This window comes from Dromiciops gliroides, chromosome 3, assembly GCF_019393635.1.
Source record: "Dromiciops gliroides isolate mDroGli1 chromosome 3, mDroGli1.pri, whole genome shotgun sequence".
Classification (NCBI taxonomy): Eukaryota; Metazoa; Chordata; class Mammalia; order Microbiotheria; family Microbiotheriidae; genus Dromiciops; species Dromiciops gliroides.
The window spans coordinates 481,110,967-481,381,115 of record NC_057863.1 but is presented as its reverse complement, the minus strand read 5'-3'; the positions used below and the strand labels follow the sequence as shown (position 1 = coordinate 481,381,115).

The 270,149-nt window shown below is 38.3% G+C and overlaps 2 protein-coding genes and 1 pseudogene across 3 annotated transcripts; 1 reads left to right on the top strand and 2 right to left on the bottom strand.

Moving 5' to 3' along the window:
• Window positions 1-33,641: 33,641 nt before the first annotated feature.
• Window positions 33,642-134,125, bottom strand: LNX2 (ligand of numb-protein X 2). Of its 2 annotated transcripts, XM_043998350.1 has the most exons (11): window positions 133,829-134,125; window positions 78,184-78,395; window positions 75,908-76,393; window positions 70,883-71,124; window positions 69,235-69,434; window positions 62,022-62,390; window positions 57,100-57,240; window positions 51,213-51,390; window positions 43,630-43,861; window positions 37,342-37,500; window positions 33,642-35,969 (listed from the first exon to the last, which is right to left on the bottom strand). In XM_043998350.1, exons 3-11 carry the CDS (start codon window positions 76,306-76,308, stop codon window positions 35,834-35,836), a joined length of 2,058 nt encoding a protein of 685 aa, XP_043854285.1. In that variant the 5' UTR covers window positions 76,309-76,393; window positions 78,184-78,395; window positions 133,829-134,125; the 3' UTR covers window positions 33,642-35,833. The 2 variants fall into 2 exon arrangements, with proteins under 2 accessions (XP_043854285.1, XP_043854284.1); XM_043998349.1 differs by lacking the exon at window positions 78,184-78,395.
• On the bottom strand, window positions 64,361-64,476 carry LOC122752024 (annotated as a pseudogene).
• Window positions 134,126-135,311: 1,186 nt separating the features above from the next.
• On the top strand, window positions 135,312-189,909 carry POLR1D (RNA polymerase I and III subunit D). The gene is made up of 3 exons (XM_043998271.1): window positions 135,312-135,614; window positions 169,959-170,033; window positions 187,888-189,909. Exons 1-3 carry the CDS (start codon window positions 135,589-135,591, stop codon window positions 188,153-188,155), a joined length of 369 nt encoding a protein of 122 aa, XP_043854206.1. The 5' UTR covers window positions 135,312-135,588; the 3' UTR covers window positions 188,156-189,909.
• Window positions 189,910-270,149: the final 80,240 nt, after the last annotated feature.

Below are 270,149 nucleotides of genomic sequence, written 5' to 3'. Positions count from 1 at the left end.
GCCTACTTTTCTTTTTTTCTTTTTTTGCAGGGCAATGGGGGTTAAGTGACTTGCCCAGGGTCACGCAGCTAGTAAGTGTCAAGTGTCTGAGGCTGGATTTGAACTCAGGTCCTCCTGAATCCAGGTCCGGTGCTTTATCCACTGCACCACCTAGCTGCCCCTTAACTGCCTACTTTTCAAAGACATCCAGGTCATCACAACCCACTTCCCATCCAGTTCTCTCTAGAGTTTAGACAATAATGTTAAACCACACTCATGACTCATACCATTGAAAAGGCATTTATTAATTTCCTACTATGTGCAGAGCTCTGGGTTAGGCTCCAAGGGATAGAAAGGGATAAGAGAAGACACTATCTCTGCCCTCCTGGAGCTTTCCAGTTGAACGAAGGCATAATAAGAGTTCACATTTCCACAGGGCTATTAAGTTTACGAAGTGATTTCCTCATAACAAAGGTTATTCTCCTCATCTTATGGATGAAGAAATTGGGGTTCCTAGGCTTAAGTGACTTGCCCGCAACAATATCATCATAATGGCTTCCATTTTTAAGGACTGCAAAGCACTCTGTTGTATATGATCTCATTGAAACCTCACAACATCCCTGTGAGGAACTTAGTATAAGTATTATTAGCCCCGTGTTACAGATTAAAAAATTAGGCCCACATTGTACTTGTGGTCACAATTTGCCAGTATCCAAAGCAGAATTAAAAACTTAGGGTCCTCTTGACCCCAAGTATAACACTCTAGTCATTATACCATACCCCCATGTTGTCCCTTGCAGAGCTGGTAAGGGTGTGCCTCAGGATTTGAATCAGTTTCATCGTCCTCTAAATCCAATGGTCTTTCCACAATGCCATGCAATACTTGGTTGGTATCCTTTAAAAGTAGTTCAAAGGGAGCAGCTAGGTGGCGCAGTGAATAAAACACTGGCCCTGGATTCAGGAGGACCTGAGTTCAAATCTGGCCTCAGACACTTGACACTTATTAGCTGTGTGACCCTGGGCAAGTCACTTAACCCCAATTGCCTCACCCCCCCAAAAAAAAATGTAGTTCAAGTAACTATGCCCAAAGGGCTATAAAACTGTGCATGCCCTTTGATCCAGCAATAGCACTGCTAGGTTTATATCTCAAAGACATCCAAAAAAAAAAAAAAAGGGAAAAGGACTTATTTGTACAAAAATATTTCTAGCAGCTCTTTTTGTGGTGACTAAGAATTGGAAATCAATGGAATGCCCATCAATTGGGACATGGCTAAACAAGCTGTGGTATATGATTGTAAGGGAATATTATTGTGCTATAAGAAATGACAAGCAGAATGATTTCAGGAAAAACCTGGAAAGACTTACATGAACTGACGTATAGTGAAGTGAACGGAACCAGGAGAACATTGTACATTGTAACAACAATACTGTACGATGATCAACTGTGAATGACTTACTTGTTCTCAGCGATACAAATGATCCAAGGATTAAGGATGAAGCATACTACCTGCCTCCAGAGAAAGAACTGATTGAATACAGACTGAAGCATGCTATTTTTTCCACTTTCGTTCTCTCATTTTTTTCTTTTATTCAAGTCTTATACAAAATGACTAATATGGCAATGTTTTACATAATTGCACATGTCTCAGGGAGCGGGGAAGGGAGGGATAGAATTTGAAACTCAAAACCTTAAATAAAAATGTGTAAAAAAATTTTTTTAAGTAGTTCAAGTGATCCTGTTAGTTGCATGCATTTTGACAAAGTATTTTAAGCTCCTTGGAGAATTAGGATTTTTGGTTATTGTTGTTACCTCTCTGTTGAGTATCAACAGTCTCCTAGATGCAGTCCAGGCCATAGTCATCATCACTACCTCAGCTAGAAGAGAGCAGTCTTTGGGAGGAGCCCACTCTGGAGCAGCCAGAAAATCGGGGCTGTTTAAACTTAGAGAACATGACACTTAATTCAGTTGTGGAAGGTAATAACAGAGCATACAGGCCTTAGGGGGTTCTGAAATTGTAGCCACCTCCCAGTGCTAGACCCGAAAGAAGGATGTACCATGATGGAGGGACCCTCCTGAATTTGCAGTCTAGATCCCCTTTCTTTTTTTATCAGATTTCCACAGATCCAACTTAAATCAATAGAAATAGTACTCCTTATCTACCTACTCCAAGGAGAAACTTTCCTTAAATGGATTGTCGGGGCTTATTCTCTTCCACGGATGTCTAATTAAGGAATAGCAGTCCTTCCCCAATGGCAGACCATCTCCAGCTCATTTAGCACTGACACAGTGCCACAGAGGGAATCCATTTGGCAATGTGGCTTTCAGTCTCGTGCTGTACCTTTGAGAGGGTGAAGACAAAGCACATGTCTTGGAATCACTCAGTCCCTGGCTCTGCTAGACAGTAAAACCCTATTATACCTTGATGGCATCACACCCTGCCCTAGGACATGCCAGGATGAAATCTTATCACTAGCCTTCTCTCCAAAGGGTTGGTAAGATCTGTCATCAACATTCTCCAGGCAGTGGTCAATTGGATCACTGAACAAACCCTCTCATTTGGTGGTGTTTTATCCTGAGCCTTTCCATGGTGCGTCCTTTATTGTCCTGCTTTGTGTCTCTTAAAGTTAAAACAATGCATGCCAGTGTCATATTGTTGTTGCTGCCTCAAGACTGTTTACTCTCAGCTCTCTTTAGGACCTAAAAGGCTGAAAACTGCATCCTAATGGCCCAATTAGGCCTAATGCTCCAGAGTGTTGACTGTTTAGTTACCACCATATTGTGTACAGAACTAATTGTGGTGAAAGCAAATGAATGGTCAGGAAACAAACAAGCTACTAGAAAATAATTACTTGGAGTGTTTCTTTTTAGTGCCTGGACAGCCGATTTCATTATAGTCAACAGCCCCTAAGCTGCCTGGAATAGTGGTATTTGTCATTTTCATAGAAACTTGATAATGACATTAATTTATCTTAATGGTCTGTTCTATTGTTATAAATAGTAAAATTAGCTTAAATTGTCTTGCTTTTGCTGGTTTGGGATGGCTGCAAAGGGACCCACGACAGCAGATGAGTAGATAATTTGGTGTGCTTGACAGATTTCCAATAATTTGTTATGTGGAACATGAGTAATGCTAGTGCCATTAATGTTCATTTTCCTCTAAATTCATTACTGCCCTTTTCCCTTTTATCTTTTTTAATGTCTGGGCCATTTTTCTATATTTCAAGTGGAGCCACAGAGCCTATTCATATTCAGCTCGCTATTAACATTCTGCACAGAGCGAGCATCCTGTAGAAAAACAACTCTTTATGAAATGATGAGCTTGGTAGCTATTGACGATGGAGAGTGGGCAAAATGGGCTGCTTACTGGTATCAGGGCTGAGATATAATTAAGTCAAATGTAATTTTAAAGAAATTTAAATGTTTTCATTTTCATGGCAAAGGTAAAACATCCTTAAGAGAGACCCTAAGGAGGTGCGAATGCATTAATAAAAATGGGAGCTGCTCCTCTCACATCCCTCCTACCCTTCACAGAGAATCTTACTGAGGTTATTACATAACATTCCCTCTAAAATGGATTCTAATTAGTCCATAAAAAATGTTAAAATCAAATTGAGTCTCATAAGCAGATATACTGGTATTATAATCTCCAGTACAAATGTGACAGCTATTTACAAAGAGAGCAAAAAGATTTTGATTTAGTTTATTCATTCTTAGTTGCAGCCAGCATTTATGATGCCACCCCTTCCTCTGCTATGACATTTCTACATTTCCCTCAGGGGTGTGTGTTTGTGTGGGGGGGCGGGGGGAAAGGGGCAGGGGTTAGAGAGAATTTTTTAAAAATCAATTGTATTTGCTTTCCTGCTTTTTCTAAATACCCTACTCACTTTCTCTCCCACTGTGGTAAGGAGCCCACCAAATGATAAAGAGGCTTATTAGAGCTCTTGGCAGCTTTACTGATGTACACCTTCCTACTAATAAACATGACAAATTGGTATGATCACTATCCCCAACAAGAGAACAAACCCCAGAAACCTTCACACCCCCATTTCCTTTTATTCTTCATGTTGAGTGGTTCAGTGGAGATGGATGGGTCCCTTTCTGCATAGAAACCTCCCCATACCGGTTATCAAAAAACAGCCTATGTAGATTATAAAATTCTATTTACTTGGCATGTAGCACAGTACCTTGGCATATAGTAGGCACTTAATAAATGCCTGTTGGTTGATGGATCTCCAGAAACCCCCTGTAATAGAAATGTCTGCCCAAGGTTTAATGGGAGCTCAGGCTGACCAGAAGAGAGAAATGGACTTTTTGAATAACAAACTATTATTTCATAGAGTGAAATTGTATTTATTTACCTTTTAAGCTTTTTCTTTTTGTAATGGTTTATATTTTCACTTAGGATCATAAGATCATATATTATAGAAGGGATCTTAGAGCTCTAGTCTAATCCCATCATTTTACAGATGAGGAAACCGAGATCTATAGAGATGAAGTGGTTCACCAAAATCTTACACAAGAAGCAAATATCAGAGTTGGGATTTGAACCCAGGTTCTCTGAGTTAAAATCCAATCTTTCCACTAAACCAGACTGCTTCTCTGCTTCTTATCTAGGATGTGCTAAGTGTCTGAACTTTGCAGGCTTCTTATGATCTTTGAAAGCTCAGTCAATTAATCACAGTTGGGTGGTGTTAGGAAGGCAAGATTGGATTTGAATTCTCTAAAGGAAGCCCAGGGCACTTCAATCAAACTACAAGCCCCAAAATGACAGCTCTCTCTCTCTCTCTCTCTCTCTCTCTCTCTCTCTCTCTCTCTCTCTCTCTCTCTCTCTCTCTCCCTCTCCCCAAAATAGCAATAAAGAATTTAAAGACCCTTTTCTTCTCCTGCGACAAGATCATTGCTTTTTTTTTTCCACTGAGAAAAATAATAGATTTTAAAAGCATCTCTGTTCAATAAAATCACTGAGGTATACTACTGAATCCATGACCAGCCTTTTTATTCCTCTGACAGGGATGAAGGATAATGCACTGATGATGTTGTGTATCAGAGATGCAATTCATAAAATATTTATCCTAAAACAGCAAATGTGTCTGTCTGCCTTGTTCATTTATAAAATAATAGTTTGGAAGAATAAGGTGCCAGTAGAATCCCTTAGTCAATTTGGTTGGCTTTGCCCGGAGTCCATTAGACTAGGTTATATATCGGGCTAAGGAAGATGTGGTTTGTCAGTGGTATATAATGGATCATGAAAGATAAATGGAATTAGGCAATTGAATAATTAGAGTGATGCCCACTAGAACTGCTCTAAGTGAAGGTCTGTCAGGATTTCCATTAGAAACCTCTATTTCACTGGTTAGGAATAGATCTGGGAAAGTTTGGTTTGGGTTAAAAGTTAGTGCCAAACAGGAAACCTAAGGGGGAAAATGTATTTTTACCACATTCTAGCCCAGTGTCAGGATCCCACAACCTTTTTGCATATGCATATTGAAAGCGTACTGAAGGCTGAGGAGTATTTTCAAAGGTTCAGGATGTGGCAGAGCCATTGTTAACTGAGACTTTGGTATTCCTTGGTACCCAAGACCTTGGGCAGCTAAAAGCACAACCTGGAGGACAAAATTTTCCTAAGGACATACACTTCACAAAGAAACCCAAACAAAGATACAGAGAGAAAATCACCTAATAATCCCCAGTTCCCATTCTTGCCACAAAGAGTTCATTTGATTTAGGTCACCTCTTTCTCCTAGAGATCATCTTCCAACCTTCTATAACCACAGTATAAAGGCGAGACTAACCATCAGCTCCAAAGTCTGGGTTTTCTCTGCTTTTATATACTACTCATATAAGAGCTTACTATATAAGCATCTTTAGAAAGGGGCTGGTAGTCTTGTGGAAGCCATTAGCAGCAAGTGTTACCTTCCTATCCCTATAGATCAAATGCCCTGCACAGAAGAAACTGACAACCTGTGGCACATAGGCTGATTCCCCGCCCCCCCCCCCAGTGACATGGTAGTTGGAGTGGGAGGGAGGTCTGTGAGGATATATTTGTGTAGAGGGAGAGCCTACCGCACTGCTTTTCCCATTCTCCTAATTATTCATTCTCATTTAAGGATCTCTAAGTAACCAAAGCTCAGTATTTATTGAGGAGTTTGGGGCATGAGTTCTGACGGTGGTTCACCAGTCCAGTGGGGCAGGCTTTCCTTGTGCTGCTACTGGCACAGCTACCTCAATTCAACTTAATTAGATTAATTTCAATTGGATAGAATGTAATAAGTGCCTACTATGTGTCAGGAACTGCATTGAGTGCTGAGAGTTGACACTTGAACTGAGCCTGAAAAGGAGTTGGAATTCCAAAAGGCAGAGGTGAGCAGAGAACAGAGGACAGTCCAACCAAAGACAGGATGTGTACAGAGAGCAGACAGGGAGCCAGTTTGACTGAAGGTCAATGAGAAATAAGTCTTGTGAGATAGATCGGGACCCAAACTGTGAAAAGCGTTAACCAAGCAAGGGAGTTGCTATTTTATCCTAGAGACAAGAGTTGTTGCCACATCACCCCCACCCTCACCTCTAACCCCTTGACTGATTTTGCAAGGGAATGCATGAAGACTTGGCACACCTCTGGAAGGGGTGTGTGCTGCTGTTCGGTGATATTGTCTGTAGTACAGGCACACCCTGAAGTGCCTGAGGCTTTATACACCTCTCCTTAACTTTCTGCCCAATTCTGCCCCTGACATTCATTGGGGACCTGGGGTGTGGGGAGGAAAGGGGAGAGAATTAGGGGACTGCTGTTCACAGAGAGATTCAAGATGTTTATCATTGATGTTAATACAACTGTATGATTTCATCCAACAGTCAATTTGGTCCAGGGGTACCAAAAACCACAGGATAACCAAAGCAAGGCAAAATGGAAAGTGCCTTATTCTCTCTTCTTTGGAATATTAAGTTCCTTGAGTAGAGATTGTTTCATTCTTTGTATTTGTATTCCCTAAACAGTCCCTAGCACATAATAGGTGCTTGTTGATTCATTAATTGGTTAGAAGTCTAATTTTCCCACTTTCTGGCCACATGATCTTGGGCAAATCAATGAACTTCTTTTAACCTCAGTTGCTTTATCTTTCAAATGGGTTGAGATTAGTTTCTTTGTTCTCCCAAGGTTGTGGTTAGGCTGGAATGACTTGGCATATGAGAATGAACTCAAATAAGCTGCTTTCATTTACATCTGTGCCTGTTTGCTTTGGTGTTGAGTAGATATGATGGTAAACTATCCCACTTAGACCTTGGATCATTGGAGACCCCTCTCTTTGATGTGGAAGCTTAAATGACAACTGGGAAAGAGATTTCCAGAGTTGCTTAGGAGCAGTGAGTGAGGCAGCCTCACTCTCTCCAAACCTAGCCCCAAACCCTAAGATACCTTCTCGTCCCCCTCCTTAAGAGCAGTGGTGTGCTGGTAAATATAAACAAATGGCTCTGGGAAGGGGAGGTGGAGTGTCCCCATGAGAGCTTTTAAATTTAATCTATGTTGTTAATATTTTCTCCATCACTTTCTTAAGTCTAGACAATCAACAAAACAATAAATCAAGACTGATTTGTCCAAGGTAAAAATCTCACATTGAAAGTTTAACAATTGGCTCTCATAAGCCAGTAGGATCTAACTCCTTACTTAGGAATGACTAACTTCAGTAAGATGAAGAGACAAACCAATGTGCGACTTTGTGTAAAATATCTCAATTGTGGCTAAGAGGAAGGACAACAACAACAACAAATCTAGAAGCTACAACAGCAGCAGGAAAGAGAAACAGCCTTGAAAAAGTAATAACTTTTTATTATAGAGGCACCAGATCAAATGGGCTTGTGAAAGTTTAATGTTAATTTTTTTTCAGTGTGAAAAAGTCTTGTGAGACTTTATACCTTTGAAATCAAGAAACATTACAAATTAGGGTTTAAGTTTTAGCTGATTTTCTAGTTTGTCTAGCTGATTGTCAAACTCTTGGGTCTCTAGTGCTCTAAAACCAGATAAAAATGAAATTGGGAAATGTTTAATAAAATGTTTATATAAAATAAATAAAAATACAATATAACATAGATAATGTTAATTTGTAGTTTTCTAAGTAAATAGAGATCATTTTTATTTGAGTTTGAAACCATTGGTCTAGGTTTAAGAAGGAGATAGATAAAATGTTAACAATGCAGATTAAGTTTAAAAGCAGTCATGCTTTGCTAAGAGCTGGTTGCTAAATATTTACTATCACATCCATATATATGTACAAATATATTTATAGTAGCTCTCTTTGTTATATCAAAGAACCAGAAACTAAAGGGGTGCCTATCACTTGGGAAATGGCTGAACAAAATATGGTTTGGAAATGTAATAGAATACTATTGTGCTATAAGAAAGGATAAAAGGGGTGGTTTTTGGAAAAATTGGGAAGACTTTTATGAACTGATGCAGAGTAAAGTGAACAGGAGGATAGGAGAAAAATTTATACTAAAACAAAAACACTGTAAAGACAAATAACTTTGAAAGACTTGAATACTCTGACCAGTGTAGTGACCAGCCATGATTCCATAGGAACCATGATGAAATATGCTGCCTACTTCCTGACTGCTGATAGACTGAAAAGGCATGAGACATTTTTGGAAATGGCCACTATGTAAATTTGTATTTCTTGACTATTTATATTTGTTACAAAGTTTTTGTCTATTTCTTTCCTTCCTTCCTTCCTTTCTTTTCCTAGTTGGATGGTGAGAGGATGAGAAAATAAATCCTTATTAATTAGAGGGGAAAAAAGCTATGACCAGTCTTGGGATGTCTTCCTCCCCCCACCCCAAACACACATTCCTTTCTAACATTCAGGGGCCCAGAAAAACATTTTTATGTTATTTTATAGCCTAAGGAAGTTAATTAAGTCAAGTGATTAACTGCTAGTTAAGAACCAGAACTGATACTTAGCATAAAATGGCATGTATTTATTTAGTCCTTTAAAAAAAAAGTCTTATTGATACCTTTTGTTTTTATAACACAATCATATATATATATATATATATATATAATCATACAATCACAGTAAGGCTTCCTTTATAACAAAGAAAAACAGATTAGTAAAACCAACTTATACAGAAACTCATTTTGCTAACACATGTCACATTTTGCACCCGTGGAATGGAAACAAATTCATTTCCTCTTCTCTTCTCTAGGGCCAAGATTGGTAATTACAATTACACAGCAAAATGGCTGTCTTTATTTCAAGAAAATCTAGCTCTTTGCAAAACAAAATACATGGATTAAAGTTCCTCATAGCAATCATAATCGTAAGTATGACCACATAATATACACCCACCCAGTTAATTACCTCCCTGGATTAAGAGGGAAAGACAGACACTCAAGGAAACAATAATCACAACAGATATATGCACCTAGATGGCAGACAGTGTTACCCTCGTAGGACACACCTATAGGCAGAAGGGCATAATGGAAAAACAGACATAGCTAAAAATGGGTTCTCACCAGCTCTTGAGGGCAGAGGACACCACTCCAACCAGAAGACTGTCAGGTGACTGTCCTGGCCCCTGTGGTTATCAGAGTATCTGGATCTTATTTTAGGGAGGAATCCTAAACTTTTTCCTCATAAGAAGCAACTTGTGATTTTTTCAGTCTCACATTTTTTTTGTTTTATTGTTGTTGTTCAGGAAGTGATGATGAAAGAAGAGAAGAGGGAAGATGTCAGAGTAGTACTATTGATATGTCATTGTCAATGGTGGCAGTGTTCTAAATCAAGATTTCTAACATAACAAGGAATTCTCTAAAGCAATGATGGGGGAAGAAGGGATATAAAGCATTGGCTGCTGGGTGATCAGGTCTATGGGGGTTTTTTTAGGCTCTTTGCTATTAGAGTTAGGGCTAGTGCCATTTTAGATTCATTCTAGTAAAGCACCTAGCCAAGCATTGTGTACCTGGAGAAATACAGAAATTCGCAACAAGCTAATCGTCAGGCAAATAGACAAGACTTCCTTGGCACATCAGAGAGGTATCACCTTGTGGTCATTATCAGGAGCTCCATGGGGGCTGTTTGAGAGCATCTTATCCAGAATATTGACATTTCCTTTGTAGTGTTTACCCTGTGTGTTTTCCTCCAAGATAAAATGAAACAGGCAACTGAGAATTCGGTGCCCTTAAAAGCTAAAGGAGTGCGGTTGGGGGCTGCCTGGGAGGAGAGGGTCTCCAGGCATTCTGCAAGAAACTCAGGACCACTGCCGAGCATGTCTTTATCAGACTGGAATTAACCAAAGCCTTCTTAGCAAAATTGATGCCAAGCAGGAAGAAAAAGTTGATTTAATTTAATTCATCCCCAAGGCAAGGTGAGCTAGTTTAAAAAAAAAATACATGTGCCAATCATTCTGGAAAGCAGTTTGAAATTATGCTTAAAAAGTGGCCCAAATGTCCGTATCCTTTGACCCAGAGATGTCACTGATAAACACATAGCTCAAGGATGATAAAGAAACAAAAGTTCCAAGCACATCCAAATATTCAAGCAGCACGTTTTGTGGTAGCAAAGAACTGGAAACAAACTAGGTGTTCATCAACTGGGAAATGGCCTAACAAGTTGAAGTGTATGGATTTAATGGAATATTACTGTGATGAATATGATAAATTCTTAGAAGCCTGGAAATACATATGAAATGATGCAAAGTAAAGTAAACAAAAACAGGAAAACGATATATGCAATGACTCCAACAATGGGAATGTAAAGAATGAAGAAGCAAAATTGAAGGCTTTTCAGTGTAATTATAATAACAGGTTTGGCCTGAGGTTTTGTTGTTATTTTTTTACAAAAACTGGGGGACATTGCCTATGCTGTCAGACATAATGAATGTTGCAGTCTATTTTTTTCTCTTTCTTTTTCTTTGTTGATCTTTGTTACAAATGATGGCTATGTGGGTAGGGGAGGGAAAAGAAGGAAGTCAGAAAGCAGGATGGCAAAAGCAAGAAATATCAATAAAAAGTTTTTAAAAATACACATGTGCTACAGTGTCATATACATTGTGCATTTAAACTTAATTCTCCATTATCTGCACACACACACAACTTATGGATTATCTATGTAGAGGTCAGAAGTTTTACCCTACTATTAGGGCCCTAGGCTATGGGGTCACTGAGAAAAAGGAAAGTCTTCTACCTACCATTGTCTACAGGTTGGCAACTTCTTATTTATTTTCCTTAAAGCATAGAAGGAAGGAGTGAGTGATATAATGTTCTGCCTCATCTGTTTCCCTGTTTCCTCCCTGTGCTTATTAACTGCAATTGCCCAGCCAGAATTTCTTTCATAATCAGGTCAGGTCTATTCACATTTTCCACATTACGTCTACTAATACAGCTGTTTTGGAGCCAATGTAAATATCATCTGAAAATATTTTTATAAAGTAAACTTCCACTAAAGCCCTACTTTTATTCCTCATTGTAATGTGGAGGTGGCTCTCAAAGGTTTTGCTAACAGAAGTGTATGCCAGTGTTTTCTACCAACCTGGAAAGTCTTTAAGAATGGGCCAATTGATGTCTGTCATATGTCAAGCTGACCTTGGTCAATTCAGAAAGGCTAAAAATGAAACAGGATATGGGGTGGTAAATTATTTAGCCATAGTAACTTTCAAAGCCTTTCCTTTAAGTTTTAAAGGAACTATTATTCACATCCATGGACAGAAATCATAGAAAGTTAAGGCACTGAAGTAAACTGGAAAGAAAGAACATTTTAGATTCCATTCAAAATTAATAGAACCAAGTCAGCCAAGACTTGTCAGAACAAATAAACAAACAAATGCAGCCCCAGTTTTGCTTGTAGTTTTGTGAATGTTTCCTCCAAAGAAAAGAAAGATTCAGAATAATGAGTAAAACAAACCTCAGCCAATTGATGCCTTTGGAAAATTCATCCATTTATTCATTCATTCAACAAATTCAGTTCAATTAAAAAAGCATTTAAGCACCAACTGTGTTCAGACACTATGATAAGCTCTGGGAAAACAAAGATGGGGAAAAATGACAAAGTCCCTGTCCTCAAGGAGCTTACATCCTCCAGGGAATAAATGACACATAAATATAATAGAAAGTAGAGTGAGACAAATGTAAGGTGCAGACAAAGTACTCTAAGAAAATCTGAGAATGGGACAATGAAAGAAAGTTTCATAGGGATGATGAAGGAAGAGGAAAGTTGCCAGAGATAGAGATGATTCTCAGAAGAGTGCATCGCAGGAATAAACCCAAAGTAGGTGTATGGAGGTGCAGGAAGATAGAACAAGGATGAGTATCTCCCAGTCCAGTCTGGCTGCAATAGAGAGTGCATCGAGACAGTTAATGTGAAATAAGGCTGCATGTATAGGTTGGAAGCAGAGAGTAGAGACTCAGGTTAAGGGGTTTGTATGATATTGTACAAACAAAAAGGGAAGTTTTTGAGGAGTTGAAGGATGTCATCAGACCTATGCATTGGGATGAGCATGTTTTCACCTATGTGAAGGCAGTGTGGTGTGGTGGAAAGAGCAATAGATACGCTGTCAGAAGTCCCAGACTCAAAACCTTCTAACAACTAATGACCTGTGTGACCTTGGCCTTGCCTCCCTAGATGTCAGGTACTTCCTTTAAGGTCTCTTCCTTTTTGATATTCTGAACTTAACAAGCACCAGATAAAGTGAGCATTTCCACATACAAAGTAGAGCAAACAATGAGGATTGTTCACAAACCGTCCTGTCTACTTTGCATAGCCTGCTTATCTTTTAGAGTATGTAATAAATATAATTATGTTACTTTCAAATCTTTCCTGTTCATCTGTGTTTCCTTCTAGGTTTCCTTCTACTACTTCTAGGACCACCTTTTATTTATTTGTATTTGTATTTTTGTTTTTGTTTTTTGTGGGGCAATGGGGGTTAAGTGACTTGCCCAGGGTCACACAGCTAGTAAGTGTCAAATGTCTGAGGCTGGATTTGAACTCAGGTACTCCTGAATCCAGGGCCGGTGCTCTATCCACTGCGCCACCTAGCCGCATGGGTGCAGCAAGCATTTATTAAGTTCCTACTATGTGCCAGGCACTATGCTGAGTACTTTACAAATATTATTTCATTTGAACCTCATAGCTCTCTGGAAGGTGTAAGTATCAAAACCCCAGCAGACTGTGGCAAGTCATAAGTTGTTCCTGGATCCTAGTTAAGTTGCTCTATTAAACGTGCACTAAGTTTTTTATGCTTAGAATTTGTTTTATTGTTGTTATTATGTAGGAATAAATCACCTCGTCGTATGCCTGATTCATATTGTACCATAATTATCTTTTCACTCTTTGAGAATCCCTCGAGACCAGCCATAACATAAGCTAAAAGTAAATTATCCCTGGGGCTTTGTGTGGGTAGATTCAGTGATCCAAAAAATGTGAGAACAGGGAGACTATCTCCTCTTGAGAGTCTAGGCTTCTGGGAAGACTGTTGAATCCTTATGCTTCAATATAAGACAGCATCCCCATCATCTCTTCCCCTTTCTTTGATCTGATCCTGTTTGACATAATAGGACCACCTGGAGAGAAAGGGAGGAGGTGGTACTACCCAATAGGAAGTTTCACTCCACCCTCCTCCCTCCCAGCCTTCTTTGAGATATTTTGTAAAATGTCTTGCTGGAGACCAAATATGCTTCAGTCTACAACATCTCCCTATTTTCTCAAATAACTTTTCCCAAAAGATAAATGAATTAGTCTGGCCCTTTTGATGGAGCCATACTGGTTCTTCATGATCCATACTTTGCTAAGTGCTCACAAACTACTCCCATAAATAATATGCTCTAGAATTCTTCTAGGAATTGAAATCAAGGTCATTGACCTATAGTTTAAATACTCTACTTTCTTCCTCTTTAACATAATCAGATAAAAAGAAAATAAACAGGGGGTGGAGCCAAGATGGCAGAGGAGAGGCTGTGACTCCCCCTAGCTCCTGACAAATCTGTCCACTCACTCCCAAATAATGCTATAAAAAACCCAAAGCAGCTTAACTCACATAAGAACAGAGTGAGACTATTTTCCAGCCAGAAACAGTAATTGAGATCACCTGTTGATCTGGCTGAAAGAGGAGCTCAGCCCACAGCCCAGACCCACTCAGGAGCAGAGGCCTCAGAGTCTTCAGCACCAGCAGCCTCTTCTGAGGCTGGGCTCGTGGACCAGTGAGGGGATTTGGCAGTTGGTTGGGGTGAAGTGGCTCTGCTGGAGGTGGGGTGAAGCACCCTGGTTCTGAACCAGTGGGCTGAATCAAGTAGTGGCTGCCCAGTGGGGGAGGGGCACAGGCACACCAAGTTTTCAACCATAGAGAATCAGATTTCAATCAGACATCTACTTCTGGCTTGAGATGAGTCGACAAAGAAAACAGTGGATGATAGAGAGCTTCTTTGGGGGAAAGACAGACCAGAATACACCCTCAGAAGAAGATAATAGCAAAGTCAAAGCTCCAACATCCAAGGCTTCCAAGAAAAATATGAATTGGTCTCAGGCCTTGGAAGCACTCAAAAGGGACTTTGAAGAGAAAGTAGGAGAGATAGAATGATGATTTAGAGAGAGGGAGGAAAGAATGGAAAGAGAAATGAGAGCAATGCAGGAGAGTCATGAGAGAAAAGTCAATAGCTTGAAAAGTCAAATGGGAAAGGAGATAGAAAAAACTCACTGAAGAAAATAATTGCCTAAGAATTAGGATTGAACAAATGGAAGCTAGTGACTTTATGAGAAACCTAGACACAGTAAAGCAAATCCAATTGAATGAAAAAATAGTGGGCAATATGAAATATCTCCTTGGAAAAACAGCTGACCTGGAAAATAGATCCAGGAGAGGTAATTTGAAAATCATTGGTCTACCTGAAAACCATGACTAAAATAAGAGCCTAGACATCATCTTTCAAGAAATTGTATGGGAAAATTGCCCTGATATTCTAGATGCAGAGGGTAAAATAGAAATTGAAAGAATATGTCAATCACCTCCAGAAAGAGATCCCAAAAGGAAAACTTCCAGGAATATTATAGCCACATTCCAGAGATCCCAGGTCAAGGAGAAAATATTACAAGCAGCTAGAAAAAAGGAGTTCAAATACTGTGGAGCCACAGTCAGGATAACACAGGATTTAGCAGCTTCTACATTAAAGAACCAGAGGGCATGGAATATGATATTCCAGAGGGCAAAGGAACTGGGACTACAACCTAAAATAACCTACCCAGCAAAACTGACTACAATGTTTCAGGGGAAAAAATGGGACTTCAATGAAAAAAGAGAACTTCCAGGTATTTGTGATGAAAAGACATGAACTGAAAAAGAAAAGAAACAAAGGGGAGGGGGGAGAAAACAAGATCAAAAGAAAGCAAGATCAACACATACCTTTTTGCTGTCCTAAGGCACCCTTCTTTTGCTCCAAAATTTTTTAAAGGTCATGGGCAGGAGTTCAGCAATGGTGTCATTATGCTCTCTCTTTACTCTGAGGTACATATAATTAATAAATGGAAAGTTGTCTAAAGGGTGTATGTGCTGTCCTTCATTGGACTTTTGCTCACTAGACCCTCACAGCTTACATGAAATGGGATCATGTTTCACTTGCTTTTAGTACAATGATAAAATGTTTGAGGATAATGTTATTTTTTGTTTGTTTGTTTTTGGTTTTTTGGTGAGGCAATTGGGGTTAAGTGACTTGCCCAGGGTCACACAGCTAGCAAGTGTCAAGTGTCTGAGGCCGGATTCGAACTCAGGTACTCCTGAATCCAGGGCCGGTGCTTTTTATCCACTGTGTCACCTAGCTGCCCCTGGATAATGTTATTTTTAAAAGTTACAACAGCTACTAAAATATCCTTTAAAATTAAATGAAAAATAATGGCAATATAAGTAAAACCAACAAATTTATAATTTCATATTGGAAAATCTTATGAGTAAGAAGGTCTCAGGAATTTATTATATTTATAGTAATTCATTTATTCATTAAGGCTGGGAAACAGGGTTTTAGAAAACCTGGTTAACTGAGAATATAACATTTCTGGTTATCTGAGAATGTTGATGTGGGTGCAATATATGAATTACCAATTTTTAAAGGACATAATTTAATTTTTTGATGATTCATAAGGCTTTTGATTTTGAAGTGCTACTGGGTCATTGTGTTTCACAATTATTTTATTTATGGTACTATGGTAAAAAGTACGCCAGTTTTTGAAGGACCACCCTTTCGGGGAGGAGACCGATGGCCGTGCATGGGCTACGTACGCCAGCCCGGCTGCTAAGCACTCCACTTCCGGGGTGCGAGCTTAAAAGGCAAGGAGAGAATGGAAGTGAGGTCTTTCCTGCTCTCCTGGTCTGATGACCTCAACACACAGACAGACGCTGACTGGAGTTGGACACAGCCCAGCTTGCGTTAGCAGCACGTGCCTGATGCGGCTCTCCTCCCCAAAGGTGGCCTTGGGCTTTTGGTGAGTTTTTTACGGAATATAGACTAAGTTTAGACTTAAGACTATTTGTTTGTATTTCTACTTTCCTATCCCTCTAATCAACATCACCTGGTAACTACCAAACAATAAAAGCTCTAACTAGAGACCAGAGGCTTCTTCCATTTACTAGTCTGGCAGATAAATTAAGGGAAAGGTTAAAGAGGGGAGATTAATGCTCTAGTATCCAATTTTAAATCTCACAGTACTTAAATATATGTTTTGATTATTTAATTTTTTCTTTGTTAAAATTTTGGATAGACAGGAATTTGCTATCATAATTTTTGTGTGTGAATGTTTCTTAATTCTTCATGGTGATTAGTTAATAGTGTGAAATGGATGATTATATAATATACTTGTTGTGCTAGAATGTAAGCCCACTTCAGGCCAGAACTGTTTCATTTTGGTTTTTGTATCTTTAATCCCTAGCACAGTGTCTGGAACATAGTAGGTGTTTAATAAATTCTTGTGAATTTAGTCAACTTGAAATCATAAAAGGCAGTTATCAATCAATCAATTCATCAACAAATATTTGTAAAGAACTTATGTGTTAAGTCCTAAGAATACAATGGATGAAAAAAGAGTTTCTGTCTTCAAGGATGTGGAACAACAAATAAATAAGTTGGCACATCCAAGATACATAGAGTGTGGAAGGAAAGGACTCTCTTTCCCCTTCCCCATTTATATACCAATGAAAATGCATTCCTTTTTTAATTTGGATTTGCTTTATTGTGTCTTGATTTCTCATAAAGTCACTAGCTTCCATTTGTTCAATCCTAATTATTAGGCAATTATTTTTGTTAGAGAGCTTTTGTACCTCCTTTTCCATTTGGCCAGTTTGGCTTTTCAAGCTGTTGACTTTTTTCTCATGTCTTCCTACATCACCCTTATTTCTCTTTCCATCTTTTCCTCTACTTCTCTAACTTAATCTTCAAATTCCTTTTTGAGCGCCTCTATGGCCTGAGACCAATTCATATTTTTCTTGGAAGCTTTAGATATAGGGACCCTGATGTTGACATCTTCCTCTGAGGGTGCACCTTGATCTTCCTTTTCACTAAAGAAACTTTCTATGGTCCTCACCATTCTCTGTCTGCTCATGTTGCCTTTCATGACCAAAAACCATATGCCTAGACATCGTATTTGAAGAAATCTCAAAATTGCCTAGATCTATTAGAACAGATGGCAAAGTGGAAATAGAAATCAACAGTCACCTCCTGAAAGAAACTCCAAAATGAAAACTCCCAGGAATATCATAGTTAAAATCTAGTTTCCATGTTGAAGAAAAAATTCTTCAAACAGCCAGAAGGAAAGAATTCAAGTACAGAGAGGTCACAGTCAGGATCACACACAATTTATCAGCCACCACTATAAAGAAGAAAAGAACTTGGAAAATGATATTTCAGAAAGCAAAGCATATGGTTTGGCAGTCAAGAATAACTTACTCAGCAATACTGAGTATAATGATACAGGGGCAGGGGGTGGGGGTGGGGGAGAGTGGACCTTTAATGAAATAAAGGACTTCCAAGTATTCCTTATAAATGTGATGGAATATTATTGTGTTTTAAGAAATGATGGAGATGATTTCAGAGAAATCTGGGAAGATAGAGAACTTACTACTCCTAAATCCTGAGACAAATCACTTCACCCCTCAACTGAGAACACTCTTTATGATACTTCCATTAATTAGACTGTGAGTTCCTTGAGAGCAGGGACTTTTTTTTTTTCTTAGTATCCCTAGAACTTAGCACAGTGCATAAAACATAAAAATTCTTTCTTTTCTTTTCTTTTTCTTCCTCCCTCCCTCCCTCCCTCCCTCCCTTCCTTCCCTCCTCCTCCTTCTTCTTCTTCTTCTTCTTCTTCTTCTTCTTCTTCTTCTTCTTCTTCTTCTTCTTCTTCTTCTTCTTCTTCTTCTTCTTCTTCTTCTTCTTCTTCTTCTCTCTCTCTCTCTCTCTCTCTCTCTCTCTTTTTGCGGGGCAGTGAGGATTAAGTGACTTACCCAGGGTCACACAGCTAGTGTCAAGTGTCTGAGGCCAGATTTGGACTCAGGTCTTCCTGAATCCAGGGCCAGTGCTTTATCCACTGCGCCACCTACCTGTCCCCCAAGTATAAAAATTCTTAGTTATGACTGTAACTTAAAGTAGTCTTGGGGAAAAGTAGGGGTTTGTTTGTTTGTTTTTGCAGCTACATTATATTATCAGGTCAGATGGAGTTTGTCATCAACTAAAATTTCCAGATGTTTTTCATATGCCTTGCTCTCAGGTCAAGTTACACCCTACCTGTACTGATGTTATTAAAAAAAAAAAACACCCTAAATTCAAGGGTTTTTTTGGTTGTTGTTGTTAAAATTCATTTTTGTTGGTTTGAATCCATGTTACAACCCTTCAAGGCAATTTTGAATCCTGATTCTATCATCAGAGTGCTATTCCTCCCTGCTGCTGTGTCAGATACAAATGGAATAAGGATATTTTCCTTGTCTTTGACCCAGCAGTGGGTAACCAAAAGCTTTGTAGTCAGCTATACTGAGCATAGTGCCCTAAGACAAAACACTGGAGACTGTCTTCCAGGCTGGCATGAATCAACACTGGATATGGTTGCTCAATAATAGGATTTTATGCAGAGCTACAGAGCAAAGAGTCATAATGTACTGTGTGTTAGCACAACAGTGTTGGTACACAGCTGAACCATCCAAAGGAGAAGGGAACTACTCTGGCCATTTGAGAAGAGTACTAGGTGCTTTGGCATCACTGCCCAGCCTGGGGCTGGGATTAGTGAGCATCTTTAAAAGGTGAGTAACAATGGAATGATTGCTGGTTTTCCCTCTTAAATAGACCATTGTTCTGGGAATTTAAAAAAAATCAACAACAACAAAAAAAAAGAGAGAAAAGAAGAGTCAGGTGGGATCTTCATTGGTTATTGCCTGTTTCCTGCTAGTTTGGCTTTCATTCCTGGAAGGTAACCAGGAAGGCCAGGCCCATGTGTTTCCCTAGGGGTATTTTATGTGTCTGTACTTGTGCCGACAAGCTTCTGGGAGGTTTAGGGAGGGCTAACCCCATTAGGGAGTTAGCTTTGATGATTTCGTGCCTCAGGCCTAGGGAAGGCTATGTACCTGATTCCACCTTCTAAGACTCCTTTTTTTCTAGGCTTGCATCTTGCAAGTCTTAGGAACCCTCTCAGATATTTACACACGTGCGTAAATATGGAGACACCTATATTACATGTGCATGCATGCTTTTGACAGAGTGTAGATGAGTTGGATGAGTTCTAAGATCAAGGCTCCCTTCCCTCCTTCCCTCCACAAACTGACTTTTATTAAATTATAAAATTGGTTTTCCCTCTCATCTTTCTAGATTTTTAAATCCTTTTAATTCTCTCTATTCTTTTTCTTCAATGTCTCCAATGTATTGGAAGGGTTGGGGAATTCATGAGAATAGGCCTAATGAGGTCATTGCACTGGGAAATCCCAGGTTCTCGAGGGTCAAGTGTGATTGAACACAAAGGACTTGCACTCTGAGATCATAAAGCAGTCCCCTTATTGACTTCTGAGCAGGAAGAACCAATGACTCACTCACTGTATCTTTAAAATGGGGCAGGGAGTAGCTTGGTGGCACAGTGGATAAAGTGCTGGGATTGGAGTCAGGAAGACCTAAATTCAAATCTGGTCTCAGACACTTACTAGCTGTGTGACCCTGGCAAGTCACTTAACCCTGCTTACCTCACTTTCCTCATCTGTAAAATGAGCTGGAGAAGGAAATGGTAAATCATTCTGGTATTTTTGCCAAGAAAACTGAAAATGGGGCCATGAAGAGCTGAACAAGACTGAACAACAAAACATTTTTAAATGGAGTGACCCACCTTCAGGAGCTCTTCTTTTATTCTGATTAGATATTATATTGGGATTATCCTAGTTTCTCCCATGAGGGGTGGAAGAAAGGAAAGCATCCTTCCCCCCAGCATACCAGCTAAAGGTCACATGACAGTTTCAGCTAGGGATCAGCTAGGTGAATTTAAGCCTGGCCTCCACCCGGCTTTTATGATTTATGGGTCTTTGCTCGACTGCAGGTGGCCAACCAGTGATCCTGGATGAATGTGTCTGTTCTTGGAATCCAAGAGGTTAGGCAATCCTGTGTTCCTTGATCACAGATGACTAGTAAAAAGCTTTTCAGCATTGGAGAAGATGAACACTATTTTGGGGATAACCCAAGCATTGATCTGGCTCACCTTTGCATATGGAAGGTCTTAGGAACCCTCTCACATATTATATACATACATGCATATATATGATATATATCATATATATGAAAACATGTCTATTCCATGTATGCATGCAAGTCATCTATCTACCTTGGGGGGATTGTTTGGACAGTACAGAGCTAAGATGAAAAAGGCCAATCTTAGCAGTTCCACAAATTGCTTTATGTTTTGATTTTTTAAAATCTCAACCTTCAGGGTGAATAGTACACGTTACTGCTGTTTTACTTGCTTAAATTTCTGTCAACAGCTAAGTATAACAGTTTTGGCTTTTTGTTAATGGGGGCTATAGAGAAGAACCCTTTGGGTTTAAAATGTCTTTTGCGTGTAGGAAATGCTACTTGTCCTAAACCTGCTTTATATTACACATTAAATATCTTTCTTTTTTGAAAATTTTATTTTTAGTTTATGGAATAAAACAAGCATTTCCATAACATAGTACAACAAAAAAGGTGATTGTACATCAAACTGCAAATCTACTATGCACAACTTGCTATTTCTTTCAAATAAAGAACAAAATTATTGTGTAAATTTCTTTCCCCCCTCTAGAAATGGCTGTCATCAGACACAAATAGAGAGATATACATGTGTGTATGTGTATATATGTATATAATATTATTCTATACATCTATTTATCAGTTCTTTCTCTGGATGCAGATATTATCCTTATATGTCCTTTATAGTTAATTCGGGTATTTATAATAGTCAAAATAACAACTCAAAGTTGTTTTTAAAATGATATTGCTATTACTATATGCAATGTCCTCTTGGTTCTGCTTATTTTGCTCTTCATTATTTCTTGCAAGTCTTTCCATGTTTTCCTAAAATCATTGAGCTCATCATTTCTTTTATTTTCCTCTCTTTTCTTTCTCTTTCTTTCTTTGTGGGGCCAGCTTATCATTTCTTATAGCAGAGTAGTATTCCATCAAAATCATATACCACAACTTGTTCAGCCATTCCCCAGTTGATGGGGATCCCTGCAATTTCTAGTTCTTCACCACCACAAAGAGAAATACTATAAATATTTTAGAACATTTGTTTCTTTTCCTAATTATCTTTGGAAATAGACAAAGTAGTGATATTGCTGGTTCAAAGGGTATAGGTAGTTTAATAACTCATTGGGCATAATACCAGATTACTCTCTAAAATGGTTGGATCATTTTACAATTCCACCAACAATGAATTAGTGTCCCAATTTTTCCACATCCCCTCCAACATTGTCACTTTTCCCTCCTATCATTTTGGCCAATCTGGTAAGCATAAAGTGATATCTCCAGGTTGTTTTAATTTGCATTTCTCTAATCAATAATGATGTAGGGCATTATTTCATATGACTATAAATTTTGATTTCTTCTTCAGAAAATTGTCTATTCATGTCCTTTGATGATTTATCAATTGGGTAATGACTTATAAATCTTATAGATTTGACAAACTTCTTTATATATTTTAGATAAGAGACCTTTATCTGATAAACTGTCTGTACATTAAATATCTTTCTAACCACCTTTTTGAAGAGACCCAAGCCATGAACTAAAATATAATCTTTAAGTAAATCAGCCCTGGCTTACTGAAATTGGGGCAGGGAAGTGGTGGAAAGTGTGGAAGAAAATGGAACCTAACTTCTCTCATTAGAGGCCCAGATTGTATGCCTGGGTCTATAGGAGATGGACCCCATGGTAAAGAAAGTATAGCACCTCAATCCCCTTTGTCCCAAGATTGGTTGTAATACCGGATTAGCATATGAGTATTCCTTACTGGTGGCTGGGTTTCCTTATTACTATGAAGCCCTGGAAAATCAAAGCATCTGGATTTAGTAATAAAACGACCCTGAACTGAATTCTGCCAACCAAATCTGTCCCAAGAACATATTGGCCAATCAAGACAAGCACCCTAGGCCCCTGGCTTCTATGAGGATTAGGTTTATAGCCAGGGAAGACCCAGGAAAGAAGCGAGTGGAAGAAAAAGAGGTCCCCTCCAAACCCCTGAGCTATTTGTACAAATAGGATCAGGGTGTTGTGTCCACTCTTCCCCGTACCCACACCACATCCTATGTCCACTAAAGGGAAAAGAAAATACCTTTCTTCTGAAAAGTGGCCTGGTACCCTTTCCTACCTTGTCCCACAACAAGTGGTGACTAGGAGTACTGCAGGTAGCCAAAAACCCAACCGGGCTCACTGGCCTTCTCTGCCCAAGAGAAATCTGTGCTGGCCACCATGGGCCTGATGTCTATTCAAATCCTTTGTTAGACCCTTAAATCTTCATACCAGGTAATTCTCTTGTTACAGAATGAATATGAGAAAGGTTTGCATTGTGTGAAATTACTTTCCTATTTGAAACCCAGAATCTCTCTCAAATGGCTTTCAAACCCATATTGTAGTAGAGTATCCTGTTTGTTCCATTAACTACTTGCAGAGTCAACTGGGGGACTGTTGTTATTAATTTCAATGGAAAGCTAAAATGCAGTTCATTTTCTATAATTGCGGGCCTGCTGTCTAGAGAGCCGGCAAAAGCTTTTAATCTGAGGCATTTTTAGAAGAGTATGATCAGAATTACATTTAACATCTTATGAAGGTGCATAATTATGAAAGCCTCAGTAATGTGGACATTCAAAGAGCCCCAAATTGTATGAGCTGAACTTCAAGAGTGGGAACACAAGACTGAGCTCTACAACCTTTAGATTACTTTTTGTGTGTGTTGTTTTTCCAATTTGGGTGGTGGAACCTCTAACACTAAATTTATTTGCGATCTGAGTATGGGGGAGAAGACCTATAATATAATCCCCAAATGTAAATTTTTACATGCTGGGTAGAGATTGTAAAGCTTCTAGCTCTTCCCTCAGAGGTGTATCTCTTTCCTGTTTACCTTCCACATGCACTGGCCTTCCTCCCCTGGATCTGGAAAAACTGAACAATCTTGCGGCAAAGGTAGGATGACCGCTCCGTCTGACCACAAGAGGGTACTATAACATGACACAAGTTGAAGATGTAATTTTGTTCAGACCAGTGTTCCCCTCAATAGATGCGCAGAGACCCTACTGGCTCCTGATTCCAGTTTGTTTAATAGATTTTCAGGTGGAAGAGACCTTGGATGGAATTGAGTCCAAAGTCCTTGTTTGCAGATGAGGAAACTGGGGCCCAGAGAAGTGAAATGACTTGCTCCAGCTCAGGTAATAAGTGAATAGTAGTAGTAGTAGTAGTAGTAGTAGTAGTAGTAGTAGTAGTAGTAGTAGTAGTAGTAGTAGTAGTAGTAGTAGTAGTAGTAGTAGTAATAGGATGAAATTTGAATCCAAACTCTCTGACTGCAAGCCCAGTGGTTTTTTCACTGCCCCACTCTCTAGTGACTCCACTGGCCATCTTGTTCCTGGATGTGTTCCCACCTGGGTGTATTCCCATGCTTCCTCTTTCTCAAATGGTGGCAATCATTTGAACTCTCTGGTTCTCAATTTCCCTTATCTGTAAAATAAGGGGGTTAGACTAGGTGATCTGTAAGGGTCCCCCCAGCTCTAAATCCTATGATTACTAGGAATCTGATATATAGAGACAAGAATAATAATAATGCAAGGAATAAGAAGTGAGGTAGAGATCAGTCACAGACTATTATTCATGGAGAAAGTAGAAGAGAAGGCACAAAGACTTATTTATTATTACTTTATCAATTATTCATAATACATAATTAAGTTATATTAATAATTACATTTATTAATTATTAACAGGAAGGGGGAAAGATAGTATCATTACCCACTCAGCTTGAGTTTACATGGTAGGAGCCAAAACAATTATGCAAGAGTTGAAGAAAATATGAATGCTTTTATACTCATGTCATATGAGTGTGCTTTTCCCCCCATGGAGAGGGTTGGGAACATATCCTCAGAGAATGAAACATAAAATATATAAAAAGTAAATGTAAAGTATTTTAGGGGCACCAGAAACCGAGGAAGGGTAGAGCTCAGAATAATCTACCTGTAGGAAGTGGCATTTTAGTGAAACCTTAAAGGTAGCTAGAGATTCCCGAAAAAATGGAGGTGAGGAAGCAGGTAGGGGAAATGTAGGATGAGGAATCCTGGTTGGGGAAAGGCTGTTTGATGGACTAGACATGGGAGATGGGAGATGCCATGTCAGGCAAGAACAAGTATTATAATTTGCCTGGAACAGAATGTTCAAAAGGGATTAATGAGCCTGGAAAGGTAGGCTGGGGTTAAATTGGGAAGAGCATTGAAAAAATTAGATTTATGTAGTTTCTTCAATTAACAAGCAGTTATTTTCTCTCCCCTGAAGAAAAAAAGAAAAAAGAAAAACAAAACTCTTGTAACAAATAGGCATAGTCAAGCAAAACAAATTCCCATAATGGCCATGTCCAGAAAAATGCTTGTCTTATTCTCCAAATTTAGTCCATCACTTCTTTTCCAGCATTCTTCATCATAGATCCTCTGGAATCCTGATGTTTATCAGTGTTTCATAGTTGTTTATCTTTACAATAGTGTTGTCATTGTATAATTGTTTTGTTTCTGCTCCCATCACTCTTTATCAACTCATACAAGTATTTCAAAGTTTCTGGACTATTTCTTTTATAATTTTTCATGGCACAATAATATTTAATTACATTCACATACCACAATTTCTTCAGCCATTCATCAATTGATGGGCACCCCTTAGTTTCCAGTTCTTTGCCGCTACAAAAATAGCTGATGTGAATATTTTTGTACATATAGAACCTTTCTTCTTTCTTTGATCTCTTTGGGAGTGTAGGGCTAGTAGTGGTATCTCTGTTAAGGAGTTTGCACAGTTTTGTAATTTGGAGGCATAATTTTATACTGCTTGCCAAAATGGTTATACTGATACACATTACCAACACTAGATTAATGTCCTGTTTTCCCTGCATTCCCTCCAACATTTATCATTTTCTTTCTTTCTTTCTTTCTTTCTTTCTTTCTTTCTTTCTTTCTTTCTTTCTTTCTTTCTTTCTTTCTTTCTCTTTCTTTCTTTCTTTCTTTCTTTCTTTCTTTCTTTCTTTCTTTCTTTCTTTCTTTCTTTCTTTCTTTCTTTCTTTCTTTCTGCTTTTTTGTTTTTTGGTTAACTTTACCAATTTGATGGATGTGAGGTGGAGCCTCAGAATTATCTTAATTCACATTTCTCTATGTGAATTCTCTAATTATTGATGATTTTAAGTGTTTCTTCATATGGCTAAAGATAGCTCAGATTTCTTCCCTGGAGAACTGCCTGTTCATATCCTTTGACTAATTGTTACTTGGGAAATGCAAGAAAACCTTTAAATGTCAAACAGAGGCTTGTTTTTTTATATTAGAAGTAATAGGGAGCCACCAGTTTCTTGAGCAGAGGACTCCAACACTTAGGAGTATCAATTTGGCATATTTGTGGAGGATGGATTGAAGAGGGAAGGAACTATTTTTTTTCCAGTCTTTTTTTTCAGTCATGTCTGACTCTTCCTGACCCCATTTGGGAGTTTTCTTGCTAAAGATACTGGAGTGGTTTGCCATTTCCTTCTCCAGCTCATTTTACAGATGGGAAAACTGAGGCAAGCAGGGTGAAATGACTTGTCCAAGGTCATATAGCTAGTGTCTGAGGCTGGATTTGAACTCAGGAAGAGGAGTCTTCCTGATTCCAGGCCTGGTACTCTGTCCATTGCATCACCTTGCTGCCCTGAGAAACATGTTAGGAATATATAGTGATTTTATAATAATTTTATAGTAATTACTATATAGTAATATGGTAACTTTCTGTGAGAAGTGATGAGGGCTTGAATTAGGAAAGTTTAACAGAGCTTGGCAGCTGATTGGATCTGGGGGAGTCCTGAAGAGTCGAATCTAGATTATAATTTTATTTGGCTAGAAGAATGGTGCTATCCAATTCTGTTCTCACTTCCTTAAGGGAACCTTGCATGCCTTCACACCCAAACATGTGGTCTCATTTCTACTTCTAAGATACATTTATCTCTATTCATATCTTGTCTCCCCTTAGAAAACTGCTCTTGGAGGGCAGAAAGTGAACTATCTTCTTTTTATTTCTCCCCCAGGCCCTAGAAACATGCTTTGTACTAAGTAGGTGCTTACCCTTTGTTCAAAAAAGTGACTCTTGGTCTCTCAATTTCTTTTAGTCAATCTACCATACATACACACATAATTTTGTACCCACATTGTCAATCTTTATTATTTCATAGGGCTTTCTGTCCCCACCCTCCTTGTTGTCCTCTTTTCAGTCTTTCTGTTGTGGATTTGATGTGACGAAAGCAAGGTATTGCACAGCTCTTTGGGGCAAATGAGGAACTTGTTGTTTCCCATAGTTTAGGCCATCAGGAGATAAGACTGGAGAAGTTACAGCAAAATCCCAAATCCCAAATCTCAACAGCAGCAACATTTGGTCTCCTTTTCCTATCCTGGTGAACTGGACTGGAAGACATAGAAACCTTTCTCTCCCTTCAGCCTAGATACACAAATAGTCAGTTTACTGGTCCCTCTTCTGGAGACATAACTGGAGTTTTAGCATCTGGGGCAAATTCAGGTAAGTATTGGTGGCATGAGAGATAAAGGCCTCTGGATACCCTGTGGCCAGCACCATTGAGTCCACTGCTGTCAATCTCAGTGCTGATTTTGGTCCATTCTGGTCACTCTCCTTAGGTATGGTTGTAAGCACTCTGACAGTAGGACTTGGAAGACCCTTCCAGAGTTGTGGCAATGGTGAGGAGGCTTGAAGCCTAGAGCACCACACCACATAATTCAACTATGGAAAGTGTGGTCCCTCCCCACCCCATCTGAGTGCCCTAGGGCAAAGCTATGATCTTGGCTTATCTATCAATGCTTCCCTGCCTTTTTCTCTGTGTTCTCAGCTCTTCAGTCAAAAATATCTCCCAAAGAGCTAGAACTTCTCTCCTTACCAGAGACCAAGTCTCAGAAGCTACAAAACATACTATTACCCCTATCCTTTTTCCTACATGAAATGTTTCACCCTTTGACCCAGAATATGGAGTGGTTCCCTCTCCTCCCAATCTCTTCCTGTTTCTTTACTTCTTTCAGAATTGTTCATTTCTTCTTACATATTGCCTTGGTTGCTATTTTTCCTGACATACCCCATTCCTTCCATTGCGCATTCTCAATGCATTGTAGGACTCTTTCCTAAGGATCAGATAGGACACACACATGAGGGAGCAGGCAAGAGGGAATGAATGAATGTTTTTTTAAAAAATGCATACCATGTTCTGAGCACTGTGCTAAGCACTGAGGATACAAATAGATAAATCAGAAAGGCCCTGCTCTCAGGAAGCTCACAGTCTAATGGAAGAGACAAGCCATGTGAAAGGCTTCAGATTAAAATCAGATGGAAAGGTGTCCTGGTGCTCAGGGTACTGAGTGTAAGCAGATGGGAAAGCCTCTTCTTTGATGCCATTTCCACTGTTAACAACCTATCATTTTCTGATGCTGAATCAGTGGACAGTGCCAAGGACTTTGGGGACAAAAACTATTTTCTGGGTCTTTGGTAGTTGTGGTTGTAGCATCCGTAGGAGCAGTTGCTAGGCTGCATCTACACAGGGGTTGTTTACCACAGTAATGGCTGTGGACTTTGGCTGGAAGCATTGTTATTCTCAAGGCTTTTAGGTTCAAGGTCCTGGGCTATCTTTATCAGGGAAGAAGTAATGGTGGGAGGAGCAGAAAATTATCAGAGTGGTAGAAAGAAACTTCCCTGCTTAAAAAAAAAAACAATTGAGCTATTCAGAAAGCTTATACTGGTCTTGCCCACATTCATCAAAGCTAGTCTTAACCATCAGCATTCATCAAAAACTTACTGAGCAGGGGGGCAGCTAGGTGGCACAGTGGATAAAGCACCAGCCCTGGATTCAGGAGGACCTGAGTTCAAATCTGGCCTCAGACACTTAACACTTCCTAGTTGTGTGACCCTGGGCAGGTCACTTAACCCTCATTGCCCCATAAACAAAACAAAACAAAAAATCCTTACTGAGCACCCTCAGCTTACTATGTGATTATGTATAAATCATATATCTCTAAGCCTCAACTTGCTCAGCTGTGAAATGGAAGAACACTTTTGTATTATTTACTTCAAAGGCCTGTGCCTTTTTTTGGGGGGGGGGGCAGGGGGCGGGGCAATGAGGGTTAAATGACTTGCTCAGGGTCATACAGCTACATAAGTGTCAAGTGTCTGAGTCCAGATTTGAACTCAGGTCCTCCTGAATCTAGGGCTGGTGCTCTACCCACTGCGCCACCCAGCTGTCCCCAGGCCTGTGCTTTTAAAAGTTCAGTGTCATAGAAATGCACAGGGTGCTATGGGAGATAGAAAGTATAATGCCATTCCTTCAAGGACTACTTCCTGTGTATTTGGAGAGATAGCATACACATGAAAAGCTAAAACAAAACAAAAGTTAAGAATGAAGGACGCTCATCCAGAAGACATAACGACTATGTTCCCTGTGGAAGTCTCTTGGAAATGAGAGCTGTGCTAGGCCCTGGAGGATGGATAGGGCTTGCACAAATGGACGAAGAGTACATCACACAAAAAGAATGCTTTTGTAGGCTGGGGTTAAAGGGATGGGAAGGAGGCAGGAAATGTGCTAGGGGTGGGTGGGAACACAGAATAAACCAATCTCTTTAAGGTAAAGGGAGATAAGGTTGCAGAGGGAGGTTGGAACCTATTGCTACTGTCTTCTACACAGTTGGGGATAGAATATCATCCTGCAGCAACATACTTAAAATTCATCACCATACACCAGTTCCCATGAAAATAGCCAAGATGGAAAAGTTGTGAGAAAAAAGAGATTGTGTGTGTGTGTGTGTGTGTGTGTATATATATATATATCACACACATATATATATATGTGTATAAATATACACACGATTCATTTTTAAAAGCTTTTGTTTTTTTAAAGGAAAAGTAAGAAATAGCAAGGGAGGGAGAAGGAAGAAAGTAGAGAAGGTGGGAAGCAGGAATGAGGGGGAAAGAAATAGAATTAGAGAAGAGAAAATCAGAGTAAGAAAAGCACAGGCAGGCAGTGTGACTGAGTGAAGATTTCATTTAGGACCTCTAACTTCCTTTAGACTGCACGATATGTACAGGACATGATGATTTACTTGGTTGTTACAGTTATCATCCTAATTCCTTTGAATCCTATGGAGAAATGCAGACCTCTCTGAATAAGTCCAATAAAGCCATATTGTCATGGGGCTAGTGTTATTGGATTGGGATGAGTATTCTGTGCAGGACCCACTTCTGGGGAACAGTGGATGGATATTTGGGAAATACACATTATTTATCAAATGGCAGCTGGTGCTTCTAATAATTCAACTGATGGAACAACTTTTATTTAGTGTCTACTTTGTGTCAGACACTGTGCCTACTGCTAGGGATACCAAAGAGGCAAAAGACAGTCCCTGCCCTCAGGGAAGTTATATCTTAATAGAGGAGACAACATGCAAATATGTACAAAACAAGTTATATACAGGACAATAAGAATGCACAGAGGGAAGGCTTCCAGCAAAAGATGGGATTTTCCTTGGGACTTAAAAGGAAGTTGGAAAGGTCTGTAGTTGACCTTCCTTTGTGCAGACAATTTATTCTTCTGAATAATTACAGCACAGTGCTTAGCATAGTACCTGGCACATAGTATACACTTAATACATGCTAGTTGGCTGAGTTAATTTTTTTAAAAATATGAAATACAGGGGCAGCTAGGTGGCTCAGTGGATAGAGCACTGGCCCTGGATTCAGGAAGACCTGAGTTCAAATCCAGCCGCAGACACCTGACACTTACTAGCTGTGTGACCCTAGGCAAGTCACTTAACCCCAATTGCCTCACCAAAAAAAGAAAGAAATATAGTACTATAGTCATCCTTATTGCTAAGTAGCAGCAATGAATTAAAATTTTCAGTGCATTAATTCTAAGAGTCTGGAAGAGATGTGTTTTCCTTTTGCTCAGGGTACAGTTGACTCAGCTGGTAGAATCTGGCCCAGTGAATGGATAGTATTTCAACCTATCATGCTGGTGGGTAACATCACTATTAATACACATATTTCCAACAAAGGGTCAGGTGGTAAAACAGAGGCAAAGATGAGCATTGAACAGACTTGACATCTGACAAACATTTATCAAGCACCTACTCTTTGTGAGGATACAATGATAAATGACTGGGTCTGCCCTCAAGAATCTTTGTAATCTAGAAGGGAAAGTGACATTTATATTGGGCTATAAGGTTTGCAAAGTGATTATATACATTATCATAAGCCATTAGGTGGTGAAATGGATTGAGTGTCAGGACTGGAGTCAGTAAGACCCAAGTTCAAATCTGGTCTAGACACTTCTTAGCTGTGTAACCCTGGGCAAGTCACTTAACATGTTTGCCTCAGTTTCCTCATCTGTCAAAACACCTACCTCCTAGGGTTGTTGAGGATCAAAGGAGTTATTTGTAAAGCACTTTACAAACCTTAAAATGCTATATAGATACTAGCTATTATTATTCTAAAACATTAACAATGACTTAGGGGCAACTAGATGGGCAGTGGTTAAAGCACCAGCCCTGGATTCAGGAGGACTTGAGTTCAAATCTGGCCTCAGACACTTGACACTTACTAGCTGTGTGACCTTGGGCAAGACACAACCTCCACTGCCTTGCCCCCCCAAAAAAACAAAGACAAAAAAAACAACAAAACCCCCAAACAAAACAAAAAACGACAGACACAGCATTCTAGAAATGAGGTAATTGTAAAGTGCTTTTAGTCAAACACCTGGTGTTTTGCTATTTAAAATGGGCAGCTAAGTGGGGCAGTGGATAAAGTGCAAGCCTGGAGTTGGGAAGACTTGAGTTTAAATCCAGCTTTAGACACTTACTAGTTGTGTGACCTTGGGCAAGTCACTTCACCCTGTTTGCCTCAGTTTCCTCATCTATAAAATGAGCTGGAGAAGGAAATGGCAAACCACTTCAATATCTTTGCCAAGAAAACCCCAAATGGGGCACATAGAATCAGATATGACTGAAACAACTGAACATCAATTAAATATTATTTTTACTATTATCTTATTTGAAATATCCTGGTATGGTCCTACAGGTATTAGCCCCATTTCATGGATGAGGAAACCAAGTCAGCATGGTAGAAAGATCACTGGATTCAGTGCTAGTGGACCTAGGTTCAAATCCTGGTTCTGCTCTTTACTTACCTGTGTGACCATGGCCAAGTCACTTAACCTCTGGGACTCTCAATTTTCTCATCTGTAAAATGAAGAGGTTGAACTAAGACCGCTGTCACAGGCGCGGCATCTACACCATGTAAGCTGGGATAGTTCTTCTTTCCCTCCCCCCCACCCCCTTTTAAAAGTCATCAAAAGTATCCCTGAAGCTTAATTGTTCTAGAGGACTAAAGCTCAAAGAAGTGACTTAGCTATAACGGAGTGTCACTGGCTCTTTAGGCCTGACAAAATCTGTTGAGTAGCGCACAATGATGGTAAATGCAAAAGCATGGAAGCCATACTCATCTGAATGCTCTATCTATGCTCAACATCCTTTTTAAAATTACTTAAAAAAAAAAGATTTTATTTTCTCTCTCCTATATCCAGTGAAAAAGAAAAACAAGATCCTTGTAATAAACATGCATCTTCAAGCAAAACAAATTTCCACATGGGCCATGTCTAAAAATTTGTTTCATTCTGTGGGTCTATTCCATTGTCAGGAAGCAAGTGGCATGGGGTGGATGCTGTTCCCATGAGTCCTTTGAGAAAGACCAGCAACTTTGGGTTGGTCCAGAAATAGCTTTTCCAAGACTATCCTTTCCATCTGTACTGTTATATTTCAAGCTTTTCCATTGTACTTCCTCTTGTAACTCTGAGGATTTATTCCCAGATTTCACTCGGCACTAAAGTCACTATCAACCGTCTCGGCAGAAAACCTCCAGGATGCCTCAAGATTGAGATTTAGGCACTTGCAAGGAGGAATTTAAGTGAAAGAAAGAGGTGGCTTCTGGTCCCTGCTTTAAAATCAAAGCAAGAATAGTAAAGGCCATGGTAGGGCCACCATTTAATACATCCTGTTCCTTGTTATATCTTACCTAAACTATAGCATGGCTTTCCCTACTCCCTCTCCCTCTCTCCTCTCTCAGGATCCTGCATCCACACTACTTTTATTTACCATGACTATCATACATACTGCTGCCAGATTAATGTTCTTGATGCACAGCTCTAATTTCAGTTTTTAACTTAGGGCTTGTGAAAAAAGTTTATTTACTAAATGTTTTTTTCCAGTGATGTGCCTCTGAGGTTTGACATGCTAGTCAAAGATAGAGTTACTTGAAGGGAATGCCACTGACACAGGAAAAAAGGGCAGAAAACTACTGTAAGCTGAATTGATTTTTTTACTTCAAAGAAATTCAGGAAAGAGGCTCAGATTACATTGTATTAAGAAATTGCAATAATTTTTAGTACTTAATTTTACTATTTGTTATATTTCAATTGTACTTGTATCAAATTCAAATTAAACATTTGCAATCCACATAAAACACTGAATTTATGCATCATGTAACTGTAGATCTCCAAAAAGCCTTGATTTTGCCCATTTTGGTGTTTCCTTGTCACTGAGTCACACACAGACTTTCTGGCCTACAAAGACCTAGCAGGGGCTGTTCAGGTGCCACAGCCTTTGAAAATCCATCATCTTCTCCGTGTCTTGAAGAGGAACCATTAGTAGGGCTTTGGGGAAGGTACAATCCCGTTAGCTTTTACGAAATGTGAAATAAAAACTCTAACAATGAGCAGATCCAGCATCAAAATGGACTATATTCAAAGGAATTCCATCCTTAACATGAAATTTTTCAGATGAAGCACAGTATTTTAGAGGAACCAAGTACCTGCATATCAGCCCCAAACACCATCATATCTTAAAATGAAAATGTTTTCCTGAATGTGTGTTTTGTTAAAGAAAGGAGACAAATGCTGCTATTATGAGCAAGATGACTTTTATTTCCATCCTTAATGAAAATCACACCATTATTTAAGAACATTTGGAAAAAAAAATCTTGAAATAATTTAAACTGAAGGCACAGAAGAACAAACAAAAATAACTATAAGATCTTAAAGGCGAAAAGATATTTTCAATGATGAGAATAAATTATAAAACAAGTTTCCATCACCAAACACCATTCTGATCAAAATCTATTGTCTCTTGCAGTAGTAACTACTGTGAAAGTCAGATTATACTTTTTGTAATAAAAAAAATGCTGAAAAAGATCCCCACCCCTTTAAAGATACTAAAGACTACATCACCTAGTTCACCTGTAGCACTTTATTTCTGGTGAAGCTTAAGTCAAGATACTGCTGGTAGCTACTCCCCCAAGAGATGACCTATTTTTATAAAATGCTTAAAAAATGCAAAGTAGATTACAAAACTCCTTTGTTGGGGGAAGCAGGAGGAAACTTGTTGCATGTCAAATAGAATATCTAAGTATTTCACTATCAGATTGCTTCAAAAGCCAATGATCATGCAACAGTAATATACTGTATGGAGGGGAGGGGGGGGGGGCGAATTCTGCTGTTTCCTAGATGTGTACTGACCAGGGCCACTAAAGGGATGAATGACATAATGGTAATTATTGCAGCCTTCTTTATTGCCTCCTAACAGATTAAAAAAAATATTTTAAAAGTAACTAAAATAATCAGTGACATGCTACAGATAGCTTATACTCCCAGCAATGCAATTGCTAAACTTGAAAATAAGGTTCATGCTTCACAATGTATTGAAGTAATTTTGAAATACATTCTCTGATAATTAATACCATTAATTACAATACAGAGGTCACTTGTAAATTAGCTCAGATTCTGAACTAGGTTTCTAATTGAAACTCTTTTTCAAGTATGTATTACATTAACAATGTACAGGGTTTATTCCAGTTTAGCACACCATTTTATATATTTCTTCAAAGGATAACTATGCTGTATAAATGAAAAAAAGTTAATTGTATTTTTACAGTCAGTTTAAAAAAAGGTTAAATGAAATAAGTCTCTGGTTCGATATTTGACTGAAAGATTTTAACAACAAAAAATTCATAACAATTCAGGTATATGGCAGATCTCTGGTCTTTTACGTTACTTGTCAGGTTAAGGAATAAATAACGGGAAAAAACTCACTCAGGATTCATTAGATTAAAATGAAATGGTCTCTTTCTCTCACTTAACTATGGCATATGCTTTTACAACAATGTAGTTTTCTTTTTAAGAAAGTTCAATTGGGTTTAAGTCACAAAAATGTTTCTTCAGAAGATTACTAATAACTAATATAAAGTCTAAAAATGATTATAGCAAAAATGTTTTCATTAAAATTTTCCTATGTAATAAATCTTTTTTAGGGGGGGAAAGTTACCTATTAAAGGCTTTTTTTTTTTTGCTTAAATGCAATTTCTACAAGCAACTAAACCTATACTTACCTTTTAATTTCTTTTTCACTAGAGAGCATATTATTCCTTAATTATTTCCTACTATTCCAAATATTGCACATTATAAAAAACTCTTTAGTATTATTAGACCTGTGCCTTCTTCATTCTGAACACCAACAGACTGAAGTATAAATAAGCAGGACTAGAAATCCACTTAATGAATAAGACAGGTCTTTGAAATGTTGGCACCAATGAAATCAGGAATTGGTGTTGATGAAAATTAAAATTATGTCCCTTCACAATACTGATCCTGACAAATGACAGAACATCTATATTTTGTTAAGCATGACTGATGTGAGTCTTCACCATAAAGAAGGATAAATAGCTTATATTTTACAATTTAATTTTTATAATAGCAAAGAGAAACCAAAAATCATGACTCAACTGGCTCTGTCCAAGTCTAGGAAGGTTTCATTCACAATTATAGGTCACATCCTAATACTTGAGTGTGTGAATTTTTAGAAAATAAACCCAAAGATCAGTAGAACTAGTGTTTTAAAGCTGAAAGACAAATGCAGCAAGGTGAAGTAAGTCCTTTAAATTAAAATAAAAAAAATAAATGAAAATCATCCAAATTAGCAGTTTTGGGCCTTGCTTATTACCAGCTGTGTCAGTGACTTAGGAAAAAAAAAATCACAAATACAAAGGAAAGTTTTTCTTTAGCAATTCTGAGAACAGAAGATTCCTGAAGTAGAACTAATGTCACAAATCTATACAAGGCTTCCAGGCCAACAAATAACTGTCAAAGTAACCTTGTTCCTTTGCTCCTTCAGCATGGGAACGAGTGCCGAATGGCTCATGCCCAGAGTAGATAGCCCATTCACAGCAATAATCATGTCACCACATCTGGACAAACAAACAAAACATATTCAATGTTAACGAAAGGACTTTAACAATGGACATCTATTACATGATCATCCAGCCTGTTCTGTAAGGAAAAGCTATAAAGGCATGTCTCAGTTGGACTGTTCAAAAAAAAATACAATTCATCTAGCACAACATGAAGGACTTGCTTACTACACGTAAGGTACCATGTAATGTACTGTGGAAGATCCAAAGAGAAATAAGATTATATTTCCTGATTATTTTAAAATTAATCTAGGGAAATTTTCACAAGAACCTACCAGTTCTATTATATTTGCTGTGGCATAATAGAATGAGTACTGACTGCATTTAGAGTCTGAAGACCTGGGTTCAAAGCCCAGCTGTGTCACTGTGTGTGTGTGTCCCGCCCCCACTCACCCCAAATTCATCATCTCCTTTCTCCAATGGGACTTTGATCAAATTAATCATCAATCTTTTGCATCTTCAATTTTTTTCCTTCCCTACTGGATCCTTTCCCTAAGACTACATATGTACTAAGGTTTTCATTATCACCAAAACAAACAAACAGATGTAAAAAAAAAATTCCCATGACATTGACATCCTCCATTCAGGCTACAAAACTCTCTTCTCTGTATTTCTATCAAGTAGTCTGGGCCTGCTGCATTAACTTCCTCACCACCCAATTATTCCTTAATCCTTTGCAATCTGGCTCCTGGAATCACTTTCTTTAGGGGCCTCAGTCACCTCCTTATTGCCAAATCCAGGAGACTTTTATTTCAGCTTTCATCTATTCATGAAAACTTTTACTGAATACTTACACTCTATGTAAGGTAAATGTGGAAACGACAGATTCATCTTCCTTCCTCAAATCAACCCTCAATTATGTCAACAGAAGATCACCAATGTAAATGAACTATGATATTAATCTTGTTTATAATTTCCTGACAATAATTAGCTGCTGGTATCATTTTACAAAGAGAATAATCATTCATCATCCATCTTGTCCACTATTTTAAAAGTCACGTTTTAAAAAGAAGTTGCTACTACCAAAAATAAGGTATTAGGAACTAACTTCCATTCCTCACTATGAGAGTGTGCTAAAAAACAATTTCCTGCCTCCCTTCAGCTGTTGATTCTGAGAACAATGAGGAAGCCCATGGCAGTTGGGCATGCCCAGTTCTTGTTAGCACTCAGGTACTGTTCTTTTCTCCAATGTGACAAGCCCTAGTCCAGTCTTGTTCACAGGACTAAAAAACCCAAAAAACCCAACAAAATACATGATCACAAGTAATTGAATCTGGATCCTTTCAAACAACTTAAACATTAACCAAAAACATTATAACATAACTTTTACTAGAATATTTAAACATCTGCAACCTGTTTCTGGACTTACTTTAATCTTCCATCATAGTAAGCTGGGGTTCCAAGGACGATTGTTTTAATGAAAAAAGGTTGATTTGTGTGGTTTTCTTCATACCCTCCAACAATACTAAAGCCCCAACTTCCTAAGTTGCTTCTTCGTAGAACAACATCATGGAAACTATGAAGAACACTGTTAAATGATACAGGGATGAAAATTAAATTGACAAGGAGGAATTTTTTCTTTTAAAAACAATTTATTGATATCTTTTTTTTTATATTTTCCCCAATATATTCTTCTCCTTTCCTCTATTAGAAAGGTATAATAAAGTTCACTTTTAAATAAGTATACTCCATAATACTTGTTATTAATACCATCACATAATATTGTACTTGAAATTTATGAAAGGAAAAAGGAAATGATCATCTTAGCTCATCCAGTAAATATCACCCTGAGTGTAACATTATCATTTTTAGTATAGATGCAGTATCTGGATTAATAGTAATTCCTCTGCCTATTTTCCCCTCAAAAAAGAAAAAAAGATTATTGAGAGAATACAAATTTTTTTTTTCTGTCACTTTATTTGTTCTTAACAAGACACTTCTAATAATCTTTTTTTTTAATGATTTAAAAAACTACTGTGGAAGAGCTTTAGCAAGTCCATCTCTAAATGAGTTAAGTTAAAATGAGATATTTATATTCCAAGAGCTGGCCCCAGTGTAAAAAACCCAAATGAAGGAAATATAACATAGCTATTAAACTCTAAATAAAAAGGTGTTACTATAGTTTAAAAATAAATTAGAAAAAGTCCCACCATACAGCACCACTTTAATTTTTTCAGCAGTGATTTTTCTACAGAAATACTTTCAATCAACACAGTAAGAGACCTCCCAGTTGCCTATACTTTTTGGAGGGGTAGTATATGGGAGGATGGGGGATAGAATGAAGGAAAGGAAAGGGAAATAAGTCCAGAAGGAAGAAATCTTTGGAAATTTTTCTGCCTTTACATTATTACATGTATGAATTTGAAATTCTGTTGTAATTTTGAGTATGCTGTTCAGGAAAAGGGGAAATCCCACTTATTCTTCCATTAATGTTATTGTTAAAAAATATCATGGAATACTCAATCCCCATTCTCCAAAATACATCCCCGCTCCAACAAACCACAATTGGTCATCCAGCCTTTGCTTGAAGTCCTCCAGTGAGGGGGGAATCCAGTAAGTATCTCCTAGGGTAATGCATTCTACTTCTACAGGGCTCTAATTGTTAGATAGTTTTTGCCTTTTTTGTAACTTCTAACCAGTGATCTTGGTTCTGCCCTTTTCAGCTAAAGAGAACAAGTCTAGCACTTCTCACATGTGACAACCTTTCAGCTACCTGCAAACAGCGATCCTGTATTCTGTCTTCTTCAAGCTAGAAAGACCCTTCCTTCTATTGCTTCCTATGTGACCTGACATGGCCCTTCAACATCTTGGATGCTTTGCCTCCTGATGCTGTTCAGCTCATTGATGTCTCTTCTAAACTGGTATCTAGAACTGAACGTAACACTGTAGGTTGACTAAGGCCAAGTCACGGACACACATCTCCTCATTCCTGGGATCTATGCCTCTCTTAATGAAACTCAAGACCCCGTTAGCTTCTTTGGCTGCTGCCACACACTGCTGGCTCATACTGAGCTTGCAGTCCACTGCCAAAATGCTGTCTACACTTGTGAAGCTGGTTTTTGGAAGCCTTTACATTCTCTCCTGAATTTCATCTTGTTACAGTTAGCTCAGTGCTCTAGACTGTCTAGTTCTTGTTGGATTCTGACTGTGTATTCCTCCCAACCAATCTGATGAGCAGGTTACCTCTGCCTTTACCAAAATCCTTGATAAAAATCTTAAGCAGCACAGATACCTGGGGTTCTCTACTGGAAACCTCTAGCCAACGTGATAAAGAATCACTGATGACTGTTCTTTGATGTTGGTCATCCAGCTGATTCTAAATCCATCTAATTATATCATCTAATCCAAAGCTTCTTAAACTGTGGGTCACGATCTCACTTAGGGTCATGTAACTGAATGTGGGCATTGTGAAAAATTTGACAACAGTAAAAGGTTATGTTTACCTATTTTATATTCCTATATACCCAGGGTTGCATAAAAATTTCTCAGGCAAAAAGGGGTTGCAAGGGGAAAAAGTTTAAGAAGCCCTAATCTAATCCATATCTCTCCATCTTCTCTACAGAATAATATTAGATACTTTTAAAATATTTTGCTAAAGTTGATATAAACTTTATCTATGGTATGCCCTTGATCTACTAGTTTAGTAACTTCCCCCCCCAAAAAAAAGTCTAGCCCAATCTGTTCTCAATATAGCCATTCTTACTCTTGGTAACTGTTATTTCCTTTTCTAGATGTTCAATAACCATCTCCTGCCCTTTTCCATCCAGTATCTACCTAGCAACATGTACTATGTTGCAGGTAATGTACTATGAGCTAGGGATACAAGTGTAAAGAATGAAGCAATCCTACTTGCAAGGAGCTACATTCTAACTGAGGAGACAATATTATATTTATCTATACACACATAAGTCTATGTATACATAAGTACGTGCATATATACATACATATACATCTATAACTATCTCATGTTAACAAATAAAAATATAAACTAAGTAGTCAAATTAAAAATCGTTTTTTGGGGGTAGATTAGAACTTAGGGGGGAATCAGGAAAGATACATTTTCATGCAGAAGATGGTGCCTGCGCTGTAGTTAAAGGGAGAGAGGGGCTTTCTGAGGCAGAGGAATGGAGGGAGTGCATTCCCAGCATGGGGGACAGTCAGAGCAAACTGTGACCTTTCAAATGTCCCTGACAGTAGCTCAGAAATCTCATCTAATTTTTTTAGTTACTCTTCTAGTGCCAGAGAATGAAGTTCACCTGGGATGATGACTTGAATTAATAAAGGACAACTAGGACTATGCTGGGTAGCCTTGTGAGCCACATTTTTTTCCTGTCATTTTCAGTGCAAAGGTTATTTTTCTTGGCAGAGAAAAGAGAAGCAGAAACAGATGAGAAGGGCTCTACTTCTTCTTTGTGGTCAGTCATTCCCAACCCGTCCATGTCCAGTTGCAGTCCTATCTTTTCTTTGATCCTTGCTTCCCCTAAAATAGCTTAAAAAACTCAAACCAAATATGCCCCTCCCCCTCCCCTTTTGTTATCCTCTGCTTCCCTGGAAAACCTGAGCTCATTAGCATTCTAGGCATCATTTCCCCAGGTCTGTGCCAAAATGGTCAGTAAGGGAAGAAAGACAACATAGGTCTGAAGGACACAGAAACATTTCTTTTCAAGATTCCTTAAAAAAAAAAAATGAATTTGACTGTCTTAAAGTAGAGGCCCTTTAAATTGCTGTTTTTAATAGTCAAAACGTGTTCCTTAATACTGCTTACCCTACACGTAAATGTTACATTATGCTACCCTCTGACAGGATCTCCCATCAAATAACTAAGCTCATTCTCCGGCACACTGGATAGAAAGGGACAGGGTCTGGTCTGGGGTTTGGGGTAAGAATGCTAGGTCCTTTTCATTGTGTGACAGAGGAGGACTCTGACCCCTCATTCGCTTGTAGTGGAAGGACTTTCAGGAAGAGCAGAGATGTATGAAACCTCATGGAGACCACTTGCATTTTCACAAAAAAGTCTTTTTTTTTTTTTTTTAAACAGATGTTCTTTGACTTCAAGTTTTTATAGAATGGAGACACAGTTCTGATTTCACACACACAGAAAAAGTTGTCTCCCAATGTACATGGCTTTCTAGATAGAGATAATTATAAAGTGCTTTACAAAACCTGAAGCCTTATATGAATGCTGGCTATTCCCATTCTCATTATTATTATCTTCTAGATAGGAAAGAAATGTACACTGTATAGTAAAGCCAAAAAGCCTTAAACTCAAAATACTTCTGTCAAACCAGAAATGATCTCAAGGGTATAGTAAGGTGCAAAACTGCTGACCAAAATTGCTGTTAACAGATTAATATTTTACTAAGCACATTAAAAAGGCACTAGGGGAGTACTTGAAGAGTTGTCATGCTTCTGAGAGAATCATTAGAGCAAAGCTTCTTAAACTGTGGGTCATGACCTCATATGGGGTCGCATAACTGAATGTGAGAATTGTGAAAAATTTAGCAACAGTAAAAGGTTATGTATACCTATTTTATATGCCTATATACCTGAGGTTGCGTAAAAATTTCTTGGGTGAAAAGGGGTCACGAGTGGAAAAAAGTTTAAGAAGCCCTGCCCTAGAGGACATGGATGGCTCCCATACAACATGGAAGAGAACTGTAAGAAGTGCACAAAATTTAGGGAGGAGAAAGGTACCCCTCAACCACAAACCCCAGTTCTCAAACTTCCCTATTTCTGTCAAAGGCATGACTTTCCTTCCAATTCTCTCAAGTTCCTAATCTCAGCATTATCCTCAGTTCTTCATCCTTCCTTAACCTACAGTAGACCCAATCACAGTTGCCTTTTCTACATTTGTCTATTTCTCCTATCTGACCCCTTTTCCCCACTCACACAGCTGCTGCCTGTCTCAAGGCTACTCATTGGGATCCCTGTTGATCCCTAAGGTAAGGTTTCTGGCTCTTTCTGGAAAAAGGCATGAAAGGACTCTAGGCCAGGATTTCAGTGGAGTTGAAAGATGTTGGAAGAAGCAGTGACTACAGCCAGGTAGCGAAGCAGCATATAGCTGGGATGGAGAGACCAAGGGGAATGGGAGCAAAGCAAGTACATCAATGGTCCCTCTGGCATGTGTTTAGGTCTCATGGGCTCCCTATGTGTGTGCCTCTCTACTTGTGAGCTGTAGTTTTATACAGACCTAGTTTCTGTGAAGACTGTACCTTGAACATTGGGGAATCTCCATGAAGAATCCCCAGGGAACCCAACTTGCAAGTATAACTTTGTCAAGAGTACTTCAGAAGGCCAGAAAGGTCCCATATACACTAAAATATTCCTAACAGCCCTTTCTGTGGCAGTGAAGAAGTGGAAACAAAGTAGATGCCTATCAAATGTGTGAGGAAATAATTATTAATAATGGATTTCTTGGGGGGACCCAGAGATTAGCTTAGCTGTTTTCTTCCCCCTCACCCCAGAAAGTTAAATTCTTAAGGAAGTTTTAATCCTGTTTAGGGCTAGCCCAAGGGAACAAAAGGAATGGAGATAGAAGCTTTAGTCTAGCTCAGTGTACAGATGGGATTATGCCATACCTATCCTATGACCCTCAGGGGGTCTCTTCCATTAGGCTATTATGTAATCCAGTAGAGGTCATTTTAATTTGGACCACCCTCAAGTCACGTCAACCAATGGAACTGAATGATGCTAACCAATTATCTTTGATCAATGTGTAATGATCTGCCTCTATCAAAAGAGGATAAAAAAAGTTAGCCTATCTGGAGCTTGGCACCATCTTGGTTCACACTCTTGGCTTGGAATGCTGTCGGTTGGTGAGTGTTCTCCTCTTAGGACAGTGTAGGTAATGTGGGGCTTCTGAGAGACAACATGGTGCTGGGCCTTTCTTCCAGCTTGTGTTAAATGCCACGCAGTCAATACTTTACTAATGCTTAATATTAATTAATAATAAATGATTGCCGCCCAAAAGGGTGTCATAGCCATTAATATGTTAGCCACAATAATTTTAGAAAGCCCAGTTTAGCCCCCTAATTAAAAAACACAAATGGTTAAACAAATTGTGGTACATGAATATAATAGAATATTACTGCACTGAAAGAAATGATGAATAAGAATTCAGAGAAGCCTAAGAAGACTTATATGACCTGATACAGAATGAAGTTAAGCAGAACCAGGAAAGCAATATAAACAATGATTAAAACAATACAAATGGAAAGAACAACAACAACAACAAAAAAACCTTGAATACTTTGTAATTATAATGCCAAAGACTAGAAATGAAAATGACTTTGCTAAGGCAGAGGATAATGGGTATAGAGCACACCCTGTAATGTCATTTTTAGCTGATTGTGTGGGGCAGTTTTGCTTCAATATACTATTTATTTAATATACTATTCTTTTTCGTTATAAGACAGGGCTTGCTGGGTGGGAGGACAGATATATTTTGAAATAAAGATGATATAAAGAAAAAAGACAATAAATAAAAATTTTAAAACAATCAACTTTTTGAAGTCTATGTAACAGTATGGTTCATATTCCAAGTTTTAAATCTGTCATATGCTATTTAAGTACTTTAAAAAAGGAATGAATTGTGTCTTTTCAATTAAATAAAGAATCCAAGTAAAATAATCCAACAAACAAATAAAATCATCAGTACCTTGGAAGTCCAAGCCACATGATCCATGATGGTGACCAACTGGCATCATACTCATTTTCACTGATTGTACTTGGCTGCTCTTCATTAGCCTGAGTTTGTTCTTCAACAATCTGAACTTCTAGTGCTTTGAGAGTGACAGCTGGAGAAGCAGCACTGGCTTTCAACACAGCAACTGCCTCACTATGACTTAAATCAGTCAAATCAATGCCATTGATGTTCAGCAACACATCACCTATTGAGAAGTACAAGCAAGAAAATGCTTAGGAAACCCAGCCTGGATTTACAGAGCAATAAGGAGTGACATGGAAATTGATCAGTACAAGTTACTTCCCATGACTGATACCTGGAAAGTCCATTTGTAGTTTCTTGATATTTTTAAAGAAATCAAGAGTATTATGTTTATGTAACATAGATGGCAGTAATTGCTTATTCAAAAGAAAGATTACTTGAAGAGTAATATAAAAGATAACACAGTCCTATCATTCCCAAAATAATTTTTGAAAACATGCATTAATAAGAATAACAAACTTCATTAGCATATTTTAGGACATTAAGAAGAAATATAAGCTATGGAAAAGAAAACTTAAGAAAAACTGAATCAGTGTAGTAAAGTAAAAAATGTACTAGACTGAACAATAGAAGTGGGTCTATTGCTGATAAGCTATGTGAACTTGGATAAGTCACTTAACTTTTTTAGGACTCATTTTTCTATTCTGTAAATTGAGATAATTGCATTAGATAATCTCTAAGATCCCTTTCAGCTCCAAAATGCTTTGATTCTTTGAAATGGATTTTTATTACAGTCCATTTCAGGTTTACACTTTCTATTAACAGAGCCCTACAAAGTATATACAGATGCTGAGACAAGGCACAGACTAACTAAAGGTTTTTGGAAATACCTTTTTGTCCAAACACAATTAAGATTTGTTACTTGGATATCTTCTCACCTATAAGAAAAGAGTCTCCTTTGTGTACTTGATTTGCTCAAAAACATTAAGAAGGACAATGAAGGCTGGATAAAGGAGTAGAAAGGCAAAGGACCAGCCCTGAGAGAAACACTAACATCTATTTAACTGTTAATAAGGATTTATATTTTAAAATAAAAATAATCTAAGAAAAACTGATGATGCCACTTTTCATCCCAGTGATAGAGAAAAATTAGTATTCATTTATTTTTCATTTCTGGGAATGTGGTATCCTGGTTAAAGGAGTTTTCCATTTCTTTTCTGTATTAGAATTTAAAGAGTAGTAATTTCTAGATTTATGCCCTTGATTTTATCCCCGCTTATTTTTTCTGAGAGCTTGCCATCTTGATTTGTCATTTTCAGTATCTCCATAGGCACTGGCTTTTCTCTGTTGCCTATAAAACTTTCATTTCATTACACCATCTTTCAAATTGCAGTCATCAGTGTGGTGTGGTGTGTAGTGGAGTAAGCACTAAACCTGGAGTCATTCAGAACACCTGGGTTTGAGTCCCAGTTACAACACTTAGTAGTCAGCAGCTTTGGGAGCTTTCAGCCCAGAGACAGTAAGGGGATCATACAACTGGCAAGAAAAAGATTATGGAGGACCCTGAACTGACACTGGGAGCTGGAGCTGGTGTCGTTTGGCAACTTCACTGCCCATATGCCATTCTGGGTTACAGCTTCAGTGTGGAGAGGAGCGATTATGAGCAGTCACTGGGGAGCAGAAGCCTGGTTGCAGTTTCAGAGCAGAGAGGAGCACTAGCACTTATGGCTGCAGGAGAGCAGAGACCCTGGGCACAATTCCAAGGCACAGAAAAGCACTAGTGTTTGCAGCTGTAGGGGAGCAGGGGCCTTTCCTAGGTTAAGACCAGGAGAGGAGTGACCTTATCCCTCCCAAGATCTTGGAAGTACCAAAAAGTTAAGACACCCAGAACTAGTTCTGAAAACAGTAGAGCAAAAAAGCCTGAAAGCTTGGGATGATGCCTCCCCACTCCCAGGTGATCAGAGCTGAGCTTTAACATAAAGTTCAAAGTTAAGAAATAGGCTGGGGCCAGCTAGGTGGCGCCGTGGATAGGGTGCTGGCCCTGGATTCAGGAGGACCTGAATTCAGGTCTGGCCTCAGACACTTGACACTTACTAGCTATGAGGCCCTGGGCAAATCACTTAACCCTCATTGCCCCGCAAAAATTAAAAAAAAAAAAAAGGCTGGAAAAGTGAGTAACAACAACAAAAAAGAACCTGATCATAAAAAGCTACTATGATGGCAGGTAAGATTAAGCCCCAAACTCAAAAGACAACAATGTGAATTAAAAAAACTGGACACAAGCCCAACAAGGATGCCTGGAAGAATTAAAAAGATAAGAGTGATGGGGGAAAAACTGGGGAAAGAAATGAGAGTGGTGCAAGAAAATTAACAGCTTGGTAAAAGATAAAGTTAAAAAAAGTGCTGAAGAAATACCTTAAAAAACAGAATTGATAAAAACAGAAAAGGTAAAAGAGGCACAAAATTACAATGAGAAAAGAACTTAAAAATCAGAATTGGGCAAGTGAAGTTAATGATACCTTGAGATATCAAGAAACAAAGTCAAAAGAATGAAAAAAATAGAAGAAAACATGAAATATCTCATTAGAAAAACAATTGACCCGGAAAATAGATCAAGGAGAGATACTTTAAGAATTACTGGATCGTCTGAAAGTCATGATAAAAAAAAAGATCCATGACATCTTATTTCAAGAAATGGTCAAGGAAAACTACCTTGATATCCTAGATCTAGAGGGCAAACTAGAAATTTAAAAAATCCACCATTCACCTTCTAAAAGAAACTCCAAAACGAAAACTCTACAGAAGATTATAGAGTGTCCAGGTCAAAGAGAAACTACTGCAGACAGCCAGAAAGAAATCATTCAAATATCATGGAGCCACAGTTAGGAACAAGCAAGATTTACTGGGGCTTGGAATATGATATGCTGGAAGGCAAAGGAGGTAGGATTACAACCAAGAATAACTTACCCAGAAAAACTGAGTATAATCCTTGAGGAGGGAAAAAAGGACATTAAATGAAATGGAGGACTTAGAAGTGTTCTTGACGAAAAAAATCAGAGGTAAATAGAAAATGTGACATTGAAACAGAAGACTGAAGAGAAGCATAAAAAGGTAAACATAAAAGAGAAATTATAAAGGACTTAAACTTTTAAAGGTTAAATGATTTACATTCTTTTTTTGGGGGGGGAGAGGCAATTAGGGTTAAGTGACTTGCCCAGGGTCACACAGCTAGTGTCAAATGTCTGAGGCTGTATTTGAACTCAGGTCCTCCTGAATCCAGGGCCAGTGCTCTACCCACTGAGCCACCTAGCTGCCCTGGTTTACATTCTTATATGGGACAATAATACATGTAACTCCTAATGACTTTATCATTATTAGGGAAGTTAGACCAAAAATATGGATAAAGAGGGTACAATGTGAGTCAATTATGTTGGATGATTTCACAATAAAAGGTGAAGGAATGAAAAAGAGGGATGCATTGGGAGAAGGGGGAAGGGGGAGAAAGAATGGGGAAAATTATCTCACATAAAAGAGGCATGAAAGGGTGGGCTAGTGGGCAACACTTGAACCTCACTTTCATTGGAATTCATTTAAAGAAGGAAGAATATATACTCACACACATGCTCAGCTGGATATAGAAATCTATCTTGCCAAACAGGGAAGTGGGAAAGGAAGGATGTAAGAGAAAAGGGAAAGGGGTGATGAAAGGGAGGACAGATCAAGGGAGGCAGTGGTCAGAAGCAAAACAGTTTTTTGAGGAGGGACTGAGGGGATGTGGAAAAATACGTACACTAATGCACTGTTGCTAGAGCTGTAAATTGGTCCAAAAAGTCTGGCAAACAATTTGGAACAATGTCCAAAAGGCTTTAAAACTACATACTCTTTGACCTACAAATACCAAAGAGATCAAAGAATAAGGACCTATATATTTTTTTGTTTTTGTTTTTCTGAGGCAATAAGGGTTAAGTGACTTGCCCAGGGTCACATAGCTAGTAAGTGCCAAGTGTCTGAGGCCAGATTGGAACTCAGGTCCTCCTGAACCCAGGGCCAGTGCTTTTTCCACTGTACCATCTAGCTGCCCCCCCCACCCCCTTTCTTTTGTGGATAAGGACCTATATATGCAAAAATATCCAGAATAGCTCTTTTTGTTGTGCTCTATCCACTGTGAGACCTAGTTGCCCCTACTTTAAGGTTTACCAAGTGCTTTAAACAACAACAATAAAATATACTTCCATCTGTATTCAGATACCATCAGTTCTTTTTCTGTAGATGGATTGCATTTTTCATAAGTCCTTCAGAGTTGTACTGGATCGCTGTATTGCTGAAAACAACTAAGTCATTTATAGCAGATCATTTCACAATATTGCTGTTATTTTGTATATAGTACATTTCACTTTGCACCAGCTCATGTATGTCTTTCCAGGTTTTTCTGATAGCATCTTGCTCATCATTTCTTATATCACAATAGTGTTCCATCATAATCTCATCCCACAATTTATCAGTCATTCCCCAATTTATGGGCATTTCCTCAATTTCTAATTCAACTTCTTGGTTTTTTAAATTGTTTTTTGGACACCAACCTAGTAGTGGTATTACTAGGCCAAAGAGAATGCATGGTTTTTATAGCCCTTTGGTCATAGTTCCAAATTGCAAATTCCAAATCTACAGAATGTTTTAGATTACAACTTTACCAAGAGTGTAATTAATGTCTTATTTTCCCCATATCCCCTACAACATTTGTCATTTTCCTCTGCTGTCCTATTATCCAATCCAATAGGTATGACGTAGTACCCCAGAATTGTTTTGACCTGCATCTCTCCAATCAATAGTGAGTTAGAGTATTTTTTTCCATATGGCTATAGGTAGCTTATTTCACTTGAAAACTTCATATTTTGCTTTACTGCTTTTTTTTTTTTTGGTGATGGGGGTTAAATGACTTGCCCAGGGTTACACAGCTAGTAAGTGTTAAGTGTCTAAGGCCAGATTTGAACTCAAGTACTCCTGACTCCAGGGCCTGTGCTCTACTGTGCCATCTAGCTGCCCCATTTTGCTTTACTTCTAATACCACCAGAAAAACTTCTAGCATAACCCCATTACAAATAATACTGATTCTTGGTTTTTGACAGACAATACTTATCGTTTTTTTAAAAAGACCTGTTTATTCCTATGCTTTCTAATGTTTTTATTTATTTTGGGGGAAGCATTTGGAGTTAAGTAACTTGCTCTGGGTCACATAGCTAGTGTCTGAGGCTGAATTTGAACTCCAGTAATCCTGACTCCAGGGCTGGTGCTCAACCTATAGCATCACCTTGCTGCCCCTAGCTGAGTTTTTATTGTTATTTTCTGTTTCTTATATTGTTGTCCTACATATCCTTTTCCTTTCCCCTTCCCTTCTCCAAGAGTCATCCAATATATCAGCATTTTTAGAGGAAAAAAATGTCAGCATAATCGATTGATAGATTGAAAAAGTACAAAAACATGCAATGTATAAAACTTGTGGACTTTCCACATCCACAAAGAGGTAGGATGAGGGTGTTTTCTCATTTCTCTTCATTCAAGTACCACTTGATCTTTATAAATTTTTAACATTTACTTTTTTTTTTTGGTGAGGCAATTGGGGTTAAGTGACTTGCCCAGGGTCACACAGCTAGTAAATGTTAAGTGTCTGAGGCTGGATTTGAACTCAGGTCCTCTTGACTCCAGGGCTGGTGCTCTATCCACTGCGCCACCTAGCTGCCCTAACATTTACTTTTGATTTTGAGGGTTGTTTCTTCCATTTACATTGTTGTAGTCACTGTATATATTATTTAGTCCCTAAGGACTGACCTGTCTATATCCCAACAGTTTAGTGTGTTGTCCCATTGCTGTCATTACCTTTAATCAAATTATTTATGGCTTCTTTGATTTGTTCTTCCTCAGTTTCCTTTCATGTACTGCCTTTCCTCACTAAACTGTAAGCTTCTTAACCACCGTGACTTTAAAACTTGTATTTGTATCTTCAGCACATAGCATGGTCCCCGCACATAGTAGGCACATAATAAATGTTTACTGATTAACTGACTAGTTCTTCCAGAAACTCATTTAACTTTTCCTTTAGGAATTTAGATGCTATGCATTTGGGGCATTGATTTTTAGACCTGACTACAGATTGTGTTTCAGTCTGTTATTTTAACTGCGTGTATATTCCCGTTTCAAGTGTTTTTGGTAAATGTTACATTGTTGTATTCTGGTTTCTAATCCATTCTGCTACCTTATTCAGTTAAAAAAAATAAAAGTATTTTATTATTTTCCAGTTTCATGTAAGGATAGTTTTCAACATTTGTTTTCATAGGATTTTTAATTCCAATTCTTTCTCCCACTCTGCCCCCTGCCCAAGTTGGAAAGTAATCTGATATAGGTTATATATGTACAATCACATTAAACATTTTTCTGCACTAGTCACATTGTGAAAGAAGAATCAGAACGCAAGGGAAAACCTCAAAAAAGAAGGGAAAAAAACAGCCAAGCAGAAACTGTATGGTTCAATTTGCATTCAGAATCCACAGTTCCTTTTTTCTGGATGTGGAGAACATTTTCTATCACGAGTTCTTTGAAATTGTTTTGGTTCATTGCACTGCTGAGAAGAGCCAAGCCTATCACAATTGATCACCACACAGTGTTGCTGTTACTGTGTACAATGTTCTCCTAGTTCTGCTCCTCTCACTCAGCTCCGGGTCATGTAAATCCTTCCAGGTTTCTCTGAAATCCATCTATTTATTGTTTCTTACAGCACAATAGTATTCCATTACATTCATATACTACAACTTGTTTAGCCAACTGATGGGCATTCCCTTGATTTCCAATTCTTTGCCACCACAAAGAGAGCTGCTATAAATATTTTTGTACATGTGGTTCCTTTTTCCTCTTCTATGATCTCTTTGGGATACAGATCTAGCAGTGATATTACTGGGTCAAAGGGTATGAACAGTCCCATAGCCCTTTGGGTATTGTTCCAAACTGCTCTCCAGAATGGTTGGATCAGTTCAAAACTCCACCAACAATGCATTGGTTTTCCAATTTTTCCACAGCTTCTCCAACATTTATTATTTTCCTTTTTTGTCATATTAGCCAATCTGATAGGTATGAGGTGGTACCTCAGAGTTGTTTTAATTTGCATTTCTCTAATCAATAGTGATTTAGAGCATTTTTTCATATGGTGATAGCTTTGATTTCTTCATCTGAAAACTGCCTGTTCATGTCCTTTGACCATTTCTCAACTGAGGAATGACCTGCATTCTTATAAATTTGATTGAGTTCCCTATATATACCCTATTCAGTTTTATAGGGAGTTCATCCCCCTTACTCTCACTCTATGATTTTTAAATGTGCATTTCCCCCCAATTCTGATCTTTTATGCTTTTCTTTCTGTCTCCTGTCCCTTATAAATGGATTCTTAAAATATTTTTACTTGTTTAATGAAGAAACATAAGACCCTTTTTAAGACAGGAAAAAAAATCTGTTTCATTAAAGATATATATATACACGCACATATATACATGTCTGTGTGTGTGTGTGTCCTCAAAATCAAACTTTACCTCGCTTAATTCTGCCATCTCTTGCAAGGCAGCCATGAGGTGGTACACTGGTCACAAAAATCGGCAATTCACCACTCTTACTTCCTCTGCCTCCAGCCACTGTCATTCCAAGGGATTCATGTGGTTCTTTCTTCACAGTAATGTGCTTTTCTTGGCATGTAACACACTGGGAGAGATCCTATAACAAGGGAAAATATTCACTAAATAATAAAAAATAAAAAGTGGTAAAGGCTTTTCTTTTACTAAATTGACAAAATATACCTAAATATAACTTTAGCATGGCATTTGCAAAGTCATCTCTTCCCCCTCTCTTCCCCTTGATAGAAGGTATTTATTTAAGGACAGAATTTACTTGCACAATGCTTAAAAGATACAAGTTCTGAAAAATAAGACAGACAATGGGGATGGTACATGAAAACTAGAATTTATTAAAAAGTTTTCTTTTCCCTTAAGTTTATAATAAATTCAGTTTGTTACTTTCAAGGCTATTCTGCTCATATGTATGTATTCCTTCATGAACTTCAGTCAGCCTTGTTCTGTGCATTTTTAAAAAAAAATGCTGAAAAACCCTTTTTCTTTTTTTTTCTTTAATTTTTGGTTCCTTATTTTTCTGTTTTACAGATAGTACATTTAATATTAGAATTAGTTGGTTTTTGGAAGTTTTACAAAATTCATAAAGCACAGGTCCTGGATTCAGGAGGACCTGAGTTTAAATTCGGCCTCAGACACTTGATACTTACTGGTTGTGTGACCCTGGGCAAGTCACTTAACCCTCACAGCCCCCCCCCCCCCAAATTCACTTGTAAAACAACTGGTCCTGACACTTTTTTCTTAGAGTTCCTTTATGACTTGTTCAATTTCCTTTTCTGAAATTAGGTTATTTAAATTCTCTGTTAATTTTGGGTATTTTGGCAAATAGTTGTACATTTCATTTAAGTTATCAATTTTATTGGCATAGAATTAGGCAAAATAATTTATTATTTTTCATTTCATCTTTATTTCTTATAAATTTCTTCAATGTTAATTTTTTTTTTTTTGCAGGGCAATGGGGGTGAAGTGACTTGCCCAGGGTCACACAGCTAGTAAGTGTCAAATGTCTGAGGCCGGATTTGAACTCAGGTACTCCTGAATCCAGGGCCGGTGCTTTATCCACTGCACCACCTAGCCACCCCCTCAATGTTAATTATTAACAATGATTTTCCATTCTGGTAAAAAAAAAATTAGCTAAACAGTTATCAAATTTTTATTAGTTTAAAAAAAAAATCCTATTTTTATCAATTCAATAGTTTTTATACTTTCAAATTGTTGTCTCTTTTAATTTTCAAACTTTATGTTTTGATGTTTAGTTTTGTTTTTTTCTTAGGGTGTTGCTTTTCTGTTTTTACAAAGCTGCAAGTCCAATTCATTGATCCACTCGTTCACTCTTCTTTTACAAGTAGTATCAGCTACTCTGATTACAGTTACATGGCCCTTCATAAATGACCACACCAAACCTTGACTGAAATATGAGAAACTCAATTTAGAGTTTCCAAAAGAAGAAATTGTGTAAATTGAGTCAACCACACTGACTCCATTCCTATTCAATTATGGGTCTAGTCCAATTTCTGTCTTGTGAGAAAACTTTATTGCATTGTTTGAACCTAGCCTTGTGTGACTGAGAAGCTGGACTACCTCTGTCAGCTGGTTAGAGAACCTTACATAAGGACCCAGGTTCTGCTGATCAGAAACTCAGATTCAAAGACTGATGCAAGGAATTTTCTCACAATTATATATCTCAAGCATTATATGTCTTATCCGAAAAGTGGCCCCATACTGGTCAGTTATTGTTTCTACGTTCCTTTTATTGAATACAGACACTTGCAGGGATTGGGACACCTCTTTTTCTGATTTCAGGAAATTGTGCCTGTTCATTCTTTCCCTCCCAACTTGAAAAGTGCCTAATCTTTCTTCCAATTAGAAATGAAATTACCTAATTTTGTATCCTGGTAATTGTTCTCTTTAAATTAGTTGGTCTTATTTGATTAACTGTTTTTAATACATAAAATCTGTCTTCGCTCTGTATTCAGGGACTTTGGACTGACTGGGGAGTCCACTGACCCACTTATTATGCCTGTTCTGCTAGCAAGTCATATAGCTTGGATTGTTTACTCAGTTATTATCCACCACACAATATAAAATCCTATTTTAGAGATCTGAAACTGTATTGTAAACTTGACTAACCATTTGATTCTACTCAGCTCACATTAAAAACTGTTGTCTCATACTTATTAACCAGTTGCTTATTTCAAAAAGAAATAATAGGTAAGGCTTATTTAAATAGATAAGGGATACATTCTTATCCTTTCATACAAGAAAGATATAACTTTAACCTACTCTGTTGGGGTTTTTGGGGGGCGGGCGGGCAGGGAAATGAGGGTTAAGTGACTTGCCCAGGGTCACACAGCCAGTAAGTATCAAGTGTCTGAGGTCAAATTTGAACTCAGGTCCTCCTGAATCCAGGGCCAGTGCTTTATCCACTGCGCCACCTAGCTGCCCCTACTTTAACCTACGCTGAAGCCCCATTGTAAGAGATGGCCCTTTTTTCTATACAAATTCTTCTGTTTGGCCTTGAAAGCTCTTCAAGATTTGGAAATATTCCAACCTAACTTCTAAGCTTATTTCACAATACTCTACCTCATTTACTCATTGTTCCAGCGAAACTGATTTGCTGTTCTCTGTATGGGACGTTTCGTCTCCTACCTACCTACCTCTGCACAAGCTGTTCCTCATGTGTGCAATCTGCTGCCTACTCACCTCCTCAACAGATCACACAATTACAGCCAGAAGTGACCATGTAGGCCACCCAGAATAAACCTCTCACTTTACAAAAGAGAAACTGAGGCCAAAAAGGTTAAATAACTCGCCTGTGGTCATCCAGGGACTAAATGATGAGGCCAGGATTCAAACCAAGGTCCCTTGATACTCCCTCTGCATCAGGTTGCATTTTCACGTCTAAAAGGTCCTAGCTTCCTCCCTGCTCACCTTAGTTGCCCTCTTACACTTAGCCTTTCCTTAGCCACCAGATGGAAGTGTTCTTCCCCTGCCCCTACAACATCTGTCTATCTATCATAGTTATTCATCTGTTGTACTCCCTCAATAGAATGTAAATCCCTAGAGTATAAGGGTCTCTTTTTTTCCCTCTGTATCCCCAATGCCCAATGCAGTAACTTTTATCTACGGTGGGTGCTTAAGAAATGCTTTAAAAAAGACCTAGTGATGGGTTAACAGCACAGTGTAGTGGATAGTGCTGAACACCAGAGAGCAATGTACAAAATCAGGAAGCACTGGGCTGGACACCCTGACACCTCAGACACTTAGCAGCTGAGTGACACTGGCTAAGTCACTTCAGCCTCAGTTTGCTCACATGCAAATCCTCCCTGTCAAAAAATAACAACAGCACCTCCCTTACTCGATTGTCGTGAGGATCAAATGAAGCAATACACAAGAGTAAGAGATCATCTTAAGTCCTTACCAGCTCTCAATCTACAACCCTCTGACTACCACCTCCCTCACCGGTGCCATTTATCATCTGAGGATCAGCCTTGCCAAGTTATGAGGGGCAAAGAAATTGTTTTGCTATGGTAACTCTGGAGGATCCTCTACTAAAGTGTAGGGAGGTATTACAGAGGAATAAATTAAAGATTTCTGAAGTTATAGGGAGGAATGTAATGAGAGTATTTTATCTAAGGCAGTGGGGAGTCATCCAATGAAGTAATGTCTGAAGTAGACAAAGTCTTTCGCAGAATCTGGGTTCTAGAGAAATCTTTCCCAGTGAAGCTTAATGCTGCTTAGGATGTCCTAAGCAGGCTGCTAAGATGGCTGTAAATATTCCAAAGGCATTTGAAAAAGAATAGCAAGAAAGATAAGAGGAGGAAAAAACAAAACAAAACATACTTTTGGTAACTATTCCTTAGTTAAGAGATGTTCTCTCATATTTACAAGCTTCATGATGACATCATGGATAGCATACATTTAATTATGATTTTTAAAATACTGACCAAAGCAATGAAATATAATGACTATTTGCTTCTAGACATTAATTACAATGTTACCTTTAGTGACATTATGACATGACTTGTATTTAAGAGCACTAATAATACCTTCCTGAATTTAGCACCAAGGCAAGGTGGATCTGCTGCCTTATCTTTATAGTACTTGAGGACTGTGTACTTTTGTACTCGAATACTTTTGAAGTTCTGAAAACAGTTTTTCATTTATTTTCTCTCTTAAAAAGAATTTTAAAGATGTCTTCTGTTTTTATATCTGTCATTTCTGGGGACCCTCTGAGAATCTTCCAGTGACTTCATCTAGTCATGTTCTGTCCTGGCAGTCTCCTGCCTCTGGGCCACGAGGGGGGAAGGAGGTAGCTCTTCAGGTTACGTTGAGCCTTACTTAACTGAATTCTCTGAAATTATAATTACCAAGCTTAGTCACAAAGAAGGGATATGAGAAGATACCTCCTCTGTTTCTTTGTAGATGTGCAAGATCATGAGTGTAAAACACTGCACAGCAAAAACTTTTTCATTGTGGGTTATTTTTTCTTTTTGGTGAGGCAATTGGTGTTAAGTGACTTGCCCAGGGTCACACATCTAGTGTCAAGTGTCTGAGGTCGGATTTGAACTCAGGTCCTCTTGAATCCAGGATCGGTGCTCTATCCACTGCACCACTTAGCTGCCCCTATTGTGGGTTATTTTATTAGACTTTAACAGCTCTCCAGTATAGAGTAGAGAGATGGATACAGTGAAATATGTAAGGTGATAAAAAAGGTATCAAAATTTATTTAGAAATTAATCATTGGGGGCAGCTAGGTGCTATGCCACCTAGCTGCCCCCAAATCTCATTTTAAATAATTTATTATTTCCTACAATCATGGTTAATATACTAGAATTTCTAGTTTTCTAATCCATATATTTTTTTTGGCCCGGTTTTGAAATAGAAAGCAGAGCACCTAAGTTCTCATAAGTAATGGAACAGATGACCCATAAGTCAGCTAAGGCTGCACATTAGTGCAGAAGAAGCAAAAGCCCTGCTCAACAAGAAAGCCGGGTGTTGCAGCTGAGTTACATTTTTCTGGGGATACCAAGAATTCATGTGTGAAACACACAGACACACAAAAACCATAACAGCGCTTTTCTCGGAAGTTTCTCAGAGCTTTAAAGTAGACCAATAAATTTTAATTTAAAAAGTAGTTGAAGTTTTATTTAGAGGAGAGATCTTTAAATGACTGATATTTCACTTCTAGTTTGATAAGTGAATAAACATGTCCTTTAATCTAGTAAACTACTTTCATGGTTCACTTGAGGTTACATTTAACTAAAGAAGCCTTTAAGGTAAGAGAAGATAAAGTGTGGGGTGACTCCTGCTTTCTGAATTTTGGAATTAAGGCTGGCCAGACTTAGCACACTATCTGGCACATAGTACACACTTAATAAATGTTTACTGACTGGCTTATTAATTGTTGCATCTGTCACACAAACTGACTGGACCTTTGAGAGTTCTCAAAATAGTGCTGCCAAACAAACAAAAAGAAAAGAATTGAGAATTTCTGATATACTTAAAAAAAGGGAACAAGTTGGATATGCATTCCTTTTCCATTTTTTGCACAAGGATATGTCTGTTGATGTTTGTTGAGTTTAGACTATCACATAAGAACACATGCAAACCAGCGAGCAACTGGTTTAAGTTACTCTCCAAGTTACCAGATGGTACTAAGCACATCTCAAACTTTCCCTTGCATCTGACAGAAAAGACTATTTTCTCAGTGAAGTTTTAATCATGAGATAATTAACAGCATCAATAAAGACCATTATGTTTTTAGGACTTTTAAAACACAAAGAAAAGCTCTCACCTTATGTGAGCTTGGTCTGCTGTGATACAGTTGCTGTGCCTGGTGCTGGCTGCTGTTATGAGTTCCTGCTTCCCTGTTAGTATTATTGGTCTGTGGTTTCCCCGGTCTTGCGATTGTTAAATTCACTCTCTCTCCACTAGCCTGGAGAAAACACACATTTCCAGTCAGTCATAATGATAGCTCCTGATTTAAGAATCACATAAGCAGAAGTAGTCATTGTTTTCCAGTTCTTTGCATCTTACTGCAATTCTCAATCTAATGGACCATATTTCTGCAGCAGGGGCTCATGTGGGCAGTGATTTAGGGACACAAGGAGAAGGGAAAGATGATGAGTGCCAGCTGATATTTTTAGAGCCCCTTCTGACTTTTCATACTTAGACAACCTTTTTGTCCTCTTCCCTACCCCTGTCCCGAAGGCATAAAAAGGGCAAAATTCAAGAAGCAACTTCTCTGAACACTCACAACTAAAATCCTTAATGTGGTCTTCTGTCTTCAAATATTAAGATGCCACGACAGCTATTTTTTTTTAATACAGGTCAGTTTATTGAGATGAAAAAAGTCATCAGATCAAACTTTCCTGGACATCTTTGGTGGGAGGTGGGGGGGGGGCGGGAATCATTAAATAATTTCTAAAATTATGGCAAAGTTGTATATTTCTGTGCTGTGTTTATTTGTTTTGTTTTTTTTTTTTTGCAGGGCAATGAGGGTTAAGTGACTTGCTCAGGATCACACAGCTAGCAAGTGTCAAGTGTCTGAGGCCAGATTTGAACTCAGGTCCCTCCTGAATCCAGGGCCTGTGCTTTATCCACTGCGCCACCCAGCTGCCCCCTGTGTGTATGTTTTATAAGAGGCTGCGTGGTTTCTTGGATATAGTGGCCTCAGAATCAGAAAGTGAGGTCCTGAATGACACCTGCTCTCTGTGTGATTCTGAGCAAGTCATCCAACCTTCCAGTAGCCCAGTAAATTTTCCCAGCTGAGAAGATGCAGAACAGCTGCCACCTGGATTGAGTTTCCTTACTAGGAATTCTCCATCTCAGGGGTCTTTAACCTTGTTTGTGTCCTGGACCCCTGTGGCTGAATAGTGAAGCCTATGGACCTTTATGTTAGTACTATTTTAAAATACCTAAAATAAAATACATAATAGTACAAAGAAAACCAATTCTACTGAATTATTGTTATTAAATTAAAAGAAAAAACAAATAAACCAAGCTTTTGGACCCTAGATTAAAAACTTCTGTTCTATACCAATGAAACCTAGGTAAAGAACCCCCCCACACACACACCAAGCAAACTTTATAGAACAATGGGACCCCCTTGTTCAGTCATGTGTATAATACATGATTTTATAGAGCTTTTATAAAGGGAAGGAGTATGTTATGATGGAAAGCAAGCTTAGGATTCAGTTGATCTAGGTTCTAATTCTAATTTTTCACCAACGACAAGACCTCAGGGAAGTCATTTATCCTTTCCTGACCTTATTTTCTTTATCTATAAAATGATAAAAGTTGAGACGGATGACTCCCAAGGTTCATTCCTATTCAAATTCTATTGCTTCAAATACAATATTATGTCAAGTTATTGCAGAAATTTACTCTTTTCTTTATCCTTCAAAAATACTGGCAGTCATACTTCTAATTTGATACAAGTCCTTTAGAAATGGAACGGTCAGTTATAATAATGTTTTTATTATGGGAAAATGTACTCTGCTTTATAAAAATGTATTATGAAGTGGTTTTAGGAAAATGGATTGAAGAACAGAGATTGACTATATTTAAAATTGCTACCACTAAGAAATATACTTATTTCCAGTTCTTAGTTTGGAAAACTAAAGCATTAAAGTCTCACTAAAGTTTTGTTTATGCAATAATAAACTTTACTGACCAAAATGCATGGGTTAGGGTTAGCATCAACTCTGACATTTTATGATTAGGAATAAAACCTCATATTTATATAACACTTAATGTTATATAACATGCTTAACATTCATTATCTCATTTTATTCTTAAAAGACTAAATACTGTTATGATTTTCATTTTAAAGATGAAACTTCAGAGCAGGTGAGTGATTTAATTAAGTTTCTAAGAAGTATTTCAAAATTTCAGAAGGAATAAAAAAATGAATTTATACTTCCAAATTTGAGAGTTTGAGGGTAGGATGAAAAAGAAAATGCCAATGTTTAATGTTAAAAATTGTAACATATACAGACTCTTGAGCTTTAGGATTATCCAATGGCTAAAGAGTAAAGGGTTAGAATATGGAAATCATTAATCAAGGTTTAAAAATGCAAGGACATTTGACTATTGGTTGCTTTAGCAATTCAGCATCTGATATTTTTGCATCTACAAAGACACTGGATTTGATTACCATTAGGGTGCTCTAGTGAAAAATAGCCTGCCAGTTGCTGCTTGGAACTATGAATGGTTTTTACATTGCCAATCCCTGTTCTAGACAGCTTCAGTTTTATGTGATTTAGGGTATTATCCTGTAAAATAATAAACAACGATTTAAAAATACAAAAGTAATCATATTCCATTGCAAATATAAAATCTCCTCATACATTTGTCAGTATAGTGTCCATATCTTGATTTATAGCTATAAATGTGTAGTATGCAGGAGGCAACCTGTGAGTTTGGAGGAAATACCTTATTCCCCCCCTCCCCCCCACTACCTTAGAGGTCAAAGAAGCAAAGCTACAGGATTGTCTAAATAGATAGGCTCACAGTCTGTATTTTGCTCAACAAGGAGGACACTATGATTCTACCTGGAAGAAGGCCTCCACTATCTCAGAGGTCAACTGTTCCACCAAGATAGTCTGATGAGATTAAATTCAGAGAAAATATCCCCACTGAAACCAACATGATCTCTGCAATTCTGGAGACTCCAAGGCAAACTTAATGCTCTTCCCCAAATGCTTACAATCTGTCCTCATAACTCAACCACCCAAATGAGGAAAATGGCCGAGCAGCCTCACTTGACAGCTCCTTCTGCTGCTGTGTAGAACCCTATATATGTGGCTATCTCCCTCTGTTCCTTAATGCAGATATCCATCTGGCAAATGCCCATCAACCAATGCTAATTAAACTTTTTATCTGATAACCAAGCCTCTTGATTTACTGACCTACAGTCAAACAGACCAAGGTGGAAGGAATTTCTCTCCCACAGGAGAGACTTCTGGGTTAAGGAATTCCCTGACAGTAGTAGTATCTTTCCCAGAGTTGTTATTGTTGTTTGTCCTTTGTTCTTGAAGAGGACCATGACAACAGGAGGTAATGTCATGACTTGCAGTGAATTGGATTTAAGTGAGGCAGGGCTGTGCAAGGTCACCAACCTCACACTCTCCTCCAGAGCCATCTCCATCTGGGTCCAGTGGCAAGATATACATCAGGATGACTGAAGATGGCCCTGGATGTTTAAGGCAATTGGAATTAAGTGACTTGCCCAGGGTCACACAACTACTAAGTGTCTGAGGTCCTCCTGACTCCAGGGCCAGTGCTCTATCCATTGTGCCACTCAGTTGCCCTATCTTCCCCAGAGATAAGCCTTCAAACACTGTAATTGTTCTTTGAACATTCTTTTCTTCTACATGCTGGTCTGCCTCCTTATATGGTATATAGTTTTTCTTAATGCATTTAATGATAAAACATGTAGGTATTTCATTATAAAAATCTTTCCATTTCAGGTATATCCCACATGGCATTACTACAAACAACCTAACATATCTTCCATTTATAGCACTGAGCCTGCAAAAACGACTATTTAGTTATTTTCTTTGGTTATTTTCAGGGAACCAATTAACATTAGGTCGCCATACTTAATAAATGTGTGTCCCTTCTTTAATGAATCCAGAGACCCAAAATAATCTAGTGGCACATACTAACTGTGTAATAAATGTTCTGAACTGAGCTGGAAGCAGCACTGTATTGGTTTATTGAGAAAACCAAGTCTCACTGACTTGGGGGAGTTTAAGTAAACAAATCACATAAAGAGACAGCACAGAATAATGACTAGGGTGGTCTTTGAGTTAGGCACTTTGGGGATCAAGGTAATCCCCCTCCCTTCTCCCCCCCCCCACCCCCTATATATTAGCTCTGTGACCCTGGACAGGTCATTTAACATTTAGGGCCTCTGGCAACTCTGTTAAGTTGCCAAAAAGTTCCATCATTAGTTTCTCATCAGGAGCTTCCTATACTAATGAAGTGACAGGTTTGGTTAAAAAAAACAAACCCAAACCAATAACTTAACCCTATGAAGCAAAGGATAGAGTGAGAATGTTGTATACTCCAGTGAGTATAGTCACCCACAACTTCTCAACTTATCCTCATGCTGAGATTCAATATGGCAATCAAAATTTGGCCAGTATCAGCTAGTGGAGCTAAGACTTGAACTCAGGTCTTCCTGACTGGAAGTTCAGCTGTCTATCCACTATATCACATCTTCTGTTTTTTATATTAACAAATTATATTTAGGTAATATATTTATAAAGAGCGTTTCTTTTCATTTCAATCTATAATCAGACCAGAAGAAGCACCCAGTCTATAAACCCTTTGGGACTAATTTTTAATGAAAAACACCATCAAGAATAGAGTCAGAAAAAAAAACAAAAACAAAAGGGGGCAGCTAGGTGGCGAAGTGGATAAAGCACCGGCTCTGAATTCAGGAGTACCTGAGTTCAAATCCCGCTTCAGACACTTGACACTTACTAGCTGTGTGACCCTGGGCAAGTCACTTAACCCCCATTGCCCCGCCAAAACCCCCCCCCCCAAAACCAAAACCAAAACCAAACAAAAAAAGAATAGAATCAGGTGATGTAAAATAGGTAAAAAAAAAAAGTGTTTAGAAAGGACTTTTCATTAACAAATGCTGGCATTTGGGGTAATAAAATTCCTTCTGCATCACAAGTAAAAGTATCGAATGGAATTTACCTGGATAATCTGAGCAGCAAGTTCAGGTGTGCCATGTTTTAGGTCATGTCCATTGATGGCGAGTACCCGGTCGTTGCTGCTGAGTCTGCCATCCTGGGCTGCTAGTCCTCCTTCCAACAGATCGAGAATAAAAACACCTGGCTCATCTGTCCTTCGTACTAATTTAATTCCAAGCTGTTCATTAGAATCCCGCTTGTGAAGGATCACATGGAAGCTCTCTTCTCGTAAGGAATTATTATCAGAATGGCTATAGGTTCGACTGCCAAAACGTCTCTCTCGGAGCACAGTAAGGTGCAGCACACTGCAAGGCTGGGAAAGAACAGCTCTGGCATAGTTGTGGGACACATTGCTGATGTCCAAGTTGTTGACCTTAAAAAATAAAGATTACAACCCAAATACTCATTAATATTAGAGTCTACTAATCAGTAAGAATATTTCTACAGTGTTTTCAAGATTAAGTTAAAATATACTTTAAGAATTAATTATGGGGCAGCTAGGTGGCGCAGTGGATAGAGAACCAGCCCTAGATTCAGGAGTACCTGAGTTCAAATCCAGCCTCAGACACTTCACACTTACTAGCTGTGTGACCATGGGCATGTCACTTAACCCCAACTGCCCAGCAAACAACAACAACAACAACAAAAAAGAATTATTACAAAAATAATCTCTCATGAGGACACTTTAGAGATTTCTTAAAAATGGTTTACTCGCAACATTGTCAAAAGTAAGATATAAGTATAAGTGAGGATGGACAGGATAGACATAGTGGTGGCAGCTAAAAGATCTTTAACTGAGTTAAGTACTAAAAGACCTCTGTCAATATGTTCCTTAAATTGGATGAACCACTGAGGAGGTTATTTTTCTGAGTATGCCATGTCACATGTGCTGACCAAAAGCTTTCCTAAAGCTCATAATAAGATTATGCATAGAAAAAAAAGCAGCTTTTAGCAAAAAATCCAGGACACCCCCCCCCACACACACATAGCTGTCTAATGCTTAAAACATTAAAATGACATTTTTTATATAATATTTGTATGTTAAAGGATTAGAATAAAACCATGATTATATGGATTTCTAAAATTAGATTATGACTTGTCTTTCTTCTCAGACACATCCTTCTCAGTAAACTTTCATTCCTCTGACTTGTTTCATTTAGATAAGAAAAATTTTATTTCACTAGAATTAACAGTATTTCACTTAATACCTTTTATTTTCACTCTAGTCTTGTCAACAAGACAGGATAATAAAATACAGATAGCACATAGCAAGCTTCTATATTTGTTTATTTATTAAGATACCATACTAATTTCTTTCTTTTTTTTCGGAGCAATGAGGATTAAGTGACTTGCCCAGGGTCACACAGCTAGTGTCAAGTGTCTGAGGCTGGATTTGAACTCAGGTCCTCTTGAATCCAGGGCCAGTGCTTTATCCACTGTGCCATCTAGATGCCCCCAACACCATACTAATTCATATCCAAACATGTCAATATAAAAGAAGACATAATGATGAAGAGAATGGCACAGAGGACCCTTAGTCCAATGGGTTGCATATCCATATCCTAAACAGAAATTGCTTTGCCACTAGTATGTTGAATGAATCTCATATATAAAGGACTCTTCTGTACCTCAATTTTCTTATTCAAAAAATAGGAGTGTTCTGCCTTACAGGGATACTATAAAGAAAAACTTGTATGTAAATTAAAAAGTTAAATATCTAAGTGACAAGAAAAAAGTACTGCAATTAAGACATTCAAGAACAGAAAACAGAACGAAGTATATTATCAGAATCATTTTTATAAATAAATTCTCATTTACAGAATCACTGCCAGATTGGAATGATTTTGCATTTTAGTATATATTTTAAAAAATGGTAGGAAGCAAGTGAACTTTGTTCGAGTCCTACATTAGTTACTAATCATATGCTTAATTGAATATGTAAGCCTAAAATCTCTGAGGTCTTAAGTTTTGTTGTTGTTCAATGGTTCAGCTGTGTACAAGTCTTTGTGACCCAGTGTGGGGTTTTCTTGGCAAAGATATTGGGATGGTTTGCCATTTCCTTTTCCACTGGGTTAAAACAAACATGTTAAATGACTTCACAGGGTCACATAGTGTCTCAGGATGGATTTTGAACTTGAGTCTTCCTGACTACAAATCCAGAGCTCTATCCACTGAACCACCTAACTGCCTCCAAGGCAAACAAAGTTTAAATGACTTGCCCCCCCCCCCCCAAGCTTATTAAGTGTCTGAGTCTGCATGTGAACTCAGGTCTTCCTGACTCCAGGCCCATTGCTCTATCCACTGAGATATCTAGCTGCCTCTAAAAATTTTTTCCTCTGTAGCAAAGATTGATTTAATAAATTTATATTTAATATATCCTAGGGTAGAGGACATATCAGATATTAAACTGATAAGAGCAGATACTATACTTGATCTTACTCAAATGGCTGAGGACCAACAGTGTTTTGGTTTACTTAGCTTACTCATGAAGAAAATTAAGGAATAGGCTAGATGATTTCTAAAGTCCATTCTAGCTCTAAAATAACATGGTTCTACTATCTACCACTTAATGGGGATCCAATCCTGGAAAACTAATTCCAATCCTCATATTCTTTACTAAATCACTTCTGATTCACCAATTTAGTCTGATCACGTTGTTCTTGCTGTTCATTTGTTTTTAGTCGTGTCTGCTTCTTCATGACTCCATTTGGGGTTTTCTTGGTAAAGATACTAGTGTTTTGACATTTCTCCAGATCACTTTACAGATGAGGAAACCGAGGCAAAGAGGGATGAAGTGACTTGCCCAAAATATGAGGCCAGATTTGAACCAAGAAAGATGAGTCTTCCTGACTCCAGACCTGGTGCTTTTATTCATTGTATCAGCTAGCTATCCATTCATAGTTTTAATGCCATTCACTCATGCCCTCATTAAGTAAGTGTCTACCATCTGCAGACCACTATACTAGTAGTTATGGGAAGGAAGGACAAATTTTGATAATGCACAATCAATACCTTCATCGAGTTTTTAGAGCACGAGTAGGATAAGAAAAAAAAAACAGATAAAAATATACAACATTACATACTAAATGTATAAGAAATCAGCAAAACAAAATGTTATTTGAAACTGAAGGAGAAAGTTGAAAGAATAATCACAAGGGGCAGCTAGGTGGCGCAGTGGATAAAGCACCAGCCCTGGATTCAGGAGGACCTGAGTTCAAATCCGGCCTCAGACACTTGACACTTACTAGCTGTGTGACCCTGGGCAAGTCACTTAACCCTCATTTCCCCACCAAAAAAAAAAGAATAATCACAGTAGAAAAAATATCACCCTATATACCCTGCCCAAAGGTCCTATCTTTTTTTATCCTTCTTTCCTCCAATAGTTAAAAAATTCTTTTTTTTGGTTTCCTCAGCTTTTCTTCAGTCTAATATTTAGTACTCCTGACACTATTCTTATGTCTGCTTCATACCTTTATAATCTTTGTAATTTAAGATTCTAAATGTGGATTCTAATCTGTTCCCCCAGTTTGGGGGAAACTGACTAAAAATCACTGATAAAACGAGTTTAGGTTTTTAAGGGTTTATTGGAAAATAGAAAGAAAAAGATTGAGAACAGAATTCTAACAGCCTGGCATTCCTATCTTTCCTCAAATTTCCTGTGAAGTCCTCTGCCGCCACCACCATCAAGTCAGGAAGCCCAAAAAGGCCAGCGCTCTCTGCGCAGGCTCCCTTTCCTCCTTCCTGTCTCCTCCCAGACCATAGGAGGCTCCTCAAGTTGATTGGCTGGTAGCCTTGATAGACAGCACCCATGAGCAAACGTCATTTCCTGACGCCAAGGAAAAGCCACAATGCCTCTGAGGCATTTTCCTCATGGCGGAGCTTTCCCACAGCAAGTCTCCAGTAGGTGGCATCATTCCAATCATTACATCTTCTACTACCTGCCCTAGCTTATAGTTTGTATAGTTTTTAAAAAATCATTGGTTGATAGTCTCTTTTGTATGTAAATCAGGTTGTTTTTGACAGTTTCTTCTTTTCTACCCCATCTGAATTGTTTTCTTTAATGTCCCAGAATTTCACTCTAGAGAGCTTCCCATCCATTCTGGCCTTATTTCTTCTTCAGACTTTTAGTCCATTTCTCTTTAATGAATTCTTTGAAATTTGCTAATATTCACATCAGACTATAGAGGCCCTGATTTTTCTCTCTATCACAAATAGGATAGTGTGTTCACTTTCTCCCAAAGTTTCCATCATTTCCATGGAAGAAACCAATTCCTTCTTGGTGAGAATTAAATGCAAAACAGAATTTCCCCTTAGCCCTCCCTCTATTTAGAGAGAGTTATCAGAAATTTCAAACTCTCATTATAATACAACATTCATATGTATAATTCCACAAGAAGAGTATACAATAAAACTGTCTGGGTAATTTATTTCCCTTTGCTTGTTCATTTGTGTCACCCTTTTGTTAAATTGGCTAATCAAAGTAAGTTACAATTTTTCAAATACAAGTAAATCAACTCTACTAGGTGGATTATTTACACACACACACACACACACACACACACACACACACATTAAAATCACACCTGGACATCACCTTATTAGCTTTGTGGCCTGACTACATTTAGGCGAAGAACTACTTAGGAATTTTTCAAAACCATAAGGACCATCTGTTCTGACTTCACAGAAACAATTAAAAAACCCTCAATCAAGGAAGAACTGATTCTGCTGTTTTTCAAATTCATCAACGCAAGTTTCTTTCAGCCTCAACATTTCACATGTGCCTTCCAGAGGGCTAACCTTTTTGTTAATTCTGCTCAACAAAGTCAAATATAACAGTTTCTTAATAGCAAAAAGTCCTTTTTAAACTTCAGTTAGATCTTAAAGGAAGGTAGCATGGCTCCATTTAAGGGGCCACATCAGCTAAAATTCAAGTTTACTTTTAATATCCATTAAAGAAAAAAAAAACTATTAGTAAATCCTTTGCCCTCTGATTCTAAGAGACCTAAACAGTTTTCATTTGTGATTTCTTGAAATAATAGCATCCATGCAATTTTTTAAAAATTGTGATTTTCTGGGATTCCAAAGAAAATGTAAGGAATTGTTATTTGAGGTTTTTATGCCTTGGCGCTCACTGGCCTGGGGCTCCACAAATCACACAGTGCTCCACCCACTGGTTGTAGCCGTTGCCATGGTGCTGGTACCTCACATCATCGCCACTCACCGATGCCTACATGGGCCTGGCAAAATTATAATGATTGGAAGCCTAGTGAGGGCAGTCATGTGACTGTCAAGAGCAGCCAGACAATTGGTTGGGGGCTGTGTGGGGTTTCTGGGAACAGGGAGAAGTCGCCATTCTAGCTGGAAGCTGGAAGGCGACAGGAGCTCTGTTGTGTATTCTCAGCTAATTCCTGGGCGGTGGTATTTTTCAGGTTGTAGAATTTCCCTTTCCCCATTTTATTTCCTTTCCCTTGATCCTACTGATCGATCCTGTTTGTGTGTTTTTTTTTAAAGTTCGTTCTTGTTAAAATAAATCCTGTTCTGTTTTGAGGGATGCTGCCGGTCTCCTTCCTTGCCCCAATATTGCAGTGAGCTGCTTAGCTAACACTCCCCAATTAAACTCCCCACAAAACTTAAATGATCTCTCCTTGCCCTGTTTTCTGCAGCAGATGTTTCTGGTATCAGACTTATTACATTTCTTTTTTTTTTAATTTAAATTCTGTTTTAACTCATTTTGTTTTCCCTTGGGGTTGCTGATTTCTATTTGATCTATTCTAGTGTTCAAGGAGACTGTTTCTTGGGTAAGGTTTACCGAATTCTCTTTTATGCTACTCACTCTCCTTTCGATTTTTTTCTTACAAAGCTTTTGTATTAATTTTATTTCTTGCCTTATTTTTTTCTAGATATTCATGTAATCCTTGTAGAAAATCATTTTTCCCCTTTGATCTGCTTACAGTTGTAGAATTACTTGCTTCTTTTTTTTTATGGATAGAGATTTGCCATAATTTTCTTTGATGTACTCATTTCTCCAACATTAGTTTCTAAATTTGAGCTCTGTGCCAGGACCAGGTTTTATTCTTTGCTGCATATTTGTAGAAGATGGTTGATTCTGTGGGTTCTCACCAATGGATCTCCTGAGTTCTCGAGCTGACCTAACAGGTTAAAGTCCCTCTGGTTCTTTCAGAACCTCTCTGGCTTCTTAAGACAGAGTGTTAGGGACCTTAGAGGCCCTAGGTCTGGGTGTCCTGTTCTGAGCACATCATGCCAGTCACTGGCTTTTTGTGCAGTTCTGGGATGGAATAAATCACTTACTGGAGTTTTTTGTTGGATTCCTTCATAATTCTTTGGTATGGTTTGTACTTTTGTTGGACTAGGTATATGAGAGCTGGTAGTATGTCTCCTGTTCAGGCAGCCATCCTGGCAGGAAGTATTTTTTCTAAATCTTCTTGTCTAAATACTAAATATTACCCACTGGTAGAGCTGTTTTCATCATGGAAGTCAAATTCATGGGACCCACTTTATAGAACACATGGTCATTCAATGCTGCAGTAATTCATAATAAATATAAGAAAAAGGATCATGATGAATATAATTATGTCATGTACAAATATTTACTACAAAAGATGAAGTAGAAAAATCCTACTAAGAATCTAAGATAAGACCCTATAGTTAAATTTGTACCTGAATAGGAATCACCTCCTACCCCATCCCCTGAGCCATTCAAATACTTGATGACACCTTATTGTTTTTCCTCTCCCCAACCTCCAACTGCCTCTTCTCCCTAATTCCCATTTTCTTCAAGACATCTTTACATGGCATGGCCTCTGGACACACTATAGCTTGTCAATATCCTTTCTGGAATGCCTCAATCAAAACTGTACTTTCACCAAAGTGAGGTACTGTGGGACTACCATCTCCTTTGCTTTGGCACTATAATTCTCTTCATTCAGTCCAAGATCACATCGGCTTTTTTGGCAACCTTGTCACAATGTCATAGTCCACCTCAAAATCAATGTCATGAATCAACTGTCTGGCCATCTTCCCCCATGCTGTGCTTGTGAAATGGATTCATTTGAAAACTCTACACCAGCAAATCTGCTTTCACTCTGAGAATTATAAAGCTGGTATTTATGTAATTCATGTTCCCATAGCCAGAAAAGGAAATGCTTCCAAGTCACTTGACATACTGCAAGGTGACAATATTTAATTATATTCTATACCTGAAGTATCTGGTCTCCAGCAAGGAGTCGTCCATCTCTCGCAATTATACCATCTCGATAAACTTCTTGGATAACAATGTTGATCAAAGGCGTTTCGTTGCCACCCACAATACTAATTCCTAACTCAATATAAGGATTAGACCGATGAATTTCAATGGTAGTAATCTCCCCTTCTGGTAAACTAGGTGGTGCCTGTGAAGCTGACAAATTTAAAAATAAAAAAAAATGAAAATGTGTTTTATAGCTTAGCATTTTTTCAGTCAAGTTAGTTACTAGATAACAACAAAAAGATACTTCCAGAAAGAAAGTCTAACACAAAACTTAATTAGATGTAGTTTACCATTTGCTAAAAGACCTCTCGAAGGGAATCCTGGCAATATGCCAATTTAAGGAAAATGTGAGTTTTTGCTTTAAAATGGAACATCACTGCTATGCAGAGTGGCAAAACCAATTTATACTGATTTTTATATTTTCCTTTTTCCAATCAACCAAATAGTAATTAAAAAAAATTACCTATCATGTGCAAAGTAAGGTGCTAGGCAATGTAGGAGACACAATCATTTATAGGATATGATCCCTATCCTTAAGAAGCTTTCAATCTATTGGGAGAGACCAGATTAGCTGACATGAAAATGACTAAGAGAATACAAAATCAAGCACTAAACTATGGGTACATAAATATTGTAAGAGATCAAAAAAGTGACAAAAAAAATAGGAATAATCACAAAAGGCTTCATGGAAGATGTGGGACACGAACTAAGCCTTGACAGATTAGGTGACATATATAGAGGATAAAGGAATCAAATTTTAAAAAATAAATTATAATTTGTACAAGATTGTTACAATAATATACAATAACCTAGGGCCTATTCCTAGAAATTAACACTGCTTGCCTTCCTAAATGATTCTACAAAAGCAGGCATTATTGATCTCTATCAAGAAACCAGTTGACCTCTGTGTGTGTGTGTACCCCCCCCATATATATATATATATATATATATATATATATATATATATATATAAACACCCAGAACATAGATGAAGATACTAATGAGTACCCAGGCTTTATCCAGAAGAGAAAAGGGAATAAGCTTCCTTTGAGGTGAGGGTCAGTGTTTCCTCTTTAAAATACCAGTTGCTAAAGTCAGTACTTCTTAATGCACATAGATGAGGGGTTAGCTCGCCTATTGCTTATCAATATGGCAATATGCCATGCAGGAAGATATCTGATCCAAAGGGATATGCTTTACATTAGAAATTGGAATGGGATTTATTGCTGAAATACACTGCAGTCTTTGTTAAAGCCATGAGGTTAAAAATCAAAAATAAAAAAGGGGAAAAGTTTAACAGTAACTACCTATAGTTAGTAGCACAAAAAGGGAGGGGCAGGGGAGGGTGGGGAATGGCATCAGAACAAAACCTTAAGTGAAGGCAGAAAATATTTTCCTGTCACAAAAATATTTTTCCTCTCATGCAAATTTTTGATTAATTAATATCTGGTTTACTGGGGAAATCCAGTTTGTCAAAACAATTACTAAAAAAAAGTAAGAGTGTTTGGTTTGTTTTGAAAAACCTATAATAAACCTGAAAATGTCCAATTCTGACAATGAGAAATAAAATATAGGACAAGAAAGCAAACCACACATACTGTCTGCTACTGTGTTTTCCTCAAATGCAGGGTTGTCAAGGCCAGGCTCATCAGTCCACATAGGAAGAGATGTTGATGTCAAGTTGCGCTCTGCTGGCACTGTTCCTGTCCCAGCATTGTCTGGTGATAAAGTGCCTGGGTGATCTATTACACTGGATCCATTTTCATTCTCTGTTTCAGCCTTTAATTTGCTAGTTTTCCTTCTCTCTAGAGCAACTCTCCGACGGGAAGCTCCAGGACATCTAGAGAGAGAACAATATGTTGGTTTCAGAGGAGTCGAGAAGGAAAATAAATCGACAGTATTACAGATCACAAATTGAATAACTTAATATTTGAATCAAATCAAAATGCCCTCCCAAATAATGATAATTTTCATTAGTACCTCAGAGTATCTTCAAGTTGTCCACAAAAGGATTTAATCTATCACTCAAGCAAAGCTCATATCTCACCCACAATTTAGGATAGAAAACATGAGGAAACACATGCTTAAGCAACAATTAAATAATGCTTACTACCAAATGTTACTTCAAACAAATTCAATACACATCTAAGGAGAGGCAGCTTGATGTAGTAGATTAGAAGCCAGTTTTAGAGGCTGAAAAAGCTTGTTTAAATTCTTTCTCAGTTAAAACTGACCAAGTGATCCTGAGCAAGGAAACCTTTCGGTTACCCCACATGACTCCAAGACTCTAAGTCACTGGAGTGGTTGATCCACATTGGTGGGGGAAGTTTCTTCATTGGGAGAGTTCCCTATGGCAAACAAATCACAGGTCTAATCCAAAATTATTAATAATAACTAACTTTTATATAGTGTTTTAAAGTTTTCTTAGTGCTTTACATATCAGTCACTTGATCTTCATAAAGTTTACCAAGTACTTTCCTCACAACTTTGTATAATGTATCTAAATATTATTATCCATTTGCAGATGAGGACGCTGAAGCACACACAAGTTAGTTAACTTCCTTATATCTCATAGTTTAGTAAGCAGCAGAATCAGGAGGCCTTCTAATCTCAAGACCAGGGCTCTGCACTAGTAAAATGTCTTGGAACATACGAAAAACAATGAAAAAGTTATCTGATACTTACACAAAGCAGTACTGGAGGCATTATTTTGAAATGTACGACACTTCCTACATTTTACAATTTAAGAAGCTGATGCCTTCATAGCAATAATAGAAGTCACTAATCCTGGGTCACAATGGAAATACTGACTGCCCCATGACTTGACATCTCAAGTCTGTCACTTTGATATTCCCAGCGCCGTATTCCCATCATGGTCCCATGACTAAGAGTGGAAAACAACGTATCATGTGCCTTACAATTTACAGGCAAGTACAGTTTTGGCACATAGAAGTCAAAATATACAACTCCACCAATAAACCTACACAAATGCATTTATAGGCCTCATTTATCCTAAGAAGAAGTATTTTTTTTAAGTACTAAACATTAAGCAATAAATAATATCTTGTGTTACTTCACCTTTTTTAAACTTGTTTTTCTTAATATTATTTTTCCCAATTATATGCATGTAACATTCATTTTTGTAAGATTCTGAGTTCCAAATTTTTTTCCCTCTGTCCCTCCCCAAGACAGCAAGTAATCTGATATCTGATGTAGGTTATACATTACAATCATGTTAAACATATTTCTACATTAGTCATGTTGTAAAAGAAGAATCAAAACAAAATGGAAAATATTTCACTCTTGAAACCTTTAAATCAGCGTTAGAAACAAGGGTTTCCATGTGGTTGGCAGTAAGAACAGCGACTTTGAAATCAGAGGCCCTGGGCTCATATCTCAGCTGGCTCTGCCAGGCTCTGGGACGTCTCTAGCCAGGTTACCCCAAATAGTATTCTAGGGTCTCTTCTAGCTCTAGCATCCTATGAAACACACAGAGATGTTGTGTCAATCATCTGCTCTTGACTTTCCTGTCTGTGTCTTTTGAGGGCTCTCCAGACTTGTAGTAATTTTTGTTTTCTTTTAACTTTTCACCCCAGAAGATCCCAGGGGGTCCCTCATCTCCTTGATGAGTTAGTTCTTCACAAAACCCCCATTTCTATCCATCCTTTATTTTTCTCCTGTCTCTTCTCCCGACTTTCCAGACTTTTCCATTAGTCCAGGAACCTCCCCTTCTCAGCTTTTATATGTTGCCTCAAGGGTGGGGGCTTAGCACAATGTCTGGCATATAGTCAGTGTTTAATAAATGCTTATTGACTTGACTCTCTTCCTAAACCCTGATAGTGGTGGTTCTAATACTTTTTAGTCTCAGGATCCCTTTAAACTCCCATGAAAGGACCAAGAATTTTTATTTGTGTGGCTTATATTAATCAATATTTAATGTTTTAGAAAATGGATACATTTTTAAAATAATTATTTTAAAGGAAATATAACCCCATCATATGTAAATATAACATTTCAATGAAAAATAACTATTTTCCAAAACAAAAATAATTTAGTGAAAAGAGTATCATGCTTTTACATATTTTTTTGCAAATCTAATGTCTGGCTTAATAGAAGACAGCTGGATTCTCATACATGCTGCTTCTGCATTTAATCTATTATGACAGATTGTTTTGGTTAAAGCATATGAAGAAAATCTGACCTCATATGGTTATATAGAGTTGGAAAAGGGAGGTGTATTTTAAAAGGTAAATAATGTATAAACATTATTATGGTGAAATTGACCTTGTGGATCCCTTGAAAGGGACCCCCAGGGGTTAAGGTAAAGGTTTTGTCCAGGGTCTTCTCTTTCTACCAGCTTCCTTAAGAAGGAAGGTAATTTTTTTTTTTTTAAAGTGAGGCAATTGGGGTTAAGTGACTTGCCCAGGGTCACACAGCTAGTAAGTGTTAAGTGTCTGAGGCCAGATTTGAACTCAGGTACTCCTGACTCCAGGGCAAGTGCTCTACCCACTGCACCATGAAGGTAAATTTTTAAAAATGTGTATAAACAGATGCAGGTTTAATATTTATGTACAAAACTAGTATAAGGTGAATGATGTGGCCTTTTTAAAAGTCAGGATAATCTGTTAGTTCTTTAGATTAGGACTTAATATTTTTGTTTAATTGTTTCAGTCATGTCTGACTCTTCATGACCCCATTGAGGGTTTTCTTGGCAAAGATACAGGAGTGGTTTGTCATTTCCTACTTTAGCTCATTTTTACAGATGAGGAAACTGAGGCAAATAAGGTTAAGTAACTTGCCCAGGGTCACATAGTTAGAAAGTATCCAAGGCCAGATTTGAACTTAGGGAGATGAGTCTTCCTGACATCAGGTCCAGCACTCTATTCACTTGGCTACCTCATTGCCCCATGAGCACTTATACAGATTTGTTAATTGTCTCTCTCTTTTTTTTTTTTTTGGCAGGGCAATGAGGGTTAAGTGACTTGCCCAGGGTCACACAGGTAGTAAGTGTCAAGTGTCTGAGGTCACACCTGAACTCAGGTCCTCCTGAATCCAGGGCCACTGCTTTATCCATTGTTCTACCTAGCTGCCCCCTGTTAACTGTCTCTTAAGTCTACTCTCTCCACCCTATTCCCCTTTGCCCCCAATACAAAAATTCTGTGTAGCTGTTCTTTCCTACTGAAAGAATATAGGTAGTATAGGTAGAATTGTATTTAAATGAGTAAATACTAGTCTCTTTTCTAAATACTTTTAGAAACACAATGTTAGATTACATGTTAATGTACTATTTTTGAATTCCAAAAAGATCGTAAAAGGCTATGGCAATTTTGTTCAAAGCTAGGATACTTAAAACACACTGTTAAACAAGTTGCTTTTAGAGCTAAGGTCTTATCTGTTAAATTTTTATTTTTATTGTTTTTTAAGACCATGCCTGTGACTTCATCATACAGCTCGTGATAAAGAAATTCCACTCAGATGATCAGCTCCTTTTTGGCAACTTAGAGATAGATGCCTGGGGTAGGTCCAGCCTTGCTTAGGATTTCACAGTAGTACTTGCCAGACTCAGCACTTGAATGAGGTCTGATTTTAAGATCATCTTTCTGTCTGTTATGCCATTCAGCCTGTCAAATACTAAATTATTTTGGGGAAGAAATTACTAGTTGCTTGGCAGGATTTTATTAAGTAGCTACTAAAATGTGTTTTGTGGAACACATAGCATCTCTCCTAGTATTTCTATATTCATTAGCTTCAATTTTTTCGTATCTAACTTTCACATGTTATCTTGAGATATATAACTGAACCTGAAGTTCAATTATATTTATTAAAAACTTTACACTGAACTTTGGTGAAGGGTTTGGGTGGAGGGAGCAGAAATCTCTTTCAGCTCTATTATTCCCTATTTGAATCTAGAACAAAATAATCCATGCTTTAATGGGTGATATTATATTTCTAAAGTATGTATTGCTATGGTATAAATAAAAATATTTTCCATATCCAATATAATGCAGCAGGATTTAGTAAATAAGAGATCTGGCTTTGGACTCAAGAATACATGGTGCTAAAAATAAAAAAAAATAAAAAAATAAAAAAAAGAATACATGGTGCTGTCTTTTCCTCTGGCATACAACAGCTGTGTGAGCATGACTGAGGGATGTCTTAGTACCCAAAACTTACAGGTAAGTTGTTGGTGTGTATCAGGGGAATGAGCTTCCATGCTGGGCATTCGAAATACTGAATAAATCAGTAGTCCAGACACTTCCCAACAGCAAATAAATGATAGCTCACATTTTCTATAGCACTTTAGGGTTTTACAAGGTAGTTTTCTCACCACAATTCTATGAAATAAGCAGTATAACTATTATCTGCACCATTTGAAATAGATGAAGAAACTAAGACTCGAATAAATGAAGAAATCACCCAGGGAAACACAGCTAGTAAGAAAAGAAGTTCTGTGAACTCAAGTCTTCTGGTTGCAAAATGAGTGTTCATTTCACCATGCCACAGTGACATAGAAACGGGACATTATGTAATGAAAAATTAGAGGAATTCTAGGCCCCTGTAAACATCTCCTAAAATTACATCTAATAATCAAAACCTCCTTATTTCCTTAATATATTACTTACCTGTTTTTAAGATGTGCTTCTAGGTCACAACGCTGCATTACATCTTGGCATACTGAAGAAAAGGGACACAGAACTAACAGTTTGTCTAAGAGCTTATGAACCAGAATACTGGATTTCTTACACAGCTTAAAATGGAGTCTTTTCCGATCCAACGGACAGAAATCTTTCTCCTGTAAAAAGTTCCTTAGGCACTTGTAGCAGAATGTGTGTCCACAAGGAGTATCTAATGGCTGTAACAGGGGCTGAAGGCAAATGTGGCAGACCAGGTCATCGTCCACTTCATTCTGATAGTTGTACAAATGATTTTCTCTGGTCCAGTGTTGCTGACCACACTCAAAACACAAAGGATTTAAGGAAGAGTTCTGCTCCATAAAAACAATTTCATCATTGGTAGTGCCCATGCTAAACCAAATGGTGCAAGCTTTGTTTTTTCATAAGTCAGGCTTATATTCTTAAGATTTTGTTTTCTTTCAGTGGTCCGTTTTTCTATATAAAAACAAAAGCAAAAAAGTAGTATTACTCAAGATAGAAATGCTAAAAATATTTATTAATTGATTATAATAAGCAATGCAACAAATTAACATCACTCAACTCTTGTTTAAGAAACCAAAACGGTGGTGACAGTTTAATGTTCTTCAAGAAAAAAGGCCGACCAGAGGGTAACATATTTCACTTATTCTAAGCTAGCATCCAAAATGGATGTTACGTTGCCTAATTTTCCTTGACAAGACTATTTGTGGTTTTAAAAGCAAAGATATTATACCATGTTAGAAAGCAATTTGTTTTACTGTTTGAAACCCCTCTCTCCCTCAGACAATCCACTACTTAACAGTAATTACAGAAATCGCTCATCTACCTGATGTAACACTAGATTTACTCCACTTCATCACCACCATGGCCCTTCTGATTGGAGGGTGGGGTCATGACTCTCCATTTAAGGAGCTGAGCTCACAAACATCTGTTCATCTCTCACCAGGCTGCACTACTTTTAGGACATCTCGGACTGCTTCTCTACTTCACCATCCCCCTTCCCTCCTTTGGATGCCTTTGCTCCCCTCCATTCTACACTTTTCAGTTTCTTTTTCAGTTTCGTCTTCCCCCATTAGATTGTAAGCTCTTTGAAGGCAGGCACTCTTTCGTTCATTTTGCATTTATATCCCCAGCACTCAGCATAGTTTCTAGTGCACAATAGGTGTTTCATAAATGCTTACTGGTTATCATAACATGCTGCATATTTTCATTTGTCCTACCAGTCCTGAGCAGTTTGGTTAGCATTCTATTCTCCCCCAAACCCCTTTCCAACTCAGCCTGATGAAAGTGATCTAGACTCTAATTTGTAATAGTACCTCATCAAGGCCTATATCTTATCTATGTATCTCTAGTACTTTTCACATATTTGATCCTGCTGTTCTCTGCACATGGAATGACTTCCCTCTCCCTCTATACTTGCTAAATTACAAACAGTCCTATAAGTCCACTTTTTTAGATTCTAACCTAAAGAAGGCTTGGAAGTCAAGAAATATGGGTTTAAATCCTGTTTGAGATACTTAGTGTAGGGGGCAGCTAGGTGGCGCAGTGGATAGAGCACCAGCCCTGGAGTCAGGAGGACCTGAGTTCAAATCTGGCCTCAGACACTTAACACTTATTAGCTGTGTGACCCTAGGCAAGTCACTTAACCCCAATTACCTCACCAAAAAAAAAAAAAAAAAAAGAGCTGCTAGAGATACTTAGTGTGTTGTGATGGGCTCTTTAAAAAAAAAACCTCTCACTCTTATTATCTGTAAAATGAAAGCAACAATAATTACAATACTTATAAGTTATGGTGAGGAGAGTACTTTGCAAATTTTAAAGGATTATATATAAATGAGGCCTTTTGGGGAATCTTTTGTTAGCAACGACCTTCTCATTCAAACCTCAGAACATTTTATTTGCCCCTTCTCTATTAACACTTATCATGTAATATCACATATCATAATTATGTAACTGAGTCCCTATAAAAGTTCCATAAAGACAAGGATAGGCTCTAATTAAACATTCAATTCAACTCAATGTGTATTAAGAACCTACTATGCACAAGGCACTGGGCAAAGACAAAAAAAAGCCTTCACCCTTAAGGAACTTTGAAATCCCTGGCCCCAACTTAGTGTCTGGAACAAAGTAGGCCCGAGAAAAATGTCTGTTTAAATAGTATGGACAGTCTGTAACACAGAAGATGGATAAGACTTATTTTGCTTGGTCACAATGAGGAAATGAATTTAAGTTGCAGGAAGGCCTACCTTAGCTTAATTTACTGTCCTTATAACATTTAGATCTGTTCAAAGGTGGAATGAGTTCCCTTGGAAGATAATGGCTTTTTCATTTCCTGAAGTCGAGCAGATGCTGGCGTGAGCTCTTGTCAAGGGCATTGGAGAGTTGGCCTAGATGATTTCTGAAGTCTCTTCCAATTCTGACATTGTGTGACTAAATTGTCAGAAGATTCAAATTGCATCTGAGATAGGTTTTAATGATAAATATGTGTCAGGTATTTCTTATATCGCATATGTACAAATTATATATGACAAATAAGGTGTATTTATAAACAGGGTACTGCCCAAACTTTTTTTTGTACCAGACCTGTGATTTCACTAATATAAGAAACTCAAAAAGGAAACTCCCTATACCAAGGAAGATTGGCATCCACTCTGCAATATGCTTGACATGCAGAGAAGGTAAGTGGCGGGGTCCTAGAGTCAGGAGGTGTCAGAAGTGGGACTTGAAACAAAGGCTAGCAGCCTGCTACAGTGATCAGACAGCTGTCCTAAAGGGCCAAAGTTTATGAATCTTTTAAAGGCCATATGATTTTGTCATACAAAATATTTTCCACTTAAGTAGATTATAGTACATATGGTACAAAAATCACTACTCTACTGTATCCACTTCATGCCTCCATATAGTCTTCCTGGTTCTGAACCTAAGGAGGAACTTGTTTTTGCCTCTCACTCTAGTATGATTTACTCTTTATTTCCCAAACTGAATGAGTAGTGAGGATTGTCCTAACCCTTAAAAAAATGGTTTAGGTCAAAATAAATATATGACCTAGATATAAAAGGAGTTATTACAAGAAAATTCGAAGAACATGGAACATATTGCTTATCAGAGTTATGGAAAGGCAAAAAATTTATGAATAAACAAGAGAGACCATCACGAGGTATAAAATGAATAATTTCAACTACATTAAATTAAAAAATTCCCCCTCCCCAAATAAAACCAATGAAGCCAATGTCAGAAGGAAAGCAGAAAATTGGGAGGAAAATTTATAGATATAGCTTCTCTGATAAAAGTTTCATGTCAAATGTTTAAAAAAACTTTATCAAATCTAAGATGAGTCATTCCCCAACTGATAAATCGTCAAAGAAACAGTTTTCTGATAAAGAAATCAAAACAATTTATGAAAAGATTCTCTAAATTATTGGTTAGAGAAATACAAATTAAAACAACCCTGAGATATCATTTTATATCTATCAGATTGGCCAAAATGACAGAATAAGAAAGTGGCAAATGTTGGAGGGGATGTCCAAAAGTTATAAAACTGCTTATAACCTCTGACCCAACATTACCACTGCTATGTTTGTTTCCCAAGATGATTAGGGAAAAGGAAAAAGAACCTATATGTCCTAAAATATTTATGGCAGTTCTCTTTGTCATGGCAAAGAACTGGACACTGAGGGAATGCCCGTCTGTCAATTGAGGAATGGCTAAACAAGTTGTGGTATTTGATTGTGATGGAATACTACTGTGCTATAAGAAATGATGAGCTTGATGATTTTAGGAAAACATGGAAAAACTTACATGAAATAAAGAAGAGCCAAATGAGCAGAACCAAGAGAACACTGTATAAGGCAGTAGTAATATTGTTTTAAGAACAAAATTGAGAGATCAAGTCATTTTGACTATTGTAAATATCCAAATTAACTACAAAGGACCTATAAAGGAAGATGGCTATCTGCATCCAAAAAGGGAAAAATCTCTGAAAAAGTGGTGTGGTGTGGTGTGGTGTGGTGTGGTGTGTGTGTGTGTATGCACACATAAATTTGTGTCTAATGGTAGCCATGGGGGGAGAGGGAAGGACAAAAAGAAATTACATGACAACTTTATTATAGATTTAACAGAATCCTTCTTTATGGAAATGCTTGCTTTAGTTCTTCCTTCCTACTCTGAATGCTGAAGATATAATATAGTATGGAATGGCCAAAGCTGGAAATTCTCTTTGCCTTTGTATTATTAGAAAAGCTAACTATGAGGTTGTAAAAGGTTAATATAGCACAAACCACTAAAACTAGTTTCTACCTAGGCCTGGAAAGAGGCCCTGGCTAGAGAGTAAGAAGCAGCATTAATTATATCGCTGTTACAAAATTAGTATTTCAAACATCTATCTTCTGGTCAGGAGGAAGAAGTATCTTTTCTGGACCATGGATATATTTGCTCAAGTTGTAATCTCCCTCCAGTCCCTCCGTCTTTTCTCCTGCAATGAGACTCCTAAATTAACAAAACCTTGGGGGAAAAATAGTCTAGGCAAAGAAACTGTAGATTTGGGGAGAACTATGATTCCAGAAAAATGATTCCATTTTTATTTTTAGTTTTGGGTTCCAATTTTTATCCTTCTTTCCCTCCCTGAGGCATCAAACAATCAGATATGGGTTATACATGTATGATTACACAAAACATATCAATTTGTCATTTCGTACAAGGAAACTTGATTAAAAGAAGAAAAATGAAAGAAAGTGAAAAATAGCATAGGCTGTTTCATCAATATCAGTTCTTTCTTTGGAGGTGGAGAGTATGCTTTGTCAATAGTCCTTTGGGATTGTCTTGTATCACTGTATTATTGTGAATAGTCAAGTCATTCACAATCCAGATTTTTTTTTAATTCAATGAAAGACAAGTAAAAACAGCACATAGGTATTATAGTGTTGACATCAGAGTTGAGCAAACAGTAATTCCTGTAGTTTATTACTCAATTTTTAGTCTCTTCCCAAGCATACATAACTTTCATAAATGTCAACAGTAGTTATAAGAGATTGGAAAAAGGAATGACTAGGGAAAGAACAATCCTTTGTCTAAGTTATAAAGAAACTCCTAAACCTAGGTGTCTGAATACAAAATTTATACAGTACCTTATTTCTTACTCAACTAACAAAGAAAATTTACATATTCTTTATTAGTCCTGGAACATGGCAGCTTTTATTCGAAAAAATTCGTCCTCAAGAAAATATACAGCAACTCCTGCCTCCCACATAATGACTAAGAAAGCATTTATCTTAAGACTATTATATTTTAGCTATTTTCCAAATCTCTAAATAACTTTTAGTTCCTTAAGTATTTTCATTTTATTACAAAATCTTTTGAGAAGGAAAAATAATATGTTCCCACTTTTAAATTTTTAAAAAGTACCAATTGAAAATGCATCATTCCCACCCCCAAGCTACCTCTATTTCACCATGGGCCAATGTTAAAAGAAAAATTACACAAGCAAATTACAACATATGCATGTAAGGATAATTACTGATCAAGTACAAACTGTTAACCACTTAAAAGATTTTTTTAAATTGCCTTTCATCAGACATATTGACAACTAGCTTAAACAACTGTGTTAGTTCTCTGAAGCATTTAGATTTCTCTTGCATTATATTAAACTGAACCTTATTTTGTGGCAGAGTCCAATTTCCCATGGTCAAACAGATTTTTGGTACATTTTATAAGGATTACACCATACTTGACCCAAAAGGGATTAAATAGAAATTTCTAATCTATTATTCAATACGGATGTAAAAACTGATCTATATCGGTTGGTGTCCTGGCTTTGCTGATAATGCACATCTTTTTGGAAGGCAAGTACAGGGCTAAGATCGCAATTCTTTTGTTATTAGTGATAGAGAATATAGAGTGAGAATTGAGAAGGGATTAGGTACAAATCTGTCTTAAATCCATTTGAATGGCAGAAAAAAGAAGTCCTGGGTCTTATTGTAATAGAATGTAACCTTAGTTCCACATAGAATACTGCCTAGAAAGAGAATATAGATGATAAAGATTATAACCTGCATAAGTCAAATAGCATCATTTATTTAGGCTTCTGGGGATATAGAAAAGAAACAGAATATTCAATCCATGTTTTTATAATCTAAAGACAGAAATAAGTCATAACATCAAATTAAAAACAATAGCCCCACAACACTGACAACCACCACCACTCCCAAATAAGCTGTAACTAACACAATGGAAAAGAAGACCTAACTTCTCAGGAAATGAAAAAAAGTGATCAGAGCAAGGTAGGGTTATTTTCAAGATAATATGTTCTAAGTAACAGGCTGATGGTCAGGGTAGACATGGCTTAGCTCAGAAAAAAGTGTTTCCAGGAAGGAAGAATAGCATTTAGGAAGTTTTAGAGAAAGAAGTGGAAAATTTTATATTGAAAATAAAAAGCTTGGGGCAGCTAGGTGGTGCAGTGGATAAAGCACTGGCCCTGGATTCAGGAGGACCTGAGTTCAAAACCGACCTCAGACACGACACTTACTAGCTGTGTGACCCTGGGCAAGTCACTTAACCTTCATTGCCCTGCAGGAGGAGGAGGAGGAGAAGGAGAAGGAGAAGAAAATAATAAGCTTGCTGAATAATGGGGAACTATCTGCTAAAAATGAATTCTTAACCTACAATCTTGTGATAGCAAGTCTTGATAAGGGTTCTCCTTGGGAAGATTGATTCCAGCCACTTCACAGTTCAACTTGAAAAATAAGTGTTTGTGCTTTTTCTGTAATAGTCTGAAGGTAGTATTGTTGATTTTTATTATTATTATTTTTGCAGAGCAATGAGGGTTAAGTGACTTGCCCAGGGTCACACAGCTGGTAAGTGTCATATGTCTGAAGCTGAATTTGAACTCAGATCCTCCTGAATCCGGGGCCAGTGCTTTATCCACTGCACCACCTAGCTGCCCCAGTATTGCTGAATTGAAGGTTGGGGAACCTCAAAGTTGGTTTAAATCTTTTTTCAGATATCCAAATTCCGCTCTGGTACAGACACAAACATTCATGATTTGGGAACTAATGAAATTTCATGAGGACCTTTACATATGTTGGCTTTCACACTATCCTATGGTATTTTCTTCCTGAAATACACTAGAAGTTGAATTCATCCATATGGGTGTATTGTGTCTGATATATATCAAAGCTAAAGAAACTGTTTTTCACAGCATACTTCCCCCTCCTTACATAGTTTTTTTACCTTCTTCATTTTCATGTTCTGCCTGTATTTCTGCTGCTGTTTCCCATTCCAGCCAAAAATCTGGGAGAGTATCAGCCAGAGCTGTCCTTTCACATGGGTACATCCACTAGCTAAAATTTAAAATGACTGTTTATCAAAGTCTTATAAGATAAAGTTCTCTAGAGGGTAGTAGCCAAAAATGATGGAAATACAGAGTAGGCAATCAGATGAGTGAGATGTACAGAAACCCAGCAGCGCCTCAAAATAAACTAAAAGAAAAACAAAAGAACAAAACTGGAAGAGAAAATGGAAGAAATCCACACAGAGGGAAAAATGAGTGAGATCGAGGAAATGGGAAAATAAATAAAAGCTTCTAACACAATGAATAAATATGATAGCTTTAGAATGCCAGGAGAAACGTCCAAAAGAGAATTCTGCAAAATTTACAAACAGAACAGAATGGATACAAGAAACATTAGAGTTGTTGAAAGGACCAATAAAAAATGGAAGCAAAGGAAAACAAATGAAATCAGAATTCTTAAAGATTCAAACAGTAAGCACAACTAAAAGAAAAGGCTGAATATATATATATATATATATTCAGCCTTTTCTTTATATATATATATATATATATATATAAAGTGGGAAGTAGGGGTAGGATGATTAAGGGAGAAGGGAAGAGAATAAAATCAAATCAGACAAAAGTATAAAATGAGGATAACTATTTCTAACTGCTCTCCCCCTTTTCTTCTCTTCTTCCCCCCTCCTCCCTTTCGCTCTCAATATAAAGATACATACATATAAATATAGGTATATATTTGTAAATATATGAAAATTTGATGGAGGATTAAAACTTTAATAACTGTAACTATGAATGTGAATAGGATGATCTCACCCATACAAAGAGGGAAGGTATTATAGAATACATTAGAGAGCAAAACGCATAGAATTGCTACAAACAAGGTACATGCCAATTTCATAAGGAGTTAAAATGAAGAGGTAAGAGTAGAATTTATTATGTCTTACTGAATTAAAAAACAATACCAACAACAAGGCCACAGCAGAATAGTCAAGAGAGACAAAGAGAAACGACATAATACTTAAAGACTTCTGGTACAGTGTTAGAAACTTTTTGTGGTGGCTAAGAATTGGAAATCAAAGGGATGCTCATCAACTGGGGAATTGGCTAAACATGCCGTGGTATATATTTTTAATGGAATACTATTGTGCCATAAGAAATGACAAGCAGGATGATTTCAGAAAAACCTGGATAGATTTACATGAACTGATATACAGTGGAGTGAGCAGAACCAGAATACTACACAGTGACAAAAATATTGTTCAATGAAGAACTGAGAATGACTTAGCTTTTCTCAGCAATACAATGAAATCCAAAACAATCCTAAAGAACTAATGATGAAACATACTATCCACCTCCAGAAAAAGAACTGATACTGACTGAATACAGACTGAAACATGCTATTTTTTACTTTCTTTAATTTTTTTCTTTTATTAGTCTTCTTATACAAAATGACTAATATGGAAATGTTTTACATGTGTGCAAATGTATAATCTGTACCAGATTGCTTACCACCTCAGGGAGGGGGAAGGGCAGTAACGGAGGAAGGGATAGAATTTGCAACTCAAAACTTTAGCTGCAAAGGCAGTCTCAAAATTATTTCTTTTTGCAAACAATATCATGGTTATACTAGAGAGAACCTGAGAATAAACACAAAAATTAAATGAAACAATTAGTAGCTTCAGTAAAGTGGCAGAATACCAAAAAATTTTTAAAATACCAGTTTTTCTGTTTATTACTAACAAAAGCATAGGGGAAAGAGACAGGAGAGAACATTCCATATAAGGTAACAACAAAATATATTAAATACATCATTAGCCTACTACAAGACTCACAGGAAATATAAATACAAAGCATTTGGGGGGGGGGGGCAGGGCAATGAGGGTTAAGTGACTTGCCCAGGGTCATGTGGCTAGTGTCAAGTATCTGAGGCCACATTTGAACTCAAGTCTTCCTGAACCCAGGGAAGGTGCTGTTAAGGGCTAAAATTCTAGCTAAACTGTCTAAAATATCTAATGAGTGGTCGCCAATAAATTATAAGCTTTAGCAAGAGTTAGACTTTTAAGCATTTATTAAGGAGAATAAGAATTTGGTAAAGAGAGAGAGAAAGGCCTAGATTCCTATCTATTAAAGGGAGAGCGCATTTCTAGCTCCCTTCTCCGCCAGAGTCCAGAGGAAAGAAGAGCGAGCCTGAGCGCCAGTCTCTTCCTTCCTCCTCCCACTAGTCCGCGTCACTTCCTGAAGCCTGGTCTTGCCCTCAAAGACCTTTGCTTCATGGGCAGAACTCTTCTACAGTAAGTATCCAGCAGGTGCCGTCATTCCAATCGTTACAGTCCCCCCTGTTGTTCCTCAAGAAACAAAATGTTTCCTTGACGGAACAGTAAAAACAATATGATAACTATTGCTGAACAACAATATAGAAAAGGAAGAGAGGAAAGTTTTGTTCAGAGGGGCGATTTTTTTTGTCCTCATGAACCGACGCTTTGACATTAGTCTTGCAAAGGGAGGGCCTCTGCAGAGAATACATGTTACAGATGGTGTATATTATAACAGAAAGAGAAAAAAAACCAACAAAAAGAACAAATCAAAACTGTTCATTTAAAGTCTCTGAAAGTCTTTTCTCAGATGTCCTCTAGGTGTAGTCGTGGAATGGAAGTCTTTTCAGGGGTTGATGTGTGGATGCTGGTAATCAGCCAGGAAAATTTCCTGCAAAATTGAGCTTAACACAACTTTAAAATAGCTTTGTCAATAATCAAATCAAACAATGAAAGTTCTCAAAAACATGTCTAAGGGAATTCAGAATCTTAGTTGTTACACATGAAACATATAATAAAACAAAAATTAAAACATTCTTTAAAATTATAATATTACTATAGTCCCCCCCTTATGGAGGGTAATTGAGAAGACAATTGCTGCGATATTAATTATTAAAAATAATTTTTTTATCTTTGTTTCATCACTTTTTGCATCATCTGCCTAATTATCCTCATGCCATTATGAGAAATTAAAAAATCTAATATAATTGGTAACAGGTGTCAAGGCCAAATTCAACACTGTATTTATCATGACACCTGAGATAATTATGGGGGTTACCATAAAAGAACAGAGAAATGATGGGATATGAGCATTCCCACACTTGAGCAATATATACTGCCCATGCAGTATGCCAGGTTTAAAATAGGTGGATGGAATATATGTCCATGCCACCAAACATATTGGAGGAAACTGAGTCAGACTTAATCAGATGCATGGGATTGAGATGTCCATGGCATCAGGCATATAGGAGGGAGCATAGAAGCCAGGTGTAGAAGTGAGATGGGTGGGATGAATACTTCCAGCCATCTGTACAATATTGTGGGGAAAAAGAGAATAAAATATTAAACCAAGAGAATCCAACCTCAACATTTGTCAAAAGCCGTTCCCTTGGCCATACCTTGACTTCATGCATGTCTCCCCTCATGTGACAGTTCAGTGTCTGCTCTTGCATGTATTCCTCTTGTGATTGGATGGCATCTTGGCCAACTGGCATCTGATAACTCAGAATAACGGCAATTAATGTCTTAAATGATAAATTCCCATAATTTAAAATCTCATATGGATTTAAAAATTGAGGATAATAAATGATTGCAAAAAATGTGAATACATCTTGACTCAGAACACAATATATAATTATGCAACAATTTCAAATAATACCCCTTTTTTTTACTTAGTATACAATTACTTTTGTGAAAAATCAGAACATATTTAAATACAAGTTAAAGCACAACAGAATCTCAAAGAAAACTTTTTTTTTTGAAAAAAGAAAACTTTTACAAATGTTCCCCCTTTTTTTTTTTGAATATGCTTATCAAAAATAATACTTCTAGAATCAATTTACACTTGCCATGGCAACCAATTTGCCAGGGAAATGCTTTGAAGAGTTTGATCAAATAATCAGTTGAGAAAAAATAACAAAAACAAACAACTCAGAACATGGGAGCACAATACTCCTAGAATTAACATTGTATTATGAAATCAAAACCATGTTTCAAAATTAGATAGATGAATGAATAGAAGAAAATACACGTGGAATAATAAAAGACAATGAAATTCAAACTAGGGAAATCTAAATGAATATGAACTTAATATTAATAAGAGTATTATAAAATATAAACTTGATCACATGACTATAAAAAGCTTTTACAAATATTCTCCTTGTTTTAAAAACTAAGTATAAAACACAATCTCAAAAGTATGAAAATCTCTATGAAAATAAACCCATACCATTAATTTCAAAATGTATATGTAATGGCATAGAAATCCTATGTAACCTCTGAACTGACATTAATACTCTGAGTGAATTCAGAACACTTTTGATTCCGGTATCTAAAATCCCCAATACTCATATCAATACATTGCTGCTTACTTCTACATTTCTGTACAATATATACCCTTCCATGCCAAAAGAAGCAGAGTCTTGAACTATGTTGATTGTCATTCTTATTCAGCTTAAGTTTTTCTTCTTTAACCCCTCTATATTGTCTATTGGGCTTTTCACCATACAAATGCTTTATAAGATTACTAATTAAAGACAAAAGCAGGTTAGCAAAATTATGAACAAAACGAGCATATCTGGAATTTAAAGAGTTTTCTAAGATTGTCTCAAAAGCACAGCCAGGCTGGGAAAGGGCTGAGCCTGAAGCTGCAAATGCAGGTAGAAAAAGTTGAGCATGCGCATCAGATCTCTGGACTTCCCAGGCAGGGGAAGCTATGGGTTTGGCCATAGGAGGAGTAGAGGGTGGGGTCTGGAGAGGAGGGGAGGGACCAGAGCAATTTGAATCAGACTTGATTTTGAACTCAGGCCTGGATTCCTCTTCCCCCACTTTGCCTCCAGGTGCTAGGGGATTAAAAGCTTCCAGAGGGTGGGTCGTTGCCTCCAGGCATGCAAAATTAGAGCAACAATTAGTGTTAGAATTGGGAAAAGCTGCAGGAAACTCTTCAGGTTTCTCTGAAAAAGCATGGTTGGGAGAGGGAGAGATATTTCCTTGTGTGAGTAAGTTGCTGGCTCTTTTAACAAAAATAAAAAGAAAAATAGAAAATCCACAAAAACAAAGCATTAACATGATCTTATCTCCCATTTGTCTGGTTAAACAGACTAAAATCAAAAATAGGATAATTAGGGAGTTTAAAAGGTCCATTCGAAAAAATTTAAAGGAAAACACAGCCAGTATGCCAGTACTTAGCAGTTAAAGGGAGAGGGAGGGGAAATTTCTTACCCAACCAGAAGATCAGAAGTGAGGTTCAGCTTATCCCTTCGTGGTCACCATCTGTTAAGGGCTAAAATTCTAGCTAAACTGTCTAAAATATCTAATGAGTGGTCGCCAATAAATTATAAGCTTTAGCAAGAGTTAGACTTTTAAGCATTTATTAAGGAGAATAAGAATTTGGTAAAGAGAGAGAGAAAGGCCTAGATTCCTATCTATTAAAGGGAGAGCGCATTTCTAGCTCCCCTCTCCGCCAGAGTCCAGAGGAAAGAAGAGCGAGCCTGAGCGCCAGTCTCTTCCTTCCTCCTCCCACTAGTCCGCGTCACTTCCTGAAGCCTGGTCTTGCCCTCAAAGACCTTTGCTTCATGGGCAGAACTCTTCTACAGTAAGTATCCAGCAGGTGCCGTCATTCCAATCGTTACAGTGCTTTATCCACTGTGCCATCTAGATGCCCCCATACAAAACATTTTTAACAGAAATTTATAAAGACCTGAAAAATTGGAATGACACTAAATGTGAACGGCTGGGTTGTGCCCTTACTATAAAAAGAACATTATTAAAAAAATTACTCTACAAATTTAGTACTATTTTGATCAATTGCCAAAGCAAAGAGAGAAAAACAAAATTCATTTGGAGGAATAAAAAGTCAAGAATATCAAGGGACATAGTTTTTTATAGGTAGGAAGGAGACAGTGCCATTAGAGCTATTAAACTGCAGTGCAAAGCTATATTTAATCAAAACTCTCAATACTACTATTAGGTCTGTTTCCCAAGGTGATCAGGGAAAAAGGAAAAGAATCGATAGGTTCTAAAATATTTATAGCAGTTCACTTTGTGGTGGCAAAGTGGAAATTATGGGGATGTCCATCAATTGGGAAATGGCTAAAAAGGTTGTGCTATATGATTATGATGGGATACTACTGTGTTATATAAGAAATGATGAGCAAGTTGATTTTAGAAAAACATGGAAAAGATCTGCAGGAAATAATGAAGAATGAAATGAGCAGAACCAAGAGAATGGATACAGTAACAATACTGTTCAAAGAATAACTCAAGAACTAAGCTAGTTTGAATATTAGAAATATTCAAATCAACTACAAAAGACCTATAAAGGAAGATGCTATCCACCGCCAAAGAAAGAACTGATAAATAGAAGTGTGCATAGTATGGTTTTACATATTTAGAGATAGAGAGATATAGATCTCTGTCTCTGTCAAATGGTGACCTTTAGTGGGGTGGGGATGGGGAGGGATGCAGGGAGGGAGACATTATGGAACTTAAAATGTAACCAAAAAAATGAAAGGGTTTTTTTTAAGCCCTCTCTCATAATGCATTTAGAGGTAGATCAGTTTGTTATACTAGATAAGCCCTAGAAACAAACGCTCATAGTAGTCTACTATTCATAAATCCAAAAGAAAAACAACTAGAGAAGAATATTTTACTCAATAAGAATTGCTGGGGAAACCCAGAAACCATCCTGGTGAAAAATAAGTTTCCATCAGCACTCTGTACCGATCACTTAATACATGCTCCAAATATCAAAAAAGCACACAAAAATTACATGTAAATGGCTTATATTATTCACAATTTTGGAAAGCAGAAAGTAATTTTGCGGGTTATAAGAGATAATAAAAGAAAAAAACCAAGCATTCAATTCAATTAAAAATGATTTGCACAAATAAAATCAATGTATAAAGAAGAAGGCATAAACTTGGGGAGAAAATTTTTGCAATATATATTCTTTTTTTTGGTGAGGCAGTTGGGGTTGAGTGACTTGCCCAGGGTCACACAGCTAGTAAGTGTCAAGTGTCTGAGCCTGGATTTGAACTCAGGTCCTCCTGAGTCCAGGGCCAGTGCTCTATCCACTGTGCTATCTAGCTGCCCCTGCATTATATATTCTTGATAAAAGTCTAACATTCATAACCCAAATAAACTGACATGAACATGTAAAATTAAGAGCCATTATCCATACCATAAGTAACGAATATTATGAATACAGAAAAACAGACTTACATGAACTGATGCAAAATGAAACAAGTAGAATCAAGAAAAATGACTACAATGTAAAATAGAAAGAACCACTAAACAACAAAAAAATGAACTGTAAAATTATAAAAAACAAGCATAGGGGCAGCTAGATGGCGCAGTGGTTAAAGTACCCGCCCTGGATTCAGGAGTACCTGAGTTCAAATCCGGCCTCAGACAGGTGACACTTACTAGCTGTGTGACCCTGGGCAAGTCACTTAACCCCCATTGCCTGAAAAACAAAAAACAAAAACAAAACAAAACAAAACAAGCATAGCCCCAAAGAAGAGATATAAGAAGACACTTTCTCTCCTGGCTTTGCAGAAGTGGGGAGGTCCATGGGTGTGCAAACACAGCACATACTTCCAGATTTTTTTCAATGTATTGTCAGGTTAAGCTGATTATTTTCTCTTTTTCTTTTCTTTAAAATTTTGTTGTTGTTGTATGGGATGGCTCTCTGGGAGGGAAGAGGGGCAATACTACACAGAGGGAAATTTGTGTATAAAAACAAAAGATAGCAATAAAAACATTTTTTAAAGAGTCACTCTCCAAGATAGTAATAGTTGAAGGACATCAATAAAAGGTTTCCAAAAGAATCAAAATAAAGTATCGAAATCCAGCTGAAAAGAGTGCAAGATTATTAATAATCTGAAGAGATAATTAAAACAATTTCAAGGTGTTATTTCATACTCATCAAGCTATTAGAGAAACTAACATGGGAAAACTCATTATTGGAAGGTTTTTGGGAAGACAGGCATGCCTATTCACTGCTTGTGAAACTATCAATCAAAAAGCATTCATTCATTTAATATTTCCAGAAAACAATTTGGAATTATTCTTGCAAAATTAGTAAATTTTTTATCGCTTTTAATCCATAGATAATGGGATGTCACAAGGAGAAAATCTGAAGCATTACAATATCAACATGTACAAAAATGTTGATTTCAAAAAGCCAAAAACAAAATGTACCTTTTTGATTGGTGAATGGATGAACAAATAATGGAATGTGAATGTAATAACATATAACTAATATAACTGCGCCTCAAGGCAGCAATATCAAACTCAAACAGAGATTAATCCCAGCTGCACAAATTAACATTATCTATGTTGTACTATATTTTATATACTTTATTAAACATTTCCCAATTATATTTTAATCTGTTTTAGGCCCATTCTATAGCTTTGTTTGCAAGTCTGACACCTCTGCCTTAAGGAATGATGACAAGAAATCAGAGAAACACAGGGAGATAAAAGAGATAAAGACTAAAAAAACCCCACCAGAGTCAAGGGAAAAACATGCAAAATCACTATTTGGTATAAATAAAGGCAATATGGAAAGCCATCTGAATTCTGGCCCAATAGAAGTCCTGATGTTAGTACAATTAATAATCAATGGGTATCTATTAAAAACCTACTATATGCCAGGCACAATTAAAAGGACACATTTTTCCTTTTCTGCTACATTACATAAATTTCATGCAGAATATACTTTGTAAGGGGTTTGTGGGAAAAATCTTTTGTGTCAAAACAAAATGCATCATCAACAATAAGCATTTATTAAGTACCTACTACATACTGGGCACAATTTGATAACAAAGAAAGAAATGAAATAATCTTGCTGTCAAGGGTATTAGATTCTATGACTAAATCAAAGGGGAGAAAAAAAGAATTTCAGGGATGAAAATGACCTAATACATAATCAGGCGCAACTTCTACCCAATGTATGAATCCTGCCTGTTTATAATATCCCTGCCTGGTGGTTACAATCCCTCTTCTTAATGCCTACCAGTGATGTTATTCAATGAAGTAGCCCATTCCATTTGGAAACTGGCTTGAATCATGGCTCTGTAACTTACCATGTGATTCTGGGTTACTACTTAATCTCTCCTGGCCCCAGTTTTCTTATCTGGAAAATGAAGAGATTGGAAGAGGTGACTGCAAAAGTCTCTTCTAGCTCTAAATCAGTTTTAAAATTTGTTTAGTTTTATGCACTCTTTGGGGCCATGTTGAACAAATGTATGTAGCGCCATTCTGTGTGATGACCTCCTAAAATATTTAATGACACTCATGTAGTACAGCAGCAGCCAGCCCTTGTGGTTCCTCATCAGTCGAATTTAAGAACATGTTGAATAGATATAGCCTTAATACTCATAAGCTCCAAACTGCATGAGATGAAAAACTTTTTTAAAATAGTGAGATAACAAAATGACTAACATGGAAATGTTTTCCATGACTGCATGTGTATAAAATATATTGGCTTGCTTACCATCTCAGGGGAGAGAGAGGAGGGAGGCATAGAATTTGGAACTCCAAACTTTTTTTAAATGTTTTTTTTAAATTGTTTTTAAAATAGTGAGATAAAGCAAAAGAAATCAAAATTATGGGGGTACAGAATGAGGATTATCCTTCTAAACCTGTCTGCTCTTCCAGTTGTCCCAGAGATGCTTTCAGTGACCTCACAGAAGATAAGCTGACAGAAATCCCAATACTTTTAATTCAATTACAAAAACATTATTTTATCCACTTGCTCATTAGGGACTATTTCTATCTGTTCCATAAAAAATACATGGGGATAAGATTTAGGATGCCTTCCATTTAGAGAGAGCTTTGGAGCTAATTTACATACTATCTTCTTTGATTTAGTTTTATGGGGGAAATTGGTGGGGGGTTTTCCTCTTGAAAGAATTACAACCTCTTGCATACAAAACCAATTAGAATAAAATAATAGTTTATTTAGGCACTAGGGAAAGGAAACCAAGAGAGAAGTCCTTGGACCTCTTCTCATGGGGAGAAGGCATGGCATAGAGGCGTGGCTCTCTGAGATACCTTTCTCCTTGAGCAGGAGACAGGCAGATACTTTTATAGAGGACTACAGATATAAAAAGATAATCCTTGATACCACAGAAACATGGGAGCCAGGTATTAAGAGACATGGGGAAGGAGATCATAAAAAAGGGAAAAGGACCCACATGTACAAAAATATTTATAGCTTCTTTTTGTGGTGGCAAGGAATTGGAAATTGAGGGGTTGCCCATCAATTGGGGAATGGCTGGACAAGTTGTGGTATATGAATGCAAGAGAATTCTATTGTGCTGTAAGAAACGATGAGCAGGAGGAGTTCAGAGAAACCTGGAAGGACTTGCATGAACTGATGATGAGTGAGATGAGCAGAATCAGAAGAACATTGTACACAGTATCATCAACATTATGTGTTGATCAACTGTGATAGACTAGATTCTTCTCACCAATACAACGGTACAAGAAAGTTCCAAAGGATTCATGATGGAAAAGGCTCTCCAAATCCAGAAGGAAAAAAAAAGGAACTGTGGAATATGGATGCTGATTGAACCATACTATGTCTTTTGTTTTTGGTGCTGTTTTTCTTTTTTGAGGTTTTTCCTTTTTGCTCTGATTCTTCTCTTATAACATGATTAATGCAGAAATGTTTAATGTGATATATATATATATCAGATTACCTGCTGTCTAGGGGAGGGAGAAAAATTTGAAATTGGAAATCTTATATAAACAAATGTTGAAAACTATATATGTAACTGGAAAATAATAAAATACTTTTACTAAAAAAAAAATAAAACAACAGACTCGGGAATAAAAAAAGAGACTAGGGGAAGGTTAGAATTCTTGACCACTGCTACTGCGACTCTTTAGGTAAGACTATTTAAAAATTATTTTCAATTAAGAAAAGCCTATTTTCTCTCTCTCCAACCTCCTACCATAAATGGACTATTGCAAAGCCTTCTAATGGGGCTCCCTGACTCAAGTCTCTTTCCTTCACATAGCTGCCAAAGTGATTTTCTTTTAACACAGGTCAGAACATATTACCTACTAAATAAACTCCAGGGCCTCCTTATTAGTTCTATGATCAAACACAAACTTCTTTGTTGCCCTTCAAAGTCTTTTACAATCTCTATGATTCAGTCAAACTGGCTTTCTTGCTTGACCTCACATATGGAATCTTATCTCTTATCTATGATCCTCTGCACAGGGGATGGCCCATGCCAAGAATGCACTCCATCGTTACCTTGGCTCCATAGCAGCCCTAGCTTCCTTCAAAGCTCAGCTCGATCACCATCTCCCTGGAGAGGCGTTTCCTAATCCTCCCCCCCCCCCCACTAGTGGCTCCTCCTCTGCAGTTACTTTGCTATTACTGGTGCATACTTTCCTTATCAGGAGTTCACTATGCTGATGAAATCACAAGGCTAAATACTTGTGTGTATATAGGCTGTTTCCCTGTAGAAGGTAAGCTATTTGAGGAAACTGAGGAAAGGGACTTTTATTTTCTCTCTTTCCAGTGCTTAGCACATAGTAAGTGCTTAAGAACTTTTTGTTGGTTGATCAGGTGATTAAACACACTTATGATGATGTGCAATTCTATCTTGAGAATTTTCAATGAAGACGACTGGGATTTTAGAATATAAAGGCAATAAAGAATACGTATCCTTACAAACACTAATATCTGTTTGACGTGGAATGTTTCCATTACTTTCAAACAGATGGGAGCTACAGATTGTGATGCATATTTAGTGTTGGGCAAAATATCAGGTACTTTGAAAAAGAGGTCATAGGAAGACATAGTTTGTAAGTCAGTCATCCAAATCACACTTAGGATGAGCATGCTTGCCCTTCCTGGTGAATGAGACGAGAATATCCTATCACTTCTGGGAAAAGATTAGTTAGAAATAGCTGTTGCTCCTCAGCCATGGTACAGTGGTCTGAGGAAGGTGGAGGATCAGGAGCCCAGCAAAACCTCAACTAGGGTACAGGGTGTTGTGGTTAATGGAAACTTTTCATTTCCTGAAGATTAACAAGTAGTTCATTTTTAAATTCTTATCCAACATCTTTATAAAATGTATTGGCATCAAGAGCCCTTCCCTCATTTGAGAGTGACTAACAAAAAGCCTCCATATACACCAAAATATTTATAGGCAGCACTTTTTGTAGTGGCAAAGAACTGAAAACAGCATAAAATCCCCCTTTTGGGGGAATGGCTAACCTGTACTATGTAAATGAATGGAATATTGCTGTGCTATAAGAAATGAGTATGATGAATGCAGAAAAGCATGAAAAGAGTTACATGAAATGATAGCTAGCACTTATATAGCAAAGACCTCATTTTAATAATAATTCTAAAATCTAGCATTTATGTAGCACCTACTATGTGCCAGGCACTGTGCTAAGCCCTTTAAGAAAGATCTCATTTGATTTAATTGTCACAACAATCTTGGGAGGTTGGTGCTGTGGTTATCCCCATTTTTAAGCTGAGGGAATTGAAGCAAACAGAAGTTAAGTAACTGGCCCAAGGTCAGATTTCAGCTTCTATCTTCCTGACTCCAAGCACAGCTGCCTCAGAGGTTAAACAACTTGTCCTGGGTCATACAGTAATGTCTGAGGCCAGATTTGTAATTCAGGTCTTCACTGCAAGACTGGACTGCCTCAATTGTCTTTCATCTATAAAACAGGGAAATGATGCAAAATGAAGTAAGTGGAGGGAGGAAAAAAAAATATTCATAATGATTACATGAAAAGAACAATAACTATAAAAAATGAAAATTGATGCTGTGAAAATTTAAAGAACAAGCTTGCCCCCAAAGAAGAGACAGGAGAAGACATCGCCCTCTGCTCCTTTACAAAGATCGGGGGGTAGGGATAATAAGGGGTTCAAAGGTGCGGAATACTGAAATAATGTCAAATTTTGTCAGCATATTTGTTCATCAGTTGTGACTTTCTCTTCTTTTAATTTTTTTCTAAAAGTTATTTGTTATAAGAGATGGCTCCCTGTGAATAGAGAAGGGGAGAGATACAGGGGGAAATCTAGGTGATTTATAAAAAAAGAAAAATATCAATAAAATCTATTTTTAAAAGAACAGTTTCCCCAAAAGAATGCAAATGATCAACAATCCTATGCTGTCAGGTGCAGGTTCTGTTTTAGTTGTTGCTCAGCTGTTTTCTTTTATAAGGGAGGATTCTAGGGAGGTGTGCTTAAATAAACAAAAACACCAAAACATTACAAATGAAAACAACAGATATTTATCTACATACACATTAGGCTATCTATATTCTTTTTTTTTTTTTTTGTGAGGCAATTGGGGTTAAGTGACTTGCCCAGGGTCACACAGCTAGCTAGTAAGTGTTAAGTGTCTGAGGCTGGATTTGAACTCAGGTACTCCTGACTCCAGGGCCGGTGCTCTATCCACTGCACCACCTAGCTGCCCCTATCTATATTCTTTTTGTCTTTGAACAAATAGATTTCATCTTATTTTAGAATTTATATTCTGAGAGATTAAGTATTTTTATCTTTTCTTTTAAAAAAATTTAATGAGGTTACAATTCTATTTAAGTGTTTAAACTCATTAAAGACAGGGGTGTGGTATTGATTTGTTTTTTTCCGGGGCAATGGGGGTTAAGTGACTTGCCCAGGATCACACAGCTAGTAGGGGTGTGTTTTTAACCTACTTTCCACAGTACCTATCAGTAGTCTTCATATAACTGCATGTTAATTATGGTAATATGTTATTTCTATTACTAATACCCAGGTTTAAAAAGTTTAATAAAAATCTGAGCCTAATTTCTAAAGACCACTCTTTTATGTCATGCATAAACAACTTTTACTTCAGTCATGCAAAAACTAGCATTAAGCCACATGAAAGAAACAAAGAATGGGAAAGCTCGCCATCATAAAAATATAGTGTAAAAATAAAATGTTTTACAGAGCAGTATGAAAAATCACATTGATTAAAAACTGGAAATATGACCAATCATACCATAAATTTCTGAAGCCAACTGATGCTCATGTGCATTAGCGAAATCATCCCTTTCACTAAAACAACATCAAAGAACCATCCACTACATTTCTACTCCCCTAGGCTGCCCCCCCCTTTTTGCTTGCTGCCAAAATTTCCGCAGTCCTTGAGAGATAAGCAAAGTCTTCTCTCAGAAAACCATCTCAAAGGAAATAGGCAAAAGAGAATGAGGTTTGAGATATGTCTCTCATCTATAAGTATCATTACGCATACAAGGGTTATGATGTCTTCTGTGGTATTAATAAATGGTTCTGTCACTTCATACAGTAACAACGATACAAGGAGCTTTCTTGGAATGGCACTTTTGATGGAAAAATGCATTACCAACTCCATTACATCGTTAGCAGTCATTTATTTTGACAAGTGATCATTCTCCTTATAACCTCTGGCAAAGAACTTGCAGTTGGAAGTGTTCATAGCCAAGGCACTCTGTTATCACGAACAACTGTTCCAGGAAATATGACAGACAGAAGGCGGTCTTATTAAATGCCTACTGTGTGTCAGTGTTAAGTTTAGTTTTTTATGTTCTCATTTACACTGTTGTAGTCATTGTGCATATTACTTTCCTGGTTCTGCTTATTAATTCTTCATTATTTCATGTTTGTTTCCCCATGTTTCTCTGAATTCTTCATATTTAGCATTTGCTATTGGACATCTTGAAATGGATGTCCCATAGACATCTTAAACTCAACATGTCGAAAACTGAACTCATTTTTCCCCCCTGAATTCTGCCCTCTCGTGGACTTCCCATAATTTTTAAGGGTATCACCATCCTTGTAGTCCCCCACCCTATATCCAATCCACTGCCAAAGTCTATCAAGTATACCTTTATGACATTTTCCACATGTCCCCTTCTCTCCTCTGACTATGCCACCACCCAGGTGCAGGCCCTCATCACCTCATACCTGGGCTACTACTATAACTAAGCAGTTGACCTCACTGCCACAAGTCTCCCCACCTCCAATCAATCCTCCAGTCTGACCACATCGCTTCCCTACTCAAACTCTAGTGGTTACCCATGTCCACCAGGACCAAAAAATACAATTGTATGTTAGGTACTCAAAACTCCTTAGTAACCCTCCCTGCCTCCACCTTTCTAGTATGATTATACCTTATTCACCTCCACATACTCTGAGATCCTGTGACAATGACTTCCTTCCTTTTCCTTGCATAAATGCTCCATCTCCTGATTTCATAAATTTTCACTGGCTGGAATTCTCTCCTTTCTCATCTCCTCCTCCTAGGATTCCCTGGCTTTCTTTAAGGCCCTGCTAAAATTTCACCTTCCACAAGCAGCTTTTCTTTTCTTTCTTTTTTTTTTTTTTTTTGCTCTTTGCAGAAATTTTTTATTTTTCATCTCCTCCTACCCAACTCTAAAATTTTGTTTTTCTCTTAAGTTTTTTAATGGTTCTATTATGATCATGATTTACTGTCTTCTTTCATAAGATTTAAAAAATGAATTTGTATTCTAAATAGGTATTGTCCTTCCTTCTCCCTCTCTAACTCTTTTTTAAAAATTTATTTTAGTTCTCAACTTTTGTTTATACATGCTTTACAATTTCAGATTTTTCTCCCTCCCACCCCTCCCTCCCCCCTCCCCTAGACAGCAGGTAATCTGATATAGGTTATATCTATATATCTCTATACATATACATATATATATACACACACACATATATATACACATAATAACATTAATCCTATTTCTGCATTAATCCTGTTACAAGAGAAAGAATCAGAGCAGTGATGCAAAACCTCAAAATAGAAAGAAAAAAAAAACCAACAGCACCCAAAACAAAAGAAATAATATGGTTCAATCAGCATCTATACTCCACAGTTCTTTCTTTCTTTTTTTTTTTCTTGGATTTGGAGATCCTCTTCTGTACCATTGCATTGGTGAGAAGAATATAGTCCATCACAGTAGGTCAACACTCAATGTTGATGATACTGTGTACAATGTTCTTCTGGTTCTGCTCATCTCACTCATCATCAGCTCACGTAAGACCCTCCAGGTTTCTCTGAACTCTTCCTGCTCATCATTTCTTACAGCACAATAGTATTCCATTGTATTCATATACCACAACTTGTCCAGCCATTCCCCAATTGATGGGCACCCCCTCAACTTCCAATTCCTTGCTACCACGTAAAGAGCAGCTATAAATATTTTTGTACATGTGGGTCCCTTTCCCCCTTCCATGATTTCTTTGGGCAAAAGAACTAAAAGTGGGATTGCTGGGTCAAAGGGTATGCACAGCTTTATCGCCCTTTGGGCATAATTCCAAATTGCTCTCCAGAATGGTTGGATCAGCTCACAGCTCCACCAACAATGCATTAGTGTTCCAATTTTCCCACAGCCTCTCCAACATTTATTATCTTCCTTTTTTGTCATTTTAGCCAATCTGATAGGTGTCAGGTGGTACCTCAGAGTTGTTTTAATTTGCATCTCTCTAATCATTAGAGATTTAGAGCATTTTTTCATATGGGAATAGATAGCTTTGGTTTCTTCATCAGAAAACTGCCTGTTCATATCCTTTGACCACTTCTCAATTGGGGAATGACTTGGATTCTTATAAATTTGATTTAATTCCCTATATATTTTAGAGATGAGGCCTTTATTAGAAGCACTGGCCTCAAAAATTGTTTCCCAGCTTTCTGCCTCCCTTCCAATTTTGGATGCATTGCTTCTGTTTGTACAAAATTTTTTTAATTTAATATAATCAAAATCATCCATTTTGCATTTTATAATATACTCTATCTCTTGTTTGGTCAAAAACTGTTTTCCTTTCCAAAGATCTGATAGGTACACTATTCCTTTCTCTCCTAATTTACCTATGGTATCACCTCTTATGTCTAAATCATGTATCCATTTTGACCTTATTTTAGTATAAGGTGTAAGATGTTGGTCTATGCCTAATTTCCACAAGCAGCTTTTCTTAATCCCCCTTAATGCTGGTGCCTTCCCTCCACTGATTATCTCTTACTTTATCTGGTATTTATCTTGTTTGTACATAGTTATTTCCATGTTGTCTGCCCTATTACACTGTGAGCTCCTTCAGAGCAGTGACCATCTTTTGCCTTTATTTGTATCCCTAGTGCTTAGCAGTCATGGAGTAGAGGATTAACAAATGTTTACTGACTGTTATGGCACAGTAATATTTGCTTACATTCATAGAGAACAATATACTGATTCCCCAAATGCATCTTGTTTTCAGTTCTTTACTACGACAAAAGTGGATGCTATGAATGTTTTAGGATCATTATGGGAGCTTTCTTTCTGACTTAGGGGATATGCTTAGCAGTGGAACACTGGCCAAACAAGACCCATCTTTTTAGTGGGGGAGAAAAAAAGTTCTCCCAGCACTACAGTATAATTGTTAATCTTGAAATACTACAATCTGATAGGAGTCAAAATTGTAGGTGATCTAGAACAATGCTTCTTGCCATACATTTTTTTAAGTGATTTAATAAAAATAAAGAGAACATATCTGAAAATATAAATCAGAGGGAATGCAAATATTTTCTATTCAGAAGGGGGAGAACAAAGTTTCTTAAACTTTTTCCACTCAAGACCCCTTTTTGCCTAAGAAATTTTTATGTAACTCCATGACAGCATGCACAGTGCAAATTGCGCATGTTGCGTATTTAGAACCAAGGCTGGAAAGACCCCCACATTCAGTTACACATCCCCAAATGGGGTCACAACTCAGCTTAAGAAGCCCTGAACTACAAAATAAGGCAAAGATATGTGACAGATGCAAAGACACTGTAGCATATTCTTTTTTTTTATTATTATTTTTGTTTGTTTGGTTTTTTTGCAGGCAATGGGGGTTAAGTGACTTGCCCAGGGTCACACAGCTAGTAAGTGTCAAGTGTCTGAGGCCGAATTTGAACTCAGGTACTCCTGACTCCAGGGCCGGTGCTTTATCCACTGCACCACCTAGCCGCCCCCAAACATGAAATTTTTATCAGTTGTGAATCTGAGCATCTAGGGGCAGCTAGGTGGCACAGTGGGTAGAGTGCAGAGCCTGTAGTCAAAAAGACTCCTCCTCCTCAGTTTAAAATCCAGCTTCAGATCTTTACTACCTGTGTGATCCTGGACAAGTCACTTAACCCTGTTTGCTGCAATTTCCTCACATGTAAAATGAGCTGGAGAAGGAAACAGAAAACTACTCCAGTATCTTTGCCAAGAAAATCCCAAATGGGATCACAAAGAGTTGGATCTGATTAAAAATGGCTAAAACAACAATAAAAGAGTATGAGTACGTTCAAGTATGATCACCTCTGTACTCTGAAGTGTAGTGGAGATGCAGGTCATGGAAAGTGAGTCATTAAGGAACTGGGGAGGTCAGGGTGGTTGAAGAAGAATTTGTGTGTGTGTGTGTGTGTGTGTGTGCGCGCGCGCGCATGCATGTGTATGTGTATATGTGTATGTGTATATGAGAAGCTGAAATGGAGATAAAGACTGTGAGCAAGATACTGAACTCACTGAAAAAGGTGGGAGAACAGAGGTCTATAGCTAAAAGCTACCAGGATCTAGGCTGACTGATATATTAGATTGAAAGAACCATAGAGAAGAGATTACTGAGTGGTGGTGGTAGATGGAGAATTTGGAATAGAAATGGTGAGCAAGTAGTATTCAACTCCATTACAACCAAGGAATCCAAGGATATGAATCAAAGTGCAGAGTGCCTAGAAAAAGTGTAGTCAAGGAACAAGTTTTCAGTGAATACCAAAAGAAAGGAGAGGAAAAGGAAAAGGTATAAGATGAAAGCAAGTTTGCTAATTACACAACAGGTGTTTCAGAAGACATAGCAGGGGGTGAACAGATCTGGAGTGGGACACTTTAGGAGAGGGAAGAACTGAGGCGAGTGGAAGGAAGGGAGGAGGTGGCAGGGATCAAGGAATGGGATTTGTCCATCAGCAGGCAGGGATCCAGGATCACTGTGATGAGGAGAGGATAAGGGGCTGGGAGAATGCTTACTGATGAGGAAGGAATCCAGGATGAGTAGCCAGACCATCCTGTGTGCAGAAGGCTGAAATGGTAGGCTGGGACCAAGTTGTGAAGGGCTTTAAATGCCAAACAAAGAAGTTTATATTTGATCCTAGAAGTGAGGAGCTGCTGGAATTTAGGGAAGTGACAAGATCAGACTGGCGCTTAAGGAAAATTCTTGCAGCTATATGGAGGATGAATCAGAGAGGGGAGATATTTGAGGAAGAGAGATGAATGAGGAGGTAATTACAATAGTTCAGGATGAAGGTATGAACTAGAATGGTGACTGTGTGAGTAAAGAGAAAGGAAAGTATATAGAAAATGCTCTGGAGGTAGAAAAAACAAGATCTGGTAGCTGACAGGATGGATGGAGAAGTAGGAATGAATAGCTGAGGATAACAGAGGTGGAGAACATAGTGTCAGTTACACAGGTGAAGTGACTTGGCCAAAGGCACACAGGTAGTAAAAGGAAGGGCAAGGAACTGAACCCAGGTTGTATGCCTCCAATCCAAACCCAGCCCTCTTTCCACTAGTCTGCAGCCAGGTATATTTGTCTGGTAGATTTCCCACATCAAAGTGGTCCTTACTCCTGTGTGCCTCTGGCTAAGGTGCTTCTACTCTCTCTCTTCACAGCTTTATCCTAGTGTTCTTTAAGAAAAGAATTATTCCTGGAAATGTGGTATATAAGGGCAGGGGCTGTAGGACTAGGTATAAAAGTAAAGGAAGTCAGCTTGTAAACAGACAGGGGGAGGGGAGGGTGTGGTGCTTTGCCACTTTCCTTCAGGAGCTCCCCTCTCCTTCCCCCAAGCTTCATTTTGTGTGTAGTCTTCCCCCATCAAATTATAAGCTCCAAGAGGGCAAGGACTGTTTTTGCCTCTTTTTTGTATTCTCAGCACTTAACACAGTGCCTGACACATAGCAGGTGCTTAATAAGTGTTGAATGAATTGAACTGGCCTAACTTTTGTGTAAATACTGAGGGGATTCATCTTAGGTTGTGTGGACAATCTATTACAGAAATAATCTGGAGGTGGTCATTCGCAGCAGTTCAGAGGATTCTCTGGTTTCCCAAGTATAGTACTTTGTGTAGCCAAGATAATCTCTCCCATTACTGCAAACCTATTAGCCCTTTTCTTCAAATTACCCACTTGGCATTCCTGGGTATTATGAGATCAAATATGAAGATTTTCTTCTAGCCATAAAGGATTCTGGCCCGAAATCTCTATTTTCAATTATTCAACAGGTCACAGGTGTGTTTGTGCAACAGGCCAATTCAAGGATAAAACAAAGCTCCAGTGTTATCTGCAAGATTTCTTTGTTGATGGTAGTGAGATTGGTCTGGGCCTGTCTGGGCTGTCTATAAAATGTTCTCTCACTCATCTACATGATTACGTAAATCACTTTCACAGGAGCCTAGGTTAACACTTGGGACTTTAATAGCTTTTCCTGTTCTTTAAAGAACAAGTTAAAATGTCATTCTAATCTCCAATCTGATACTGAGAAAGTCATATTGTACTTTGCCTTCACAATGTCCTAGGTTTAAATTATTTGAAAATACCTGAAAATGGAGAGACCCTCTTCTTCGATCAATATTTGAATTAGCAACTTGCCCCTTTTAAAGCAGAAAGATATTTTTGGAGCTCCCTCAGGCAGCTGTCTGATTGGCTACCCTCTCTTCTACCTCTTGTACATGTTATGCTATCCCCACCACACAGTGGGGAGACAAGACATTTATAAGGGAGGGAAAATCAAATGTGTTTACCAAAGTTTGCATGTCTTCTCAATGTCTTTACTCCTTAACAAGGGGTGGTGGTGGTGGTGGTGGTGGTGGAGAGGTCTGAGGGTAAAGTTTTGGAAAAATGGAATGGGGATGTTTAAAGAAGAAGTATGGGCAGATAATGAATTATTTTTGTTTTAATACTCCTAATATTACACAAACCACAATTTTAATTTTTCCCACATTCTCCTCTTTATGCTGCCTTACTTTTGTTACTTATCTTCTCTGCCTTCTGAACTACTTTCTCCAACTCCTGATGCCTTCTGCACTGTGTTCAAGACAAGTTACCATATATAATCGTCACACCCACTATTTGAGCCAAAAAATAAAAATCCAACCCTTCCCCTGTTTAAAAAAAAAACCAACAAACCAAAATTAGCACAAAGGTACAATCATTATTTGAGCAAATACAGTATGCTTAATTTTGGTCACAAAACATTTTTAAAAAAATAACGTTCTCGGGCAGCTAGATGGCGCAATGGATACAGCACCAGCCCTAAAGTCAGGAGGACCCGAGTTCAAATCCAGCCTCAGACACTTAACACTTACTAGCTGTGTGACCCTGGGCAAGTCACTTAACTCCAATTGCCTCACTAAAAAAAAAAATAAAATAACGTTCTTACCTATAAATGGTAACAACATAAATAAATTCTATTAAGGAAATGTCATAACCCCCTGAAGCTAACTATTTTACAGGTTGAAGAGGATGATGTATTTTAATCACATTTTTATCACAGGTTTAATATGGAAAAAAATCTCTTTTTGTTTAAAAAACATTTTGGTATCCATTATGCTTTTGTGTTTATCATGGAAGAACATTTTAATTCAAAGCCTTTCAATAAGTTAGGGGGATTTAGGCATCACTGTGAACAGGACAACTATATAACCTACTAAAAGATTATTTTTGTGAGAACTGTTCCTATATCCATGTTATTTAATAAACAGCTCCCATGTTTGTATTATGTTAGTTTGCCATAAGACAAAAATAAGCAACATATAAGGCACAAAATAGGATTTTTATCCATTTTTTTGTATAAGATACTAATCTGTACAAATGATTTTAATCTATTTGAGGGGTATATACAACAAAAAGAAAATATTGCCAATAAATGAACCAGCCTAAAGGAGATTATGTTAACTAGTACAAATGGACATTTAGAGTTTGTAGATCCAGACTGATATTTAACTCTGCCAAAATTTTCCTGACACATCTGGAACTGCACAACAAAAACAAAACTCTGACACTATCTTTAATATCAAATCCAACTCTACCTTAGCAGGGATCTATTATTTTGTGATCAAACCTGAATAATAAAATGAATGAAACAGAACAACAATCTGGTAGTTAGTATAGGTTTTATGGCAATTACACTACTAGTAATTAAGGTTTCAGCATTTCATTACCTTAACTACAGGCAAGATGTAAGAAACTTGGGATGGTTATGCTTTTAAAGCTTAAATCAATAATTATGATAATTTCATTTAAAATGCTCACTTTATTTCAGTTTTAATTTAATGTGTGTAAAACAGTTCCAGATCACGAACAGAAACAAGGTTCCGATTACTTTCATCTTGGCTTTTTTCCAGTTTAAACCCACAACAGCCTCCAAGAGTAAAGGAGAGTAGCTTATTATTAGCTTTAACATTATCACCGACCTTTAGCCAGAATCATTTCTCAAGTGCTTGCTACAGGCCAACCATCTTTTGTTATCCACAAACAAAAGTCTTATTTTACTTTCGGCTCTAATATGTTATACAAAATCAAAATATAATAAAACATGGTACATTCCTTTCCAGAATACACTCCATATAAAACACCACAAAAATCCTTTAAAAATGCAGTAAAATGGCAATATAGTAGAAAGAACAGAGAACTCAGCATTCTGTAATTCAATTTTTAAAATGTCTTAATTGCATAATAGGTATCAGGCACTGTACTTGGATTCAAATATTAGCTCTTCAACTTACTAGTTGAATGAATTTGGACAAATCTTCTTTGCACCTCACTTTCCTCATTTGTAAAATAAACATAATGATGACATGACATTGACAAGATCATAGAAAAGAAAGTACTTTGCAAAACCTCAAAGTATCATGAGTTATTATTAAAATTCAAATGACATATTACACTTAACCTATAAAGTAGCTATATCCTAAAATCATGAGATAACCAGTAAGAAAGTCAACTTAACATTTTGTTTAAAATGCCTACTATGTGTAAGGCAGCAAAAGATTTGATTTTCAAACAAGAGTTTTACAGGAATCAGATACTGTTTCAAAACAGAATGCTAGCTTTGAATAAAATTTTATATGCCCATGTAGTTTTTCCTGAATTCAATTTTATAACGAATACAAAAACACACTAACCCATGCGTACCCAGTGAATATACAAGATATTTCACAGAGACACATACAGACCACCTCACCCAAGTCAAGAGTGAGTATGAGCCTCCAAACACTGAAGCAAGTAACAGACAACACTATTCTGGAATTTAAAAATTGAATCTGAAGCCTGCTGAAGTCAAGTACTAATAAAATCTTTTCAGGTGCCTCTGTTCAAAAAAATAATTTATTACATAAGAAATGTAGCAATTCATGAGAGTACTGAAATATTTAACAAAAGCAACTCAAGTGTTTATCTGTAAAGATGTGGTGCAGTCTTCTCATAGGACAACAAAGTACTAGAGTAATGGTAGTCACTGCAATTCCCTCCTACCTTGCCTGAGTAAAGATCACAAAAACATTGTCGACATTGCTCCTTCAGATGACAGGACCAACCACAGACTTGGAGCTGGAAGAGGCCTTGACAATTATATAAATCCAACCTCTTCTTTTTACAAATGAAGAAACTGGAAGCCAGGCCCTAGGCTCAGAGTCCAGCCCTGACTCCAACACAGGGTGCCTTGAGGAAGTTACCTCACTTCCATGGCATCTATTTGCACCTTCCCCATCTCAGGAACTCTACCTAACCACTAGTATAGATTTTGAGGTGTTATGACCATTCACAGTCTGTCATCAAGGCAGGTTGGTGAGGTAGAAAGAGCCCTAACTCTAGAGTTAAAGGACCTGAATTCAACTCCCAGATTTGCCATTTAATAGGCAAGTCTTCTAACTGGGCCTATGAGGGGCTTATACTAGACGGCCTCCAAGGTATTTTTCATACCTTAATTTTTGATCCTGTGGCCCCTCTCATCTTGGCTCAGGTCATTCCTATTCTGGAATGTACTCCCTCCATCTCTCTTGCTTGTTAAAATCTATCTTCCTTTGAAGTCAATTAGCCAAGTGTCTCCTCCCCCTATTTTGTTTATTTGGCATAACAACATCAAACAAATTAAATGATGCAGGGTACTGGGGCCTGTGCCCAAAACTATTGCCGACTCCCTGTGCTTATTGGCTTGAACAGTTAATTTAACAAATTTTGGCTATATCTCTCATATTTTCTCCTCACCAAAAGCAACCCCCCTAATGTTTGAAGCAAGAATAATTAATCCAGTGTAATTCCATGCCACAGCATGAAAACTCCAATATAATTTTTTCAGGACACTTGGCAGGAATTCCATTCAATGCCATTCAAATAAAAAATGGATAAAATGAGCATAAATCAAATTTGTTCTTCCTCACCACATTCTCTTAAAATATAAGTGCTTAGTGGCAAATGAAATCATGTTCCCAACATATGAAAGGGTAAAAGTTATAACACTGATTCAAACCGATTCAATTTAAATTCTACTTTGTACTTAAAAGAAAAAAAGGGGGTTAACTGATGCTAAGCAATAAAGAACTGAATAAAAATAAAGTTTACACACACACACACACACACACACACACACATATATATGAAATGAAGCATTTTGCAAGTACAAACTCTAGCCAGGAAGAAGAGGTATTTGAAAGAGGGGAAGGAAAACCATAATGTAAAACTTCAAACCTCAAAATTATCTAACAAGATAAGCTACCAACAAATTCTCTATTACAGAATTAACATACTTTATTCTTTCCAGGAAGGTTAATGGGGAGAAATGCAGTTTCAATGTGGCATGTTAGCATAGAGCAAAATAAGTAATAAAACGATAATCAAATCATTATTCTAAGTAACCCTCAATGAGTAGAAATAAAAAATTTAAGTGTTCTAAAGAGATATTTAGTAATGAAGAAAAAGCATGCCCAGTTAGTATTACTACACAACGCCATAAAAAGTGCACATGTTATGGGTAGTCATCTGATACTTATACATAAGCCTAGAAACCAGAGAGCTTGAAGGATTTTATGAAAATTCAGGAAAGTAACAATACCCCATCTCCAAAAATTCCCAGTTTTTATTCTGAACATGAGAACTCAGCAACCCCCACATAAATCATCAATCATCTCTTGCTCCAACCCAAACTTTCCAATTTTGCTATGTTAGAGTTGTTCAACAATCTTGGAATAAAATAAAAGGAATGAAAGATCCTCAATCCCACCAACTTCACCAATCCTCAGTTTGCCTTCTTTCTATTAGCAGAATAAGTCTGGCAGAGAGGATAGAGAGGTACGTCCTTGAAATCACGAAGATGTGGTTATAAGTTTTGCCTCTGACACATATTGGCTATGTCACCATGGGAAAGTCATTTAACTTCCCAATGTTCTAGTCAACTTTCAAAGACTGTAAATCACAGGCTGAGTCCCTCTTTCTATCCTTATAGTCATCTCATGAAAACAGACTAACAATATCCTTGGATTCACTTTGTAATAAGTTCAAATGATAAAGGATTTAAGGCAAGAAGGGCCCACTGTTTTCCAGGTGAGGAAACTGAGACCTTGAGAAGGTAACCTGAACATCTAAGTCACACAGCGTGCACAAGAGCCAGGATCTGAGCACAGGTTTTCTAAGTCCAGCACTCTTTCCAAGGGCACAATGATTCCTTTTGACCCCGCCCCTGCCCCACCCGATACTCTATTTATGTTTTGTATATCTCTTTGGGGGCTCTAAATGCTTATGCATTTTTTTGTATGAAATAAAAGCTATCCCATAGCCAATACCTATAGAACACGTTGAGGGCTTGCTTGCATGGGAGCATGCCTCTGGTATCTGTCTTCTTTCTCCTCCCTCTCAGAGAGTTATCTTATAAAACAAAGAATATTTTTGAAAAGAAAAAAAGAGGAAAGCAAAAACAATCAGGAAGACTTATCAAAACCATAAAAAAACAAAAACAGGGGCAGCTAGGTGGCACAGTGGATAGAGCACCAGCCCTGGAGTCAGGAGTACCTGAGTTCAAATCTGGCCTCAGACACTTAACACTTAACTAGCTGAGTGACCCTGGGCAAGTCACTTAACCCCAATTGCCTCACTAAAAAAAAAACAAACAAAAAAAACCCCCAAAAGCAAAACCCTGAAAATCTATGCAGATGTTCCAAACCTGTGGCCCTCCCACGTCTACAAAAGATCAGAGGGAGGTATCCTCTCATACTTCTTTGGGGACATGACTGTTCTTTGTAATTTGGCAAATTCACTTTTGATTTTTTGTGTGTGAATGTTCTTTCATTGCAATAGTCACTGTGTGTGTTTTCTTCTTGGTTCTGTTTACTTTACTGTGTATCAGTTCATGTAAAGCTCTCCATGCTTCCCAGTGTTCACTACATTCATAGTTTCTTAGCTCTTTGTAACATTCCATTACACATACCACAATTTGTTTAGCTATTCACCAATCAATGAGCATTTTACTTTGTTTCCGGCTCTTTGCTACCACAAAAAGTGCTGACTTAAATGTTATTATGTAAATAGGTATCTTTCTTTTTTATCAAAGACCTCCTTGGATTGTGTGTCCAGTAAAGAAATCTCTGGGTCAAAGGGTATGGACATTTTATTTGCATAATTCCAAATTGCTTTCCAAAATGGTTTTACCAATTCATTGCTCCCCCAAAAATGTACTACTGTCTTCTTCCCACAACCCCTTGAACACAAACTATCCCCATCTTTTGCCATTTTTTACCCATTTGCTAAGTGTGAGGTGAAAATGTGACACCAAGGACTTAATACAATATATTATATATGTGTTCTGACCAGGAGAGAGTACAGAAACATGTTTCAATTTCTGATTACTACTTCACAAATTTAAAGTTTGGCCTTTATAGAGTTTTTGCTTTTCTTTTTTTTTTTTTTTAAATGAGGCAATTGGGGTTAAGTGACTTGCCCAGGGTCACACAGCTAGTAAGTAAGAGTCTGAGGCCAGATTTGAACTCAGGTACTCCTGACTCCAGGGCTGGTGCTTTATCCACTGTGCCACCTAGCTGCCCCGAGTTTTTGCTTTTCTAATGAAATAATCACACAAGTCAAAGAGATGTCACTTCTGTCCATGTAGTGAAGTTAATTATAAAAACCGCATACTAACAAATGCCAAAAAATCAATCTTGGCAATGAGTTTGTGGTAAACTTTCATTCTGACATGTGTAAAGTGCTTTAGAACCTATTTTTCATAACTTTATAATGGATAGGGAGACCAGCTCTTAGAATTTTATCTTCTGTAAGTCATTTTTATATTAGAAATAGCTCTCATGAAAATAAAGTTTGTTTCAGTGAACTTAGTATCCAGTTATAATTTACCTGGATCAATTTCAAAAAATAATACAAAGATATATAAAACATTTCATAAATGCTTTCAGAAAAGCAAAACATATTTAACATGGTTAACATAAATCAATCAAGTTTAAGATTTACATTTTTATTACAAATACTCTATTTAATTTAGGTATGAAAGACCTCTAAGAATTTCCATTTAAGTTAATTTGTGATGCAAATGAATATTCTCAATAAACTGTTTGGAATTTTCAAGAAAATGACTTTCAAAAATGACCATAAGCTTTTAAAAAGCTATTCAGGAATTATTTCCCTAAATTACTCTTCAAGAGACCAGGCAAGTTAAATTGTATAGTCCCTAAATCCAAAAACAGAAACCTGAGATAGATCAACAATCACAATGACTAATTTTCTATTCAAAAAGAATACTGCATAATCATTTAATAATTTAGATTAAAATCTATTCTACTGGCTGAACATGAGGAAAAGATATATTTCAAATAATTCCCAAGCCAGAATAATACTGACTTGTGAAAACAATGAACTCTAAGGGGAAAAAAGCTGTAATTCAGAATGAAGTAAGCAACTAAAACAGAATCATCCTTCTTTACAAATACTGGAGAACTACATCCTATTCTTTGATTCACTGAATGTATATTTGGAACTCATAATCCCATCACAATGTTATTATAGTCTCATTAATACTAGGGCGTAAGGGCATTTGCTAATGGGGAACCTAATCCAGGGTAAGAAAATATTTATATTTCTAGTCTTTTTTGAGCATTTTTGTAAGAGAATGAAAATTAGTTTTGAAACGAAAATTTAATGCATAAAAGTTTGGGGAAACATTTAATTTATAGCTACAAATTTTAAAACAAAGTCCATAAATGGGTAATATTTCTAATGTACCAAACATATGTTAATATATGGTATAAAAAACAATACTGTATGTTTAATACAATTCAAGATGGTGACTATACTACTTCTAATATTCTGACTATGTGTAATGCACAGAAAGAGTAATACTTTTATATATTACTATAATATATAATCTGATTTGACAATGTAATACTTATGGGAAGCTTAACAAAATAATGTCATGGAGATATTTTAATTTTTTTGGCTGGGCAATGAGGGTTAAATGACTTTCCCAGGGTCACACTGCTAGTAAGTCTCAAGTGTCTGAGGCCGGATTTGAACTCAGGTCTTCCTGAATCTAGGGCCAGTGCTTTATCCACTGCACCACCTAGCTGCCCTCCATATTTTAGTTTTAAACATTAAGTGTTATAAATATAGTGATTCAAATATATCTCTCTATATAATTAATTATGGTTTAAGCTCAGTAAAGAAGAGTTTGGCAGGTGAGAATACAACTTCAGAAGAAAAATGGGAAAAGTATGTATATGATATTGATATTATAATCAACCGATAGAAAGGTTAAATATAACATTCTATAGAGAACACTCAGAAGACTAATGGAAAAAGGTGTGAATATGATATTGATGGGTTTTTACTCATTTGACAGAAAAGACAAATGTAATATTCTATAGAGAAAAAAAATTCAGTTTCAATTTTCCCAAGCATTTATCTTAATGTGCCATCATCCAGCATTGCTAGCATTAGCAACCTGTTCCCTTTTTTGGACTGAGTTTAATTCTCATTTGAATTGACTACTTATGACGTTTTGAAATAAGAATATTCTATTCATGTAAGGCTATCAATTATAACAAACTCTTACCACTGATTGGCTCTGGATACTAAAAAGCTTCCTATTTTATCATAGACTAAAACATTTTATTACTTAGGGCTCAATCATAACATAAAAATGTTCTGCACCTTAAAACGAGGTTTTCATCTTATAAACAAGACCAATAACAAAAAGTTATTAACTGTGGTAGAAAAGATTTAGAGATAAGATCAACAGTTACATGAATTGTGTTGAAGAGAATTTATTTTCTGGAACATGGCTCCCTGTCTCCACTCTTTCCCTACTTCAATCCATATTTTATAATGTTGCCAATCTAATCTTGCTTACGTACAAGCTGCTGCTATTTTATTTCTCAGCCAAAAAAATCTTCAATGATTTCCTACCAAGTAGAGTTAAAACACCTTTGTCTGGCATTCAAGACCCTCCACAACAGGGTAATAGCCTACCTATTTTGTATTATTCTTGTTCCATGGATGCCATACTCAAGGAAAGCAGGTCTTTACCACTCTACGATTTCCCACCATAATGCCCAGTCTCATACTGTTTCTAATGCCTATAATGTCCTCCCTACCCTAACTTTGTCAGTTGACAAATTCCCCTTTTCCATCTTTAAAAGGCCAATTCAAATACCACTTGCTCCCTGATTCTTCCTAGCTCGTTAACTTTTCCCCCTTTCCAGAACCCACAAAGCAATCTGTTGGGGCTGTACTCACCGTCTAATGTGTAATTACCAAGCCGTTCCCACCCTCTCTTAATTCTAGTGCCTTCCTTCTGTTAATCATTTCCTATTTATCCTGTATATATCTTGATTTGTATATATCGTTGCAGGTTGTCTACACATTAGACTGTAAGTTGCTTGAGGGCAGGGGCTCTTTAGTCTCTTTTTGTATCCCCATCACTTAGCACATACCTGGTTCTTAATTATTATGTTCTGTATTTGTGTGTAAATTATATCTAAGAACTTTCATTAGGACATTATATAAACCTTGGGAAATAGTAATTTAAACTTTAAGAACTTGTTAAACAAGGACTAGCAGCAATAATAAAAGACAATCAATAAATAAGTGCACATTAAACACCTACTATGTGCCAGGTGCCAAGCTGATGAAGTTAGAAAAGGCAAAAATGAAAGTCATAGTCCTTGAGGAGCATACATTGTATGGTAGGAAGGAGGGAGAGTTCAGCATTTACACAGAAGTGGAGATAAAATATATTCCAAGTAAAGTAATGGGGGAAGAGTTGATCAGAGAAGCACTAAAAACTAGTGGATTTAGGAAAAGCCTCATGGAGAAAGTGGCACTTGAGCTTTTAAGTAGGTTAGAGTGTCTAGGAAGGAAAAGAGGGAATGAATGCATTGGACAACCTGTGCCAAAGGATGGGGACAAATGCCACTGGACCCAGATGTATCTGAAGGAGAGCGAAGCTCGTGATCTTGCACAGTCCTCCTTCACTTCAATCCAATTCACAGATGTCATGGTCCTCTTTGAGAGGATAAACAACAACAAAAAAGTAGAGGGTGGAATATATAAAATAATCTTTGAAAGGTAGGCTTGCAGCCAGAGTCTAAAGGACTTTAAATATGAGAAGAGTTTGTATTTGATTCTAGAGACAATAGGTAGTTACTAGAACTTAATGAGTTAAGGAGAGTTATTACCGCTTATGCTTTTGGACTATCACTGGCAGCTGTATGGAGATTAGATTGGAGGTGAGAGACTGGAGGCAAGCAGGCCATAGTTCTGGTACAAGGTGACAAAGATCTAAACTAAGGTGGTGGCTGTGTTGAGCACAAAAGGGACAGATTCCTTTTTTCCCCAATTCTTCTAACATTTTAATTTAAAGTTTTGAGTTCCAATTCTTTCTCCTTCCCTCCCTCCCCTCCCCTCTCCCTGAGATGCTAAGTAATCAGATATAGATTATACATGCACAATTATGTAAAACATTACCATATTAGTCATTTTGTACAAGAATATTCGAATAAAAGAAAAAATGAAAGAGTGAAAAATGGCATACTTCAGTATATATTCAATCAATATCAGTTCTTTCTCTAGGGGCAGATAGTATGCTTTAATCATAATGATGATCAGTACTTTGAGGATTATCTTGGATTATTGTATAGCTGAGAAAACCTACATCATTCGAAGTTCTTCATTGAACAATATTGCTGTTACTGTGTATAATGTTTTCCTGGTTCTGCTCACTTCACTATGCATCAGTTCATGTTAGTCTTCCCAAATTTTTCTGAAGTCATCCTGCTTATCATTCTTATAGTACAATAACACTACATTACAATCATGTGCCACAACTTGTTTAGCCATTCCCCATTTGATGGCCATCCCTTTAATTTCCAATTCTTTGCCACCACAAAAAGAGCTACTGTAAATATTTTTGTACATATCGGTCCTTTTCCTTTTTTTTGAATGTCAAAAAGGACAAATTTAAGAGATGTCTGGGTGGCAGGATTCATAAGACTTGGCAAGCTATCAGTTATGGAGATGTGCAAAAAAGAAGGTATAGGTGAAGATGATTTTGAGGTCACAGGGTCAAAGATCTAGAGCTAGAAGAGCCCTGAAAGGCCATCTGGTCCAATTCCTCATTTTACAGATAAGGAAACAAACTGTTGTCCAAAGAGGGTGGTGGTGACTTGCTCAAGCTTACACGGGTAGAAAATGACCAGGATCTCAGCCTCTAAATCTTACTCTTTCTACTGCTCCATAAACCTTAATGCCTAAAATGATGCTGGTACCCTTAAGAGAACTAGATAAGTTGGGAAGAAGGGCAGATTTAGGAGGAAAGGTAATTCAGACATGTTAACTTTGAGATGCCTATGGGAATCCAATTTGAAATATCCAATAAAAAGTTGGTGATGTAGGAGCTCAGCAGAGAGAGCAGGACAATCATAAAATGGAAGAAATCTGGTTCATGTCACAAAGATATAATGTTTTTAAGCTGGCCACATGATCAAAAATCAATGTGACAACTGCCCCAATGGGCAATGCAAACTTAATTAGTGGAGGTAGGATAACCAGCACGAAAGAAAGATATACATCCTTCTGCACTGGCCAGACCACATCTGATATAGAAGACTGTTCAAGTCCAGATGTGTCTTTTAGGACAAACATTGACAAAATGGAGGGTTTCTTTAGAAAGGTGAACTAGAACATAATAAGGAATAACTTCAGGAACTGAGGACATCTAGCTCGAAGAAGAGAAGACTAAGGGAAGAGGCAGGGAAGACAGGATAGTTGTCTTCAAATATGTGAAGAATAGAGATAAAGGTATTAAAATCATTTTGTTGCATTGGGCCAATTTACAGAAGTTACAAGAAGGCAGATTTCAGCTCCATGTCAGAAAGAATTTCTTAATAATTAGAGTTCTCTTAACATGGAATGATGGAAACTACCTCATGACTTTCTGACAATGTTCAAGCTGACGCTACATAGCCACTTGCTAGGAATGCCAGAAAGACAAATTCATCCTTCCAGCTCTAGAAGTCTCTTACTCTGTCTTCTTGAAGCACCTGAATTTTAAAAAAGGCAAACAAGCAATTCTCTGAGTGAGATATCCTTTATTAGTAGGATCATGTAATCTGGTAATAGAGGAGTCTTATTGACTTGCCCAGGGCCAACCACGTCTTTTATACCAAGGTGTGTCTTCCTTCTGATTGACCTGAGAGTATCTCACTTGGACCTTCCCTGGAATTTCCTGTGGTAATAGTCTTCAAGAGCAACAGTCTCGCTTTCACAAGACTCAAATGTAAAGTTTGTGTTTCTTTGTTCAAAATCAATTTGAGTGAACACGAAACAGAATAATATGTCAAATTATAAGGTATCCATCACCCTCTAATGGTCTCATGCAGAACATACATTTGTGCCTGCTTTTGGGCACACATAATTGACAAAGCAACTGGATGCTCAGGCACTGAAGGCTCTATAAAGAGCTGCTGACTATTCTAAAACCATTTCCTTCTAGGCCTTTAAGCAAGATATCAAGATGTACCTTCTAACTTTTCATTGCAATAATACTACTCTACAAGGACATATGCTACTATCTTGTAAATCAGTGCCTAGGGAGTTCTGGTCCCACCTGTCCTTCCTTGTCAGTAGCTCTGGGTGATATAAACAGCTTTGGATATAATTGGCTCTATCCCTACTACAGAAGAAGCCTTTTTCAATGCAATCTGAACTTAAGAGTAGCTACTAGTCAAGTGGTATTGTAAAAGGTTAATGTATTATAGGACATATAATAGAATTTTGTTCTAATAATGTAGAACTCTAATTGCAATTATATATACTTGAAAGCTATAAAGTAGCATTAGAAAAGTCAACATCAATACCTAGTAAAAAAATAAAACATATTCATCCCCTAGCAATTCTTTTATCCTCCAGTAAACTATAAAAGAGGATTAACACTTTAAAAATGTAATAACTGCTCCCTCCCCATTTAAATTACTACATAGTCTATAGTTTCAGGCCCCCAAAGTATATAGCTGGTTATTTAAATTTGTGGATCTTGGTTTAACTGACAGCTGAAATCTATAAGGGATTTTTCTCAGACAATGGTTGACTTTTGTATCCTGTTTCCATGGAAACTAAGGTGGGGAGTTAGAGAGATAAAATAAAGTTTTTAAGGGTGTTTATTTTTATAAATGCTTTACCTCATTTCCCCTGACAAATTGTGTCTACAGAAACAGGAATTAGCCACCAATAATTAAAGAATTAAGAATTTGTGACCAATAATTTCTGACATGGGCTTCTTTCTTCTATAACAATAGATTCAAGTAATGCAGATCTTAAAATATATATTTAGGAATACAACTTTTTCTTACCTTAGACTTCCAAACTGTTTCCACAGAAACTGACTAAATAGTACTAGGGGGAACTTCTTGACCTGCAAGTCATGGCAGACAAATGATAAAGAACTAAACCTCAGAAGGGGATGGAAGTCATCTTCATAATCAATTCAAACTTTTATTGAATGTTTACTATGTAAAAAGTATAGAGATATAAGCCAGATTTTAAGTCCCCTAATAAATTTACTATGTGTACTAGGATACAGAGAGAAAAACTGACAGACACTATTCTCAAGAATATGAATTCTAAGAGACAAAATGTAGAGGAGGCTTCAGCCACAAGTCAGATGAATCTACTACTGATTACATTAATAACATTAAGTATTTAAATCACAAAAAAGTAATAAATATTAACTTATACATGCCAAAGTCAAGTAAAAGCCTCAAACTAATTGTAAAAATAGTTGACAAAAATTATTAGATTAAAAATGCCTCCTCCCATTTTCTTCCTCAATAGGCTAAGGCAATGAATTTACAAACCTGAGAACTTGGGCTTAATATAAAAGGAAGAAACCTCCCATATTTCAGTTATCTACACTATATTAAACAAATATTTAGAGCAGCTCTTTTCATAGTAACAAAGAGGAGGAAATTAAGGGGATGCCCACCTTCTTAAGAATAGCTAAACTAACCATGATAATAAAACAGAATATTACTGTACCGTAAGAAAAAACAAAACAGAGAGTTTCTGAGGAAACTGAAAAGTCCTCTGAACTGATCTGGTGTGCCATAAGTAGATCTAGAACAATTTATATAACGGTAACATCATCATGAAGAAAAACAACTTTGGAAAACTTATTAGGAAATCTAAGCAATGCAATGATAAACCATGATACTGGAAGGCTAAAGATAAACCATACTAGCCATATACTTCTTGCCAGAGAAGTGACAGACTTTAAATGCAAAACAAGATGCACATTTTTGGACTTGGCCAATATGAGGATTTGTTTTGCTGAAACGTGCTCATTTTGTTAGGAGGAGTTTTCCCCCTTTTAACTGTTTAAGGGGGGGAAGGGGTTGAGGCAGGGGAAAATAAATGCTAAAAGACTATGAACTGAGCTAAAAGTACTTGTTTAAATTATAATCTTGGAATTTCCTTAAAGGAATGAAGATCAACAGATTAATTTGTTACAAAGATTAGTAAAAGGAAGGTACAACAAGCAATACACATATATGGAATTTCAAATTCCCAGAATTAAAAAAGTAGAGAACAAAAAGTTAAAAACTGGGGGAAGGCAGAAAGGGGTGAATAAGATGGAAATGAGGAACAATGTATAATGTTCTCCCAGCAGTCTCACTGGATATTATCTATGTTGGTCTTCCCTTTATAAATTCAATTTCAATCAATTTACAACTGGGTGGGTAATCAGGCTCTAGGGAACAAAATCACACAAATGAAACTCACATAAGAGACTGATTCATAATTTATGAATTTATGACAAACTGTCAGTTTATCATGGCCAGAGAAGAACTTCATCATGTGAGATCAAAGCACCCTCCATTCAGAGGGAAGGAAGAAAGGAGGGAAGAGCTACTCCCTAAATCTTCATTTAAGGAGGCTCCCCAGGTCAGCCATACCTTCATTTCCCCCACAGGCTCCACCACAACACCCCTCCCCCATTTTTCAGCATCCTTTTGTGTACAGCCTTTCTCCATAAACAGTAAATTCCTGGATGGCGATGACACTTTTTTTTTTTTCAGATTTATATCCCCAGGGCTTAGCACAGCTTCTAGCACAATAAACGTTTTGACTATTGATCATTGCTAGCCACAGAACAGGCCCTTCCTGGGGTCAAAGTACCTGAAAAACAAAACAAACAAAAAAACCCAACAAAAGTAATTTGAAGGTTTTTGTAACACTGGCACAGGCAGCAGGATAGTTTTTCATGCCGCTACATATGGGCTCTGCTAGTTTGGAACGGTATCCCTGTTTGCTGTCAATGGAGTTCTCTCTCCAGATAGTCTCTCTCCAAATATGCCAACAATGGTATCTGGTCAAATTACTTCCAATGACAAGAAATACTGGGTTGGTTCTATTTCCCCTAAATTCCAAGCCAACTCTAACCCTTCTATTTGCATCTATCACTACAATTTCACCAAATGGGCTACAGTTTCAAAAATAATTACGATTCTTCAATAGTGTGTCTCTTTGTTGTTCAACCTGATTTGGACCTAATAAGAATACAAAAAGTTAATGTTTATATATACTTTAATTGCATTATTAACACCCTCTAAAACCTTTTCAGGTGCACTGTGAAGTGATATGCCATGGAGGTGACCCTGGATTCTTGATAGCCTATGCCAACAAAGTACAAGTGCTATCAAATTCCTACAATGTTGGTACAACTTCCACTACAGCCCTGGCAATTACAATGCCTTTCTGAGATCCAGCCTAGTTAAGCATTCTCCACTTTTTGATCAGTTTTTATAAAGACAAACAATTCTGAAAGACTTAAGGACAGTGATCAGTGCAATAACCAACCATGTCTCTAGGACTTATGAGGAAGCCTATTACCCCCTCCTCCTGACAGAGAAGTGATGGACATAAGGTATTGAGACTTATGTTGTGGGCCATGAACACTGTGTGGATTCATTTTGCTTGACTATGCTAGTTTTTACAAGGGTTTCTCTCCCCCTACCCCCTTTTTTTTTTCTCTTAGTGAAGGAAGAAAGAGAAGGAGGTTTTACAGTTGGGTGATTTGAAAGAATTAAGAATCAAAGGACCTGAAGAGGAAGATACTATATATTTTTGACAAAATCTAGCAGGAAGAAATAGAAATTCCATTTAAAATAATAGAAAGTAGATCAGGGAGTAGAAAAAAGAACAGAGGAACTCCTCACAAAGCCTCCATTTAAAAAGGGCTCCAGGGGCAGCTAGGTGGCACAGTGGATAGAGCACTGGCCCTGGATTCAGTAGGACCTGAGTTCAAATCCGACCTTAGACACTTAACACTTACTAGCTGTGTGACCCTGGGCAAGTCACGTAACCCCAATTGCCCCGCAAAAAATAAAATAAAATAAAATAAAATAAAATAAAATAAAAAGGGCTCCCAGGCCTGTCAACTTGTCTTTTCCCATCAGCTATACTCTCTTGGACTGTACTCCATAGTCATCATGCCCCCCCAGGAAACTCTGTCCTGTGAGAATGCATCAGCTTTGCTACTCACACTTCATCTGCACCCTCTGCCCCTCAGATTAGAGGGATGGAGGGTGGAGCTAAAAGCTTCCATTTAAAGTGGGCTCCCAGGCTAGCCCTCTTCTTAACAACAAGCTAGAACTTTGGACTGGACTCCATTTTGCCCCAAAGCCAGGTGGCTTCTTTTCCTTGCCCCATCCTAATTTCAGCTTGCTTCTTTTGCGTATTTTCTTCCCCATTTCAAGGTAAGCTTCCAGAAGGGCAGGGACTGGGGGAGGGGGGTGTTAATGCACTTAGTGCAGTCCCTGGAACTTAGTAGGTGCTTAATAAATGTTTATTGACTGACTGACAGAAAGTATATAATACTTCATATTCTACCTGCTAAAACCCACACACATTGGAGCTACATGAAAACAACTACAAACACTGTTTATAAAAATACAGAGCTAAAGAAATGGAGGGGGCAGATAGGTGGTATATTGGATAGAGTGCTGAAGATGGAGTCAGGAAGATTCATCTTCCTAAATGCACATCTGGCCTCAGACACTCACTAGCTGTGTGACGCTGGGGAAGACACAACCCCATTTGCCTCAGTCTTCCTCATCTGTAAAATGAGCTGAAGAAAATGGCAAATTACTCCAGTCTCTTTGCCAAGAAAACCCCAAAAGAGTCACAAAGAGTAGCAGAGGATTGAAGAACAAAGTGGAGAAATACTCATTGCTCTAGAGTAGACAGAATCAATATAATCAAAATGACAATCGAGTACTACCCTAAATAGTTTTACTTATCCAGTTCCATTCCAAACAAACAAAAGATCACTTTACAGACCCAGAATTTTTTTTTAAATTCATCTGGAGAAACAAAAGTTCAAGAATCTCAAGTAAATAATAGAAAAAAGGTGGGAAGGGAGAAAGTTCTAGATCTCAAACTATACTACAAAGCAGTATTTATCAAAACAATGAGGTACTGAGTAAGAAATACAGAGATTGATTAGTGGAACAGATCAGGCACACAATATACAGAAACAAACAAGCACAGTAGTGTAGTCTGATAAACCCATTGATAAGGGTAAGAACTCAATATGACAAAAATTGCTGAGAAAAATGGAAAGTGGTCTGGTAGAAGTTAGGTACAAACATTTCATAGCGTATTGGTTCCACATGGGTACATGACTTAGACAAAAACAAATTACCTGTCAGAACTATGGATGGGGAAGAATTGATTACCAAATACAAGACAGAGAGAATCACAAGAGATAAAATATAAAATTTTGATCACATGAAAATAAAAAGGTTTTGCACAAGCAAAACAAGTGCAGCTAAAATTAGAAGAGAAGCAGGTAGATATGAAAATAATCTTCACGGTAAGTTTTTCAGATAAAGATATAATTTTAAAGACATATTTAAAACTTATTCAATTTACTAAGAAAAAGAGGTATGCCCCAAAGGATATGAAAAGGCAGTTTTCAAGAGAAGAAATCCAAATTAATAGTAACTATGTTAAAAAAAACAAACAAAAAAACATGCTCCAAATCAGTAATAATTAGAGAAGTGCAGATAAAAACAACTCTCAGGTTTCACCTCACTCCCAGTGACAAATCAAGGACAGAAACCAGAGGCCTTGTTTTAAAACACTGCAGAGAAATAGAATGTATACAGAGCCAGCCTGAGAGTGAAGAACAACTAAACTAAGTTCAAGCCCTGTCTCCAACATACATGCTAGCTGTGTGATTCTGAGCAAACCATTTAACCTCTCAATGTCCTAGGCAACTAAGACTATAATTTGCAGAGTAGGTGCTGTTCTCCTACCAATGGATAGTAAGATTTTCAACATCAGATGTTCCCTATACCAATGAAATTCCAAGTACAGTTTAAAGAAGAAAAATCAGAGGAATACTGACATTAAAAAGGTGGACCTTTTGTTTTAGAGAAAACCTTGGGGTAATTAAAACCAGACCAATAGGTTTGGAGCAGTCTGTGGGAAACTAAATGGGGATTTGCTTCATCTATAGGATTTCCCTTTAATCTAATCATCTAAACTTCATTGTATATTATAGTTGAAATCCCTCACATTTATTATCTTCACAAAGCTTAGCCATTCAAAAAAAGTTCCACTCAAGTATGAATTATCTGATATTGAGTGAGACACGTACTACAGAGGAAAGCCATTCCATATTTATTCCATTCATACAATTTCTCTTTGACACAAATTCTCTGATGTTGATTAAGCTTTTTCTTCTCAGCTAGTCCTCCTGCATTCATTACATTCATAAGGTTTCTCTCCACAATGAATTCTGATATTGAGTAAGAAAACAATTTACTCTATAAGTTAACAGAAAATTATGTTTTACAAACCAAATACAGAAGATTCTATTTAGTTCTGGAAGCTGCATTTTAGGAAGAATTTTGATATTTTGGGCATGTCCAGAGGCAAGCAAAAATGATGTGGGGACTTGACAAGCATGTGTCATATGTAGATAAAAGGAAGGAAATGGGTACCTGGAAAAGACTTGAGGAACACATGATTACCCTCTAAAAGGGGGGGAGGTGATGGGGGGTACTGAGAAGACTAAAGACTAATCCAGGAGGAGAAGGGCCAATTGATGGTTTTTCTTCTTTGGTCATTTTAGTTGTGTCTGACTGAGGGACCCCATTTAGGGTTTTCTTGGCAAAGATATTTTGCGGGGGGTGGGGGGCAATGAGGGTTAAGTGACTTGCCCAGAGTCACACAGCTAGTAAGTGCCAAGTGTTTGAGGCCGGATTTGAACTCAGATCCTGCTGAATCCAGGGCCGGTACTTTATCCACTTCGCTACCTAGCTGCTCCCCTTGGCAAATATATTAAGAGTCGTTTGTCGTTTCTGTCTCCAGCTCATTTGAGAGATGAAGAATTAGAGGCAAACTTGCCTAGAGTCACACAGCTAGGTCCATGGCCATATCTGAACTCAGGTCTTCCTAACAACAGGCCTGGCAATCAATCCATTGTGCCACCTAACTATAAAGTTATTTAAAAAGTAAATTTTGGCTCAAAAGTTGGAAAAACTTCCTAATAATTAGAATTGTCTTAAAATGGACTAACAATATCCTCATTGTAGGCATTTAAAGAGATGGTGACTGGCTTGTTGAGGATGTTTTAGAACAAAACTTCTTAAACTGTGAATCTCAACCCCAATATCGGGGTTGCATAATTGAATGTGAGGGATTTGTGAAAAATCTGGCAATAAATATGTGATGTGTATACCTATTTTATAAATCTGTATACCTGGTGTTACATAAAAATTTCTCTGGCAAAAAGGAGTCAATAGTGGGAAAAATTTAAGAATCCCTCTTTTTGAGGGGAGTTACGGCTGATCCTAGTAAGGGTTGTCCACAAAGAGAATGGAACAGTGCTTAGCAGAGTGCCCGACATATAGCAGGGGCTTAATAAATGTTTATTGTTTGAATGACTGAACATGTAGATAGGAAAACCCTTGTCACCTCAGCTATTCCTAAGTTGTAGCCACAAGGTACTAAATTAAATATCAACCCCAATATGTATGTGGCTATGGCTTGTTTATGATTGGTGTAATTATAAACAAAATACCTAGGCACCCTTTAATTCTGACTATAAAATGATATAAGCTCCTGTGTCCAAAAACCATATGGAACTCTCTCTGCCTAGCTAATCAGTTTCTGGATTGACAGTGAAAGCACAGAAAAGTCAACACTGTGAAAAATATATTATAAAATAAAGATCAGATTAAGAAAGAGGAAAAACAACTGTTAAAGCCTTAAAAGCTCTGATCACTGCAATGACCAACCACAAGTCCATAGAACCCACGATGTAACAAGCTACCCACCTCCTATCTGAGAGGCAATGTGACTCAAGAGTATAGACTGAGCCATATTTTAGACAGGATCAATGTGGGAATTAGTTTAGACTATGCATATTTGCTACATAGGGTTTATGGAGGTAGGTAAGTAAGAGACAAAATAGATTTTTAATCTTTTTAAAAATAGGTAATTTTAAAAGAAATATGAGACCCATGTACAATTCTTTTTTGTTGTTTTTGTTTTTGTAGGTCAATGAGGGTTAAGTGACTTATCCAGGGTCACACAGCTAGTTAAGTGTCAAGTGTCTGAGGCTGGAATTGAACTCAGGTCCTCCTGAATCCAAGGCCAGTGCTTTATCCATTGCGCCACCTAGCTGCCCCACCATGTACAATTCTTACATTTTGCTACTTACTACCTGTGTGACTTTGCAAAGTCATATAACCTCTATGCAATTATTTCCTTATCTGTAAAAAGAGGATCCTGAACTACATAACCTCTGAAGTCTATTCCAGTTCTAAATCTGTGATGGATGATATGTTTCCTAGGACCAGCACATGCTGAAAACCTGGAGGATTGCACTGGCGAAGCTTTCATCCTTTCTATAGCATCCAATATTGTTCTGCTGTGACATAGTTTCTCTTTCCATTCTTCCCCTCATCTAAGCACATCACATGTTTTAAGTGGGAAAACCACATGACAAATATTAAGCATCTTTTGCATACACAGCATTGTGTGACATATTAGAGAAAATACAAAATTTAAGTCATCCAAGGCTTCAAGAAGCTTGTCAAACATCAGGGAGAAATATACAGAACTCATATTATAATTCACAATAGAACATGATAAATGTATAGGAACATTACAATAAAAGGGCTACCTGAGGCTCAGGGGGAGAGTCATTCACAGATAGGGAGTGGTTGAAATCAGGGAAGATTTTCTGCAGGTGGCCTTTAAGTTGGGTTGTAAAGAATGTGTAGGAAGAATTCAACAGGTGAAAATAGTGATGGAGAGCATTCTAGGGATAGGGAACAAAACTCAGATTTTTGCCTGAGAAAAGGAATAGGCAAGAGTTCAAAAATCTTTTCTAAGATTCTAACATTCAGAAAATTAAACTATGAGGTGTTTTTTTTTAACATATTATAGTTGAACTAGTTAAAATCCAAGTTAAGGTATATCCTATAATATTACATAGTCATAGTGAAATGTTTCAGTTACCAATGATATTCCAATTGGATTCAAACCCCAGTTAATTCACATGCCTTAACATCATCAGATATTTATTTGCACCTTGTTTTCATTACTTCTCTTGCTAGTCTGAGAAAAACACTTTAGCTTGTGAGGGCCAAAATTTGATATACGGAGCATTAATTGGGTGACTTGCCTAAATATTGGGGTCCTGGAAATATGAGGGACCTTTTAGGTTCACCCTCCCCTCTGAACTGCCCTTTTTAGATATTTCTCCCAGGCCAATAAGAAAGGAGCCTTACAGCTTTAATTCACAGAAGGATCAGATTTTATTACTTGGGAATTAAACAACAAAGGTAAAACTAATAAAATCAAAGATAAGGAAATAGGAAAAAAGAAATACAGATAAATACTCTTAACTCTAAACTTATCCTATACAATCCCCAGATCATTTCCAATTAAGTTAATTCAAAGGAATTTAGGGTTTTCTGTAATTAACTCGCCAACACCTGGAAAGTCTGCCATTGCTCCCACCACCAGAAGGGGAGAAACCAGAGAGAGAACTAGTGTTCTGTAAGTCCCTCTGCCTCCCCTCATGGAGCGTTCAATCTTCCTCCCCCAAAAGGGGAGGTGAATGAACTGGTACGAGGGCATTCAAAAAGTCTGGGTCTGGGAATATGTGGCTCTCAGTATCTATTTTCCATCCCTCCCCTTCAATTCTTTGGAAAACACGTATGGTTTGCTCGATGAAACAAGCTCCTCCCTCTGATCTAAAAGGCAGTTCAGTTTCAGACTTTTCAATTTCTATTTTCTAATGAATTTCTATAACTCAACAAAAATTCCCCAATTTTTGAGGTTTTCAAATAGATCAGAATTTTATAAGAAGTCAAATATTGCTTTTCAAATTTTTCTTTTACATATGATTTGCTCATAAAAATGAGAGCTGACATTTCTACAGTGTACTTTCAGATTTACAAAGCACATTACACAAATCAGCTAATTTGATTGCCTTATGAAACAGGTACTACCGTTATGTGCATTTTTCTACTAGTCAAACTGAGGCTCAGAAAGGTTAAATGACTTCCTTATGGCTACACATCTATTAAATGTTAGGGATTTGTTTCCTAAGTCCAGAACTATCCAATACATAATGCTAATGGATATATAGTAAGACAGATATTGAAGGGAAAGGAGAAATATAGGAAATGGTAGAAGTTAAGATTCTTTAATATTTTGGTCTAGGTGTCACAAAAATCTGGGTGCACTGCATCCATTTCATTTAGAAAGTAATCAGAGAAGGGGGCAGCTAGATGGCACAGTGGATAAAGCACCAGCCCTTGTGAATCCAGGAGGACCTGAGTTCAAATCCGACCTCAGACACGTGACAATAGCTATGTGACCCTGGGCAAGGCACTTAACCCTCATTGTCTCCCCCACCCCCAAAAGTAATCAAGCTCAAACATGTAATATCTGCCATAAAACTGGTCTGTCAACCTGACTTTTAATTTCATATGGCAGTAGTAACTCAAAATTTTAATTACTTTGTTTTTATTACTATTCCTCCTAATCTGAGAAATCAAAGACATATAAAGTATATTCACATGAGACTGTGCTCCTTTATCACATTTTTATATATACCAATCAAATCATTGCCACCCAACAGTATAATCTAAATTAAAATTCAGCTTATTTATCAAATTACTCCTGCTACCTTGACTAATTTATTGCATTTTCTGGTATGTTTTATTTTGGTTACAACAATGCTGCTTAGCTTCGATGGATAGAAACAAATAAAATATACTAGCAACCTAGAAAAATCAGGATGAATATTGTCCAGGATATGATGAAAATATCTTAACTATGTTAGTATTTCTGCTGCTCAAATAATATACAGAAGTTAATTTTTAAAATAAATTCAACAAATGTTAAAATAGTGGTAACTGCATCATCTCATCAGCAAAAATTAGTAATTCTTAAAACCTGGTCTGTGTAACGCTAACATCCCTGTGAAACCACTTCATCAGATGACCAAAAATAAAAAACTATTAAATCCCAATTAGCACAATATTTCTACATCACACATTGTTATCAAAAGGGATTATCACCACAATAAAAGCAACTCATTCATATAGCTCTTTAAGGTTTATAAAGGTGACAAGGGTGATAATACTTCAGTTTTGAACAAGGTTTATTCACTGAGTTAGTACACCCATGATCCAACTCAAAAATCTCCTCATTCCAAATCCCCCAGTTACTTCCATTAAAACACAATGACCTGGGGCAGCTAGGTGACACAGTGGATAAAGCACCGGCCCTGGATTCAGGAGGACCCAAGTTCAAATCCGGCCTCAGACACTTGGCATGTACTAGCTGTGTGACCCTGGGCAAGTCACTTAACCCTCATTGCCCCTCCCCCCCCCCAAATTACCATACACTGACCTCAAAAAAATTTAAGGGCTTATTCCAAACATCCCATAAACTATCATTTCTTTGCTTGTGAAGTTCCTAGAAAGAATCTTTAAACAGGTGTGAAAATTTAAATAACTTGTGCTTTAAAAAAAAATCAGAGTAAATTATTCCAACACAATTTCTCAAATTATAATTTTATGTGATACTGCTACCTTCCAGTAAAATAAAAAGTCACAGTATGCCAGCAGAATGTCATAAGGATTTTTTGGTTTGTTTTTGAAAACATCAGCTAGGTGGTGCAATGTAAAAGCAAGATTTGGGAGTCAAAACGATCCACCAGCAGTTGTGTCCTTGCAAAGTCAAACTCTCTGTGCCTCAGTTTCCACACAGTAAAATAACAGCACCTACCTCCCAGGGTTGTTGGGAGGACCAAATTAGATAACATATATGTATTAAAGTACCATGTAAATGCTAGCAATTATTGATAGTATTTAAAGATACTATTCTGGGGGAAAAGGAACTCTAAATCATATTATGTTCTTTATGAGCAATAGAGTAGGATCATCGTAACTAAAATAAAATGTACCAGAAAATGTAATAATGATTGAGTGGTTCTGGATAATGACACTTTATTTATCATAACCAGTCAGCTAGGTGGTGAAGTAGACAGAATGCTAGGGCCTGGAGTCAGAAGAGTCATCTTCCTGAATTCAAATACAGGTTTAGACAATTACTAGCTGTGTGATCCTGAATAAATCACTTTAACCCTGTTTGTGTCAGTTTCCTCTTCTGTAAAATAATCTAAAGAAGAAAATGGCAAACCACTCTAGTATTTCTGCCAAATCCGGTCAGGAAGAGTGAGACATGACTGGAAAACAACCGAACTATATCAAATGAACGCCAATATCAAAACATTTCAAAAATAACTTAAAATTAATTTACATTTTAAAACAATAAAAGGTAGGTCTAATTTTTAAAATTAATATTGTTCAATAAATTTATATTTATTCAGAATAAACCTAAATACTTATTTTATTTGGTAGTCTTTTCCTCCTAAAGTTTTACTGTCAATCACTAGCCACTAGCAAAATTGCACCAAAATCTATTTAAAATGGCATTTAGTGAGCTGTAATTCTGCTACAAGGAACCAGTCAATAAATCAAAATTATGGTGTATGTGGATACTTTTATTTGTCAAGGAAGCAATGTCACCAAATCAAAATTATGATGTATTTGGAACCTTTTATTTGTGTATACATTTTTTAAGAAAGTCAACACCTTCTAATGTCATTGTAAAATAAATGCAAAATGCCAAGCAATCGAGTGTGAACTATGTGAGGTCTCTGCATTATATTTCCTACAGATCACTGTAAAATTTCTGGATTAGCAGAGAATCCCCATATCTATATTCCATATCTAGAATAATCATGGTTTATATAAAGGCAGGATGATATTTTCTGGGTCCCTGCCTGCCTATTTTTTTTCCCACATGTACAAAGAATATCTAGGTGGGCTTCCTCACAGCAGAATATTAGATCACTGTCTTCAAGGAATGGTCTGGAATGGTTCCCAGATCATTTTCCTCAGCCATAACGGACAGCTAAAACTGTGGTACTCTATGTATAATTTCCTTTCCCTTAAGTGCATTCACCTTATACCTGTCTAATCACTTGCCACTTTTTCTGCCCACTTATAGCTTTGAAAGATATCTTTGCAATTAATTTCTACTAGCTTAGTATTTCACTTACTGGAGTAACTTAAATTTCACTGTGTACGCCCACATCGGTTACAGAAATATTATATGGACATGGTTGGGTTGAGAGTTTAAGTTTATCCTTCTCCATCAGATATGTAGACCTTAGGACCTATTGATACCTAGCCTTTTCAAAAATGGGAAAAGAGGAAAAACAATAACAGCAGTACAAGGATAGGATAATATTGTGCTCATCAGGTTGACTGCCACCATTAAAAACAATCAGGACCAAGATAGTTTTGGTCTTTGTGACCTCTTCAAAACACCTTCTATCTCTTCCCAACCTTGTGAAGGAATGAATTAATAAATGAAAAGCATTTAGTGAGCACTGACTATGCAAAGGAAAACTCAAGTGGATAAAGAATACCTACTGTCCAGACCATAAAAGGCAGGTGGAGAAACAAACTCTCGAAGTGCTCCATCAGCATCTATCTCTTGGAACAAACACTGCAAGTCGATCGTGAGCCAGGCCCAGATATGAACATGAAGAGTGGAATTGGTGAGATCGCCTTTGGAAAATTGTGCAGTATATTTAATGACCCTAAGTTTCTCTCTGAAACAAGGCTCTTCTTTTTCACATCAATGTTATCCTGGTGTGATGTACTATGGCTACAAGTCACAGAATATCAGTCTCCAAAGAAATAAATATGCAGGTTACCTAAACAGAAATGAAGATTCATGACCAGCAAAAGCTTTCTACTGCACCTTAATCAAAGAACTGTGCAAGCAGTAGAGCCAGTAGAGAATGAATGAACAGTAAAGAAAGTGGCTCTGGTCATGTGGTCAAAGTAAGACATAACTAACTGTTGGAAAGCTTGAAGGCCTCTTTTGAGACCTAAGCACTAGCAAGAGAAATGGAGAAAGGTCCCAGCATCCAAGCACACTGGGTGAATAACATTCAAAGGATTGACAGGACATGGATAAGGGTTGCACGGGTGGAGAGGGTGGAATGAATGAGTGGGTTTATGCACAACTGGAACCAGTAACTACCACAGAGGAGACCATGGATCTGCTGAAATACTATGATAAGCACTACTTAATTGAGTATTTTCTCCTCACATATTTCTACAAGATTTTCTTTTTCTTCCACAAAATTCTCCCACACTTGTTATCAGGACTAGAAGTCCAGTTTCTGTGAAATTTAGCAAAAGCAATTAAAGATGTGTAAATTGTAGTTAATTAAACCCTGCCAGTGATAACAGACAGTACCTAACCACTCACCATACCTCTTTCAACAACTCTTATCAAGACTTCAAAGACTACTATTAAGAGAATCCTGGAAACAAACAAAATCCATATAAGACCATATCACTAGGCTCCTTCAGAACACTCCCACTTATTCAAAATTCAAACCATCAGAAAACAAATTTTTTTCTTCCAATAGTCTGCACTTTTATAAGAAAATGAGGCAGATAAGAAGAGTTGACACCAGGGATTCATTTAAAAATACAGACTAATTAGGAGAAAAGTACAAATATCACCAAGTCCTGGATATTTATAGAGTCAAAAGCATTTTAAATTAAATGTTTTTTTTAAATCATTAAACAAAAGCTTAGTTTTATTACTGTAATTTATTCTATTTTAAATTTTGGAAAGATGAGGACTAGGAGTTGAGAGACTTAAATCTAGTTCTCACACCTACTAGCTACATTACCATAAACAAGTTAATTTCTTGGAGCCTCAGTGTCCCTATCTGCAAAACAGAGACAGTCCTAAAGTCATGGCATAGATGAGAGAATACTAAGGTCATGTGAAGAACATGTAAAGTAAATGCCTTATAAATTTCCATTATAAAATTATTTGAAAACTGGTAGAGGCAGCATGGATAAAGAGCTGGCCAGGAATCCAAGAAGACCTATGTTCAAGTCTCCCCTTTGACCTATGATGGCTTGTGCGCAACCTGAGAGTTAACCTCAGTGCTCTAGCAACTCTTTAAGCCTAGAAGCTGCAGAGAAAGTGCCCACTTGTAATATGTGTATTTATATAATATTTTATTTAAAAGATAATTTATTCACAAAAAAACCCAGTCTATTGGTACCCTTCTATTTTACAAATGAATAGACTGACATTTAGAGAGGTTAATCAACTTGACTCTGGTCATACATCTAGGAAGGGAAGTGTTCTTTCCACTAACACCCCCCCTTCCCAATTACTCTAGATAAACTGAATTTTACAGTAACCCTCTTCTAATCTATTTCACTTTGTTGCCTATAAGATTAAAGTTTTCCAGAATAAGCATAAAAACACAAAAACTCAAAACTCAAACATTCGACCAGAAATTCACTTAAAGGAGAAAGGGATCAAATGGGGTCTATAAACTCTATTCTAAGGGATTTAGACTGAAACTGGTATTAATTTACATTGCTTCAGTCTTGACCTACATTTCACTCAAAACACTGTATCTTAGGTGAACTAAATAGGTAAAACTTTGTTATTCAAGACCTATCTGGTCTTTGACAGACAAAAAAAAAATAACAGAACCTCTCTTTCTTCCTCTACTAGCAGTGGCCAGCATACAGTAGACACTTTGAAGTGTCTGAAGAAATTATGCTTCCCAAAGTATATTTTCTATCATTTTCCATATGCTCATCACCTGCTACTCATTATACTACTAGTAAAATCCAGCTTTGTATTTAACCTATGACAATATAGTCACAGTTCAGTCTGTCCTTTAAAAAAGAGGTGGGTGTGGGAGGGAAGACAAAATATATGAGGGAGTTGTGTCTAGAGAGAAAAGCACTGATTTCACAGTAATAAGGTCATACTACAGAAGGCATAAGGTTTGATCATCTCCTTTCCTTTCTCCCACAGCTAATGGCTTTTCTGACCACTCCCCTTGGCCAGGAGTATACAAAGATGGTTTAGGGAAAAAGTACTAGACTTGGAGTAAGTTCAAAACCCAGGCCATGCATAACATTGAATTGATCCTCTTATCTATTTGGGTCTCAGTTTCCTCAACTGTAAAAGGAAAGGGCTGATTTACATTATTTCTTAAACCCCTTTCAGCTATAATCCTTTGATCCTATGGAGAGAGTTAGGAAGATGAAACTCATAACTTTAATCTTTTGCTCCTATGGAGAGTGAGGATGAAACTCAGTTTTAACCCCCAACATCAACAGAAACCACAACAGTTTCTTCATTTTGCACTGTTTCACTCTACTCCCTTTTCAGGCTCTTGTGAGTTTTCTATTTTTAAAAAATGCACTTCAAATAGCCTTTGGTGTACTTTTTTAAATGCACAGATACTGGAAAGTAGCATCTGAAAGAACAGGAACCTTGTATTCATAACAGTATATAAATTAGAGTACTAAAATTCAATTCGATTCAACAAACACCTCTGCAATTTGTAGTCAGTTATCTGTCCTCTTAGAATACGTCCTGATGAAAGAACTTCTACCAATGAAAACCTGAAAATCCTTTCTGCATCTTAGTCATGCGTTACCTAGAACAAAAAAGTGAAGTGACTTGCCCAGGACCACGCCGTCAATTATGCATTAGATGTCGGGCTTGAACTCAGATATGTCCCCACGACCAGCTCGCTGCATTTCAATCTTCACTCTAAACAGGTTAACCGTATAGTCTTTTACCTATGACATTTAAGGTTTGAAAAGAGGTGTTATTTCTTGAAAAGAAGGCTTTGTGGGCACCTTTACCCCTATTCTGAGAGATTTCGGAGTCGATAAGATCTGGTCAGGAAGGCTTTGGGCCACTCTCCTCCACCTCCACCGCCTGCCGAGGAGGGAGGTGAGAAAAGGCAACAGGTGAGGGCCAGGGGGAGGAAAAGAGAGGGACCATGTCCCTTCACAGTATCCCGGGTGAAATCAACAAGGGTCCTCCAACAGCTCCAAGAAAAGCAAGGGCTCCTTCCCAGGCCAGTACATGGAGGGCCACCCCGAGTTCAACGGCAAAAGCGCGGTCCTCGGTGCCGGCCCAAGCTGGGGCGAAAAACCGAGTGGTCGGTCGGTCCGTCGGTCTGTCGCTCCTCCCCAAGACTTCTCCTGGAGCGCCCGCCGGGCACTGCAGGCAGCGAAGGCGTCCCTCCCGGGGCCAGATGTGCCAGCCCCACACCCACACCGCGCCCTGGTCCGTAGAAGAGCTCGGAGACCGAGAGATCGTCCTCCAGATCTTCCACCTCTTCAACCCTCGGACCGGGAGCCGCCGAGTAGGAGGGCGAGGGCGCGGTGCCCGGCGAGAGGGGCGCAGTAGAGGCGGCGCGGCTGCTCCTCCTCCCCCACCCCCCAGGGCGCTGGCACCTGAGCCCCGCACGCAGGCAGACAGACGGCCGCCGCCGCCGCCGAGGCGACGACGAGAACGCGAGCGGGAGCGAAATGTGAGGCGCAGCCCAAAGTTACTTACCCGGGAATCTAGGGCTGCCCCACCGCTGCACGGGGCTCCGGGAGCCTCGGTCTGCCCGCCTGCCCCTGTCTGTTGAGGGGGGAAAAGATGTGATCCCGCCCCGCTTCGCCAAGAGGAGCCGCAGCCGCCGCCGCCGTCGCCGCCACCGCGGGATTCCTGGCAAGAGGCAAACTCCGGCCAAGACTTCACTTACGCCTCAACCGCCCCTGCTTGCTCGCATCCTGGGGGCGAGCGCCCGCTACCGAACCGCCCAACCCGACACACGTTCTAGCCAATCCGACGCAGCCCAGGTCGGGGAGGGGGCGGAGCGGAGAGAGGCTCGCCCTATCGAAGAGCTAAGGGGGCGGGGCGAGAACCCAGCAGAGCCTCCCGGGTTAGAGTGAGTCAGCCCCACCCCGTAGCTCCCTCAATTCGCCCCTACCCTCACCCCTCCCTCCCCACCCTCCGGCTCCTTGGCCCGGGCTGTCTCCGTCACTTGCCTGATTTCCTTGCCGAAGACTAAGGATAGGCGGGTTCCCCAAGGCTCTCACCCCGCAGGGGAATGGAACAGCTGGGGGAGAGGAAGCGTCACATGTGTGAGGGGGAGGAGGACAAGTGGGAAAAGGCATGGGGAAATGTGGAAATGGTGGGAGAAGACAGCTGGAGCAGCGAAAGGAGCAAAGAGGGTGGAGGTGAAAACGAAGGAATGGGAGAAAGGGAAGCACGTGGGAAAGAACACCTGAGGGAGAGAAAGGGGATGGTGGAAGCTTGGCCAAAGAAAAGGAAACAGTGCGGGAAAGGGAAGGAGAGACAAGGGGGTGTGGGACTCCTGGGATCCGGAAAAGAAAGAATTCCCAATAAAAGAAGACAGAAGAGGAAAAGGAAATGGACATGGATCAAAGATAGGAGCCGGCAGCTGAGGGAGAGACGAGGGGTTTAGGAACAGGAAAGGGCCCGAGGAGAAAGGACCAGAGCTTAAGTCTTCTCCCAAGTTTAAATCAGAAACGTCCTTTTGCCCACTCTGAGCCCCGAGACAGAGACTGGATTCCCCCAAGGAGGGGAGCTCCTTCATGCAATTGATAAAGCGTGCTGGGGATTCCCACCCCCGCATGCCCGCGTGGCTTTCGGAGAGAGCCTCGACCGGGCTTCGCACGAGGAGGGCTGCGGGCGAGGGCAAGGCAGGCCCATGGTCCCGGGAGCGCAGCGTCTGTTGGGGTCGGGCTGGGGGAGGGGGGCCCTTGTCTATTCCTGGAAAGGTGCTTTGTGGGGAGGCGGGGTCACCTGGAGCCGGGGCTGAGAGTAACCCCTAAAGTGCCCGGCTGAGAAGGTCCCGCCAGCTGGGGGTGGGGTGGTAACGAACCCTGACCATTTGTGGAGGGAGAACGATCCCACCAGGTGAGGGGAGAAGACCATTCCAAGTAGGGGAAAGGCCCCGCCAGGTGAGGGGACTGGACCACTCCAAGTAAAAGGCGGAGTCACCGCCCGGAGAGAGGGGAGGGCCTGTCAGGGGAGAGAGGGGAAGGGCCAGCCAGGTGAAGAGAAGAACACTCCAGGTGAGGGGGGAGGAAGATCCCGCCCGGAGAGGGGCGGCCGTTCGCCGGAACAGGGGGCAGCGGTGGAGGAACCGCCTCTCGGCCGGGTCCTCGCCTCGCCGCGCCGCCGCGGCTCCTCCCCCGGCTCCGCCCTCCTTCCTGCTCAGCCCGCGGGGACCGAGATATGGGGCAGATCCCCGGGGCCGCCCCCGCCACCTGAGGAACCCGGAAGCTGCCCTCGGCCGCGCCATGGAAGAGGACGAGGAACTGGAGAGGTAACGGTCCGGGTGGCGGCGGGGCCCGAGTCGGGACAGAGAGAGGGCGCCCAGGGGCCTGTGGCCCCGGCGTCCGCCTGTGTCGGGCCGGGCCGGCGGCGGGAGGGCGCCAGGCCCCTGGGCTGGGGACTGGGGAGGGACTGAGCTACCTGAGCTGGGGAGGGGGAGAAAGGGAGAGGGGAGGAGGGGGCAGACAACCTGGGCTGGGGCGGGGGGCGGGGAGAGAGGAAGTGAGAATCCGTGACACCCCCCCCCTCGGGGGGGGGGGGAAGAGATGGCAAACAGTGCGGAGCGGAGGCGGAGAGGGGAGATGGGAAAAGTGGTGGGGCTCACTCTTCCGTCATTATTATTAAGAAACATGGACAGTCTCTGAGATTACATAGTCAAGAATGAATGTTGAAAAAACAGCAGAAGAGACTCATAGACCCTGGTTTGTATTTATTGCATTATCAGTTGAGTTTTCAGCTAAATTCCTGCATTGTGCTATATCTATTTCCAGGGATAGAAATATGTTGAAAGTATGGTCCCTACCAGGCTGAGTTTTTTATATTACGGAAAACGGCTTCTGAAGTTTTGTCATACCATAGGAAAATAATTTTGACAGCTTCGAGAAGGATGAATGGTGGACGGGGGTGGGGGTGGGTGAAGGGATTCTTGATTTGGCACTCTGTGAGAACTCGTGTGTGTGGCTTTTTTGGTTCACTTTTTGGTAACTATATTTCCTTTGTAATCCTGTGTACATTATTTTAAGCATTCAAAAACATTATGAGGAGAGCTCTGCCAAAGGGGATTCGTGATAAAAAAGGTAGTTGAATTTGGTTACTATAATAGTGTTGATAAAGGATTGTGGAGGCAGGAACTAACTAAGACTGTGGCCCTTTGGATGGAGATAGTGACGGTAGAAGTTTCAGACCAGTTCCTCACTCTCATTTTTTAACTGCATTCACGTCCATAAGCATTTATTTTGCTTACTATGGGCTAAGCACTGGGGATACAAAGAAAGGCTAAAGAGAGTTCTTGTTCTCAAGATGCACATGGTTTAATGGGGTAAATAAAATGCAAGCAACTATACACAAATTAGATATATACAGAATAAATTGGGGATAATCATAGAAGGGGCAGGGAAAGGCTTCTTGCAAAAGGTGAGACTTGAAGGAATGGAGATAGAGATCCTGCCATGGAGGGCAGTCAATGAAAATGCCTGGTTGAGTGGAGGATGGAATGAAGTGGGCAGAGACTTGTCAGGAAGACCAACCAGCAGGCTATTGCAGTCATCTGGGGGTGAGGTGATCGAGGCCTACCTTGGGTGGTGGCAGTGTCAGAGGAGAGAAGAAGGCTTATGCAAGAAATATTACAAAGGTATAAATGACAGAACTTGACAACTGATTAGATATGACTAAGGAGTCAAGATTGTGAGCCTGGATGATTGAAGCTTCCCTGAATGGTAATAGGGAAGTTTAGAAGAGGGGAGGGATTGGGGGAAAGATAATGATTTCAGTTTTGGACATGTTTAGCTTAGATTGTTTACAGAACATCCAGTTTGGGATGTCTAATAGAGAGTTAAATAGATGAGAGAGACTTGGGCTGGACAAATAAAAGGGGGAGGGAATAAGTATCTAGCACCTACTCTGTGTCAGGCACTGTACTAAGTGTTTTTTACACATATTATCTTTTAAATCTCACATAACTCTCATGTATTAAATCTCATAATTTAATCTCATAGATATCTCATTGATCATAAATAGATCTGATGATAGAAATTATAATTGTTTTGGTTTTTTTTAGTGATGCAATTGGGGTTAAGTGACTTGCCCAGGGTCACACAGCTAGTAAGTGTTAAGTGTCTGAGGCCTGATTTGAACTCAGGCATTCCTGACTCCAGGGCTGGTGCTCTATCCACTGCGCCACCTAGCTGCCCCGATAGAAATGATAATTGATCCAGCCCAGGAGAACGATGGGAAAAGTTTTAGGGAAAGAGAAGCTACCAGGTCAAAAGGACTTGGCAGTTTTTTGGATGTAGATTGTGAGCAGTATAGGCAGGATTTGAATCTAGGTCTTCCTGACTTCAAGGTCAGCATTCTCTCCATTTTATCACTCTGCCTCTCACCTCACACAAGCATTGAGGTTGAGGAAACACTTCAGTATCCTGCCTTATTAGAGAGTCTAATGCAGCAATGGTGTCAGACTCAAATGGAAACTGGGGCTACTAAAATTACACAAGAATCCCTACAGGCACAGATTGGCTTAGAAAACCACATTAACATTATCTGTGTTTTGTTGTATTTTTATTTATTTTGCTAAACATTTTCCAGTTACATTTTAATCTGGTGGGGCAGCTAGGTGGCACAGTGGATAGAGCACCGGCCCTGGAGTCAGGAATGCCTGAGTTCAAATCTGGCCTCAGACACTTAACACTTACTAGCTCTGTGACCCTAGGCAAGTCACTTAACCCCAGTTGCCTCACCAAAACAAAAACAAAAACATTTTAATCTGGTTCAGCAGGCTACCTGTTGGGCACCTCTGTTTTACAGTGTTATCATCAGCAGTTGGGGTTACATTCAGCCCATTTTTTAGAGTGAAATAAAATGATTGAGTTAGAAATCTTAGGCTGAAAACTGCATTACAAAGGGAAATTAGAGTTACACAGCTTAGTAAGGGTTTAATGTTAAGATGTACTGATCTCTTGTAAAGCCAAAGAAACTGTTCTCAATGGTTTCCTGTGTTCTGGATTCTTATTGCAGCTTGGCCCCTTAGACTTGGTTTTCCCTAAGTTCTATCCTGTTTCTGTACCTGGTCCAACTCAGAAGTATCCCATCTTTACTCTACCTTGGAATGTTGAGAAAATCAGTTCTGTACTCTTTGGACTTTCAAGATTTTTATTCCCTAGATATTGTAACTTATTTATTAGCCTCCTCCTTCCTTAGTTAATACTTGTCTCTTTCTCTGATTCCTTACCTTCTTTGCTTACAAGTCTCTGCCCTTACTTGCCCTCAACTGTTTTTGTTATACCTTTATTGTTCTGTTTCTATAACAAAGCTACAATTTATTTGCTTGCCTATGTTTAGTTTGTCAAAGCAAAAATGGGTCAGTCTAATTCCATACTCCTGAAAACAAGATCTATTAATATAGTTCTGATGAGTGATAAGACTGTGGCCTATTAGATGAATGTCAGGCCTTTATTATTGTTGTATCATCAATCATAAAGGTAAGAAAGCACATTAGGTTTTGCTAGGAAGAAAGCATAGAAATAAGAGTTTTCTTCCAGAGTTTACAGCAGCCTAATATCTCACTAATTTGCATATTAAGTAAGGCAGGCTGTGATGAAGTAGATAGAGTGCTGGGCATGGGATCAGAAAGACTTGAGTTCAAATTCATTCTCAAACACTTAACTAGCTTTGTAATCCTGGACAAGTAACTTAACCTCTGTTTGCCTCAGTTTCCTCAACTGTAAAATGAGGGTACTAGTAGCATTCACAGGGTTGTTGTGAAGATCAAATGAAATAATAATTTGTAAAAAGCACTGTGCCCAGCACAGTTGGATTATTATAATTATCATATGCTTATTCTCTTTCTCATTCATAGGTAACATTATGTTATTAGAATGGCACATAACATAATACAAATAGCTCTGACTTTGTTAGAAGAGTTATAATAAGTAGGCTTTGTAGATTTGATTATCAGTCAACACACATTAAGTACCTACTCTTTGTTGGGCATGGTGCTGAGGTTTGGGGATACAAAGACAAAATGAGGGGCAGCTAGGTGGCGCAGTGGATAGAGCACCGGCCCTGGAGTCAGGAGTACCTGAGTTCAAATCCGGCCTCAGACACTTGACACTTAACTAGCTGTGTGACCCTGGGCAAGTCACTTAACCCCAATTGTCTCACTAAAAAAAAAAAAAGACAAAATGAGACAGTTCATGCCTTCAAGGAGCTTACAGTCTCTTGGAAGGAGTAGATGCCTATCCCTGTGGACCAGAAGATTTTAAAACAATTGTCCCAATAATTATGTAAGTAAAAAAAAACAATACTTCAATACCTTCATTTTGTATATGAGAATGTGGGAGGAAAAAAATACAAACAATTGCTATTTGGAATAAAGGTAGCAGCTAGAAGTGGCAGCATGAAGAATGGATATTGGGCGTGGAGTTAAAAGATCTGGGTTTGAATCTAACCTTTTTTGCCACTTGTTTGACCTTAGGCAAGTCACCTAACCTCCCAAGGCCTTAGTTTCCATTTCTGTGATATGAGGAGGTTGAACTAAATTCTCTTCCAGATCTATATCTGTGACTTAAAAACAGACTGTATTTGGATTGTGAAAGTAGCAAATAAACTCTGGGAACAGAGTAATCAATAAGTTTAATAAATGCTTTTGGAGAAAATAAGTTTAGATCCATACTTTATACTATCAACCATAAGATAGATCAGTGAATTAAATTTTAAAATATACTCATTTCAATTCAGACTATATCCATTAAGCAACTACTGTGTCAATCACTATGTATACAAAGACAAAAAGAAGCCCTCGAGAAACCTATACTGTCCTGGGAGGAAGCACCATGTGTAGGATACTCTACTAAATATACAAAGATGGAGAAAGAACAAAAACTATATCCTCAAGGAATCTGTAATACAATAATGGAGATAAGGCAAATATACTCAACAAGATACAAATCAGAATATGATACAACAAAGGAGAGGTGTAAGAATTAGGAGGAAGAGACCAGAACCTTGAAAGATAGCCATACTTACTGATTTTGAAGATGAACCAAGGAAGAAAACAGAAAGCAGTCAGAAAAAACTGGATCAGGGGACAACATCTCTTTTAAAAAGGAGTATTCCGCTGGGACAGCTTTCCATAGTGATCTATCCCCCAGGCACATATTTCCCTCTCCTAATATATCGCTTTTTATTTAAAAAAAAAAAAAGTGGGGGGAGGGGAGTATTATCAGGTGGAAGAGAATGTAGACTGAAAAAATAAACTAATAAGTGACATCCCCATAGTGATTTGAAAAGTGCTTTATTTACATTATCTCTGTGTATTTGCAGGTATTATCCTCTCTTTACAGATGAAGAATAAAGGAGGCTCAGAAACTTTAAATGATTTGTCAATAGACACATAGCTAGTAACTATCAGAGGCAGGATTTGAATCTGTCTTCCTGATTCCAAATCCAGCACTCTAGCCATTATGCCAAATAAATTCCTTGCCATGAAAACTGTGGAATACATGATTTTGGAAAAGACTGATATATTTGATATAGTACAAAATTTTTGTTAAATGAAAATTGGTAAAGCTAAGATGAAAAGAAACATTATGGGGAGGGGGAGGAATGGGAATTGATGAATATCTGATGCTACAGAATTTACATGGAATAGATTTTAAAGTTTTAAGGATAATACTCATTTCTAGTGAACAAGCAATACATAGAAAATAACACAGAAGAGAAATGCAAATAGTAAGTAAAAGTTTGAAGAGATGTTCAGTTTTACTCAGAATTTCAAATGCAAATAAAGCAACTATGTCCTCTCAAATTATTCTCATCCATTTGCCCCAAATAAAATTATTAAAGTTTATGTGAGTCAAGAGGAAGGCCATCTAGAGAAGCTAGTTCAGGTACACATTACTGCTGACAAGGCAAATCCGTTCATTATTTTTGGAAGCAATCTGGCTATAGGGAAACAGGCCAGAACAAGTTGGTCATGCTCTTAAACTCAGTGATTCCACTATTAGGAATATCTCACCAAAAGGGAAAAACAACAACAAAAGGAGAGGAAAACTATACAAAGGTAGTCATAGTTGAAGTAAGTAAATGTGTGTGTGTGTGTGTGTGTGTGTGTGTGTGTGTGTGTGTGTCCAAAAATTGTGCACAGTGGCTAGGGAATGCATAACTAGATAAGACATATCAGTAGAATAGATACTACCAGCCAGTTCAACATAAAGTGTTAAATAGGGAAAATGTTCAGAAAAAATGGAAAGAATGATCCATTAACAAAATGAGGAAAAAAAGCAGCTATAAATTAGCTATAGTATTCTAAATGTGTGAATGTATAACCATAAAGAACAGAGGGCATTAAAGCATAAGTTACTATTGACATCTCTATATTAACTTTACAATAAAAAAGATAATTAAATACAAAATAACATTACAAAAGAAGAGAACGTTTAGGCTGCCTAATTTGTAGGAGTTGGGAGGCAGAGGGGAGCTGAAAGTTGATTTGGGGTTTTTTGTTAAGCTAGCAGATTTTAAAGGTTTTTAGAGAAATTCAAGATAAGATCCCATTCTACAGAAGTCAGCTGAGGAAGGATAGAAAACGCTAGAAAAAATTTTTTTGAGAAACAAAATGAAACATTTCTTATGAGAAGGGAAAAGAACCTAAAGAGATCAATGTAGACACACACAAACTCATCAGCCAATGGTGTGCAAAATGGAAGCAAGAGGAAGCGATGGAAGATAACTATAAAAGCATAGTTATCCCATAAAAATCATGTCTCAAGAACTAAATCACAGAAGGGACTAAGGCTAGGAAAGAAAGCCATTGACAGCAAAACCTTTTTTCACTGTGTTGAGGGAAAGAAGCAGCCTTAAAGAAGGACTAGAACTCTTAAGTGGGTGGAATGGTGGTGTTATTGTTCAGTCGTTTCCAACTCTTCATTACCCTATTTGGCGTTTTCTTGGCAAAGATCCCAGAATGGTTTGCCTTTTTCTTCTCCAGCTCATTTTACAAATGAGGAAACTGAGGCAAGCAAGGTAAAGTAATTTGCCCAGGGTCACACAGCTGTTAAGTGTCTGGAACTCAGGTTTTTCTGACTCCAGACCTGGCGCTCTATCCACTGCACCACCTGGCTGTTGGATGAAATGATGATTACAGACAGAAGAAAGAAAGTAGAGTTGTTCAACATTTGCTTCTGTTTCCTTTGCCACAGAGAGTGGTCTTTGGACTAGGAAGAGCAGAGTAAAAGTGACCAGTAAGAAGTTGATACCAAGATAATGTAGGGAGGTAAAGTAAGAGATAAGTTCAAGTCAACTGGCCCTGATAAACTATATCTTGGGTACTAAAGAAGTGGTAGATATAGCTACTGGGCCACTGTCAGCAGTTTCAGAAAAATCATGGCGTAGAGAAGTACCTCCATCTTATGGAAGGATTACAAATAACCAGCATGTTCACTTAGGTGAAACACAGCCTCATGTTTGCACCTTTGCTAACTGACCGATTAGGATAACATGGCCCAAGGGCAATTGGTCCAAAGCTGTGTAGGTTCATTCACCCAAGGTGTGGTCCCAGAGTAGATAGCTGAAAAATTTAGAACTAGTGGAACAACTAGGCCAAAAGAATAGTTATTCATAATTCACTTTCAGTCAGTAGGAGGGCTCCATTACAGTGGCCCTGGGACTCTGTACTTGGCTCTGTGCTATTTATCATTGCACAGATATCATACTTGTGAATTTGTGGGTGACAGAGCTGGGAGAGCTCAAAAAGACCTGAATCAAAGACATCCTAAAAAAGAGAAAAAGACCTATTTGTACAAAAATATTTCTAGCAGCTAAGAATTGGAAATCAAAGGAATGCCCATCAATTGGAGAATGGCTAAACAAGCTATGGCATATGATCATAATGGAATATTATTGTGCTTTAAGAAATGACAAGCAGTGAGAGCAGCTAGGTGGCACAGTGGATAAAGCACTGGCCCTGGATTCAGGAGGACCTGAGTTCAAATTCTGCCTCAGACACTTAACACTTACTAGCTGTGTGACCCTGAGCAAGTCACTTAACCCTCATTGCCCTGCCAAAAAGACAAAAAAAGAAAAAAGAAAAAAAGAAATGACAAGCTGAATGATTTCAAAACAACCTGGACTTAGATGAATTGATGCATAGGGAAGTGAACAGAACCAGGAGAGTGATGTATACAGTGACAGTAATACTGTTTGATGAAGAACCATGAATGACTTAACTCTTACTCTTCTCAGCAATATAGGGATCCAAGACAGTCCCAAAGGACTATTGATGAAACATACTATCCACCTCCAAAGAAAGAACTGATGTTGCTTACAGATTGAAGCATGCTATTTTTCACTTTCTTTCATTTTTTTCTTTTATTTGAGTCTTATACAAAATTACTAATATGGTAATGTTTTACATAGTTGCAGATATATAACCTATATCTGATTGCTTACTGCCTCAGAGAGGGGGAAAGGAAAGAAGGGAGGGATAAAATTTGGAACTCAAAACTTAAAATAAAAATATTTATTTAAAAAAAGACTTGGATCATCTAGAAAACTGGACTAAATCTAATAATATAAAATGTAATAGGGATAAATGCAAAGTCTTTCACTCAGATTCACAAAGTCAGTTCACAGCTAATAAGATTGAAGAACATACAGTAATTTTCTGGGGGAAAATGGGAATCTTTGTAGAGTACAGTCCACTAAACTCACCATGATTCAACAAAGCAACAATCACAATAATGCAGTGTATGGCTGCATTGATTGGCGTGATGTCTATGACTAGGTAATTCATAGACCTGCTATACTCTGACTTCATCATAGGATCCTAGATTTAGAGTTAGAAGAATCCTCAGAGTTTGACTGATCTAACCTGTTCATGTTACATATGAGAAAACAGGTTAAATGACTTGCTGAGAGTCATACGGGAAATGTGTGACAGATGATTTTTAATTCAGGTTGTTGAACTCCAAATGTAGCATTCTTTCCACTGTACTGGGTTATATTCCTAATAGACCACAAGTTTTACATTATGGTCAAAGTAATCTCTCTACTGCAGTAGAGGTCTCATATTATTCCCCATCCCAGAACTTTCATTGCCCCCCCCCCCGCCCCTATTTTCTAACAACTATAAAATGGAAATGTAGCACTGACCTCATGGAGTTGTTCTGAGACTCAAATGAAATAATATTTGTTCAACACTTAGCACAGGACCAGGCACATGGCAGGCACTAAATAAATGCTTATTCCAATTCTTTTTCCCTTCCATATTACCAGCAGGATGATATACAAATTGCTTGGTGTGGTATTCAAAGCTCTCTGAAATCTGACTCCAATATACCTTTCCAAACTTATTTCAGTCCTCCAAGTTGAGGCATTATTTCCAGAAAGCCCCTATTAAAATTAGTATCACTTAGCATTGTAGCATCCTCCCAGCTAAGTACTGTTTTCTTTTCCATGCTCCATTCTGATATTCCTTGGCTGTTGAAACCTATGCCAATACGTGGCAAGCTCTCAGGTTCTGCCAAGTTGGAATATCTTTGAATGTGGTCCTAATAACAATATTGTCATATCAGGACCAGTTTACTAACACTTAGAGAGGTTAGTTACTAGACTAGCTATAGGCTGAGAATTTTTTCAGCAACAACTACTCCTGAAGACTTTCTATAAAGGTGAGGCTGGGAGGGGAACAGGTTTCTAATCTGCATTATTGAAGGGAATACCCATGAAATGGCTGAAGACACAAGTCATTAAGCTTTTATTAAGCATCTACTGTATTCTAGATCTAATTTTTTTCACATCTAAATTCACTCCCCAATCCAAAAACCCATCTGCAAACCCAGGTTAAAAAACCCTTTTCTACACATTGGAGGCATAAAGACAAAAATGAAACCTTTCATGTCCTAAGGATCTCATATTCACTCCATGGAAATCTTTGATGTTTGAAATAACATAACCTAGTTTAGATTACTTAGAAACTAATGGGGTCCTGTGGGATATTAAACTTGATCATGTCTGTAGGGAAGTAGGTTGGGATGTGTTAGGAGCATTTGTGTTACTGGAGTGGTCAGGCTCTTTTAGTGCTGAAGTCACCAAAGCCCTGGAAAGCCACTAGGCATCACAGAGGCATTGGGCACTGAGAGGTGAGAGCTGACAGGTAGGAAAAGCCCAGAAGAGAAGATGTAAGAAGGCCGTTTTGCTTTGTTTTATTTTTTACTGCTTTGCAATTTTATATTGGTTCTGTGGAAATAATAAGCAGGCTTAGTTTAGTTTGAAAATCACGGAAGGAGATGAGTCAGTTTTACAAGGAATATCAGTATGACAGGTGTAGACAAGCAGTGTAAAGTGAACAATCCTGATAACTGGGAGGTGACAGTTGGGGTGGTGGCTCCTAGGAACAAGGATTAATTATTGAAAATTATATTTCTTCTGTAGGAAGAACTGAAGAAGAGTGGCCACTAAGAGAATGAGAGCTTTTCAGCAGATGAAAAGGAATGGAATCTAGGGTTCAAATAGAAATTTTAACAACAGAAATGGGGGGCAAGTTCTGACCTGGAAGTGGTACACTGGCCTTGGGCTCCAGTCATGTGTATTTAGGGGGGGTGGTGTTTAAGGGGGATGGTAAAATCCCAGTCTGGAGCTGTTGTCTGGCCACTGATGCCCAGCTCATGGTACTGGGACAGCTAGATGGTGCAATGGATAGAGCACTGACCCTGAAGTTGGGAGGACCTGAGTTCAAATCTCACCTCAGACACTAGCTGGGTAAGTCACTTATCCCCAGTTGCCTTAAACTTCTGGGGCCATCTCCAGTCATCCTGGTATATATCTTGCCACTGGTTCCAGATGGCTTTGGAGGAGAACGTGAAGTTGGTGACTTTGCACAGCCCTTCCTTACTTAAATCCAATTCACTGCAAGTCATGACATCATCTTGATGTCATGATCATCTTTGAGAATGAAGGACAAACAGCAGCTCATGGTACTAGGGGACTGACCTTGAGATGTCTACTTGCTCTTCTCTTAAAATGAAGCTGTTCATCTAGATCCCCCACAAGATGGTGATGCAAGAGATATCTCAAGTGATCTCTCACCATCAACATCAGAGGTATCAGTCACACATCCCACAACACTCCTGAGTATAGCCAGAACCAAATTGAAATGTAGTTTCTATCAGATTTTAATGTGTTAATGTATCAATAAAAAAAGAAAAGTATAAATACGTGGTTTACAAAATCATTCTGTGGCCTTCAGGGATCCTTATGTATGGTTTAGTGGCTCCCATTTATATTTGAGTTTTACACTATGGGTCACTCTACGTGTCGTCTTGATTTACTTCCTGGTCCAGGTCATGAGACAGGCATCATTAATGGGTTGATCTCTATTGGGAAGACTTTCAAGAAAAAAGCTTTGCTGAAATTCTTTGTGGAGTTGATACCTAATTCCCGGGGAGATGTGGTCTTCTGGTGACACTGTAACCTCCTGGCTCACTTAATCAGGGCCTACCAGGTAGATGACAGTTTCAGCCAAACATTGGCAGTGTGGAGCCACACCAAGTTTGTGATGGGGTAAGGAAGGTACAGTGAACATATGTATCCTTTCTTCTTTGTCGGGACTTCATGGCTGTGAACACCTAAGGGTTACTGATAGGACTCCTCCTCTGTTCCTCTCTGTGCAAGTTCTGAATTCATTTTTGGAACCAAAGTCAGCTTTTGTAAGGACCAAGTCTGCTATTCCACCAGATCTCAGCAATATCAAGGTCTTTCATGGATTAAATAAGAATAACTTGAATATAATAATTAACATGCTATCTTGGTCTCACCTGACCCCCAGTATGTGAGGACCTGATAACAGGGGCACCTTGAATGATGACTAACTGTATAATCTAATGGCATTTGAATATTTCCTATCCTGGTAGTTAATAATTGCCCCATATTTGTCCTGACAAGTGGTAGTGGGGAAGGGAAATGGGATTTTGAGATAATCTGAAAAGGTCCTTACTTTTATACTGAGTTTAAATTAAGAAGTGCTGAGACTGCTTTGTGGAGTGAGAAAAGGGGCAGGAGAGCATTTTCTAGAAGACAGCACAGAGACTTTGCAAATGAACTCCAAGTGGAGGCACGTGAGGGCACTGAGCCTAACTTCATCACACCATACCCAGGGTAGCAGCATATTCACCCTTTTGTCCAAAACCCAAACAGGGAGCAGATGAGCAAACATCTGCTCTGCTTGGGTTTTATAAATATATGAAGCACCAGATCTTGGTTGGAGGGGTTAGGGTAGAGGATGGATAAGAATTTGTTCTTTTGGTTAAATCTTACAAAAAAGTATTGGTTGAGAAATTACTTTTTTGGACAGTATGTGACATCTAAATGTATTCCTTCCCAACTAGGGTTCTAAAGAGAGTCGTTTTGTAATGCTCAGCAATTTCATTAAGATGCCCTAATGCCCAAACATCCTTAGCAAACTTGGAAAAATGGCAAATATTACACTTAGTAACAGTTACAGTAAGAGGAATACATACAATATTTATACACATTCACCTTCTGGCAAACAGACTGTTACTGGAACCCTAACCCCTAATTTATTTACCAGTGGTTAGTCTTATGTTAACAGAAAACAAAAGCAAACAAACAAGACTATTTTCTTTGTTTAAAAAAAAAAATAGAAGATGGTAAGGTGCCAAAGAATAATTTACGGGGAACAAATCTTGAAAGCTTAATAAAAAGGATAAGAAGTTGATGACAAAAAAAGAATAGGAATCAGTTGGGGACAATTGGATTGAGGAAGGACAAAAGAACAGGATACGGTTTAGGAATAAGAATTTATGTATGTATTAGAGAATGCTTTTGAAAAAAGTCTTTTATTATTATCCATAAACCCTCCCCAATGAATGGCATTTTTTTCTCTAAATCAGTCAATATTGATGAAAATAAATTAAATTCTTTTTTGGCCCTTAAATTCTATGCATGATTATATACCAATGGCTTTTCTATTTTTTCATTCTTTTGATTTTGTTGATTGTTTCTTGATGTCTCATGGAGTCATTAGCTTCTACTTGCCTGATTCTAATTTGTTTTGTTTTGGTTTTTGGTTTTTTTTGCAGGGCAATGAGGGTTAAGTGACTTGCTCAGGGTCACACAGCTAGGTGTTTGTTAAGTGTCTGAAGCTGGATTTGAACTCTGGTCCTCCTGAATCCAGAGCCAGTGCTTTATCCACTGTGCCACCTAGCTCCCCCCCCCCCAATCTAATTTTTAAGGATTTTTTTTCCTTCAGTGAGCTTTTATACTTCCTTTTCCATTTGTCCAATTCTGCTTTTTAAAGTTGTTTTCTTCAATGAATTTGTGTACATCTTTTTCCATTTTTTTGTGCTGCTTTTACCAAGCTGTTTGACTCTTTTTTCATGATTCTCTTGTATCACTCTCTTTTCCCAGTTTTTCCTCTACCTTTCTTTGATTTTTTAAAATCCTTTTTGAAGTCTTCCAGGAATTCCTTTTGGATCTTACATTAATTCACATTTTTCTTTGAGGCTTTGCATGTAGCCATCTTGACATTGTTGTCCTCATCTGAGTTTGTGTTTTGATCTTCCCTGTCACCACAGTAATTTTCTATGGTCAGGTTCTTTTTTGTTGTTATTTGCTCATTTTTTTCTAGCCTATTTCTTGACTTGTAAATTGGGTTCTGCTTCCAAGGTGAAGAGGGGATTATCCCAAGTTTCAGGGTTTTCTGTCCTGCTGTTTTTAGTGCTAATTCTGGAGGGACACCTGTAAGTTTTCAATTCTTCTTAGGTGCTACAGTCTAAGGAGAGGTGTGGCCACTGCTCTTTTGGCCTGTGCTCTGGTCTTTGAACAACCACAAGCACTCTTTTCCTCTCTGGAACTATGATAATGCACCCTACTCCTTTAAGGCTGGACACTCTAGTGTGCTAGTGCTTCTTCTTGCCCTGGCACTGCAACCCAGGCCTGTGCCCTAGATCCTCATACAGGTAATGCAGCAGAGTCCTGTACCCAGTGCTAGCAAGGGGTCCCTAGTAATCTTCTAACCAATTGTTTGCCTCCCCTTACTATCTTTAGGTTGAGAGTTCCAGAAGTTGCTGCCACGGATTCAGTTGTCCTCAAGGCCTACACTGGCTCTTAAGTGTTTTCACTGGCTGCACCCCATGTATAGGATACTTTCCCTCCTCATCTCTACCTCCCATATTTCCTAGATTCCTTCCAGTCCCAGCTAAAATCCCACCTTCTACAAGAAGCCTTTCCCAGTGACCTTTAATTCTAAAGCCTTCCTTCTATTGATAATTTCCAATTTATCATATATAGATAGATATGTATATGTGTACACATACACATATAAAACTCGTTTGTACATAACTGTTTGCATATTGTCCACTCATTAAATTTTGAGCTTCTTGAGAGCAGGCACTGCTTTTTACTGTTTTTTATATCCCCAGCACTTAGCACAGTTCCTAGAGCAAATAGTAGGTACTTAATAAATGTTTATTAACTGACTAATGGGGGGCCAGGAGACTTATTCTCACTATTTAGAATTGTAACCTTTGAGCAGGAGTTCTTAACCTTTTTGATATCATAGACCCCTTCTCAGAAAAATATTTTTAAATGCATAAAAATAAAATAAGATTATAGAGGAACCAAATATTGAAATATATCAAAACATTTTTTTAAAAAACCCAGATTAAGTACATTTGTCTTCAGTCATATTTGATTTTCCTTCTCACTCATTCCTCACATCCATCCCCTCCTTTCTACTCTCACAGTTATACCCTTAGTTCAGGCCTCTTTTACCTTTCACCTGGATTTTTTTTAAAGACATTTCCACTTCAGTCTCTTTGCTTTTCAGCCCGTTATTAACACTGTTTCTGGAGTAATCCTCTTAATAGCAAGTTAAACTTACACTGAACTCCTGAATTCTCCTCTCTAGTTTTTTTTTAGGATGTTGTTCTCATTTTCTACCTGGTCACCTGTTCCTTTTCAGTCTCATTTGCTGATTCTTTATCCTCATTATATCCACAAACTGGCTGTTCTCCAAGCCCCTGTCTTGGGCCCTCTTCTCTACCTATATTCTCTCAATAACCTCATCTGCTCCCATGGGTTTAATTATCCAGATTACTCCTAGAACTATATATTATATCCTACTCTCCTAAGCTCCAGTTTGTTAGACATTTTAAACCAAATGTACCATAGGCCTCTCAAACCCAATATGTCCAAAAGAGAACTCATTATCTACCAACCTCTCTTCCAAATTATCCCATTATTGTCCAAAGTTCCACCATCCTTCAGGATCCCAAGGTTTGAATCTTTAGTGTCATCCTCTCTTTCTCACCTTACACATGTAGTCAGTTGCCAAATCTTGTCATTTCTACACAGCTCTTTCACAGTGAAGGGAAATATGAGTATCTTTTTAGTGGTTGAGGCCTAGGAGATATGGTACTTGAAAGTCTACTTGCCCTGGGGACAGAGGAGAGTGGCAACCTCTGGAGGAACCTGACTCCTGATGGAGTTGGAAAGCATGGATACAGGAAGATTTCCAGGCAAATATGGGGGTAAGGGGGGTCAATAAGAGGGTATAGATGAGTGGAAGGCTACATAATTAGGGACTTGGTTGGGGAGGGACCCTATGATGGGGCAGTATCCTCTGACATCTGTAATAATCGGCATTGTTCTAGAACTGAGGCACAATGGAAAAGGGAAATCCATGGAACAAGCTCTAAAAGCACCTCAAGTGGAATGCCTAGAATGACTACCTTGGAAGCTTTTAAGTGCATGAATAATAAAAAAAAAAAAGAGAGAGAAAACCCAGATATAGGGGCCATGATTCATAGAATAAGGGCCTAAAGTATACAGAAAGAGAAGATTGATAATTAATAGAGTGAGAGAACCTTTTGGAAAGGTGCATAAAAATTTAAAAACTAAGGAAGCAGAGGAGAAGGGAGAATATAAAATGAGAAAAGGGATTGTGAGTGAAGGGAAGACAGTGTGAACAGCGATTCCTTAAAAATATGTATATTAAAGGGGCAGCTAGATGGCGCAGTGGACAGAGCACTGGCCCTGGAGTCAGGAGGACCTGAGTTCAAATCCGACCTCAGACACTGAACACTTACTGGCTATGTGACCCTGGGCAAGTCACTTAACCCCAATTGCCTCACCAACCACCCCCCCCACACCAATATATATATATATATATATATATATATATAAATATATATTAAAGTAGTTGATGTAGTAAAGTAGTTGATGGATCTTAATACTGTGTCTATAGCAGAAGAAAAAACTTTAAAACCAAAAAGCTTTTCCACAGACAACATTAATGCGTCTAGGATAAGAAAGGAAGTGATCAATTGGGGGAAAAAATCTTTGCATCATATTTCTCTGACAAGTGTTTGACATCCAAAATAATATAAACAATCAATATATATGACTAATAGCCATGCCCTAACGGATAAATGGTCAAAGGACGCGAATAAAAGTTCTCCAAAAAAGTACAAATAATTTACAACCAGATGGAAAAAAAAATGCTTCAGTGAGAGAGATGCAAATCAAAACAACCCTGACATTTCACTCCATACTCTGGCAAATTGGCAAAAATGGCAACAGTGTTGAAAGGGTTGTAGGAAAATAGGTACACTAATATGTTGTTGGTGGAGCTGTAAAATGGTACAGCCATTTTGTAAAATAATTTGAAATGAAACAAATAAGTGACTCAAATACGCTTTGATTCAGAGATTCCATAATGGGGAAGCCATTGATAAGAAAAAAGTCCCCACATACTCCAAAATATTTATAGCAGCATTTATGATAGCTAAGAATTGGAAACCAAATAGATGCCCATCATTTGGGGAATGGCTAAACAAAGTGTGGCACATGAAAGAGAATATCACTGTGCTATAAGAAATGTTGTATGTGATGAATACATAGAAGCATGGAAAGATCTATATTGAACTGATTGAGATTGAAGTAAACAGTCAAGAGAACAATATATGCAGGAACTACAGCAATGTAAATGGAAAGAAAAATGACACGCCAATCAAAAGTAGCAAAATTATAAAGATCAAGTAAGATTCAAATGAAGAGATCTGAGGAGATGCCCCGAGCTCTCCCTTTGTGGAGGTGGAAGGTCCATAGGTCTCTCATGGCACACATGTTTTTGGACTTTTCAATATATCAATTAGTTGTGCTGACTTCTTTTTTTCTCTCCAAAAAATACTGTATGTTATATGAGATGGCTCTCTGACAGAGTGCAGAGTGGGAGAATATGTAGAATGTAACAGTGATGTTAGAAACAGAAAATAGCAATAAAAACTTAATTAAAAAATAAACCAATACTCCTGGGATTTTGCAAACTTTCTGGCATATACAAAAAACCCATTGCATCAGATATTTAATGAGTGTTGAAGTAAAATTCTGATGTAGTGTGATTTGGCTATGGTTGTTATAAATGGAAGGTGATGTGATTAAAGGGCAAAAGCCCCCATACTGGGGACTCAGGAACCCTAGGTTCTGGTCCAGGCTCTGCCACTACTTGGCTATATGACCTCAGACAACTCATTTCACTGTTCAAGGCCTCAGATGGAATTTATGTTAAAATAGAGTAGATAAAATTACCTCTATGATCCCTTTCTTAGGGGTAGCTAGGTGGTGCAGTGGATAAAGCACCAGCCCTGGATTCAGGAGGACCTGAGTTCAAATCCGGTATCGGACACTTGACACTTACTAGCTGTGTGACCTTGGGCAAGTCACTTAATCCTCATTGCCCCGCAAAAAAGAAAAAAGATGCCTTTCATCTTTCATAGTCTGAGGCTTTCTCATAGGCTGTAAGAAGGAACTTGGTCAGTGTAAAAAGGACTGGCATCAAAGTTACATTTCCTCTTGAGTTCTCCTTTTTAAAGCATAATAGCAGTGTGGCCATGAACAACTTACATAATCAGTGACTCAGTTTCCTCATATGTATTCCCTAACCACATTACATTCTTGCCATGTTTTTATCACAGGTCTTTTACAAAGAAATTTATGTTAGTTACCGTCTTGTGGGATTACTTAGGAAATTAAGTGAGAAACTATGCAAACTGTAAGGCACCATACAAATGACAAAGTATTAGAAGAATATACTTTGAAATTCAGTTCAGCAGTATTTATTGAGTATTAGCTATGTGCTTGGAAGGCAGTACAGTGATAGAGAGCCCCAGCTTTAGAGTCAAAAAGCCCACAATTTGCCACTAACACAGACCTAGCTGTGTGATCATGAGCAAGTCATCACATAATCTTGCTGTATCCTAGACAGTTTTCTAAAACAGTTACAGAAGAGTTGTCTATATGTATTTGCAGGGAGAATCCCTGCCTTTAGAGTTCCCTATACTGATGAAATCATAGGACTGGACCAAAGAAACTCCAACTGTGTGCTAAAATCTAGCAGACAAGTCAGTTTCCTCTTTTTCTGATCTCTTTGGGATCTAGGCCTAGTAGTGGTATTTCCAAGAAAGAAGGATTGCACAGTTTAGTAACTTGGGCACAGTTTTAAATTACTTAGCAGAATAGACCAATTTGCAGCCCCTCTAGTAGTGCATTAATGTGCCTGTTTTCCCACAGCCATTACAACATGGGTCATTTTCCTTTTTGTTTTGCTGATATGATGATTACTAAAACTTCAGCGTTGCTTTAATTTTTATTTCTCCAGTCATTAGTGAATTGGAGCATTTTTTTTTCATGTGGCTAATTGTTAGCTTGAATTTCCAGAGAAAACTGATTGTTTATATCCTTTAACCATTTATCAGATGGGGGAAGGTGGCTCTTATTGTAAATTTTAATCAGTTCCATATATAGTTTAACCCTTCAAGAAAATGCTGCAGTGAATTTGTGCAAAAAAAATTAATTTTGCATAATTAAATTTGACTTTCTTCTCTGATCCTCTCTCACCACTTGATATAAGCTCTTACCCTATCCATAGATTGGAACGGTCATTTTTTGTTCCTTAATTTATGATATGATTTACACCTAAGTCCATTTGGAGGTTGTTTTGGTATGTGTGTGAGATGCTGGTCTTAAATCTAATAGGACTGCTTTCTAGTTTTTCGAGGAATTGTTTTTTCTAAATGGTGAGTCTTTTACCCTTTATTATTCTTTTTCAGTCCCTAATTTATATTGATATTTTAGATATATCACAGCTATAGTAGATAACTCCTTTTTCACACAGTAAAATTGGTGTTTTATTGAAGACCTTCGATGAGGAATTCACTATTTCCCACAATAGCCTATTCCACTTTTGGAAAACTAATAGTAAGTTTTTCCCAATCAGCCTAAATTTGCTTCTTTGTGATTTTTACCTGTTGCTCCTGGTTCTGTCTGCTGAGGCCAAACTGAACAAGTCTATTCTCTTTCACATGAAAGCCTTCTGCTAGTTCAATACCATTATTGTGTTCCCCTTGAATATTCTCTTCCAGCTACATGTCACCAATTCCTTCATCCTATCCTTATATGACATAAGCTCTAGACCATTAATCATACTGGTTGCCTTACTCTGTAAACTCTCTAGCTTATCAATATCCTTAAACTGTGGTGCACAGAACTGAAGAAGTATTCCAGATGTTCCACATTAGAATATAGAGGCAACATCATCCTTTCTCTAGAAGCTATACATCCCTTGATGCAGTTCAAGGTCTAGTTGATTTTTGATTGCCATATCCCAGTGCTGACTCATATTGACCTTGGAAGTCCTCTAACACAGGCAGATCTTTTTCAGATAAATATCTAATTAATTGTGCTTTCCTCAATTCTGATGCTTGTGAAGTTGATTTTTCTGTCACCCAGGATAAGACTCTAAATTTATCCCTTTTGAATTTCGTCTTACTAGATTTACCCCAATACTTTAGCCTGTCAAGATCTCTATGGATTCTGGCTGACGTCCAAAGTATTTGTTATTTCTTCTAGCTTTATGTCATCTGAATTTGAGTTTGTTTTGCACATGTACCATATTTAAAAGTCTCTACATTGCATTAGCTATCAAATTGCCTTTAATTTGAAATTCTTTTGTTTGAGTTGTGTATGTTTTTTTTAAAGTCCTATAATTTTGACCATCATTTCATTCCATTACCTCTGCCACCAAGGAAGGGTTCTGCTGCAAGGTTTTCAGAACCATAGTGTGTCAGATTAAACTTTAGTGTTTGTTTCCTGATTCTGTTTTGTTTTTCCTAAGTGTATTACAAGAAATAACTTGGATGATACAAGAAGGTAGCTGGATTGCTCCCAAGTTAGTACTAAGTAAATGCCTGAGTTATAAAGGTATAGTCCTGATGAGCAGAAAGAGCACCGCATCTGGCGTCAGAGGACTGTGGTTCAAATCCTAGCCCTGCCACTTACTGCCTGTGTGAGTTTGGCCAAGTAACAACCTCTTTGTCACAGTTTCCTTATCTGTAAATTGAGAAGGTTGGACTAGATGTCCTCAAAGGTCCCTTACAGCTCTAAAACCATTCTCCTTGCCTAAGGTCCCCTTTTTCTGGCAGGGGGAGGGAGAAGCAGCAGGGACAAAAAGTAAGAATGTGTGTTAGACTGCATTACAGTTTGGCTGTCAGCACAGTCTCTTGCCCAGATAAAATTTCCCCTGCAGCCTCAACTGGAAACGTGTTCTTTGTCCCCTGCTTATTTCTAAGGTATTTCGGCATTGCTCCATCTGTCTGAACTGCAGCTGCTGTTACATCCCAAGGGTGGTTTGCATGTTAAGCATTAAATGAGCTGATTCTAGTGCTGCGTTTCTGCTTATACAGTGGCATCCCTTTGATAAAATGTAAGGTTTTGCTTGTTGTATAAGTGTTTGTTTTTCAAGTGGGAAGGACAGGGTAAGTGGAAGGAATAAATAGAATTTTTTAAAAATTATTTTTAGTATGGGGGCAGCTAGGTGGTGCAGTGGATAAAGCACCAGCCCTGGATTCAGGAGGACCTGATTTTAGATCTGGCCTCAGATACTTGACACTACCTGTGTAACCCTGGGCAAGTCACTTAACCCTCATTTCCCCCCTACCCCCACCCCCCAAAAAAACTAATGCAAAAATTATTTTTAGTGAAAATTTTATTATACTATTTTATGACTTACTATTTTCCTTCCTTTGTAATACCTTCATTTATGTCATTATCGAGTTCAATACTTTAATGCTACTTCAGAGTTCTTTAATTCTTATTCATTTGCCCTGCCAATTGTACTATTCTTGGTGATTCTTAAAAACACACACACACACACACACACACAAAAACCAACTTTGTATATCATTTATATTTTACAGCTTTATTTTCCAGTAATGGAATTTTTCATGTGTTGGACTTGTCCTCTTTAACAATTGGTACTCCCATGTACTAGCTCATGCCCTTCAGCTAACTGTGCTGCTTTTTTAGTGGTTCCTCCTGGTCACTGAATTCAGAAATTTGTAAGAATGTTTTTGTAATACTCCAGAATTGTATGACTACTGCCAGCTAAGAAAGGAAAATCCCAGGAGTCCTTTAAAAACAAATTTAATACCTTATTTGTTCAGTAGTGATGCTTTGGCTGACTTTCTTAGCCATCTAAGTTCAGTGCGTTAAATCATCGAAATACTTTTCTTAATTTGTAGGGTTTGTTGTTGCCGCTGTTTTTTGTTTGTAGCACTCTCCCCTGACTTTTGGGGTCTCATTAAGTCATAAGAGTCTTAAGATACCAAAATATCAATACATTTTTTATATCTATCATCCAAGCAAAAATAACATCCTTAATTGTGAACATAATCCTCTAAACCACCTCAACTCCTGATGCTTCTTTTTCTACCTCAGTCCCAGAAACCTTTTCATCTCTGCAGCCTCTTCCTTCAGTTGATTAGTAGTTCCTTTCTAGAAGGAGGAGGAGAAAGTACTTGTGCCCAACCATGCTTGCTTCTAACGAAGCTTAACTGCTGATTCTTTAAGCTACTTTTCTACCTAGCAGCTCCCTCTAAGCTCCCTTTTATGTGTCATGTTACTACCCCCATAAGAACGTAAGCACATCAAAGGCAGGGGATGTTTTTCTTTTTGCTTATAGTTGTATTCCCAACATCCAGCACAGTGCCTGGTTCCTAATAAGTTCATAATAAATGTTTTCTCTTTCTCCTTTCTTAAAATTATTAGAGTAGAAGATAGCCTTACCCTAGAAGTGCAAAAAAACTGTTTCTGTTTGCCTTGTGAAGTCCACATCACAGAATCCCTATGTAGAACCCTACTCTGATGCCTCAAGAAGGTCCTTGAAGGCTACAGTAGAAAGTACTCTTAAAGATATTAATGGAAAGGCTTTAATGCAGCCTGGTGATTGCCTGCTTTCCTTGTCTTCTAGGGGTCAACCTAGCTAACTTCACAGACACTCATCCACAAAAATTTAGTTGTGATGTGATTTATTTCTTTCATCATATCAACCCATGAAGACCATCACCATAATTTGCAAAACATTGAAAGTGTTTTTCTTCAGAGAAAGAACTTGAAACTTCATATCTTGGAAAGGAATGAGGAAAAGGGGAAAGGAACCAACATTTATTAAGTACCTACTATGTTCTAGGCACTGTGCTAAGCCCTTTTCAAATATTAATTTTGAGATAATTAGCTTTTGAATGTGCATTTTTTAATAAGATGACCCTCATTTGAGTCTTCACATAAGAATGTTTAAGATACTCTGCTATTTTAGGAGAACTCTCTCCCACCCATTGCCACAATCAGGAAGGGTGTTACTATATCCCTGTTTGCATTTTTAGGCTGTAGAAGAAAGCACTGGCAGGTGGTCTGATAATGTGCAGAACAGATGTGGAAGCAAAAAGCTCTGAAAGTCATCTCCAGGTTCCATTCCAGCGGTACCATGTGTGCTGAGAAAAACACTGGCTCAGGCTTCATCTTGAATTTCCTGTCTCCATTTGCTTGAAATGAGCAGCACGAGGTGCCCTGTCAAAGTTGGTGAAATCAAGCTTGAGATATCAACCACAGCCCCAGTTTTAACCTGCTAGCTTTCTGTTTTTCCCAATGGGACAATCATTATCTACTCCTTATGCTATCTTTAAAATCCATTGAAACCCCCCCCACACACACAGACACACACACACCTTGAATTACTTATGTAACTGAATACTATAAAAGAGGCCAGAACATCCTTGTGAGGCATCCTTTGGTAAACGGATGACTAACCTGTGCTGCTTTCCCTCTAAGCGAATAAACTGCAGTCTCTCTCAACCATGCTAGTTTATTGGCAGATATTAGTCAACCAATTCACCCAATGTATGCCACTCTTAGATCTCTGGAGTGAGGCCCTGTCCACTATCAACTCCATTTATTATGTGGTAGATGGGAGTGATCATTACATCTCTGGTGTCTGCTATAGAACTGAGTGGTTCTCTTCTCCATTTCAACCGCTTTTGTTGATTTTTTCAGAGTTTGTAAATATTTTTAAAAAGAGGCAACCAGTTATAGAAGCAAATGGGCTAAGAAAACCTGGATTCTGGTTCTGCTGCCAAGACTATTGACTGAATTTGGGCAAGCCATTTAATTCTTACCTATAACAATAAGGAGATTGGAGGGGGTGGCTAGGTGGTGCAGTGGATAAAGCACCGGCCCTGGATTCAGGAGTACTTGAATTCAAATCCGGCCTCAGACACTTGACACTTACTAGCTGTGTGACCCTGGGCAAGTCACTTAACCCCCATTGCCCAGCAAAAAAAAAGGAACAATAAGGAGGAGATTGGGACTCGTTGATATCGTGGATTTCTAGTGCTAACAGTCTGTGAGCTATGCCTTCCCTACCCCCAGCTTCCCTGCAAAGAAAGAGGACATTACTTAATTCTGTTAGAGAAATACCACTTTCTTAAATTAGCAGCTTCTAGGTTCTTTGTTTTTTAATATTAAAACAGAGTTTTAAGTAGCATAAATTGATTGGATATTTGGAAAAACTCTGGGGCTTTCCATTATCTTCCTTTATCCCTTTCCCTGCCAGAGGCCATGGTCTAATTTATAATCATCTAGTGAATCTGATGCTAAGATTTACAAAGGGAGGACAGCTTGTTTTCCAACAGATTACTGCAGCCTTGACATAACTGAAGGAAATAGCTTCAGTAGGCTGACCAGACTTTATGCTGAATAGGCCATCCTCAGGGCTGGGATCCAAGAACTCAGAAACATTGTGCAGAGGACCACAGATCATTTGTATGAAATAAAGCTTTAGGATTAAGAGAGTGATTTACAAACCAAGCTTTTGGGAAGGTAGTTTCCCTGTATCTTGTATGCTTATCAAAGGACACAGCTACTGGAAAAATTAAAAGCTACAGATAACAGACTTTTAAAAGATACTGATATTTTGTTTCCTTCAATTTTCTTCCTGACTTTTTTTCTAACACAATTAGAAGGCATTTGGTAGGCATTATGCTCTACCATGTATTTCTTCATTTTTACCTTCTCCCATATTTTTGTGCTATTCATTAACTTACAACAGCTGCCATATTAGCTTTTCTTTACTCTTTATTATTGACTCCTTTCTATTCACATCTTTCTGGACTTTAAGTCCTTTATTCTTTTGGAGTTTTTCTTTCATTAGTTTTTTCTTCTTCAAAGCATTTATATTCTTAAAGAGATAGTACTGTATTTATCAAGCCAAAAGAGCCCTGACAGTTATAATTAAAGGGTTTGCTCTTGGAATTTATTTTGCAGCTAGCATTTCAACAGGATACATATCTTTTGGGGTTTTTTTTTGTTTTGTTTTTGTTTTTTGGTGAGGCAATTGGGGTTAAGTGACTTGCCCAGGGTCACACAGCTAGTAAGTGTCAAATGTCTGAAGCTGGATTTGAACTCAGGTACTCCTGAATCCAGGGCCGGTGCTCTATTCACTGCGCCACCTACCTGCCCCAAGGATACATATCTTTTTAAAGTTAGACATTAATTGACTATTAAAACTCTCCAACATAAATGCCTGCTAACATTCCTAGATGTTTCTACTTCATATGTACCTTTTGATTTAGAGTTAATTATTTCACAGGTTAATTTTTTCTGAGGTGTTTTTGATAAGACTTGTTTGTCTTCACAACAACTGAATATATTCAGTCTTCTGTGTAACTAAGAAATGAGTCACTAGTATTTCACAGTGAATGGCCTGTCTGCCAATGGTTAGCTGAAATTATATGTAGATTTTGACCGTTAATAATAGTGGATACTATGGCAGTAAAACATTTTCATTACAACTGTCAAAGTGTGGAGTCAGCATTATTATTGATACTCCAGTAGAAAATGCTGTTGTATAAGTAAGATGGTTTAATACTAATTTTTAGCATTAGGAACTGTAACAATTGGAATGATGCCACCTGCTGGAGACTTACTGTAGAAGAGTTCCGCCCATGAAAGGAAGGTCTTTGAGGGCAAGACCAGGAGTCTTTTCTTTGGCATCAGGAAGTGACGCGGACTAGTGGGAGGAGGAAGGAAGAGACTGGCACTCACTCTCGCTCTCTTTCCTCTGGACTCTGGTGGAGAGCGGAGCTAGAAATGTGCTCTCCCTTTAATAGATAGGAATCTAGGCCTTTTTCTCTCTCTTTACCAAATTCTTATTCTCCTTAATAAATGCTTAAAAGTCTAACTCTTGCTAAAGCTTATAATTTATTGGCGACCACTCACTAGATATTTTAGACAGTTTAGCTAGAATTTTAGCCCTTAACAGAACTGAACCAAGAATAATGAAGCAAGCATGCAAGATGATGGTCAAAATATCCTTCCAGATATGCAGATTTCATCTGAAATGTCAGCTAACCCTAGAAGATAACATTTTAATTTGTATGGCAAGCACGTTTCAGTTCTTTAGTTTCACGTCTGTTTTAGGACCATCATTTATGTCTGTTGTTATCATGTCATAATATTTATACATCTTACAGATACACAGCAGAATCTACTACATTCTTTTATTATATGTAGCTTTCCATGAAAAATTGACATCCAGTTTACAATACTCAATACCTCTAGCCACAAATGTGTATGTTTATTTTAACTATAGTTGGTTCCCTCAAAACATTTCACTCTCTATCTTACAGCTTCTCTATTCTGTATCCAATTGCTGCTTCCATCTCATCCTATCCCCTTTTGTATTGATAACATAACTCCAGCCAGAAAATGTGGATTTTGTTTTTAATCTCTATCTCACCATGATCATCTTACTACTTCCTCTTCATGAAGAAGGCCCTAGGCTTCATATTCTTTTCTCACTGAAATATCTTTGTTTTGATAGAAGTTCATTGATCTCTAAGATTGCCCAGAGGACCACGATACTCCTTCCTCTCTACCCACCTTGACACTATGTTGCTAAATTCCTTAGCATATATTTATCCAGTATCTTTCTCCTTGCTATTTCTTGCTATTCCACACCCCAACACTATTTTGATTGTTTTACACCATACTGTATTTTTGTATGATTCCTTTTGGCCTCCTTCTCCTTCTTCCCGCCCCCCCCCCCCGGGCTTTCTAACTTTATCCTCTTTTGGAAAACATTTCTCTGATTGACTTGAAAAGAAACAATTATAAAAGAAAAAAAAAAAGAAACGAGATGCGCAGATTTGAAGAATCCAACCCAAATTTTTTACATGGATTATTTGTGCCTGACCTGTGGTAGAGCATTCTAAGCTCATGTTAGTCTGGTCAGCCACAGTTGGACATGCTATAACTTAACTCTAACATAGTGATGTCATTTTGGTTCTCATCGAGAGTGAAGGACAACAACCAACCAACTTTTTTTAATCCATTAGAAAAACATTTTCCAACAAAAAATGAACTGTTTAAAGATAGATTTTCATGTATTTGAAGGGGCTAATTATAATACTTGGTAAATTCATGTCCCAAATTTTTAGATAATTTTTTTACCCCAGCTGCCCAGTTCTGTATTTACTTAAATTCTTATGTAGTCTGCTACTACTAGTATTATCGTTGTTCAGTCATTTTTAGTCATGTACAACTCTTCTAGACTCGTTTGGGGTTTTCTTGGAAAAGATGCTAGAATGGTTTGCCATTTCTTTCCCCAGCTCATTTTACAGAGGAAGGAACTGAGGCAAAAAAGTGAAGTGACTTGTCCAGGGTCACACAGCAAGTGCCTGAGGCCAGATTTGAACTCAGGAAGATGAGTCTTCCTGAGTACAGGTCCCTGCTTTGTCCACTGTGCCAACTCTCCACTACTAGCACTGTCTTACCTGATTTATTTTAATGTTCTTGTAGATGTTAATTGTAGTTTTTACTTTATTACTCGTGTCATCATAAAATGGTCCTGTTTGAGACATACGTCTTTTCAGTAGATTTGAAGTGCTTAGGATTTGTGATAATAAAAATATAAATATCTTTTTATACTGCTTTTCTCAGGAGTACATTAATGGTAATATGACAAAAAAGGAAAATAATAAATGTTGGAGAAGCTGTGGAAAAATTGGAACACTAATACATTTTTGGTGGAGCTGTGAACTGATCCAACCATTCTGGAGAGCAATTTGGAATTATGCCCAAAGGGCTATAAAGCTGTGCATACCCTTTGACCCAGCAATACCACTCTTGGGTCTTTTTCCCAAAGAGATCATGGAAAGGGGAAAAGGACCCACATGTACAAAAATATTTATAGCTGCTCTTTTTGTGGTGGCAAGGAATTGGAAGTTGAGGGGATGCCCATCAATTGGGGAATGGCTGGACAAGTTGTAATGTATGAGTGTAATGGAATACTATTGTGCTGTAAGAAACGATGAGCAGGCAGATTTCAGAGAAACCTGGAAGCACTTGCATGAACTGATGCTGAGTGAGATGAGCAAAACCAGGAGAACATTGTACACAGTATTGTCAACATTATGTGTTGATCAACTGTGATAAACTAGATTCTTCTCACCAATACAACGGTACAAAAAAGTTCCAAAGGACTCATGATGGAAAAGGCTCTCCAAATCCAGAGGGAAAAAAAAGGAACTATGGAATATGGATGCTGATTGGACCATACTATTTCTTTTGTTTTTGGTGCTATTGTTTTTCTTTTTTGAGGTTTTTCCTTTTTGCTCCAATTCTTCTCTTATGACTGATGCAGAAATATATTTAATGTTATTATATATATGTGTGCGTGTGTGTGTGTGTGTGTGTGTATATATATATATATATATATATATATATATATATATATATATATATATATACATATATATACATGCACACACACATATACATAAATACCTATATCAGATTACCTGCTGTCTAGAGGAGGGGGGAGGGAGGGAGAAAAATTTGAAATTGGAAATCTTATCTAAACAAATGTTGAAAACTAAAATAAATAAATTTTATATATATATTTAAAGAGTACATTGGGGCGGCTAGGTGGCGCAGTGGATAAAGCACTGGCCCTGGATTCAGGAGTACCTGAGTTCAAATCCAGCCTCAGACACTTGACACTTACTAGCTGTGTGACCCTGGGCAAGTCACTTAACCCCCATTGCCCCGCCAAAAAAAAAAAAAAAAGAGTACATTAATGGGCAGACTCTCAAAGAGAATCAGTGTCTACATTTATATTCCCTTTATTTTGAAGATGTCTCCAGAGCATTTTCAGAGCACTATATACATACATTGGGGTTTTTTAATATATATATATATATATATTGTTGATAGTATAGATAAAAAAAGTTTTCAAACTTGGCATTATACCCTAAAAATAGGTATAGAGATGAAGAGAGAGGCTGAGAGACTATAAGATACTTCTGAGTGGGTGACTGAAATAACGCCCCACATTCTAGAGTTAGAACCTTAAAAAGAACTGTATGTGTTAGAGGGACTGTGTGGGAAGACAGAGGCACTAAAGTACTTTGCGAAGCTTTGAATGATTCCAGGCATTCTAGATATTTATTTGGAATTATGCAAGAAAAGTGACTTTGACCCAGAAATCCCACCACTGAGCATATACCCCAAGATAGGACAGAAACAGGGGGGAAAAAAAAAGACCCGATATACACAGAAATGTTCACAGCATTCTTTGTGCTATCATAAAGTGGGGGGTTGGGGAGGACTTATTGATTATAGAATGGCTGTATAAAACTATGGCATAAATGACATTATGCAACGAGAAGTAATGATTTACTAACTATTCAGAGGAGTATGCGAAGATTTGTATGAACTATTGAGCTAAATGAGCATAAACAAAAAATAACAATGAATATATTCACTACTTTATCTAGATGTAAAAGTCATTCAAAGAAAGTTGAACTCAGAATAACTGAAAAACCAGTGAAGATTCAGGAGAACAGAGAGAAAAGTAAACCTTTCCCCTCATGACAGAGAGGCAGGGGTTTGGATACTAGGACAGAATATTGTATCCATGGTCCAATATGGTCACTATAGCAGATATTTTTTAATTGTTTTTCTTTGTCACAAAGGAAAGGTTTGATCTAGAGTGAGGAAAGGGTTGGATAAAGACAAAAGACATCAATAAATATTTTTTTGCTTTGGGTTTTGTTTTTAAGGAAATAAGGTTAGTCTGTCCAGACCAGTTGGTACTACCTTGCTGAATTGATGATGATACCTGTAACCACTTCATTTTCTTCTCATTCAGAAGCAATGTCCTTACTAATAAGGAATTTTACCAAGAATTAGAATCAGTCTTGTCATCTTGCAGATTTTGCTCTTTTCTTTTGTTTGAAAATTGATACATTTGCCATTTTCCAATCCAGTAACTCTTCATAAGCTTTTAGAAACCCACTAGCCACCTTAACAGTCATATTAGCCAGTTCATTAGCCTCATATTTATTTCATCCAAGCTTCATGATTTAGCTTAATGACAGGTAAGGACTTTCTTACCATGTCTTAACTTTATCTTTTGTCTTCTTAATAATTGTCTTAAATCTTTTTTTTCCAGTCCAAAAATCATTCTGCTTGCAAAAGAACAGAAGCAAAATATGTCAAGTAATTTAGACTTTTCAGTATGATCCAGTTTTATCATTTCATCTTTTCCAAACATCACTTCTATCAGCACTTATCATTTCCTTCACTTTTTTGAACAATGTAATTATCATTGGTACAAGTTAGTAATTTCTCAGCTGCTCTGGTTTTGGCAAAGACCTATAGCAGATGTCTATAGGGTTGAAGTCATGCCTTCATGCCAGGTTTGTGATAAATTTTCCAAAATCCTCATCTTTTTCTTCCTTTTCTATAAGTAGTCTGTGGTGTACTCCCATAACACTATTGCTTCTATTTCTTCCTTCATAGATTCCCACCCAAAAGCTTTAAGAAAAGTATATCAGTAAGAGATTTTGAGATGGTACATTTTGTATTTTTGAAACAGCCTACACAAATAATACACAGCAATAGAAACAATCAATGAATAGCTAATAGTCATTTTGGCTTAAATGTAGAGTATATGCAAAGGAAAAAAGTGAAGTAAAACTGGAAAGGTAAGTTGGAGTCAGATTGTTGATCTCTTTAAATATTAGGCTAAGGAAAATTTCCTTTATAGCCATCCCCAGATTATCATGTGGATTCAACCGGTACATTTTAGAGTGTAGGCTCTATATCCCAGGGCAGTGACCAGTTTGTAAGAGTGTTACCTCCTCCTTCTGTAATATAGTCTGTACTATTCCTTGTACACTTTCCTAAATTTAACACAATTCATTCTTATTTTCTTTCTTTTTTGTGGGGCAGTGAAGGTTAAGTGACTTGCTCAGGGTCACACAGCTAGTAAGTGTCAAGTGTCTGAGGCCGGGACAATGCTTTATCCACTGTGCCACCTAGCTGCCCCAATATCTTTTAGCTGTTCCCTTTTCCCTACTCACATGGCCCTGATCCTATTTAAGGCCCTTATTGCCCTTTACCCAGACTATCACGTTAGCTTCCTAAATTGTCTCCCAATCTCAAGTCTCATTCTCCTCCATATCACTGCTGGGAGTGAGATTTTTCCCCCAACCCTTAAAGATAAGTGATTTAACTATGGTAATAATCAGTATTTAGCCTACAAATTGTGATTTAATATGTTTAGGTATTCTTTAGTGGTATTCTTTAGTAGCTTAAGCTAATAATAATGGAGTAAGTAAGACTGATACCAGTAGAGCAAAATCCAATGCCATATGACCATCAAGTCTAGAAACCATTTAACCGACATTCATCTATTCCTACCTCAGTGGTCAGCAACTAACTACTTGGCCATTCATCTATACCTCTAGCAATCATCTGGTTCCACCTCGGTAGACAGCAACCCAAGTTGACAGATTTTGGCAACGAAGGAGTCATTTGTTTAAGTGGAAAAGGGGAAATCCAAGTGGCTAGTACATGTACCATTTGGGATGTATTCCATTGTGGGAGGAGTTTGTATAAAAATAGTATTGTATCCTGTTGAGTCTCAAGCTCAGGGTCTCTTGGTACTACCCCTGACTGAGACAGGCTTTATTGTAAGATAGACCCCCTCTCAATAAACCTATTTTCTACTGCTTGGAGACTTTGCTGTTTCTTTCTTTCATCTGACTTTTTTCCCAAAGAACAAGCCTGGCCTCGTCATTCCCTTTCTAGATAAATTAACAGTGGTTCTCTATTGACTCTAGGACCAAATATTATTTTCATATTTATCTCATACTTTTAAAATAAAATAAGGAAACACATTAAGAATGCATATTCATATAAAAATTATAATATGTGTGCGATCTTCTCTCAGAATAGTTGTGAGAATAGAATAAGCATATTAAAAGCACTTTTATATTTTAAAACATGTTTGGGTGTGCATATTTCTGTGTATGTTAGTCCAGGTGAACAATGATCTCATTTAAGTAGGCAATCTTTCCAACACAATTTATACATTGCCTTCACCTTAGAAGATGGTCTTCGTGCATTTCTGTTTCTGACATCATCCATCACCTTGATACGTAATCTTTTGGTAAAGACCTTCTCTGTATTTAACTAGGCTACTCCTCATACATCAGACATAAAGACTCTGTCTGGCTCTATATAGTTGAAGTGTTTCCAATATACATCAAAGCTTATTGGAATACCTTTGGAGAAACTGGAGTAAATTTCATGCCACAGTGAGATATCCCTAGAGGGCCTTAGTTGTAGATTACACAATAACCATCTCAGTGTTAGAAGGGACTTTACATTCCTCTTACTATATACATGTCAAAGAATCTCCTATACATTATTGCAACAAGTGGTGCTGAAGATATCTAAGTAGGAGAAGACTATTTAAACAGCTCTGTACTTTTAGATAGATCTAATTGTTACTACTTCCTTTTTTTTATTTTCTTATGTTTAAACTCAGGATTTGTTTTTTATTGTTGTCGTTTTCTTTTTTATGAATCTTCCAGCATAGTGTCTTATTTTTTGGATTTATTTATTTATTTAGAATTTTCCCCAAGTTACATGTAAAAAAATAAATTTTTCACACTGTTTAAAAAAAAAAGAATGCATATTCATTTTTTTTTTTTTTACTGTTGGGGTCCATGATAAGAAAAGCTTGGAGACTTGCTTTAAACAGCCAACTTTAAAATGAACTTTTGTAATACACCCCTTTCATCAGTTGAAACCTGTCTATATATGCTTCTTTCTCAAGGATTTTTTTAAATTGCATTTTCCTTCACAGGGAAAGGGTATATGTAGTTTTATACATAAATACATGTATTTATGAAAGAAATATCCAAACTGACCTATCTGTGGGGACCAGAGAATTTTCGTTCCTCTTTGACCTTTTTTATGTAGTGGGCACAAAGAAAGGAAAGGAGAATATTTGTTTCTAAGAGTTAAGGTTGAAAAGTATTTGTTTTAAAGTCCAACAAAATAATTTTTAGTGAACTGCTGTAAGAGAAAAGGAGTCCCAGTAGATATCATAACAGATTATTTCTTGGTAGGTAGAAGAAATGGGAGTATAGTTGGATAGACTATCTACTATTGATACCACAAAGCTCCACCGTGAAACATCTGATTGAATGATTATTAAGGGGGATAATAGGGTTCATGTTGGTTGGTAGGGGTGTGTATCAGTTGCAGTATGGTACAGTGAGCCTTCATGTTAAACTTGTAAGTCACTATAAGATAGTAACTAGGGCATAAAAGCCGCTAGTTATGTGACTGGGTGACCCATGTAAACTCTGAACTTCAGTCTGCTTATCTTTAAAATAGAGGTGACACTTAGAGTGCAGGATTGTCATAAGGTTTAGAGGAGATGTCTGTTAAAGTGGTTTCTAAATGTGAAAGTATTTATGTAAATACCATTTTTATTATAGTAGTTTACTTAGAAAAAACTTTAAGTAATTTAGTCATCCTATATTGGTTAGGATATTAAAGTAGGTGAGAAAAAGCAGTTACTATTGAGATTTTGCTATCTCTTGACATATTTTTAGAGATTTACAAGAAAAAGACTTATATGTAAGGTATCCAGGGCCCAGTGTCCATACATGGATATAAATTTGAAAACTGATAGACCCCATAGACATTTTTTGTTTGTTTTTTAGTGAGGCAATTGGGGTTAAGTGACTTGCCCAGGGTCACACAGCTAGTAAGTGTTAAGTGTCTGAGGCCGGATTTGAACTCAGGTACTCCTGACTCCAGGGCCAGTGCTCTATCCACTGCACCACCTAGCTGCCCCCCATAGACATTTTAAAGGGAAATGATTTGCCCTAAAGAAAAGGGTAGCCTAAAGGAATCCTTTAGTACCAACTGTGGTCTTGCTTACATTCTTCTTAGTACTTGGAAAATTTGAAAGTCTAATTGGGAAGGAATTAGATTATTATCATAATGAGAGATATAAATTTGGGCTTGATCTCCAAAGGGTTAGATTTTAACTTCCTAAAAGTCATTTACTTCTCTGGGGCAGCTAGGTGGCGCAGTGAATAAAGCACTCACCCTGGATTCAGGAGGACCTGAGTTCAAATACGGCCTCAGACACTTGACACTAGCTGTGTGACCCTGGGCAAGTCACTTAACCTTCATTGCCCCGCAAAAAAGGAAAGAAAAAATAATTTACTTCTCATCTTTATTTTTCTTGAAATCTGACGGTCTCTCATGTGAATAATGTGAAAAATAATTAATATCCATTCACCCCTTAAATATGTCTTTACATTAGAAAACTGTATAAAATGAGAGGCTATATGGCAGGATTAGGCACACTTAGGATAAAGAAGATATATATGAGTTCTATATCCCATCTCTGATTCCTTGAACTTCAGTTCCCTCATTTAGAAAATGGGGTTAATAATCCCTGTAGTACCTTACTCATTGGATTGTTAGGCTCAAATGAGATAATTTATAGAAAGCACTTTGCAAATATTAGAGTGCTACACAAATGTCAGCTATTATTCTGATAGTACTCAAGTAGTGTAAACAGTAAAGAAGAGGAGTGCTTAGCCTGGGGTCTTCAAACCCTCAGAGAGTCAGTCCATAGAGATTTGAGGGGATCAGTGAACTGGGATGGGAGAAAAAAATTAAATCTTTGTTTTCCTTTGTTATCCGATGTACTTTATGCATTTATTCATAAACATACTTCTGAGAAGGTGTCTGTAGCCCCAGAAAGCCAAAGGGGTCCATGGCTCCCCAAAAGTGAAAAAACCCCTGTTAAAGAGATGACATTTTCATCTGTGATTACATAGTGGTTGCTAATCTATTTATTTTTCAAAACTTCTTTTTTCCTGTCCAGGAAGGCAATAGAAGAACTTCTCAAGGAAGCTAAACGAGGGAAAACCCGAGCAGAGACAATGGGGCCTATGGGCTGGTAAGTTCTCATATAATAATCCTTAATAAACCATAATAATCCTTAGTATTTTAACATTGAGAAAATGTAATGTTTTAGAGTTTAATAGTTCTTTCTATTGGAGGCAAGATACTAAAACGGTACTTTTGTGAGAGGTATATTAAATCTGTCACAATCAAGACTTCTGCTTTGATAATAGTCCTAAGTAAATGAAAGTATCTTTGCATCTAAACACAGTACTTAATTCTTATTCCAAATTCAGAATCAATGAAGTAACACAGACATTTTAGACTAAGGTTTACTTTTGTACTGTTTATGGGGAAAAAAGGAACTGAAGACTCTCAACTTGGTCCCCATGTCTGTTCAACAATCCATTGATAGAGATATCCTTAGCTCCTTCCCTGTAGTGACTGTTCCATATCTCTTCTTAAACCCTATCCCCCATACTTATTAACAGCTTAGTCAAGTAGAAACTTGATTGATAATAAGACCATCCAGCATAATTCCCCACAGCTACCTTCACTTCACAAAACTTCTCCAACTTTATCCATTCCCTCCACACATGAAAAGGTATCCTTACTCCTCACTAACACTTGATTCTCCCAGTGATACATTTAATCCCTTGCTCCTTCCCCTACCTCTAGGTCCTATAGTCATTTCCTCTCTTGCATTTTCAACTGCTCACTTTCCACTGATTCCTTCCTATTTGAAACAATCTCCCAAATCCTCACAAAATCTTCCTGTGATCCTTCTGCCTTATATGGCTGCTGTCCCATTTTTCTCCTCTTTACTGCTAAATGTCTTATAAACATTCTCTATACCCAGTGTCCCTCCACCACCACACCCACCCCTACCCCACAGGCAGTGTAATAAAATGAAAAGAGTTTTCCATGTGGATTAAGCAAATGTTTTTCCTTGATAGGAACATTAAACACAAAATCAGTCTTGTGATAACATATCTGATCAGTTTTATAACACAGGGTACACTGAAGTACATAACTGGGTCTTTCATATATAATAAATTAGTTGACAAATTGTTTAATTTATCACTAATTCTCAGGTTTTAAAGAATAGGGAATAAGAAAACTAAAAATTAAAGAGTTTTCCAAATATTACCCTCCAGGAAACTTTGCCTGATTGACCTTCATATTCTAATTGGTAACAACCTTACTTCTTATCCCTCAGAATATGTTCAATGCATTATCATTTGATACTGACATATGATATCATTATGACTCCATAAGGACAAAATTCTTTCCTAAATGTCTTTCCTGAACTTCTTATCTTCCTCGTCTCCTAAAATTGCTCTACACACAGTAGGAGTATAATCAGCATTTGGTGAATGATGTGGAGGCTGTCCACACCTTGGGAATTGATGTACCTTGGGTGAGAAGCAGGGCTGAGAAAAGAATGGGATTTAGCTGAAATTGGTCTGTTCTCTAGCAGCTGGTACTTGACAGTCTCTGGTCAGAATGTCAAGGGTCACTCCAAGGTAAATTGGCATCATATGTGATCAGAGTAGACTAGCACTGGGTTAGGGATCAGAGGTCAGTCAATTGACAAACTGGCCAGAAAATCATCTCTGAAGGAGGCTGATGCATAGGAAGTCTGCTTATCCGAAAACCAGCTAACTGATGCCACATATTCTTACCTCCTTTGGGCTATTTATTTGGCTGTTTTCCTGAGCAAGAAAATTTTGCTCTCCAAAGGGTTAACTACAGAAGCTACAATTTCCCTTCGAGAACCAAATTTGTCTTTAGCCAAATTTAGGACATGACTATTCTGGCATGAAACTATCAGCTGCTGAGGTAAAAAGTCCTAAATTCAGTGAGACCGAGCCTTTTCTACTAAGTCTTCATTCTTTGAGAGGGGGGTCATCTGGACACCATTTTGGGGGGGGGGGAGGTTTGCTTATAGATTATTTGCTAGGTTTAAACTTTCACATAAGAATTAGTTTACAAATGGGTTTTTAGACCAGGCCACAAATGCTTGTTTAGTTCATGATGGGCCTGAAATATAATAATAGTATTTCATCTGGGCCTAGCCATTATTTATAACAATGTTTCTATTTTTAAATGTTTTCCATATTCCAGCTCAGAACCAAAGAAGTGTATTCTCATGGAAGCATAGTTCATTTCTAAATACCAGTAAGGAGTTGGGCTACATATGTCTGCAGAAAGGTCTTGGGAGCAGGAAGCTACCCTTAGGACCTTAGAACCAATAATATATTAGCTCACACTTTCTACAGAGAGCAATTCTCTAATGCCTAGGGAACAAAAGGGTCCCATAAGACAGAAGTTCTAGGTTTGTACTTTCACTTAGAAGTATAGACGGATTTTTTTTTTTCCCTTTTGTAAGGGGCAAGAGTGGTGAGGGGCTGAGACACATACCATGGTGGGAAAGGGAGGAGTGATTAGGATGGAACCATGTGTGTAAAACACAAGTTGTCTGGTTATTTCCCCTTCCCCCTCAGTAGTAGAACCATAGCCCCTTCACCTGAGGAAGTTAAGGTATTATCTTATTGAGGAGCACAATGTTAGTATCCATTTTCATGATTTCTGGAAATATCAGAGGTGTGGGGGTGGGGGAGGGTTTTCAATTAGGGCTTTGAACAAATTTCCAGTATGTATGTAAATACTTTATGGTGCTGTCTCATGTACCATGAAGAGGGCATGCTTTTTTTGGAGGAGAGGAACAGGGCCACTTATGCCTGAAAGGGTCTGGGTGGAACCTAGACACAGAACCAGCTACTGACCAGCTCCCTCTGTCAGCCTGAGATACCATCTCTGCCCAACACTCACCACCTTTCATTAGCCTCCCAAGTGAAAGGACCCAGACAACCCAGTTTTGTCTGCATCATACTTTGGAAACTGAACTTCTCTCCCCTGTTACCTCTGTGGCTTCTTCTGTTTTACTCCCTAGACCAATAATAATGAATCAGCAATGATTTAGGAGAGAACAGTTCCCTGCCCCCTCCTCATATTCATTCATGCCCACACACCATACCCAACCTATGTCCCAGTCCAACCCTGTCCATACCTTCCACTGTACCTTCTGGAATTTCTGTTCCATGGTAAACAAACTCCCCTTCATCCTGGGACTGTTTTTCTCCAGTCTTCATCTATTATTCTTCATGGAGGCCTGGCATCCCTTTTGATGACAATGCATCCTGGCTCACCTCCTCCAACACCAACTGTACCTTGTCTTACACTGGCCAGGGAAGGGGAGTAGAGAGTCCAAATAATCCTCTCCCTATTGTCACTTCCACACTCTCCCTTTGCCTCCTTCACTTAGGACTCCTTCCTCTTTTGAAATCCAGTCAAAGTTATGAGAGGTAAGCTACACTATACCAATCCCCAGCTTGTTCTCCCTCCTTTCTCACCTTCTTCCTCTGCTTGCCAATGCCTGCCTTTATGCTGTGCTGCTTGAGCATTCATCTAAATGCTCCCGTTTCCTCTGCCTCCCTAAGTCCCATGACCTACTCCTCTCCTCTCCAGCCACACAGAGGGATGGTCACATATTAGATCTCACTGTTACCCACAAGTGTTCCAGTTCTGTAATTAGAAGCTCTGAGTCTGTCATTCTTCCCCTCCCTAGGCTTTACCTCTCCTGCACTTGTTCTTTGTCTTTATTGACACCTCTGTTCCCTTCACCCCTTAGTGCTTTCTCAGACCTTGCCCCCTTTCCAGCTTCAAACTAGTGGTAGAGTCTTCCAAGCTCATATTGGTCTGCTCAGCCAGTCAGACACGCCATACCTTGACCTTGACATGGCAATGTCATTTTGGTCTTCTTCTAGCTCAAAGGAAAGCAGCCAATAAAAACAGTTGATTCCTTACCACAGAGGCTATTTCAACCCTTTTCTTCCCTCCTCAGGTACCCCATAACTCTTATTAGAGGTAACTAGGTAACCCAGTGAATAGAGCCCTTCCCTGTACATGGAGTCAAGGACACCTGAGTTCAGATCCTACCCTAGACTAGCTTTGTGACCCTAGGCAAGTGTCTGCCTTAGTTTCCTCATCTGTAAAATGGGGATGATAATAGCATATACCTCCCGGGGTTGTTGTAAGGGTAAAATGCAGTATTTGTAAAGTGCTTTGCAAGCCTTAAAATGCTTTATAAATGTTAGCTGTCATTACTGACGTTCTTGTTGCCTCATAGCTCTTAGTCAAGTACCTTACCCCTTTTGGGGGGGGGGGCGGGATTGAGTCCATTTGATAAGAGCTCCCCCTTCTCCCACTCTTCTTATTCCAAAACCCATTGGCATCATGTCCCACTCTCTCCTCCTTCCTCTCATCTCTGATAAAAATGTGGCCCTTCACCTTACTATGACCAGCCCCTCGACTTGTGTGCTTAATTTCACTCCCTGCCATCTTTTCCAGTCAATTTCAGCCTCAATTATCCTTCCTTCCCTTCTAATCCTCAGCCTCCCCCTATCAATTCAGTCCTTCCTTTCTGTCTTTAGACATGCCCAAGTTTCCCTTATCCTTAAAAACAAAACCTTCACTAGGCTCTACCATATTCACTCAAGCTATCAGCCTATATATCTCTCCTTTCTTTGTTTCTTTGAAAGAAAACCAACCGTCTACACTTGCAGCCTTTAATTCCTCTCCTCTCACTCCCTTTTCAATTTGGCTTCCAACCTCATTACCAAATGAAACTATCAGCACAATTACCATTGATCTCTTAAAGGCTAAATCTGGTGGGTTTTCCCATTCCTAGTCCCTCTCAACCTAACATTCAACACTGCTGAGCACTGTCTCCTCCTAGGTATTCTCTCCTCCCGGAATTTTTGTGACACTCCTCTCTCTTGTTTTCTTCTCCTGCCTGCCTGATCACTCCTCAGTCTCCTTTGCTGACCCATCATCCACCATTCTGATCTGAGTCCCTTCATCTTGTCCCTCTGCATACTCTCAGTGACCTCATCAGTTCCTATGCACTTAACTGTTTCTATACATGTGACTCCCAGATCTTCATATCCAGCCCCAGTCTCTCCACAGTTGCCTATTGGACGTTTCAATCTGGATGTACCAGAGGCATCTTAAATTCATTCTCTTTCTCTTTAAACCTTCCCCTCTTCTATACCAACCTATTTCTGTCAAGCACCATTATCCTTCATAATATTTACATTATCCTCAATTCCTCACTCTTCCTCATCTTACATATTCAATCAGTCGCCATATCTCACCTTCTCTACCTGTAAGATCTTTCCCGTCTGATCCCTTCTCTCCACTGACTCATCACTTAGCACAGTGTCTGGCACATAATAGATTCTTAATAATATTAATCAAAATTGATAAATGTTGATTGATAGTTCAGACCTTTCACCTAGATTATTACAACAGATTTAATCGATCTCCTTGCCTCAAGTCTCTTATGCTGTTGCCAAAGTAATTTTCCTTAAACATACATCGGACTTCTGATTGCCTCTAGAAAAAAATATAAATGCCTCTAGTTGTCTTTTAAAGCCTTATACAGCCCAGCCTACTATTCCAGCCTCTTTGACCTTACCTTCTCCTTCTCCTCCCCTCTGCATTCCAGCCAAACTGGCCTTTTCTCACTTTAAAAACTCCTTAATACTACCTGCGCCTTTGTACTGACTGTCTCCAGCCCATGGAATACACTCCTTCCTTCCTCACCTCCACCCCGTAGAGTCCCTCTGCTTTCCTTTAAAATGTGTCTCTGTCGCCACTTCCACATGTAACCTTTCCTGATCCCCACAACTGTGCTCTTCCTCCCAAACTATGTTTTTATTTAATGACTTGGTGTCCATGTACACACACACACACATTTATACTGTGCATGTTTTTTATTTACTTGCCTCTCATTAGAATGTAGCTCATTCGTTGAGTTGGGATTGTTTCTTTTTTTCATATTTGTATCATTTAACACAGTGCCTGATAGTGAGTGATTAATAAATACTTGTTGATTTGATTTGGGTAATGGTGGTCAGTTTGTGTCATTTCATCCACCTCCTTTCTCTTCTTTATCTCCCTTGAGACCAGTGGCATGCACCTTTGAAACAGCAGTTAGGTGTGCATGTAGGCCTATGTAAATATAGGCTACCAGGGGATTGAACCCATGACCTTGGCCTCAGTAGTATAGTACTCTAACCAATTCAGTTGAACTAACCATCTGTATAAATGGGTTTTGACATTAAGAATAAATATTTTAACATATTTAGTTTTATATAATTAGCTTTCATTTTAATGGCTCGTGCTAGACTGGTCATTGGATACTACTGCAGCACAAAGTAAATGACAGTAATTGTACCATGTCATGGTACCAGATTTCAATGTAGTACTCAGAGACCCCAAAGAAGAAATTTCATGCCAGGAGACTTTAGAAAGCTACGATTTGAGGCGGTGAGTGGATGGATGGATGGATGGATGGGTGGGTGGGGTGGGGGCTTCTTCCTTTTTTACTCTATCCAGCTCTAGCTACAAGAGACCCTCAGGGTCACTTCTGTCTTTGTTATCCTGAAGATGGTTGTTCCCCATCTCCCCTTCGGCCAACTCCTAAAGGTATCACTGATGCTTGGCTACAGGTCCTTTGCCCTCTGACCAGGTTCATCCTTTTGCAGTCTTAAAAATGAGCATCTTCCAGGGGAAGAAGGGAAGACCTTGTTCTGTACCCAAGCAACTGTAATTATTAGCCTGTTCTCAAAGACATAATAGTAGAATGTGGTTAGTATTCTTAAAGCATTTTGAGGTCCTTTATAGTTGCTTTTTTTTTAAAAATAAGAGGTACTATTTCTTCCCTTTCAATGATCAGTAAGAAAGACCTTGGGGAGGTTGTTGAGTTCATGCCAGAAAGAAATTGCTGAACTAAAGAAAATTAAAGTGAGCTGCCATGCTTGATTTCAAATGGAAAGTGATCATTTGGTGCTGTAATTTCCTGGATGTCATTCAGCAGAAGGATCTCTTTAGACTCTGTTCTTGACTGAGGCCCCATAGATCCTGAAACATAAGCACATGTGACCTCCTTTTAGTCAGAGAGAGCAAATGGTAAACATAAATTTCAGAAACTTTACCTGACTTAGTTACTTCCAAAGCTGTTTTCATTCTGCTTACATCTTCGGTATACTGGCATGTTTATAAGCCTTTACAGTTTAGACTGAGTCATTTCAATTACAATATTTGTTTCTAAATAAACCTGAGAAGTGTACAGTGAAGAAAATGACATTTCTATAAAGAGATGGGATAGAATTTGAGGTTTAATTGCTTTTCTAAATAAAAAAAAAGTTTTATGTTTTATATAGTATTTTATTACTCTGTTTTAAATCATCCTGATCACTAAGGAAAAAAACATTCTATGTAGACCTTTTAAGAAATTAATCAATAGCTCTGAAAGAAAAATCATTTCTCTCTAATTTGAGTACACCAGCTGCCTCATCACTTAAAATATTGGAAACCGAGGCCCAGAAAAATTGCCTGATGTCACACAGCAGAGTCACAGCTAGAACCCAATGGCTGGGGTTCTCAGATTATTACTGTTTTGTACTCTGCCACAATGCTTTGTTTGTCTGATGTATTATTTGATGACACTGAACTGTCCCTGTGCCCCATATTCCTTTCATATACAGTAATGAAGATGAATAGGAATCTGTGAGCCCTGAATGTATTATCGTTGACTTTCACATCTGTGCAAATGATTTACTGGCATAGCAGTCCCTTTGCATTCTCTCTTAATTCTGACATTGTTTACATATTTTTTGGATTTATTGTGCTTTTTGCTACTTTCCTTATTCTTCCCAGTTATTTTTATGTTTACTTTTTTGCCAATAGATTGTAACAATGAAAGAGTGCTCTTTAGTTAAAAATTATTTGGGAGAAAACTGCTATATAAATCAAAACATAATATTTGTAACATGAAATAATCCTTTCTCATGGCCACTTTTGCTTATTGATTGCAGAGTGCAGAATGCCATTGAAGTACTATACACATGCCATAATAGAACTTTTCTGTACAAAATAATTGAGGATTGGCATTTGTAGTAATGAAGATTATGTCACAGTAAGGAACATTTTCATGTGACCACATGCTGCTTTATTTTATTTCAGTATAATAAACTGTTAGCACCCTGGGTGGTGGGGATAGCAATATTGAGCAGCAAAGTAAATAATAATCAGAACAAAACAAAATGTTACCCTCTTTCCATGCCATTTTAGGTTTATAGTGCTGTCTTTGCCTCAGACTTTCCAGAGATGTTATTTCTGGATAACAGGCTTATCACTTCAGTCATATAAATGGAGTATACAAAATGGAAATAGCTGTTTTCTGGGATGCGAATAATCAACATACATGCTTGATCTACAACAAATATGAACCTGCATAAGTACAATGGTTTTAGATTAAGTGGTTTTTAAAAAATCTGAAATCCTGGCTTTCAGTTTCAGCATTGCAGCTGATTTTAACTATAAGCAGATTGCTTAATTTCATAAGAACTCAATTTCCTCCCAAAAACTTAGGCTAGTTTCTAAAACACTTCTTAGGTATGAGAGAGAGTGGTTCATGTTGGAAGATGACAGTGTTGCTTTTAGTGTATGTGTTCATAACTGAACACCCAGATGTGACCATCATTTTTTTTCTTCATTATACACACTTAGTTTTTCTACCGGCATGTCTATATTGACTCTAACTGATATGTTTCACATAAAGAGTACACTCAGGGGCGGCTAGGTGGCGCAGTGGATAAAGCACCGGCCCTGGATTCAGGAGTACCTGAGTTCAAATCCGGCCTCAGACACTTGACACTTACTAGCTGTGTGACCCTGGGCAAGTCATTTAACCCCCATTGCCCCGCAATTAAAAAAAAAAAAAAGAGTACACTCAAAGTCTCCATTGCCAATGAATCTTAAGCCGTTTTTCTCCTGTCATAAGCTTTGCCATTCTTTCTCTACTTTATCTCTGTTACCTGCTTTTACTGTATTGCAACTTGATACCCCCCAGTTATGCAGTTTTCTTGCTGCCATCTCTGTACCCCTTTGCCACTTAACTATACATCTTCAACCTTGGATGAGTTGCTTAACCTAATACTTAGTTTCTTTAGAGGTAAAATGAGTTGGATTCTATGAGATAACCATTAAGTGCCTCTCCAGCTCTAAAGGTTTGCCATCTTCTGTGTATGTCTGACTCACCAGGGCTTGGTTGCTATAAGAATTTTCATGCCTGTGAATTTCATTATTTATGATTATAGTTTGCCATTCACAGAGTAATAAAAAGTCAACAATAACTCATGTTTATGTATCACTTAGTAGCTTACAAAGCACTCTCCTCACAACAACCCTTTGAGGCAGGAAGTATAAATATTCTTATTAATATTTTACAGACCAGAATACTGAGGTAAAAAATGTTAGGGGATTTGTCTCTTAAGGGTTGGAGCTGCAACTCAAGCCCAAGGCTTTTGACTTCAAAACCAATGCTTTCCACCATATCACTGAGCCTACCTACCAGGTAGTTGGGGTTTGGTGAATCTTGTGATTCCAGTGATTAAAAATGCAGGGGGGGGTGGGCAGCTAGATGGTGCAGTGGATAGAGCACCGGCCCTGGATTCAGGAGTACCTGAGTTCAAATCTGGCCTCAGACACTTAACACTTACTAAACACTTACTAGCTGTGTGACCCTGGGCAAGTCACTTAACCCCAATTGCCTCATTAAAAAAAAAATGCAGCAGGACTATTTAGTAGATCAAACAAGTACTTTTTGGGTGCAAAGTATTGGGCCAGGTCCTAGGCACTGCTGCTGTGCTTGAGCAGTATAGACACAGTAACTCTATAAAGATTGGAAAAATCCCCTTCTTCATTGCTAGGTCTGTTTTACCATGTACTTATTCCTCTTCCCCATTTCATGCCCCCTTTTCTAATTGCCTGTCCTCTCCTTGTACTTTATAGGCTTAGGATTTCAATGGAGTACCTAATAGTCACATAGAATTGTGGCTTGTGAGGTGCCATCTCATAAATAAAACTGTTTAGTCATTTTCCCTGGTCAAGGGCTCTCCTCTACGACTAAAGGCTTTGGGTTTGGAATTTAATTTGTGGACAATGAATAATCCGAAGACTTAAGCCAGAGTTAAGGTTGTCATATGACAGGCTTAGAGGAGGGAATGCAGAAGACCTAACACTTGTGCTCCTGGAAGCAGAACAAGCAATGTATTTATTAAGCACACAGGTTTGGGGGCTTAGGCAGCTCCAGCATCTTCAGTGTCCCACCAGCAGCACATGAGATAGCTGGGCATGTAGTGGCCTTATACTTAGATGTAGGGCTTGTGGGCTCATAATGGGGTTCCAGTTCCTGGGGACACCATGTGGGTTCACCAGTGAGCCCACCAATCAAATAGCAAGGGAAACAAGGCATGAACATAGGGTTTTATTGCATGATGCATTATGCTAAACCTTGCAGACCATGCAAGTGCTGACTCAGGACCCTCAGGTCAGTTTTGCTCAGGCGTAATAGCCTGACCCTCACTTCATAGTTCTGCGTTAGGAAGATTGTTTTGGCAGGAGTATAAAGAATTGATTGAATAGGAAAGAGACTAGAAGCCAGAGACATCAGTTAGAATACTTTTACAAGAGCCTGGTCCAGAGGAATAAAGGTTCTTATGTCAGGGTGAAGGCAGTGAGAGTGTGAGGGAAAGGGACTGTTATAAGAGATCCTATGAGATAGAATTTATAGGACTTGGCAGGTGATGGGAGGTACACATAGTTTTTCTCCTTATTGATTGAAAAGGAATACTAACCCTTTGTTTTTTGGGGGGTAGTGGGTTTTTTTGCAGGGCAATGAGGGTTAAGTGACTTGCCCAGGGTCACACAGCTAGTAAGTGTCAAGTGTCTGAGGCTGGATTTGAACTCAGGTCCTCCTGAATCCAGGGGCAGTGCTTTATCCACTGTGCCATCTAACTGCCCCCACCCTTTGCTTTTTAATAAATCAGGTAGAACATTGGTTCAGCCAGTATCTTAAATCTCTGAAGACCGTTCGTGGGTATTTGGGGGAGGAGGTGTTTCTTCCCCTTTGCTTTCAGGTTCCCTCTAGGTATTGTGCCTATGTTTGCATTTTACAATCTATTTATTGCAAATATATTAAATCTAGCTCTTCCTTGACAAACTGAGCCAATCAGAACCCAAAGTTAATTTTTAGATTCTGACTAATATGGGGCAAACCAATGTTTTGCTGACCAGAAGTCAGGCTTACCTCCATTAGCATTGTGAATATTGTGTGAATGAAGAATATGCATAGATCTGTGTGTATGTGTTTTCTTCTTAGTATAATAGAACATTTTTTATTACATCCAAGACAGAAAAAGTCGTAGAGCTGGGTCAGCAGCCAGTGAAAGGCAGCCATAAAGTACTTGTATTTCAAGGGCCAAAGACTAACCTTAAGAAAATATAATCTGGTGTGCTCCCAATGACATCGTGTGTTGTCCAGCTCCACCCTCATCCCCACTATGCTCTTAAAGGCAGGGGTTCTTTGGTTGTTCCTTTGTATTCTTTTGTATGGCAGTCTAGTGCCTAGCACTTAGTAGAGACTTAATAAATTATTTTTTAAATTGAATAGACTTAGAAGTAAGGAGGAAAAAGTTTAGCAGATAAATTAAAAGGAGTAATTTTCCCCTTCCCAAAATGTGAATGGCTATAATGTGGGAAATCAAGTGGATTTATTTCCAGATTATTGAACTAGGACTAACTGGTAGAAGTAACAGAGAGGCAGTTACAATTACAGATGTCCAAAAGAGGAATGAGTTGTCTTATAATGTAGTGAGTTTCTCATCAGCAGAAGTCTTCAAATCAGAGTTCTGATCACTTGTCAGGAATCAGTCAGTAAACATTTATTCAATAAATGCCTGCTATATGCATAGAGAAATTGTGTTCAAGTGTGTGTTAGACTAATTCCCTCCCAGTTCTTAAGATTGGATGATTCTATAAATGACTTGCAGAATCACACGGGTACTATGCAGCAGAACCAAGACTAGAATCCAAATCTCATGACACCCAGAAGAATGATTATATTTATTCTGTCCCTCAAACATTAGCAAATTGAGCTCAGAGAAAACAGAGTAATGCCTTGATTATCTGGCATCAATGGAGTAATAGGAGAATTTTCTAGAAAACAGAAATTTAACTCTTATGAAAAACTGAACTTTATAATTTTACCCATTCTTGATGTAAACTTTAAAAAATTATTTTATACTCCCTGCTTCAATATAGTATGCTGAAAATATTTTTAATACTTCCTTGATCTGCATTTATATATTTTTAACTTTAGTTTAAAACACTTTATACATGTGAACCCATATAATCCTCACAACAAATCTATAGTGTAGATAGTACAAATATTATCATTCCCATTTTTACAAATGAAAGGACAGAGAATTCGAGATGTAACTTGCTCCAGATCACACAGATATGTGACAAAGCTAGGTTTCAACTAAAGGCCCATAAAAGACCTTCCACATAAAACGGCTCCAGGATAAGAAAGATATACAAATTAATTCCATTGAATGTTTAAAGAACAAGAACAAACCCTTATTACATAAAGCATTCTCCAAATAGAGGGTACCATTACTAAGTATCTCCCATGAAATAAATATGATGACTGATAAGGCAGAGAAAAATAGCCAAGAAAGCAGCATTCCTAATGAATTTCAATATAAAAGTAAATACAATACTGAGATTTCAACAGAAAACACAAAAGGTTACCAGCACAGCCAGGATAGTTCAAATTAGGAAAAACGGCATAATAAAACATTCATCTCAACATCAACATGTTTAAAACTGAATTATCTTCCCACTCACTTCTCTCCCCCCCACACACAAAAATTCCCCTTTTAAACTATGTTTACCCCCCATCTTTCCAATCTTCCAGGCTCAGCATTTTCCTTGACTTCTCACTATCATCACTTACCCTACATATTCAGCCAGTTGCTGAGATACTGCCACAACATCTCTCCCATCTGACCCTTTCTCTGTGCTCCCATAGCTACAGCCTTCATTTGGGCCCTCATCATCACCTCTCACCTGCGTCATTTCAGCAGCTTCCTCATTGGTCTCCTGGCCTCAAGTCTCTCACCACTCCAGGTCAGTCAGTCCCATGTACTACTGCCTAAGCGCAATCTGAATGTATCACTTCCTCCCTCAGTCAGTGTCAGTGACTTCCTTTTATTTACAGGATAAAGTATAAACTTCTCTCTTTAGCTTTTAAAGCCTTCACCCCAACATTTCTTTCCAACTTTGTTGGACCTAACTCTGCTCCCTCACTCCGTCATCCAGCCAAACTGGCCTTCTCTCTCATCCTCACATGGGACACTTCATCCACCCTCTCTGCTTTCGCAATAACCCTCCCCTTCCCATGCTTGAAACTCACTACCCTCTACATCTCATAGAATCCCTGTCTCGAGTACCTCCTTCTACATGATGCCTTTTCTGATCCCCTTGAATGCTAGTGACCTATCTCCCAACACACACACACACACACACACACACACACACACACACACACACACACACACACACCCTTGTCTTCTTTTGTTAGAGTGTAAGCTCCTGGGGGCAGCTAGTTGGCTCAGTGGATAAAGCACTGGCCCTGGATTCAGGACCTGAGTTCAAATATGACCTCAGACACTTGACACTTACTAGCTGTGTGACCTTGAACAAGTCATTTAACTCATTGCCCGAAAAAGGGAAAAAAAATAGAGTGTAAGCTCCTTCCGAGTAGGAATTAATTTTTTCATTCTTATTTTTTAATTGTTATCACCAGGGCAGGTAAGTGGCACAGTGGATAGACTGTGGGGTCTGGAGTGAGGAAGACCTGAGTTCATATCTAGCCTCAGACACTTACTAGCTGTGTCACCCTGGGCAAGTCACTTAACCATATTTGCCTCAGTTTCCTCATCTGTAAAATAAGCTGTAGAAGGAAAGGGCAAGCCACTCCAGTATCTCTGCCAAAAGGGGTCACAGAATGTTGGACAACTGAACAACCACAGGTTTTTATTGCACTTAGCCTGGCACATACTGGGTGCCTAATAAATGTTTATTTTTGGATTGATATTTGGTAGAAAAGCCTTCAGTAAAATACATTTATATTTTTGTTATTATGTATACATACATATATGTGTGTGTGTATATATATATGTATGTAGTGTGTGTGTGTGTGTGTTTCTTTATTTTGAGTTTAGGGATGAAAGGATTTTTCCTTAACGTGATGAAAAGCATCCATCTGAATCTCAAAGTTAACATTATTTATGATAAAGAAAGCATTTGAAGCTTTCCCAAGATCAGGAGTAAAGCACAAATGCCCACTCTCACCATTATTATTTGTCATAGATTCTTAGAAATGCTAGCTGGAGCAATATTCAAATGAATCCGTGATCTAAGCAATTCAAAAGTACTCTTTCATTTATACATATTATAATCCATCCATGCTTACCCACTTTGTGCTATTCTTGTCTAAAAAAGTTTGCCACCAGGTGTCTACCCAGTAGTAGTAAAATGAGAAAAGAAATTAAGTGAATAAGCATTGGCAAAGAGACAAAAATACAATTTGATTATATGCCCTAGAGAAAAGATAAAAAATTTAATCATGATAGTAAGTAATCTCAGCAAAATAACAGAAAAGGAAAATTCATAAAAATCATACGTGCTACCAACAAAAACAAATGGATAATTAATAAAATTAATAATGAAATAATTGCAAAAATATTAAATTTCTGGACAGCAACCTAAAATACACAAAGGATTTATATAAATATGACAATCTTTTACAAAAATTAAGGAAGATCTAAATGTAATTAAATTGCATAGCAATTGAAATAGTAAGAAATTTTATAGAATTAGAAAAATAATAAAATTAATGTTGGAGAACAAAAGATCAAGACTATATCAAGGAAAACAGAGGAAGAGGAGGGGAAAGGTAAGGAAGGGGAGAGATCACTGACATCTCAAAATATACCATAAAGCAACAATTTTCAAAACTGTTTGAATTTCGAAAATAGAAATGGATTGGAATGGGTTAAATAAGCAGTATTTAGAACCAAACGTATAGCAAGCTAGTGTTCAGGAAAAAATGGAAAGCACAAATTAATGAGAAAGTGACATGTTAATAACAAAAAGTCAGCATGGCTTTACCAAGAACAAGTCATTCCAAACTAAATAAATTCAGTTATTTTTTTTTTAAATAGGTTTTCTAGATGAAGAGAAGCAGGTATAATGTACCTATGTTTTCCAAAGCAGTTGACTTAAATCCCATGTTCTACCTCTGGTCTAAATAAGATATATATGAACTAGGTAACTTATAATTCAGGTGAATATGGAACTTTCTGAATGGCCAAGGCCCAAAGAGTAATCAGTCATGAATGCTTTGACATCAATTTGAAAGGTTTCCTGATAATATTTCTATCAAGTTTTCAGATGACACTGAGCAGGGAGGTCAAATGAGAGAATTTATATTAAAATAGATAAGCACATTTTAAACATTAAATCACTATAAGACCGTCAACTGCTATTGTTAATAGCTTTCGAGAAGAATAGCACACGGGACAGCTAGGTGGCACAGTGGATAAAGCACCAGCCCTGGATTCAGGAGGACCTGAGTTCAAATGTGGCCTCAAACACTTGACATTTACTAGCTGTGTGATCCTGGGCAAGTCACTTAACCCCAATTGCCCCACCAAAAAAAAGAGAGAGAGAAAAGCACACAAAGCTAGGTGGCACAGTGGACACAATGCCAGGAGTCAGGAAGACCTGAGTTCACAATTGGCTTCACTTACTAGCCATGTGTCCCTGGGCAAATCATTTAACCACTATTTGTCTCAGTTTCTTCAACTGTAAAATGGGGATAATTATAGTACCTACCTTACAAGGTTGTTGTAAGGATCAAATGAGATAATATTTGTAAAATGCTTGGCACAGTGCTTAATAAATGCTTATTCCCTAATCTTCCTCACCAGGATAACAAAATCAAGGTTCAAAAAGACCTTGATGGTCTCAAACCAAGCTTCTTAAACTGTGGGTCCAGACCCCAAATGGGGTCTCATAACTTAATGTGGGGGTTGAGAAAAATTTGGCAACAGTAAAAGGTTCTGTATACCTATTTTATATACCTATGTACCTGGGGTCGCATAAAAATTTCTTGGGTGAAAAGGGGTCACAAGTAGAAAAAGTTTAAGAAACCCTGGTCTAGAACATTGAATCCAATCAGATGAAATTTAATGGGGATAAATGTAAAGTCTGCATCTAGGTGTTCTAGTGGACCACAAGTTCCACATGCATATAATGTGGCAACCAAGAAAGGCAAAATGATCCCTCCCTTAGATGAGAGGCATTGTGTTCAGGAGGGAGAGGAAGGGGATAATTCAGGTCATCTCTGCATTACTTAATACCACATTTTAGGACAGCCATAGACAAGCTAGAGTGAGTCCAGAAAAGTGTACCTGAGGATGATAAGAGCCCTGGAAAGCAGGATGCATAAGGATTAAATAAGGGACTTAGCCATAGCCACAAAGCAGGTAATACAAAGGATCTGAACCTAGGGTTTCCTGACTCCAAGTTCAGCACTCTATCTACTGTATCATGTTACCTCTCTGCTGTGGTAAAAAGTACGCTAGTTTTTGAAGGACCACCCTTTTGGGGAGGAGACCGACGGCCATGCATGGGCTACGCACGCCAGTCCGGCTGCTAAGCACTCCACTTCCGGGGTGCGAGCTTAAAAGGCAAGGAGAGAACAGAAGTGAGATCTCTTTTCCGCTCTCCTTGTCCTATGACTGTGCTGCACACACAGAGGCTGACAGAGGTTGGACTCGGCCCAGCTCGCTGTAACAGCACGTGATTGACTCAGTTCTCCCCCTCAAAGGTGGCCTTGGGTTTTTGGTGAGTTTTATACAGAATATAGACTAAGTTTAGACTTAAGACTGTTTGTTTTGTGTTTCTACTTTCCTATCCCTCTAATCAACATCACCTTGTAATTTCCAAACAATAAAAGCTCTAACTAGAGATCAGAGGCTTCTTCCACTTACTAGTCTGGGAGATAAATAAGGGAAACAGTTAAAAGGGGAGGTTAATGTTCTAGTATCCAGTTTTAAATCTCACACTGCAAAGGTTGGGTTTGACTTAGAGACTCTCTATTTTTCATTTATTAAAGGTAATATTTTTTACAAACAAAAATTAAGTTAGAGTTAATAAATAAGTAAATCTAAAAATTTGTAAATGCAATATAATTAGTGAAATTCTTTCATAAAGACACTGGCAAACACAAAGGTTGGAAGTGTGATAGTACTGGAGAGAATAAACTTCTTAAGAAAGTGGCTTGGAAATCTAAATGAAGACATTTTTTTTCCAAAAGCAACAGTTATGGTATAGCTTTATGCTTTTATTTTGTTTTTTAAATAACAATATACATTATTTATACATTGTATTTTTCCCTGCTGTGGATCCATTATAAACATTTGAATGAATCTTCCCAGAATATATTTACAATGAGTTCATAGACCAAATTATAATTAATACGAGAACACTTCCAGTTTCTCTACCAGATTAGGAATATGTTACTTAAGGACTAGAGATTTAATGATAATATTCATTTGCAGTTTTATTAATTCATGTCCACACGGACTTCAAGTTCATTCTGTCCCTATGAGAATAACCACTGATTGTCCTAACGTGTTTGTGTGAAGTAATGCAGCTGTTCAGCCATTGGTCTCAAAAGTCAAAGCTGTCTTGATTTTTTTTTTCCTTTTCCTCTTGTACTCCAAGTTTACACTAGGTGGCATACAAGGAAAGCTAAAAACATGTAGAAACTTGATACTGTTGACTTGGAATACTTTAACAATAACTGTGAAAACTTAGTGTTTGATGTTAAGTTGCTATTTTATCCTTTGATTGTTTTGTAGGATGAAGTGTCCTCTTGCTGGTACAAATAAAAGATTTCTGCTTAATACAATTAAGAACACGTTACCCTCTCAGAAGGAGCAAGACCAGGAGCAGAAGGAAGACAATAAGGAACCTGAGCCAAGTCAGAACCGGAAAGAAGAAAACCCAAAGAAACACAGAACTCATCCGTACAGACACAACTTCCAGTCTCGGAGAAGAGTTAGTTATTCTCCTCCAAGGAAGCGGAACACCCAGGAAAAGTATGAAAAGCAATCTAACAAACGATGAGGCAGGCCCTGAAGAATAGGCAAGACTGTTACAAGCAATGAATGTCATTCAATTTGGGGCTGGTAAAGTTTAGCTCTCTTTAAATGGAGAAAGTTGTTCAGTGCAGGTCTTTAGCTAGCAGGGAAGATAGCTAAGAAAAACATTAGAGGAGATAGATATTTTGTTGTGTTTTTTAAAGAGTCTGTTGGTCACAAACAAAAATGACCTAGTAATTCTTCCTTCTGAAAATTAATACTAAGAGTAGAAGTCTTGACAAGTTTATCATACTTCAGTTGTGTGTGTGTGTGTGTGTGTGTGTGTGTGTGTGTGTGTGTGTGTACATTTGTTATTGCAACTTCTTTCAAAAGTTAGTTTGGAAATAAACAAATCTACACTTAGATTTTAAGTTTTCCTAAGATTATTTAAACTAGTTCAAAAATATCTGTTGTATTTTAATTGTGATCATTTTTCCAAGTTGGGAGCAAAATTGAAATTTCTTTAGCTCTGTATTTTAGATTGGGAATATCAAATTTAGTATGTCCAAGAAAGCTAAACAGCAAAAATCTTCTGGTTGTGGAATATGTTATTTATAAAACCTCCTTCTAGTCTTCAAGGGCTAGAGTTTATCAAGAACTTTGTTGATATCTAGTATTAATTTTTGCTTGGGTAAACAATGTAGAATATTCTTAAAATAGCTTTGAATTTATTACCTAAGAGATGATGAAAATTCAATCTTGTCCCTCTCTCAGCAAAACTTTGATCTGTGTAAACTGCATTTTTTTTTTCTTAATTTGAACTTTTCTCCAGAAAAAAGAAATTGGGAGGAATATACTTTTGGGCTTTAGAAATAACCATCATCTAAACTTACTGTGATTTGATTGATACTGAGGATTTTATTCTGTGCTCTTTGGTTTTATAGCTTAAATCCCCTGGTATCACAGTGCAAAGTTGTATCAGAAATCTTCTTTTTGACAAAGTGTGTTGGATTTTTTTTTCCAGTGTAGGCATAGGCATTTCTTAATGATATGATTCTGACTCTCACAGAGAGTCCCACTCCCACCCCCACACCCCACCCCCAAACTCTGGACTACATAACAATGTCCTCCTAGACCACAGAGAGAAGAGTCTCTCCACTCCCTTCCCAAATTTTCCAAGGCGGCTGGGCTTATGCCTGGCTGCCCCCAGATAATCACTCAGCCACAGACCTACTCCCAGCGGCCAAGAAAAGCTCTTTCTCTGCACTGAAAATCAGCACATTAGAAAGGCCAGCTTGGGAGTGCTGTAGAGAAGCCAGAGAATGCCATGACAAAATTGCTCTGTCTTCCCCAGGGCTACCCCACCACACCATCTTTGTGTGCCCTGGGCCATGCACCCAAACTTTTCTATGAAGCCCAAGCTTCTGTGTGGTCAGAAGCTTGTGTGTAGAACCACTGCAACTAGGAGGATGGGGAAAAAATTCCTCATTCGTTCCTGCCCCTTCCTCTCCCCCCACTCCAGTCAAAAAAAGTACAGAGGGAGTCTTTCCATAACTTTCTAGCAGCGGATTCCCACCCCCTTAATACACAGAAGGAAGAACTATGTTAAATTTGACTTTATACAACAGTTGTCATGCTTAGATGATCCTAATCTTTACAGCTATACTATTTGTGTTAATTTATTTTACTTTGAAATATTTTGTATTTAAATATCCCTAGAAACAGAAAAGTTAAGAAGTTGGGATTTTTTTGTAAATTCTTGTTTTAAATGAGTAAAAATAAATGAGTTAAACTGTGTCATTTTTGTGTCATGTGTTTATTACTTAAACTTGGGTCTATTAAATATCTTTTTATACCACATAACTATACTGAAGTCTTTGTATTCACAAATGAAATTACACAGAAGCTGGTTTTTGCCTATTGATAGTATGCAATCATTTTTAAATCATATTATAAGTTTTAAAAGCCTATAAAATATCATTGCCTCCTTAAAAAGCACAACGGTTTCTAAAAATTCCAAATAAAAGTTTTAAAGCTGCATACAGCCAGAGACATAGTATAAAGATTCACCTCTATAAAAGGTTGACGTGCTGGACTCAGCAGAGTGACATATGATATCTTATTATCTGTAGATGGAGAAAGATCCTATGGGATTATTTTCGATGACTACTTTGCAATTCTGCAGTGACTTTAATCTAAGAAATTCCATTTATTCTTAAATTCTTTATGCAGTCTGTCAGACAATAGAGATAGACGAGGCAGATGAAACCAATCAAAGAGTGAGTACCTGGTCCCAAAGAGGTTTACCTGAAAACAGAGAGCTGGTATCTACGGACTGAATAAATACAGGGCGACAAACAGTTGCTATAACTAGAAGGATGATTGGAGGAGATGCAATTTTTTACGCCCTCCAAACACTTGAATTTTAATGTGAATATTTTATTCCTCAGCACACAGTCCATTTAAGAACTAACTTAGCACATTGTCTCTATGGCCTGTTACAATTTCCCTTCATTGTATCCAGTTCTGTTCCCTTGGGTAAATGCATTCATTTGTGATCTTTTAGACTAGCTGATAAAATGACGGGGAAAAAAAAAAAACTTAAGGAAAATTACAGATGATGGTGGGTTCTATTGGCAAATCCAAACAAGAGAATTGAAACTCTTTCCAAGGCTCATCAGCTGGGGATAAGTTCAGGTTAAAAGGAAGAAGCTACTTTCCTGCTGCTTCCTGTTCCAGAGTGATCCAGGTCTCTCTCCCCTTTCCTCCTGGGGAGTTACTTCTCCTTATTTAGCATTTGTTTACAAAGCTTAGAGTACAGCTGCTGCTTCAAAGAGATTAGAGATAGCTGCTTCTGCAGCTAACAAATGCCCCCCATAGTTATTTATTCATTTAGGTTTACTTTTTCTGGTTCTGGTTCCTAGTTGCAGCCTCTCTTCCCTGTCATCCTGTGACTGCTTCAGGCCTTCCTCCACAGCCTGTGAAACTTGAACCTCACATCCTCTATTGTACATCAAGGCAAACACCCATAAGATTCATAGATGTTAGCCAAAGATATAAGCTGAAATTTAATGTGATACATGTCAAAGTTCCCTGACATGAATTCCCAAACAGCAAAACTCCACACATTCAAAAATTGCTATATTTTCAGTGACTGCCATGTCGATACCAAACCTGTCCACTAGTGCCTTAAACCAAGATTTGTTTCTGAATTCTTCAGGAAGTGGACTGCCTTCCAACAGTGATCGTAATAGGTTCCTTCCTAATAAAGGCACTCTCTGTTCCCAGTTTACTTAATGCCATCTTTATTACTCCTTCAGAGATCGACCTCCTTTCAGCCAAAATGTGTCTGTCCCCCAAGGTTTTGTTCTATACCCGTTCTCCACTGACAACACCTCTCTAGTGGTCTCATCTATTCCCATAACCCAACGACTCTTCTAGATTTACCTGAGCTCCTGACTTTTCCTTTTTTTTTTTCAACCTGTCAAGTATTACAGCCAAAAGGATGGACCTGACCATATGTATTTCCTGAAAGTTATTTCTCAACCCAACTTTTCTATTTTTAGAAATTCAGAAATGTTTTACCTTTATTTCAGACTCCCCTCCTTCCCTCTGTTAACTATTTTGAAGAAACTTGGTAAATTCTTTCAATTTTCGTGTATTGAGTTAATCCAACAGAGTTGTGATGTAATGGCTTGCTTAAGCAAGACTTATGGAGTGAAGCAGTGAGTCTAAAGTCTTGGTAACTGCCACTGGTATTTGAGAATCACAGTGACCCTACTGTTAGTTCTCCCAAGTGCTGGCCAGCTGAGCCTCTGACTAGAGTACATAATCTGCACACGGTACATAATTTTTATAACACTCAAATAAATAGCAAAAGTCAACTTTGGGGGCAGCTAGGTGGCACAATGGATAAAGCACCGGCCCTGGATTCAGGAGGACCTGAGTTCAAATCTGGGCTCAGACACTTGACACTTAACTAGCTGTGTGACCCTGGGCAAGTCACTTAACCCCCATTGCCTCACTAAAAAAAAAAAAAAGAAAAGAAAAGACTTCAGAACTCTGTGATCAAGTCAGTGAATAAGCATTTATTAAACACTATGTTCCAGACACTATGCTTTTGTTTTTTGTTTTTTTGCGGGGCAATGGGGGTTAAGTGATTTGCCCAGGGTCACACAGCTAGTATGTGTCAAGTGTCTGAGGTCGGATTTGAACTCAGATACTCCTCAATCCAGGGCCAGTGCTTTATCCACTGCACCACCTAGCTGCCCCCAGACACTATGTTAAGTGACAGAGATACAAAGAAAGACAAAAACCAGGCCCTCAGCCATCAAGGAATATCCATTTTAATGAGGGAGACAACATACAAACCATTATATACATATAAGATATATAGAGGGTAAATGGGCTCTAGGCACTGGAGTAACCAGTGGAGGCAGAAAAGGCCTCTTGTGGGAGGTAGGAATCTTTTTTTTTTTAATAAAGTATTTTATTTATTTTTTTCCCATTACATGTAAAGATAGTTCTCAACTTTTGTTTATAAAAGCTTTCCAATTTCAGATTTTTCTCCCTCCCCCCTCTCCTAGACAGCAGGGAATCTGATATAGGTTATATATATATATATATATATATATATAGAGAGAGAGAGAGAGAGAGAGAGAGAGAGAGAGAGAGATGTATGTATGTATATGTATATTTATATATATAATAACATTAAACATATTTCTGCATTAGTCATGTTGTAAGAGAAAAATCAGAGCAATGAGGAAAAACCTCAAAATAGAAAAACATCAGCACCAAAAACAAAAGAAATAGTATGGTTCCTTCAGCATCTATACTCCACAGTTCTTTTTTTTTTCCTGGATTTGGAGATCCTCCTCCATCATGAGTCCCCTAGAACCCTTCTGTACCATTGCATTGGTGAGAAGAATCTAGTCCATCACAGTAGATCAACACACAATGTTGATGATACAGTGTACAATGTTCTTCTGGTTCTGCTCATCTCACTCATCATCAGCCCACGTGAGACCCTCCAGGTTTCTCTGAACTCCTGCTCATCGTTTCTTACAGCACAATAGTATTCCATTCATATACCACAACTTGTCCAGCCATTCCCCAATTGATGGGCATCCCCTCAACTTCCAATTCCTTGTCACCACAAAAAGAGCAGCTATAAATATTTTTGTACATGTGGGTTCTTTTCCCCTTTCCATGATCTCTTTGGGAAAAAGACCCAAAAGTGGTATTGCTGGGTCAAAGGGTATGCACAGCTTTATAGCCCTTTGGGCATAATTCCAAATTGCTCTCCAGAATGGTTGGATCAGTTCACAGCTCCACCAACAATGCATTAGTGTCCCAATTTTTCCACAGCTTTTCCAACATTTATTATTTTCCTTTTTTGTCATTTTAGCCAATCTGATAGGTGTCAGGTGGTAGGAGGTAGGAATCTTAACTGAGTCTTGAAGGAAGCGGGAAGGCAGGAGTAAGGAGGGAGAACATTTCTGGTCATTTCAAAAGCGTGGAGGTGGCACACAGAATGTGGTATGCTGTGAACAGTTTTTTAAAAGCTCATGTAGGAGCAGCTAGGTGATGCAGTGAATAGAGTACCAGCCCTGGATTCAGGAGGACCTGAGTTCACATCTGACCTCAGACACTTGACATTTACTAGCTGTGTGTCTCTGGGCAAGTCACTTAACCCTCATTGCCCCACCAAGAAAGGAAGGAAGGCAAGCCTGGAAAAGAAAAGACTGGAAAGGTAGGACTTTTATATTTTATCCTAGAGTTAACAGGGAACCACTGCAGTTGATAGAGAAAGTAAGAGGAAGGAGGTGAGGTAACATGGACTTTGGCAAGTTTACTCGGGCAGCTGAAAGGTGTAGCACTGGTAGCAGCTAGGTGGTACAGTGGTTAGAGATGCTGGGTCTGGAGTCAGGAAGACCTGAATTCAAATCCAGCTTCAGGCACTAGCTGTATGACCTTGGGCAAGTCAATTATCCTCAGTTTCCTCAACTGAAAGATAGATGTCTTAATAACACCTAATTCCCAGGGCTGTTGTGAAGATCAAATGAGAAAATATTTGTGAAGCTCTTAGTACAGCGTCTGACACATAGTTGGTGCTATATATATTTTTTTCAGGGCAATAAGGGTTAAGTGACTTGCCCCAGGGTCACACAGCTAGTAAGTGTCAAGTGTCTGAAGCCAGATTTGAATTCAGGTCCTCCTGCATTCAGGGCTGGTGCTTTATCTACTGCGCCACCTAGTTGCCCCCTATATGAATATAATAAATAATAATGTAGATCTTATTATATTATTATGTAAATATTATTATTACTCCCTAGGGTGGGGAGAGACGAGTTAGGGAGACCTGTCCAACACTGAACATTCATGATGTAAAAGACTGATGACCAAACATCATAGTGTGGGAGACAAGAGAAGCAGAATAAGACATATGTTCAGACATAACCAGTGTATTGATTTGTTTTGCTTGGCTATACACATTTGTTATGGGGGGGGGGGGTTATATAAACATACGCAAAAGAGGACAGAAGTAAGCACAAACAACCAGAGCAGTTTTATTGCTACCATGCTAACTAAAACAAATGTAAGTTCACAATTTCAATCCCATTTTTGTTCTTTATACATTGAAATGCCCATGTTTGTTGTAAAAAAAAAAAAAAGTTTTTTCAAAGTTAACTCTGCTCTGTCTTATTCCCCTAACTCAGTCATAAGATGATTTCACTTTTCTACAGAGAAGATTAAGGTCTTTTAGCTTAAGTGCCTTCATCTTCCCCTTACCTCCACCAAACAATTGCTTTATAACTATACCTTCTTCACTACTTTGGAAACTTAGCTAACTTCCCAATCTTCTCTGGGCTCCCTTTCATTAGAAAACATTCAATGTCTCACCCCACCCCACCCTGCCATTTCCTTACTAGTAGAGCTTGAAAGATAATAGCCTGAGGGGCAGCTAGGTGGCTCAGTGGATAGAGCACTGGCCCTGGAGTCAGGAGGATCTGAGTTCAAATCCGGTCTCAGACACTTAACACTTACTAGTTTTGTGACCCTGGGCAAGTCACTTAACCCCAATTGCCTTGCCTCACTAAAAAAAAAAAAAAAAAAAGGATAGCCTGGTCCCTTGAATGTCATACTAAACAGTTTGACTATTAAAAATGACAGCTCACTCTCTGTCTTTGTCTCTCTGTCTCTCTCTGACTGTCTTTCTCTCTCTCTCTCTCTCTCACACACACACACACACACACACACACACACAGAATAATAGCTCACATTTATACATCACTTCAAAGTTTGCAAAACAACTTATCTCATTTGATATTCCCACCAATCCAGTGAAGTAGGTGCTACTTAATACTCCCATTTTACAGATGAAGAAACTGGTTCAAAAAGATTGACTTGTTCAAGCACATATTGCTAGTAGGTGTCTAAGGTAGGATTCAAAACCAGGTCTTCCCGAATCTTAAGTCCACTATAATGCTTCTCAGTGGATACCACTTGTTTCCTCCAAGCTAGAAGAGATCTAGCACTCTTTTGCTCTTATATTCTAATTTCTATTATAATTTTGTGTTTGTATCTAATCAGCCCTGCTCAACTTCAACCAGACCTTTCTTGAAACTGTTAACTCTCCTTGCTGTTGTAATGTTACCCTAGCCAGGTTCCAATCAAGTCAGGTCCAACTGACAAACATTTAGTAAGTGCCTGCTATGTGCCAAGCACTGTGCTAAGCACTGGGAATACCAAAAAAAAAAAAAAAAAAATCCCTGCCCTCAAGGAGCTCACATTCTAATGGGAGAGACATACAAAATATGTACAGGATAAATTGGAGATAATAAACAAGGAAAAACACTAGCATTTAGGGGAATTGGGAAAATATTCTAGGGGTTTCAGCTGGGGTTTGAAGGCCAGGAGGTAGAGGGGAAAAAAGAGATAAAATTCCAGGCATTGGGGAGAGCTAGCGAAAATTCTATAATTAATCCTTCTCTATCTACATTGTTGTCTCCCTTGTGGGCTGCCCTCAGAGATAGTGAGTTTCCTGTCATTGAAAAAGCCTTTAAACTGAGGTCTGATGTCCTCTTATCTCAGAGGCTGTAGATGGCATTCATGGTATAGGTAGAATTTGGAGTAACCTCAGCTATCCCTTCCAACTTGGATTCTGGGATGCTGCTTCTCACATCTCCAAAATGGGACATTCTCCAAGGTTCACTCCCCTGCCCTCTGCTTTTTCCCTCTCTATGATCCTTCAAAGATATAACCTTTTGTCATGTCTTCCCAAATCTTTATTTCTAGCCCTAGCATTTCTCTTGAACTTAAGTTCCAGCTATCTACTAGAAATCTCTCTCCCCAGGTGTCTTACTGCTATCTCAATTATAAGAGCCCACATTCACATAATGCTTTACCATTTATCTGCTTTTCTCACAACCCTAGGATGTGTGTGGATCTGAAATGGATTGAGTAGGCTGAGGCAACATAGTTTAAATTGGTATACTGCTGGGTTTGAAGTCAGGAAGACCTGGTTTCAGGCCTTCCTTCTGGCACTTCTGTGTACCTATGGTGAGCAACCTATCTGAGCCTCCATTTCTTTATCTACAGTGTGAGGGAGTTGGAGTGAATAGCCTCTGTAGGTTCTCAATCTATAATTCTAGGCACCAGAGAAAGATTAATAAAGAAAAACTTCCCTCTCATCCCTGCTTCTAATACATATTCTCCATAGGATAATTGCTATCCAGTGCTTAGTGTAGTGCCTGGCATATAGTATGTGCTTAATAAGTCATTATTTTTTAATGTAATAAACATTTTTTTATAGTTTGGGGTTCCAATTTTTATCCCTCCTTCCCTCCTCCCCTCCCTGAGGCGGCAAGCAATCAGATATGGGTTATACATGTATGATTATGCAAAGTTTTACCATATTTGTCATTTTGTACAAGAAAACTTGATTAAAAGGGGAAAAATAGGGGCAGCTAGGTGGCGCAGTGGATAGAGCACCAGCCCTGGAGTCAGGAGTACCTGAGTTCAAATCCGGCATCAGACACTTAACACTAGCTGTGTGACCCTGGGTAAGTCACTTAACCCCAATTGCCTCACAAAAAAAAAATAATAAAAATAAAAGGGGAAAAATGAAAGTGGAAAATAGCATTCTTCAGTCTGTTCCATCAATATCAATAAGTAATTATTGATTTGACTCATATTAGACTGTAAGCTTCTTGAGGACAGAGTCTTGTCTCTAGCTTCTTTCTGTAGCCCCAGAACTTAGCACAGTGTCTAGCACATAGTAGGCACTTAATAAATGTTTGTTGATTAATTGATTGATTATATTTCATAGTTTGACTCATATGACTAGTTGAGTAATAAAACTAATTTTATAAAGGTGCGAATAGAGAAATAAAGTTTAGTAAGAAGAATCAATAATTATATTACAGTGAGAGTTAAGGAGCTTAATACCTTTGGGTATTAACACAGTCTCATCTTTATTAGTCCCTTTAAAATTTTGCCAGTGTCTTTGTAAAGTGACTCAACCTTATTTATACTCTAACGCTTAGGGTGTAATAGTTTTAAGTAGGCCTCAACAGGACTTGACATAGAACAAAGTCCAGGGCTTTAATTCAGAGAATCAAGGTCTCTTATAATTAAAAAGTGGACTGTGAATTTCCCCCATTAGAATGTGAGTTCCTTGAGGGCAGGTACTATCTTTGAATTCTATGTATCCCCAGCACTTGGCACAGTGCCTGACACATAGTAGGAACTCAAATAAATGTTTATTTACTGACTGATAGAAAAGAAATCCTAGAAGTCATCTGGTATAAAGTTAAAAGAAATAAAAAATCCCCTAGATAATATCTCTAAGAGATGGTTTGTCCAATCTCCACCTGAGGACTTCCAGGAACAAGAGTTCACCACCTCCCAATATAAACCATCCCATTGTTGAACAGTTTCAATTGTTAGAAAATTCTTTCTTTTTAACAAAGATTCATGGAGAATGGGAGAGGTCTTGAAGAACTGGGAACAAATGTCCAGATTTTGAAAGAGATGGACTTTTTTAAACCATATTTTGATGAGTTTGACATCAGTACCTAGAAAAATCCTCAATCTAGTCGCGTCAGACTAACCTCCTTCCCTTTTCTGAAAGTGTTCCCAGTCTAGTTGATCAGGAGAATGCTGTAGATTGTATGGCTGGATTTCAGCCAAGCCCTTAACAAACTCTCACAGTATCTTTGTTGACAAGATTGAGAAATGTACCCGATGATGGTACAGTTCAGTAAACTTGGAATTGGTTGAATGACCAAGGTACACAGGTGCCAGAATTAGTTCCTCAGTGGTGAAATTTTAGCACAAATCTGTTTTGAAATCATCTGTTCTGCTTTGACCAAAGAGGTTTGGGTTTTTTTTTAATCACTGATATAACCAGTCTAGTGCAGGTTTTTCCCTGGCATAGGTGAGTTTATGGTCACAGAACTGGGGTAAGACTCAAAAATATATATTTTGGGTCTTACTCTCTGTTGAACACTGTCTCCTGCCTAATCCTCAGCCTTAAGAGGGAAGAAGAGTAGTGAAATGGGACTTCTCCTCTGACCATCTGACCATTTGCCTTCCATCTCATTCCACATGTGTCTCCTGCCTCCAGACTCCTTCCACTTAACGATGAATATTCTCATACCTGGTTATACCCTACACATCCCAGTGATTCTGAATTCTTGTAGGTCATCATCCAAACTCCATTCCTCATCCCTCACTGCCTAATTTCTTATTCCTATTCCCCTCATCACTCCCATCCCAAAGTCCCAATCAAATGCCACCTACCCCTTCCACTGTGCCCTCTGGAATTCCTATTCCATAGGCAACAACTCTCTTTCATCCTAAATCTTTTCCTATCCAACTCCTTCCATCATCTAGTGCTCACTAAAACCAGGCTCTCACCCGAAGACACAGCTTTGATTGCCACCATTTCCTTCAGCTCAGTGGTTGAGGTAAAGGAGTTGTAATACTACTTACTCCCCACTGACACTTCAAGCTCTCCCCTTAACTCCACCACTCAGTAATCTCTACTCCATTAAGGTCCATGCTATTTGGTGTATACTACCAAATCAAAATCCTGGTAGCTGTTGTCTATACACCTCCAGTTCACTCCTCTCCCTTCTTCAATGAGTATAGTAAATGGATCATAATTTTTCTCTCCTCCAAAATTTCTACTTTCCTATATAGATATAGTATAGATATCTATACTTTCTGTATAGATGTTGACTTTCCCTCCAACACAATAACCATTCAGTTCCTTGACTTCCTCACTTCCCATGAGCTACTCCTCTACCCTACCTCAGCCACATACAAAGATGATCATACCCTTGATCTTGCCATCACCCAAAAAATGTACAACCTCCAAGTCCAAGACTTAAAATCCCCTTCTCTGACCATAACCTACTGGCTTTCTACTTCTCCCTCTGCCTTCCCTTACCAAACCCTAATCTTCATCCACACTTTGACCTCTAATCCCTCAATGCCTTGGTTCTTTCCCTGGCTATCTCCCCTTCAGTAGCCACTTTCTCCTCTTTTCCCATCTTGACCCCTTGGTAAACCAGTTTAACTATACACTGACCTCTTCTCTTGATTTACTGATCTCCCCTTATCATATTGCCAATTGAGCCCTACTGAGTGTCATCCTTGGATGATTCCCACAATTCCCTGCTTTTGCTCCTACATACATGCTATTGAAAGAAGATGGAAAAAATAATGCAATTTTTCTGACTGGGTCCACTACAAAGTTATGTTATGCAGCCCAAACTGGGCCCTCATTGCCACTAGGCAAACTCTCTATTCCTCCCTTATCAACTCACTGTCACTCTTCACAGTGACTTTTCCAAACTTTTTCATCCCTCCTCAATTCTCCCATGATGTCCCCTCCCCTTATCCTCTCAACTGTGAACTTTGCTTCATATTTTACAGAAAATTTGAGTCCATTCACCATGAATCTCCTCTTCTCCCCTATTCTTCATCTCAGATTATATAAATATCTTCTGCCATCATCTCCTCATTCACCTCTGTCTCACACAAAGAGGTGGCCCTACTCCTTACCAAGACACATTCCTCTACCTTTACAAATGATCCCCTTCCATTCCATTTCCTCTAACAGATTGCTCTCTCTGATTCCCTCTCTATAACTTATTTTCAATCTCCCCTATCTCCTTCCCTACTGCCTACAAATATGTACACATCTCCCCCATTCTGAAAGAGACTTTATTTGATCCTTCCATTCTTACTATCATCCTATATCTCTTTTGTCTTTTTTGGCCAAAAAGGACATCTACAATAGGTGCTTCCTCTTATTTTCTCTCCTCTTACTCACTTCATCCTTTACAATCTAGCTTCTGGTCTCATCATCCCACTAAAACTATTCTCTCCAAAATTACCAATGATCTCTTTTACACACACACACACACACACACACACACACACACACACACATATATTTTACCAATTATCTCTTAATTACCAAATCCTATCACCTTGTCTAAGTCTTCATTTTTCTCAACTTCTCAGTAGACATTGTTAATCGTCCTGTCTTCCTTGATACTCTCTTCTCCCAAGGTTTCCAGAACACCATAATATCCTGGTTCTCTTACCCATCAGACTACTCTTTCTCAGTTGCCTTCACCGGATTCTCATCCAGGTCATATCCATGTACCTTGTGTACCACAGGGGTCTGTCCTAGGTTCTCGTCCTTTTCTTTTCTCTCCCTATACTACTTAGTTATCTCATTAACTCCCATGGATTTAATTATCGTCTCTATGATGATGATTCTCAAATACAAAATCCTTTTTTGGGGGTTCAAAGCCCTTCATAACCCAGACTTCCCCACCCTCACCTTTCCAGTTTCCTCACACCTTACTCCTCTCCAAGTACTGTTCAATCTAGTGACACTGACCTCCTTGCTGTTCTACAAACGAAACATTCTATCTCAAATATAGGCATTTCCCCTGAAATACTCTCACGCCTCATCTCTCCCTACCGGCTTCCTCAATTTCCTTCAAATCACAATTAAGTTCGCATCTTCTTTTTTTTCCTCTTTCTTTTTTTCCCCTTTTTTGTGGGGCAATGGGGTTAAGTGACTTGCCCAGGGTCACACAGCTAGTGTCAAGTGTCTGAGGCCAAGTTTGAACTCAGGTCCTCCTGAATCCAGGACCGGTGCTTTATCCACTATGCCACCTAGCTGCCCCTTAAGTTCCCATTTTCTACAGAAAGCAATTCTCAATCCCTCTTAAATACAGCTAGTAGTCGAAGTAGAAAGAGAGCCAGGCCTGGAGTCAGGAAGACTTGAATTAAAATCCAGCCTCAGATACTTGCTATCTGTGTGACCCTGAGCAAGTCACTTTCCCCTTTTTGCCTCCATTCCCTCATCTGTAAAATAAGCTGGAGAAGGAAATGGAAAAACACTCCAGTACCTTTACCAAGAAAACCCCAAATGGTTTCAAGAAGAATCATACACTGAACAACTTATCATATATATAGCTTGCTTTGTGTGTATTGTATATATTTATCTGTATGTTGTCTTACCCAATAGATTGTAAGCTCCCTAAGGTCAGGAAGTTTTTTACTTCTTTTTGTATCCCTAGCACTTAGCATAGTACCTAATACATAATAGGCACTTAATAAATATTGATTGACTCACCTAGAAGGTAAGCCAACTGTATAGGACCAATAAATGCTAAAGTCTCTTTACCTGACACAGTTTCCATTCCTAATATGTATTCTTGGGATGTTGGTGCTGCTGCTATTGAGTGTGATGCTATGCATGCTTTCCATGGAAAGTGAAAAGGCAGCTGGATAAAGAAGCTGTAAGAAAAGCTCTAGGTTTCCTTCAGTTCCATCATAGGCTTACAGATTCAGAAAGACTCAAAAAGGCTAAGGAAACTAAGGTCCAGAGTCCAACAGGCTATTAAGAAGCAGAGCTAAGATTTGAACTCAGGGCCATGATGTGGCGTTTAGTGAACTTTTTACTATATCACATTTTCTTCCAATCATTCTTAATTCATGGAATGGCTGATGGAAATTCTAGGGTTGGTTCATGAGAAACAAATACTATACAACTGATGTATTAAACCCATTTTCTAAAAAAAGTCATATTTACCAAGATAAACGGAACTGTTCTTTGCTTAATTGAACACAATTCAACATCCAAAGATGTACAAATAGAGATGAAAACTAATTTCCTAGACATAATTCATTCATTCATTCATTCTATAAATACTTATTGATTACCAACTAGGAAGGAAGACCCATGGTAGGTAGACACTATGGGGGATACAAGCTGAATAAAACAATTTTCCCATAGGGAGCTTGCAATCTGGTAGAAAGAATAAAACCAGCACACAAAATAAATTTGATACACTGCAGAGCATGGTAAAGTGCTGTCAGAGAAATGCCAAATAAGTGTAATAGAAGTTCAAAGCAGGGAGAGGATGCAGTCAATTGGAAAATTCATGGAAGTTATAATGAAGGTGTTGCCATTCACTGGTCTTTGAATTTAGATTTCTTTCTAAGTGTGGTCAAAATAGCAATATATGAATTTAAGTTTTTCCTTCAGTGTTTCCTTTAAACCTAAGAAGTACTTTATAACTCACTGTATTTTCAGGAAAGCAAGGGAATGAAAGTAGTCCAAAGATAGGCTGACAGTGCTGACAGTGTTAATTAATTAATCACAGGAGGGATTTCAAGATGGCTGGCCTCAGACCTCCTAACCATGATCTGCCGCCTGACAGGCTAAGATAGCACCAGTGTCCAGAACTTCAAGGGGGGGAAACAAGCAGAATGCTAATAATAAAACAAAATGGATGGATAAGATTAGAGGAAAATAACAGACAGGGTCTCTGCTGGATGTTACCCTAGCTCGTGACCATGTCTGATTAAAAGAGAAGGTCCTTTGTTATTCTCCTTAAAAAGAAAAATCCCAGTGATTGCTCAGTTTGAAAATATCTACATGGTGATCAGTGCTCCAAATATATCCCTCTTATTGTGAGCAAGCAGCTGGACATAACTTCCTGTATTTAGTAGCCAGGTAATAGTTAAGTCTGTAATTTTCTTGATAAATGTAGCTGGTCTATTCATTTATTTATTTAAAGAAATTCTTTAAAAGTTCAAAATTCCATGGTTTTGAAAAATTAACAAATCCAGCTACATTCAGATACAGAACCAGCACTGGTTCCAGAATGGGTTTTTTTATTTGTCTCTTTATATATCTATTTAGACAAATACTTTTTGTCCCCTTCAGGAAAATAACTGGGAAATCTCAACAAAGAATATTATTACAGTGGGCAATTCTCAACATCAGAGTATGTCTTTTTTCCCCCTTTTGTAAAAATCAATTTGAGTTATTTACAATGAACCTTAAAAGCCATGAACTTTAATGAAAACGCCTGACAGATTTGATGTATGATAGACTAAGGTTTAAAAAAAAACAGAAAAAGGTTTTTTTTCCTCTTTCTTTTGGGCTGTGAAATAAAACTGATGCTTCCACCAACACAGAGTGACTTGTTAGAATTCAGTTGTAATAGAGTTGCGCCCTGTTTATAAAATTTCTACTGGAAGCTACTCAACAAAGAAGATGTAAATAGTGTTAGATCAGTGGAATAATGAAGCAGGAGGGGGTTGTTTCAGGGCTTCCACCCCTAACACCCCCCCAACAGAACTGTTTTTTTGTTTTTGCTTGCATGTTAGTTACTGGGAGACACACTGCTTATTCTACCCTATTAGGGTCCCTTCCAATGATTATGGCCTTTTTTTTAAAAAGCTAATGGAATCAAGAATAGCATAAACCAGATTGACTTGGGGGCACACATCTTAGCAGAAGGGGGCTGAATTCCAGAGCAAGTCCAGGAACAAAGGGAAAGTTTTTCAAGCAGCAAGAATTTCCTACTTTCTAACACATTCACCCCAAATTCCCACTTCATTAGTACTAGGCATGCAATTTCCAGATAGATCTGAACATTCTTCTTTATCTAGGTCTTATTTTCTTGGACCACTGAAGGGTTAAGGAAATTGAGTCTTCTTTTCTAACTATAGGAAAGTGAAGAGAAATATATATTGTGGCTGTCAGCCCCACCTTTGGGTATCGATTGGAAAGATTGCAGAATCACTATTCCCCCCCACCCAATAATTTTCCTAGTAAATTGCTCTTCCTTTTTGTAGTCATGATTCAAATGAAAGGTCTTCCCTTCCAACTCAGGAAGCTGTTCTTTAAAACGTATTTCTACCAGTCCATGAGTACTAACCAATACTAACTTCAGGAAAATGAATTATTGTAACATTGTACTGTTGAAAAGATCTGCCTTTTACCACAAACATTGGAATATTTTGGATTCTTCTTTGTTTCATTAAAGAGTTTTACCTGGAATAAAGCCAGACATATTTTCCCCAAATTTAATTTCATCCTTTCTAAAATGTCTGTGTACATGATGAATCATTTACATTAAAATCTTATTTTTTGTAACTTTATCCAAAGCTACTCTTGTAATTATGTTTTGTTTTTGCATGTGTGTGAATCAAAGAGGAAAATAGTATCATGGGAGGGAAGGCAGAGATAAAGTATACTTGTGAATGGGAAGTAACATTAAAAATAATTGGGCTGGGGGCAGCTAGGTGGCACAGTGGATAGAGCAATAGTCCTGGAGTCAGGAATACCTGAGTTCAAATCCGGCCTCAGACACTTAACACTTACTAGCTGTATGACCCTGGGCAAGTCACTTAACCCCAATTACCTCACTAAAAAAAAACAAAAAAACACAACAACAACAAAAAATGAAAAACAAAAATAAATGGGCTGGGGGCAGCTAGGTGGTACAGTGGATAATGTACCAGCCCTAAATTCAGGAGGACCTGAGTTTAAATCTGGCTTCAGACACTTGACACTTCCTAGCTGTGTGACCCTGGGCAAGTCACTTAACCCTCATTGCCCTGAAAAAAAAAAGAGGACTCTGGAAAATAAATGGGCTAACAAAAGGAAAAAAATAGATATTACATTCTAAGCTATATCAAAATCCAACAAAATAATAAAAATTTTAAAGTTTTGAGTTCCAAATTCTATCCATCTCCATATTTTGTCTCAGTATCTCCAGCATTGTACATGGCATGAAGTAGGTGCTTAATAAATGCATACATATTGATTAATCGATTACTAGGATCATACAAGAAGTAAATGGCTGAGCCAGGATTTAAATCCAGGTCTTCTGGCTCCAGATCCACTTTTCTCTCCACTGTACCACATCTCCATTTTATCCCTTGTTTGATGTTAACTATGAGTCGTTCCATGAGTGAAATTATTTCTTCATTTATATCTGTCATAGAATATCATATAATGTTTTTTTGGGGGGGCAGGACAATGAGGGTTAAGTGACTTGCCCAGGGTCACACAGCTAATAAGCGTTAAGTGTCTGAGGCTGGATTTGAACTCAGGTCCTCCTGAATCTAGGGCTGGTGCTTTATACACTGCGCCACCTAGCTGCCCTGAATCTCATATAATGTTAACTATGTATGTCAAACACTTTGTAGGAGGGGGGTATTTAAAGGCTGTGTTTTATAATGTTGAATCTAGTGAGATTTTTTTTTAAACCAAACATTAAACACAACGGGATATGCCCTTGCAATAGCTGTCCACCATTCCTGTAATTCTCTGCTTCCTCACCTCTGCCTCTCATTTTCCCTAGCTTCCTTTATTACTTGGCTCAAATTCTACCTTCTGCAAGAAGCCCTTCCTTGTCCCCTCAGCTGCTAATGCCTTTTCAAATTACTTTCATAAACCTTGTATGCATCTTGTACATACCTAGATATTTATGTAGTCTCTGCTGTTAGAATGTATACCCCCTTGAGAGTGGGACTGTGCATGTTTTGTTGTTGTTTGTTTCATGGTTATTGTTATTGCCTTTCTTTGACTTAGTACAGTGCTTCAGAAAAAGCATTTAATAAGTTCTTGTTGACTGACATGCATTTTTCAATTACTTGTGTGACTGTAGATAAATGTTCTGTTCTAGAAATGGGTGTCCCTTTTCATATTTACATCAAAAATACCCTCAATGTATTCACAGGAAATACTGATAAAGATTTTGTAGAGTTTTTTTCTAGGTCCACAATTGCTGATGGCATACCAATCCCCTTTTGGGGGGTTATATTTGGGGGGGGAATGTCTTTTACTCTGAGATACCTTTGAGATCCTTGAGTGACTTTAACATTGTGTCATCTCCAACATAGATTTCTTCTGTATGTATTTGGTCAGGTCTAGCTACTCATCCCAATATCATCTTTTTAAGTGCCATTGCTATTTCCTTTTGTAGTATATAGTGTAGCAAAATGGTAACACCAAATTGTTGTTGTTGTTTTTGTTTTTGTTGTTTGTCTTTCGTTCTCAAAGAGGTGATGTCATGACTTGCAGTGAATTGGATGTAAGTGAGGGAGGGCTGTGCAAGGTCACCAACCTCACTCTCTTCTCCATAACTATCTGGGTCCAGTGGCAAGATATATTATCAGGACTACTGGAGATGGCCCTGAATGTTTAAGGTAATTGGGGTTAAGTGGTTTTGCCCAAGTTCACACAGCTAGTAAGTGTCTGAGATGAGACTTGAACTCAGGTCCTCCTAACTTCAGGGTCAGTGCTCTATCCACTGAACCACCTAGCTGCCCTGGTAACACCAAATAATATGGTGAATCCATCATCACTGCTAATGAGAATCAATCATAATAGAAATCATTCAATCAATAAATATGTATTAAGTACCTATTATGTTCCAGGTACTTTGCTAAGTGCTAGGGATATAAAAAGAATCAAAGCTTATAATCTAATGGAGGAGACAACAGACAGATCATTTTTATTTAACATCTATTTGTTGGCCTCCATCTAATTTCATTTACATTTGATCTCAGGATAATGTAGGTTGGTTGGATCTTCAAAGCTCTCTGAAGGCAGCTAGGTAACACAGTGGATAGAGCACTGGGCCTGGAGTCAGGAAGATTTGAGTTCAAATCAGTCTCATATCATTGTTAGATATATGGTGCTGGGCAAGTCACTTAACCCTGTTTGCCTCAGTTTCCTTATTTGTAAAATGAGCTGGAAAAAGAAATGGCAAAACACTCAAATATCTTTGCCAAGAAAACCCCAAATGGAGTTAAAAAGAATCAGACACAACTGAAAAACAACTGAACAAAAACACCATCTCTTTTATGTGTTCTCTTCTTTCCACTCACATGAATCACCCGACTTGTGGACCTTATCAACCCTAACCTGGGGTCATAGCTTCCTAATTGCTCTATCTCCACTCTCTTCTGTCTCCAAACTACACCCTCACACACACACACACACACACACACACACACACACACACACACACACACTCTACAGCTACCAAATTAATGTTCCTAAAACTCAGTTCTGATCCATTGCATTTCCCTATCCAAGAAGCTCCAATTGCCTACAGTTGATCCTAGGATAAAACACAAACTCTATTTGATTGAAAGCCCTTTATAATCTGGCTCCAACGAACCCTTCCAGTCTTCTTAACATAACACCCCCTTTCCCATATTCTCTGGTCCAGCCAAAGTGGCCTACTTTCTCTCCCCTATCTGTGACATTCCACAGACTATCTCTATGCCCTTGCACAGTCTGGCCTCCATACTTGCAATCTACTTCCTCCTCACCTCATTCCTTAGAATTTTCAGTTTCCTTCAAGGTTCAGCTCCCATGTCACCTAATATGTATATCCTAAACTGATTTCCCTAGTTGTTAATGCTTCCAGATCATCTTGTATTTATTTTGTATCTATGTAATATTTCCTTATCTGTGTACATGTCTCCTATAGAATAAAGATTCCTTGAGAGCAGAACTATTTGACTTTTGTTTTTGTACCACCAATGCCTGACCTGAAACCTAGTAATTACTTTCCGTAATTGTGACCCTGGATTCTGAAGTAAAATGTAAATGAAATACAAACTGTGGCAAATTCTATCAATCTGAAAAGGCCCTGTGACAGACACTATTTGTTCTCCAAGGATCAGCCTTGAAAAGAGATAGAGAGAAAGATTTGGCAAAGATGACACAAGATGAAAATGACAGTTGTTGGAGGTGTTGTGGGATGATATACAGAGTTAATGCACTATTGATGAAGTTATAAATTAGTTCAGTCCTTCTGGGAAAAAAACTCAGAATTTGCCCCCAAAGTCACTAAATTTTGTGTATCTTTGACCAGAGTTACTACTAGTACCTTAAAATGTCATGGATAAAGAAAAGAACCCCTTATAATTGCTCCCCTAGAGGATAAAAAGAGAAGTAAAGGTCTCTGTCCTCTAGGAGCTTCATTCAATGAAAGAGAGAGGGCATAACATGTGTGAGTATGTATACACATATAAATACAAAATAAATATCCCAAAAAGTTTAAGGGAGAAAGTTAAGAGCATGAAGGAATTGAGGAATTTGGGAAAGGCTCCACGTAGAAGATAGTGCTTAAGTTGAACTTCAGAGGAAACTAAAGGATTCTAAGAAACAGAGGTAAAGAAGGTATTCATTCCAAAAATGGAGGATGGCAAATACAAAGAAACAGAGAGAGGAGACGGAGGACCATGGAAGAGCAATTAAAAGAATACTAATTTCACTGCTATATAAGGAGAACATGTGAAGGGGAATAATAGGTAAGAAGGCTGGGAAGTTAAGTTGGAGACAGTTTGTGAAAGTCCTTAACTACCAAACAACATTTATATTTGATCCTAAAGAGGGTAGAGAACCACTCTAGTTTATTGACTATATGGCTAAACCTTTACTTTAGGAAAAAATCACTTTGCCAATTGTAGATATGACAAATTGTAATAGAGAGAGACTTGAGTCAGGGTGACTAATTAGGAAACCACTATATTATAATAGTCTAGGGAAGAGGTGATGGAGGCCTGAGTCAGGGTAGTGACTATATGAGTGGAAAGACAGGGATGGGTTTGATGAAAACATTTAGAAATTGGTTGGATATGTGGAGTGAGGGATGATGTCACAGAGGTTTATAGCCCTGGGTGACTAGAAAGGTGATCATCAAAATCAGCAAAAATTGGAAATCTAGAAGAGACTCAAAGTGCTTGGAGCCACACAGCTAGCATTTGGAAACATGTCTTCTGACTCCTAATTCCGTCATCTTTTTAATATACCATGTGGCCTTCCCATCATAATCAAAATAATTTTTTTAAAGTGTGCTCTAATTTAATCTCCTTGGGCTCACAAAGTAAGGAAGAAATATAGTTCTTGTCCTATCACAATATAAGTGGACAAGATCACAAAAGGACAGATAACATATACCAAGGTCCCAGGTCTAGGAAAAAAGAATGCCTATTATGAATTATTGGAGGGCCTTGGTGAAAGGTTAGAAAACACTTCAAGAGAGAGCTATGGTGGGAAGTCAGGGTTGGGCAGAGAAAGGCAAGAGGAACTATCCAAAGAACTGGAGCAATGGGGCTTATAAGCAAAGGAGAAATCATGCTAATAAGAGGCATAGTTACAGCAGTGCTGAAGGCACAAAGAATGAGCAGCAGTAGATCTGAATCACAGGATATGGAATTGAAGGATTTAAGTTCAAATCCTAGTTCTCCTTCTTACTAGCTATATGGTCATGGACAAGCCATTGACCTCTTTTGGCCTCAATTTCTTCAACTGAAAATAAACAGGTTAGTAACAGATCTCAAACCATTACCACAAAGCAGTAATTGCCAAAACTACTGATTCAGTTGTTTCAGTTGTGTCCAACTCTTCATGACCCCATTTGGGGTCTTTCCTTGGCAAAGCTACTGTAGTGGTTTTCCATTTCCTTCTCCAGCTTACTTTACAGATGAAGAAACTGAGGCAAACAGGGTTAAAAATCAACTGCACCAGTATAGGACAGAGGAAACAGGACTAGCTAGTACTTTGAATAGATCTGACTCTTTTTTTATTTTGACTGGGGCAATGAGAGTTAAGTGACTTGCTCAAGGTCACACAGTAAGTGTCAAGTGTCTGAGGCCAGATTTGAACTCAGGTCCTCCTGAATCCAGGGCCAATGCTTTATCCACTGTGCCACCTAGCTGCCCCCCTGTACTTTGAATAGATCTGAAGCTTTTAGTGATTTGCATGCTCAGAATGAGTCAATAGTTGATATGGCAACCCCTCCCCCCCAAAAGAAAAACCTACTACAACACTGGGTTGCATTAAGAAAATGGTTTGTTGAGGACCAGGGAAGAAAGAGTCCCAATGTCCTAATAAGACACCACATTTTAGGAATAATAACTGATACTTATATAGCATGTAAGCTTTATAAAGTACTTTCCATCCAAAATCACATTTGTTTCTCACAATAACCCTATAAGGTAGGTATCAAAGGTATTATTATTATCATCTTTTAGAGATGAAGAAACTGAGACTCAAGTTACTTATTCAAGGTTATGCAGCTTGTAAATGTAGGAGGTAGAATTTGAACACAGGTCTTCCTGATTCCAGGTTCACTATTCTGCTACTCCCCCCATACTGCTTCTGAATCCAGGGCCAGTGCTTTATCTACTGCATCACCTAGCTGCCCCCCCTCCACTGCTTCTAAAGAAGAATATTGTTACTAATGCAGAGATATGTCCAATGCGATTGTACATATATAACCTATATCAGATTGTTTTCTGTCTTGGAGAGGAGGAGAGGGAAGGGAGGGAGAAAAATTTGGAACTAAAAATCTTATAAAATATAATAGTTAAAATGCTCAGAATACCAGTTCTGAGCCAAAGAGCCAAGAGACCTACCAACTCAATAAATATTAACTACCTAAAAAAGGAGGTGGTGGAGGAGGAGGAGGAGGAGGAGGAGGAGGAGGAGAAGGATGTTGGTGAGCTAGAAAATGTCTGGGTTGGGAAATGCCTCACATTCATGCCATATCAGGTTTGGCTGAAGGAAATTAGGATATTTAGCCAGAAAAAAGGATGGCAAGGACAGCACAAATACAATATATTTCTTCAAGTATTTGAAGGTCTATAATGTGGAAGAGACATTAGACTTGTCTTATTTTTTTTCTAGAGAGCAGAACTAGAATCACTATTAGATCTAGAAGTGACTTTAGAATAGAATTGAAGAAGGGGGCAGTTAGGTGGTGCAGTGGATAAAGCACCAGCCCTGGATTCAGAAGGACCTGAGTTCAAATCCAGCCTCAGACACTTGACACATACTAGCTGTGTGACTCTGGGAAAGTCACTTCACCCTCATTGTCCCTGCAATAATAGAATGAGAATAAGAATAATAAGAATAAGTCCTTCTATTCTAGTCCAACATCCTCATTTGTCATTTGAAGGAAATTTAGTCCCAGAGAGGTTAAGTAACTTGCCAAAGGTCTCACAGGTAGTGACAGAGCTAGGATTTGAACCAAAGTTCTCTTCCACCAGGTTACACTGTCAAAGTGTAAAATCTACAGAGGCAGATTTTGGTAAAACTTCATAACAATTATGACTACCCTCAAATGGAATAATCTACCTTAGCAAGTAATGGGTTCATCCTATTAGAGATCTTTCAAGCAAAGGGTAGATGAACACTTATTGGGGATAACAGAAACACAGAATTTTAGGAATGGAAGACAGTCATCTAATACAATCAATCACAAAAATGAAGAATCCACCTCCTTTCAAAGCAGACCATTCCACTTGGGGAATTGTTATTGTTTTTTGTAATTTCTGTCTAGGTATAGGTCAGAGTAGATGACCCTTCCAAATTTTAGATTCTACAATTTATCCTGAGCAAGTCTTGTGTTTGGTGACTGTGTTGGCAAAGCTGGCCCAAGGTCAAGAACACACAGCAACATCAGGGACAGCCAAATAGCTATATTTCTAGTAGCATTACCCAGACCATTCTCCCTCTCTTATGGCATGTCTGTCAAAGGTCATTTGACAAAGAGAATGAAAAGTTCAGGCTGGAATAATTTCAAACTAGATTCCTGGGTTCAAGTACTAGCTTTATCATTTCTAAGCTGTAAAGCATTGGACAACCTCTCTGAGCCTGATCCTCATTTGTAAATGGGGTGGGGGTGGGGGTGGGGTCGGGGTAAAGCAATAACAGATACATTATCAGCGTCATAAATATTTTTTTGAGGATCAAAAGAAATAATATACACAAAATGCTTTCTAACCTGGGCTCAACATCCCAAAACCTTTGCAAAAATAGAAGGGGAAATTGTCTTTTCTCATTTCTTTTTTTGGAAACCAAGTTTATTTGTTGTTGTTGTTTAATAATTGTACAAAATTTCAGTTTTACTTATGTTATGGTAATTCTTCTATTAAAATTGTTGTAGTCGTGTATATTTTCTTCCCAGATCTGCTTACTTTACTTTATATTAATACATGTAAGTCTTCCATTCTTCTCTGTATTCAACATGTTTTCTCATGTCTTATAGCACAGTGATATTTCATTACATTCATGTGCCATGATTCTTAGCCTTTCCACAATTAATGGACCTTTATATTGTTTTGGGTTCTTGCTTACTGCCAAAAAAAAGAAAAGAAAAATACTGCTTTAAATATTTTTGTGTATATGGGGACTTTTTTTTTCTCATCAATGACCTTCATGGGATATAAGCCTCTTAGTGGAATCTCTGGGGCAAAGGGTATGGACATATTAGTCTCTTTATTTACATAATTCCAAATTGCTTTACAGAATGGTTGTATTAATTCACTGCCTCTGTCAACCATGTATTAGTGTGCCTGTCTCAAGCCTGTCTTAGTGCCCCTCCAAAAACTGATAATTCCTATCTTTTTGTCTTCTTTGCTAATTTGTTGGATATGAAGGAAAACCTCAGGCTTTTTTGGCTGGCATTTTTCTTACTATTAAAAATTTTGACCTTTTTTCATATGGTTGTTATTAGTTTGCAATTTGTTGGGGTTTTTGAAAACTTTGAAAATTGGAGAATGGGGTTTGGACTTACATATTTCTGTTAGTTTTCTATATATCTTAGATATAAAACTGTTGTTTGAGGTAGTTGATACAAAGACTATTTTATCCAGTTGGTTGCTTCCCTTCTTATCCTAGATGCATTAATTCTGTTTGTACAAAAGCTTTCATATAATAAAAAAAACCCCTATTTTATCTCTTGCAAAAGCCTCTATTCTTTTTGTTGTTAAAAATTTATCTCTATAATTATACTTTAAGATAAAGAACAACTTAATAAGAGAGGGAATATTTAGAGTTCATGGTTGGGACATGCCAATATGATAAAAATGACAATACTACCACAATTAATTTACATGATGCCCAGTCATACCCATATTCCACCCAGGCTCTGTATCTTTTCCCCCTCCTACCCCACTTCTTGCCAACACATACAAGGCAATCTAACCAATAATATACCACTCTAACCTGGCTCCTTTTTGCCTTTTTAATCTTTCTTTTTACCTCCCCTCCAAGAACTCTACAATATAGATACACTTACTGCTCCTTACACTCCATCTTCCAATTCATGCAATTTCACTAGTTGTTCCTTATATCTAGAATACTCCCCCTCCTCACCTCTATCTCATGGATTTCCTAGCTTCCTTAAGAGTCAGCTCATCCCACTTTCTGTAAGAGGCCTTTCCTGTTCACCCTACTACTAGTGCCTTCCTTCTGGGATTACATTCCATTTACCCTGTATGTTTCTTATATTATACATGTATGTTGTCTCCCTGATTAGAATGAAAGACTCTTCAGAGGATTTAGGGTTTTTTTTCCTCCTCTCTTTGTATCTCCAATACTTAGGCCAGTATCTGGCAAGTAGCAAGGACTTAACAAATGCTTGTTGAATGACTGGATGTATGAATGGATAAATGGATGGATGGATGGATGGATGGATGGATGGATGGATGGATGGATGGATGGATGGATGGATGGATGGATGGATGACTCGTCTAAATACCCTGACTGTCTATAGTTCCTAAAAGAAGTGCTAATATAATCAGTCAACTCAATCTAGCTGTTTCCCACTAACCCTAAGACCAACAACCCTAGTTTCACCTCAGACATTAAACTGACACTATTTTCCCCACGTTCTCAGTCTCAAGTCCTGTTGTACTTTCTGATATTTTCATTATATTACATTTATTTACTAATATATTTTAATGTAAACAAATATATTTATAACAAATATGCATTACAAAAATGAGAGTACTATTTAAAAGAAGAAAGTTTTTATTATGTTTTTATAGACACAGCCTCTATTTCAGCTTCTCTAAAGAAAGGTAACTCATTACTTGCTTTAAAAAAAATTTTTTTTTGCAGGGCAATGAGGGTTAAGTGACTTGCCCAGGGTCACACAGCTAGTAAGTGTCAAAGTGTCTGAGGCCGATTTGAACTCAGGTCCTTCTGAATCCAGGGCCGGTGCTTTAACCACTGCGCCACTTAGCTGCCCCCAACTCATTACTTTCTAAGGCAATTCATTCCACTTGGGTATAATTCTAAATATTAGGAAATGTTTCCTTATATGAAGCTAAAAAACCATCCCTTGGTGAATTTCACTCATTGGTTTTTGTTCTGCTCTCCAGAATCAAGAAAAAAAATTCAGGACCTCATCCTTATGTCAGCTCCAAAATATTTGAAGACATCTGTTATGTTCCCTCTAAGTCTTGTTTTTGCTGAGGCTAAACCACTTTCATTTCTTCCCGTTGGTATTCCTGTGCCATGACTTTGAGTCTGTTCATGATTCTTTTCCCTTGCCTCTGTAGAAACTTGGGAATGTCCTTTCCAAAATGTGGTATCTAGAATTGAAAATAGGAGTCATTCAATAAATACTAATTAACAACAATCACTGAATGCAAAAGATTTTGCTAAAGCCCAGGGGAGATATAAAATTTAGTTAAATCAGGATCCCTGTCTGCTCTGAAGTTTATAATTCATAAGGGGACAAAAAACCCACAAAGAGAGCTGTCACGTACTCTGTTACAAGGGAAGTGTAACAGAGTTATAAAATAAAGACCTGCTGTTTTCTAAACAGAATACATAGTATGGTGGGACTATGGCTCATTTCCACTCTTCTTCTGTTAAAGAAGCTCACAATCAATATGGTTCTATTAATGAAACCTAAGAGATGGTATTCTTTAATGGGAAAGTGTTGAACTTGGATTCAAGAAAGCTTTATTTGAATGCTACCTCCAGTATTTATGAGCTGCATGATGATGAGAAAATCACTTAATTTCTCTGAGCTTCAGTTAATGAGCATATTATGATATCTGTAGTGTCCATCCCAATCATCTCAAGCCTCCATCAGTTTCCTATGCCATCTAGTCTAAGGTAACTGTATCTTGAATATACCTATATATTTTGAGGATGTAGATTGCTTTCTCTTTGTCATTGTATCCCCAGCACTCAGTTTAGTGTCTGGCATCTATTAAATGTTTAATAGATACTTGATGGATTGATTAATTATCAAACACTTACCATGTGCCCCATGGGCATTGAGCTAGAAATTGGGGATATAAGGACAAAAATGAAAACTGTTTCTGGCCTCAAGGATCTCACATTCTCTCTTATAGAACTTTGGTGAAGATCAAACTTGATAATATATGTAAATTGCTTTGTAAACCTTAAAGGAATAGTTAGATGTCATCTATTTTCTTTTTCTGGATGCCATATCACACTGTTTATTCATATAGAGTTTATAGTTTACTCAAACTCCAAGATGTTTTTGACATAGGCTTCTCTGTAGACATATTCCTCCCCACCCCCACCCTGTACTTGTGCAGTATTTTTATTTTAGAAACAAGTGTAGAACTTTGCATTTATTGGTTTTAAACTTCATCCAGTAAGATTTGGCTCATTTTTCTAACCTGTCTAGATTTTTTGGACCTCAATTCTATCATGTGCCATACTGACTATTGCTCAAACCTTTTACATTATTCCATAATTTTTATGAGCATTCCACTTATGTAATGCTATTTCACTTAAATGGGGAAAAATAATTGCATTACTATATCATAGATTAAGAAGAACCTTGCTAGGTTGATCTCATTCATTTTTTTAACTGATGAATCAGGGAAGTATCATAGACATAGAATATATATCAGCAATGCATTTCACAAAATCTCTCATGGTATACTCATGGAGAAGATGGCAGGATGTGGGCTAGGTGATAGTAATGTAGATTCAGAATTGATTAAATGCCCAGATCCCCCAAAATGAATGAAGTGATTAGGATGCTCTCTGGTAGAGTGCCATGGGGACTTTGTATCTATCTGATCAATATTTTTATCAATCACTTTTTCACGCTCAAAAATGTATTACTGAGAGTCTTCTATTACTCTTGAGAGGATTTCCTAGATTCTCATTTGCTATGATCTTATCTATTTTTCCTCTGAGCTTTGTGATGTCAGTCCTCCTAAAGTCTAAGGCAGCAGTTCTCAAAAATATGTTCTGGGGACCCCTGGAACTTTTGAGACCCTGGCAGGGGGTCTATGAGGTAAAAACTACCTTCATCATTACATTAAAATGGTTTCATTTCTAATATGGAAAATATCAATAGATGAAAGCCATGTGAACAAAAGCTTTTTGGGATCCTCAATAATTTTTCAGAGGTCAAAGAAATAAAGAGTTCATGAGACCAAAAAGTTTGCAAATCACTGGTCTAGGGTCTGTGTCAAGTCTGACACACCAGCATTGTCTAACTGTGTCTACTTTAAACTTAAAGATAGTATGATTACTTCCTTTTATAATTATCATTAACATTTCACCAAATAGTTCCAGAGAGAATCAGGTTCAGCTAAACAGTTCTCCTAGTCTCTTCTTCTACCTTCCGAAATCTGAGGTTATCAAATCAAGAATTTATCAGCTGTTCTGCTTTTAGCAGGACTTCTAGCAGATTCTTGGATATTGACGCCCCCACTCCCATCAGTACCCCAGCCTGACTCTTTGCCAATGTTATTATTGACATCAGATATTGTCAACAATTTTCTTCATTTTGGCAGGGCTGTCTATAGTACATTCCTACCAATATCTTGTTTCTCTTTCTCCTTCCTTTGATTCTTTCTTAAATGTTAAGCAAGGAAGGCAGCTAGATGGTACAGTGGATAAAGCACTGGCTCTGGATTCAGGAGGATCTGAGTTCAAATCCGGCCTCAAACACTTGACACTTGCTAGCTATATGACCCTGGGAAAGTTACTTAACCCTCATTGCCCCGCAAAAAAAAAAAAAAAAAAAAAAAAAAAAAAAAAAAAAAAAAGTTAAGCAAATGCTATCCCCTCAGATTAAACGGCATTCCAAATAGCCATATATCTTGACATACAATGTCATTTTAATTCTCCTCTTTCAACGAGATCTATGCTTCCATTGCCATATGCTTGCATGAGTTCCTAATTCCTCATTTAAATACCTTGAAATTACATTTAGCTCCTTGAATTAAAATCTCATTTATTTTGTTTATTAACAGATTTTTTGCATTGATATATAGATATATAAAGCCATGGGAAGCATTTCTTCCTCCTCTTTCCACATATTTTCTCCTGGGAATGAGCCATTCTACTGATATTTCTCTATGTTGCTCTTCCTCTCCCAGTCACCTGGTTTAGGAAGTATATATTACTGGTATTCTCTTTTCTTCCCCTCCAGCCACCACCTTCCACTTTCAGTTTAAAGCCCTCTTACACAAATTACTGAGTCTCCAAGACATAAATTACACTCCTTATCTTTCAAAGATGACAAACAACAAAGCAACAGTAAAAAGGAGGTTTGACACATCTGTTGCTTGGGTAATGTTTTGGGAGGCAGCACTGGTAGTGATAGGCACTTGGTATACTTTAGAACCTCTGGTGTTTGTTCATAGGCTCTGTTCCATAATAACCTTTGTAAACATCAATATTTCCTTCCACGTGTGCACAATATAGCGGCAGGCTGGTGCTCATGTCATAACATTAGAGGAGACACAGAGAGTCCCAAAGCAGATAACTAGACATGGAAATACCACAGCACCCAAATATTGAAAATGGTTCGTTCTCACTCCTCCATATACACTCCAAAGCTAAATAATACAATAGCATTAAAAATAATAATGGTCAAAAGAAACAACCCCCAGAAAAAATTATCTATCCCTGTTGGAGTTTTAGAGACTTGTTATTTCCTATCAAAGCTGGTACTGTTCTTCAGAGAAAAGAGTGATAGAAGCAGGCTGAGGGCAGTATAAATTTAGCTCATTTTTGTTCCTGTTTTTGTTTTTCAATTAAATCAGACTTCCTCAATGAACCTAAGATTTACTAAGGCTTTTTCCAGCCCCTTTGGGGGAGAGGACAGGAAGAGAGTAAAAGATGGAAGGAAACATAAAAGTGACTAGTTAAAATATATTCCCATCTCACTGTTCAGTGTGTCAAATAAATTCTTGGGGCAGGTGCTTGAATTCACAGACTCTTTAGAGGGAATTTCGCAGCCCCCAGGAATATATTGGTTAAGAAGAAGGAAGGAGGGGGGTGTGGAGAAAAACAACCACCAACATCAGCTGCTAGTAGGGAAAAAGCTAATCATGGAAACTTTGCTGCGGGAGAGGTGCAGCTGTCAAAGTAATAAGGTAAATGAGTGGTCGACTAAAATGGTGTTTGCAGGAGAACTCTGCTCTGTGCTAAATAGGGGAGATTGAACTCTAGCACCATCCTACTATTCCTTGGTAATGCACCATTTTGGAGCTGACTGGGTGGTCCTAAGCCCATTGCCACAGCGGCTACACCGTCGATACCAATCAAGGCTCCGCAGCTGAGACCCTGAGTGACCTGTTTCGGGAGCTTTATTTCAGACCCGATTCACTCATTTGTGTGAGATGCTTTTTCTGCCACTTTATTTATGGGATTACATAAATGAGCCATTAAAAATGTAAATCTTCAGAACAGTGGAATAATACAGATTTAAACAATCAGCCCGGGGCGGTACAGTACAGAAACTGGCCCGCACGGCACCGACCGTACTGCGCCCCGGTGACTATGGCAACGATGTAGGGCTGGGGGAGAGAGCCAGAGAGGGACCGATGGGGAAATAAAACATCGCAGCATTGTAGCAGTCACTGGCACCAGAGGAAGATTAGGGTCTCGCTTGCTTTCTCTCGCTCGCTCTTTCTTAAGGGACTATTAGAACAATAAGGAAGATGTGCCATTATAATCAACAAAAAGAGGCCAAGGCATCCCTCACACAGTGCAGGTGTCAAGACAATCGAGCTCACCACAGAATCGAAAAGTTTATTCCACCTCATGGCAAAGTATTTAACCCTTTCGTGTCTTTTGCAACACGCGCCCCCCCCCCATACACACACACACACACACACACACACACACACACACACACACAGCCCATGTGAGGAGGGTGGGGGGGGATAGATAAGGATTTTTTCCATTCTCTTTTCTAGTTTAGATTGACTGCACTGTAACTTTGCCCAGGGTGAATAGAGATTTGTCTCCCGGGCACTGATATCTGAAGGGGGAAACTTCCTCCTTGGGAGTAGAGACTTCCTCCCTGGGGCAACCACCTTTCCCCCACATCACCTTGGGGACCTCTGCCCCACCACTGTGGTGTCCTGCTTTTTCTCCCTAACTTCCGTAGGGAGTGAGGGCTAGATCTCTTCCTTGCTCAGCGCAATTGCACCTGGAGTCAGGCTATATCCTCTGTTTTGCCACTACCCTCCCCTCACCCCAACCATGGTTTTGCCTTAGTTAAAACACTTCCTAGTTATGGTTTTAAGAATTTCAGGGCAGCTAGGTGGCGCAGTGGATAAAGCACTGGCCTTGGATTCAGGAGGACCTGAGTTCAAATGTGACCTCAGACACTTGACACTTACTAGCTGTGTGACCCTGGGCAAGTCACTTAACCCTCATTGCCCTGTCCCAAAACAACAACAACAACAACAAAGAATTTCAGAGCCAGATCAAAAAAAAAAAATCACCTTTTCTGCTTCTAAATTCTGTTCTAAAATGTCAGTTGAGGAGATAGCCTGTTAAGCATCCCACAGAGATTTCACCCCATGCAGATCATAGTGATGGGAGAAAGTTAAAAATATTACTATTAGGTCATCTGACTACCTTGAGGGTGCTCAGGATTACCTGTTGCCCCTGGTTTAAGATAGAACATATACTTAGAGTTACCTAAGTACAAGTTATCATTTTATGCACTGGACACTGAGGTCAGGACAACAAAGCTCAAGAAGATTCAGAGATTGGCAGAACAGAAAGATGTAGCATTGGGCCCCATGGTGGGTGGAGAGCTAGCCTCCAATCTAGGAGGACCTGGTTCAAGGCCCACCTGTGACACCTTTTGACTGTGTGACCCTGGGCAAGTCACTTAATCTTTTAGTGACCCAAGCAAGTTTCTGAGACAATAAGATACTGAGAAGGTGCTAAACTGAATTATTAGAGGAAGTTACTTACCTAGAGATCCCTACATTGTCCTTAAAGATCATCTAATCTAAGGGTTCCTAACCCTTTTTGTATCATGGACTTCTTTGGCAGTCTGGTAAAGTCTATGGACCCCTTCTCATAAAATAATGTTTTTAAATGCAGAAAATAAAATGCATAGGATTGCCAAAGAAATAAATTATATTTAAATACAATTATCAAGATATTAAAAAAAACAAGTTCACAGACTAAAATTAAGAGTCCCTGATCTAACCCAACTCACTAGAATCAAAGGATCACAGAATTGCAAAGTTGTAGCGGGGTGGGGGAATTTAGATACCATCTAATTCAACCATAGAGTCACCTATGTGCAGAATTGTAAAGGACATGGATCATATATTCCAACTTTTACCCAAGGCTAAAAGCCTGCCTAAAACAGTCACTATTTAAAGCACTCTAGCACCAGGGCAAGTTACTATCATTCAAGATAGTCCATGAGATTTTCATCAGCTCATAGATTTAGATGCTGCCTATTTTACAAATGAGGAACTGAGGCTGAAGGCCCCAGAGGTATCAAGTGGCAGAACTAGGATTTGAACCCAGGTTCTCCAAGTCTAAAGGTGACACTCTGTTCCACTATGCAGCCTTTCTAAAACAATGTCACTGACCTCTTTCACACATTTCTGTTAGGATATTCTTTATATGTGGTCAAAATCTTGGCCACCTATGTTAGACAGTGGCTTGAGAGCTGGGCCAGGAGTCAGGAAGACTCATCTTCCAGAATTCAAATCTGGCCTCAGAAACTTAACAGCTGTATGATCCTGGGCAAGTCACTTAACCCTGTTTGCCTCAGTTTTGTTCATCTGTAAAATGAACTGGAGAGGGAAATGGCAAACCACTCCAGTATCTCAGCCAAGCAAACCTCAAATGTTGTCATGAAGAGTTGGAAAAAACTAGAGAACAACAACAAAATTCCCTTTCAGTTATAAATCCTGAGATAAGGGTGAAAGGCAAGAAATATTGAAATCTGTAGCCTTTTGTGAAGCAAGGCACTAAAAACATTAGTCAGAATCATTTCAAGGTTAAAGTTCAATCAACCATTGTTCAATCAACTAGCAATTATTAAGGTCCTACTATGAGCCAGGCTCTGTGCTTAGCACTGGAGATAAACAGGCAATCAATCAACAAGGGTTTATTAAGGACCTATTATGTGCCAGGCACTGTGTTAAGCACTAGATGAAAAAAGGCAAAATTAGTCCTTGTGCCCCCAGTAATACACATTCTGACAGAGGAGACAACATGCAAACAACCACGTGCAAAGAAGATATATATGTGGGGCATTGGCGGTAATCTCAGAGGGAAGATGCTATAAAGCAAAAATGGTGAGACCTCCTGGGCTCATGTAGCTTATGTTCTTTTGGAAGGATATGACATGTCAAGGAAGTGGGGGAGGGTGGTACTAATGACCAGCTCATCATAAATCCTTTCTGGTCTCCTTTTTCTTATATTGGCCTTTATTCTCACCAAGAACTCTTAGAAGGATTAGGTAGAAACCTCCCTAAAACGGGACCAGGGTCAATATGGTGCTTGTTTTAAAAGGGCAGAGAGCTTGTCCTTGCAAAGTATGTCCATTCCACAGAATCTCACATCTATGTGGTGTTTTGAGATTCAAAAAGTACTTTTCACACGTTATCTCGTTTGGTCCTTACAACAACCCTACAGGGTGGATGCTATTATTATCTTCATTTTATAGATCAGGAAACTGAGACTCAGAGAGATTAAGAGACTTACCCAGGAGCACAGTTACTAAATGTCTGAGGTAGGGCCCCATTGCCTGATATCTCAGGGCTTGTGGGGAAATCCAAAAGGAGAGGTTATCCTTGAGAAGCCTTCAATCTATGTGAGGAGACAAGAATGACAAATAGAATAGGGGAGAACTGCTCCTGACAGCATGTAATTAAGAGCTAGGCTGTTATATGGATGACAAGTGCTATTAAAAATCTAGAAACAAAAGATCGGTGTCAGCTAGAATAAGCAAGGAAGACTCAGTGAAGAAGGTGGGACTGGAGGTAGACATTGAAGGGTGAGTAGAAATTGGGACAAATCCAGCCTCAGACAGCTATTTGACTCTGGGCACCACTAGACTAGATGATCTCTAAAACACTTACAACTCTCAGATTCTGCAAGTCTTCCAGGATTTGCATTTTAACAGAAATCAAAGTTTTAAACTAAAAAAATGACATTCTACTGGTGAATTTCAGTCAACTACCAGTATATGGGAGAGGATTTTTTTTTATGGTAGGAAAAACAATTTAGACCTTTTCCATGTCCTTCTCCATTGAGAGTATTCTCTGTTTTAAAATGTCACTGGAAGGGGCAGCTAGGTGGTACAGTGGATAGAGCGCCAGCACTGGATTCAGGAGTATCTGAGTTCAAATCCGGCCTCAGACACTTGACACTTACTAGTTGTGTGACCCTTGGCAAGTCACTCAACCCCCTTTGCTACATACACACACACACACACACACACACACACAAAATGTCACTGGAGAAATTCTGGTACCAAAAAGGTGAGGCCTTTGTTTTAGAGAAAAGGTTGGGGTCATTAAAATATCTGTGAAGGAATTCTAAAAGCAATCTGGCCTGCTCTCCTCCTCCTCCTCTTGCTTTATTTTGGGTTCAGATCATTGTCCCATTTGCAGTATCCAAGATGTATGTACTGGTGAGTGAACTTTATAGATTGCCTATTCAACTGTATAGCATCTAAATGGTGAACATTCTTTGTCAACTTGGCTTCACCTGTGTGGCTAGGTATTCCAAAAGCCTGTAGTTGGGGCTGGTAAATTCATATATGGTAATCGAATAGAAGGCTAATATAGGGCAGCCCTTCAAATTTTCGCATGAGACACAGAATTCCAAGTTAAACTTCTGTCCTATGGCTAGCTCTACATTATCGTTCATTCAGTAAGCTTCCTATGTGTAATATGTGGTCCTACATGAGACAACTAGATAACACAGTGAATAGAGTACTGGGTCTGGGGTTCAAATCCAGTCAGAGCCTGTGGAAGTCTGAGTACATTTTTTTTTTTGTGGGGCAATGGGGGTTAAGTGACTTGCCCAGGGTCACACAGCTAGTGTCAAGTGTCTGAGGCCGGATTTGAACTCAGGTACTCCTGAATCCAGGGCCAGTGCTTTATCCACTGTGCCACCTAGCTGCTCCCTCTGAGTAAATTATTTAACCTTTGTTTGCCTCAATTTCCTCAAGTGCAAAATGGGAATAACAATAGTATCTACCTTCTAGAGTTATTGTGAGGATTAAATGAGATACTATTTGTAAAGCACTTAGTACATAGTGCCTTAGGCAATGAGGAAGTTGAACATAAGGAGTGGAAGGGACTTTGAAGATTATGTAATATGACTCTCATTTTAGGGATGAAGAAAGTTGAGGTACAGAGAGATCCAGTGATGTAATTGCCAAGGGTAGAGCAATTAACTGGTGACAGAGAGAGAAACTAGGTCTCCTGATAACCAGCCCTTTACTCTTTATATCATAACACATTTCATTAATATTATAATCTATGGTTAAAATGTTTAGCTATGTATTTGTTTACTACTTTAAAAAAAGACAAAATGTCAGAAATTGTTGTACGAAGGTGAATCTATGTGTAATAGAATTTGTGTGTCTTTGTGAGGTGGGGATTGTAGAGAGGGAAAAGAAAAAAGAGAGTCCACATCCATGATTTCACTGGATATAGGGAACTTCCACAATATAGATTATCAACTCCTTAGTATTTGCACATTCACTATGTTTTTTTGTTTTGTTTTGTTTTGTTTTTTGGTGAGACAATTGGGGTTAAGTGACATGCCCAGGGTCTCAGAGCTAGAAAGTGTTAAGTATTTGAGGCCAGATTTAAACTCAGGTTCTCCTGAATCCAGGGCCAGTGCTTTATCCACTGTGCTACCTAGCTGCCCCTGCACATTCACTATGTGCCTTGAACCCAGGTCTTCCTGATTCAAGAGCCAGCCCTCCATCCACTATGCCATGCTGCCCCTTCATGAAATGCTAGTGGAAGGGCAATAATGTGACATTGGAGGAATTCTTGCCATTCTTGACCTGTAAATCTCACACTTTCTGTACTGACTCCAAGACTACTAGAAAGAGTTCTGGAACTGAGCAGAGTATGTGCTATTTACCTACAATTCAGCCTTACTGCTGGATTCACTCATTTCTTCTTTAATCTTTCCATCGGATCTACTATTTTGGGGCTTCACGAAAGGTTTATGATTCCTAAAGCTTGAGAGATGCCTCCCAAAGCCAAGGTTGAAGTCTCAATTATGAACATGCCCTAGTTTCCTATTGTAATAGATGAAGAGTAATGAACAAGAAGTTATTTCTGGCGAGTGGAACTAGGAAACCCAAATACTTGACCCAAAAGGACAAAGGTAAGAGGAATTTAGAGGACCACCAAGCACAGCAGTGACCTGGAAACTGAAAATAGAGCACACCTAGGGATTAGATAGGACTTTCCCACAAATGCCTGAAGTTGCAAACTAGTATTTATCAAGTCTTTAGTGGAGCATTGAGGGGGCATAGTAGATCAAGTGCCGGATCTGCAGTTAGGAAGACCAGTTCAAATCTAGCCTCAGACACTTATAAGCTGTGTGACCCTGAGCAAGGTACTTAACCTGCTTGTCTCAGTTTTCTTGCCTGAAAAATGGGGATAATAGGACCTACTTCACAGGGTCATTATGAGGATCAGATGAGATAATCATGGTAAAGCACTTAGTATATAGTGCCTGACACATAGTAAGCAGTATATAAATGTTAGCTATTATTATTTTTTTTGAGGGGCAATGAGGGTTAAGTGAGTTGCCCAGGGTCACACAGCTAGTAAGTGTCAAGTGTCGGAGGCCGGATCTGAACTCAGGTCCTTCTGAATCCAGCACCACTTCGCCATCTAGCTGCCCCTATGTTAGCTATTATTATTGTTATTTGCAAAGCACTTTACGTGTGTTATCTCGTTTGATTCTCGAAACAACCCTGTTAGGTACATTATGATCTCCATTTTACAAATGAGGAAATTGAAGCTGAGAGAGGTTAAGGGATTCACCCAAGGTCTTAACAACTAAGTAAGTATCTGAGGCAGGATCTGAACTCAGGTCTTCTTGACTCTGAGTCCAGCACTCTGTCCACTGTCTCATCTATCTGTGAATACAGAAAAAGTGTGAAGGGAAGAAGGATATACTTAGAGCTGAGCAGCAGGGAGCTTTTCATGTCAGCTACAGGGGCCATTTCTGTAACCTTTTTTTTTTTTTTTGCAGGGCAATGAGGGTTAAGTGACCTGCCCAGGGTCACACAGCTAGTAAGTATCAAGTGTTTGAGGCTGGATTTGAACTCAGGTCCTCCTGAGGCCAGTGCTTTGTCCACTGTGCCACCTAGCTGCCCCTCTGTACCCTTTCATAATCATGATATAGGTCCCATGATTTGGATCCTTTGCTCCATGGTACTGTTTATCTGGGGACTATTTGCTGATTATCAACACTTTTTGACAAGAGTTAGAATAGAGAAAGTCCTCTCATTATTAGATAAATTAAGGAGTTCAAAGTGTCTTTAGATTGTTCATCCAAGGTACCTTTTTGTCCAAATGCTTTAGTTCCTAGCTTCTTAAATTGTGGGTCAAGACTCCATAGGGGGTCACATAACTGAATGGAGGGAGGGTGGCAAAAATTTGGCCACAGTAAAAGGTTATCTGTATCTATTTTATATATCTATATGCCTGGGATCGTGTAAGAATTTCTCAGACGAAAAGGGGTTGAGAGTAGAGAAAAGTTTAAGAAGCCCTGCTTAGTCAGATGGTTTGTTTGATCCTAACTGCTCATCCCAAAGCCCTCTGCCCTGGTCTCCTTTTTCTTATATTGGCCTTTACTCTCACCTTCCTGCCTCTACTCCAGTGCTGTGTAGATGCGTTTATATCACTAAAATTCCACCTATAGTAACCTCCTACCCCAGTCTTGAGCCTGCAGTCATTTAATAAGTCAATAACACCTCCTACAGAGTGCAATAAGTTCCCCTCCAAAGCCAAGTAGGAGAGAGAAAAGCCCTATTTGTTGTTTCATTAGAGGGGATGAGATAGAGGAGGATTAAAATGAATTATCCTGAACAAGAAATCATGTAAAAGTTTCTCAATATCCAAGCTAGGAAATTTTTTCTTGATGCATAAATACAACGGGAAAACTAGTACAATGGTGCAGTGGCCTGGAGTCAGGAAGACCTGAGTTCAAATCTGACCTCAGACACGTACTAGCTGTGTGACCCTGGACAAGTTACTTCACCCTGTTTGCCTCCGTTTTCTCATCTGTAAAATGATCTGGAGAAAAGTAGAAAGCCACTGCATCATCTTTGCCAAGAAACCCCAAATGGAGTCAGAAAGACTCAGAAACAAGCGAAAACTACCAAACAACAAATAAGGACTATAATAGGACCAACCATCTCTCAAAGACAGGGAGTGTTTTTATATCCCAACCTTCAAGATGTCAAGAATGCCTGACAGCCCCTTGTTATTTCAGGTCGTGAGGCTTGAACAGATTATTTCCCAGATACTGAAAGAACTTGCTGAGGGGATTACCTCAGTGATCTGTGAATAATAGAAAATGGGAGAAGTGTCTAAAGATTTTTAAAGTCCCAATTTTTTTTTTTAAAAAAAGGGGTTCTTCAACCTTCAGGTTAGTGAGCTCTGCTTTGATTCCTAGAAAAATGCTAGAATATATTATTTATGAGATTGTAAGATATGGCATCTTTATCTGAGAAACCATCTATAAAACTTTTCTCCAATTTTCTGCTTTCCTTCTGATCTTGGCTACATTTGTTTTACTTATGCAAAACCCTTTTAATTTAATGTAATAGAAATTATCCATTCTACACTTAACTTTGTTCTCTATCTCTTGCTTATTGGTAAATTGTTACCTACCCATATGTAGTAATATGTTCCATGTTCTAATTTTCTCTCCTAATATCTAGGTAATGTATCCATTTTGACATTATCTTGGTAAATGGTGTAAGTTATCAGTCAATGCCTATTTTCTGCCCATAATGCTTTCCAGTTTTCCCAGCAATTTTTACCAAATAATGAGTTCTTATCCCAAAATCTTAAGTCTTTACACTTGTCAAAACCCATATATATATATATATATATATATATATATATATATATATATATATATATATATATATATAGAGAGAGAGAGAGAGAGAGAGAGAGAGAGAGAGAGAGAGAGAGAGAGAGAGAGAGAGAGAGAGAGAGAGAGAAGCCGTGTAGACTAACTCCTGTTCCTTTATTGACAGAGTTGCTAGATGGTTAGTTCTTGGAGAGTCTAAAATGGTATTCCAACAGGTCCTTGAATCCATATACGCACCACATTATGCCATTTTGTCATTGTATATTTTCTCAAAGAGTGGATTCAAATAATACAATTACTGTTATGTGTCAGCCTGCAAAATTTTGTGGTGTTTTAAAAAGGTCCTTATCACCAAATATAGTAGCACATACCTGTAATTCCAACTGTCAGAAGTCTAAGACTGGTGGAGGTCTTGAGTTCGAGAATTCTGAGTTTTTACAAGCAAGGCTGATTAGGTATTTGCACCAAATATGGCATTAATATGTTGAGCCTCTGGGAGCAGAGGAAGGGTAGGGGTGGGCATCAGGTTGCCAAAGGAGATGCAGATTATTAGTGGTAGTTGGCCTATACTTCCAACCTATGTAAGATGGGAACACTGAGTCTTTTAAAAAGATCCTTATACTAAAATAGATTAAGAATCACTGCTATGGGGGGGCAGCTAGGTGGCGCAGTGGATAGAGCACTGGCCCTGGATTCAGGAGTTCCTGAGTTCAAATCCGGCCTCAGACACTTGACACTTACTAGCTGTGTGACCTTGGGCAAGTCACTTAACCCCCACTGCCCCGCAAAAAAAAAAAAAAGTATCACTGCTATGAATAGAATCCTTGGATTTCAGAAAGGAATTTGACAAATGATAGTACAGTGTTAACTGGGAACCATAGGCCAAAGAATATTGATTTGTAAATAGATCCATGTCAGCCTGGAAAGAGAACTTTCAGGAAAAGAGCTCTATTGTTGTTTTATTCTGCACAAAATTTCTACCAGTGACTTGAATGAAGCTTTTTACAGCATGCTTATCACATTTGTAGATGAGATAAAGCTGGAAGGAGTAACTAACATACCAGATGACAGAATTGGGATTCAAAAATCTCTTGGGAAGCTAGCATGATGGACAAAATCTATTCCACTGCACAATTACAGGGTGAGGAAATTTAGCTAGACACTAGTTTGTATGAAAAGGCCTTGAGGTTTTAGTGGACTACAAACTATGTAAAAATGGGTCCATCAAAAATGCAAATCTGATCTTGGAAGACATTAAAGAAAGTGTAATAATAGGCCCAAAGATCAACTGGTATGACCTTGAGAATCCAGAGTTATCAGCATACCAATGATGAGGCATCTGAATTGGGCTTAAGTAGGAAGCCCAATTTTATAGGAAAAAAATATTTCCTCCTAATGATGAGGAGTGGATAGAATATTTAAGCAAATACAAGATAGAGTGGGTAGCTAGGGGGTACAGTGGACAGAGTGCTGGACCTGGAGTCAGGAAGATTAGAATTCAAATCTGACCTCAGACACTTTGGGCAAATCACTTAACCCTGTTTACCTCAGTTTCCTCATCTGTAAAAAAAAATGAGCTGAAGAAGGAAATGGCAAACCACTCCAATATCTTTGCCAAGAAAACCCCAAATGGGGTCACAAAGAGTCAGACCTGACTGAAAAACAACTAAACAACAAGAACAAAAACGAGATCACCCAGCTGTTCAATAAACATTTATTAAGCACTTGCTATGTGCAGGCACTGTACTCATTGCTGGGGATACAAAGAAAGAGGGGGAAAAAGGCAGTCCTTACCCTCAAGGGACATTACAGAAAATTCTTGGGGAAAGTGTGGGTTAAACATTGGGATCTCAGGCCCATTGACATACCCACTTCTTAGGGATTGGTTTAATCCCTAAGAAAGAGACATAGAGACTGGACTTGTGAATTCATTAGTATACAGAACTCCCAGGTAAAGCAACTCTCATTACCAGTGAAAAAAGAAGCATCTTCTCTTCAACTTATAGTCATAAAGAATTGCTTAGAGTAGTAAGAAATTAAGTGACTAACTATTCTCAGCAATACAATGATCCAAGACAATCCCAAAGGACTATTGATGAAACATACTATCCACCTCCAAAAAAAGAACTAATATTGATGGAACACAGACTGAAGGATGCTATTTTTCACTTTCTTTCATTTTTTCTTTTATTCAAGTTTTCTTATACAAAATAACTAATATGGTAGTGTGTTACATAATCATACATGTATAACCTATATCTGATTAGTTACCACCTCAGGCAGGGGGGAGGGGAGGGAGGTAAGGAGGGATAAAAATTGGAACCCAAAACTATAAATAAAAATGCTTATTACCCTAAAAAGAGAAATGAATGAATAAATTAATTAATAAATTTAAAAAGAAGTTGAGGGGGCAGCTAGGTGGCCCAGTGTATAAAGCACTGGCCCTGGATTCAGGAGGACCTGAGTTCAAATCCGGCCTCAGACACTTGGCACTTCCTAGCTGTGTGACCCTGGGCAAGTCATTTAACCCCCATTGCCCTACCAAAAAAAAAAAAAAAAAAGAAGTTGAATGACTTACCTAGGATCACAAAGTCAGCATACGTAAGAGGAGGGACTAGAACTCAGGTTTCTCTAACTTAGTGACTATGAGATGTTCATTAAATTAAATTAAACTTCCCCTAATTATAATACAAATTAGTTATTTGGTAGTTTGCTCTTTGGGTCTTATTCCCCACATTTTAGTCTGCAAGGTAGGAATGGAAATCCCAGTGGATAAAATCCCCAGAGTATCTCAGTCTCTAGGCATTCTCTTTTAACTGACTGTCCTCCAAAATGGAATGTCAGTTTAGTGACCTAGCTGGCCGCCACCTGCAAAAGAAAAATATACAAAGAACAAAATCATGGGGAAAGTTTCTGAGCAGGCCTTCATGCCTAGGTCTTTGGATCACTCTGCCGTGGTGACACAACTAGAAATTTGCTACAAATTTGAGAATACAAAGATTAGCAAAGAAATGCTCTGGAAATGAAAGAAGAAAAATGATTTGCACCATTCTTACTTTTGCTATTTTTCAATCTTCCCACTTGTGAATGAAGGAAAAAATAAAGCATTTATTAATCTTTATTACTATCTGCAAAACATTGTGCTAAGCACTTGGAGATGGGAAGAGAAAAGGTAGGACCTGCCCTCAAGGAGGTCACATTAAATTCATTAAAGTCATATGAAGGAAAAGAAGCTGTTGTATAGAAACATTATCTGAAATCGATAGGCTTAGCATATTTTGGAAACATGGAACTCATTAGTCAGGGAAATGGTCTTTTCAATAAATCTTTTAGTGTTCCAGTTCACAGAGGCCTGTGTGTGAAGCAATGGATTCCCAGGGTCCAAAATCCCAGTGAAATCCCAATGATAAAATAAAAATCTTAAATACTTAATAATAATAATAAAGAACTGAAATTTATAGAAAATGACCCATATTTAAGCTTCACCACAACACTCCTGGTAGGACCTACACATATCATCACCCCCATTTTACAGATAAGAACACTGAAACTCAGGATAAGTGACTCACACATGTCCACATGCCTAATAAGCATCACAGGCAGGATGTGAACCCAGCTTTAGCCTTGGTCAGGTTTTCTTTCTCCTCCTTCTTCCCTCTTCCCTACCCATACTTTGGCCAGAGAAAGACCTTATGAGCTTTGAAGGGTTCAGAGGATGTTGGATCTCCCATCTTCCCACCAATGTCATAACTTCATCCCCAGATCAGCTGATCACAGCATCTACATATGGAGACAGGACAGATGAACTCAACTTCATTGTGTTTAAGAGGAACTTCTTGAGTAACACATGAATGGGAGAAAAGGGCTTCCAGCAACTCAGAGCTTTGAGTCACCCCTTTGTCACATGTCTGTCAATCAACAAAGATTTATTAAGTGCCTACTATGTGCCAAGCCTTGCCACATGTGCCCCCAAGGTATATGAGGTGTTCAAGGAGGACTAGCACCTCTAGGGTGAGGGCTTGCTGAGCTCTTTTCAGGGCTGCTCATCCACCTTTGGTATCCACCTGTTACCCAACTCTCACCTGTGGCTCTAAGAAGCTGTAGCATTCATAGCAGTCACACTTCTGTAAGCCATTTCAGCAGAGAGGCTAAACCAGGATGACGGTAAATGACAGGCCTCAAACGAATCAGTGAGTGTCTACCCCAAACATGTGAAGATTTTCCCCGGCAGAACAGAAGGATGGGAACAATTTGTTCTGTGCTCTGTGGAGCACCTAGAACTTGGTCAGGCCTTGAAGATGTCAAGGTCTTCCACTGTACCCCTGGCCATCACCCATCGGCCTGACTTTTAGCTTGACCCTGGACTTCAATGACTTTGGAAGAAAAAACAAAGCTGACAAACTTAGTGCAATTCTGCCTCGCTTAAATCCAATTCACACACGAAGCAAGACATCACTCATGATGTCATTGGTCCTCTTTGAAAATGAAGGATGAGTGCGCTTTCCCCTAGGTTCTACGTCTACTTTTGGGAGAGTGTGTCACAGACTTTGGGAAAGTTTGTAACAATTGTTCTTACTATATCACCCCAGCAAATACCTGCCTCTAAAAGGAACTTAGGTTGTCTATCTCTCAACTGAAAACTTTGGGTGCCCCCACACCATTGGTGTCTCTGCTCTATGGCATTAGAGAATCCTCCCCGAGAAGTTAGGAGGTCACCCTGAAAGAGAAATCTTGCCAAGCTCTGGGGACCCTATTTGTCAGTGGGAGTTGGGCTAAAGCTCCTTGGAGCTTGCAAGAGGAAGCTGCAGCAGCTTCTAAGAAGGCTTTTTGTCCTCTACAGAGTGATGTTCTAGAAGCTGCGTTCTCCCTGAAGGCACCACATTAGGCATCTATCTGGGTGTGGGACTGGGTCATTTTTAAATGCCTTCAGGAACTGCTCTATGCAATAGGATCCTTCTGTACTGTTTCAGTGGGGGTTTTAACCTGTTTGTCCAATAAGAAATAAACAAAAACTAAGCAACATGAATGACTTCACTACTCCCATCCTCCCTCATCCTTGGCAACTTTAAGGTGATCTGCATTCTTGAAGTGATAATCAATTCCCCTCAGATACTTTGCCTCCTTTAAAAAAAGGGGGAAAGAAAAGCTCTCTCCTAAGTTAGAAAGGGATGGTATAAACAAAGCAGCCTTTTTCCCTCCCCATGAACTGTGTATATAATTACATGAATAATGTTGAATATAACCCATATGCTGGGGGGAGAAGGGGGGTACAAAAAACAAACGGCAAAAATAACTACTGTGAATTCAAACTGCAAATGAATGAAGTCAGACTCATTCATAAATGTCATATGAAGGTTTGGTTAAAAAGGCGAGTCTGTCATTCCAGGGACAGCAGCTGTTGTTGTGTTGAACAAAATGGATACAAATGGGTATTATTTTAAAGTGAAATGCTTAATTTCAGGCCTAACAAGCACACTGTCCTCTCTGTAACCCTATGTCACACAAGGCATGATCTCCAGTAGAGGGCTTGATTGCACAGGAAATCAAATTCACTAGCGGTGCCTACCCAACCCACAAACACATTGGCAATGTTTGAGTTACTATGGCAATGGCAAAAAAGGAAGGCCTTTTCTTCTTTCCTCCATCTCTGCATGCAGCCGCAGGCTGCTCTTGAATAGGCCACATCTGCAAAAAGTTTTAACACGGTACTCAGATAAAGAAAAGGATCCCCAAAATGGGCACTGACCCGTCTCAAAAAATGTTGCAAATTTTACATACAAGAATTGGGGAGCCGGGCTACTTCGCACAGGTTATGTCATAATGCAAACAAAAAGGGATAAAAGCAGATGAAGGCTTTTTGCTGTCAAATATCGAGAGGAGGGGGAAAAGCAGGAGTAAATGACAGCTTTAATGCAGATGTAAGGAGAAAAGTCAAAGATGGGTGACAGAAAGTTACTGGTCAATGAATAAGGGAGAAATTTCAAACACAAAAAAGCAGACAAAAGGGTAAAATACAATAAAATCGAGCTATAGAGATTTACTGAGAAAACCCCCCGAAAGCATATTTAGCAAATCTCCGAACTCTGAAACCCTGTGAAACCAACACATGCTTCTTTGAGAATAGCCCATTTTAGACTTTTAACAGCTCCACCACTGACTATCACAATGTGAACCTGCTGGCTGCCTAAGGAGGCTTTCCCAGCAAAGGGGTGCACCCCTGGGAACCATATGTTGCACTCCTAGATTTTTAGACACAGAAAATGTCCAGTCGATGTTTTAGATGATTTTTTGAAAAAAGATAAAAGGCAGGTACAGAGTCTCAGGAGATAACATTTTTTGCTGGACACGGGCAACCTTATGTTGACTCTCAGAGTGTTATTTGGGGTTCAACACACAATTGTGTTTTTGTTTTTTGGGGGGCGGTACTCATTATTTCATGGTTCTTTACAATATTGTCACTTACCTAGGAGATGCAGTTGACATTAGGTTTTTGGTCTAAATATCCTTCTGCAGTTTGCTGTTCTGGGCCTGGCTAACACCTATCCTACTGTCCTCTGGTTGAAAAAGAGAGCTCTTCTGCTCTCACTTCCCCACTTACCCCTTCACATAACCCCCTTCAAACCCACCTCATTTTTCTGTGCTGAACTTAAGAGTAGTAATGCTTCATTTCTTCTTGCAAAACCGAAATGTCAGGGCCTGGAAGGAAAAAAAAAAAAAAACAGCTAAGCCTGAAATTCATCTTTACTTCTTTTAACTTAAAGAGAGATATTTATTCTATGAAGATGAGTTAAAAAAGAAAGACTTGGGGATATAGAAGACTAAAACATTGCCATTTGAAAGAGGTGAAATTTAGAGGAAAGAATTCTTTTATAAATACCATGAATCAGTCACAAAAAGTCCTTCGGGCTAAAAAGGAGTCCAGGGTCCAGTGAAACTGACACTACATTTCACATTCATTGGCTGTTGTTCCTTTGGGGGCGGTTTAGTATGAAGAGAAAGAGACAATGGAAGACAATAGTTCTACCTTATCAAAGTTCATTCATGCAGCTATTTCAAATACTTTTAACTGCTTGTCAATAGGTCTTGCAAGGCTCTGAGATTCTAAACATTCTGTCACATTTGTGTACTAACCACTTAAAGTTCGGCTAAAGCTTTGTGACCTGGACTGACTCTCCTTTATGTGGGTCAAAATGCAAGGCAAAGCCATTGTGTGGGGCGGCCTTCATTAAATTCATTGATTTGACCTGTATTTTAAAGACCAAAAGTCAAATGGAATGGGAAGTTAAAGTTCCCATACAAAATCTTCCCTTGAGTACTTTTCGGCCTCCTTGAACTATGTGGCATTTAAGTAAAGGGCATCTTAAGATTGTTTGAAGTCCATCTTGGAGTCGGAGAAGCAGTTTCATTCAAATTTCTTTTGGAGGGTGATTTATATTAAGAAAAATGTACATATAAAACTATACACATATTCATATATTTTTGCATATATCTTTACATTTAAGGCAGAGGAGCAGATGCAAAGTTTGAAGGAAGATTATTGTCTTGACCTTGATTTTCTTCCCAGAAGACACTGTTTCATGTAGCAATGAAGCAGGCTTTGTAAACCATACACTGGATCTGCCCCGTTCACTTTACACTGGGGAATCTGGTTGTGGCTCTTTTCAGAACTTCATGTTAATATATTATTATTTATCAAAATGTACATTTGAATATGGAGTGAGTTTAAGAGCACAGTTCCCTTTTTACCAGATATACCAATGAATAATAGCCTTGAAAAGACTTATCTTTTCTTGTGATTATTTTTATATGGGGAGAACCAGCACAGACCATGTTCACTGAGTAAAAGGGGCTAAAAGGGGCAAAACGGAAACTGTTAGTGAGACTCAATAAGTCAGACTTCATCTAAAAACTACCCCGTGCCTCCAGCTGTTTCATTTTCATAGCTGATCTCTTAGCTAGAAAAGCCAATTCAACAATGATACAAAAAAATCCTATGTGTTTCATCCTAGAGAGACAGCAAGAACCAAATTGTGATACAACCTTCTTGAAACCATATTCTTAAAGAATTCTCTTCTCATCAGGTTCATGGGCCTAAATGAACAGTGTGAGTATGTATGTTGGGGGAAAGTGGAGGGGGGGGCATCATAAGGAAGGAAGCCCTTGGGGAGGATAAGGATGGGAACATCAAGCTGACAGGGGAGGTGAGAGTAGTGGGGAAACAAACCCAGTTCTCAGTAGAGGTCATAGCCACAAAAGGCTAGGTGGTCCATATCTGTGAAGTAATCCTTTTTGCATTAAATGACTTAATTTCCTGTCTGCCTTAGAGCAGCAATCTAGTGGAAATTATTCATGGAGAAAGCCAAAATGAAGCAAATCCTTTCTGAGCTCTAGGTCAAGCTGAGAAAGGTTGGAGAGACCTGAAGGGTGAGTGTGTAAATGATATAAAAATCCTGAAGCTCTCGGGAGTGATTATTTGGTCAATGGAGCAAAGTCTCTAAGCAGGAAAAGGACATTAAATGCCCCTCCTCGTCCTTGAACTTTCTTTCTTCTTTGTTTCTCTAATTCTCAAGGACAAGAAAAGTCACATAGGCTCCTTTTGATGTTTAGGCCTCTCCTTTTTCCCCAGTGGATCAAGAAAAACTCAAGTCTCTTTCCTTTTCCCTACAAAAAGTCTTCCTGCTATATCCCATGCACTTCCCACAGATATTTTTTCACCAAAAGACCCAAACCTTTATTTCTCTATTCAGAGGAGATTGAAGGTGTCTTGTTCTTTACCTGATTTTCTATGGGCATTCAGTGTGGAGGCAAAAAAAAAAATGTGATCAGAGATGAAAACCAAAGAGAAAATAGTCTTACAATGGAACATAGATTTAAGCTAGGGAGGTGAAATGATAGCCCAGAGTTGTGTTGGTGAAGTCCTATGTCATGTGAATGAGGGGGGTGGGCCCACATGTGTAGAGGGGTCCACCAGTGGCAAGGCTGTTGTTGTGTGTGTTCTGACCAGAGGCAGAATAGACATCTCCACCCTCTTCTCCTCCCACTCTTCTCCAAGGGAGACTTTCATTCCTGCTGGGAGGGAAAGCAGGAGGTTGGGACCACAGGGCATCACACTGCTGTCCTCAGAGAGAAGGGGTACTGGGCTAGCCGTATATTTATCTGCTCCTTTAAATATTACTACTCTAGGGGATATGATGGGGTTTGAACTGACTTTTGATTGCTTTGTCATTTCTGGAGGCAAGGAGGCTCCAAGTTAAATATCCAAAGCTGACCCCTTTCCCATTAAATGTAAGCTCCATAATGATCAAACATAAATAATAGCAAGGGGCAGCCAGGTGGCACAGTGGATAGAGCACCAGCCCTGGATTCAGGAGGACCCGAGTTCAAATCTGGCCTCAGACACTAGACACTTACTAACTGTGTGACCCTAGGCAAGTCACTTAACCCCAATTGCCTCACCAAAACAAACAAACAAAAAATAAATAATAGCAAATAAACAAACAAAAAATTATATAAATCATAGCAAAACAGATCTCAGAGAAGGTATATATATATATGTGTGTGTGTGTGTGTGTATGTGTATATATATATATATATATGCGAATATATATCAGACAAGACAGAGTGAAGGAGTTCTCCCATTGAGATCCAGATCAACCAAGAGAGAGGGTCCTGAGTCTTACCTAATGATAAATCCTCAGAGTCTCTAGAATAGCAATCTGGAACAGAGACATTATGGAGACTCCCCACTCCTCTCATATCTTCTCAGAGTCATTTCCTTCAGCAACCTGAGGTGGGGTTGACCTCTCCCATCTCTCTCAGAGCTGAAAGTAGACTCCTCCTTAAAGAAACCCCCCCAAAAAAAGAATCCCCAAAGGGGGCCTTGGCTGAGAAATGAAACTTTTATCTCTTACCAGCTCCACTCCATTCTTCACACAGGGCAGGGCCTTCATCTCCACCAATAAGGAGAGAGTCCTATACCAATGGGCCTTGGGACAGGGTTTACACCTAGTTTTGAATTTATGAGAAAAAATTGGGGAATCTTTTCCTCTAAGTGACTATAAGAACAAAATGGAGACAAATTAAGTCAGAGGTTGAGAATTCTCAGCACTGACACAGAAGAAAAGAAGCATTGAGAATATTTAGGTGTGCTATTATCTAGTTTCTTCCTCAAATGACTCAAGGCCCAGGCTTCCTGCTTCAGTGACTGCCACCACTCCCAAAATACTTCTACTGACACTCTCTCTCTCTCTCTCTCTCTCTCTCTCTCTCTCTCTCTCTCTGTGAGGCAATTGGGGTTAAGTGACTTGCCCAGGGCCACATAGCTAGTAAGTGCTAAGTGGCTGAGGCTGGATTTGAACTCAGGTCCTCCTGAATCCAGGGCCGGTGTTCTATCCACTGAGCCACTTAGCTGCCGCTCTACTGACTCTAGTCACTAGTGACTAGTCAGGAGTCCAAGGTTTGTTTCTCAAGATTGTTACCTGCCAAGGTAAGAGGCTGGGATGTCATCCTTCACCTTTACTGGTCCTCTCTACCTCTACCTCCCATTGTTTTTCTGTCAAAGAATTCTAGTGAAATCTAAAGTTCTTATTCTGCTATGCTCAGCTCTGATCAAATACTCCACATCTGGAATATTTTGAATGGTTCCAGGGAACATGTTTTAAAAGGATGCTTATAAACTGGATTGTGTCCAGAGGAGGATAATCAGAATGGTGGGAGAACTGGAAATCATGCTATACAAATATTAGTTAATGAAACTACGTAGATTGTATGCTAGATAAATGGAGAGTTAGATTGCTGCTTCCAAGTATTTGAAGCAATGTCATTTAGAAGAAAGTTTTGACTCATTCTGCTTGGCCTGACAGGGTATACCTGGGAGCCAAGGATAGTAGCTGCAGAGAGGCAGACTTTGGTTAAAGGTTAGGAAGAGAAATGGGCTGCTGGTGGAGGTGACAGATTCCCTTTCCCTGGAGGTTTTGAAGTAGAACTAAGATGCTCAATTGAAGAGATTGGAGAAGGAATTTTTTTCAGGTATGTGTTGGACTCAGTGGCCTCTTAGATTCCCCGCAGGCTTCTGGGAGTTTTTGGATTCCTCAGGCAAAGAATGAAAGCCCTTCTTCTAGAGCCAGACACCTGGATTCAAGCTGAGCCATGGGGCCTTTGGCAAATCAATTCCCTCCCCATAGCCTCAGTTTCATCATTTATTAAAATGGGGGATAATAAAGCTGATGTGCCTACCTCATACCATCCTTGTGAAGATCAAAAGAGAGAGTGAATATGAAACACATCATTGTCATTAATGTTGTGGTCATGTACTTGGACAAATTCGTGATTCTATCATGATGACTCCCTTAACAATATGAATTATAAACACCAAGCCATCTCATCCTCAGTGGTCCATGCCCCCGTTTTCTCAAAAGTCCTCCACACAGGATTCAACACAAAATGTGGAGGCAGCCAAGTGACATAATGGATAGAGTGTTGAGCCTAGTATCAGGAAAACCTGAGTTCAAATCTGGCCCCAGACACTTACTAGCTATGTGACTCTGCCCAAGTCATTTAATGTCTCTTTGCCTCAGCTTCCTCAAATGTAAAATGGAGAGATTAACAGCACCTACCTGGTGAGGTTGTTATGAGAATCAAATGAGATTTTTGTAAAGCATTTGGTGCAATGCCTGGCACATAGTAGGCATTATATAAATGCTTATTCCCTTCTCTCCATCTAGGATTGAATGGTTACAAATTTACCAATTTGACTATTGTCCTACATTCTCAATGCCTTCCTGCTTTTCTGGTCACATATATCTTTAGTATCGTAGTCTGTACTATTCCTTGTACATTTTCCTAAATTTAACACTATTCATTCTTATTTTCTTTCTTTCTTTCTTTTTTGTGGGGCAGTGAGGGTTAAGTGACTTGCCCAGGGTCACACAGCTAGTAAGTGTCAAGTGTCTAAGGCCGGATTTGAACTCAGGTCCTCTTGAATCCAGGGCTGGTGCTTTATCTACTGAGCCACTTAGCTGCCCCTTATCCATTCTTATTTTAACTGTGCTATTTACTAGCTCTGTGAGTTTAGACAAGTCACTTAGCCATTAGGCACTTCAGTTTTCTTATTGGTAAAATGAGGGAGTTGGGTGATATGGCCTCTAAAGTCCCTCCCAGCTCTGAAATCTGTGATCCTCTTAACTTAATGCTGGATCCATCTCTTTGTTCCTTACCACTACACATCCAGCATATACCTAGTGAAGAACTAGCTTAATGGGACAGCCCATGTCATTGTCTGGGAAATTCGTATTTCTAGTCACCTTGTTAGTCCACTTTGGAAGGCTAGACTAATGTCTTTCTTACTCCTGTGGATTTTATTTAGGATTCCTTTAATATTCAAGAACTTAATATAATTAATACAATTACATTAGAGAACAGGACTATTTCAAAAATTTCATCAGTGATCAGAAATACTTCTTCTTTTGGACTTTCCATAATATTGGTGGGCCCCTTAAGTGAGCACATTTCTCTTTTTGAGGTCAGTAACCATCAGATTTCTGAACAAACACCCTCATTGGCACATCCTTCATGAAATCATGTATAAGACTTAATATATGTATGGGAGATACCTTGCTTGAGGAAAACCTTCAAGGCTGAATTTTGTTCTGCTGAGTCAAATGCTTTTTGCAACCCAATGAACAATAAATACATGGAAACTGTATATTTTTTAACATCTCTGTAAATTGTGTGACTATAAAAATGTGATCTGCTATGGAAAGTAATCTTTTAAAGCTTACTTTTTATTCCTTTCTTATATTTTCATTAGAATATCTTCAATGTATATTTACACAATTTATTTTCATAAAGACTGTAAAAAGAAAGCAGGCATATAGTTTAATAATTGCTAATATCCACTTGGCTAACTTTTTATGATAGGCTCATCATCAGTGACCCCTTCCATTATTTTTGATAATGAAAATAGCAACAACAACAACATCACTCACAGTAACAGCCCTTCAAGATTTACAGAGCACTTTTATTTTGGCGGGGCAATGAGGGTTAAATGACTTTCCCAGGGTCACACAGCTATTAAGTATCAAGTGTCTGAGGCCAAATTTGAACTCAGGTCCTCCTGAATCCAGGGCTTGTACTTTATCCACTGCATCACCTAACTGCCCCCAGAGCACTTTTTAAAATAGCAATTCTGTGAAGCAGATAAGGAAGGCTGTCTGGAGTTTAGATCCTGTGGGCCTGGGGAGTGAAAGGAGAAACTGATGCTGCTGTTTGTATAAGATTGCATACACAGCTCTGACCACTAAAATACCATCTAGAGAGGGGAGGAATTGACTGAAATTCTGGATATAAGACAAAAATGGTAGAGAGGCAGTCAAGTGGCACAGTAGATCGATAGCTGGACATGGAGTCAGGAAGACGAGTTCAAATCCTTCTTCAGACACTAGTTTTGTGACCCTGGTTGGGCAAGTCACTTAACCTCTGTCTATCTCAGTTTCCTCATCTGTAAGATGATGATGAAAATAGCATCTACCTCTCAGGATTGTGATGATAAAATGAGATATTTGGAAAAGTGCTTTGCAAACCTTCAAGCACTATATAAATGCTAGGTATAAGAGAAGCCTTAAAGGAGAGATTTTGAAAGGAAAGTCTGTAGCTGCAGTAATCTGTGCTTTATTTGATATGAGAGTTCCAGAAGACAGCCTCAGAGACTGAATGTCATGGAGTGACAACAACACCAGGAACATTGCCTGGAATTCCCATCCCCTATATTGCCATCATTGTGTGTGTAAAGAAGATTGTTCTTAGCCACTTGTCTCATCACTCTTTCTACTGATGATGGGGCTCATTTGCTCCTCATAGAATATATACCAAGTTGGAACAAGCAATGATGAGAATCACAGCATCACATTGTGAATAGTATGGCTTTTTCTGAAGGGCATCATTGGAGAGCTCACCTCTGGCTCCCTTTCTTGAGCAGGAGTGCTCAGGAGCAAGGGGAGGCAAACTAGAAGTGGGGGGGGTGCCATAACTTAACCTAACACTAATATTCCTATTACCATTTTACAAATGAGAAAACTGTAGTTCATAAAGCTTCCTTGGCTTGGCCAGTAAGACTTGGAGCTGGGCATATCACACGTTGCCTTCCTTCGTATAGATGACATTCTGGGAAAGGGGTCTGTTTGTCCAATTCCTACCTTCATGCCTATGAACATGCTCTTTGCCATGCCTGGGGTGAATTCCCTCCTCACCTCTGTGACTTGGAATCACAGAATTTTAGTGTAAGTAGAGAGGGGATCTTAGCAGCCATCCAGTTTAACCCGAGCCCAGAAGCAATCACCACTATTACATACCCAACAACTGGTCATCTGGCCTCTGTATAAACACCTCTAGTAAGGGGGCACCCACCAATCCTTGAGGCAGCCTATTCCACTTTTAGACAGCTCTAATTATCAGCAAGTTTTTCATGACATTGAGCCTAAATTGATCCCTTTGCATCTTCTACCCATTGCTCCTAGTTCTTCTTTCTGGGGACAAACACAAGTTCAGTCCCTATTCCATATAATCGCCTTTTAAATACTTTAAAAGAGCTAGCAAATCCCCTCTGAGTCTTCTCTTTTCGTGGCTAAACATTCCTAGTTCCTTCCATCAATCCTTGTTTTACAGGTACTCATTACTCTTTATCATTCTCCTCTGGAAACCCTCTGGCTTATCAATGTTCTTTCCAAATTGTGATGCCCTAAACTGAACAGTCTAGATACTCTGTCCACTCTTCTTATTTCTGAAAGCTATGCCTTTCTTTCTTTCTTTCTTTCTTTCTTTCTTTCTTTCTTTCTTTCTTTCTTTCTTTCTTTCTTTCTTTCTTTCTTTTTTTTTTGGTGGGGCAATGGGGTTTACGTGACTTTCCCAGGGTCACACAGCTAGTAAGTGTCAAGTGTCTGAGGCTGGATTTGAATTCAAGTACTCCTGAATCCAGGGCCAGCACTTTAACCACTGTGCCATCTAGCTGCCCCCAAGCTATACCTTTCTTAATGGAGCCCTAATGGTGGGAGATATTTTGGTTGCCACACCACTTTCCTGACTTAGAGTGGGCTGAAACCTCTAGATTTTTTTTATAACAAACTTCAGTCTAATCATGACTCCTCTTGTATTTGTGAAGTTGATTCCTAAAAGCCAAGTATAAGCATTACATTTCTCTCCATTAAATTTCTTCTTAAACATTTCAGCCCAATACTCTACCCTATCAAGATCTTTTTGGATTACTGACTCTGTAATCCAGTGAGTTAGTTATCCCACCCAGTTTTGTGTCAACTGCAATTTTGATAAGCTTTGTCAAAGTCATAAATTAAAATATTAAACAGTAAAGCACAGAAAACTGACGCATTGTACTGGAAAGCTCCCAAACTAGCACTGAAGCATCAATTACCACTTAAGTCTTTCCATTCAACAAGTTTCAAATTCATCTAAACGTATTGTCATCTAGATATCTCCTCACCTCCGTATATTTCCCAACTCCACCAACAGTGTATTAGTGCCCCTATTTTTCCACATTTGTCATTTTCTTTTATGTTAGCCAATCTGATAGGTATGGGAAAGAATCTCAAAGTTGTTTTAATTTGCATTCTCTATTCAATAGAGATTTAGATGATTTTTTCATGTGACTATAGATAGCTTTGATTTCTTGTTCTGAAAACTGCCTATTCATATCCTTTGACCATTTATCACTTGGAAAATTACTCATATTTGTATAAATTTTGCTTAGTTTCCTATATATTTGGGAAATGAGGCCTTTGTCTTTTTAAAAAATTTACCCATTTGACACTTAGTAGCTGTGTGACCCTGGGCAAGTCACTTAATCCTCATTGCCCCACAAAAAAAAATTAAATTAAAAAAATTTAAATGTACTTATTTTTTTTTACATTTCTTATAGAACAGTAGTATTCTATCACAATCCTATACTGCAACTTTAGCCATTCCCTAATTGATAGGCATCCCCTCAATTTCCAGTTCTTTGCCACCACAATGGAGCTGTTATAAATATTTTAGGACATATAGGTTCTTTTCCTTCTTCCCTGATCACCTTGGAAAACAGACCTAATAGCAGTATTGCTGGGTCAAAGGGCATATACAGTTTTATAACTGTTTGGGCATAATTCCATATTGCTCTCCAAAATGGTTGGGTTAGTTCACAATTCCACCAACAATGTATTAGTGTCCCAATTTTTCACATTCCCTCCAAAATTTGTCACTTTTCACTTCTATTATTTTAGTCAATCTGGGAGGTGTGAGATACATAGCTCAAAATTGTTTTAACTTGATTCAGAGCATTTTATATGACTACATATAGCTTTGATTTCTTCATCTGAAAACTGTCTATTCATATGCTTTGACCATTCATCAATTGGGGAATGATTCATATTCTTATATATTTGATAAAGTTCTCTATATAGTTGAGATACGAGACCTTTATCTGAGAAATCATCTATAAAGATTTTCCCCAGTAGTCTGCTTTCCTTCTATTCTTGACCACATTGTTTTTATTTGTATAAAACCTTTTTAATTTAATATAATTGAAATTATCCATTTTACCCCTCACAATGTTCTCTATCTCTTGTTTATTCATAAATTCTCCTTCTATCCATAAGTCTGATAAGTAATATGTTCCATGTTCTTCTAATTTTCTTATATACAGATATAAGATATATATACAGATATATATCTTATATATCTATTCGACCTTGTCTTGCTAGATGATGATAGATATTGCTTTATACCCAGTTTCTGCCAAACCACTTTTCAGTTTTCCCAACAATTCTTTTTACCAAATAGTGAATTCTTATCCCCAAAGTTTAAATACTTATATTTATGAAACACAATGTTACTATAATCATTTACTACTGTATAATGTATGTCTACTCTGTTCCACTTATCTATCTTTCTATTTCTTAGCCAGTGTCAGATAGTTTTGATAATTACTACCTCATAATGTAGTTTAAGATCTGGTACTGCTAAACTTTTTTTCTTTCCATATTTTTCATTTTTTTATATTCTTGCCTTTTTGTTCTTTCAAATGAATTTTGCTATTTTTTCTAGCTCAATAAAATAATTTTTGGTAATTTAATTGGGATTGTATGGAATACGATTGTATAGAATACAGAATGGTTTAGGTAGGATTTTCACTTTTATTATATTGGCTCTGCCAATTGGGATTGTATGGAATACAGATCATGCCCATCCATGAACAATTAATATTTCTACAACTATTTAAATCTGACTTTATTTGTATAAAAATGTTTTATAATTATGTTCATGCAGTTCCTGGGCTTGTCTTGACGGGTATATTCCCAGGTATTTTATACATCTAAAGTTATTTTATTTTACTTATTCTTTTTGGTGAGGCAGTTGGGGTTAAGTGACTTGCCCAGGGTCACACAGCTAGTAAGTGTTAAGTGTCTGTGGCTGGATTTGAACTCAGGTCCTACTGACTCCAGGGCTGGTGCTCTATCCACTGCCCCACCTAGCTGCCCCTAAAGTTATTTTAAATGAGTTATTTCTTACTATCTCTTCTTTCAGAGTTAAATGAGGCCTTTCTCAGAGAAACTTAGTGTAAAAATGTTTTTTTCTGTTCCTTAGCAAAAATAATATAACCCATAGGGGTTTATTCAGAAGAAACTATGCCTCTAGCACAGTAGTGTCTAGTAGAGACCATCGGGAAGTAGGCCCAATGAGGTCAGTGTACTGGCATCACCAAGAGACTAATTAGTAACCCTGGAGAACTATATTAATATGCATGAATTTTCCCTCTATGCATGTGCCCTGTCCACTTCTGTTCTGTATGTGTTTGCCCTTCCGTGCATGTTCCCTACTGGTGTTCACTCCATTCATGATGCATTATTTGTGGGAGAGTATTCCACAAGTTTATGAGAGAAATATTTTATATGCATATATACACACATGTATGTGTATGCTCTCTCTTACACAAAAACACACACATGTGCACACACACACAGATGGATAAACTCCATAGGTTGTCCATCCAACTGCATATCATAGCCTCCATAATAGAATGTCTTTATCCACCTGATTTTCCCCATGTGGCTTAGACCAAGCTCTTTTGAGTGATAATGCATCATTTACAGAAGGCCATGCAATTTTCTTGGGTTTTGTGCATTTAGCACATCATTTGCCAACAGAAATAACTGTAGGGCATTCTGCTTCAAGGACCCTGCTCTACATCTTTACAATCCCACTGTTTCAGGACCAAGTAGGTATTAATAATCAGATCGGTTTTGAACAAAATTATTTGTTAAATATTTTGAGGAATCTTGTATAACTTTGATATGTTTTTAGGATATACCTTGTTGGAGGAAAAACTGTAAAGCAATATTTTGTTCCATCAAATCAAATGCTTATTTTAAAAGAGTTGATAAATAAGTTCAATAAGATCTTTTATTCTCTATACTTTTCAGTCAACTGTGTGATCATTAATATGTAGTCTGATGGGGGGGGGGGAGCGGAGCCAAGATGGCGGAGAGGAAACAGCAAGCTGCCTGAGCTCTCCTTCTGTTCCCTCAAAAAGAACATTAAATCAAGCCTCTGGAGGGATTCTGAAACTACAGAACCTGCAAAGAGACAGAGAGACACAGTCTTCCAACCAGAGATAATTTAGAAGACTTCAGGAAAAGGTCGGTCTGACTCGGGCAAAAGGGAGGCCCAGCGAAGGGCAGCAGCCCAGCGCTGAGGGGGTCGGGGCAAGTCAGCAGGAGCTGCGGGCCACAGCCAAACAACTGAGGCCCCTGGAACCTGGCTCAAAAATCTGGTGGCCAAGAAGGACAGTGGAAAAACCTGCTTGCACCAGCCGAGAGGGCAAGTTGCCAGCTGTAGGGCAATGAACAGGATAGGCGCGACCAGGCACACAGACGCAGTACGCTTAGACAGGAAGTGCAGGGGGGCGAACTGCACACACTATAAGGGCCTCAGAGTAAAAAGCCGGTCACACAGCACCTATACCCCTGCTCAAGAAGCCCAAAACAGGGACCCTGGTGCCCCCAGAGCAGATTTCAACTTAAAAAATAAATAAATAAGCTGCAATAATGAGTAAGAAGCAAAAAAGAGCCCTCTCCATTGAGAGCTTCTGTATCAATAGGGAAGAAGCCAATGCAAACTCAGATGAGGACAATACCCTCAAATTGCCTACATGTGAAGCCTCATGAGGGAAGGTGAATTGGTCTCAAGAACAAAAAGCCTTCCTGGAAGAGCTCAAAAAGGATTTCAAAAATCAATTGAGAGAGGTAGAAGAAAAAATGGGGAGAGAAATGAAAGCAAAACAAGAAAACTATGAAAAAAGAATCAGCAGCTTGGAAAAGGAAGCACAAAGATTGACTGCAGAAAACAATTCCTTAAAAAATTCATCTGGCCAAATGAAAAAAAAAGTGCATAATTTCACTGAAGAAAACAATGCCTTAAAAAATTCATTTGGCCAAATGGAAAAAAAAAGGTGCATAATCTCACTGAAGAAAACAATGCCTTAAAAAATTCATTTGGGGGGGGGGGGCAGTTAGATGGCGCAGTGGTTAAAGCTCCGGCCCTGGATTCAGGAATACCTGAGTTCAAATCCAGCCTCAGACACTTGACACTTACTAGCTGTGTGACCGTGGGCAAATCACTTAACCCCCATTGCCTAAAAAAAAAAAAAAATTTATTTGGCCAAATAGAAAAAAAGGTGCATAATCTCACTGAAGGAAACAATGCCTTAAAAATTAAAATTGGACAGTTGGAAGATAAGGAATCCATGAGACACTGAGAATCAGTCAAGCAGAATCAAAAGAATGAAAAAATAGAAGAAAATGTGAAATACCTCATTGGAAAGACAACTGATCTGGAAAACAGATCCAGGAGAGACAATTTGAGAATCATTGGACTGCCTGAAAGCCATGACCAGAAAAAGAATCTAGACACCATATTCCAAGAAATTATTAAGGAGAACTGCCCTGATATCATAGAATCAGAGGATAGGGCAGCTAGATGGCGCAGTGGATAGAGCACTGGCCCTGGAGTCAGGAGTACCTGAGTTCAAATCCGGCCTCAGACACTTAACACTTACTAGCTGTGTGACCCTGGGCAAGTCAGTTAACCCCAACTGCCTCACTAAAAAAAGAAAGAAAGAAAGAAAGAATCAGAGGATAAAATCATCATTGAAAGAATCTACCGATCACCTCCTGAAAGAGACCCCAAAAGGAAAACTCCAAGGAATATTGTAGCCAAATTCCAGAATTATCAGGTGAAGGAGAAAATACTCCAAGCAGCCAGAAAGAAGCAATTTAAATATCATGGAGCCACAGTCAGGATTGCTCAGGACCTGGCAGCTTCAATGTTAAAGGACTGCAAGGCTTAGAATATGATATTCCGGAAGGCAAAGGAGCTTGGATTGCAGCCAAGAATCTATTATCCAACAAAAATGTGCATTCTCTTTCAGGGGAAAAGATGGACATTTAATGACATTGGGGACTTTCAATCTTTCCTGGTGAAAAGACCAGAACTGAATAGAAAATTCGATCTTAACATACAAGACTCAAGAGAAGCTTAAAAAGGTAAACAGAGGGGGGAAAAAGGTTACTCAATTAGGTTAAACTGTTTATATACCTACACGGGAAGATAATACTCATAACTCTTAAGAACTGTAAATGTATTTGGGCAGAGAGAAGGACTTTACACAGAGGGTATAAATATAAATTGTCTTTGATGTGATGATACAAAGAAAACTAAGGGGTTAAAAAGGGAGTCTATGGGGAGTAGAGGAAAGGGGAGGTGGAATGGGGTGAATTATATCATATGAAGAGGTGAAAAAAAACCCTATTACAATAGAGGGAAAGAGAGGGGTGAACATTGTTTCAACCCTACTCTCATTAGATTTGATTCAAAGAGGGAATAACATATACGTTCATTGGGATAAAGAAACTTAGCTCATTCTTTAGGGAAGCAAAAGGGGAAGGGAAAGGGGGGAATGATAGAAGGGAGGACAAAAGCAAGGGAAAAAAGGGTAAAGAAAAGAGAGGGGGGTGATAAAAAGGGAGGGCAGATTCAGGGAGGCAGGGGTAAGAAGTAAAGCGCTGATGAGGAGGAATAGGGTGAAAGAAGGGGGGAAAAGTACAAAGGGGGGTAAATAGAATGGAGGGGAATAGACAATCAATAATAATAACTGTGAATGTGAATGGGATGAATTCTGCTATAAAACGGAAGCGAATTGCAGAGTGGATTAAAAACCAGAATCCTACAATATGCTGTTTACAAGAAACACATTTGAAGCAGAGATACACACAGAGTAAAGGTAAAAGGCTGGAGCAGAATATATACTTCATCTAAAGTAAAAAAAGCAGGGGTAGCAATCCTTTTCTCAGACAAAGTGCAGGCAAAAATAGATCTCATTAAAAGAGATAAGGAAGGAAATTACATCTTGCTAAAAGGTACTATAGATAATGAAGTAATATCAATATTAAATATGTATGCACCAAGTGGTATAGCATCCAAATTCTTAGAGGAGAAGTTAAATGAGTTACAAGAGGAATTAGACAGTAATACTATACTAGTGGGGGATCTGAATCTCCCCCTCTCAGAATGAGATAAATCTAGCCAAAAAATAAATAAGAAAGAAGTGAAAGAGATGAATAGATTACTAGAAAAGTTAGGCATGATAGATGTCTGGAGAAAATTGAATGGGGATAGAAAGGAATATACCTTTTTCTCAGCAGTACATGGCACATTTTCAAAAATTGACCATGTATTAGGGCACAAAAAACATCATAGTCAAATGTAGAAAGGCAGAAGTAGTAAATGCATCCTTCTCAGATCGTGATGCAATAAAAATTACATGTAAGAAAGAGCCAGGGAAAAGTAGAATGAAAATCAATTGGAAACTAAATAATATCATTCTAAAGAATGAATGGGCCAAACAACAAATCATAGAAACAATCAATAACTATATCCAAGAGAATGACAATAATGAGACAACATACCAAAATCTATGGGATGCAGCAAAAGCAGTACTTAGGGGGAAATTTATAGCTCTAAATGCTTACATGAATAAAAAAGAGAAAGAGGAGATTAATGAATTGGGCATGCAACTTAAAAAGCTAGAAAAAGAACAAATTAGAAATCCCCAATTAGATACTAAACTAGAGATCCTGAAAATTAAAGGAGAAATTAATAAGATTGAAATTAAAAATATATAGAATTAATCAATAAAACTAAGAGCTGGTTTTATGAAAAAACCAATAAAATAGATAAAATATTGGTTAATTTGATTTAAAAAAAAGAAAGAAGAAAACCAAATTACCAGTATCAAAAATGAAAAGGGTGATGTTACCACCAATGAAATGGAAATTAAATCAATAATTAGGAATTATTTTGCCCAACTGTATGCCAATACATTTGACAATCTAAATGAAATGGATGAATATTTACAAAAATACAAACTTCCCAGGTTAACTGAAGAGGAAATAAAATCCTTAAATAAACCCATATTAGAAAAAGAAATTGAACAAGCCATTAATGAACTCCCTAAGAAAAAATCCCCAGGGCCAGATGGGTTTACAGGTGAATTTTACCAAACATTTAAAGAACAATTAATTTCAATATTATACAAATTATTTGGAAAAATAGCTGAAGAAGGAGTTCTACCAAATTCATTTTATGACACAAATATGGTGGTGATACCAAAACCAGGCAAAGCAAAAACAGAGAAAGAAAATTATAGACCAATTTCCCTAATGAATATTGATGCTAAAATCTGAAAAAAGATATTAGCAAGGAGATTACAGCAAGTGATCACCAGGATAATACACTATGACCAGGTGAGATTTATACCAGGAATGCAGGGCTGGTTCAACATTAGGAAAACTATTAACATAATTAACCACATCAATAAGAAAACCCACCAAAATCACATGATTATCTCAATAGATGCAGAGAAAGCTTTTGACAAAATACAGCACCCATTCCTAATAAAAACACTAGAGAGTTTAGGAATAGGTGGAGCTTTCCTTAAAATAATAAACAGTATCTACCTAAAACCATCAGCAAGTATTATATGCAATGGAGAATTAGAGGCCTTCCCAATAAGATCAGGGGTGAAACAGGGATGTCCATTATCACCCCTATTATTTAATATTGTCCTAGAAATGTTAGCTTTAGCAATCAGAGAAGAGAAAGGAATGAAAGGAATTAGAATAGGCAAGGAGGAAACAAAACTATCACTCTTTGCAGATGATATGATGGTATACTTAAAGAATCCTAGAGAATCAACTCAAAAATTACTTGAAACAAGTAACAACTTTAGCAAAGTAGCAGGATATAAAATAAATCCACATAAATCATCAGCATTTCTATACATGACCAACAAAGTCCAGCAGCAAGAGATAGAAAGAGAAATTCCATTTAAAGTAACAGTAGATAATATAAAATACTTGGGAGTCTACTTGCCAAGACAAACCCAGGAACTCTATGAACACAACTACCAAACACTTTTCACACAAATCAAATCAGATCTAAATGATTGGAAAGATATCAATTGCTCATGGATAGGCAGAGCTAATATAGTAAAAATGACAATACTGCCTAAATTAATTTACTTATTCAGTGCCATACCAATCAGACTACCTAAAAATTATTTTATAGAGCAAAAAATAATAACAAAATTCATCTGGAAAAACAAAAAATCAAGAAAATCCAGGGAAATAATGAAAAAAATTCACAGGAAGGTGGGTTAGCAGTACCAAACCTGGAGCTTTACTATAAAGCGGCAGTCATCAAAACTATCTGGTACTGGCTAAAAAATAGAGTGGTAGATCAATGGAATAGGCTAGGCACAGGGAATGCAGTAGTAAATGACACTAGTAATGTAGTGTTTGATAAACCCAAAGACTCCAGCTTCTGGGATAGGAACTCAGTATTTGACAAAAACTGCTGGGAAAACTGGAAGATAGTATGGCAGAAATTAGTCATAGACCAACATCTTACACCTAATACTAAAATAAGGTCAAAATGGATACATGATTTAGACATAAGAGGTGATACCATAGGTAAATTAGGAGAGAAAGGAATAGTCTACCTATCAGATCTTTGGAAAGGAAAACAGTTTATGGCCCAAACAAGAGATAGAGTATATTATAAAATGCAAAATGGATGATTTTGATTACATTAAATTAAAAAAAATTTGTACAAACAGAAGCAATGAATCCAAAATTAGAAGGGAGGCAGAAAGCTGGGAAACAATTTTTATGGCCAGTACTTCTGATAAAGGCCTCATCTCTAAAATATATAGGGAACTAAATCAAATTTATAAGAATCCAAGTCGTTCCCCAATTGAGAAATGGTCAAAAGATATGAACAGGCAGTTTTCTGATGAAGAAACCAAAGCTATCTATTCCCATATGAAAAAATGCTCTAAATCTCTAATGATTAGAGACATGCAAATTAAAAAAACTCTGAGGTACCACCTGACACCTATCAGATTGGCTAAAATGACAAAAAAGGAAAATAATAAATGTTGGAGAAGCTGTGGGAAAATTGAAACACTAATGCATTGTTGGTGGAGTTGTGAACGGATCCAACCATTCTGGAGAGCAATTTGGAATTATGCCCAAAGGGCGATAAAGCTGTGCATACCCTTTGACCCAGCAATACCACTTTTGGGTTGTGGAAATATTTTAACTGACTAGGGCTAATTTTTGGGCTAAGGCTAATCCGAGTGGGGTACTAATCTGGGACTTTTGACTAACTGGCTATCTGACTGCTATTAATTTAATATGGGCCGTTTATAAAGTTCCACCACACTGCTCCACTCCCAAATTGATAAGCCAAATATTAAGAAGCCTCTTAGCTAAATAATCAATCAAAGCAGAGTTTATTTATGAGATATTATTTAAAATTAAGAATACAGGGAAATAAAATGTATAACCTGACTGCATTGCCATGTGTCTCTTTCCACTGCGTCTCTTTCCCACCTGCTGTACTTCAAACTTTTTGAATACAATAAGGGCCTTAGCCACCTCCAGCCTCAGGGAACGTTACACTTTATTCTAACTCAGAGCCCCTTTCACTTTGTAAATCCCCTCGCTTCTAACTTTCCTCTCTTTACTGCCACTGCTGAACCCCTGTGTTTCTCTCTCACCAACCTTCTGTCTGTCTGCTCCGTCAGTCTGCCCTTCGGCCTCTCTTTTCCCTGCTCCTAGTCCTTCTCATCTTCTGCATCCTTGTAGCCCCGTCCCTAGTCTCCAATCTTTGCTGTCTCCTCAGCTGCCTCTTGACCTCTTCTTGTCCATCCAAACCTCTTCCAGCCTCCCTCATCCACCCCCCCCCTTTGCTGTCTAACTCCCAGGTCTATATATACCTTTTCTTCTCTCCACTCAAATCTCAGGGCTTCCTGCACCCCCACAGACCAAGCTAATCCACCAGCCAGAGTTGCAGCTTGGGGGGGGGGGTGCGCTCCAGCTTTACGTCCCTCAGCACAGGCTATCCAGGATCTTTTGGATAGCTCCCCTCAGGTCGGAGGGATCTGGGGGCTTTTTCCCCCCCAGCTGTCTGACCTGGTGTCTTGTACAGCCCACGGGGCTTTATGGCTCAGCTGAAGCAGAGGGGGAGGGGAAGAGACCCTGAGGGCCTAAGGCTTTCTAATCTCAGCCTAAAGGTAAGGTCCCCAAATCAAAATAAATTTCCACAGGGTCTTTTTCCCAAAGAAATCATGGAAAGGGGAAAGGGACCCACATGTACAAAAATATTTATAGTTGCTCTTTATGTGGTGGCAAGGAATTGGAAGTTGAGGGGATGCCCATCAATTGGGGAATGGCTGGACAAGTTATGGTATATAAATACAATGGCATACTATTGTGCTGTAAGAAATGATGAGCAGGAGTTCAGAGAAACCTGGAGGATCTTGCAGGGGCTGATGATGAGTGAGATGAGCAGAACCAGAAGAACATTGTACACAGTATCATCAACATTGAGTGTTGATCTACTGTGATGGACTATATTTTTCTCACCAATGCAATGGTACAGAAGAGTTCCAGGGAACTCATGATAGAAGAGGATCTCCAAATCCAAGAGAAAAAAAAAAGAACTGTGGAGTATAGAGGTTGAATGAACCATACTATTTCTTTTGTTTTTGGTGCTGTTGTTTTTTCTATTTTGAGGTTTTTCACATTGCTCTGATTTTTCTCTTATAACATGACTAATGCAGAAATAGGATTAATGTTATTATGTGTATATATATATATATATAACCTATATCAGATTACCTGCTGTCTAGGGGAGGGGGGGGAGGGAGGGGAGGGAGGGAGAAAAATCTGAAATTGGAAAGCTTGTATAAACAAAAGTTGAGAACTATCTTTACATGTAACGGGAAAAAAATAAAATACTTTATTAATTAAAAAATATGTAGTCTGATGTATATTCTTATTGTAAATATGTAGTCTAATATCAAAGATGTCAAACCTGCAACAGATTAAAACAAAATTGGTAAATGTTTAACAAAATAAATAAAAAATGCAATTCAAACATACTTAGTGTTGAGTTGTGGTCTTTTAAGGCCCCAATAGATCTATTTCTATTTGACTCTGACACCACTGGTTCAATATCATCATTTGTAAGGGCCTGACTCTTCTAATAATGTCAAACTAGGATACCCATGGGAATTATTCTTTTTTAAAATGTGTATAGATAGGAAAATGGGCATATAGATTGGTATTCTTATTATTTTAATGATTTAAAAAAAATAAAATGTGAGCCTTTTCTCACATACTTTCTCCAAAGTTACCCATGATCTCTTAATTGCCAAATCCAATGGTCTTTCCTCAATCCTCATCCTTCTTGACCTCCTTACACTATAACCTTTAACACTGTGGATCACTTTCTTGTCTTTTATCTCTTCTTTCTAGGTTTTTGGAACACTACTCTCTCCTAGTTCTCCTCCTACCTGTATGACCACTCCTTCTTGATTACCTTTGATGAATCTTCATCCAGATTATGCCTGCTAATGATGAATGTTCTTCAGGGCTTTCCCTCTCTTCTCATCTACTCCTGTACTATTTCACTTGGTGATCTCCACAGCTCCCTTGGACACAATGATCATCTCTATGCTTATGATTTTCAGATCTACTTATTCAGCACTTCTCTGTTGACCTAGAGTCTTACATCTCCAACCACCTATTAGACATGTTGAACATCCAGTGGACATTTGAAACTCAACATGTCCAAAACTGAATTCATTATCTTTCCCCTTAAATTCTCCTTCCTCCCATGTGAAGCACTGTCAATCAACTAGGCTCTCAATCTAGATGTCATCTTTAACTTCTCACTCTCTTATCCCTATATCCAATCTGTTGCCAAGACCTGTTGATGTTTACCTTTGGAACATCTCTCAAATTCATCTCCTCTCCTCTGATACTATCACCACCTGGTGGAGGCCCTTATCACCTCTTCCTTAAACTATTGAAATAACCTGTTGATGAATTTGCCTATCACAAGTCTCTCCCCACTCTGAACCAATTTGCAATCAGGCATCAAAGTAATTTTCCTAAAGTTCAGGTCTGACCATGTTACCTTACTGCTCAATAAACTCCAGTGGCCCCCTATCACCTCCATGATCAAATATAACTCCTTTGTTTGGCATTAAAACTCTTCCATTTTTTTTTCTTTTGTTCAAGTTTTCTTATACAAACTGACTAATGTGGTAATGTTTTACATGATTGCACTTGTATAACCTATGTCTGATTGCTTGCTGCCTCAGGGAGGGAGGGAAGGAGAGATGAAATTTGGAACTCAAAACTTTAAATAAAAATGTTTATTGTTTTTTAAAATCCTTTAAACCTCCTACTCCCTACACACACATCTTTCCAGTTTTCTTGGTCCTTATACTTCATCCTCTTCTCACCAACCCTCTCCCCAAAGTACTTTTCATTCCAGTGATACTGGCCTCCTGTCTGGTCCTTGAACTCCATCTCTTGACTGAGCATTTTCACTGCCTAATTCTTATGCCTGGAATGATGTCCCTCTGTATCTGTGCCTCCTGGATTCTACAAGTTTCAGCTAAAATCTCACCTTCCACAGGAAGCCTTTCCCAACAACCCCTCTTAATTCTAGTACTTTCCCTCTACTGATATGTCAAATGTATCCTGTCTACATCTTGCTGTTACCTAGTTCTTTGTATGTTGTCTCCTCAATTAAAAAGTAAGTTCCTTGAAGGCAGCACCTTTCTTTTGTTTTTCTGTGTATCACAAGCACTTAGCACAGTGCTTGGCACAAAATAGACCCTTAATATCTGTTTACTGACTTACTGACCTTTGGTATCCTCCCCTCTTTCCTATACTTGAATAATCTATCCCTGAACTTTCTCAAAATTGCATCTCCTCCAGTAAAGACCTCTACTGGGCATACTTGGCCTAATTCAGTTGTTTTTCTTTATCTTTGTTTTTCTTCAGTGACATTTCCACTTCCTTTGGCAGCACATCTGGGGTGTAATATCAGCATTTAAATATAGTGGATTGATTGTGAAAAGAAGTTGTTATAGAAATCTTAAACATCCTTTCTATTCTTTGTCTTTTTGCCATCCTCCTTTCTATTGTTCCTTGAGATTACTCTGCTTGGTTGGGTCTTTTTCCAAGCTTTCTTTAAACTTTTTTTTTCTTCTCCTTGGTTTCTCACTGTCATATAAAGAAATACTACTGCTAATCTTCCCCCATCTTCCTCCATTAGTTTCTATAAATAAGTCTGAACTCTAAACCAGTGTTATTTTGGCTGCCATCTCTTGCCCCCTAGGAAGAAGTTGAAAGGTTTGTTTGTTGAGGCATGTTCTTTGTCTCTTTGTGGCAATTTATTTATGTCACTTAAACTTGCAAAATGGTAAGATTCCCATAACAGCAAATAAGCATTATTTTTAATACAAACATTTTAACAGCAGTGTTACTTTGTGGAATTGAGACCTGCTTTACCACTGCGTCAGATAGACCTAAAGGGCAACACTCCAAGGGCAATGAAATGGCAGTGAGTGTGAGCAGGCTATGATATATGACCAATAAGGAACTCCAGAGAAGAATAGGAATAAAGGATGTCATCAAAGAAATTGTATGACAGAAAGATAAGATGGCTAGTTGTGTGGCAAGAGTGAGAGACGATAATTAGTGGATGGTCATAGTGCTCAATGTTGGGGAAAAATGAGGAAGACCTACCCAGCATGTTGGATGGACCCCCTATGGCAGACTTTGGGGAAGATATGGATAAAATTCACACAGGATGAGCAGACATGGATAGGTTGTGTTCTGAATTATAAGAGGGAACTCCTAAATGGATGAGAAAATGCATCTATTTGAGCAATTGAAAGTTAAGTCTATGAGAAAGTATTAGAATTGGTGGTGATGCCCTTTTCTCCATCTATTTCTCAGTTTTCAATATCAATAACTTGTTTAATTTATGTTGGAGTTGTTTTAATTACATGCTTTGTCTCTTTTAAATTTTTATTCTTTCTCTTAGTTTTGTATTAATTTTGATATTTGTACTAAAAAGTTAGTGTTTTCACTCTATACAGAAAGATGATTCAGAAATGACCCCACATAGGAGAAACTGAGGGAGGCCTCTAGCATGTTGGGTAGACCCTCTATATCCTGTGGAAGTATAGAGCACTAACACTTTGTGTTTTAAAACAGTAAGGAAAAATATTATGAAAGTATTCTACTCTGAAGTCTTTGGCCTCACTTGAATCTACTAAGGAGCCTTTTTTTAAAATAAAAAGATTAAGCAGTTTCAGGAAAAGATCTAGGGTCCTTAAAAAAAAGAGACTTAGGCCTGCCTATCAAATTTTGTGGGATTGTCTTCTTGTTTGATCCAATTAAGAAGCTGATGTCTTGACTCCTGTGTGAATTGCATTTAAGTGAGGCAGAGTTTCACAAATTCATCAACCTTACTCTCCCTTGCAAAGCCATCAAAGTCCAGTAGTAAGACAAAAGTCAAGATGACTGGCAATGGCCCAGGATGTAGTGGATGACCTTGGCATTTTCGATGCCTGATCAAGCTCTAGGTACTCCACAGTACCTGCTTGAGCCACTTTCATGGTCTTAGAATAAATTGTTCTTATCCTTCCATTCTGAAGAGTGAAGTCTTCACATGCTTGAGGTAGATATTCCCCTAACTCACTGATGGGTTTGAGGTCCATTGGTTCCCCTCAACCTGGTTTAGCTCATTTGCTTAGATGGTTTGCAGGGATGTGGCTGCTGTGCATGCTACAGCTTCTTGGAACCACAGGTGAGAATTGAGTGCCAGGTGAACACCAAAGGTGGATTAACATCCCTGAAAAAGGCTCAGCAAGCCCTCACACCAGACAGAGGTGCTAGTACCCCCTGAACACCCCCATACACTTATACCTTTGACTAGATTGAAAAAGAAATCCTTAGAGGGAGTAATTGGTAATTGGCTTTGGAAAATATTTCTCGGGGGTGGATAGACATTGAAATTACTATTGTTGCAAACCCTAAACTCTAAACCTAAACTATGTTCTCTTGTTTGATCATGTGGTGGAATTGTGTCTTTTGTTTCACTATTATTATGAAATGGAAGTGGACATTAGCTCAGGGCATAGAGAATTCCTATTAGCAGGGGGAAACCGCCAATTGAGACCTCTATTCAAGCAGAAAGGCTTGTATATTAATAAATCGTCTGGGACAGTCTTTGGCTAAAAAAAGGAAAGGAAAGGAAAGGAAAGAAAGAAATGATCTCTATGTAAATAATGAGCCATTTCCTGTCTGCTAAAATATAATTTTATTTTTATGATGTTATTTGGTGACTGTTATGTTCAGTTCTTCTCTAAAGCTTTCTTGAAGAAATTGTTCATTATGTACAGACAAGAGGCTACTCTGTAATCGATAAGTCTTTGGCCTCTCTCATTCCTTACACCTGAACCATATTTTTCAATATCCTTTTTTTTAGTATCCTCTTTTCTATCACATTTGCATTGACATGACTGAGTATCAAACTATATATTGATTAATTTGGAGAATTTATTCAAATTATTCATGGAATTTCTTTACTTCCTCATCCTTTGCTATCAATATTGGTACATAAAATTACAATTATTTTAATGGTTCTCTTTTGGCAAATATGTATGAACGCTGCAATTCCTAGTAACTAAGTGTTTCATGAAATAATGTTTCTTGTTGCCTTTGGATACATGATAAAAACAACTTTTTTCTTTGTTTGCCTTTCAAGGAGAACCTGTGAACCATCTTTCCATGTAGCTGCAATTTTCTTTTGTTTCCATTTAGAACAAAAATATGAGTTGGTATGATTCATTTCTTCCACTTGTATATCCACTTGATTACTAAAGAAGGATCTTCCATTTGGAGTATCACCAACTATATTGAAGTTTATAGTTATTCTAAAAACTATGCAGAGTGGCAGAATGTTGCAGAAGACAGAGAGTCAGTCATGCAAACCACAACGCCTGTGTTTAAGTCCTGCTCTTGACACATGTAAAATGGATTTGCTCTGTACCTATTTTCTGTTGCATTTGATTCTTTTTCCTTTCAGGGTTCTCAGGCATCAGAGTTTGGGGGAGCTACATCTGCTCTGCCATCAGCTCAAGCCCCCATTGGTTGTATTCCTTCTATTGTTTGGGGCACCCCAGCTCCACTGAACCATTAGATTAGAATTTACAAAAGGACATTTCCTTCAAAGACATATCAAGGGCAAATATGCAAACATTTCTCCCAACATCCTGGGGGTAAAATCCCTCTCTCCACTGGGAGTGGGGGGGCATCAGTCTCTACCAAGAAGAGAGCAGAATTTAGGTTTATGGCTTAGTGTAGTTTCTAAATAGCATTAGTCCTATCAAGTTCAAATCCAAAGCCAGAAATATCAGTTTCTTCTGGCTAGAGTCCCAGACCCATGCCCCTCAGGGCACCATTGTTGGGATGGCTGCACATCCAGCCTAGATTCCTGGTGGAATTCCTCCTCATGGCTTTCTCTCATGGGCCAGATAACAAATTTCACTCCACATAGCTAGAACATAAATGAATGAATGAAAAGGAAAATGTTTCAGGGCTGTTTCTTGGGGCCACATGGCTTTGGAGGGGGAGGGGGATCTGAAGCCTTTTTCAACTACTACATGGTATGAGTGAGCAAATCCTTCCCTCTCAGAAGTGAATCCAGCAAGAACCCTGACAGATGCCCTTTCCCTCAGATCCTGAGGAGCCCAAATTCATTCTCTCTCTTTGACCCATTTCCCCATGACACACCTCAATGTTGGAAATGTTGCAGTTTCTCCAGAGGGAAGGTGGCTGCTACACTCAATATTCTTATGGTCCTGGTGGTAATTTTTATGAGTGACTGTTCCTGTTAACACTGGAGATTGTTAACCCCGCTAAAGAATATTTTCTATTGGGGGCAGCTAGGTGGTGCAGTGGGTAGAGCACCGGTCCTGGATTCAGGAGTACTTGAGTTCAAATCTGGCCTCAGACACTTGACACTTACTAGCAGTGTGACCCTGGGCAAGTCACTTAACCCCCATTGCCCCGCAAAAAAAAAAAAAATAAAAGAATATTTTCTATCAACAAATCAGATACTCATGGTTAATATTATATAAAGCGTTTACTGTGCATGAAAACAAATACATACAATTTATATACATTTTTTACTTATAAACCTGTATCACACCCTTCCACCAATGCATACAATGTCTACTAAGAGAATGAGCACATACATTAAGTCCAGGATAATAAAGCATGTGCATAAGGAATACATATAACTAGGGCAACCAACACTGCTGGAATTGTAGAATTCTTTCTGTCTCAGAAATTGTCCAAAAAATACTTGATGAGCATAGTTTCTTTGTGAAAAATGGTTCTATTGTAAGTTGAGCTTCTCTAAGTTGAGCTATGTTTGGATAATACTCTATCAGGCATGATATCCCAGGTGTTTGAATCTATCTGTTGACCTCCTTCTCTGATGATCCAATATTATGTTGTTGTTCCATTGTCCATCTAACCTTACACCTGCCTGCACAGCAGTTGTAGTAGCCATGACGTCTGACTTCAGGCTTAGATGATGCCTTCACTGAAACAATGTTATGTCTTTTTAGGAAAAGGCAATGGCTTTCATCCTAATGTAACTACATTAATATTAACAAAAGTCTATTCATCTCTCATTCTTCGTGTTTCAGAAAAGCAGAATTCTTCTTTTTCTCCACCTGTCAGCAACAAGTAGAAGTAGAAGAAAAATTATTTCTCTTTTCTTCTTCATTTTTCTTTCTTCTTTCTTATCATCAGCAATAGGTGACATAAGGAAAAACAAAGCATGTCCCTTCAAGTTTGTCATATACAAATCAGCAAATGCTATCTCAGAACACTCAATAACTTTTCTTTAGAAAGCTGAGGTATGAAAGATGGCAAAGTAAAGGCAAGGACTCACCGAGCTCTCCCAAATTTCCCTTCAAACAACTTTAAAATAACACCTCAAGGGGGCAGTTAGGTGGCGCAATGGATAGAGCACTGGCCCTGGAGTCAGGAGGACCTGAGTTCAAATCCGGCCTCAGACACTTAACACTTAACACAGCTGTGTGACCCTGGGCAAGTCACTTAACCCCAATTGCCTCACTAAAAAAAAAAAAAAAAAAAAAAAAAAAAGGAAAGGCGTCATAAAGTGAGCAAAAAGGCAAATATAAATCACCAAATTTAAATGCCAAATTACCTAAACTTACCAAAGATAGTAGGAAGAGGAAAAATCAATTAAAAGCCTTGAACAGAAGCAGGTAAGCCAATAGGGAAAATATTAATTGCAGAAGGGAATATGATCTCCAAATCATCTAAACAATTCCAAATATCTCTGCATAATTATTATAAGATGAAGGAAAGTAAATCAGTACCTGATGAGACTGAAGACTCTGCATTCCCAAGAGAGCAAGGAACCACAGGAAGGTTTCCCTGAATGGTTAAAAAAGGAATAAGAATTATGAAAGCTGAATTTGTGGTCTGCATAGCAAATATAATCAGTATAATAGGGGAAAAAACCCTTAAATCCATGTTTTAAATCTCACTGAAGAAACAAAAGAGAACAACAGATACATAGAAGTAAAAGGCAATCTGGAAGATTGTTGTTGTTGTTTTTTACCATAATCTCTTTTTTTTTTTTTTGGCAGGGCAATGAGGGTTAAGTGACTTGCCCAGGGTCACACAGCTAGTAAGTGTCAAGTGTCTGAGGCCAGATTTGAACTCAGATTCTCCTGAATCCAGGGCCAGTGCTTTATCCACTGCGCCACCTAGCTGCCCCCCATAATCTCTTTATAAACAAAACATGTTTATCTCAAAGATAGGATACATAGAGACAACTTATGATAGGCATCCTAGACAAATGTGATCAGTCAAAAAACCTGAACACTCTAAAGCAGGAAATAAATCAAGAAAATTTACCGAGATTTCTGAATATACAAAACAAAGTGCCAATCTAAAGAATCCACAGTTCACCTGGAAAGAAAACAACAACAACAAAAAAATCATAGGCTTTAAATTCCAAGACACTTAGTGATCAAATTGAATAATTCCAATGCCAAACAGTTTTGTAAGTGACCAGGAGAAAGACTTTCAAATATAAGAGCAAGAAAAATCAAGTAACATAAGACTATTCTGTACTTACCAAAAACAGCAGAACAAAATGACATAATGTGTTCCAAAGAGCAAAAGATGACATACCTTCTAAATCCAAACCTATTGAATAAAAGAAGGGAATTTTAAGCATTCCTACAAAGAAAAACTGATTCTATGCTTTGTCAATAGCCTCAGACAACAAAAATATTAGAAAAGCAAAAATAAGTAAATAAATAGGAACCAAAGAAAGTACAAATAACAAAATATTACCCCAGAAAGAAAAGGAGGAAAAATTAGAAAGAAGACACTTAGAGAATTTAACAGTAGCCACAGCAACAACAAAATAATCACAGAGGGATTGTTAATGTTTATTCTGGACGTAAACAAGGACATAATGGAAAAGTAGAACTTAAAATATAAGAAGTAATGGTAGAGAAACAGTCCTGAAAAATATCACATACCAAGAGTGATCCACCTACTGGTAAATCTTTAGGCGGGTGGAGAGGGTTGGACTAAATTGCAGAATATAAGGGTACACAAGAGGGGAGAGAAGAAAAGAAGACAGAAGCAAATGTGTCATGTATCTCATGGCAAAGGAAAACAATGAAGGAAAAATAATTCCTGTACTCTCAGGAGGAGAGTCCACAGGAGAATGGGTGAGATGACAAGGAAGGGAATGAAATGGATAAAGGGGAAAATCTCAATTCTATAATCAATGAGGGTCCCATTAAACACTCACATGGGGGAAGAGAGATAGTGTATGATAGGAGAAGGGGACATTACAATGGGTATAATCATAAGGGATTGAGAGAGTGTGGTGCCTCATGGATAGCATCTTCTCTCAGGAGAAAAGGAACCAAAGTTCTTGAGGTGATTAACAACCAGAAGAGTGGGAGGGCATAGACCCAGAGAGGAATTGTCATTGCAAAGATAAAAAATTTTCATGGGAAAGACAAGAGATAATGCTGAACTGTATAATCAAAGTCAGAGGAAAATTTCTACAGTGGGGTAAACTTCTATTCTCTCTATCTCCTATAAGAACAGTGAAATACAATGGGAAAAGGGATCAGAAGGCTAGATCTGCAAGGCAATAACATAGAAACTGTTCAGAAGCAAATCAAAATAGGCACTTTAGAAGCTTTAAATCCATGCTGAATACAGCGACTAAAGAAGGAATTAATTAATATAAGGACCATGAACCAAATAATAAAGGTATATAAATAGGGGGAACAGGAAGAGAAATAATGAAGAGAATGAAGGAAAGAAATTCTTTTTAGAAAAAGGTGCAGAAAAATAAAAAAAAAAAAACACCTAACAAGCAGGTTGAAGGGGAGGAGAGGAAAGAAGATTTTATTTGACTATTTAACGGAGAGAAAAGAAAAGGGGCAGAATTTGATAACTAGATAAAGGGGAAAAAAGAAAAAGGAATTAATAAGTTAAGTAAAACTCCAAAACTAGGGAAGAGTATGTTAAAGGGGGAGAGGGATGATGGAGCTTAAGGATTTTAAGGATTTTAAGGAAGAGAGTAAATGGGAATAGGTTTGTCTTAAAGTAGATTGAGCAAAAATAACTAAAAGTGAGAAAGTATTGACATTACATAGGAAGAGAAACACACACACACACAAATCCTGATTTATAAAAAACTCAATATTAGAGACAAATAGAGGAAAATATAAATCAAGCTTTCTTATCTTTAAATATAATTGGATTGGGGCAGCTAGGTGGCACAGTGGATAGAGCACCAGCCCTGGATTCAGGAGGACCTGAGTTCAAATCCACCCTCAGACACTTAACACTTACTAGCCATGTGACCCTGGGCAAGTCACTTAACCCCAATTGCCCGACAAAAAACAAAAACAAAAAAACCAAAAAAATATATAATTGGGTTAAACAATCCAATAAAATGAAAAAGAGTAACAGATTGGATATGAAAACAAAACCTCACAATCTGGCGCATATGAGAAATATATCTTTAAGAAAAAGATATACACAGAATAAAAATGGCAGACTAGAAAAAAATCACAATGCATCGGGTGAATGCAAAACAAAAACAAGAGTTGCTATCACAGAAAAGAAACAACAAAAATTCACAACATGAAGAGCTAAACAAGGAAACTATATTATGCTGAAAGGATCCACAGACAACAGTTAAATTTATATGTTCAAATACCTTGGCGTTTAAATTCATGAACGAAAAACTAAATGAATTACAAGAAGATATAGAAACATAAAAATAGCAGAAGACATTGTTGCTCTCTGTTTTGGACAAGTCTAACAGAAAGGGAAAATATAGGACTACACAAATAACTGAACTAACTAGAGCTAAAAGATTTATAGTGCTTTCTAAATGAGTTTGCTAAAGGATACATGTATTTCTCAGTGCCATGTAGAACTTTTGCAAAAATTTATTATGCATAAGGGCAAAGAAATATTGCAACTCCTGGTCTTTATGGATCTATGGGAGAAGTCTATCCACTTTATCTTTATGAGGCAACTGATGGTACAAGCATATAAAGGTCTGGGCCCAGAGTCTATCAAATTTAAATCTAGCCTCACATACTTACTGCAAAAGTCACTTAACCTGTTTCCCTTAGTTTCCTTGGCTGCAAAGTGGTGTCAGAATTGGATTTGGATTTTTAGACTATGGCTTATAATATGAGAATGACAGGTACCTTGCAAAGAATAGAATATTCCTAGCAAGAGTTGGTAAAAATGTTTTTGCCTAATAATGTTGTTCAGTTGTTTCAGTCATGAAACTAACTCTTCATGACCCTGTTTGGAGTTTTCTTGGCAAATATTGCAGAGGGGTTTGCCATTTCCATCTACAACTTATTTTACAGATGAGGAAATTGAGGCAAACAGCTATTTGCCCAAGGTTACACAGCTAGTAAGTGTCTGAGGGCAGATTTGAACTCAGGTCTTCCTCATTCCAGGACCAGCACTCTTATCTACTGCACTGCCTAAATTGGCCCTGATATTTTGCAAATGTAGTCAAAGGAGCTTTAAACTGAAAAGGAAGGTGGAGGGAGAAAAATTCTCTACACATACCCACCATACTGAGTCCCTACATAGTCAGAAGCGCTGTTGAGACACCCAGATGTTTGTAAGAAACAAAATTCAAGAAAGGAGCAAATAGGAATAGCATCAGCTCAAATGTCTATCCTATCTGCAAATGTATAAAATCTAGGCAATAAGCAAGATGAACCAGAGCTCCTAATGCAAGGAGGCAAACAACCCTTTAGGTAGGAATGTGACCCTGACTAATGTTTGGTGGGTTGAGTGCTGAATAGATGTACTTGGTTCAAAAGAAACAGGGTAGCAAATAAGGGTGTGTTTCTGTGTTGAGGAGCAGAAGGGCATCGCATCTTAACATTGAATAGCAAGAAGGCATCAAAGCATCAAGAACTGAGGAAATCTCATCAGCAGAAGGAAACCATGGTGGGGAGCAGTTGGGTAAACAGTGAGCATAAGTAGAATGATTTTTATTTATTTATTTATTTTTTTGCTGGGCCGTGGAGGTTAAGTGACTTGCCCAGGGTCACACAGCTAGTAAATGTCAAGTGTCTGAGGCTGGATTTGAACTCAGGTACTCCTGAATCCAGGGTCGGTGCTTTATCCACTGCACCACCTAGCTGCCCCGAATTATTTTTTTTTTTTTGGTCAATATTAAGCTAAATGCACCTCTGCTCTTTCTCCTGAAGAGTTTAATCCTTGGAGCAAAAACTCTCCTACCAGAGATGAAGCCTTCTAGGCAAAACTCTAAAATGAAGAAGTCAGGGAAGACAGAAGACATCCTCCTTCCCCAACTAAAGACTAGCAAAAGCTAATCTCAGGCTGATGGAAAGAGGAGGAGGATGCTGAGCACCAGACAGTCAAGGGAAGCCTGGGACAGAAGGCACAGAAGGCAAAGAGAGAAACTGCTTCCAGCAGTGTCATCTAGCATTTTGCTGGGAACATCTTTTTTGGAAGATTGGCATTGCTTTGCTGATTGGATGGGGATAGGCCAGGTCATCTGAGAGAGTACTTCAGCTGCTGTGCTGATTCGGGGAGAGCCTAGTCCTACTCCTGTGTACTAAACTAGTTAATTCTAGAGACTGCTCCATGCCCCACTCAGGATGATTCCGCCCTGAAATCTATTCTCCCTGGCTGGGATTACCATTTCTTCAGGGTCCCCCAGCCATTCTGTTCACTTTATTTCCAGCTCAACTCACTTTCAGGATTGCTTTGCCTTGGATCCCCCTTCCCCCTACTCAACACCCCAACAGCCTTCTAGCTCTCCTTAATGCTTTGTCTTCCCCATTAGAATATAAACTCCTTGAGTGTCTTGGGATTTGAATGTGTTTGTTTTCGTTGTTGTTTTGTATTTGGCAGTACTTGGCATGGTACCTGGCACATAGTAAGTACTTAATAACTGTGTTATCTACCTAGCTGTTATAACATTTTCTAAACTATAAGGCAAATATGAATGTTATTATTATTATTCTTTTTGCCTTATTGTTTAGTAAATATTTTATGTTTAATAGTTAGTGGTGTCTGATTTTGTATGTAATCTGAGTCTCAGATCCCATTTATATGGTACTCTTTCCTCACTGGCAGAGATCAATATACTGCCCCTTTATGAGGGGCAGGGTGGAGCTGAGAGTGGAGAGAGGAGAGCACCCTAATCTTCAAATCTCTTCAGTTTCTTCAGTCTTGGAGAGTCTCTTCAATCATTTTGGGTTCTGCAGTTACCGAGGATGCTTCTGGCTTCCAGCTCAGAGAGAGAAGATGGAAGATGCCAACCCCAATTAATATTACTGAAAGGAAATAAGACTCTGGGAAGAAGCTGACAAGAGAGGAGCAGGCAGTATACATCATGTCCCTATCCCCAAATGTTCACCCTTTGAACAGTATCCTGAAGTGTTTGACTTTAGAAACACACTGCCACAATGGGAACTCAGAAGCTATAGTGGTGTATAGTAGAGTATATCTCCTTACATCAGGGTTACTCCTAGAACCTTAAGAGAGACTATGAGCAGTGCAGCATCCTGGTTGAAAAGCTATGACTCTATACTCCCCTGCCCCCTGCTCTGGGGAAAAAACCTCAAACTTGTGGACATGGCAGCAGGTCAGAATGAATGAGGCAGCACAGAGAGAAAAAAAAAGTTAGTGTGGACATCACATCAGATACCACCTAGGCATACTACCCATGTCAGGGATGGGGCTAGTCCTGGGGATACATAGGTGAAATAAGAGAATGCTTGGCTATAAGGTGCTTATACTCTAGTAACATATACACAAATAATTATATCATAGGCTAGAATATCATTAAGGAAAGAGCAAATAGAATGTCCTGAGAGATTTGAGGAAAGGATAGCTCAGAGAGGTTAACTGGTTTGCCCTAAATCACACAACTAGCCAGGAGTAAAGGTGGGAGTAGAAACAAGGTCTCCTAGTTCCTTATCCAGTGCTTTTGTGGGCATACTGCTGTTTTAGATTGCTTTGTCTGACTACAAAGTATTTGCTGTAAGGGAGTTTACCTGTAATCATTAAAGAGACTTTTAGGGTATCATTTGTGTGTATGTATATTTATTTTGTGTGGGTTTTCTATGAGTAGTAATCTAAGGATGAATGAGACATGACTAAAAAGAAAACTAGCAAATATAAAATATCTTTTAAAACTGCTGTTGTTCAGCTTTTTCAGTTGTGTCTGACTTCATGACCCCATTTGGGGTTTTCTTGGCAAAGATACTGGAGTAGTTTGCCAGTTCCTTCTCCATCTGAGGAAACTGAGGCAAACAGGATTAAATGACTTACCCAGGGTCACACATCCAATAAATGTCTGAGGCCATATTTGAACTCAGGTCTTCCTGACTCCAGGCTGTATCCACTGTGTCCCATATTTGAACTAAGAATGGCTAAAGACAGTGATGCCAACAAGTGTATTCCATTTCTTCATTCTTGCCAGTTTTAGTGAGGACTGTTAAAAATGTATCTCCTTCTCTCTGTACATGACAACATTAGAGAGTATTTGGTAGCCCCTAGTCCATATAGAAGGGAAGTAGGTCCAAGTAGTTTGAATAGTACTACCCAATTAGCCCCAAAGGAACTCTCAGAGCTGGAGGGACACTTAGGGAGAAACTGAGCTGTTCTATCAAATCTTAGACCCATGGAAATTGCTGAAATGCATGGAATTATGTAACCTGTGTGCTAGGGAAGAGGACATCAGATTCACTTTGACTCAACCATGAGTCAATAATAGAGATCCATTCAAAAGTAAGGGAGGGGGGCAGCTAGGTGGTGCAGTGGATAGAGCACCGGCCCTGGAGACAGGAGTACCTGAGTTCAAATCTGGCCTCAGACACTTAACACTTACTAGCTGTGTGACCCTGGGCAAGTCACTTAACCCCAATTGCCTCACTAAAAAAAAAAAAAAGTAAGGGAGGGGGCAGCTAGGTGGCACAGTGGATAGAGCACCGGCCCTGGATTCAGGAGGATCCGAGTTCAATTCCGGCTTCAGACACTTGACATTTACTAGCTGTGTGACCCTGGGCAAGTCACTTAACCCTCCTTGGCCTGGAAAAAAAAGTAAGGGAGGCAAGTTTAGGTTCTTGATTCCTGGCAAATTTTAATGTGAGGCCTGAGGTCAATGGGAGTGGAAATGCAAGGGATGGACTTCACAGTGGAGGTACTTAGTCTGACCCAGCCTTGGGCAAAAAAGTTTCCATGACAGGAAACTAGAACACTCCACTCTGCCATACTAAAATGGGTCCACTTCCAGAGAGTCTTTTTTTCTGGAAACAGAACCAGCATCACCATCTTCTGAGAACTCCCATAAATGCAGGCAGACTGACAGAAGACCAGAGAGCTTCAGAGGATAACAGGAAGAGGTGATGACTGGTGCTACCTTCTAGGAGTTGTGAAGATAAGTAAGAGACAAGTCATATTGAGGAATTATAAAAAGTAGTGCCTACTGGTAGGCCTATCTTCTGCATGGGTGTAAGCCACTAAGACAATACTAGGGAAGAGTGGTTCATTAGCAAGTATTAATATTTTTCATGAACTCTGTTATAAGTTCCATATGCATTCTTTGACATAGAAATAAACTCTCACTGGAAATTTCTGAACCATGACATTGCAAAGGGAGTTTGGTGACAACTTGCTGGATAGTACCATCAGGTCAAATTCCAAGATGTTTTGGGTATGCTTCATTGAAAAGGAGATTAAAAATTCCCTAAAATACATCTGGGCCCGTCGGTACAGGGGTTATATTTGTGGGGTTTTTCTGGTATTTATCAGCTATTTGGAAATTCCAGTCATTGAAACCTATTGTTGTAGTGGAAAGTTCACTGAACATGGAGAAAGAAGATCTAAGTTGGAGTTTCACTTCTTTTTTTTTTTTTTGGCCAGGCAGTGAGGGTTAAGTGACTTGCCCAGGGTCACACAGCTAGTAAGTGTCAAGTGTCTGAGGCTGGATTTGAACTCAGGTCCTCCTGAATTGAGGGCTAGTGCTTTATCCCCTGTGCTACCTAGCTGCCCCTGGAGTTTCACTTCTGTTACTAGCCATGTGACTGTGGATAAATATGTTATAATAATAATTTATGTTTATTTAGCACATTTTGGGTTACAAAGAATTTTCTATACATCCTCTCATTTGTTCATACAAATTCTCTAAGCCTCAGTTTCCTATCTGTAAAATGTTGGTTTCTTCTACCTTAGAACTGTTGTGAGGATCAAATAAGATAATAAATGTGAAAGCACTTATATAAAATGCTGAAGTATTTATATAGAAGAATCATTATCACTTGCCTTGGGTAAAAATAACTGTTCTCAGCAATATCCTAAGATCAATCTATTTGCAAAAAGTAGGCAAGGATTTAGATGTAGTACCATGGGAGGGAGAGAGTAGAAGTGGGAGAAACCTTGGA

Bases quoted from the DNA above. Each gene is read 5' to 3' on its own strand.
- LNX2 (XM_043998350.1), bottom strand. From the start codon at position 76,308: ATGGGCACTACCAATGATGAAATTGTTTTTATGGAGCAGAACTCTTCC. The intron at 71,125-75,907 runs GTAAGTAATATA...TTCTCTCTCTAG, and splicing joins GAAGCACATCTTAAAAACAG to ATGTCCTGGAGCTTCCCGTC. The intron at 57,241-62,021 runs GTAAATTCCATT...TGTTTTCTCCAG, and splicing joins TTGCTGCTCAGATTATCCAG to GCTAGTGGAGAGAGAGTGAA.
- POLR1D (XM_043998271.1), top strand. From the start codon at position 135,589: ATGGAAGAGGACGAGGAACTGGAGAG. The intron at 135,615-169,958 runs GTAACGGTCCGG...TTTCCTGTCCAG, and splicing joins GAGGACGAGGAACTGGAGAG to GAAGGCAATAGAAGAACTTC. The intron at 170,034-187,887 runs GTAAGTTCTCAT...ATTGTTTTGTAG, and splicing joins ACAATGGGGCCTATGGGCTG to GATGAAGTGTCCTCTTGCTG.